Source organism: Jaculus jaculus, chromosome 18, assembly GCF_020740685.1.
Source record: "Jaculus jaculus isolate mJacJac1 chromosome 18, mJacJac1.mat.Y.cur, whole genome shotgun sequence".
NCBI lineage: Eukaryota > Metazoa > Chordata > Mammalia > Rodentia > Dipodidae > Jaculus > Jaculus jaculus.
Genome location: NC_059119.1, coordinates 45,429,627 through 45,717,984, shown reverse-complemented (window position 1 = coordinate 45,717,984; position 288,358 = coordinate 45,429,627). Strand labels below are relative to the sequence as shown.

General features: G+C 44.6%; 2 protein-coding genes and 1 non-coding gene across 4 annotated transcripts; 1 reads left to right on the top strand and 2 right to left on the bottom strand.

Moving 5' to 3' along the window:
- Positions 1–14,397: 14,397 nt before the first annotated feature.
- LOC123455930 lies at positions 14,398–14,504 on the bottom strand. Its single transcript, XR_006634227.1, has one exon. It is a non-coding gene; the product is annotated as a U6 spliceosomal RNA (small nuclear RNA).
- A 70,409-nt stretch (positions 14,505–84,913) lies between these two features.
- Msh6 (mutS homolog 6) lies at positions 84,914–105,036 on the top strand. The gene is made up of 10 exons (XM_004660148.3): positions 84,914–85,255; positions 94,074–94,273; positions 95,654–95,823; positions 97,143–99,687; positions 101,627–101,895; positions 102,638–102,755; positions 102,932–103,021; positions 104,322–104,476; positions 104,573–104,772; positions 104,865–105,036. The coding sequence occupies exons 1-10, from the start codon at positions 84,987–84,989 to the stop codon at positions 104,935–104,937; spliced, it is 4,089 nt and encodes a 1,362-aa protein (XP_004660205.2). The 5' UTR covers positions 84,914–84,986; the 3' UTR covers positions 104,938–105,036.
- Fbxo11 (F-box protein 11) lies at positions 105,003–209,514 on the bottom strand. 2 transcript variants are annotated; one of them, XM_045137595.1, is made up of 23 exons: positions 209,044–209,514; positions 130,666–130,793; positions 130,332–130,413; positions 127,868–128,012; positions 125,107–125,236; positions 122,673–122,756; positions 122,466–122,598; positions 119,377–119,483; positions 119,184–119,295; positions 118,983–119,089; positions 118,765–118,902; positions 115,650–115,867; positions 114,524–114,609; positions 112,819–112,913; positions 112,002–112,124; positions 111,831–111,916; positions 111,083–111,159; positions 110,504–110,647; positions 108,011–108,121; positions 106,922–107,029; positions 106,639–106,747; positions 106,387–106,485; positions 105,003–106,307 (listed from the first exon to the last, which is right to left on the bottom strand). In XM_045137595.1, the coding sequence occupies exons 1-23, from the start codon at positions 209,321–209,323 to the stop codon at positions 106,178–106,180; spliced, it is 2,832 nt and encodes a 943-aa protein (XP_044993530.1). In that variant the 5' UTR covers positions 209,324–209,514; the 3' UTR covers positions 105,003–106,177. The 2 variants fall into 2 exon arrangements, with proteins under 2 accessions (XP_044993530.1, XP_044993531.1); XM_045137596.1 differs by lacking the exon at positions 209,044–209,514 and adding an exon at positions 207,540–207,562.
- Positions 209,515–288,358: the final 78,844 nt, after the last annotated feature.

Sequence of the window (288,358 nt, the reverse complement as noted above, 5' to 3'; positions counted from 1 at the left end):
CTGGGGCCCTGTCTGTCTCACGTATGATAATGAGCCTGACCGGTTTGAATAGACAGGTGCTGAGATGAATATTTAGGTGCAATTCCTTTTATTAACATCGACCCCTCTGCAGTGAGAGATTCTCAAGATAGTTAGTGGTGGGAGCTCTCGGAACAAGGGACATCTCTTACATTTTTATAGCCTTTTAAGGGGAGGGGTCTTGAACTACCAATAAAACCCTTCTACAAGTTGGATGTGGCTCAGGTTATTAATGTCAGGAGCTGAGAGAAGACACAGGATCACAGTTACACAATAATTAAAAAAAAAAATGGCTGGAGAGATGGCTTAGCAGTTAAGGTGCTTGCCTGTGAAGCCTAAGGACCCAGGTTTGACGCTCCAGATCCCACGTAAGCCATACGCATGAAGGTGAGGCAAGCATAAGGTTGCACATGCCCGCTAGGTGGCGCAAGCATCTGGAGTTCGATTGCAGTGGCTGAGGCCCTGGTGTGCCAATTCTCTCTCTCTTTATCTCTCTCTCTCACTCTAACTTAAAATACAAATAAAAAATAAACTCATCCAGCTGTCCCAACGGGCCTGCATCTTTCTCTCTTGCTATGCCTGAGGTCAGAAGAAGGTGCAGGAGTGTATGACTACTTTGTCCCCATAGGACTGACATCTGTTCTCTTTTTGCTTTTTTCAAAGATTTATTTTTTTAAATTTAGTATTTTTTTTATTTATTTGAGAGAGATAGAGGCAGGTAGATAGATCAGATAGATAGGTAGATAGATAGATAGATAGATACATGATGAATGGGCAGCACACCAGGGCCTCTAGGCAATACAAACGAACTCTAGACACACGCACCAGCTTGCGCATCTGTTTTACGTGGGTCCTGGAGAATCGAACCTGGGTCCTTTGTCTTTGCAGGCAAGTGCCTTAACCACTAAGCCATCTCTACAGCCCACCTCTGGAAGTTAGAGAGGTGTGAACACTGGGTCTGCAGAAATGAACTGAAGATACAAATCAATAGATCTTGATTTGCTTTGCCTTTCAAGTTTGTAGAAATGGAATCATATGACACATCAATGTCCTTCTGCAACTTGCCTTTGGGGCACGTTCATTAGCGTAGTTCAAGTGTGTAGCTGAATAGTTCATTTATATTAAGTTCTGCATACTACTCCCTTAGATGGCTTTACTGCAAAATAATATCCATCCATTGTGTAGCTGATGGACATTTGGGCTCTTCTAACTTTTTTATTTTTATTTTTTCTTTTCAGAATTTTTTTTTTTATTAACAACTTTCATGATTATAAAAGTTATCCCATGGTAATACCCTGCCTCCCTCCACTTTCCCCTTTGAAACTCCATTCTCCATCAAAGGTTTATTTTTTATTTAGTTAGTTATTAGAGACAGATAGAGAATAGGTGCACCTGAGCCCCTAGCCACTGCAAAACAAACTATAGACGCATGAGCCACCATGTGCATCTGGCTACATGGGACCTGGATAATCGAACCTAGGTCCTTAGGCTTCACAGGCAAGTGCCTTAACCGCTAAGCCATCTCTCCAGTCCACATCTATTCTCTTAAGGCAACAATGTCTGTGACCTTCAGTGTAAACTCAAACATGCAGACCTTCACTCTTTTCTGCGTAATTGGTAGATACTATATCTAGATCTATAGCTTTTTGTTTTCACCTCATGTTGTATTGGGGGGGGGGCATCTTTCTACATCAGTCATAGGGAGCCTTTCCTATGTTTTTTTTAAGATTTTTATTTATTTGAGCCAGAGAGAGGGGTGGGGGAAAGAGAGAGAGAGAGAGAATGGGCACACTAGGGCCTCTAGCCACTGCAAATGAATTCCAGATGCATGCACCACCATGTGCATCTGGCTTATGTGGGACCTTGAGAATAGAACCTAGGTCCTTAGGCTTTGCAGGCATGTGCCTTAACCACTAAGCCATCTCTCCAACCCCCCCATTTTTTTTTGTTTTGCTTTGTTTTTTCAAGGCAGGGTTTCACTCTAGCCCAGATGACCTGGAATTCACTATGTCGTCTCAGGGTGGTCTCAAACTCAAGGCAATCCTCCTACCTCTTCCTCCCAAGTACTGGGATGAAAGGCGTGTGCCACCCTCTCCTATTTTTTAAGCTACCAAAGTGTCCACTGCTGCTCCAGTGGATATGCTATTGGTCTGTGGGCAGTACACAGCCCCGGCTGATGGATATGCTGGCTGTTTCCTATACTTCCTATTGCTGCAAACGAGGCTGCAAAGAGTAACTTTGAGCACACGTCCCGTCGCGTGTGGGGGGGAATAAATCTGCGGGGTTCATTGGCAGGAGTGGCATCACTAGGCTTTCTCCCTCTACCACAGGCCCCCTCCCCCCTCCTGGGCCTTGAGGACTGAATGGTACCCTGCAAGGGCCAGTTTAAGATGCCAACCGCTCTGCAGGTGGGAAGGTACATCCTGGCACGGTGTTACCAACGCAGCATGTCAACACTCGTGTGATTGGCATGCCACTATTAAACCCGCTGCGAGACACCGTTTTGCCTCTGAGTGAAAGCTTCCTAGGGTGGCCCAGAACCAAAGGTCTAGACCCTCGCTCTGGCTGCTCTGCTCCGCGAGGCTTTGGCAAAGCACACATCCTCTCTCAGACAGGGCCATTCATTGCTGTCATACCCTCTGTCCCTTCTAGATTTGAGGACAGATGGGAGCTTGCTTCAAGCCACCCCTCAAAGAGCAATCACATCCTACTTATTAATTGTACCAGTGGCCATGAGAGGAAGTGAACCTCCACTTCATCTTCCTGCTGTGCTTGCTCCCAGATTTCTGTCTCCTGCTCTTTATTTTTTTATTTATTTATTTACTTTTTGTTTTTTTTGAGGCTGGGTCCTGCTGTAGCTCAGGCTGACCTGGAATTCACTATATAGTCTCAGGGTGGCCTCGAACTCTCAGCAATCCTCCTACTTCTGCCTCCCAAAGTGCTGGGATCAAAGGCATGCACCAACACGCCAGGCTTATTTTTAATTTTTTATAAATTTTTATGAGAGAGAGAGAGAAATGGCATGACAGGGCCTCCAGCCTCTGCAATGAAACTCAAGAGGGGTGTGCCATCTGGCCTACGTGGGATCCGGGGAGTCGAACATGGGTCCTTAGGCTTCACAGGCAAGCGCCTTAACCGTTAAGGCATCTCTCCAGCCTGTCTCTTCTGCTCTTGAGAGAGAGGGAGGTGGTGGAGGGCTATCATCCATTCTGTGTGCTACATGGCCCAGAGGACCAAAGGGCATCACTTATGAGCTTCCTGGAGTATCGCATACCGACAGCTGACATTTTCCTAGCACTTGTCCCTTTACAAAATGCTTTCCTGTGGGTTTCCTTGGAGAATCTGTGCTTCAGTCAGACTCTTGCCTACAGCAGAAATATTTGGGGGTGGGTGGGTAGCTTCAGTTAACTGTGAAGCTTGCAGCTCAGAAGTCAAAAGGGAAGGGCAGGAAGTAAAGGGAGGTGGACGTACAAAGCGTTGTTCAGGGATGAAACAGCAAAAACCTCACAGCCCTGGGCGCCGGCTGTTCTATAGGTGGCCTGGCCACAGCCCAGCTGGACAAGGGCATCAGAAGCTAAGATGACCTGTTACCACAAACCGTCATTCTGTGGCAGATCCTATAAAACCTTATCTTTTACGTCACTTATTTATTTATTTATTTATTAGAGACGGAGAGAGAGAGGGAGAGAGAGAGAATGTGTGTGCCAGAGCGTCCAGCCACTGCAAACGAACTCCAGTTGCGTGCGCCCTCTTGTGCATCTGGCCAGCGTGGGACCTGGAGAATCGAACCTGGGTCCTTAGGCTTTGCAAGCAAGCACCTTAACCGCCAAGCCATCTCTCCAGCCCTTTAAGTCACTTATTTCTGAATGAATCTCCCTTTGCCTTGCATCCCTAGTGGAGCCTGCACTGTGCTTGACCGTCAGGGAAGTGGTAGAAAGTCAGGGTGGCGGGTGGGGGGAGTGCTCCACTAGTGCTCTCTGAGACTTGGGGGGGGGGTCCTGGGAAGATGGCTAAGTGGTTAAAGGTGTTTTCTTGCAAAGTTTGCTAGATGCTGGCCCACAAGTTCAATTCCCAGGGCACCCACATCGTTGCCAGATGCCAAAAAAAAAAAAAAAAAGAAAGAAAGAGAGAAAGAAAGGAAGGAAGGAACACAAAGAGCTGGAGAGATGGCTTAGCAGTTAAAGCATTTGCCTGCAAAGCCTAAGGACCCAGGTTCGATTCCCCAGGACCCATGTAAGCCAGCTGCACAAGGTGGCACATGTGTCTGGAGTTCGTTTGCAGTAGCAGGAGGCCCTGAAGCTCCCATTCTCCCTCTATCTGCCTCTTCCTCTCTGTCTCTCTCTCTCTCTCTCTCGCAAATAAATAAATAAAGATAGAATATTTTAAAAATATATTGAAGGGCTGGAGAAACGGCTTAGCAGTTAAGGCGCTTGCCTGCGAAGCCTAAGGAGCCGTTTTTGACTCTCTGGATCCCACGTAAGCCAAATGTGTGCACAAGGTGATGCAAACGCACAAGCTCACATCTATGCACAAGGAGGCACACATGTATGGAATTCGTTTGCAGTGGCTGGAGGCCCTGGTGGGCATCAATTCTCCTCCCCTTCTCTGTCTGTCTCTCTCATAAAAACAAAAAAGAATAATGTGTGTGTGTGTGTGTGTGTGTGTGTGTGTGTGTGTGTGTGTGTATTATATAAATTTAAAATATGTGGAAGAGAATCCCTGGTCCTGGGCAGGGTAGGACCGAGAAGGTTAACACTTTGCATAACCGCTCTGAGGTTTGGCTCACTATAGCGTCTCCTTCCTGTTGAGTGATGCAGGGAATGGAGGCCTTGAAATGAATCAGGGCCATTGGGATCTTTATATGGAGACTTCCACAGATCTGTCCTGACTCTGCAGCTCATTAATCACCATGTACATACCATTAGGTAAGTAATCATTTCCCCATCATCCTTTGGGGGGGCGGAGCTAACAAGAGGAAGGTAGGACCTGAGCACACTTCTACTTCCCTTTGAACTCATTTCTCTTAAATTATCATAATGGCCCCATTTTTTAAAAATATTTTCTTAAGTTTATTTATTTGAGAGAGAGACAGAGAAAGAGGTAGAGAGGGAGAAAGAGAGACAATGGGCGCACCAGGGCCTCCAGCCACTGCCAATGAACTCCAGACGTGTGCGCCCCCTTGTGCATGGGGGTTATATGGGACCTGGAGAATCGAACCTGGGTCCTAAGGGATCACAGGCATGCACCTTAACCACTAAGCCATCCTTCCAGCCCTTAAGTATTTTTTTTTTATTTATTTGAGAGAGACAGAAAGTGGCAGTAAGAGAGAATGGGCATGACAGGGCCTTCAGCTACTGCAAATGAACTCGGGACGCATGTGCCTCCTTGTGCATCTGGCTTACGTGGGTCCTGGGGAATCGAACTGGGATCCTTTGGCTTTACAGGCAAGTGCCTTTAACTGCTAAGCCATCTCTCCAGCGCCGCCCTCCATCACCCCCCCCCGCCCACCGCCCTTTATCTTTATTTAAGACAGCATCTCATTTAAGAGCCTAGACTGTTCTGGAACATGCCATGTAGCCCAGACTGACCTCAAACTCATGGCAATCTTCCTATTTTGGGCTTCTGGGTGCTGGATTTACAGGTATAAAATACCAAGCCAAGCATGATGCCATCACCTTTTCACATGTGCATTTGTGCATGTGTGTGTGCGCGTGCACATGTATGGGTGTGTGTACGTGCACGTGAAGGTGTCTTCCTCAGTTACTCTCAACGTGACTTTTCTAGGCAGGGTCTCGTACTCAACCCAGAGCTCACCAGTTAGGCTAGATTAGCTGGGCGGCATGCCCTGGGGCTTCTCCTGTGTCCATCCCCATGGCACTGGGATTCCAGGCACTATGCCTGGGTTTTCACATGGGCCCCCGGGGGTCCAAACTCCGGTCCTCATGCTTGTGGGCCAAGCACTTTACCTGCTGAGGGAGCTCCCAGTTCATGATGACCCCTTGTAACCATGAAAATACTGCAGTTCATTTCTCTTTCGAAAAATACTTAAACAAGGGGCTGGAGAGATGACTTAGAGGATAAGGCGCATGTCTGTGAAGCCTAAGGACCCAGGTTCGATTCTCCAGGTCCCACATAAGCCAGATGTTCATAGTGGCACCTGCAACTGGAGTTCGTTTACAGTGTCTACAAGCCCTGGCACACCCATGCTCGCTCTCTCTCTCTCTCTCTCTGTCTCTCTGACTGTAATAAATAAATAGAGATAAGCCGGGCGTGGTGGCGCACGCCTTTAATCCTAGCACTCGGGAGGTAGAGGTAGGAGGATCGCCATGAGTTCAAGGCCACCCTGAGACTCCAGAGTTAATTCCAGGTCAGCCTGGACCAGAGCGAGACCCTACCTCAAAAAAAAAAACCAAAAAAATAAAAAAATAAATAGAAATAAAATATTGGGAAAAGAAAGAAAGAAAAATACTTAAACAAGCTGGGCGTGGTGATGCATGCCTTTAATCCCAGCACTCGGGAGGCAGAGGCAGGAGGATTGCCGTGAGTTTGAGGCCACCCTGAGACTACAGAGTGAATTCCAGGTTTAAACTGGGAAACAAAGTCCATTATTAGTGCAAGAGGAAAACAGGAGCTATTTGGAATGAAGACGTGCCAGCCTGGAAGGTGGCATTTAGCCTGGTGTCCAGGGAATCAGCTGGTGGGACACTGCGGAGTCAAAAGGGATGATACCCCTGCAGGACAACCATTGAGACTAGGGCAGGGCAAAAGGGGTCAGGCCCAGGGCCTGGCTGCACAGAATAGGGCCATGAGGGCTGGAGGAATGGCTTAGCGGTTAAGGCATTTGCCTGCAAAGCCAAAGGAGCCAGGTTCGATTCCCCAGGGCCCATGTTAGCCAGATGCACAAGGTGGTGCAGACGGAGTCATTTGCAGTGGCTGGAAGCCCTGGTGTGCTCATTCTCTCTCTCTCTCTTTCTCTCTCTCTTCTTCTTTCTCTCTATCAAATTAAAAAAGAAAAAATAGGGTCATGATGAGAGAACTAGATGGAACCTTGGGTGCACTTTGCCCAACCTCTGTCTATTACAGATGAGGACACCAAGGTGTAGAGAGGACAGTCGCTGTCCCCCTGGTGACTCAGCAAGACAGGGGACAAGTGAGGACTGAGGTCTGGCTTAGCACTCTAATCTCCCAGAAGGATGCCCACTGCGCTATTATGGCCACATGACCTACCAAAGGTCCTGCTGAAGCATCCTTCCTAAGCCCCTAACCTCTGGACATTTCTGAGCAGCGCTCGATGGGGTAAGAGGAGCATTGCTAGTCCTGGGCTAAAGCTCAGGGAGTCTCACTTAGCAAGCATGGCAGCATGTGACAGCCGCCTGTGTGAGTTTTAGCCATAACCTGAGGTTTGGGACCAGTGATTGCAATTTAAAATTGTAAATATTTTTATTTTTACTTATTTATTTGACAGAGAAAGAGGGAAAGAGACGAGAGAGAGAGAGAGAGAGAGAGAGAGAGAGAGAATGGGCACATCAGGGCCTCCAGCCACTGCAAATGAACTCCAGACTTGTGCACCCCCTTGTGCATCTGGCTAATGTGGGTCATGGGGAATCGAACCTGGGTCCTTTGGATTTGCAGGCAAATGCTTTAACCGCTAAGCCATCCCTCCAGCCCTAGCGATTTCAATTTAACTGAGGAAAGCACCATGACTTTATTTAATACAAGTGTATATGACCCAGAGTCCTTCAGGAATGGCCCAAAATAACAGGGAAACTTGTTTTGCTTAGGTCTCATGAAAAGTGGATGGTCATAAAGATTATGACTGTTGAACAAAAAGTTAAGAGCCATAAATTGGGAGCAGAGCCAGGCATGGTGGTGCACGCCTTTAATCCCAGCACTTGGGATTAGGTGGATTGCCATGAGTTCAAGGCCACCCTGAGACTACACAGTGAATTCCAAGTCAGCCTGGACTAGAGCAAGACCCTACCTTGAAAAACCAAAAGAGATAAAATAATAATAATAATAAATTGGGAGCAACTTAGCAAGGCCTGTTTGCTTACATCTGTGAAATTTATTCCCTCAGCTAGAGGTCAGGACACCTGTCTTAGCAGGGTCTTGGGAGAGGAGGAGCTAGAAGCTCAGAAAGTGATGTGTTGGGTGTAAAGTTAACTTCCTCAGGGCTGAAGAAATGGCTTAGTGAATTCCAGGATGAGAGTGAGACCCTACCTCGAAAAAACAAAACAAAAAAGAGAGAGAGAGAGAGAGAATGAGAGAATGGGCGCACCAGGGCATCCAGCCACTGCAAACAAACTCCAGATGTATGTGCCACTTTGTGCATCTGGTTTTTGTGGGTCCTGGGGAATTGAACCATGGTCTTTTGGCTTTGCAGGCAAGAGCCTTAACTGCTAAGGGGAGGGTATTTTTTCATTCAAACCATTACAATGATACCATGTTTTCGGGCATTTTTTGTTGTTGTTGTTTGTTTTTTCAAAGTAGGGTCTCCCTCTAGCCCAGACTGACCTGGAATTCAGTCGGTAGTCTCAGGGTGGCTTTGAACTCATGGCGATCCTCCTACCTCTGCCTCCCGAGTGCTGGAACGAAAGGCATGTGCCACCACGCCGGGCTTGGGGTAACGTTTTAATAGGCAGCTAGCTGTCCCTTTGCCCAAAGCCTTTGCTGAGAAAGTCCTTAGACAGAGGGCAGTGGCCTCAGCCAGTCATTTCTGAAGAAGCGATTCTTAAGTGAAGAGAAACTGGAAAGGAAAGGCAGGAAGATTGCACAGATCACCGTGGTGGGTTGCCGGTTCCTCCCTCAGCACAAGTGGGTTTTGATTTGCTCTGGGTCTGAGCAGAGGCTAATGGAAGGCTGTTTTCCTTTGTCAGGAGCAGGGTTCTGGAGAACAGCAAGAAGAATCTGGCCAGCAGCTCTGCATTTGTACATGAAGCGGCCTTGGGGATGCGTGTGTGACAATGATCCTGCAGCCAGTGTCCTTTCAGGAAGGACAAACCCAGGGTTAGTGGTTAACGCTGAATCCAAACATCCCTGTCTTAATGCTCAGGGAAACCACCCAGCCCAAGACCACCTGCACAGGGTCGGCCCTCTCAAAATGGGAGGCACCGGAGACGGTACGTTCTTTCTTGGAGGCAGTGGGTTGAAACCATCTTTTAAAATAACCAATTTGTGGGGCTGGAGAGGTGGCTTAGTGGTTAAGCGCATGCCTGTGAAGCCTAAGGACCTTGGTTTGAGGCTCGATTCCCCAGGACCCACGTTAGCCAGATGCACAAGGGGGCGCATGTGTCTGGAGTTCGTTTGCAGTGGCTGGAAGCTCTGGCGCGCCCATTCTCTCTCTCTTTCTTTCTCTCTCAAATAAAAGTAAACAAAAAATACTTTAAAATCCTAAAACATTTAAAAATAATAATAATAATTTTAAAAAAGAGTTTGAGGCCATCCTGAGACTACAGAGTGAATTCCAGGTCAGCCTGAGCCAGAGTGCTGGGTTTAGAGGCACGCACCACCATGCCTGGACTCTCTTTCTACTTAAAAAAATTTTTTTTTTCATTTGTGTTTATTTATTTGATGGTGACAGAGAGAGAAAGAGAAATGGTTTTTCAGCTGCGGCTTAAACACCTGCCAGTGAGGACACCCCAGGTCCCCCCGGCCGTCTGCAGTGAGTTCTAACTTGGGCCATTGGGTTCCTGGAAATTCCCACAATCTCATTACATCCCTGGATGCAGAGAGTGAGAGAAGCTGCGTATGTGTGTAGAGAAGAGGGTGAGAGGGGCCCCACTTTCTCAAAGAAGCTGATTCTGTGACTAATTAAATCTAAAAAGATGTGGGGGGAAATCCTAGCACAAATTTTGTTACACTCTTCATACCTTTAGGCTACCCAAAGGATGGTTGTTACAGAAAAAAAGGAGTAAAACGGGTGAGTGAAGATTTCCTCTGTTTGTAAGAGGAATCGTGTTATCTGCTTTTCTCGGTGCTGTGAAAAATCTGACAAAAGGAAACTGAAAGAAAGGTTTATTTGGGCTCAGAGTTTGGGGTACGGTTCATCGCGATGGGGAAGGTGTGGCAACGGGCGTGTGAGGCAGCTGGTGTCACTGGCTCCTCCACAGTCAGGAAGCAGAGAGAGACAACTGTTCGCTTTCTCCGTTTTATTCAGCCTGGGACCCCAGCCCACAGGGATGGGGTCACCCACATTCAAGGTGGATGTTCCATCATCAGTTAAAGCTATCTGGAAACTCCCTCATAGACACACCCAGAGATGTACTTCCATGGTAAGTTTTTAAAATATTTATTTATTTATGAGTGAGAGAGAGAACACCAGGACCTCTTGCCACTGCAAATGAACTTCAGACACATGTGACACTTTGTGTATCTGGCTTTAAGTGAGTCCTGAGGAACTGATCCCAAGCCTGCAGGCTTTTTATTTATTTATTTGAGAGCGACAGACACAGAGAGAAAGACAGATAGAGGGAGAGAGAGAGAATGGGCGCGCCAGGGCTTCCAGCCTCTGCAAACGAACTCCAGACGCGTGAGCCCCCTTGTGCATCTGGCTAACATGGGACCTGGGGAACCGAGCCTTGAACCGGGGTCCTTAGGCTTCACAGGCAAGTGCTTAACCGCTAAGCCATCTCTCCAGCCCACCTGCAGGCTTTTTAAACAAGTGCCTTTAACCATTGAGCCATCTGCATAGCACCTTCCTTGGCAATTCTAAATTCAGTTAAGTTGACAGTGAAGATTAACTGTCACAGAGACTGGTGGTTTGAATGCAAATGTCAAATGTGTGACTCCATAGACTCAGGTAGATTTTATTTTATTTGTTTTTATTTCTTTGAAAGAGAGAGAGAGAGGCAGAGAGAGAAATGGGTATGTCAGGGCCTCCAGCTGCTGCAAACGAATTCCAGACATATGTGCCACCTTGTATACTTGGCTCCTGGGGAATCGAACCTGGGACCTTTGGCTTTGCAGAAAAGTGCCTTAACCACTAAGCCATCTCTCCAGCCCCCCCGCAAAAAAAAAAAAATCTTTTTTTAAACAGAATTAAAAATATTTTGGAGGGCTGGAGAGATGGTTTAGAGGTTAAGGCACTTCCTACGAAGCCTAAGGAACCAGGTTCGATTCCCTAGGACCCATGTAAGCCACCTGCATAAGGTGGCGCATGCATCCGGAGTTCATCTACAGCAGCTGGAAGTCCTGGTGCAGCCATATTTTCTCTCTCTCTCTATCATGTAAATAAATTAAAAAAAAAAAAAACACAAAAGGAATCATTCAGTGGAGTAGGCCCTGAAGGGCACAGTCAAATTCAATGCCAGCCAATCACAGGCCATGTGCTGTGTAGGAAGAGAAGTTACATAAGAAGAGGTGCAAAAAATAAAAAAATATTGAATAGGAGACAGAAATAGGTTAGATGGCTGAGGGCAACAGGGCTTCCAAAGTGAACAGTTTTTCCTTGGCTAAAAGCAGGAAATGTCCTTTAGCCTATAATAAGAATCTGGGAGGGGGGGTGGAGGGATGGCTTAGTGGTTAAGGCATTTGCCTGCACAGCCAAAGGACCCAGGTTCTATTCCCCAGCACCCATGTAAACCAGAAGTACAGGGGGCGCACGCATCTGGACTTCATTTGCAGTGGCTGGAGGCTGTGGCACGCCCATTCTATTTCTCTCTTTCACTCTTTCTCTGTCAAATAAATAAATAAAAATTAAAAAAAAAAAAAGAAGAAGAATCTGGTTCTTATCTTTTTTTCTCTAAAGGAGTTCTCTAAGCCACTGCCTTGCTGGCGCCAGAAATGTCAAGAGTTCCCATTTCCTAATTCTGGGTTAAGAGGAGCAAAACAGCCGCACCGTCTGCATAGCACGCAAAGCCCCTCACAGAGCGGCTCCTTCTCTCCTCTCCTGAAACTCCCTGCTCCTCACGCTTTCTTTTTAGCTGTCTCGGGAAACTCCACACTGCTGTCCACAATGGCTGGACCAGATTGCATTCCCACCAACAGTCCAGAAGGGTTCCTTTTCCCACACCCTCGCCAGCAGTTAGGGTCATTTGTTTTCATGATGGTCGCCACCCTGACACTCTTCCTTTTTCTGCTCTCCTTATCCAAATACATGCATCTCCCCTTTCTCCTTTCTCTTTCTCTCTCTCTTCTCTCTCCCAACTCTCTTTTTCCCTCCCCCCTTCTCTCCCTGCCCTTTTCTCTTTCCGCCCCATCACAAAAACATCTTAAATCCCTCCCCCAAAAAAGTCTGTCTGTAAGTCCCCAGGTGCCAACCTTCCCTTCCTGTTTTGGATGGCACCAGTCTATGCTAACTTTGCAGAAGACCCAGGGCCCAGGAGACATTCCAGGGAAAGTTGCTGGGTTAAATAGGAGTGTTGCTCTCGCTACTGGCCATAGAACCTTCTCCATGATTATGTCAGGGTGATAGACATTGAGGCGACTCAATCAAAACAGAAAATAAGAGGCTACTGAATGCCAAACACTAAAGGCAGTTTCAAACATGCCCTTCAATGCTCACGGAACATTACGGAATTGGGAGCAGAAAGGATGTAAGAGCCACGTGGCGGGAAGGCATACTGTGATGCATTGTCCTATCCACAGGAACCAGCTAGTGCATTCATGATCCCACAGTAATTACTAATGCCCTCCCCCACCCAATGAAGAGACCCTCAGAATGGGAAAGAAGGGACAGAGAAGGATCACCGGTTGGGAATATGACCAATTTGCAGTATGTTTATACACATACATATTAAAGTTCCCAATAAAAAAATATATTTTTTTAGGAGCTGGGCATAGTGGCGCACGCCTTTAATCCCTGCACCTGGGAGGCAGAGGTAAGAGGATTGCTGTGAGTTCGAGGCCACCCTTAGACTACATAGGGAATTCCAGGTCAGCCTGGACTAGAGGGAAACCCTACCTTGGGAAAAAAAAAAAAAAAAAAAAAAAATATATATATATATATATATATATATATATATATATATATATATTACAGCTAGAGAGATAGCTTAGCAGTTAAGGCACTTGCCTGTGAAGCCTGAGGACCCATGTTCGACTCTCCAGATCCCACATACGCCAGACGCACAAAGGTGAGGCAAATGCAAGGTCTCTCATGCCCACTAGGTGGCGCAAATGCCTGGAGGTTGATCTCAGTAGCTGAGGCTCTGGTGCACCAATTCTCTCTCTCTTGCTCTCTCTCTAAAAAAAAATAAAAATAAAACCCAACCAAGAGCTGAGAAAGGCTCTGTCAATCTCAAAGACTCCCTAAATTCCATATCAGAAGCATAAGAAGGTCAAGGCCATCCTTTGCTCCATAGCGAGTTCTAGGCCAGCCTGAGATACAATGAGACCCTGTTTTAAAATAAAACAAAGCGTCTGCTAGAACTCTTGACGTGACACGGGCTGTGGCAAAAACGTCTGTTGGCTGATGCTGGTCTGCTGTGTTATTTCCCACCTTCCTGCAGCTCCCAAAATACAGCTTCCTGGCTGTCTCTCCTCCCTCATGTCTTTCCTTTTGAATTGTACCTCCTCTCTGCAGGTACCACTTATGGGATACCTCTTTTTTGTTTGGTTAGTTTTGCTTTTCAAGGTAGGGTCTCACTCTAGCCCAGGCTGACCTGGAATTCACTATGTAGTCTCAGGGTGGCCTCGAACTCACGCTGATCCTCCTACCTCTGCCTCCCGAGTGTTGGGATTAAAGGTGTGTGCCACCACGCCCTGCTCCCTTCTCCATTTCTTTTTCTTTTTCATTCTTTTTGTTAAATATTTTGAGAGAGAGATAGAAAGAGACAGAGACTCAGAGAGATAGAGGGAGAGAATGGGCGCACCAGGGCCTCCAGCTACTGCAAACGAACTCCAGACACATGCGCCACCTTGTGCATCTGGCTTACATGGGACCTGGGGAACCGAACCAGGCTCCTCAGGCTTTGCAGGCATGTGCCTTAACTGCTAAGCCATCACTCCAGCCCCCTTCTCCATTTCCTTTTTTTTTTTTTGGTCTCAAAAAATTTTTTTTCAGGGCTGGAGAGATGGCTTAGCGGTTAAGCGCTTGCCTGTGAAGCCTAAGGACCCCAGTTCGAGGCTTGGTTCCCCAGGTCCCACGTTAGCCAGATGCACAAGGGGGTGCACGCGTCTGGAGTTCGTTTGCAGAGGCTGGAAGCCCTGGCACGCCCATTCTCTCTCTCTCCCTCTATCTGTCTTTCTCTCTGTGTCTGTCGCTCTCAAATAAATAAATTAATTAATTAATTAAAAAAAATTTTTTTCAAAAATCAAATAAAATTTAATATGGTAAAGAAGTTAGTGAACTGCAAAGGACTTTATAAATGACTGCCACTTTTAAGAAAAAATAGGCTAAAAGTGCTCTATAAAATATATATAAATATATATATAAGTATAAAAAATATGGAACACTTCACAAATTTGCGTGTCGTCCTTGTGCAGGGGCCATGCTAATCTTCTCTGTACCATTCCAATTTTAGTATATGTGCTGCCAGAGCAAGCACCCATTTCTCCATTTCATTCTTTCTTAAAAATATATTTTATTCATTTATGTATTTGAGAGAAAGAGGGAGAGAGAAAGAGAGAGAATGGGCATGTCAGGGCCTCCAGCCTCTGCAAACGAACTCCAGATGCATGCGACCCCTTGTGCATCTGGCTAACGTGGGTCTTGGGGAACCGAACCTGGGTCCTTTGGCTTTTCAGGCAAACACCTTAACTGCTAAGCCATCTCTCCAGCCACCCCTCTTGTCCATTTCTTGAATGACACAGCCTGAATGAGATCAGCTCGGCCATCCATTTCAACTCTGGAGGTCATGTCTGTTTGAGCCCATGTTCTCCTACGGGGGATATAAGAAAAGAAAGGAGCTTCTGGAAGTCCTGTAACGTGGCGACCTCGTCTCACAGCAGATACGGCAGGCCCGACTCTGACCGTCAATAGAGTTGTAACAGCCTCAGATCCTTTCAGACAGGAAAGGACATCATGCCATTGTGTTTTGGCACCATTGTTCCCTCTCTGTCTGTCACCATTCATTCGGCCAACCTCTAGTGAGTACCTGGAATGTGTGAGACCCAAGGATGCAAAGACTGTATTAGTAAGTGTCCCTGAACTGATGTTCCTGAAGGAAAAATAAAGAAAGCTGTGTCTATCCTGTAAGACTATGAAGCTGACGAGCATTTCAATGTGGAGAGATTGAAATTTTGCAAGTCCACAGCCAACTTTTCTTGGGCTATCTTTAGCCCCTTCATAGTCACTTATTGCCCACCTCTGTGCTTGACTTAACATCCTTGCGACTATCAGGTGATGAGGTGAATCCTTTCTGGAATGTTCTAACAGACCACCAGCTGTCACCAACACAAAGGTTAAGAATGTCATTAGAGAGCTAGAGAGATGGCTTAGTGGCTAAGGCGTTTGCCTGCAAAGCCAAAGGACCCAGGTTCAATTCCCTAGGACCCATGTAAGCCAGATGCACAAGGGGGCGCACGCATCTGGAGTTCATTTGCAGTGGCAGGAGGCCCTGGCACACCCATTCTCTCTCTCTCTCTCTCTATCTGCCTCTTTCTCTCTCTCTATCTATCTATCTATCACTATTGCTATCTCCCTTAAATAAATAAATAAATATTAGAAATAAAAAAATGTCATTAGGCCGGGCATGGTGGTGCACGCCTTTAATCCCAGCACTTGGGAGGTAGAGGTAGGAGGATCGCTGTGAGTTCGAGGCCACCCTGAGACTCCATACTGAATTCCAGGTCAGCCTGGACCAGAGTGAGACCCTATCTCAAAACACTAAAAAAAAAAAAATGTTATTAGGTAATATCTGAAATCTATAGCAAAGATGTCCCCATTTTCCTGTAAGCCACCCACCTGATGTTTTCACCAATGTCTTTGAAACACACCTTGGTTTATGACTTTCTTTTATTTTGTAATTGTACAACTTTCTTGAGATTGTTGATATGTTGGAACATGAAATTTGGGGATACCTGAATCTGGGTTCCTATTTGGTTCCAGAATAAGCTATCTCTTCTTCCCTTTGACATGAGAGCTCTGTGCTCTGTGTTCATTCTTCTTCCTATCACTGACATGGGAATTCAGATATGAATTTGGGGCATTTTGACAACAATGGAGCCTTTCTCAGCTCTTCAGTGGGCTTTTTTTTTTTAAATTACACTTTTTTATCATTTTATTTATTTATTAGAGAGAGACAGAGAGAGAATGGGCGCACCAGGGCCTCCAGACACTGAAAACAAACTCCAGATGTGTGCGCCACCACGTACACCTGGCTTACATGGAACCTGGAGAATCAAACCTGGGTCCTTAGGCTTCGCAGGCAAGTGCCTTAACCGCTAAGCCACTTCTCCAGCCCTTCAGTGGGCTTTTAAAAATATTTTATTCATTTATGTGTTTGAGAGGAGACAGAGAGAGAATGTGTGTGCCAGGGCCTCTAGCTACTGCCAATGAACTCCAGACGTATGTGCCACCTTGTGTATCAGGTTTACATGGGTCCTGGGGAATTGAGCCTGGGTCCTTATGTTTTGCAGGCAAGCGTCTTAACCGCTAAGCCATCTCTCCAGCCCTTGTGTGGGCTTTTAACTCAGGACTTAGGGAGCTAGATGCTCACAGTCACACAAAACTTCCATTAAGTCAGTGGCCTCTAGTTTCTTGCCTCATGAATTTGACCAATGAAAGCCAAAGACCATCAGTGTTGAAGTTTAGGAAGATTTTATTATAGAGTCTAAGAGAAAGAAAGAAAGAAAGAAAGAAAGAAAGAAAGAAAGAAAGAAAGAAAGAAAGAAAGAAAGAGGAAAGGAAAGGAAAGGAAAGGAAAGGAAAGGAAAGGAAAGGAAAGGAAAGGAAAGGAAAGGAAAGGAAAGGAAAGGAAAGGAAAGGAAAGGAAAGGAAAGGAAAGGAAAGGAAAGCAAGCAACCAAGCAGAGCTGCTGTTTCGCAGGAGGGGGCCTCAGAAAGGGTATACTGGTTACTGCCTTGGGGTTAACAAAACGTATTTGGATTGGCAGTGAGCTGGTCAGTCCATTTCCCATACCAGCTGTCCAGGCACCTTGCAGTTTTATCCTCATGTCTGGTTTCCAGGAAAGGGGAGCTTATAAACCCAAGGACATGTTCTGCTTTTAGCCAAGAAAAAAACCTGTTCACTTTTGGGGCCCTGCTGTCCTAAACTGCCTAACCAATTTCTATCTCTCTTTTTTTTTTTGAGGTAGGATTTTACTGTAGTCTGGGCTGGCTTGGAATTCACTCTGTAGTCTCAGGGTGGCCTCGAACTCACAGCCATCCTCCTACCTCTGCCTCCCAAGTGCTGGGATTAAAGGCATGTGCCACCATGCCCAGCACCTTTTATTCTTTTTTCTTTAATTTTTATTTCTTTATTTGAGAGTGACAGACAGAGAAAGAGGCAAAGAGAGAGAGAGAGAGAGAGAGAGAGAGAGAGAGAGAGAGAGGGAGAGAGACAGGGAGAGACTGGGTGCACCAGGGCCTCTAGCCACTGCACATGAACTCCAGATGCATACACCACCTTGTGCATCTGGCTTACGTGGGTCCTGGGGAATCGAGCCTTGAACCGGGTTCCTGAGGCTTCACAGACAAGCACTTAACGGCTAAACCATCTCCCCGGCCCCCCTAAATTTTATTCTTAATCATCACCATAACAGAATACCTGAGGTATTAACCTAAAAAGTTTAAGTTAGGCCAAGAATGGTGGTGCATGCCTTTAATCCCAGCACTCGGGAGGCAGAGGTAGAAAGATCACTGTGAGTTTGAGGCCAGCCTAAGACTAGATCGAGAATTCCAGGTCAGCCTGGGCTAGAGCACAGGCCTTTGGTGGGGACATTCAAGATCCACACTAAGGCAGATTAAATACATCAGGGTGTGAACGTGAACTGGGCCAACGCAGGGAAGACAGCTCACACAAAGACAGCCAGGGTACCAGATGGACAGTTTGTATTCACCCAGAGCGGCTGGGGCTCCAGGAGGGCTTCTGGGGGGAAGGGTCCCCTGCACTGCATTCTGGGGGTGTGGGAGCACTGCAGGTGTGGGAACAGCTTGAGCAGAGCAGCTTGGTGGGGGCCTGAATGACGCAGCCCCCCAGAAGGGGGGCTGGCAAGTGAGTGGCGGGAGAGGCAGTGGGAAGCTGGGCTCTGCCCGCTCATTCTCTGCTGTCCCCGCCCCCCCCCCCCCCTTCGCTTTTAAACCTGGTGCCAAATTCTTGTTTTCTGGCTCTTTTACCCTACAGCTCCTGTTGGAGTGGCCCAATTCCCTCCCTCCTTCCCCCACCCCATCCCTTCCAGCATCAGCTGAGCTTGCCTGGCAGTTTTTCCCTGACCACTGAGAGCGTCCGCAGCCCTGCAGGAAATGAGTTCGGATGTCCCGTCCACAGCGGTGACTATCACCAGTTTACCCAGCCTGCCTAAACTCTGCTTCCTCATTCACAAAATACTTCAGCCAGGGCTGGAGAGATGGCTTAAGGCGTTTGCCTGCAAAGCCAAAAGATAAGGCAAAATAAAAAAGAGCCCAGTTCGATTCTCCAGGACCCACGTAAGCCAGATGCGCAAGGGGGCGCACGCATCTGGAGTTCGTTTGCAGTGGCTGGAGGCCCTGGTGCTCCCTTTCTCTCTCTCCCTCTCCCTCTTTCTCTCTCAAATATATAAATAAATAAAATATTTTTTAAAAATATATTTTAGGTGGCACAAGCCTTTTATCCCAACACTGGGGAGGCAGAGGAGGTAGGAGGATTGCTGTGAGTTCGAGGCCAGCGTAGGGCTACAGAGTGAGTTCCAGGTCAACCTGGGTTAGAGCGAGACCCTACCTCAAAAAAAAAAAAAAAAAAAAAAAGAATATTTCTTCTACATGTGGCTGTGAGGAGGAGGAAGTGAAATAGTGACATGAGCTCTAAGGACAGAGGCTCGTGTCACTTGTTTGGAGTGGCAGGATGGCGCAGAGGAAAACTTTGGAGGCAGAGCCTAAACTGGTTTGCTTCTTTGTTTTTGAGACAGTGTCTCATGTAGCCCAGGCTTACCTTGAACTTGTTATGTAGTTCATGATGAACTTGAACTGCTTCGACCTCTTTTTCTTCTTTATTTTTTTTTTATGCACGAGAGTGACATAGAGGAGAGAGAGAGAGAGAGAGAGAATTGGTGCAGCAGGGCCTCCAGCCACTGTAACCAAACTCCAGATGCATGCGCCACCTAGTGGGCATGTGTGGCCTTGCACTTACATCGCCTTGTGCGTCTGGCTTATGTGGGATCAGGAGAGTCAAACATGGCTCCTTAGGCTCTGCAGGCAAGCGCCTTAACCACTGAGCCATCTCTCCAGACCTGTCTCTACCTCTTGAGTCCTGGGATTTCGGAAATGTACCACTACACCTGGCAAGACAGGCTCGGCTTGAACCTCCTCTGCTCTGTCACTTATTAGGGGATATTGAACAGGTTACATAACCTCGCTGGGCCTCAGTTATGTCACCTGAAAGGTGTTAATATATTTCCCAGGCTTGTTGCGTTATAAAACATTTGAGGGGCTGGAGAGATGGCTTAGCGATTAAGTGCTTGTCTGCAAAGCCTGAGGACCCGGGTTTGAGGCTCGATTCCCCAGGACCCACGTTAGCCAGATGCACAAGGGGGCGCACGTGCCTGGAGTTCATTATCAGTGGCTGGAGGCCCTGGCACACCCATTCTCTCTCTCTCTCTGTCGCTCTCAAATAAATAAATAAAAATAAACAAAAAGTTAAAATAAGTAAATAAAACATTCGAATGCAGGGCTCAAACAGAAGCAGGTATGCAGAAAGTTTTAGAAACTTCTTAGCCTACTTGTGTCAGCTTGGCACAGGCAAGTGGAGCTGGTAGCTCGTAACGGGACCACGAACCTTTCTGGATGAGGTCAGCAGAGCGGACAGAGCCTGTACTGAGGTCAGCGGAGTGGACAGAGCCTGTACTGAGGTCAGCGGAGCGGACACAGCCTGTACTGAGGTCAGCGGAGCGGACAGAGCCTGTACCGAAAGTCAGATCCCTAAGTGAGAATTCCCACATGCCACCCTGGGCGTGACCTTGGGCAGTCTCGTGATCCCTGGGTCTCATGTTCTCTTCTGTAAAGTGTGGAGGCCAGTAAGAGGATCGTAGAGAAGTCCTCATGTGCAATTACTGGGACAGAAGCAGGGACTCAAGTGACAAAGCAGAATTGTAAAGTGACATTCTGAGCCAGGCATGGTGGTGCCCGCCTTTAACAGCCTGACTTTTTTGTTTTTTTTTGTTGTTGTTGTTTGTTTTTGTTTTTAATTTTTAAATTTTTATGAACATTTTCCATGAATATAAAAAAATATCCCATGGTAATTCCCTCCCTCCCTCCCCACTTCCCCCTTTGAAATTCCATTCTCCATCATATTACCTCCCCGTCTCAATCATTATACTTACATATATACAATACCAACCTATTAAGTACCCTCCTCCCTTCCTTTCTCTTCCCTTTATGTCTCCTTTTTAACTTACTGGCCTCTGCTACTAAGTATTTTCCTTCTCACGCAGAAGCCCAGTCATCTGTAGCTAGGATCCACATTTGAGAGAGAACATGTGGCGCTTGGCTTTCTGGGCCTGGGTTACCTCACTTAGTATAATCCTTTCCAGGTCCATCCATTTTTCTGCAAATTTCATAACTTCATTTTTCTTTACCGCTGAGTAGAACTCCATTGTATAAATGTGCCACATCTTAATTATCCACTCATCAGTTGAGGGACATCTAGGCTTGTCTTTTTTGTTTTTTAAACACAATCTCACTCCATAATCCAGACAGGCCTAAAACTCAAAGTAATCCTCCTGTCTCAACCTCCAAGTATGACACAGTGTGAATTCCATCCAGGTCAGTCTGGGCTAGTGGGAGACCCTACCTCGAAAAACCAAAAAAATGAGTAAATAAATAAATAAAAATTAATTCAGTCATTATAGCTTTTGTTCTTAAAAGGGTTTAAAAAAATAAAGGCATTTGCCTGCAAAGCCAAAGGACCCAGGTTTGATTCCCCAGGACCCATGTTAGCCGGATGCACAAGGGGACACATGCTTCTGGAGTTTGTTTGCAGTGGCTGGAGGCCCTGGCATGCCCATTCTCTCTCTCTCTCTCTCTCTCTCTCTCTGTCAAATAAATAAATAAATATAAAATATGAAAAACCTCCCCATGTCCTAAGAAAACCTTGCTATGTACAAATAATGTTGGCATATTTTGTACAAGCTTCATATATCATAATGGTCATAAGTGTAAGGTCTAGAAGTGATCAAGACCACAGAAACCATGCTGAGACAAAGATGGAAGCTTTTATTCGGGAAAAGCACAAGCGGCCAGGACTGGCTCTCAAGAGCGGAGCACAGCCAACTTGAAATTCCACAGACAGTGGGCTTTATAGGGCTCTTCAGTTGGGGGAAGGTGAGGAAGGGAAAAGTTTAAAAAAACAAAAGTTCTTGGGTTGGAGAAATAACTTAGTGGTTAAGGCGCATGCCTATGAAGCTATGAAGCCTAAGGACCAGGTTCGATTCTCCAGATCCCACATAAGCCAGATGCACATGATGGTGCATGCGTCTGGAGTTCGTTTGCAGTGGCTGGAGGCCCTGGTGTTCGCTCGCTCACATTCTCTCTCTCTCTCTCTCTCTGTCTCTGTCTCTATAAATAAATTAATAAAAATAAATCTTTGAAAAAAAAAACAGGTTTCTTTAGGGGAGATCTAAGATAGCCAGGGTGCGACACCAAAACAGTGACCGCAAGATAAAGGGGCAGGAAATCATGACCTGATGTGGGGGCCTTGTTAGGCAAGGAAGGGATAATGGCTGGGTGGTTTCTTGAAGAATGTGGATAACCTACTTCCTTGCGTCTCTGTCACCACATGGTGACTCCATCTTGGGAGCCTGTCCCAATCTAACAATAAGTATTACTGTACACTATAAAAAAAAAAACAACTAAATGGTTAAAGATACTAGCTTACAAAATTGCTTTATGTCTATCAAAACGTCAGTTCATCAATAACCAGGTTTTACTCTATTTTGAATCTATGCGTAATCAGACAGTCACAGTGAAGGTTCTACTTAAGTAATTGTCTCATTTTTGGTATCTTTTTTTTTTTAAATATTTTTTGTTCATTTTTTATTTATTTATTTGAGAGTGACAGACACAGAGAGAAAGACAGATAGAGGGAGAGAGAGAGAATGGGTGCGCCAGGGCTTCCAGCCTCTGCAAACGAACTCCAGACGCGTGCACCCCCTTGTGCATCTGGCTAACGTGGGACCTGGGGAACTGAGCCTCGAACCGGGGTCCTTAGGCTTCACAGGCAAGTGCTTAACCACTAAGCCATCTCTCCAGCCCTTATTTTTGGTATCTTGAGTTCATTGCTCATAAGTAAATTGACTCTCTTAAAAAAAATGGGGGGGCTGGAGAAATGGCAAGTGGTTAAGGCACTTGCCTGCAAAGCCCAAGGACCCCGGTTTGATTCCCCAGGACCCATGTAGGCCAGATGCTCAAGGGGGTGCACGCATCTGGAGTTTGTTTGCAGTGGCTGGAGGCCCTGGCAAGCCCATTCTCTCCCTCCCTCCCTCTCTCTCTCTCTCTCTCTCTCTCTCTCTCTCTCTCTGCCTCTTTCTCTCTCTGTTGCTCTCCAATAAATAAATAAAAAACAAACAAAAAATATTCTTAAAAAGAAATTAGGATAAAGCTGCCAGCACGTGGACTTAGAGAAGCAGAGTAGGGAAAGTTGCGGCGATAGAATGGGCTAAAGAGAAGCTAATAGAGGACAAACGATGAAACTCAAGGGGGAAAAAAAAATGAGAGGGCAGATATCAAAGAAAAAACCAGAGATTCCGAGGAGACACGAGTAATGAAGAGGGTTCCACTCCTGGCTACCCCGAGTTTCGAGTGACCACACACAGGCAGCAAGTCGGGAGTTGGTGTGAGCACCCACTGGTCAACTCAGAGATCAGAGGAAAACCATACACGTAATTAAAGTGAGAAATTACCCCAAACTATAAAGCAGAGGCAAGCGGGAGAGTTCGGATCAAGGAAACAATGCACCGCTCTCCCAACCCTACCCAGCCAGACCAGGTCGCCAGAGAATGAAACACACACACACACACACTGAGGGTCACCTGCAGAGAGACTTGTACTTCTTTAGTTGGTTTTAAATTTTTATTTATTTATTAGAGACAGAGAGAGAGTGACTTTGGGCCTCCAGCCACTGCAAACGAACTCCAGACGCATGCGCCACCATGTGCGTCTGGCTTATGCGGGACGTGGAGAATCAAACCTGGGTCCTTAGGCTTTGCAGGCAAACACTTTAACCACTAAGCCATCTCTCCAGCCCGTTTTTAAAATTTTTTTTATTTATTTGTTATTTACTTATTTATGAGAGAGAGGGAGAGAGAGAGAAAGAAAGAAAGAAAGAAAGAAAGAAAGAAAGAAAGAAAGAAAGAAAGAAAGAAAGAAAGAAAGGGAGGGAGGGAAGGAGATAATGGGTGAGCCACGACCTCCAGTCACTGCAAATGAATTTCAGACAGATGCGCCACCTTGTGCTTCTTGCTTTGGTGGGTTCTGAGAAATCAAACTTAGCTTAGCAATTAAAGCACTTGCCGGTGAAGCCTAAGGACCCAGGTTCAATTCCCAGGACCCGTGTAAGCCAGACGCACAAGGTGACACATGCATCTGGAATTTGTTTGCAGTGGCTGAAGGCCCTGATGAGCCCATTCTCTCTTTCTCTATCTGCCTCTCTTCTTCCTCTCTCTCTCTCTCTTTCACTCAAATATATAAATAAATAAAATTTAAATATAGACATCCATTTCCCTTAGTTATATGCTTAAGGCTTACAATACTAAGCTCTCACATTGACTTATGCCTTCTGCTGCCTCAGCCTGGCCCTGCTTAGTCAGCCACTGATTGATTGCCTTTAAATAGAAAAATTCCATAATTGTAAAGAAAAGCCCAGATGGGGCTGGAGAGATGGCTTAGCAATTAAGGCATTTGCCTGCAAAGCCGAAGGATCCCAGTTCCATCCTCCAGATCCCACGTAAGCCAGACGCACAAGGTGGTGCATGCATCTGGAGTTGGTTTGCAGTGGCTAGAGGCCCTGGTGTACCCATTCTCTTTCTCTCTCTCAAACAAATAAATAAAATATATATTTAAAAAAAAAAAGAAAAGCCCAGATGATCTGAATAAGGCTCCCACAGGGGTTTAAGAAAGCCCTGTAGTGTTCAGGGGATGTGGTGGTTTGATTCAAGTGTCCCCCATAAACTTAGAGGTTCTGAATGCTAGGTTTCCAGATGATGGATATTTAGGAATTAATGCCTCCTGGAGGGAGTGTATTGTTGGGAGCGGGTTTATGGGTAGTATAGCCAGTTTGCCCATGCCAGTGTTTTGTACGCTCTCCTGTTGCTATTGTCCTTATGTGGGCCAGGGGGTGATGTCCACCCTCTGCTCATGCCATCGCTTTCCCCTGCCATCGTGGAGCTTCCCCTCGAGCCTGTAAGCCAAAATAAATCTCTTTTTCCCAGAAGCTGCTCTTGGTTGGGTGATTTCTACCAGCAATGCGAACCGGACTGCAACAAGGGGCATTAGCTACAGACCTGACAGCCTTTCTCCCTAGGAAGCCCTCAGCTGTATTGTGCTTCAAGATGTAGAGAACTTCTTTCCTGCCAGGCCCACCTAGGGCCAGCCACAAACCACTAGGGAACTGGGCCCGTGCCCGTCAGCCAAGACATATGTTATAAATTCTTCCCACCAGGATCAGGAGGGCAGCGTCCTCAGCCAATCATGACAGCGACCAGAGACCCAGAGGGTCACCCCAGGATCAAGCTTCACGGGACACCTGTCACGGCCAAGAAGGCGACTATGGCTCCACTCTCGTCGCTCTGAGGCTGATTAGTCTACGCACAGCAGAAACGGGGTCTACAGCCCTGCTCCTGTCACCACCCTGGAAGCCAGCTGTCCACACGTGACAGAAGCCTGAGGAATTCAACAGGGTTACCAAAGACAAAAAAGAGGGGCTGGAGAGATGGCTTAGCGGTTAAGCGCTTGCCTGTGAAGCCTAAGGACCCCGGTTCGAGGCTCGGTTCCCCAGGTCCCACGTTAGCCAGATGCACAAGGGGGCGCACGCGTCTGGAGTTCGTTTGCAGAGGCTGGAAGCCCTGGCGCACCCATTCTCTCTCTCTCCCTCTATCTGTCTTTCTCTCTGTGTCTGTCGCTCTCAAATAACTAAATAAAAAAATTTTTTAAAAAATGAACAAAAAATAATTGAAAAGAAAGAACTCAAGGTAAAGTCAGACCACCTGCCATACTGTTTAAATATCCTAAAGCTGGCTGAAGGGATGGCTTAGTGGTTAAGGTGTTTGCCTGCAAAGCCTAAAGACCCAGCTTTGATTCCCCAGGACCCACAAAAGCCAGGTGCACAGGGTGGTCCATGCTCCTGGGGTTCGTTTGCAATGGCTAGAGGCCCTGGCATGCCCGTTCTCTCCCTCTCTCTCTCTCTTTCTCGAGTAAATAAATAAATAGACATTTAAAAAATTCTATTTTTTATTTTTATTTATTTATTTGACAGAGAAAGAGAGAGAGAGAAAGAGCGAGCCAGGGCCTCCAGCCACTGCAAACAAACTCCACACACTTGCGCCCCCTTATGCATCTAGCTAACGTGGGTCCTGGGGAACCGAACCTGGGTCCTTTGGCTTTGCAGGCAAATGCCTTAACTGCTAAGCCATCCCTCCAGCCCTTAAAAAAAAAATTCTAAAGCCATCAGAGCTGAGAACTCAGGCTTTAGTGGTTATTCCTCTGAGTCTGTCGACATGGATACATTTACTGATTCTCCACTCTATCTCTGATGCTGTTTCTGTGTGTCTTCGGCTTCTCATAACAGAAGGACGACGCTACAGCTGGATGGACCCATGAATGGTACCATCTGTCCAGAACCACCCATGGCATATGTGCTGATAAGTGACTTATTCCTGGGAGTAGAAAAAAAATTAGAAAAAATTCTATAAATTTATCAGAATGAATTGGACTGTACTGGTATATGTGTGCCTTAAAATCATAGCAGGAAAACCAGGCCCAAGAACTCATTGAACACACCAGAAAAGGGTATAACCTCCTCGCCTGGACCCCATTAAGAAGTGAACGCTAAGCCGGGCGTGGTGGTGCACACCTTTATTCCCAGCACTCAGGAGGCAGAGGTAGGAGGATCGCCGTGAGTTCGAGGCCACCCTGAGACTACAGAGTGAATTCCAGGTCAGCTTAGATAGAGCAAGACCCTACCTTGAAAAAAAAAAAGAAAGAAAGAAAGAAAAGGAGGAAGAGGAGGAGGAGGAAAAAGAAGAGAATAAGCTTTCTGTGGTAGTTTGATTCAGGTGTCCCCCATAAACTTAGAGGCTCTGAATGCTAGGTTCCCAGCTGATGGAGATTTGGGAATTAACACCTCCTGGAGGGAGTGTATTGTTGGGGGCGGGCTTATGGGTGTTATAGCCAGTGTCCCCTTGCCAGTGTTTGGCACACTCTCCTATTGCCATTTTCCACCTGATGTTGGCCAGGGCTGCGGTTCACTCTCTGCTCATGCCATCGTTTTCCCCTGCCATCGTGGAGCTTCCCCTCGAGCCTGTAAGCCAAAATACCACCACCACCACCACCACCACCCCCCCCCCCCCCCGCCGACAAGCTGCTCTTGGTTGGGTGATTTCTGCCAGCAATGCCAACCTGACTGCAACACCTTCCTGGTAGCACATGCCGCAGAATGAATGCCTTCTCCTGTCCCCAGTTCTCATGTGTGTATGTAATAGTGACTCCTTCAGCTGTGCCTTACTTACCATGACTTTGTGACCTGTCTTTGTGACGTGTCTCTTTTCATGGTCTGAAAATACAACATGGAAAATTCCAGAGAACTCATAAAGTTTTTTTTTTTCTTTTTTTTTTTTAATTATTTATTTATTTATTTGAGAGCGACAGACACAGAGAGAAAGACAGATAGAGGGAGAGAGAGAGAATGGGCGCGCCAGGGCTTCCAGCCTCTGCAAACGAACTCCAGACGCGTGCGCCCCCTTGTGCATCTGGCTAACGTGGGTCCTGGGGAATTGAGCCTCGAACTGGGGTCCTTAGGCTTCACAGGCAAGTGCTTAACCACTAAGTCATTTCTCCAGCCTGTAAAATATTTTGTTATCTGTAGTGGAAGCAAGCAAGAACTATAGAAGCTTAAGAGGCACTAAGCAAGAAGCTGCACATTTTCACCAAAAAAGGTTCACAAATTTTTGGAAGTCTTGTTCCAGTAAGCTCAAGTTTCTCAGTATCTTACAGATGGGTGGGATTTTCTCTGTTCCTTGCTTTTTCCCTGTGGGTAACTTGCAGGTGAGTGGGGGCTCTTTACAACCTGGTGCAAGTCTCCTTTAACATTGCTATTTTCTGGGCTGGAGAGATGGCTTGGCGGTTAAGCACTTGCCCTTCAAGCCTAAGGACCCTGGTTTGAGGCTCGATTCCCCAGGACCCATGTTAGCCAGATGCATAAGGGGGCGCACGTGTCTGGAGTTCCTTTGCAGTGGCTAGAGGCCCTGGCGAGCCCATTCTCTATCTATCTGCCTCTTTCTCTCTCTGTCTGTCGCTCTCAAATAAATAAATTAATTTAAAAAAATTGCTATTTTCTACTAAACTACCTCTGCTTCCCAAGTGCTGGGATTAAGGGTGTGCATCAACCATACCTGACATTTATTTATTTATTTATTTATTTATTTATTTATTTATTTATTTATTTATTTTGAGGCAAGCCCAGCAGACTGGCCTTTTTCTTTAATGCAAGAAAGAGAGGGAATTGAGGATTGGAGCCACTACAACCAAATGCCAGGTGCATGTGCTCCCTTGTGTGCACGTGTGACCTTGCACACACACACACACACACACACACACACACACACACACACACACAGGGTTCAGCTCTGTCCTTTCAGACATCCCCTGGGAGTCTTGGGATGTGTCCCCAGAGGATGATGTGGGGCAGCTGTGTTTTTATTTCTCTATCAAGACTGAAACTTCATACCCCCAACTCTGCGCCTTATTTTCATTTTAACAATAGTTTTAAATTGTACACATTCAAAATCAGTCCATTTCAGTACCCCAGGAAGTTTCCTGTTCTTGTTAGAGATGCAATGGTGTTTGTTTGTATAGAAGTATTATTTAGCCAGCATCTTAGTGACGCTGTTCTGCCTAAGGTTGCTATTACACAATTCAAGTGAATAGTGTTGTACAGGCATTGTTGCAGACACATGCATATAAACCTTTAAGAATAAATTCTTGGGCTGGAGAGATGGCTTAGCAGTTAAGCGCTTGCCTGTGAAGCCTAAGGACCCTGGTTCGAGGCTCCGTTCCCCAGGTCCCACGTTAGCCAGATGCACAAGGGGGCACGCACGCCTGGAGTTCATTTGCAGAGGCTGGAAGCCCTGGCGCGCCCATTCTCTCTCTCTCCCTCTATCTGTCTTTCTCTCTGTGTCTATCGCTCTCAAATAAATAAATTTAAAAAAAATTTAAAAAAAGAATAAATTCTTGTCGGGCGTGGTGGCGCATGCCTTTAATCCTAGCACTTGGGAGGCAGAGGTAAGAGGATCATTGTGAGTTCGAGGCCACCCTGAGACTCCATAGTGAATTCCAGGTCAGCCTCAGCTAGAGTGAGACCCTAACTTGAAAAACCAAAGAAAAAAAAAAAAGAAAGAAAGAATAATTTCTTTTTTGTTGTTGTTGTTTATTTTTATTTATCTGAGAGCAACAGACAGAGAAAGAGGCGGAGAGAGAAAATGGATGTGCCAGGGCCTCCAGCCACTGCAAATGAACTCCAGACGTGTGCGCCCCCTTGTGCATCTGGCTAACGTGGGTCCTGGGGAAGAGAGCTTCGAACCAGGGTCCTTAGGCTTCACAGTCAAGCGCTTAACCACTAAGCCATCTCCGCAGCCCAAGAATAAATTCTTATTTCAGAGAGAGAAGAGAGAGAATGGGCGCACCAGAGCCTTCAGCCACTGTAAACAAACTCCAGATGTATGCGCCACCCTGCGCATCTGGCTTATGTGGGTCCTGGGGAATCACCATGCCCGGCTCAGCATTAACATTAACATTCTTACTAACATTTAACTGTGCTTAACTCCTAGCCAGATATGATTAGAGAGAGCTGGGTCCTGCTATCTGTTCATCATTAGCCACACACACACAAAAAAAAGTCTGTGCCAACCTTTCACCCCACCCTGTCCCCTGGCAATCCCTGATCTGTTTTCCATCCTTGGAGCTTTTTTTTTTTTTATTTTTCCCCAAAGGTCAATGTCATATAAATGGAAAACACCATATAGCCCAGAGTCCATCTTCGTTCACTTAGCTTGAGACAACAGATTCATTCATGTTGTCCCGCACATCCAGAATTCATTCCATGTTACTGCTGAATCGCACCTCACTGGAGGCACCACACATTATTTATGCTCTAGTTGAAGGACAGCTGGGTTGCTTCCAGATTTAGCAATTTATAAATAAAGCTGCTATACACATAGATTTCATTTCTCTTGGGCAAATACCTACGAGTGGGATTTTTGGACTGTATGGTAAATGTGTAACTTTGTATGAAACTGCCAAACTGTCTTCCACAGAAAGGCTGTATATGTGTGCATTCCAGTTGCTTTGCATTATTGCCAGAACTTGATTGTTTTTCTTTCTTTCTTTCCTTTTTCTTGGCCATACTAACCGTTGTATCGTGGTCTCTCATTGTGGTTCTAATTTGAAATGTTCCTGATAACCAATATTGAACATATTTTATGTGATTATTTTCCATGCATATGCAAATATTGTTACGGGGTGCTAAGGGTCCAGGAAAGTCCTTGACCTCCAAACCCTGGGTTCGTTTTTTTTGTTGTTGTTGTTGTTTTGGTTTTTTTTTGTTTGTTTTTCAAGGTAGGGTCTCACTCTGGCTCAGGCTGACCTGGAATTCACTATGTAGTCTCAGGGTGGCCTCGAACTCTCGGCGATCCTCCTACCTCTGCCTCCCGAGTGCTGGGATTAAAGGCGTGCACCACCATGCCCAGCTCCTTTTTTTTTTTTAAATTTTAATCAAAGGATTGAATAAAAAAGAAAATTGAGAAAGATAATTATTAAATTATTATATTTATTGAGGGAAGAACAGAGCCAAGGAAGGGCACCCACGTGGCTGGAGATCCCACCTGGAAGGCCTGGAAAAAGACGTGCAGAAAGAAAAGAGAAAAGAAGGTTCAAGGGGCTCCTGCCATGTGGGGAGCTGGAGGGGATCAAGGGCTAAGGGGGCCCTCCCGGCCGGGCCTGGGCTTGGGAGCCCAGTGGAGGGAAACACTCACCCACAGCTGCAAGTTCCCAAGTGGCCAGGGAGCCTGCCCTCCCCTCGCAAAGGTATTTACAACCTTACAGTGGCGGTGGGCTGTCTTCTGGCTCAGGTGAACCATTGGTATAGCTGGTTGGTTAGGACTGGGGGCTGTCTCAGGAAGAGGCACTGGCAACCAAGTTCTCAGGGCTAAATTTGACCAACAACAATGCCTAAATCCTATAAAAGACCTCCCTCCCAGGAGCGGTCCTGGTTGTTTGTGGAAAAACCGGTCTAGAGAACTAGGTAAGAGACAAAAAGTCTGATCATCATTGATTTCTAACAAGTGCAAACTTGTCCTTCTCTCTTTTACCTTCAGGGGTCCAGTCCCCCTAACTGCACCTCCCTCTCAAATATGTTTTAGGTCATTAATACTGACCTATTAAATAAATACTTTCCCTTTAAAAATATACGTATTGGTGGGCATGGTGGTGCATGCCTTTAATCCCAGCACTCAGGAGGTTTAGAGGGTAGTCTCTAACTCTCGGTGATCCTTCTACCTCTGCCTCCTGAGTGCTGAGATTAAAGGCATGCACCACTATGTCCAGTTTCTTAGTTAAATTCCTTTTATATATATATTCAAGTTATTTATTTATTTGACAGAGAGAAAGAGGCAGAAAGAGAGAGAGAATGCATGTGCCAGAGCCTCTAGCCACTGCAAATGAACTCCATACCCATGTCACTCTGTGTATCTGGCTTATGTGGGTCCTGGGGAATCGAACCTGGGTCCTTTGGCTTTGCAGGCAAGCACCTTAACTGCTAAGCCATTCCTCCAGCTCTTAAGTTCTTACTTTACAGTTTTTTTTTGTTTTGTTTTGTTTTGATTTGTTTTGTTTTGTTTTTGTTTTTCAAGGTAAGCCAGATGCACCTGGTGGCGCATGCGTCTGGAGTTCGTCTGCAGTGGCTTGGAGGCTCTGGCGTGCCCGTTCTCTCTCTTTCTCTCTCCCTCTCCCTGTCTCTAATAAATAAATAAATGAAAATAAATCTTTTTTTAAAAAAATCCTTTCCTTCCATGAATGGCTTCTGGCTGCATGTTTTGTCCCAACAACCAAGAGAATGGAACTGTCAACAGAGTGTAATGTGCTTTGTTGGTTCCCATAGGTGATAGCAAGCACCCCACTGTGACCCGACTGTGACTCTGCAATCCTCACTGGTAAAGGAAATTGACTAGCATCCTACTGTGATCCTGTAATTCTCACTTCCCCAGATAACTTCTTCAGAAAACATGGCAGTGGCCCGAGGTTCCTTACCTTCAGGGCTTCTTTGTCCCCTGGGCTACCTAGCAAATTCTCTATCACCAAAAACCCTCTAAAATCCTGCCCCTTCTAAAACTCTCTTGCACACATAAAGTTCTACCATCTGGCTATGACTTGCCAAGGTCTCTCCCTCTCTAAATTCAAGCCATCTCACTAGATCAAACACAAACTCTACTCTCTTAAAGAAACTCTGTCTTTGCTGGACTTCTATAACTTCTTCTACATATGGATTTTTGTTCTCTCCTTGCTAAAAATTAAAATCACTATTCAGCTTCTAAGGATTTTCTTTATTTCTTTCTTTTCCCTTTTGCCTCTTCTTTCCACTACAAGCCACCAAAGAACAAAATGTCCACTTTAAATTCAAACCACTGGCCGTTGCCCTGTTTAGATTAAGTCCTCGCCAATTTAAAACATCACTAAAATCTTAAAAGGATGTCTCTCCATGTTCAATGTTGTCATGTTTAATGTTAGCCAACCATGTCATGTTATGTGTTCTGTGTTTCATGTAGTCTGTCTTTATGTATGACTAAATTTATGGTTAACAATTGTTCCAATGCTTATGGTCATTAAATGCTCCGATGCTCATATATTTTAAGATGATGTTAAGCCGGGCGTGGTGGCGCACACCTTTAATCCCAGCACTCAGGAGGCAGAGGTAGGAGGATCGCCGTGAGTTCAAGGTTAACCTGAAATTACATAATGAATTCCAGGTCAGCTTGAGCTAGAGGGAGACCCTACCTAAAAAAAAAAAAAAAAAAAAAAGATGATGTTAAATTATCAAAAACCAGGTTTACAATATATTTAAAAGAATTAACCTCTATGTTTTTGACAACTTTCTTGTCAGACTACAATAGGCATTTACATGCTGCAGCTACAGAAAGAGATGTGTTTTTGAATCAGAAAAGACTTTATAAGGCAAAAGATTGTTGTAAGGTATGTTATTAAAAGGATATGAAGCCGGGCGTGGTGGCGCACGCCTTTAATCCCAGCACTCAGGAGGCAGAGGTAGGAGGACTGCCGTGAGTTCGAGGCCACCCTGAGACTCCATAGTGAATCCCAGGTCAGCCTGGGCTAGAGTGAGACCCTACCTTGAAAAACCAAAAAAAAAAAAAAAAAAAAGGATATGAAGGGGGCTGGAGAGGTGGCTTAGTGGTTAAGCACTTACCTGTGAAGCCTAAGGACCCTGGTTCGAGGTTTGATTCCCCAGGACCCACATTAGCCAGATGCACAAGGGGGTGCACGGGTCAGGAGTTTGATTGCAGTGGCTGGAGGCCCTGGCACGCCCATTCTCTCTCTCTCTCTCTCTCTCTCTCTCTCTCTCTCTCTCTCTCTTCCTTTTCCTCTGTCTGTCACTCTCAAATAAATAAAAATAAACAAAAAAATTTTAAAGGATATGAAAATGATATGGAAAGGTTGGGGGACTTAAACTGTAGGTTTGGGTTGCCTGTGGCAAAATAAATTAACTTAAAAGTTTTCATTCTCCATATTTTTTCTCACCTTAATTATTCATATAGTTCAGACCTTACTCTTTGTAATAAGTTGATAAATTTATTTATATTGTCATGTCTCAAATCAAAGTTAAATTGAACTATACCTATATTTCCCACTGTTAAACGGTGACTACTGAAAAAAAAAACTGAATGTTTAACAAAATCAAGAATGGTTTTTTAAAGTATTTTTTATTTATTTTACAGAGAAAGTGGGGGGGGGGGGCGGAGAATGGCCATGCTAGGACCTCTAGCCACTGCAAATGAACTCCAGATGGGTGCACTCTCTTGTGCACCTGGCTAATGTGGGTCCTGGGGAATTGAACCTGGGTCCTTTGGCATTGAAGGTCAAAGGCTTTAACTGCTAAGCCATCCCTCTAGCCCCCCCCCCTTTTTTTTAATTGGCTTTCAATGTAGAGTCTTGTTCTAGATCAGGTTAACCTGGAAGATTCATTTTTAATAAGTTTGTTTGTTTATTTAAACCTCATCTAAATGTAACATAAAAGTCAAAAATATTGAATTAGTATAACTGGCCTTCTAAATATTAAAAAAAATAATAATAGAGGGTAGCCTAGGGGACTGCTGACCCAGGGAAATGGGAAGGCACGCAATCAGAATCCAGACAGTTTATTTATAATTAACCGTAGGGACAAAAAAAAAAAGAAAGGAAAAAAAAACGGCAAAAACAGAAGTTAAAAAAAAAAAACTGCTCAGAAGTTATCATGGTGCTGGAAAGAAGTGATTGGAGTGCTCAGTACTGCAAAATCTCTATCACACCTTCCAAGGCTCAGGGTCTATTGCAGAAGAGGTGGAGGAAAGAATGTAAGAGCCAAAGGAAGGGTAGGACTCCTTACAACGTGCTCCTCCAGACACAAAATGGCCTGGATATCCATGACCTCACAGTGCCTGACACTACCTACACAAGACCATCATAATAGGAGGAAAAGATGATGACATCAAAATAAAAGAGAGACTGATTGAGATGGGGAGGGGATATGATTGAGAGTGGAGTTTCAAAGGGGAAAGTGGGGGGGAGAGGGAGGGTATTACCATAGGTGCGCCCATTCTCCCTCTCTATCTGCCTCTTTCTCTCTCTTTTACCCTCTCTCTCAAGTAAATAAAATAAATTTTAAAGAATGGTAAAGTTGGGGCTGGAGAGATGGCTTAGTGGTTAAGGCACTTGCCTGCATAAGCCAAAAGACCCAGGTCAATTCCTCAGGACCCATGTAAGCCGGATGCACAAAGTGGTGCATGTATCTGGAGTTTGCAGTGGCTGAAGGCCCTAGCACACCATTCTTTCCCTCTCTCTCTCTCATAAATTAATAACAGATTTAAAAAAAAAAAAAAGAATAGTAGGGCTGGAGAGATGGCTTAGCAGTTAAGCACTTGCCTGTGAAGCCTAAGAACCCCGGTTCGAGGCTCGATTCCCCAGGACCCACGTTAGCCAGATGCACAAGGGGGCGCATGTGTCTGGAGTTCGTTTGCAGTGGCTGGAAGCCCTGGCGTGCCCACTCTCCTCTCTCTCTCTCTCTGCCTCTTTCTCTGTCTGTCGCTCTCAATTAAATTTAAAAAAATTTTATAAAAAGAATAGTAAACTCATTAGTGACCTCCAAAATTAATCCTTGATTAAATTTTGGCTACCTTCTTGGTCTTAAATACTCAGAGAGAAGTATAAAACCAAAGATAAAGGGATACCTCAAATATTATACAAATGGCCTGTTAAGTAACACAAGAGCTTTCCAGAAGGGGAAACAAACAAGACCTTAACACATGTTCTCACCCTCTCTAATGGTCTAATTCTACAATATGGAAAAACCACCATAGATGTCAAAATGGTTATTTTCAAATCGAAAATATACATGGATGACTCTGACCAAGGGTCACTTAGTTCAAAAGACCTCCTTATACTGGAAACAATGGTGTATCCATTCTAACTTGTTCCAGGACATCATTAAATCAGTCCTGAGGCCAAAAATTCATTACACAGCCCCTATTGGCACCCAACGGCTTCATGGTACCAACCTTTGGCCCTGGCTACCCACAGGACAAATCTAAAAAGGTACGCTCTGGAAGGCTATTATACAAAATATGGTATATTCACCATTACCAAAATTAAATGTTGTGATGCCGGGCGTGGTGACTCACGCCTTTCATCCCAGCACCCGGGATGCAGAGGTAAGAGGATCGCCATGAGTTCGAGGCCACCCCCGAACCCCCGGAGACTACAGAGTGAATTCCAGGTCAGCCTGAGCTAGAGCGAGACTCTACCTCGAAAAACACCAAAACAAATAAATAAATAAAAATTAAATGTTGTGTATATATTCCCGATAGCTCTGCTAGTAGCTCATCTGTTTCCCAAGCCATACAAGGAACCGATTCCGGCCACGTCAGGCACAACTGTGCCCTTCGATGAACCATTCTGGATGCTCGCCTGGCCCAGACCAATCAGCCCTCTCTGGGGCTCGCCCTGAACCTGAAGGCAAAGCCCACTGCAGTAAGATTATATATGGATCCTTCCAGGTGGGCAAGGCCTCTTCTTGGCTTTGCACCTCTCCTGAATTTCCGGGGCTCTGCTCTGGTAAAGCCCTCCTCAACCCTGCCAGGCTGGGCTCACCTTGGGAGGACTCCTTAAGGGTTAATGAGCCACCCTCCTCAGTGGACCATAAAACTTTCTGGGACCATAATAAGGATAAGGGACTTCTGTTAAAGCAAGCTCATAACTCAGAGATCAAGCCTCAAGAGCTGTCAGGCCACTTGGGCAGGCGATTAGTAAACAAAAGAAAAGGTCTTAGCTCCCCCCACTTCTTCACTTCCAGAGACCCACATTCCCTGGGCCTTTAGGTCTTGATTTAGTCTCCCTCATTTAAAGGCAGAAGCAGTTCCATCCCCGGACAGCTGCTGTCCCGCAAATAAAAACAGTCTGTGCTGGTTTCCTCCCTCTCTCTCTCTCTCTCTCTCTCTCTCTCTCTCTCTCTCTCTCTCTCTCTCTCTGTCTCTCTCGTATTCCTCATGTCTTTTCTTTTCCACTCTAAATCTAAAATCCCTTTTCATGTTTGTTTGGGTTTTGTTTTTGTTTTTTCCCCAGACCCATGCTCAACTTCCCCATGGGTTTTTGCACCATGTGAAGGTTTCCATTTTTCCCTTCCTCCATTTGTAAATTCTTCTTCTCCCTTGTATATACCTGATATAAGGAAATAATAATTTGCTGGGTGTGGTGGCGCATGCCTTTAATCCCCGCACTCTGGAGGCAGAGGTAGGAGGATTGGCATTAATTCAAGGCCACCCTGAGACTGCATTGTGAATTCCAGGTCACCCTGGTCTAGAGCAAGACCCTGTCTCAAAAAAAAGAAAAAAAGAGAGAGAGAGAGAGAGAGAGAGAGAGAGCCAGGTGTAGTGGCGTGCACCTTTAATCCCAGTACTCGGGAGGAAGAGATAGGAGGATCTCTGAGTTCAAGGCCACCCTGAGACTACATAGTGAATTCCAGGTCAACCTGAGCTAGAGTGAGACCCTACCTCAGAAAAAAAAAAAAAATTCATTATTTACACAGGTGACCTGAAGTACACACCTTGCTTTCAAATGTCTTCCACACCCAGTTAGTATAAGCCTGTGTCTTTGATAAGCTTTTGTGTTTTTTTGTTGTTATTGTTGTTTTGCTTTGTTTTTCGAAGTAGGGTCTCTCCTTAGCCCAGGCTGACCTGGAACTCACTACATAGTCTCAGGCTGGCCTTGAACTATAATAGGCTTAAAAAAACAAACAAACAGGAAAACCTTTTTTTGTATTTTATTTGTTTGAGAGAGAGAGAGAGGCAAATAGAGAGAATGGGCACACCAGGGCCTCCAGCCACTGCAAAGGAACTCCAGATGTGTGCGCCCCCTTGTACATCTGGCTAACGTGGGTCCTGAGGAATCGAGCCTCGAACCAGGGTCTTTAGGCTTCACATGCAAGCGCTTAACCACTAAGCCATGTCTCCAGCTCTTTATAGGCTTTCAGTGGCAGGCAGCTTGACATCCCCTTGGGTCTTTTACATTATTGGTGTTCTACGGCAATGTGAAGGGGGAGTTAGGACTGTCCCTGATTATTTCAAAGTTTAACTAAGAGAGCTTGTCAGTTGTCCTTGGAGTGAGCGCTGTAATCCAAACTAATCCAACTTGTCTGTGCCGTTCAGAGCCCTGTCTTGACATTTGCAGTTAACCCGATAGTTCCCAGGAGCAGAGGAACCAATCCTTTCATCTCCTTAGCTGTGGAACCTCTGTTTCCCCTGACCTGTTCAGCGTTCCAGGGAGAGGGTCATTTTTTTCTTAAATATATTTTTATTTATTTATTTGAGAGAGAGAGAAAGAGGCAGAAAGAGAGAGAATGGGCACACCAGGGCCTGCGGCCACTGCAAACAAACTCCAGGCACCGGCACCACCTTGTGCATCTGACTTACATGGGATCTGGGGAATCGAACCTGAATCCTTAACCACTAAGCCATCTGTCCAGCCCTCAAGGTAGGGTCTTGTTTTTGCCCAGGATGACCTGGAATTCACTATGTAGTCTCAGGTTGGCCTTGAACTCATGGTGATCTTCCCACCTCAGCTTCCTGAGTGCTGGGATTAAAGTTTGCACCACCACGCCCAGCTCAACAATATCCATTTCAAGGGGCTATGGTCAGGACTTTGTAAAAGGGCATTGCGAAGGTCTTAGTCCAGTGCCCAGAGCACCAAGAATACTTAATAAATGAATTAAAGACTACTGTAAAGCGACTGGAGAGATGCAAAATTGGCACGTGGATCTGGAGTTTGTTTTCAGTGGCAAGAGACCTGGATGGCTCATACACACACACACACAAGTAAATCATTTTTGTTTGTTTTTTTGAGATAGGGTCTCACTCTAGCCCAGACTGACCTGGAATTTACTCTGTATTCTCAGGGTGGCCTCAAACTCATGGTGATCCTCCTACCTCTGCCTCCCGAGTGCTGGGATTAAAGACGTGCGCCACCACACCAGGCTAAATGTTTTTTGTTTTTTTATTTTGGTTTTGGTTTTTTGAGGTAGGGTCTTGCTCTAGCCCAGGCTGACCTGGAATCCTGGAATTCACTATGTAATCTCAGGGTGGCCTCAAATTTATGGCAATCCTCTCACCTCTGCCTCCCCAGTGCTAGGATTAAAGGAGTGTGCCACCATGCCCTGCTGGTTTTTGTTCGTTTGTTTTTTATTTTAACTGTGGACAGTCAGGCTGCCCACCTTTTCTTTTTAGTATTTTTTATTAATTAATTTATTTATTTGACAGAGAAAAAGGAATTGAGAGGGAGAGAAAGAGAGAATGGGCACGCCAGGGCCTCCAGCCATTGCAAACGAATTCCAGACATGTGCGCCTCCTTGTGCATCTGGCTAACGTGGGTCCTGGGGAATCGAACCTGGGTCCTTTGGCTTTGCAAGCAAATGCCTTAACCACTAATCCATCCCTCCAGCCCTGTTTTTTTTTTGTTTGTTTTTTTTTTAGTAACACTAAAAGCCCAGCACTGAGGAGGCTGAGGTAGGAAGATATAGGAGGAAAAAAAGAAAAGAAAAGAAAGAAAGAAAGAAAAGAACACTTTGTGGTAGACCAAATCTGTAGCCTGAGTCCAGTGGTCATCTGGCAATTACTCCCTTTGGTTCTGCCACAGCAGGAAGGGGGACGTGTTCACAGGCGAACACATTCCGAGTGTGCTCAGGTGAACTGCTGACCCCATGCGGTGGATGAAGACCAGAGGTCTCTCAATGTTCCTCCATCCCTGTATAAGTCGCACTGACTTTAGTGTAGTAAGTTTAGGTCGCTGTGGTGGTTTGATCCAGGTGTTCTGAATGCAAGGTTCCCAGCTGATGGAGATTTGGGAATTAACACCTCCCAGAGGGAGTGTATTGTTGGGGGCGGGCTTATGGGTGTTAAAGCCAGTGTCCCCTTGCCAGTGTTTGGCACACTCTCCTGTTGCTATTGTCCACCTGATGTGGGCCAGGGGGTGATGTCCACCCTCTGCTCATGCCATCGTTTCCCCCTGACATTGTAGAGCTTCCCCTCAAGCCTGCAGGCCAAAATAAACCTCTTTTTCCCACAAGCTGCTCTTGGTTGGGTGATTTCTACCAGCAATGCGAACTGGACTGCAACAGTAAAGTGGTACCGAGGAGTGGGATTGCTGCTAGACACCTGACTGTGCGGCTTTGGCCTTTCCGAGCTGATTTTCAAGAGGAATGTGGGAGGATTTGAAACCTTGGCCTAAGAGATGCCTTGCAATGCTGTAAGTACAGCTTGATGGACTATTCTGGTCAGAGTTGATAGACCTGAATGCAGTAAGAACTATGAACTGTGAGGTTTGGCTTATGAGGGTGAGAAAGAGCTTTGCTTGGACCTGGCTAGCAGTTTGTGTGAGAAGCTTGCTCTTATGCCCGTGTCCTGAGAAGTTGTGCAAGGTTGCTTTGCATAGAAATGAACTGGTGTGAGCAGAGGGATATGGCATGGAAAGAAAAATCTTTGGGTGAACAGCTGCCCATTCAGCTGTAATTGAGAGATTACAACCTTTGAGACTGGGCTAGCTGACCTGAGCTGGGGCAACAGGAAGAATGTAGACTCTTTTGAAGGGGCCTGAGTGCTCAAGGAGTGTCCTGTTCTTCAAAGTCTGCTTTATTCCCCCCTGGATTAACAAATTGGCACCCTACCTGGTATTGTGGAGTATAAGAAATGCAGGAAAGAGAGGGTCATTGAGTTTGCAACACAGTCTTGTGTTTTGGAAATGGCCATGGGCAGTGTGAAGCAGGTTTGCTGGATGCCTGCATGGAGACCCCATGGGGCCATGAGGATGAACCCTGGGTTGTAGTGGAGACCCAGTGGAGATGCCGGGACCACGAGGTGGCTACCAAGAAGAGCTGCTGGCCCTGGATGAAGTTTTCTAGGACTGTCAGTGGCCTAGCTGGAGGGGTGGAATTGGAATGCCAGATACTTGTTGCTGGTTAGCATTATCGGACTGGGAGATTTGTCACTGGCTAGAGTTGTTGGACTTGAAGCTACAGAGTTTGATGTTTGCCCTGGTTGTTTTAAATCTTGTATTGGTTGAATGTTTCTTTGCTATGCCCAATGCCATCTTTTGCAGTATGAATATTTATTCTGTGCCACTATGGGTTTGGGGGTTATTTTTTGGTATTATGGTTCAGTTAGGAGATCTTGGACTATGGGGATGTTTGAACATCATTGGAATTGATATAAAACTATGGGACTTTTAAAGTTAGATGCATGCATTGCATTTTACATCATGTATGATTATCAGTTTATGGGGGCCAGGAGCAGAATGTTATGGTTTGATTCAGGTGTCCCCCCATAAACTCAGGTGTTCTGAATGCTAGGTTCCCAGCTGATGGAGATTAGTGAATTAATGCCTCCTGGAGGGAGTGTATTGTTGGGGGCGGGCTTATGGGTGTTATAGCCAGTGTCCCCTTGCCAGTGTTTGGCACACTCTCCTGTTGCTATTGTCCACCTGATGTGGGCCAAGGGGTGATGTCCACCCTCTGCTCATGCCATCGTTTTCCCCTGCCATCATGGAGCTTCCCCTTGAGCCTGTAAGCCAAAATAAATCTTTTTCCCAGAAGCTGCGCTTGGTTGAGTGATTTCTACCAGCAATACAAACCTGACTCCAATAGTTACCCTGCACTATGCTAATTTTTTTTTTTTTTTTTTAGGTCACAGAGCTCTTGTTTATAAATTCTTACTAAGGCCCCAATGCATGCAAACATAAGACACAGATAAAGAAGTCATTGTATCTTCACACACCTTAAAAAAAATTGTTTTTATTTATATTTTTTATGATTTTTATTTATTTTTATTTTTTGGCTTTTCAAGGTAGGGTCTCAGTGTAGCCCAGGCTGACCTGGAATTCACTATGTAGTCTCAGGGTGGCCTTGAACTCATGGCGATCCTCCTACCTCTGACTCCCTAGTGCTGGGATTAAAGGTGTGTGCCACCATGCCTGGCTGTAAACAAAAAAATAAAAATAAAAGGGCACAGATCCCCCATTGGGCAGCAAATCAAGTGCATGCTGAGTTATATCTAAAGTCATATTGGACAACATCCTCTACTAGAAATACAGCTACTGTGCCTGCCCAGGAGACAAAGGCAGCCATCAAAACCACCAGGCTGCACAAGCAGCTGGGTGGTGGCTTTGATGCCAGGGACGTATCATGGCATCCCAATTATACAGCCAGGTTGAGCCCATTTGGCCAGGTATGCATGGACATCCCCAAGTACAGGGTCCTGTCCACTTAGCAGGGTGATAATGGCCTCAAATACCACCCCCTCCCATGCCCAAATACACCCTGGAAGAAGAAAATCAGGGGGTTCAGTGCCTGGAAGTGGGTGGCCATCCCACCACGTATTCTTTCCAGCCTGTATCGTAGCATTACAGAACATGGTGGGCAAGCCGGGCGTGGTGGCGCACGCCTTTAATCCCAGCACTCGGGAGGCAGAGGTAGGAGGATCTCTGTGAGTTCGAGGCCACCCTGAGACTACAGAGTGAATTCCAGGTCAGCCTGGGCTAGAGTGAGACCTTACCTCGAAAAACCAAAAAAAAAAAAAAAAAAAAAGACTAGAACATGGTGGGCTTCCAATGCATACCTGCCTCCCTACATAAAAAAATCCTCATGTGTTTGTTTGACACACTTAGGACTGTGTCTGCCAGCTGTACACAAACTCTTTCCATTTATCCCCACACTCTATACCACATGACCCAACAGGAGAATCTGTCTGTAATTTTTTTCTGCCAACCTCACTCTGGACACCACAACATGTAGTTTCAAAGAGACCATTAAATCTCTCAATCATACCCACGTCTTGGAGCACATATAACAACCACAGGATGTCCTTTTTCTTTTTTTAATTAATGACAGAGAGCAAGCAAAATGGGGAGGGAGAGAGAGAATGGGAGCACCAGGGCCTCCAGCCACTGCAAACGAACTCCAGACACCGCACCCCCTTGTGCATCTGGCTAACGTGGTTTCTAGGGAGTCACACCTGGGTCCCTAGGCTTTGCAGGCAAGCACCTCAACCGTTAAGCCATCTCTCCAGTCCTATGTCCTGTTTCGTGACCCGAGACTGGGTTTCCTGCTCAGCAAGGGGGAAGGTTCTGTCACGTTGGGTCTCCAGAGGCATCCCATAATGAGATGCCAACTGCTGTGAGGCCCAGATGGTTATAGACTGAGACTGGGTAGCAACTGGATAGGCAAAGCCTAATTTTATGGTTGTGTCTACTGCTGTAAAGAGATGGCTTAGTAGTTAAGGCAGTTGCCTGCAGAGCCAAAGGACCCAGGTTTGATTCCCCAGGACTCACGTAATCCAGATGCACAAGGTGTCACTTGCATCTGGAGTTCATTTGCAGTGGCTGGCTACCCTGGTGTGCCCACTCTTTCTTTCTCACTCTCTGTCTCTCTGCTTCTTTCTCTCTCAAATAAATAAATAAAAATAAAATATTAGCCAGGCGTGGTGACGCACGCCTTTAATCCCAGCACTCGGGAGGCAGAGGTAGGATGATCACTGTTGAGTTCGAGGCCACCCTGAGACTACATAGCGAATTCCAAGTTAGCCTGAACTAGAGTGAAACCCTACCTCGAAAAACCATAAAAATAAAAGAGAGAGGGCTGGAGAGATGGCTTAACAGCTAAGGCACTTGCCTTCAAAGCCAAAGGAACCAGGTTCGATTCCTCAGGACCCACGTAAGCCAGATGCACAAGGTGGCTCATGCATCTGGAATTCATTTACAGTGCCTGGAGGCCCTGGAGTGCCCTCTTTCTCTTTCTCTCTCTCAAATAAATAAATACATTAATTAATTAAAAAAAATTTTTAAAGCTGGGCATGGTGGCACATGCCTTTACTCCCAACACTTGGGAGGCAAAGGTAAGAGGATCGCCATGAGTTCAAGGCCACCCTGGGATTACATAGTGAATTCCAGGTCAGCTTGGGCTAGAGCGAGACCCTATCTCAAAAAACCAAGAAAAAAAAATGCTGGGTGTGGTGGCACACGTCTTTAATCCCAGCACTCAGGAGGCAGAGGCAGGTGGATCACCATGTGTTCAAGATCACCCTGAGACTATATAGTCTATATAGGTCAGCCTGGACTAGTGGACTAGCATGAAACCGTACCTTGAGAAAACCAAAAAGAGAGAGGGGGGTGCTGGAGAGATGGCTTAGTGGTTGAGTGCTTGCCTGTGAAGCCTAACGACCCTGGTTCGAGGCTCGATTCCCCAGGACCCACGTTAGCCAGATGCACAAGGGAGTGCACGCATCTGGAGTTCGTTTGCAGTGGCTGGAGTCCCTGGTGCACCCATTCTCTCTCTCCCTGCCTCTTTCTCTGTCTGTCACTCTCAAATAAATAAATAAAAATTTAAAAAGAGAGAGAGAGAGAGAGAGAGAGAGGCTTTAAACCAGGAACAGAAGACAGGGGACCCATATGGTCCACCTGTCAAGTAGAGAGGGATTCCAGAGCTGCTGACCCTGTGTCCTCAGTGATGGGAGTCCACTTCCAGGGACCTAGCTCGCATAATTCCTGCCATGTATCTTTCACCAACAAGGGCTGTCCCATTTCCTTTCATCCCACTGGGACAACCATAAGGTTTAGGCCACAATCTACAGCCCAGCTCTCTGTACAAACTGCTGCAAGATCATCTTCCTGTGTCAGTACCAGCCCGACAGCTCACATCCCACCCACTGACCAGAGCACCCTTGTCCCTCACCGGAAAGTTTCTGTAGAAGGCTGAAGAGCAACCGCCACCCAAGCGACGGGCTCCTTCTGCAGGAACCATCCATCTACCAGGTCCCTTGAAGAGGGCTCTCCAGACGCTCCGGGTATGAGTTTGTGATTTTTCCACAAGGTATATCATCCTGAACATTCACTCAGCTGGGATTTCATCACATGAAATGTTAAGTGTTCCTAAATCCTACACCAGACGTTCCCAAACCTTCAGTGCACTTTTTTATTTTTTGAGGTAGGGTCTTGTTCTAGCTTAGGCTGACCTGGAATTTACTATATAGTCTCATTGTGGGCTTGAACTCACAGCATCACAGTGATCCTCCTACCTCTGCCCAAGTGCTGGGATTAAAGGCATGCACCACCACACCGGGCTAAAATAACTTCTTATATTTTATTTTTATTTATTTATCTTTTTGAAAGAGAGAGAAATGCAGACAGAAAGAAAGAAAGAATGGGTGCGCCAGGACCTCCAGCTTCTGCAAACAAACTCCAGACACATGCTCCACCATGGGCATCTGGCCTATGTGTGTCCTGGGGAATTGAACCTCCGTCCTTTCTTTGCAGGCAAGTGCCTTAACCGCTAAGCCATCTCTGTAGCTGTGATAGCTTTTTACATAGTTTAAATATTTTTTTTTTGTTTTATTTATTTATTTGAGAGCTACAGACAGAGACAGAAAGAGGCAGAGAGAGAATGAGAATGGGCACACCAGGGCCTCCAGCCACTGCAAATGAACTCCAGACGAGACGCGTGTGCCCCCTTGTGCATCTGGCTAACGTGGGTCCTGGGGAATCGAGCCTCAAACCGGGGTCCTTAGGCTTCACAGGCAAGCGCTTAACCACAAAGCCATCTCTCCAGCCCTATATACAGGTTAATTAGAAACAGAGGCTGGAGGAGAGAACTTGCCCTGGCAGAACTAGATCCCGTGGCTGATCCAGACTCCCCAAGATGGCTGGGAACAATGTCTCAGCCCCCTACTTCTTCCCTATTCTAGCACACCTGGGTGGACTGGTCTCTCTGGGCCAGCCCCTTGAATCCACCAACCAATCAGGTCTCTCCTTTACATAGCTGAGTCTGGTGACAAAACCTGTCCTAATTAACTATAAAGCACTTGTCACATACATGACAGGTCTCTTGGCGGTATTCTCCCAACACCAGCCCTTTGGGTCCCCACTCTTCCCCCTTCCACTGCCTGCCCTGGCGGGAGGAAGGGGGATCGTTCTCTTGGCTCATCTTTCCCCAACTTGACCTGTGATCTTTCCCCTGAACACCAGTGTTCAGTTTTTTTCCCCTCTCCCAGTCTGGCCAGGGGAGGAAAGGGTTCCTTGTGACTTGCCTGGGTATTTTTCTGTTTGTTTCATACATAGATTTGTTGATTATGGGTTTGTTATTTATATAAGGTTTTTCTCTAAACTCTAGGACTACGTGGTGTGTAATCACTCTCTCGCTACCCATTTTCCAGGCATCAGAAGCTCCTGGTCCCTGCTTTGGTGCATTCTCCTTCTGTTATCTTTTCCTAAACCCTGTTGGGGCTGGAGAGTTGGCTTAGCAGTTAAGCGCTTGCCTGTGAAGCCTAAGGACCCCAGTTTGAAGTTCGATTCCCCAGGACCCACGTTAGCCAGATGCACAAGGGGGTGCACACGTCTGGAGTTCGTTTGCAGTGGCTGGAAGCCCTGATGCACCCCCTCCCCCCCCCCTCTCTGTCACTCTCAAGTAAAGAAATTAAAAATAAAAACCTGAGCCGGCCACGCCTTTAATCCTAGCACTCGGGAGGCAGAGGTAGGAGGATTTTACCGTGAGTTCGAGACCACCCTAAGACTCCATAATGAATCCCGGGTCAGCGTGGGCTAGAGTGAGACCGTACCTCGAAAAATCAAACAAATAAGTAAATAAATAAAAATAAAAAATAGGAACCTGTACCCTTTACCACTTCGTCTCTTAGCGTCCTGTGTGAAAGTGAATGGCAGACACTCTCATGTTTAAATTTCTGTGTGTGTGTGTGGGGGGGGTATGTGTGTGGGGGGGTGTGTTTCTGTTGAATCTTTTGGCATGGGCTTGTAGGTACTGTCTTCCACATGTGTGAGTAACTGTTCCAAGCTTTCCCTAGATACCAATTTTCCCTGAATAAACCTCACGATTCATAATTTCTCCCTAAATAAACTCTAATTCCTAATTTATCCTCCTCAGAGTCTGTTTCCTCAAGTCTTTGTTAAAATAGACAAAATCCCCAAAGTTTGGGATTCATCAGCCCTAATGAACCCCCAAACCCTACTTTATAATGACTCTGCTTGAATGGAAATAAGAAAACAGGGCTGGAGAGATGGCTTAGCAGTTAAGGCACTTGCCTACAAAGCCAAAGGCTGCAGGATCAAGTCCCCAGGACACGTAAACCAGATGCACAAGGTGGCACATGCATCTGGAGTTCATTTGCAGTGGCTGGAGGCCCTGGCATGCTGATTCTCTCTCTCTCTTTCTCAAAATAAAATTTAAAAAATCTAAACAAAAACATTTTAGGAGCCTGGCACGGTGGCGCACGCCTTTAATCCCAGCACTCAGGAGGCAGAGGTAGGAGGATCACCGTGAGTTTGAGGCCACCCTGAGACTCCATAGTGAATTCCAGGTCAGCCTGAGCTAGAGTGAGACCCTACCTCAAAAAACAAACAAACAAAAAACTCTTTAGATAATAAATAAGAAACTGAGAGCCCACCTTAGCTACAGAATGAGTACCATGTCAGTTTGGCAGTAGAGTGAGACATTGTTTCAAAACAAACAACAATTAAAAATAAAAGAAATAAGAAAACAGCTCATTTTGAGTCATATGAGTAAGTCTGACCAGAGAACATGATTTCTAGTTACCAAGAATGGCACATGCAGACTGGAGAGATGGCTTAGCAGTTAAACGCTTGCCTGTGAAGCCTAAGGATCCTGGTTCGAGGCTCGACTCCCCAGGACCCACGTTAGCCAGATGCACAAGGGGGCACAAGCATCTGGAGTTCGTTTGCAGTGGCTGGAGGCCCTGGCACGCCCATTCTCTCTCTCTCTCTATCTGCCTCTCTCTCTCTTTCTCTCTCTCTCTGTCATTCTCAAATAAATAAATAAAAATGAACAAAAAGAATTTAAAAAAAAAAAAAACACCTAGAAATGTCAGAATCTGCCCCGGCCAGTGGGGAGTTGAACAAGGACTCAAGGAGAAGCTAACCTGGGTGAAAGAAGGCAAACAGACACAAGAAGGAGACCATGCTAGGTGTTTGTCACGGCCTCGAGAGTTTATTCTTACATGTAGGTTTATATAGGGTTGTAGGGGGAAGGGGATGTGGTCAGGGCAAAGATCACAGAGTTACTGGTTAAACCGCAATGCCTTTGTTTCTTCATCAGCTACCGGCAGGATGGGGGAGTGTTTGGCCAGGTGTACGATCCCATTGTTTCTGGTAGTTGAATATTAGGTGAGGAAGTAGAAAGTTAACTTGCTATATGGCAGCCTTTGTTTCTGGTAGGTGAGTATTAGGTGAGGAAGTAAAAACTTAACTTGCTATATGGTGGTCTCTGTTAACATGGCCGAGGTTTGGTTCATAGCTCCCAACAAGAACCATTTAAAAAAAAAAAAAGAATGACACATGCTACTGGGGAAAAGGTTACACAAATGCTTATAGTCACAGAAAAAAGTAAGTCATAAATCAATACATTTACCTATTACACCAGGGGCAGTCTCAGGTGGGCAGAACCCAGCACCCAGGGAAGTCTCTTCCCCCGGGTTCAGATGCCACAGCACTCTCAGGTTTAATGATGGTGGGCACTAGGGGACTGCCCTGCTTAGTGATGCATGCAAAACTTATCTATGGCCGGGCGTGGTGGCGCACGCCTTTAATCTCAGCACTCGGGAGGCAGAGGTAGGAGGATCACCGTGAGTTCGAGGCCACCCTGAAACTACCTAGTGAATTCCACGTCAGCCTGAGTTAGAGTGAGACCCTATTTCAAAATCTACCCCCCCCCAAAAAAGAGAGCAGTTGGTTCCCCTATAACAGACAGCCACCCTGAGCCACAGCAGCCCATTGGCCAGGTCCTCGCCTTCCCCTTGGCCTCTTGCATGGAGACCCTGACCCTCCAAGTCATTAATAAACCTCCCAGAGTCTCTATATCCCAACTTCCATTTATGTTTACCAAAAAAAAAAAAAAAATTTCAAAAGGGCTGGAGAGATGGCTTAGTGATTAAGGCACTTGCCTGCGAAGTCTAAGAACACTTGTTCAAATCTCCGGATCCCACAGAGCGATACACAAAATTGACCAGCAATGTCGCACATGCGCATGGGGATTGCAGGTAGCTGGAGTTCATTCACAGAGGCTGAAATATTCTGGAGTGCCCTCGCTTGCTTACGCGTGTTCTCTCTCTCTCTCTCTCTCCCTCCCTCCCTCTTTCTCCCTCTCTCCATCTTAGAAATAAAATAAAATTTTTATTCACATATATACAAGAGTTCACAGGAAAAAAAAAAAAAGTGATTCTTGGCTGGAGAGATGGCTTAGCCGTTAAGGCGCTTGTCTGCAAAGCCAAAGGACCCAGGATCCATGTAAGCCAGATGTACAAGGTGGTACATGCATCTGGAGTTTGTTTGCAGGGCTAGAGGCCCTGGTGCACCCATTTGCATATGCCCTCTCTCTTTCTTTCTTTCTTTTTTTGTGTGTCTTTGAGGTAGGGTCTCACTCTAGCTCAGGCTGACCTAGAATTCACTATGTAGTCTCAGGGTGGCCTCGAACTCATGGCGAGTGCTGGGAATAAAGGCATGTGCCACTATGCCCAGCTTCTTTCTCTCTTTCTATCTGATTCTTTCTCTCAAATAAGTAAATAATTTTTTTTAAGTTTTTGTTTATTTTTATTTATTTATTCGAGAGCAACAGAGAGAAAGAGGCAGATAGAAAGAAAGAGAGAGAGAATGGGCGCGCCAGGGCCTCCAGCCACCACAAACGAACTCCATGCATGCGCCCCCCTTGTGCATCTGGCTAACGCGGGTCCTGGGGAATCGAGCCTCGAACCAGGGTCCTTAGGCCTCACATGTTTCCGCCTAAAATCCAGCCAGATCAAGGAAGTTTTGAAAAGGCTTCACTCTGCATCTGTTGACTCACAAACGTCATTAGTTTAAAATAACCTCCACACCAACTCTGCAACGTATGCGACTTCTGGCCTAACGCTTAGGGTTTGGAAGAAGCATGAAACTGTAGGCTCCAAAATTGGCCCAAAGTTATTATCTGCTATGGTATTAATGAAATAAGCTCAGAGATGGCTTAGCGCTTAAGGCGTTTGCCTGCAAAGCCAAAGGACCTGGGTTTAATCCCCCAGGACCCATGTAGGCCAGATGCACAAGGGGGCGCATGTGTCTGGAGTTCGTTTGCAGTGGCTGGAGGCCCTGACAAATCTATTCTCTCTCTCTCTCTCTCTCTCCCTCTTTCTCTCTCTCAAATAAATAAATTAATTAATTAATTAAAGAAAATAAAAAACACTTCCACCTGCATCTCCAGTTCTCACCAGTGTTCCCATTTCACATTGGCTTCCCTGGGACCTGCTTATTCTCTCCCTAGAACCTTTGCTCTCTCTCCTTTTCTTCTCTAAAGATGGTGTGTAAGCCCCAGACTCTAGCAGCCGCACCTCCCAGAATCACATCTTTAAATATTTTATTTATTATATTAATTTAAAATATTGTACTTATTTATTTATTTGACAAAGAGAATGGGCGTGCCAGAGCCTCCAGCCACTGCAAATGAACTCCAGATGCGTGCGCCCCCTTATGCATCTGGCTAACATGGGTCCTGGGGGATTAAACCTGGGTCCTTTGGCCTTGCAAGCAAACACCTATAACCGCCAAGCCATCCCTCCAGCCCAAATGAAATATATTTAAAATAAAGAAAAAGAAAGAAGCTCAGAGAAGTAAAACTGTTCAAATTTGGTAGACTGGGATCAGAGTGCTCAGTTAGGCATCTGCCCTAAAACATAAGCCCTTAACTCCGTCCCATAGCTCACTGATCCCCTCTAAGCTTACTGTCCACTTTGGAACACCAGAATTGGCTAATCTGCTCTGACCCTGCAATCCCTTTTGTAACACATACTAAGTTGGCCCAAAAGGAATTAATATTTCAGGAAACATCAGCTGGAGCTGAGCGTGGTGGTTTGAACCTTTAGCCCCAGCATGTGAGAGTCGGAGGTAGAGAGATCCGCTTCAATTCGTGTCTAGCCCGGGCTATAAAGTGAGTTCCAGTTCAGCCTTAGGTTACAGTGAGACTGCTTTGAAATGGGAAAGAAAAATCAGCTGACGTGGTGGCTCACACCTGTAATCCAAGCACTTAGGAGGCGGAAGGGAAGATCACCTCTAGGATTCGAGTTCAAGGCTAGCCTGGACTATATAGTGAGTTTCAAGCCCATCTAGGCTAGAGGGAGGAAGACTCTATCTTGAAAAATCAAGAGATAAAGAGAAAAAAAAAAAAAAAGAAGAAGAAAGAGAGCTGAAGAGATGGCTCAGATATTAAAGGCACTTGCCTGCAAAGCCAAAGGACCCAAGTTCAATTTCCCCAGTACCCACATAAAGTCAAATATACGAAATGGTGCATGTGTTTTGAGTTCATTTGCCCACCCATACTTTCTGTCTCTGGCTCTTTCTGTCAAAAGAATAAATAAAAATATTCTTTTTGAAAAAAAAAGGAAGAAAGGGGATGGAGAGATGGTTTAGCAGTTACGGCGCTTGCCTGCAAAGCCAAGAGACCCAGGTTTGATTCCCTATGACCCACATAAGCCAGATGCACAAGGGGGCACATGTGTCTGGAGTTCGTTTGCAGTGGCTGGAGCCCCTGGCATGCCCATTCTCTCTCTCTCAAACAAATAAATATAAGATATTTTTTAAAAAGAAAATGAAGGAGGCCGGGCGTTGTGGCACACGCCTTTAATCCCAGCACTTGGGAGGCAGAGGTAGGAGAGTCGCCATGAGTTCGAGGCCACCCTGAGAATACAGAGTGAATTCCAGGTCAGTCTGGGCTAGAGTGAAACCCTACCTTGAAAATCCAAAAGAAAAACAAAAAAGAAAGAAGGAAAAGGAAGGGACTGGAGAGATAGCTTAAAGATTAAGGTAAGCACTTGTCTGTGAAGCCTAAAGACCCCCGTTCAAGGCCCAATTTCCCAGGACCCACGTTAGCCAGATGCACAAGGGGGCACATGTGTCTGGAATTTGTTTGCAGTGGCTGGAAGCCCTGGCACGCCCATTCTCTCCCTCTGCCTCTCTTTCTCTGTCTGTCGCTCTCAAATAAATAAATAAATAAATAACAAAAAATTTAAAAGAAAAAAAGAAAAGGAAGGGGGTCCTGGAGAGATGGCTTAATGGTTAAGCACTTGCCCATGAAGCCTAAGGATCCCCGTTTGAGTCTCGATTCCCCAGTACCCATGTTAACCAGATGCACAAGGTGGCACATGTATCTGGAGTTCATTTGCAGTGGCTGGTGACCCTGGTGTGCCCATTCTCTCTCTGCCTCTTTTTCTGTCTGTCTGTCTGTAGCTCTCAATTCACTATGTAATCTCAGGCTGGCCTCGAACTCATAGCAATCCTCCTACCTTTGCCTCCCAAGTGCTGGGCTTTAAAGGCGTGCATGGCCACACTTGACGAAATGAGCATTGTTTTTTGGGGGGTTTTGGGTTTTTTTGCGGTAGGGTCTCACTCTGGTCCAGGCTGACCTGGAATTAACTATGTAGTCTCAGGATGGCCTCGAACTCACGGCGATCCTCCTACCTCTGCCTCCCCGAGTGCTGGGATTGAAAGGAACATTCTTAACCGTGTGTTCACACCATGAAAGAGAAAAGCCAAAGAGAACACCGGACTTAATGTCTACAGTTAGTTTATTGAAGCACAGCAAAGGGCCTCAGCCTTCCTGTGGGATGAAGGCTGAAGCACTGAGCTAAGCTGGGGTGCAAGCTTGTAAGGAGGATCCTAAGAAAAACAGCCTGTGCCAGGGGCGGTAGATAAGGAGCAGATAGCTGTGTGTGTCCTTGTTCAGAATTGGCTTCTTCAGCCAGGAAGGTCCAAGGGAGGAGACCCGGATGATCTCTGCTCCTTCAAGACCTTCTGCGCTAAGGGGAGTGCATCCATCCATTCATCCCGGGACTTGGCTGGCTTGAATGGGGCTGAGTGCCGCTGATGTTTCTTTAAGGCCTTCTAGTCTTAGGGATAGTTATTAACTGTTTAGTTCCCTCTGGTTTTCAGGCGCTGGGGTGGGGGGGAGGGGAATGGGGAAGCTATTAACCCTTCACTCCAGGAAGAACAGTGTCTGAAAGGGTTAATGATCATTGAATGAGTCACAAAAGTTATTGGGTTATGCTGGCCCTGAAATAGGTTTTTGTTTTTTTTTTTTTAATTTAAATTTTTTGAGGCAAGCCCAACAGATCGGTTCTTTTTTTTTTTTTAATGTAAGAGAGCAAGAAAGCAAAATATATATATTTATGTGTGTGTGTGTATATGTATATGTATATATAGAGAGACAGACAGACAAATATGTATATGTATATATATATGTATATGTATATGTATATGTATATGTATATGTATATGTATATGTATATGTATATGTATATATAGATAGAGAGAGAGAGAATTGGCACACCAGGGCCTCCAGCCACTGCCATCAAACTCCAGACACGTGCCCACCTTGTGAGACCTGAAGTTGAACGTGAGTCCTTAGGCTTCTCAGGCAAGCACCTTCAGTGCTAAGCCAGATTTCTCTCCAGCCCTGCAACAGGCTTTAACATGGAGGAAATTCCTCTGGGTTGTAAATAACTCTCCAAACCACAGCCTGATAAGGTCACCTGCTGCACAGGAGCCCTTGCCACAGGCTACTCAGAGAGCACTGTTCCAAGCCATGCAAACAGGTGTTACTTTTATTTTTGTTGTTGTTGTTGTGTTTGTCTTTTTGAGGTAGAGTCTCGCTCTAGCCCAGGCTGACCTGGAATTCACTATGTCATCTCAGGGTAGCCCCAAACTCACGGCAATCCTCCTAGATTTGGGAGGCAGACATAGGAGGATCGCTGTGAATTCAAGGCTATCCTGAGACGACATAGTGAATTCCAGGTCAGCCTGGGCTAGAGCGAGACCCTACCTCAGAAAAAAAGAAAAAAGAAAAGAAAAGAAAAAGGGAAAAGAACTAGACAAGCTAGACCTAAGAGTCGTATCTGGGAAAACAGATCAGCAAAGAAAAATACATCTCTATTTCAATTGTATCTTTTCTTTCCTTCTTCCTTCCCCCATTCTCTTCCCTGATGGCCCCTTCCCACTTCAATTCTTTTAAATATTCAACTCTTCTATGTTATAGTCTATGCAAGAGAATTACAGACCACCATGCTTTTGTAGACAATTGAGGGCCCTTTTTATTATTGAGGGGGCTCAGGCCAGAAAATGCTCTCGGTGCCAAAGCTTAGGGGGACAGGGTTTGTAAAGGCGAAAGACCATAAAAATAATGGCATTAGTGTCAGCTGTAGGTCTGGGTGACTTTGGAACTGCAGTTGTTTCCCTTGAATATCCTGGAATTATCTTGAACTGCAGTTGGCTCGCTTATCCTGGAGTTATCTTATCTACACCTCTGAGCCATGGTTGGGGTCATGGGACAAATTGAAAAAGTTATCAATACAGACGTGACCCATCCAGGGAGTTAGGGAGTTTGCAACTGAAAGGCACCCTAGCAGTGTTAGCTTAGGTATTTTCTTTTATTTATTATTAATTTATATTATTTTTTTTTAATTTATTTATTTATTTGAGAGGGACAGACACAGAGAGAAAGACATAGAGGGAGAGAGAGAGAATGGGCGCGCCAGGGCTTCCAGCCTCTGCAAACGAACTCCAGACGCGTGCGCCCCCTTGTGCATCTGGCTAACGTGGGACCTGGGGAACCGAGCCTCGAACCGGGGTTCTTAGGCTTCACAGGCAAGCGCTTAACCACTAAGCCATCTCTCCAGCCCTTTATATTATTTTTTATTTTGAGTCAGGACCTTAGCTGTGACATCCCAGGACTGGAAGGCCTTATCTTAGCTGTTCTAGCTATGCCCGAGCGCCACGGGGCTCAAAGTCCTTTGATGGTCACCCACTTGCTCTGCAATTAAGAACAGCCTGGCTGGACGGGGTGGCGCCCGCCTTTAATCCCAGTACGGAGGCAGAGGTAGGAGGATCACCATGAGTTCAAGGCTATCCTGAAACTACATAGTGAGTTGCAGCTCAGCCTGGGCTAGAATGAAACCCTTCTTTGAAAAACAAAAACATTCTAGGGCTGGAGAGATGGCTTAGCGGTTAAGCGCTTGCCTGTGACGCCTGAGGACCCCGGGTTCGAGGCTCGATTCTCCAGGTCCCACGTTAGCCAGATGCACAAGGGGGCGCACGCGTCTGGAGTTCGTTCGCAGTGGCTGGAAGCCCTGATGCATTTATTCTCTTTCTCTCTGTCTCTCTTTCTTCCTCTGTCTATTGCTCTCAAATAAATAAATAAAAATAAACAAAAAATGTTTTTAAAATTCTAGTTGGTCTTAGTCCTGGTCCAACAGGATCTAACGACCTAAAATCTATCTTGAAGGTACTTTACAGCAGTTTCATTGTCACTGGGTCATTACCTGGGGTCCTTATCTCAGAATCAGCCATGCACAACTGTGCTGATGTCTACAGGTCTCTGTTGCCTTGGGGATAATTTATTGTTTCTTCTTTGCTCATAAATCAAGCTTGCCTTTCCTGGGATCTAAGTTAACAAAAGGGGACAAAGACAGATGCAGAACACAGAACCTAGAAGGATACAAATGAGATAGGGCCAGAAACAAAATGGAGTTCAGACAGTCAGAAATTGGGCCATCATTCTGAGAGGAGAGGGGTGCAGTCAGAGTGACTGGACCCTTAAGGTAAAAAAGGCATGTAACTCTGTGCTTGTTAAAAAAAAAAAAAAAATCAATGATGAGGCTGGAGAGATGGCTTAACGGTTAAGACACTTGCCTGTGAAGCCTAAGGACCCATGTTCAATTCCCCAGAACCCATGTAAGCCAGATGCACATGGTGGCCTGTGTGTCTGGAATTTGTTTGCAGTGGCTGGATGCTCTGAAGCACCTATTTTCTCTCTCTCTCTCTCTCTCTCTCTCTCTCTCTCTCACACACACACACACACACACACACACACACACACAAAGTTGACAATAATTTTTTTTTTAAATCAAGGGCTGGAGAGATGGCTTGGGTGGTTAAGCACTTGCCTGTGAAGCCTAAGGACCCTGGTTCAAGGCTCGATTCTCCAGGACCCATGTTAGCCAGATGCACAGGGGCTCATGCGTCTGGAGTTCCTTTGCTGTGGCTGGAGGCCCTGGCGCACCCACTCTCTGGCTATCTATCTGCCTCTTTCTCTCTCTGTCTGTCACTCTCAGATAAATAAATAAATAACAACAACAACAAAAAAAATCAAGACCCAAAGAAGGGTAACCACCCAGACATAAATTGGCCTGGATATCCATGACCTCACAGTGCCTGAGAACAACTTCACAAGACCCTCATAACAGGAGAAAAAGATGATGACATCAAAATAAAAGAGAGATTAACGGAGAGAGGGAGGGGATATGATGGACAGCAGAGTTGTTAAAGGGAAAATGGGGGAGGAGAGGAATTTATCATGGTTTATTGTCTGTAAGTATAGAAGTTGTCAATAAAAAAAAATAGTTTATCATGGAAAATGTTAATAAAAGTTTTTTAAAAAATAAAGAAAAAGAAAAAGAAAAAAATTTTTTTAATCAACAATGATCTAACCCCCCCCCCGCCACCCACCGCCGCAAGGTGGTGTCTCACTGTAGCCCAGGCTGACATGGAATTCACTCAGGGTGGCCTCAAACTCACAGTGATCCTCCTACATCTGCCTCCCAAGTGCTGGAATTGAAGGCATGTACCATCACCACTGGCTGTGATCTGACTTTTATTTTTATTGACAACTTCCGTAATTGACTCCTTGGTAATTCCCTCCCTCCCCCCACTTTCTCCTTTGAAACTTCACTCTCCCTCATATCCCCCCCCCCAATCATTCTTTTTTATTTTTGGCCAAATTTAAGGCTTGCAATGTCCAGTGTTGAGTATCTCCACTGGTGATTTCCCTCTCTCCCATTGAACTGCATGCAGTATAGCTTTTTCCAGCTTTCTACCAGCTGGTCTACATGGAGGAGGCTATCAGCTCAGTTCCAGCAGGATTTCTCAGTGGCCTTGCAGCCCAAGTACGTGGAGTCTTCAGCAATAGGGTCTTACCATCTATTCCTGGTGGGAAACCAAGGGCCTTGGCAATGGTCTATAATGTTTTAGGGGCATCAGGAAACTCTCTGGCCAACAACTCACTGGAAGGTATCCCATCCCTGGCACTGAGAATGTTCTAGTAACAATCTATGGCTCCTGAGTGTTCCATTGTCCAAAAAAGTAAGTTTTCATATGAGTTATTTATATCCTCTTAGATTTTGATTAGCCCTCCCTCCACCTTTCCTTTACTCAATCTCTTCCCCTGACCTCACTTAGGCCTTTTCACCCCCATTAACCTATTCTTCTACTTACGTATATACAATACCATCCTATTAAGTCCCCCTCCCTTCCTTTCTATTCCCTTTATATCTCCTTTCTAGCTTACTGGCCTTTGCTACTGAGTTTTCTTCCTACTCACACTGAAGTCCAATCATCTGTAGCTAGGATCCACATGAGAGAGAACATGTGACATTTGGCTTTCTGGGCCTGGGTTACCTCACTTAGTATAATCCGTTCCAGATCTATCCATTTCCTCCAAATTTCATAACATCATTTTTCTTTACCACTGAGTAGAACTCCATTGTATAAATGTGCCATATCTTCATTATCCACTCATCAGTTGAGGGACATCTAGGCTGGTTCCATTTCCTAGCTACTGTGAATAGAGAAGCAATAAACATGGTTGAGCAAGTATCTCTAAGGTAGTGAGATGAGTCCTTAGGATATATGCCTAGGAGTGCTATAGGTGGGTCATATGGTAAATCTATTTTTAGCTCTCTCAGGAACCTCCACCCTGAATTCCACAGTGGCTGGACCAGCTTGGATTCCCAACAACAGTGTAGAAGTGTTCTTCTTTTTCCACATCCTCGCCAGCATTTATGGTCATTTGTTTTCTCTCTTTCTCTCTGCCTGTTGCTCTCAAGTAAATAAAAATAAACAAAAAATAAAGAATTAAATGTTTTTAAAAATGCAGATGTTATTTTTAAAAACTTCATGAAATCATTAGCATGTCAGAACACAGAGTTTGGAGTAGCCTACATCTCCAGGCCACGGTCCCCAATATTTGGGTCCCAAATCAACGATCTTTGTCAGCTTTGAAAGAGAGGACTGTGAGGGAAGCAGTGTCTTGGGTGTGAGGTTTTATGTAATACCATGCACAGAATAGTGAGGTTCAGATCAGGAAAGGAGACACTGGAAGCCGACTCTAAACAGAACCTCGAGGAAAGGGCCAGAACAAGTGGTGGGGAGTGGCAGGTGGGGGAGCCCCCAACATGAGCATGGAAGATGAAAGAGGCAACTCTGAACCCCAGGGCGAAGAGGACAGATGTGGAGCAGCAGAGAAGGAGAAAACCAGGAAGGGGGGGGGGAGTTTAGAGGGGCACAGGAGAATGGCAATGCACTCAGTGAGAACATAAACAGGCTATTTATAATTAACCACGGGGACGACGAGCCATAAGAGCAGAAGTTAGGAAAGAAAGGGAGAAAAAGCTTAAATGGCCGGCTGTTCTCTAGGCTATTGCCTGATGTGCCTTGAGGAGGAGGCGTAAGGGATGAGCTGAACCCTGATTCCTCATTACCAGGACAGGAGGGGAGGAGGGAGACCAGAACCCCGACTCCCAGCTCTGGGGCCCCTCCCTTCTCAAAGGGAGCTTTGGCCTGCAAACGAAAACAGATAAATAAATGCAAAAATAAAACAAAATTTGCTACTTCTGCTTCTCACTGTATTTCTGAGTCTGTCTTCTTCATCTTTTATTTTTAGGATTTTTAGGCCCTTTGGAGTGAAGGGAGAAAGGCAGTAGATTCTGCAATGAGCTGGCTGCATGGGTGTCGCAGTGGGCAGGCAGGTAGACCCTTGCTGAAAACCCCTTTGGAGGATGTGAGACCTCTGAATTCCTACAGGACATTGTTCCAGAGCCTGTCTGCAGCTTGTCTGATGGGACAATTTCTTCCACTCTGTTTTGTTTGTTTATTTGTTTTTCGAAGTAGGATTTCACTCTAGTCCAGGCTGACCTGGAATTCACTATGGAGTCTCAGGGTAGTTTCGAACTCACGGCGATCCTCCCACCTCTGCCTCCCGAGTGCTGGGATTAAAGGCGTGCGCCACCGGCTACTTCCGCTCTTATTCTCTCTGAGGTGAGAGCCATTTCCAAGCTTGGGGCCAGCTTGAGCTACAGAGCATCTCAGAACAGGCTAGTACACACAGTGAGGCCGGGTCACAAGCCAAAGGAAACACATAAATGGTGGCACATGCCTGTCATACCAGCACTTGGAAGGTAGGAACAGGACAATCAGAAGGCCAAGGACATCCTCAGACACATAGGACATTTGAGGCTTTAAGAGTCCTCAGGGCCTCTTTCTCTCCCCCCACCTGACCACACCTAGACTAGGTCTGGGATTCCAGAACCAGCTCCTGTCATGGAAATTAAAGATGCCATCTCCTCATGGCTCCCACCACAGCATATCACTCACACAGCACTTCCCCCTCCTCTTTCCGTAGGACCCTCTTGGCCTTTGTGATGGGAAACTGAGTCATCCAGAAATGGCATCAGAGATAGCCTGGAGAACCAAAAAAAAAAAAAAAAAAAAAAAAAAAAAAGTACTCATGTCAATGTGAACTTTGGGGAATAACTTCCAAAGCCCAAGTGCTGAGTTCTGATAGTTCAAAGATTTTATAGACAGTATGGCACACAGCCTGACATCACCTTAAATTATTATAATTATTTTTTCGTGTGTGTGGGGGGGAAAGAGGTTTATTTTGGCGTACAGGCTCAGGGGAAACTCCACAATGGCAGGGGAAAACAATGGCATGAGCAGAGGGTGGACATCACCCCCTGGCCAACATCAGGTGGACAATAGCAACAGGAGAGTGTGCCAAACACTGGCAAGGGGACACTGGCTATAACACCCATAAGCCCGCCCCCAACAATACACTCCCTCCAGGAGGCATTAATTCCCTAATCTCCATCAGCTGGGGACCTAGCATTCAGAACACCTAAGTTTATGGGGACACCTGAATCCCAAGACCGTGTTGCAAATTCAATGACCCTCTTTCCTGCATTTCTTACACTCCACAAGACCAGGTAGGGTGCCAATTTGTTAATCCAGGGGGCAATAAAGCAGACTTTGAAGAACAGGACACTCCTTGAGCACTCAGGCCCCTTCAAAAGAGTCTACATTCTTCCTGTTGCCCCAGTGCAGGTCAGCTGGCCCAATCTCAAAGGTTGTCATCTCTCGATTGCAGCTGAATGGGCAGCTGTTCACCCAAAGATTTTTCTTTCCATGCCATATCCCTCTGCTCACACCAGTTCATTTCTATGCAAAGCAACCCTGCACAACTTAATGTTGCAGTCAGATTGACATTGCTGGTAGAAATCACCCAACCAAGAGCAGCTTGTGGCAAAAGAGATTTATTTTGGCTCACAGGCTCAAGGGCAAGGAAAAACCATGGCATGAGCAGAGGGTGGACATCACTCCCTGCCTAAAGCCAGGTGGACAATAGCAACAGGAGAGTGTGCCCTCCTTAAATTCTTTTTTTTATATTTTGGTTTTTCGAGGTAGGGGCTCTCTCTGGTCCAGGCTGACCTGGAATTAACTATATAGTCTCAGGGTGTCCTCAAACTCCTGGAGATCCTCCTACCTCTGTCTCCTGAGTGCTGGGATTAAAGGCATGTGCCACCACGCCCGGCTTATTTTTCTTTTTATTTTATTTTTATAATTAACGTCCGTGATTGTAAACAATATCCCATGGTAATTCCCTCCCTTCCCCCACTTTCCCCTTTGAAACTCCACTCTCCATCATAGCCCCTCCCCATCTCAGTCTCTCTTTTATTTTGATGTCATGATCTTTTCCTCCTATTATGAAGGTCTTGTGTAGGTAGTGTCAGGCTCTGTGAGGTCATGGATATCCAGGCCATTTTGTGTCTGGAGGAGCACGTTATAAGGAGTCCTACCCTTCCTTTGGCTCTTACTTAAATTGTTTTTTTGAGGTAGGGTCTCATTCTAGCCCAGGCTGACGTGGAATTCACTATGTATTCTCAGGGTGGCCTTACAAAACCTCTGTGATCCTCCTATCTCTGCCTCCCAAGTGCCAGGATTAAAGATGCACACCTAGGCTGGAGGGATGGCTTAGCAGTTAAGGCATTTGTCTGCAAAGCCAAAGGACCCAGGTTCAATTCCCCAGGACCCACATAAGCCAGATGCACAAGGGGGCGCACGTTTGGAGTTTGTTTGCAGTGGTTGGAGCCCTAGCGCACCGTTCTCTGTTTCTCTCTCTCCCTCTACCTTTCTTTCTCTCTGTCAAATAAATAAATAGAAATAAAGGTGCATACCATCATACCTGACTAAATTCTTTACACTATTGATGGGTAACAAGTTTTTAAGTTTACATGATTTGGGGGCACAAACAGAAAATACCTTAACAAGAAGTCAGTGATAACAGAGTACAGATGTAGATCTGGAGAGATTGCTTGGTGGTTAAATCGCATGCCTACACAGCCTAAGGACCCTGGTTCTATTCCCTAGTGCCCATGTAGTGCCAGATGTGGAGTGGGGCATGCATCTGGGGTTCATTTACAGTGGCTGGACACCCTGGTGCACTAATTCTCTCTCTCAAATAAGTTAATTAATTTAATTAAATAAAGATAAATCCAGGCAAAATGACACACACCTTTTTTTTAAAATTTTTATTTATTTATTTGAGAGCGACAGACACAGAGAGAAAGACAGGTAGAGGGAGAGAGAGAATGGGCGCGCCAGGGCTTCCGGCCTCTGCAAGCAAACTCCAGACGCGTGCGCCCCCTTGTGCATCTGGCTAACGTGGGACCTGGGGAACCGAGCCTCGAACCGGGGTCCTCAGGCTTCACAGGCAAGCGCTTAACCGCTAAGCCATCTTTCCAGCCCGACACACACCTTTAATCCCAGCAGTCAGGATGCAGAGAATTGCTGAGTTCAAGGCCAGCCTGAGGGTACATAGTGAATTTCAAGTCCTCCTGGGCTAAAGTGAAACCCTACTTTGAAAAAAATAAATAAAAAGAAGTACAGAGCCGGGCATGGTGGTGCATACCTTTAATCCTAGCACTCGGGAGGCAGAGGTAGGAGGATCGCTGTGAGTTTGAGGCCTCACCCCTATACCCCTGACTTGACAATGCCCTAGGCCATAGTTTCCTGTTGGTCATATTTTAGAGACAGCCTGGCTCCTCTCCTCCTCTGTTTGGTCTCTGTCTTCTGATTAATTAGCTTCTCCCTTGGGTCCCTGCTGTCCCTTGTATTCCCGGTCCTTTATCTTCTGTATCCCCCTCCCAAATGGAAAAACTCTATAAAAACCCTCCAGAGTCATGTGGGCTGTTCAGTCTCTCTCTCCCCATGAGGCAGCCCGGGCCCCAATAAACAGATTTTCCAGTGCCTCACGGTGATCCTGCATGGTCTCTGGGGTTAAGGAACCTTATAGTGATGACCATTAGCAAGGAGCGAGCAAATGCAAGAAGTCAAGATCCTTACGATGTGCCGAACTATCTCTGACTTGACTTCTAGTGCTTAATAGAGCATAAGCTGTTTTAAACAAGCTGGTAATTGGACTGGAGAGATGGCTTAGCGGTTAAGGCACTTGCCTGCAAAGCCAAAGGATCCAGGTTTGACTCCCCAGGACCCTGGTAAGCCAGATGCCCAAGGGGGCGCACGCATCTGGAGTTCATTTGTATATATATATGCACACCCTTGGCTGATGGAAACATGCCCAGTTCCCTAGGAGTATGTTGGTCCCTTTGTGTGACAAATGTTTTAAAATATGTATTTTATTTATTTACTTATGTGAGAAAGAGAGAGAGAATGGCATACCAGGCTCTCTAGCCACTGCAAATGAACTCCAGACGCATGAGTCACCTTGTGAATCTGGCTTATGTGGGTACTAGGGAATCGAACCTGGGTCCTTAGGCTTCGCACCTCAACCACTAAACTGTCTCTCCAGCCCCTTGTGTTACAGAATTTAAGAGAACACAGTCAATAGCAGAAAAATCTGGCTCGCTTCTGTAAATCTAATCAAAAAAGACACCATCAATCACCCAGAAAGCTTCACATGGGTCCTGGGGAACTGAACCTGGGTCATTAGACTTTGCAGGCAAGCGCCTTAACTACTAAGCCACTTCTCCAACCCCAAATTGTTTTTCTACCTTAGGGCTGGGCTCCATATTTTTCCCAAACCCACCTTCAGGCTGGCCTCCAAGACCTACCCCTAGTGACATATCTTTTCCTTTGTAGGGCTTTATCCAGTAGCGGTTTAAGGTTGAAACCTAATTCTATGGGGCCACACATTTAAATCGTGACATTTTGGTTTTGGGCCCCCTAGACTCATTATCATCTCATCAGGTGAATTGTATTTGGTCCAACTTTAAAGGTCCCCAAAACCTTGACCAACTTTTAGATAAAGTCCCAAGTCTCATGTGAGATTTAGGACTGCCTGATAGCTGTTAAGTCCTATAAAATCAAAACAAGTTATAGAGCCGGGCGTGGTGGCACACACCTTCAATCCCAGCACCTGGGAGGCAGAGGTAGGAGGATCGCCATGAGTTCGAGGCCACCCTGAGACTACATACTGAATTCCAGGTCAGCCCGGGCTAGAGCAAGACCCAACCTTGAAAAAAAAAAAAAAAAAGAGTTACATATTTTTTGAAGGGTTAATGATTTACGAAGTAACTGGGTCAAACTGGCCTAAAGACAGAGGAAATTCCTTTGTACTATGAATATCTCCCTTGGCCATAGGCTCAAAAAGAATATCTGTTACACAGAAACCACTGTCCCGAGGCCACAAAAACAGGTCTATAATTTAAAGATAGACAGGCTTGACCGCAAAGCCATCATTTCAGACAGGCACACAAGGGAAAGGAGTCAGAAAAAAAAAAAAAAAAAAAAAAGTCTTGTGCTTTATTTTTGTTTTGTCTTTCCTGGTCCTTGCCTCCAGCCCTGTTTGCTCTTTCCTGCCTTTGGCCTTTTAAAAACCCAGATCATGGGCTGAAGAGATAGCTCAGCAGTTAAGCTGCTTGCCTGTGAAGCCTAAGGACCCAGGTTCGATTCCCCTAGAGTCTACATAAATCAGATGCCCAAGGTGGTATGTCCATCTGGAGTTCGTTTGCGGTGGCTGGAGGCTCATTCTCTCCCTCTCTCTCTCTGTCATAAGTAAAGAGAAAATATTAAAAACCAAGCTCAGCTGTGTATAGTCTCTAATCCCTCCGATGGGCTGGAGGGATGGTTTAGCAGTTAAGGCACTTGCCTCCAAAGCCAGAAGACCCAGGTTCAATTCCCCAAGACCCACAATACCACAAGGAGGCATATGCGTCTGATGTTCCCATTTTCTCTCTCTCCCTCTTTCTCTGTCAGCTGCTGAGCCAGCCTTAGATTCATTTTTTTAATAATTATATTTTTAAAATATAATTTATTTATTTTATTTGAGAGAGAGAGAGAGTGAAATGGACATACCAGGCCTCTAGCCACTGCAAACAAACTCCAGACATAAGCACCACCTTGTGCATCTGGCTTCTGTAGGGACCGAGGAATCGAACCTGGGTCCTTAGGCTTGCAGGCAAGTGACATAACCACTAAGCAATTTCTCCAGCCCTAAATCATTATATTTATTTAGGGGAGTACAAAAATCAAGAAAAGGCAAATAGATATACCCCATGTGGTCTGAAAGCCTAGAAGAAATGTGAAAAGAAATTTAGAGAAAAAAAGGAGAGAAAGTACAGAGAGCTCTTCCATGTGGAGGGCAGGAAAGTGTAGAGAGGATCAAGGGAGTCTCCCCTCTCAGAGGCTGAAGTAGGGGGGACTCACCACAACCTGGGGGGTCAGAAATGACAAACTGACAGCTAAGAGAGTTGGCCCTCCCTTTGTAAATAGACTTATAACCTTTCTATAGTGGGCTTTCCCTTCTGTCTCAGGTGAGCCTAAGCGACAGTTGATTTGTTTCAGCTAGGGGCTGGCCCATGAAAGGGTCAATCACGAAGGGTTTTGTTTGTTGATTGGTTGGTTTTGTTGTTGAGGTAGGGTCTCACTCTAGCCCAGGCTGATCTGGAATTTACTATTATTTTTATGATACAGAGAGAGGAGGGGGAGAGAGAGAGAATGGGGACGCCAGGGCCTCTGGCCACACATGCGCCACCTTGTGCATCCTGGAGAATCGAACCTGGGTCCTTTGGCTTCACAGGCAGGTGCTTTAGCCACTAAGCCTTCTCTCCAGCCCTGGAATTCACTATTCTCAAGCTGTCCTCAAACTCACAGTGGATTACTACCTCTGCATCCTGAGTGCTGGGATTAAAGGCATGTGCCACCATGCCTGGTTCTGTTTTCCCCCTCCCCAGTAGTCAAAAGATTGACAAATGGGCTGGAGAGATGGCTTAGCGGTTAAGCGCTTGCCTGTGAAGCCTGAGGACCCCGGTTCGAGGCTCGATTCCCCAGGACCCACGTTAGCCAGATGCACAAGGGGGCACATGCGTCTGGAGTTCATTTGTAGTGGCTGGAGGCCCTGGCACGCCCATTCTCTCTCTCTCTGTCTATTTGCCTCTCTCTCTCTCTCTCTCTCTCTCTCTGTCACTCTCAAATAAATAAATAAAAATGAACAAAAAAAAATTTTAAAAGATTGACAAATAGAAGAGTGTAGCTAACTTGGTGAGCACTCTAAAGTAAGTCTTTGACAACCTTTATCATAAACAGAATAACATCAGTGAGTTGGAGTAAATTGACAACCTGAATATCATGACATCTTGCAACCAACCAGGATCATCCTTTGTGAGTCTGATATAAGCCCTAGACAAGTGTAATAATCATTTTATATTGCCCAGGGAGCCTGTCATCTGACCAAGAACTTTCAGATCCAGTTTACCTATTTTGTCTTTCTAAAAATATTTTTTATTTATTTTTAAAAAACATTTTATTTTTATTTATTTGACTGAGAAAGAGGGAGGTAGGGAGGGAGGGAGAGAGAGAGAGAATGGGCGCGCCAGGGCCTCCAGCCACTGCAGATGAACTCCAGATGCACGTGCCCCCTTGTGCATCTGGCTAATGTGTGGGTTCTGGGGAATTGAATCCGGGTCCTTTGGCTTTGCAGGCAAATGCCTTAACCACAATAGCAACATGCTGGGTTCCCAGCTGATGGAGATTTGGGAATTAATGCCTCCCGGAGGGAGTGTATTGTTGGGGGCGGGCTTATAGGTGTTATAGCCAGTGTCCCCTTGCCAGTATTTGTCACTCTCTCCTGTTGCTATTGTCCATCTGATGTTAGCCAGAGGGTAATGCCCACCCTCTGCTCATGCCATTGTTTTCCACTGCCATTGTGGAGCTTCCCCTCGAGCCTGCAAGCCAAAATAAGCCTCTTTTTCCCACAAGCTGCTCTTGGTTGGGTGATTTCTACCAGCAATGTGAACTGGACTGCAACAGTAAAGTGGTACCGAGGAGTGGGATTGCTGCTAGACACCTGACTGTGCGGCTTTGGCCTTTCCGAGCTGATTTTCAAGAGGAATGTGGAAGGAGTTGAAACCTTGGCCTAAGAGATGCCTTGCAGTGCTGTAAGTACAGCTTGATGGACTATTCTGGTCAGAGTTGAAAGACCTGAATGCAGTAAGACCTATGGACTGTGAAGTTTGGCTTATGAGGGTGAGAAAGAGCTTTGCCTGGACTGGGCTAGCAGCTTGTATGAGAAGCTTGCTCTTATGCCCGTGTCCTGAGAAGTTGTGCAGGGTTGCTTTGTGTAGAAATGAACTGGTGTGAGCAGACAGATATGGCACAGAAAGAAAAATCTGTGGGTGAATTGTTGCCCATTCAGCTGCAACTCAGAGATTACAACCTTTGAGATTGGGTCTGCTGACCTGCACTGGGGCAACATGAAGAATGTCGATTCTTTTGAAGGGGCCTGAATGCTCAAGGAGTGTCCTATTCTTCAAAGTCTGCTTTATTCCCCCCCCTGGATTAACAAATTGGCACCCTACCTGGTATTGTGGAGTATAAGAAATGCGGGAAAGAGAGGGTCATTGAGTTTGCAACATGGTCTTGTGTTTTGGAAATGGCCATGGGCAGTGTGAAGCAGGTTTGCTGGTTGCCTGCATGGAGACCCCGTGGGGCCATGAGGATGAATGGGGGGTTGCAGTGGAGACCCAATGGAGATGCCAGGACCATGAGATGGCTGCCAAGGAGAGCTGCTGGCCCCAATGAAGTTTTCCAGGATTGTGAGTAGCCTAGCTGGAGGGGTGGAATTGGAATGCCAGAGACTTGTTGCTGGTTAGAATTAAAGGACTTGGAGATTTGTCACTGGTTAGAGTTGTTGGACTTGGAGTTACAGTTTGATGTTTGCGCTGGTTGTTTTAAATCTTGTATTGGCTGAATGTTTCTTTGCTAAGCCCAGTGCCATCTTCTGCAGTGTGAATGTTTATTCTTTGCCATTATGGGGTTTTTCGAGGTTATTTTATGGTATTATTGCTCAGTAAAAAGATCTTGGACTATGGGGATATATGAACATCATTGGAATTGATTAAAAAAAAAAAACTATGGGGACTTTTAAAGTTAGGTGAATGCATTGCATTTTACATCATGTATGGTTATCAGTTTAGCAGGGGAGGGGTGGAATGTGGTAGTTTGATTCAGATGTCCCATATAAACTTAGGTGTTCTGAATGCTAGGTTCCCAGCTGATGGAGATTTGGGAATTAACGCCTCCTGGAGAGAGTGTGTTGTTGGGGGTGGGCTTATGGGTGTTACAACCAGTTTCCCGTTGCCAGTGTTTGGCACACTCTCCTGTTGCTATTGCCCACCTTATGTTGGCCAGGGGGTGATGTCCACCCTCTGCTCATGCCATCTTTTCCCCTGCCATTGTGGAGCTTTTCCTCGAGCCTGTAAGCCAAAACAAACCTCTTTTTTTCCCAGAAGCTGCTCTTGGTTGGGTGATTTCTACCAGCAATGCAAACCTGACTACAACACCTTCCTTTGGCTCTTACATTCTTTCCACCACCTCTTCCACAATGGACCCTGAGCCTTATAAGGTGTTATAGATATATTGCAGTGCTGAGCACTCCTTTGTCACTTCTTCCCAGCACCATGCCTTCTGAGTTGTCCCAAGGTCACTGCCATCTGAAAAAAAGAAGCTTCTCTAACCAAAAGTGAGAATAGTTTTAATATATAATTATAAACAAGAAGAGAAGTGCTTACTGGACAGTTTGGTGAGCATAGTATATACATTTAGCCAGATAGCAACAGACACTATACCCCTAGGGCTCATGACTACCCCTGTTTTAAGTTTTCAGTATCAGGGATGTATTCCCTCCCATGGAGCAGGCCTCCAGTCCAATTAGAGGGCATTTGGTTTCCCCATAACAGACGTGCCACTATTTCACCCATTGGCTCATTTAGCCTGGCTGGCCAAATATAAGGCTTGCAGTGTCTACTTGTGAGTATCTTCACTGGTGATTTCTCTCTCTCCCATTGAACTGCATGCGGCATGGCTTCTTCCAGCTTTCTGTCAGCTGCTCTACATGGAGGAGGTTTTCAGCTCAGTTCCAGAAGGATTTCTCAGTGACCTTGTAGCCCAAGTATGTGGAGTCTTCAGCAATAGGGCCTTACTTATCATCTCTTCCTGGTGGGAAACCAAGGGCCTTGGCAATGGCCTATAATATTTTGGGGGCATCAGGGACCTCCCTGGCCAACAACTCACTGAAAGGTAACCCATCCCCGGCACTGAATATTTTCTAGTAACAATCTATGGCTCCTGAGTGTTCCATTGTCCAAAAAAGTAAGTTTCCATATGATTTATTTATATCCTGTTAGATTTTAATTAGCCCTCCCTCCACCTTTCCTTTACTCAATCTCTTCCCCTGACCTCACTTAGGCCTTTTCACCCCCATTAATCTGTTCTTCTACTTACATATATACAATACCATCCTATTAAGTCCCCCTCCCTTCCTTTCTATTCCCTTTATATCTCCTTTCTAGCTTACTGGCCTTTGCTATTGAGTTTTCTTCCTACTCACATTAAATTCCAATAATGTGTAACTATGAGAGAGAACATGTGATGTTTGGCTTTCTGAGCCTAGGTTACCTCACTTAGTATAATCCTTTCCAGATCCATCTATTTTCCTGCAAATTTCATAACTTCATTTTTCTTTACCTCTAAGTAAAACTCCATTGTATACACGTGCCATATCTTCATTACCCACTCATCAGTTGAGGGGCATCTAGGCTGGTTCCATTTCCTAGCTATTGTGAATAGAGTAGCAATAAACATCGTTGAGCAAGTATCTCTAAGGTAGTGAGACAAGACCTGAGGATATATGCCTAGGAGTGCTGTAGGTGGGTCATATGGTCAGTTTATTATTACCTGTCTTAGGAACCTCCACACTGATTTCCACAATGGCTGGACCAGCTTGGATTCCCAGCAACAGTGTAGAAGGGTTCTTGTTTTTCTACATCCTCGCCAGCATTTATGGTCATTTGTTTTCATGATGATGGCCAATCTGACTGGAGTGAGATGGAATCTCATTTAATCTGCATTTCCCTGATGATTAAGGATGTTGAACATTTTTAGATGCTTATTTGCCATCTGTATTTCTTCTTTTGAGAGCTCTCTATTTAGTTCCATAGCCCATTTTTAGTTGGGTTGTTTGATTTCTTATTATTTAATTTTTTGATTTCTTTGTATACCCTAGATATTAATCCTCTATCAGATATATAGCTGGCAAAGATTTTTCCCATTCTGTAGGTTGCCTCTTTGCTCTATTCACAGTGTCCTTTGCCAGAAAAAAGCTTTGTAATTTCATGAGGTCCCAGTGGTTAATCTGTGGTTTTTATTGCCTGAACAATTGGGGTTATATTCAGAAAGTCTTTGCCATGGCCAATATGTTGAAGGGTTTCCCCTACTTTTTCCTCTAGCAGGTTCAGAGTTTCAGCTCTGATGTTAAGGTCTTTGATCCATTTGGATTTAATTCTTGTGCATAGAGAGAGAGAAGAATCTGTTTTCATCCTTCTACAGATGCATATCCAGTTTTCCCAGCACCATTTGCTAAAGAGGATGTCTTTTCTCCAGTGAGTATTTTTTTGGCATTTTTATCAAATACCAGGAGACTATAGCTACCTGGACTTACAGCTGGGCCCTCTATTCTGTTTCATTGATCTACATGTCTGGTTTTGTGCCAGTACCATGATATTTTTGTTACCATGGCTCTGTAGTGTAGGTTAAAATCAGGTATGGTGATACCACCAGCCTTATTTTTGTTGCTCAAAATTGTTTTAGATATTCAAGATTTTTTGGCACTTCCAAATGAATTTTTGAATTTGTTTTTTCTATTTCCATGAAGATTGGAATTTTGATGGGGAGTGCATTAAGTTTGTAGATTGCTTTTGGTAATATTGCCATTTTCACAATATTGATTCCTCCAAGCCAGGAACAAGGGATGTTTTTCCATTTCCTAGTGTCCTCTGCAATTTCTCGCCTGAGTGTTTTAAAGTTTTCATTGTAGAGATCCTTTGCTTCCTTGGTTAGGTTTATTCCAAGGGACTTTATTTTCTTTGATGCAATTGTGAATGGAGTGATTCTCTGATTTCATCCTCTGTGTGTTTGTTGTTAGCATATTAGGAAGGCTACTGATTTCTGTGTGTTTATCTTGTGTCCTGCTACATAGCTATAGGAGTTTATCAGCTCTAACAGTTTGCTGGTAGAGTCTTTATAGAGTCCTTTATGTACAGAATCATGTCATCTGTAAATTATGATAACATAACTACTTGAGTTTTTAAAAGATTTTTAAAATTTATTTTAATTTAGTTCTTAGAGACAAAGAGAGAGAGAGAAGGAGATGCACGTACCAGGCATCCAACACCGCAAACAAACTCCAGATGCATTCACCACCATGTGCATCTGGCTTATGTGGGATCTACAGAATCAAATCTGGGTCTTTAGGCTTTGCAGGCAAGCTCCTTAACCACCAAGCAATCTCTCCAGACTGAGTTTTTTTTTTTTTTTAATGTTATTAAGAAGCTCTTTGAAACGCTTATTTTTTTAATTTATTTTTTTAACACAGAAAGAAAAAGAGAGAATGGGTATGGCAGGGCCTCCAGCCACTGCGAACAAACTCCAGACAAGTGTATCTGGTTAACATGGGTCCTGGGGAATTGAACCTGAGTCCTTTGGCTTTGCAGGCAAACACCTTAACCTCTAAGCCATCCCTCCAGCATGAATTTTTTGGTTTTGTTTTTTGAGGTAGAATCTCAAGAAATTTTTTTTTTTAATTTTATTTATTTATTTGAGAGCGACAGACACAGAGAGAAAGACAGATAGAGGGAGAGAGAGAATGGGCGCGCCAGGGCTTCCAGCCTCTGCAAACGAACTCCAGACGCATGCGCCCGCTTGTGCATCTGGCTAACGTGGGACCTGGGGAACCGAGCCTCGAACCGGGGTCCTTAGGCTTCACAGGCAAGCGCTTAACCGCCAAGCCATCTCTCCAGCCCAAGAAATTGTTTTAATATAAAAGAATAGACCAGACTTGATTTATAATATTTACTCAGTATACACATATAGATTTGATCATTTGTTGATTTTGGAACCTTTTCCTTGTAAGTTCTCTGAAACACATTTTTAAAGTATGAAAGCAAGTTAGAACATTACTAGAAACTTGAGAAACTGTCTGACAAACTCAGTATTGAGTACTCCTGAATGTAAACATAAGAAGTCATTAGGCTGGGGCTGGAGAGATGGCATAGCGGTTATGATGCTTGCCTGTGAAGCCTAAGGACCCAGGTTCAATTCTCCAGGTCCCATGTTAACCAGATGCACAAGGGGGCACATGTATCTGGTATTTGTTTTCAGTGACTAGAGACCCTGGCGTGCCTATTCTCTGTCTCTCTCTTTCTCCTTCTCTCTGTCTCTAATAAATAAATAAAAACAAATCAGAAATAAAAAAAGTCATTAGTCTGTATTTTCTACTAGTATTTCCACATAACCATAGAGAGATAAAGTAAATTTTACAATAAGATGGAAGCCAGGTGTGGTGGTACACGCCTTTAATCCCAGCACTGGGGAGTCAGAGGTCGGAGGATCACTGTGAGTTCAAGACCACCCAGAGACTACATAGTGAATTCCAGGTCAGCCTAGGCTAGAGTGAAACTCTACCTCAAAAAACCAAAATAAGGGCTGCAGAGATGGCTTAGCGGTTAAGCACTTGCCTGTAAAGCCTAAGGACCCTGGTTTGAGGCTCGATTCCCCAGGACCCATGTAAGCCAGATGCACAAGGTGGTACATGCATCTGGAGTTCATTTGCAGTGGCTGGAGGCCATGGTGCACCCATTCTCTCTTTCTCTCTGTCGCTTTCCAAAAAAAAAAGATCTTTTAAAAAAATAAAATAAGAGCTGGGTATGGTGGTGCACGCCTTTAATCCCAGCACTGGGGAGGCAGAGGTAGGAGGATCGCTGTGAGTTCGAGGCCACCCTGAGAATGCAGAATGAATTCCAGGTCAGCCTGAGCTAGAGTGAGACCCTACCTCAAAAAAACAAAGCAAAATAAAATAAAATAAATAAAATCTGGGTAAGAAAATTTAGAAGTCCCTGCCCTGTGCTACAACAGACTCCGGTATTAGTTATGGCCCGTGCTGCACAGTCATTTTGTGCGGACACTGTGGCGTTTGTCCTGTTTCAAGGCCTTGATCAGTATTGCAGCGTCTGCCCAGTACTGAAAATCATCTTGTGTTTCTGTTCATCTCCATAACACAGCTGCAGGCATCTCTCTGCCACTCAACCTTTTTTTTTTTTTTATGTTTCCTGTAAAACTTGCTTATTTCATATTCAAGGTGTTTGGCCCTAGGCCAGGGCTTTGAGCTCTGAGACTTATCAATAAGACTAAGCCAAGATAAGCTCTGCGCCACCAAGAAACACCACGCCTGGCCTCAATATCTACTTATTTTATTTTTTATTTATTTGAAAGCAGAGAGATAGAGAGAAGAGAGACAGATTGAGAGAGAATGGGCACGCCAGGGACTATAGCCATTGCGAATGAACTCCAGACGCAAGTGCCTCTAGTGCAGCTGACTTACGTGGGTCCCAAGGAATTGAACCTGGATCCTTTGACTTCCCAGGCAAACACCTTAACCACTAAGCTATCTCTCCAGCCCTTCAGTATCCATTGTTGAAGCTTTTTTTTTTTTTTTTTTTTTTTTTTTTTTTTTTTGAGCATGCAATCTATAACAGCGGGTTTGGTAGAGGACTTCCCCCACACACGATGAACTTCCCTGTGTTGGTGTGCAAAACCGACCCAAAGACAGACTTCCTGTGCATGCACTGCTCAGGACAGAAACCACTCTGCAGCCTCAGGGCTGTGAGCCACATACATACACGTACACACACATTTGTTTTTTGTTTTTTTTTTTTTTAATTTTTTATTTATTTTTATTTGAGAGCGACAGATACAGAGAGAAAGACAGATAGAGGGAGAGAGAGAGAATGGGCGCGCCAGGGCTTTCAGCCTCTGCAAATGAACTCCAGACGCGTGCGCCCCCTTGTGCATCTGGCTAATGTGGGACCTGGGGAACCGAGCCTCGAACCGGGGTCCTTAGGCTTCACAGGCAAGCACTTAACCGCTAAGCCATCTCTCCAGCCCAACGTACACACACATTTGTACTAAGTGTACTTTAAAAAATATATATTTTAAGCTGAGCGTGGTGGCGCATACCTTTAATCCCAGCACTCGGGGAGGCAGAGGTAAGGAGGATCGCTGTGAGTTCAAGGCCACCCTGAGACTGCATAGTGAATTCCAGGTCAGCCTGAGCTAGAGTGAGACCCTACCTCAAAAAAAATTATATATAATTTGAGAGAGGGAGAGAAAGAGAATGGGTGTGAGTGTGCCAGGGCCTCTAGCCACTGAAAACAAACTCCAGACACATGTGTGTCTTGTGCATCTGGCTTACGTGGGTCCTGCGGAATCAAACCTGGGTCCTTTGGCTTTGCAGGTGAACATCTTAACCACTAAGCCCCAGCCTTGAGTATTCTTTATTGGAGGGACAGTAACTCTCCCCTGGGGTAAAATTGTCATTGTTGGGTTTGAATGTGGGAGAGAGTAGAGACCTACAGGGTGAGGAGGGTCTTTGGGAGAGAAGAATGGTAGGAAGGGAAGTCTTTTTCTTTTGTTTACTAATCACCTGTCCAAGTGGCCTGAGAGTGATGCAGGATTTTGAGTTTCAGGAAGGGACCCCCCTCCCCAGAATTTATGAGTCCCAAGTGTGATGGTTTGATTCAGGTGCCCCCATAAACTTAGGTGTTCTGAATGTCAGGTCCCCAGCTGGTGGCAATTTGGAAATTAAAGCCTCCTGGGGACAGTGGATTGTTGGGGGTGGGCTTATGGGTGTTATAGCCAGTTTCCCCATGTCAGTATTTGGCACACTCTCCTGTTGCTATTGTCCACCTTTTAAGGTTCAGGAGTGACCAAGGACCATGGAGACCACTCTGAGGCAAAGATGGAAGTTTTTGTTTTTTTGTTTTTTGAGGTAGGGTCTCGCTCTAGCCTAGGCTTACCTGGAATTTACTATGTAGTCTCAGGGTGGCCTTGAACTCACAGTGATCCTCCTACCTCTGCCTCCCGAGTGCTGGGATTAAAGGCGTGTGCCACCACATCCGGCAAAGATACAAGTTTTATTGGGGGAGGGCATGAGCTGCCAGGAACAGAGCAGTCAGCTTGGGGTCACAGATAGTCAGCTATATAGGTTCTTCAGTCGGGGGAAGGTGAGGACGGGAAGGAATTTCTTTGCTGGGGCAGTAAAGCTCTGCTCTTTCCATTAGCCATAGGCTGAGACCAGAAGTGACCCGGTGAGAGATAGGGGGACTAGAATCTAGACTTGGAGCCTCTTTAGGCAAGGGAGGGATAATGACTGGACAACTTCTTTTTTTTAAAAAAATTTTTTATTTATTTATTTGAGAGTGACAGACACAGAGAGAAAGACAGATAGAGAGAGAGAGAGAGAATGGGCGCGCCAGGGCTTCCAGCCTCTGCAAGCGAGCTCCAGACACATGCGCCCCCTTGTGCATCTGGCTAATGTGGGACCTGGGGAACCGAGCCTCGAACCGGGGTCCTTAGGCTTCACAGGCAAGCGCTTAACCACTAAGCCATCTCTCCAGCCCTGGACAACTTCTTGAGGAAAGTGGATGACTCCTCTGTTGCCTTCCTGCTATAACCCCATTTGGTCCTGACCTAACACACCTGATGTTGGTGAGGGGGCAACGTCCACCCTCTGCTCATGCCATCGTTTTCCCCTGCCATCACGGAGCTTTCCCTTCGCGTCTGTAAACCAAAATACCCCCCTCCACCTTATCCCCCCCACACACACACACAAGCTGCTCTTGTCCAGCTGTTTGCTGCCAGCAGTGTGAACCTGACTGCAATACCAAGTTTTGGATTCTGTCCTGCCTTTTCAAGCACAGGGCATAGGTTCAGATGTGACAGAAGAGGATCATTCAGTTAGGCATTTTCGTTGACAATCTGCTGGATCCAGCTCACCCAGGAGAAGGTGTCAGCAAGACTTGATAGTTTGAGATGTAAATGCATTCACCTTTGAAACTCAGTTCCATTGAGTTGCTTTAAGAGTGAAACTTCACATATGTGGCCATACTATGCAGGATTGGGCCCAGTTAGTACTTGGATGGGAGGCAAGAATGATGTTGTGTCTGCCCTCTGGTCCATGACCTTCCCATCCATGTGAGCTCCCTTAGTATATATTGTTTCCTGCTTAGAAGGGCCCTGTTGACCCGAGAGCCTGAGTTGTTCAGAGCCACGTTGACAAGGAGAATGTATGCTGCAGCTACTGTTGTAGCAATAGCTTTGAGTGAGTGCATATTGGGCAGAGCAGTGAGTGAGGCTTCAAAGAGGAATTGTTGACAGGTGAAATAAATACAAATCGAGAACTTCCAGCCAGTTTTCCTGACTATGTCACAAATGACTGCCCAATGAATTAGTAAGTTAAAATTCGTTCTGATATGTGATAGTTTTGCTTACTGTGTTGATAAATGCACACTAATTTGATCTGCTGTAATGGGTAGTAATATTTATGACAGTCACTGTTCCATAGCCTTATGATCTCAAGTGGTAATTTCAGTATGTTTACTGTTGCTATTACTTGAAGGGGGAAAAAAACCAACACTTGCAAAAAAAAAAGCACAAAGTAGAGCAGGGGATACTCATCTGTAGATAACGTAGATAATTTATTCAACAAGTATTCACTGAGTTCCTGATCTAGGTAAAGAAGCACTTCTTAGAGTGTGGAAATAACTTGTACTGAGTATGTATGGCCTGTCAAAATTACTTGAGTATTTTTTAAATACAGTCTTTTTATTTTTCTACTTGGTTTTGTTGTTAATCATAGGAGACAAAAATTATTCTTTGAATTGATTTCATCTGATGTAGTAATGGAAGACAGAGCAGTCACATTTCTTAAAATATACTGTATTATACTATTGAACGATATTATTGAACTTATTACTGGAACAATATTTGATACTCTAGTATATAGGATGTGTTTATGTAATGTTTAGAATGACATGAATAAAGTAATCTGTTAAGGCAAAAAAAAAAAAAGACTTGATAGTTAAGGTGATGGATGTTAAGTCAGGACAAAAAAAAAAAATAGCAGGAGGGCGACAGAGACATAAGGAAGTGGTCATTGATATTCCTCCAGGAACCGCCCAGCCATTGTGCCTTCCTTGACTAACAATGCCCCAGGTCTAGGTTTCCTGCCCCCTTCTCTCTCAGGTCACCTGGTCACGGTTCTGGTCTCACACCCTAGCTATTTCCCTTCCTCACCTTCCCCCAACTGAAGAGCTCTACGCAACCCACTGTCTGCAATCTCAAAGTTGGCTCTGCTCCGCTCTTGGCAGCCCGTGATTTTTCCCCTGAATAAAAGCTTCCATTTTAGCTGGGCGTGGTGGCGCACGCCTTTAATCCCAGCACTCAGGAGGTAGAGGTAGGAGGATTGCTGTGAGTTCGAGGCCACCCTGAGACTACATTCCAGGTCAGTCTGAGCTAGATTGAGACCCTGCCTCAAAAAAACAACAAAACAAGCCGGGCGTGGTGGCGCACGCCTTTAATCCCAGCACTCGGGAGGCAGAGGTAGGAGGATCGCCGAGAGTTCGAGGTCACCCTGAGACTACATAGTGAATTCCAGGTCAGCCTGAGCCAGAGTGAGACCATAACTCGAAAAACCAAAAAAAAAAAAAAAAAAAAACAACAACAACAAAAAAAAGCTTCTAGCTTTGCCTCAGAGTGGTCCCCAAGGTCTTGGTCATTCTTGAACCTTACTATGGACGTCCCAGATCAGGAGGAAGGCAGGCATCACTCTGCGTCTCCAACAAGGGATTTCTGGGTCCCGTTGGCCTCTCGCTGGAGCCGGGGAGATCAAGCTGCGGCTCTGAGCTGTGGGTTTGTGTTTCGGGCAGGCTCAACTCAGGCCACAGGCTGACCTAGAATTCACTATGAAGTCTCAAGGTGGCCCCAAACTCACTGTGATCCTCTTACCTCTGCCTCCCTAGTGCTGGAATTAAAGACATGTGCCACCATGCCCCGCCTTAAAAAAAATTTTTTTTTTGTTCATTTTTATTTATTTAGTTGAGAGCAACAGAGAGAGAAAGAGGCAGACAGAGAGAGAATGGGCATGCCAGGGCCTCCAGCCACTGCAAATGAACTCCAGATGCGTGCATCCCCTTGTGCATCTGGCTCATGTGGGTCCTGGGGAATGGAGCCTCGAACGGGGTCCTCAGGCTTCACAAGGCAAACGTTTAACCACTAAACCATCTCTCCAGCCCCGCCCCGCTTTTTTTTAACAGACATTTTTGCCAAGAGTTTTGCTCTGGTGCCAGGGCATGGTGGCCTGTAAGCTGCCACCTCCTGGTTCTCCTTGAGCCTAACTGAAACGGCCTGAAAAAGTTAGTTTCCTTCTATCTTCTTTCAATAGCTCTCGAGGCCAGATCTTTGAGTTATGAGCTTGCTTTGTAACAGATGTCTTTTATCATGCTATGGTCCAGGAAAGTTTTATGGTCCACTGGAGTCAATGGTCTGAGGCCAGTGGTTCATTAATCCCTTCTCTCTCTCTCTGTCTCTCTCTCTTTTTCTTTCTTTTTTTCCTTCTAGGTAAGGGCTTGCTATAGGCCAGGCTGACCTGGAATTCACTATGTCGTCTCAGGGTGGCCTCAAACTCATGATGATTCTTTTACTCTGCCTCCTGTGTGTGTGCTAGGATTAATGCCTCCTCAGTGCTGGGATTAAAGGTAACTGTGTGCCACCACGCCCGGCTTCCACCTGACTTTTTATGTGGGTACAGGAGAATTGAACCTAGTGTTAGGTCAGGACAAAATGGAGTTACAGCCAAAGGGCGACAGAGGAGTCATCCACATTCCCCAAGAAATTGTTTACCCATTATCCCTCCCCTGCCCCCTCATCTCTCACTAGGTCACCTCTGGTCTCAGCCTATGGCTAATGTAAAGAACAGAGATTTACTGCCCCAACAAAGAAATCCCTTCCCTTCCTCACCTGCCCCCAACTGAAGAGTCTATAAAGCCCTATCTGTAACCCCAAAGTGACTGCTTGAGAGTCAGTCCTGGCAGCTCGTGTCCCCCACCCACCCCCGAATAAAAACTTCCATCTTTGCTTCAGAGTAGTGTTGTTGATCTTGGTCACTCCCGAACCTTCCATCTAGGCTGTTAGGCTTTGCAAGCAAGTGCCTTTGCTGAGCCATCTCTTCAACCCCAGCATTAGTTTTTTTTTTTTTTTTTAAATTATTATTATTTTTTAAGATTTTTATCTTTACCCTGAATGCATGTGTTCAATCTCCAATACGGGGGAAAAGAAACAAAAACTGTTGAATGAGAAAGTCAGTAACAGATTTTCAAGAGGTATTTAATACAGACAGAACCCAACACCTGTGTCTGTTTTTACCCCCACATTTTCACAGTGGAACTCAGCTCTTAACTGATGTTTAATGCCAGTGCCCTTTCTCTTGGTGAAGGAATAGTTTTCCATTGAGTGATAAAGGTAGAGTAAGAAAATCTATAAAACATGCATTGTGTTGTACCCTGAGTCGCCGTCCCTTTTCCTCAGGACGTTAGCATCAGGGATGCACCGTCTTGTGCTCTAGATGGAAGAGTTGAGTATTTCAGGTGAGGATCCGGGTAATCCTCTTTGTAATCCACATTGGATTTTCAGAGGCACTGGCATTTGAGGAAGCAAATGATATAACTGTTAAAAATCAATCTGGAATGGAATTTCAAAGGGGAAAGTGGGTGGGGGAGGGAGGGTATTACCATGGGATATTTTTTATAATCATGGAAAATGTTAATAAAAATTGAGAAAAAAAATCAATCTGCCATATTTTGCTGGGAGCAAGAGAAAACTCTGGAACTTGGAATGGCCAACGGACAAGGAAGACCATGTCCGGTAGTTGAGGCAACCGTATCTGAGTGATGTAGTCTTGTGTACATCTCATTGGCCTTTTCCTGTTCCAGAAGCCATATTGTATTACAAAAGGTTTGTTAGGTTTACCCAGCTTTCCAAGAATACATTTCGGACTTATTTGTATTTTAAATGATTTTTTATTTAAAAAATGTTTAGCAATTCAGTCAGGTTGTAACATTGGCCTGTTAGATCTTTGATTTTCCCTGGAGATGCCACACATCAGAAGTGTGTCTTAAGAATTGTATTTTAGGCCGGGTATGGTGGTGCACGCCTTTAATCCCAGCACTTGGGAGGCAGAGGTAGGAGGATCGCCGTGAGTTCGAGGCCACCTTGAGACACCATAGTGAATTCCAGGTCAGCCTGGGCTAGAGTGAGACCCTACCTCAAAAAAGTAAAAAAAAAAAAAAGAATTGTATTTTGTGGGCTGGAGAGATGGTTTAGCGGTTAAGCGCTTGCCTGTGAAGCCTAAGGGCCCCGGTTCGAGGCTCGATTCCCCAGGACCCACGTTAGCCAGATGTACAAGGGGGCGCAAGCATCTGGAATTCGCTTGCAGTGGCTGGAGGCCCTGGCACACTCACTCTCCTCTCTCTCTCTCTCTCTCTCTCTCTCTCTCTCTCTCTCTGCCTCTTTCTCTCTGTCGCTCTCAAATAAATAAATAAAAATAAACAAAAAATTTTTAAAAAATTGTACTTCGTGGTGTCCTGACAGACTCTGACAGGATCTGTATGCCGGCAGCCTGCCTATTTTCTTGCACTGAATGGTAGCATGTGCACATTATTGCAATTCTCTGCCTATTCCCCATGTCCTGCAAGAAACTAACCATTTCACATGTTTCTTTTATGGGGAAGTTCTAGACACCGATTTTTTCCATGGATCCTTATTGTGTAATGGTGGCCAAATTTTCATCATTTTACAGAAGATGATGACTGTACGTGACTTGTTTGGTATGTTGTACACAGCTAAGGTTAGTGCCTTAAGAGCTTACAGTTGTGTCTCTGCTTGAGGTGGTCTCCTCCAGCCCCTGCTTCATTGTTACCATGCATTCCTGAACCTTCTATGTCCTCCGTGTAGCCTGTGATGGAATGCAGCCTTCTGAGAGTGCTGCTGCTTTTACTCCTAACTTATTAATTAAAAATGCAGGGCTGGAGAGTTGGCTTAGCGGTTAAGCGCTTGCCTGTGAAGCCTAAGGACCCCGGTTCGAGGCTCAATTCCCCAGGTCCCACGTTAGCCAGATGCACAAGGGGGCGCACGCGTCTGGAGTTCGTTTGCAGAGGCTGGAAGCCCTGGCACGCCCATTCTCTCTCTCTTCCTCTATCTGTCTTTCTCTCTGTGTCTGTCGCTCTCAAATAAATAAATTTAAAAAAAAATGCAAGGAAAAACTTGCATTTGAAAGTTGATTTAAGGACTAAGCCTTTTGCTGGATATCTGTGGCCAATGTTTGCCTAACTCACTCTTTCTGTATCTCAATTGCTTGTATACTTCTTTTACGTTGAAATAACAAAACTTGGGCTGGAGAGATAGCTTAGTGGTTAAGCGCTTGCCTGTGAAGCCTAAGGAGCCTGGTTCGAGGTTCAATTCTCCAGGACCCACGTTAGCCAGATGCACAAGGGGGCGCACACGTCTGGACTTCATTTGCAGTGGCTGGAGGCTCTGGTGTGCCCATTCTCTCTGTCTCTCTATCTGCCTCTCTCTCTTTCTCTCTATGTCCATCGCTTTCAAATAAACAAATAAAAATTAAAAATTAAAAAAAAGGAAATAACAAAACTAACTCATTCTGATATGGTGATGGTTTTCCTGTGGTTAAAAACAAAATAAAATAAAATTGATCACAAATGGTGCCTTGAAAGGGTACAGCAACATTGAGAACTACTGGTTTGGTTGGAAATAGGCTGAATTAAGAAGCCCCAGAAGCAGAGTTTTATGACAGATTGCCTAGGCTCACCTCTGTAGAAAGTGAGAATGTCAGTCTTTAGTAGCATTCTGATTTAGTCTCATGACACTAATGAAATATTCAATCAGATCTACTTTAGGTATATATAATTGTGTTTGAAATGTGGGGTTTTGTATGTGTGTGTGTAGAATGGGTTAATAAAATTGTTGAGCAACTTGGACATAAAAAAGATTTTAACTTTATTTATTTGAGGCAGAGAGAGAGAAAGAGAGAAAGGGGGGGAGGGAGGGAGAACAGATGGAGAGAATAGGCATGCCAGGGCCTCCAGCCACTGCAAACAAACTCCAAATGCATGTGCCACCATGTGCATCTGGCTTACATGGGACCTGTTGAATTGAGCCTGGGTCTTTAGGCTTCATAGGCATGCGCCTTAACCACTAAGCCATTTCTCCAGCCCCAGAATTAGTTTTTTAAATTAATTTTTAGGTTAATATAAAATAATGGGTTTCACCAGGTGTGGTGGTTCCACCCTTTAATCCCAGCATTTGGGAGACAGAGGTAGAAGGATCGCTATAAACTCAAGGCCACCCTGAGACTCCATAGTGAATTCCAAAAAAAAAAAGAAAAGATTTCATCCTGGCCTCTTCATACACATGTATTAATATTGAAGGGTTAATGACTCTACCTGAAAACCAGAGGGAACTAGAAGGTTAATGACTGTCCCTAAGATTTAAAGGCCTTAAAGAAACATCAGAAAAGGAAAGGAAAACTAAAGAAAAAAAATATCAGAGGCAGCCATTCCCAGTCAAGCTTGATATAACTCCAGTGACTGAGGTACTCCCCGTAACTCAGAAGGCCTTGAAGGAACATAGAACATCTGCGGCATCCTCTGTTAGACAATCCTTGCTGAAAAAAGCCCATTCTGAAGAGACACAAATAGCTGTAGTTCCTTATCTACTCCCCTTGGACTTGGACCTGGTCCAGTCCGTTTTTCTTAGGATCCTCCTTACAAGCGTGCGCCCCAGCCCAGCCCAGTGCCTGAGCCTCCATCCCGTGGAAGGGCCGCGGCCCCTCAATGTGCTTTGGAAAACAGTCTCTTGTCTGTGGAGGTCAAACACCCTGTTTTGTTTTTCTCTTTCACTTTCCTTGTAAATATTCCTTGCTCTCTTTCATTCCTCTCTCAACTGACCTCCCTATGTCTCTGTGTCCCGTCTCTCCTCCAGGTGGTTCCATGTAGGGATAGCACAGCCCTTGAAAGTAAACTAAAAGTGGGAAATTCCTTTGAGCCTGTGAGAAGGAATTTGGTCCTTTTTTTTTTTTTTCCCTAGAGGGGTTCTCATATCCTCCACCTTGCTGGAGGTCAGAAATGTCAGAAGGATCTTGTCTTTCCTTCTCTCCTCTTCCTAAAAGCAGTTCCCTCTTCCTGAAAAAGATTTCTGAAAGATAACTCCCTTCCGAAGTGGTTCAGGGGCTAAAGGCATTTGCTTGCAAATCCTGAACGCCCAGGTTTGATTTCCCAGTACCCACTTAAAGTCAGATGCACAAAGTGGCACATACATCTGGGGTTCGTTTACAGTGGCAAATAAATTAAAAAACAAACAGGATGGGAAATGTAATCCTCAGATGTATGAACATCTCCTGTTTAAAAGTTTTCATTGCCTTAATCTTAGAAAATTTTGGTTTCAACCGTAAGTGAAAGTATCTTCATCTATTTAAAGAATAAAAAAATAAATTGCTCTTTTAAAACGTGTAACTTCCAAAAATAAAAGTTAAAATTGTAAAAAAAAAAAAAAAATTAAAAACAAATAAACAAAAACTAGCCAGTCAGGTGTGGTGGCACACGCCTTTTAATCCTGGCCCTAGGGGGACAGAAGTTGGAAGAATCGCCAGGAGTTCGAGGCCAGCCTAAGAATACATAGTGAATTCCAGGTCAGCTTGGGCTAGAGTGAGACCCTATCTCGAAAAAATGAATAAATAAAAAGAAATAGAGAAAGTAGTCAGAGCCTGGCATGGGAAAAAAAAGTGGCGCCCGGACACCTGCCATTGGGGCTGCTAAAAACAGCACGTGGTCTTTAGAGCTCTCTGAACACAGTCAAGCCTATAGCTCCCCCCCTCCCCCGAGGTAGGGTCTCAATTCAGTCCAGGCTGAAAAATCAGGGTGGCCTTGAACTCACGGCGATCCTCCTACCTCTGGCTCCCGAGTGCTGGGATTAAAGGTGTGCGCCTCCATGCCGGGCAAGTCTATAGCTATTTACCAAAGTGCAGTGGTGGCTGATTGAGTCCATATTTACAATACAGAACAAGGGGGTCAAAGAATGGTCTGTCTTCCAGATTCTTAATTTGAATAAGAGCTTTTAAAGTTTTAGTTTTAGGCCAGGTGTGGTTGGCGCCCACCTTTAATCCCAGCACTCCGGAGGCAGAGGTACCATAGCCATGAGTTCGAGGCCACCCTGAGACTACAGAGTGAATTCCAGGTCAGCCTGGACTAGAGTGAAACTCTACCCCAAAAAACCAGCAAACAAGCAAATGAAGTTTTACAGTCTTGAAATGTCTGGAGGGAAGATATTCTGGAAAGAAGAGATTCTAAGGAAAGTCAGCTATTATTCCGTTGAAACAGTGGTCCTCCAGGAATTGGAATTTCCTCTTATGCTAGGGGAAAGGAAAGGCTACAGTGGAGGAACTTGAGACAAGACTGGAGCCTACACCAGGATGGGTCCTTGATGGGCAGAACCACACTTTAAAAACAGGACTGCTTAGTCCTCCCTTTAAACCTAAGCCTGGAAGTGCGTGGTGGCGCTCGCCTTTAATCCCAGCACTTGGGAGGCAGAGGTAGGAGGATTGCCGTGAGTTCGAGGCCAGCCAGAGACACCATAGTAAATTCCAGGTCAGCCTGGGCTAGAGCAAAACCCTACCTCGGAAAAACCAAACCAAACAAACAAACAAAAAAAAGCTGGAGAGATGGATGGCTTAAAGGTTAAGGTGTTTGCAAAAGCCAAAGGACTCAGGTTTAAGGCACATCCTGGCACATGTGTATGGAGTTTGTTTGCAGTGGCTGGGGGCCCTGCACGCTGGTAGAATATTGCTGAAGAGGCAGAGGCAGAAGGATCAGGAGTTCGAGGTCAGCCTGGGCTACACATTTAAAAAAATAAAAGAGAATAAGTGAAAAAAAATTAAAACAAACAAACAACAACAACAAAACATGAACAACAGAAGATTCCTAAATTTCTAAACTTCATGTCAATACTCCAAAGATGGACTTGGGTGTGTGTGTGGGGGGAGGGTGGGGGAAGGCACTGGATTTATTTATTTTCCCTTTGTTATCACGGTGAATAGTTCTCCTCATTTTCACTATTATCTTTTTAAGTGGTCACTGCTGGAGCCTAGCTTGCTAGGGCTGCCAGAACCTGGGGTTTAACCCTAAAAACACCAGTAAACCTCACAGGTTCTAAGACCCTGAAAACCACGACATTCTGAAAGCACCAGTTTAGGCCTAAGGGACCTTAAAGTCAGAGGTTGCAAGTAAAATGCCTGGGTCTGCGGGGCGGGGGTGGGGGGGTGATGGGTGTGTGTGTACAAGTTCTGTATACAGCTTTGTTCATTCGCCTTATTTGAGAGAGAGAGAGAGAGAGAGAGAGAGAGAGAGAGAGAGAGAGAGAGAGAGAGAGAGAGAGCGCGCGCGCGCGCGCGCGCGCGCGCCAGGGCCTCCAGCTATTGCAAACAAGGCTTACTTGGGTTCTGGAGAATGGAACCCAGGTCCTTTGGCTCTGCAGGCAAACGCCTAAACTGCTAAGCCATCTCTCCAGCCCCGCCTATTTTATTTTACTATTTATTTTGTTTTTTTTCCGAGGTAGGGTCTCACTCTAGTCCAGGCTGACCTGGAACTCATTATGTAGTCTCACGGTGGCCTCGATCTCACGGGGAGCCTCCTACCTCTGCCTCGCTAGTGCTGGGACTAAAGGCGTGAGCCACCAGGCCTAACATTTTTACAAGTGCCACTGTGCCCCAGAGATGGCAACGTGGCCCGAGCCACGCCCTGCCGGGGTCCGTGCACCTGCCATCCGCTCCCGTTCCACAAACGGTGCACTTCCCGCAGCCGACCTGGAATCCGGCACACTCAGGGCCCAGGCAGCTGGAGAGCGTGGCCACAACCACCCTTCCTCCGCTCCTCCCGCCGCCGCCCGGGGCGTGGCATCCCGCAGCCCGCCCCACGCCGCCGCCGCCGCACGCCGAGGGAGGGAAAGGGCGGAGCCGCCTCCCTCCGCGCAGGCCGAGGCGCCCGCTGATTGGCCTGCGCGCACACCCCAGGCTCTCGCTGATTGGCCTCCGCGCACAACCCCAGAGGCCTGCTGATTGGCCTCTAGCGCGCACCCCAGGCGCCCGCTGATTGGCCTCCGCGCACAGCCCAGGCGCCCGCTGATTGGCCGCCGCGCTCCGGGTCTCTCGGGACGTCTCGCGCCTCCCACGTCCCTCCTCCCCCCGCAAGTTTCCCGCCAGCAGAAGCCGCGCGGCGGATGCGGTGCCTTTCGGCGCTCGCGGTTGCCTCCGCCGCCCCGTGGTCGCGATGTCGCGGCAGAGCACGCTGTACAGCTTCTTCCCCAAGTCCCCGGGGCTCAGTGATGGCAAGAAGACCCCGGCCAGGGCCTCCGCCGCCGCCGCCGCCACCCCCGGGGCCTCCTCCTCTCCATCCCCTGCCGGGGCTGCGGCCTGGAGCGAGCCCGAGGCGGAGCCGGGCTCCAGGCCCTTGACGGTGTCCGCTTCGCCGCCTAGGGCGAGGAACGTCAACGGAGGGCCGCGGAGGTCGTCCGCGGCGCCGGCCGTCCCCGCCACCAGGTAGCGGGGCGGACGGGCGGTGTGTGTATGTGGGGGGTGGGGGTGGGGTCTGGCTGGGCAGTTGGGGAGGGGGGCTGCACCGGGGGTGCTCGTTGCACGGGGCCGGGCTTCGTGTGCACGGAGGAAAGGTGCACGGGGTCCCGGGCGCGTTGGGGAGGGAATGGCTGGCCGTTCCCCGCGGGCGCCATGCGGGGGAGGAGCTCCGACCCCGGGTGGAGGACGGGCCCGGGGAAGAGGAAGCTCGACGCCCCTCCTCCCACCGCGTAGCCCCGGGGAGGGGACGGCGATGGGAGCGCGGGAAGTTCCCCCGGTGCAGGAGTCACGTTGCGGCACGGCTCGCAGGCTGGTCCGTGCGGCCGGAGCCGCGGATGCGCGGACGCAGCAGCCGGTGCCGCTGCCGCCGCCGCCGCTGCGTTGGCGGGCGGTAGGGTGCGGGGCTCCGAGGGGGTGGGGCCGGGGGCGTGGCCTGAAGCGGGCGAGGAGCCTGATTGGACAGCGAGGCTTGAGGGCGGGGCGAGGAAGCGCGCTGAAAGTCCTGGGACCCGGCGTCGCGCCCCCCTCCCCCATTTGCTCCAGCAGGTAGCTGGCTGGTGCTGCAGAGTTGTCTTTGGTGCACTTGGAAGTACGTGTCGAATGGGGAGGGGGAAATTTGTATTTATTTTATTTTTGGCTTTTCGTGGTAGGGTCTCTAGCACAGGCTGTCCTGGCTTTCACTCTGTGTAGTCTCAGGCTGGCCTCGAACTCGCTGCCATCCTCCTTACCTCTGCCTCCCAAGTGCCGGGATCAAAGGCATGCGCCACCACGCCCGGATAAAATTTGCCTTTTGGAATGGTGTTTTGTTCCGGATTGCACGTGAGGATGGGACACTGAACTTTATATTTTGCTGGGGCGGAGTTTGTTGCTCTCCCGAGGGGTTTGGTCAGGCCCTGCCAAAGATGTGTGCACACGGCTGGGCAAGCCTGCCCGGACAAGTGTCCTCCGCACTGCGCTGCCTTGGCATTCCGGGACTTGGCTGTAGTGGTTGGTATTTTGGAAAAGCTCACTTTTACTGAATTAACCACCGAGTGTAAGCGTTGGAGCTGGTGGAGGGATAGACGCTCAGGAAAAAAAAAACAAAAACAAGTTCGTAAGAGCTGGCTAGTGGTTCTTAGCTTCCATTCCTTGCGTCCCGTGTTTCCAGATGCCTTACACGAATTCTCGAACTTGTCAAGGCCCAAGTGTATCGTGTTATTACTACCTTCTTTCGCAGTACTGAGCATGGAAGCGAAGCCTCCCCATGCTAGCTAGGCAAGGGCCGTGCCACTGAGCTTACCCACCCGGACCCCAACTCCGCATTTAAATTGCTCGAAAGGACCGTCTAAGTACCCCAGGGCTGGAGTTGAAACATAGAAGCCGAGAGCTCTTGCAATAGCCATCTGCGAGATCCCTGGCTAGGTTTGATCCCAAAGCACGGTGGGAGAAAGGAAATTGCCATTTTAGAGTCTTGCTTTTTTGGGGGAAATAAGCTAGCATCTGGTGAGCGTGATGCTTACTTGAGCATGACTTTCTCTAAAGAATTTACTTATTTATTTGCATGTGTGTCAGGGTGCACCCGTCTTGTCATCGCAGTTGAATGCCTGTCCAGCTTTTTGTGGGTGGCTGGGGATTTGAACCCCTGCCAGCAGACTTTGCAAGCCAGCACTTTTAACCGCTGAGCCATCTCCTGGGCTCAGGAATTGATTCTTGTGCAGCCCAAAATAAAAGACTGTATTTACTGTAAGATATTTACTCTTGGGTAAAACGTGACAAAGGCATTTCTGTAGTGCAAATAGAAGGTGTGATTTCTGCTTTGGAGGAAAGAGTAGGGTATGTAGGTTTTCAAGCTAAACTTTTTTTTTTTAATTTTTATTTATTTATTTATTTGAGAGCGACAGACACAGAGAGAAAGACAGATAGAGGGAGAGAGAGAGAATGGGCGCGCCAGGCCTTCCAGCCTCTGCAAACGAACTCCAGACGCGTGCGCCCCCTTGTGCATCTGGCTAACGTGGGACCTGGGGAACCGAGCCTCGAACCGGGGTCCTTAGGCTTCACAGGCAAGCGCTTAACCGCTAAGCCATCTCTCCAACCCCTCAAGCTAAACTTTTTAACCATTATTTTATTAGAGAGAGAGAAAGAGAGAGAATATATGAATGAATATGGGTGTGCCAGGGCCTTCAGCCACTGTTATCAAACTCCAGATGCATATGCCACCTTGCACATCTGGCTTACTTGGGACCTGGAGAATCAAACCTGGGTCCTTTGGCTTTGCAGGCCAACACCTTAACTGCTAAGACATCTCTCCAGCCTATCAAGTTAAACTTTTAATTTTATTATTATTGTCTTTGTATTTATTTGAGGGAGAAAGGCGAGGGAGGGTCGCAGACAGAGTGGGTGTACCAGGGCCTCCAGCCACTGCAAACGAACTCCAGATGCATGCACCACCCTGTGCATCTGGCTTACGTGGGTCCTGGGAAGTCGAACCTGGGTCTTTAGGCTTCACGGGCAAGCACCTTAACTGCTGAGCTATCTCTCCAGCCCACGTGTATTTTTGTTATTTTGCCCTAGTTTATTTTTTTTAATTGATTTTTTTGTTGATTTATTTGAGAGCAACACAGAGGGAGAGAGACAGAGAATGAATATGGGTGCACCAGGGCCTCCAGTCACTGCAAACGAACTCCAGATGCGGTGCGCCTCCTTGTGCATCTGGCTAACGTGGGTCCTGGGGCATTGAGCCTTGAACCGGGGTCCTAAGGCTTCACAGGCAAGTGCTGAACCACTAAGCCATCATTCCAGGCCTGCCCCAGTTTATTTAAAATCCCAAGAATAGGGCTTGGGGGCTCAATGGCTAAAGCCTTTCTTGCAAAGCCTGATGGCCTGGGTTTAATTCCCCATTACCAACTTAAAGTATGCAAAGTGGTGTACACACCTGAAGTTTGTTTGAAGGGGCAAGAAGTTCTGGCATGCCTATTCTTTCTTTCTCTCAAATAAGGAAAAAATAATCACTCTAGCCCAGGGTGATGTGAATTCACTGTGTTCTCAGGCTGGCCTTGATCTCACAGTGATCCTCCTACCTCGACCTCCTGAGTGCTGGGATTACAGGCCTGTGCCACCATAGCCAGCAAGAAAAGTACTTTTTTAAAATGCTCCAAGAATAACATTTATTTAAAAAGCCTTTAAAATATTTGCAGTGTCACTGTAGAGTCTTATTAAAGTATACCGTAAGATAATTCCGGTATTCTGGCATTTCAACTTGGGTTATGTGTTTTACTTGGTGGGGGAGACGTTCCTGACTCTCCTTCCTGCTTCACTTCCACTGGGTTATTATTGTTAGCCCCCCCTCCAGCCAGCTGAGTTATTATGAAAGACACAGTTCAGGAATGATGGCAAAAAAACAAAAGAGATTTTTGTTTTGTTTTGTTTTTCGAGGTAGTCTCACTCTAGCCCAGCTTGACCTAGAACTTATTCAGTCCTCGACTGGCCTCCAGAACTCAGAGCTTCTCCTACCCCTGCCTTCAGAGTGCTGGGATTAAAGGCACTACGAACCTATTCTTACGTCTACTTTTGAGGCGGGGTTTCTCTGTATCACTGGATGGCCTTGATTTTACCATGATCATCTTTTTAAAAAAATATTTTATTTTTATTTATTTATTTATTTGACAGAGATAGGAGAGGGAAGGAGGGAGGGAGGGAATGGGCGCGCTAGGGCCTCCAGCCACTGCAAAGTCCAGACACGCGAGCCCCTTGTGCATCTGGCTAATGTGGGTTCTGGGGAATCAAACCTGGGTCCTTTAGCTTTGCAGGCAAGCGCCTTAATCGCTAAACCATTTCTCCAGCCCAATTTTTAAAAAATTACTTATTTATGAGCAAGAGAGAGGATGGATGTGCCAGGACCTCATAATTCTAGACAGTGCACCATTTTTTGTTTCCTGGTACCGGAGAATCTCACAAGCAAATGCCTTTAACTGCTGAGCACTCTCCCCTCTGTTTGCCTATTTTATATATTTACTGTAGGTAGAAAAATCTGATAAATGGCATGTATCAGATTTTTTTTTTATTATGGCTTTTGTTTTGTTTTTGTTTCTGAGGTAGGGTCTTGCTCTAGCTCAGGCAGACCTGGAATTCACCATGTATCAGGCTGGCCTCGAACTCGCAGTGATTCTCCTATCTCTGCCTCCTACTGCTGGCATTAAAGATGTTTGTCACCATGCCCGGTTTATTATGGCATTCTTGGAAACATCAGAATTTGCTAGAGATACAATTTAAAACTTACCTTTGTTTTTCTGAGGTAGGGTCTCTCTCTAGCCCAGGTTGACCTGGAACTCACTCTACTTACCTACTGCTGAGTGTTGGAAATAAAGGCATGAACTGCCATGCCTGACTTTACAATTGTCTTTCTGTTTTAAAAACTAATTTATAGCCGGGTATGGGGACACACGCCTTTAATCCCAGCACTCGGGATACAGAGGTAGGAGGATTGGCATGAGTTTGAGGATACCCTGAGAAACTACATAGTGAATTCCAGGTCAGCCTGGGCTAGAGTGAAGCCCCACTTGGAAAAACTTAAAAATACACACACACACACACACACACACACACACACAAAAAAAAAAAAAAAAAAAAAAAAAAAAAAACAAATTTTTTTTTTTTGAGGTAGGTTCTCACTCTAGCCCAGGTTGACCTGGAATTAACTCTGTAGTCCTAGGATGGCCTCAACTCACAGCACCTTTAATCCCAAAATTCAGGTAGGAGGATTGAGTTCAAGACCAACCTGAGACTACAGAATGAAGTCCAGGTCAGCCTGGTCTACAGTGAGACCCTACCTTGAAAAACAAAAATAAAGGCTGGTGAGATGGTTTGGGAGTAAAGGCCTTTGTGCAAAGTCAAAGGAGCCAGGTTCAATTCCCCAGGACCCATGTAAACCAGATGCACAAGGTGGCACATGCTTCTGTCATCACTCCGGCCCCAAATAAATACTTTTTAAAAACAATTTATTTAGAATTCCATATGGCAAAGGATAAAAAGTAGGAGTTAGGGTTAGCACAGCAGGAGGAAATAACTGTTGAAAAAGAAATCAGAAAATAATGTTTCTCGGAGTGACAGCTGCCATTGATAGGTTATCAGGGCAAGAATGTTAAGGAGGATCCCCTACTTACGGAGACTGGTTCTCATGAAGTTGTCCAGGCTGGCCTTGACCTCACTTTCGCCCCTCACTCAGATGGACCTTTGAATTTGTAATCCTCTCACTGAGACCTCGTCAGTCGTTAGAATTAAAAGGCCTTATGCACCAGGCCTGGCTCATGATTTTCTTTTTTTCAATTTCTTTTTGAGAGTAACAGGAGTGAGTGGGCACACCAGGACCTATTGCGACTGCAGATGCACATCCTACTTCATGCATCTGGCTTTACTTGGGTACTGGGGAATTGAACCTGGGTCGACAGGCTTTGCAAGCAAGTGCCTTTAACTGCTGAGCCATCTCTCCAGACCAATTTTTTTCTTTTTTTTTTTTTCTTTTCCCGAGGTAGAGTCTCACTCTGGTCCAGGCTGACCTGGGGTTCACTGTAGTCTCAGAGCGGCGTTGTACTAACTCATAGCAACACTCCTACCTTTCCCACCTGAGTGCTGGGATTAAAGGCATGTGCCACCACGCCCAGCTTATTTGTTTTTATTTATTTGAGAGCGACAGACCGAGAGAGAGAAAGAGGCAGATATAGAGATAGAGAGAATGTTGTTAAATATTATGGATATAAAAGTTAACTTACTTGTTTGAGTTTTTTTGAGGTGGAGTCTCACTTGAGCCCACACTGTCCTGGAATTCCCTGTGTGGTCTCACAGCCCTCTTCCCCCTCCCCTCCTCCTCCTGTCTCAAGTGCTGGAATACAAGGTGTGCCCCACCAGGAGTGGCAGAGTCATTTTATGCATTTGTAGGGAAGGAGGGGGAGAGAGAGAGAGAGAGAGGGAGGGAGAGGGAGAGGGAGAGGGAGAGAGAATTGGCACACGAGGTCCTCCGATGCTGTCTACAAGCTCCGGGTGCACGCTGCCCTCAGCGCAGTGAGCTTGACGAAGGTACTGGGGAGTAGAACTTAGGTAGCCAGGCTGTGTAGGCTTTAACTGCTGAGCCATATCTCCAGCTCTATTTATTTATATTTTTGTTTTTGTTTTTGAGAGTCTCGCTCTAGCTCAGGCTGATCTGGAATTTACTATGTAGTCTCAGGATGGCCTGGAACTCTCAGTGGAACCTCCTACCTCTGCCAGCTCTTTTTTTTTTTTTTTTTAAGGTGCTGGGGAGAAACCCAGGGCTTTATGCATGCTAAGCAAGCACTTTACCAACTGAGCAGCATATCCAGCCTCCTTTATTTATTTATTTTTGGTTTTTTTGAGGTAGGGTCTCACTCTAGCCCAGGCTGACCTGGAATTCACTATGTAGTCTCAGGGTGGACTCGAACTCACGGCAATACTCCTACCTCTGCCTCCCAAGTGCTGGGATTAAAGGCGTGCGCCACCACGCCCAGCTCCTAAATTTATTTTTAATTTTTATTAGCATACAATGAAATGAGTTCCCCTGTGACAGTTTTATACACATGTATTTTTATGCTTTGGAATTTTTTTTTTAAATTTTTATTTATTTATTTATTTATTTGAGAGTGACAGACACAGAGAGAAAGACAGATAGAGGGAGAGAGAGAGAATGGGCGCGCCAGGGCTTCCAGCCTCTGCAAACGAACTCCAGACGCGTGCACCCCATGTGCATCTGGCTAATGTGGGACCTGGGGAACCGAGCCTCGAACCGTGGTCCTTAGGCTTCACAGGCAAGCGCTTAACCGCTAAGCCATCTCTCCAGCCCTGGAAATATTTTTTTGCATGTGCGTAGTATGTGTGATATTGGACCAGTTGAAGATGCAGTTCAGACAGTGGGACTTCTGCCAGCTCTTTATTAAGCACGTTTTTTTTTTCTTCCTTCCCTTCCCTCTTTCCTTTGTTCCTTGGACGTAGGGTCTCACTCTAGCCCAGGCTGACCTGGAATTCACTATGTAGTTTCAGGGTGACCTTGAACTCACAGCTACCTCTGCTTCCTGAGGGCTGGGATTAAAGGCCTGCACCACTACGCCCTGGCTATTGTTTTTCCCTCCTTTAGCCCTTTGTCTCTGTCTTGCTTCCATTACTGCCCCCCATGCTTTTCCCCCTCCCATTGTCTTTTGTCTTGCTTCTTTCCAATGGTTCCTTTTCTGTTTTGATGTCTATTGGGGGGCCCAGTATTATACACAGGGATTTTGCAGGCCCTTTTTTTAGGCAAGCCCAGCAGACTGGCCTTTCGTTTGTTTGTTTGTTCTTTTGAGGTAGGGTCTCACTCTAGTCCAGGCTGGCCTGGAAGTCACAGCAATCCTCCTACCTCTGCCTGACTCATGGCCTTTTACTTTCAATATTTTATTTTTATTTTTTATTTATTTGAGAGAGAGATACAGAAATAGGCAGGGAGAGAGAAAGACAGACAGACAGACACACACACACACACTGGGTGCGCCAGGGCCTCCAGCTAGTACAAAGGAACTCGAGAGGCATGCGCCACCTCGTGCGCAGTTTTACTTGGGTTCTGGGGAATGAAACCGAGGTCCTTTGGCTTTGCAGGCAAGCATTTTAACTGCTAAGCCATCTCTCCAGCCCCTAGCCTCTGTGTGTGTGTGTGTGTGTGTGTGTGTGTGTGTGTGTGTGTGTGTGTGTGAGAGAGAGAGGAGAGAGACAATTGGTGCACCAGGGTCTCCGGCCACTGCAGTTGAGCTCCATGCGCGTGCGCCCCCTTGTGCACAAGTGCATCCTTGCACCCTTGCATCACTGAGTCTGGCTTATGTGGGATCTGGAGAGTCGAATGTGGGTCCTTAGGCTTCGCAGGCAGGTGCCTTAACTGTTAAGCCATCTCTCCAGCCTGGTATTTTGTTGTTGTTTGCTTTCTCCAGATAGAGTCCCCTTCTAGCCCAGGCTGACCTGGAATTCACTGTGTAGTCTCAGGGTGATCTCGAACTCACAGTGATCCTCCTACCTCTGCCTCCCGAGTGCTGGGATTAAAGATGTGTGCCACCACGCCTGGCTTTTTGGCATACTTGAAGTTAACTGCAGTAATTCTACTCAAATTTTAATTGTGTGTGTGTGTGTGTATGTATGTGTATATATATATATATATACATATATACATACATACAGACACACAGACACACACACACACATATATATATGGGCTTTGTTTAGGGATCCCTGGACTAGATCCTGCTTCTTTGCCATGTACAGTATGTGACTCTGTAATTTGTTTTTATTTATTTATTTATTTTTGGTTTTTCAAGGTGGGGTCTCATTCTAACCCAGGCTGACCTGGAATTTACTATGTAGTCTTAGGGTGGCCTCGAACTCACAGTGATCCTCCTACCTCTGCCTCCCGAGTGCTGGGATTAAAGGTGTGTGCCACCACACCCAGTGACTCCCTGTAATTTGGAGAAATGTACAGTTTAAGTTTGTTTTCTCTGTCAGAATTCTGCCATAGTTTTAGTGGAAATAGTTTCTCACCTTGTACCAGAATCTGTTAGGTTCATAGTTGCCTTGACTGTTACATAAGCATTGTCCCATTGGCTTGTTTATACGTTATTTGAACATCTGACACAGATCATTAATTGTGGGGCCGTGCTTGAATATTAATGCCAGAGAACTCCATGGGGAGCCTTAATGAGAACTTTGTTAGAATTACTTATTTCTGGGTAATTGTCTCTGACATCACAGCCAAAGAGTAACCAAGTGACATATTTTCTTTCGGCAACAGTTCCTGTGACTTCTCCCCAGGTGATTTGGTGTGGGCCAAGATGGAGGGCTACCCCTGGTGGCCATGTCTCGTGTACAACCACCCGTTTGACGGAACGTTCATCCGAGAGAAAGGGAAATCGGTCCGTGTGCACGTACAGTTCTTTGATGACAGCCCGACAAGAGGCTGGGTTAGCAAAAGGCTATTAAAGCCGTACACAGGTAAGAGACCTTAAGAGTCACTGCACGCGTCTGCATGAGACTGAGACTTCATTCTACACTATTCAGTGACCATAAGTGTGTCCTGCGCGCATCTGCTGAGAGGGATTCTGAGACTTCATTCTGCACCATTCAGTGAATATACGTGTGTCCCCCTGCAGCAAATTGCAAGTGTATCACTTGTGGCATTTCTGTCACGATAAAGGAACGTAATGCAGCTGGTCTGTAGTTGTTCTGTTTTGCGGAATATAATTTTTTTATTTCTGTCCTCTGAGTGACTTACAGCATTAAAGCCCTCAATGGAAAAATCCATCCATGACTGGAGTTAGTAACCAAATGACGTCACAGACCCAAGAAAGGCAGCAGAGGCCAGATTAACAGCACGTATCACGGTGACATTCTCTATGACAGAGATGTACTGTGGCCTTCAGCATGAGCATATGGTTCACACCAGAATTCTGGAACCCTGGCTTTCTTTCTTTCTTTTTTTTTTTTTGTAATATACCTATATCCAGCCCCATCTGGGCCAGGGGCATCCCTCATTTCCTGAATTAGATACAGTGCACGCACAGTATGATTACAGACTTTGCCACATTTGAACCAGCCCTCAGAACAAGGGTCAGTTTCTGAGAAAAGTCTGTGAACCGTACCTTTTTGGTCAGTGTGTTCTTCCTACATGCACAAGGTAGACTCATTGAAGAAAGCTACACGGAAAATGGAAATTGATGCACAGGCTGGACCCACATGGCGGTTCTGCCTTCTCCGCCAATTTGCTGTATTATCTTGGATACTGGAAGTAAATTGATTACATTGCAATATTGTTACATGTAAAATGAGTTCTCCAGGATTGATTTTAAGATTTTAAAAAAGCTTGGGCAAAATAACCTATAGCAGAGCGTGGTGGCGCACACCTTTAATCTCAGCACTCGGAGGATCGCTGTGAGTTTGAGGCCAGCCTGAGACCACACAGTGAATTGCAGGTCAGCCTGGGTTAGAGTGAGACCCTACCTCCAAAAACCAAAAAGAAAATATCTGATCCTGTCTTTGGGACTAGCGTTTAGAAAAGGTCCTCAAACCATCTGATCTTGAAGAGGTTTATGCCCTTTTTTAAGGCACTTGGCTCTAATTCATTAAAAGAAGAGATTGTTGGCCATGGTGGTGGCTGCCTTTAATCTCAGCACACAGAAGGCAGAGGTCAGAGGATAACTGTGAGTTCCAGGTCAGCCTGGTCTACAGTGAGATCCTACCTCAATAAATAAATATAAAAAGGAGAAACTTAAGTCATAGTCCTGGGTGACTAAAACAGGACAACGTCAAGGGCAATTGTTACAGATTCTGCCAACTATACAGCTAACAAGCTCTTATTTATGAATGTATTTCTAGGTTCAAAGTCAAAGGAAGCCCAAAAGGGAGGGCATTTTTACAGTTCCAAGTCTGAAATACTTAGAGCAATGCAGCGTGCAGATGAAGCCCTAACGAGAGACAAGGCGAAGAGGCTTGAACTGGCCGTGTGTGACGAGCCCTCGGAGCCCGAGGAGGAGGAGGAGACAGAGGTCAGGCACCACAGTCACGCGTCACGTCTGTTGAGAGGGTGGCGGGCAAACTGTGTGTAAAGATAAAAAAGTGACATCTCCATATATACACTGTATGTAATTACTTTTACAGGAATGCCCATAGGGGCTTGTTCAGGCACACTGAATTTCCCAAGAAGAGTCTTCTCTGAGTATCTTTCTTCTTTCCTCACTCTTGCCCAGGCTTACCTGGAACTCACAGTGATCCTTCTACCTCACACTCCTGAGCACTGGGATTAAAGGTGTACGCTGCCACACCCATCTTCCCCCCTTTTAAAATTAAAATGTTTACTCGAAGGGGGACAGATGGGATAGACAGATTGAATGAATGAATGGGAACACCAGTTTCTCTAGCCACAGCAAATGAACTCCACACGCAAGCGCCACCTTGTCCATGTGGCTTACATGGGTACCGGGGAATTGAACCTGGGTCCATAGGCTTCATAGGCAAGTGCCTTAACCACTACGCCATCTCTCTAGCCCAGCTTCTCTGTCTTCTGAGAACGACTGTGTAGCTGAAGTTGGCTTCAAACTCATGATTCTCCTGCTGCTCTGCCTCTGAAGTATTGAGATTATAGGCTGTGGCCTGTGACCTTCACCCCCGCCCCCTGCCTGTACTGGGAATATTGAATTCAGAGGTGTGACGTAGTAGGCAAGTGCTCTACTACTGAGCTGTATCTCCAGCCCTCCTTGTACGTTCTGTTTTGAGACACTTGCCCAGGGTGGCCTTGAACTTCCTTCTGGCAGACCCAGAACTTTCTTCAGCTCCCAAGGAAGCTGGAATACAGGGTCCTGTTTCAGTTTTATGGTGCTAAGGATTAAATCAAGACCATGCTGTATTTTTCTTTTTTAAAAAAATTTATTCATTTTTTATTCTTTTCTGCTTTTTGTTGTTGTTGTTTTTGTTTTATTGGAGATAGGGTCTCACTCTAGCCCAGGCTGACCTGGAATCCACTATGGAGTCTCAGGCTGGCCTCGATCTCACAGCAATCCTCCTACCTCTGCCTCCTGAGTGTTGGGATTAAAGGTGTGTGCCACCACGCCTGGCCTCATTTTTTATTCTTTATTTTTATTTATTTATTTGAAAGTGACAGAGAGAGATAATGGGCACACCAGGGCCTCCAGCCACTGCAAATGAACTCCCAGACGCATGCGCCCCCTTGTGCATCTGGCCAACGTGGGTCCTGGGGAACCGAGCCTCGAACCGGGGTCTTTAGGCTTCACAGGCAGGCGCTTAACCGCTAAGCCATCTCTCCAGCCCAACCTTGCTGTCTTTTCAAAACGCTGTCCTTGCCTGGCAGGTGCGCGAGGCCTACGCCTATGAGAAGAGCGAGGAAGACGACGAGGCCGAGAGCGAGGGAGCAACGCCCAAGGCGCAGGGGCCCCGGCGGAGCAGCCGGCGGGTGAAGAAGCGCAAGGTCATCTCGGACTCGGAGAGCGACAACGGCGGCGGCGGCTCCGACGTGGAATTCAAGCCGGATGCTAAGGAAGAAGGCAGCAGCGATGACATGAGCAGCGGGATGGGGGACAGTGAGAGCGAAGGCCTGGACAGCTCCTTCAAAGTGGCCTCGAAGAAAAAGAGGGCGGCTGGCAGCAGTGCCTTTAAGAGGAAAGGATCGAGGAGGGAGGCGGCGGCCTCCACCCCGAAACGTGCCGGCGGCGTCTCGGCGGAGACCAGGAACACGCTGAGCGCCTTCTCGGCGCCTCCGAACGCGGAGCCCCAGGCCCAGTTTGGTGGGGGAGGCGATGAGGGCAGCCGCCCCGCCGTCTGGTATCACGAGACTCTCGAGTGGCTTAAGAAGGAAAAGAGGAGAGACCAGCACCGGAGGCCACCCGATCACCCTGACTTTGACGCGTCCACACTCCACGTGCCCGAAGACTTCCTGAATTCCTGTACTCCTGGGATGAGGAGATGGTGGCAGATTAAGTCTCAGAACTTTGACCTGGTTATCTTTTACAAAGTAGGAAAGTTCTACGAACTCTATCACATGGATGCTGTGATCGGTGTCAATGAGCTTGGGCTGGTGTTCATGAAAGGCAACTGGGCCCACTCCGGCTTCCCTGAAATTGCATTTGGCCGCTACTCCGACTCCCTCGTGCAGAACGGCTATAAAGTGGCCCGAGTGGAACAGACGGAGACTCCAGAGATGATGGAGGCCCGGTGCCGCAAGATGGCACACGCCTCGAGGTTTGATAAGGTGGTGAGGAGGGAGATCTGTAGGATCATCACCAAGGGCACGCAGACGTACAGCGTCCTGGAGGGTGACCCCTCCGAGAACTACTGCAAGTATCTCCTCAGCCTCAAGGAAAAAGAGGGGGACTCCTCCGGCCACACCCGTGTGTACGGCGTGTGTTTTGTTGACACGTCACTGGGCAAGTTTTTCGTAGGCCAGTTTTCCGATGACCGCCACTGTTCCCGACTGAGAACTCTGGTGGCGCACTATCCTCCAGCCCAAGTCCTGTTTGAGAAGGGAAACCTCTCGGCAGACACGAAGACGGTCCTGAAGGGTTCGTTGTCCTCTTCCCTTCAGGAAGGTCTTATGCCAGGGTCCCAGTTTTGGGATGCAGCCAAGACTTTGAGAACGCTCCTCGAAGAAGGATACTTTACCGAAAAACTAAGTGGAGAGGACGGGGCAGTGTTACCCCAGGTTCTTAAAGGTATGACCTCCGAATCCGACTCTCTCGGTTTGACCCCAGGAGAGAAGAGCGAACTGGCTCTCTGTGCCTTAGGTGGTTGTGTTTTCTACCTCAAAAAATGCCTCATTGATCAGGAGCTCTTATCAATGGCTAACTTTGAAGAATATATTCCCCTGGATTCTGACATGGTCTGCACAAGACCAGGTGCTGTCTTCACAAAAAGCAATCAACGAATGGTGCTAGATGCAGTGACGTTGAACAACTTGGAGATTTTCCTGAACGGGACCAACGGGTCTACGGAGGGGACCCTGCTCGAGAGGATTGACACCTGCCACACCCCCTTTGGAAAGCGGCTCCTCAAACAGTGGCTCTGCGCCCCACTCTGTAGCCCCTCTGCTATCAACGACCGTCTAGATGCCGTGGAAGACCTCATGTCTGTGCCCGACAAAATCAGCGAAGTCTCAGAACTCCTAAAGAGGCTTCCAGATCTTGAGAGGCTGCTGAGTAAAATTCATAATGTCGGCGCGCCTCTCAAGTGCCAGAACCACCCAGATAGCAAGGCTATAATGTATGAAGAAACTACGTACAGCAAAAAAAAGATTATTGATTTTCTTTCTACCCTGGAAGGATTCAAAGTCATGTGTAAAATTATAAGCATTATGGAAGAACTTGTCGATAATTTCAAGTCTAAAATCCTGAAGCAGGTTGTGACTCTGCAGACAAAAAGTCCCGAGGGCCGCTTTCCCGACCTGACCGCGGAACTGAACCGGTGGGACACGGCTTTTGACCACGAAAAGGCTCGCAAGACGGGACTGATTACTCCCAAGCCAGGATTTGACTCCGATTACGACCAAGCACTCGCCGACATCCGAGAAAACGAGCAGAGCCTCCTGGAGTACTTGGATAAACAGCGCACCCGAATAGGCTGTAAGACCATAGTCTACTGGGGCATCGGTAGGAACCGGTACCAGTTGGAAATTCCTGAAAGCTTCACCACCCGCAATTTGCCAGAAGAGTACGAGTTGAAATCCACCAAGAAGGGCTGTAAGCGCTACTGGACAAAGACCATTGAGAAGAAGTTGTCCAGTCTTATGAATGCTGAGGACCGCAGGGACACGTCGTTGAAGGACTGCATGCGGCGCCTCTTCTTGAACTTTGATAAGAATTACAAGGACTGGCAGGCTGCTGTAGAGTGCATTGCGGTGTTCGGTAAGGACCCTCAGCAGTCTTCCTCCCCAGGCCTTGATTAGTAGTGTTCTGTTGCATGACCCTAAATCCAAGTAACACGTTTGATTCTATACTAGAGAGAAATGCTTTTAATTATTTTATAGTCGTCAAGGCCTTTCTTTGGTCTTGGAATAGTTTCACATTTCTTTTTTTTTTTTTTTTTTTTTTTTCCAGGTAGATTTTCATTCTCATCACTATGTAGTCTCAGGGTGGCCTTGAACTCTTGGCGATCCTCTTACCTCTGCCTCCCAACTGCTGGGATTAAAGGCGCACACACCACCACGCCTGGCTTTTATTTATTTGTTTTGTTTGGTTTTAGTTTCAGATTTCTCACGCATGTTTTACTGGTGCTAGGTCAGTGTTTTCCGTGTGTCACTTTGCAGCGCGGGCCGGGCTTGAACTCATGACAGTCTTTCGACCTTGTTTCCCACGTGCTGAGGTGATTGGAGCAAGCCCAGCTCCCCGCACTTCCACTCTTTCTTAATCTTGCCATGCGGGGGTGGAACCAGGGCCTCGTGCCTCAGCAGCAAGCACGGAGTCAAACCCTACGGCCCACATGCCACTTGCAGCTCTTTGGTTTTCTTGGAAGTGGAGTTGGGAGTTTATTGAAATAGTTGAACATCGATTTAAGAACACCAGTGCTCAGGGAAAGAAACTATAGTGTGGTTTGGGGCTTCTGGGGGAGTCGCTTGTGACTGACACTTTGTAAGAGGGAGAGAATGGGCGCACCAGGGCCTCTAGCCACTGCAAGCGAACCCCAGACACATGTGCCACCTGTGCGTCTGGCTTATATGGGTCCTGGATCCTTTGGCTTTGCAGGCAAGTGCCCTAACTGCTAAGCTACCTTTCCAGTCCATAACTGACACTTTCTAGCATTTAATAGCTACTCTTTCTCAAAAGAAGGAGGGGGAAAAGGAAGGTGTTGCTATGTGCCAGCATGGCCTCAGATTCAGTCTCTCGCCTTGGCTCCCATTGTGCTTGTCTGGCCTTGCTTTTATAGTTACACTTTTTAAATGCTTTTCCTTTTGTATCTCACTGAACACTGTGTATCCGTCACCTTTTGCGGCATGGTGGGGCGGTTGCTGGGAAACCCACATTTGACAGTAGAACAGTACTTCTTCAGTCCTTGTGCTTTTAATTTTTTTTTTCCTTTGATTTTTGTGCATTTATACTTGGGCAGGTTTTCAGCAGAATGTTAACGTTCAAAAACATTCTGACAAACATTAGCTCAAGGAGTCTATCTTTAAATCGGCTGTACGTCGTGTGCATCTGCTGTGTTTTTAAAGTTACCCCTCTGGTACAGACGCTGGAGGCTTAACTACTTTGACGGGAGAGGACACTGGGCTGAAAGTGAAAGTTACTATTTCAGATGTTATATTAAAAAAATCTATTTTCATTAGTAGTTAATATATCGTGCAGTTAGTAATAGATATCCCTTAAGTACTGATATTAAGAGAATCTGCCGAGAACAAAAGCATATACAACTTTCTTTTTATTTATTAGAGACAGAGAATGGGCATACCAGGGCTTCCAGGCACATACGCCACCTTGTGCATCTGGCTTACATGGGTCCTGGGGAATAGAACCTGCGTCCTTTGGGTTTGCAGGCAAATGCCTTAACTGCTAAGCCATCCCTCCAGCCTGAAATGCATTTTTTAAAAATTTATTATTATTAATTTGGAGAGAGGCAGACAGACAGAATGGGCATGCCAGAGCCTCCAGCTACTGAAAATGAACTCCAGATGCATGCGCCACCTTGTGCATCTGGCTTATGTGGTTTCTGGGAAATCGAACTGGGATTCTTAGGCTTTTCAGGGAAGTGTCTTAGCCAGTAAGCCCCCAGGGAATGCATTTTTGAAGTTTTTTTAATGATTAGTAACCCCCCAGGCTGATGAACCCTCACCGTTACTCTCTTCGACAGATGTCTTACTGTGTCTGGCTAAGTACAGTCAAGGAGGAGACGGTCCTATGTGTCGCCCAGCAATTCTGTTACCAGGAGAAGATACTCTACCCTTCTTAGAGCTTAAAGGATCACGACACCCTTGCATTACCAAGACTTTTTTTGGAGATGATTTTATTCCTAACGACATTTTAATAGGCTGTGAAGAAGAAGGGGAAGAAAATGGTAGCGCTTTTTGTGTGCTTGTTACCGGACCGAATATGGGGGGCAAATCTACTCTTATAAGACAGGTAAGGTAACACATTCTTTACATGCCTTGGAAGTACAACTGTGTGGTGGGGCTTACTATGCGCAAAGCCTTGAATTTAATTCTCAGAATCCTACTCCAGCAAAGCAAGCACGAATAAGCCTAAGCGTCACAGCATGCGCGAGGCCTTGGCCCCTGTCACCAACAAAGATGGGGAAGGGAGTTCTCAGGGCTTGAGGGTCTCTGACTTGATTGTACTTTCAAGATGAAGTGAATGTGGCAGATTCCCTCATTCATTTTTCAGTGCCTTCACACAACACACACACAGTGTATCACCTCCAGCCCCACTCATGTCCTTGGTCTTTCTTTAATTAAACTCTTTCTATGTCTCCATCCCATTTCTTCTATTTGTAATAATCCTTGGTTCCAGACAGCAGTTGTTTTAGGGAGCACCCAGCTGATTTTACACAGTAGGTAGGGTTGCAACCATTACTTGTACTAGGTTCGTATGCATGTTGGATGCTTTAAAAGGCCCAAGGGGTTTTCAATAACTTTTTTTTAATAACAATTTTACTTTATTTTCTCACAATTTTTATTAACATTTTCCATGATTGTTTTCAATGTCTTGACTTGCTTCGGCTCATGTCTGTTTTAGCGAACGGGCACAAAAATTCAACCCAACCCAGTGAGGGTTTTTCAGTGTGTGACTACCACGAAGTGTGAATGTCGGTTGTGTATAGGGACTTGAGTGCCAATCATCACCTCCCTTTCCTCCCCCCCCACAGGCTGGTCTGCTAGCGGTGATGGCTCAGATGGGCTGTTTTGTACCTGCGGACGTGTGCAGGCTTACACCGGTCGACAGGGTGTTCACTAGACTCGGTGCCTCAGACAGAATAATGGCAGGTGAGCTGCTCTCTCCTCTCCACACCTCAGGCTTTGACAATACGCCTGAAAGTGATTTAAACATGTGAGAATACCACAAAGTCGTTGTAAGATTTTGTAGCACTGTACTGCTCATCATATTCAAGTAATGATACACGAAGGTCAATCTGCTGGTGACACTTCTTTTCTTTTTTTAGGTGAAAGCACCTTCTTTGTTGAATTGAGTGAAACTGCCAGCATTCTTAGGCATGCGACAGCGCACTCCCTGGTGCTTGTGGATGAGCTAGGTAAGAAGGCACACTTGTGTTAATGCTGTCTTGAAAATACCGCAGAGCGCCTGGGGAGGGTTGAAGGTGTTTGCTTCCAAAGCCTGTTGGTCTAAAGAAGACCCACGTTTTGGTTTTTTAAGGTCGGGTCTCTCTTTTTTTTTTTTTTAATTATTTATTTATTTGAGAGCGACAGACACTGAGAGAAAGACAGGGAGAGAGAGAATGGGCGCGCCAGGGCTTCCAGCCTCTGCAAACGAACTCCAGATGCGTGCGCCCCCTTGTGCATCTGGCTAACGTGGGCCCTGGGGAACCAAGCCTCGAACCGGGGTCCTTAGGCTTCACAGGCAAGCGCTTAACCGCTAAGCCATCTCTCCAGCCCAGGTTGGGTCTCTTTGAGACTGACATGGAATTAATCATGTCGTCTCCGGATGGCCTGACTTCATAGATATTATTAAAGCGCCTTTTTAATTAAGCCAAAACAGCACAAAGAATACTTTTCTTTATTATCTGTAAGAATGGGCATGCCCTTAGAGCATCTACATTGTCCTAGGTTACTTTTACGTTATTTTGAGACAGGGAGAGAGAATGAACAGGTGTGCCAGGGCTTACAGCCGCTGCAAAGGGACTCTAGAAGCAAGCACCAACTGGTGCGTCTGGCTTATGTGGGTCAGTCGAGCCCGGGTCCTTTAGGACCTAGTGCCTTAACCACTAAGCCATTAATTCCCCCTCCAGCCCTGGTTCCTTAGTCTTCTTTTCCCAGTGGTACCAGGACTGAACCTAGGGTCTCTTGCCTGCTAAACAGGCCGTAGATACCACTGAGTCCTCTTGCTTTGCTTTTTTGAGGTAAGGTTTCACTCTAGATCAGACTGTCCTGGAACGCGCGGCAATCCACATACCTCAGTCTCTGGTGTGAGGTTAATTTACCAGAGCTAGCTTTGAACTTGGCACAGGAGGCCGAGGCAAGGTATTTCCAACTAGCCTGACGAATACAGAGTCTACTTACATTCCCCAGCTTTTAAATATAATGGTAAAATGTTTTTGTTATGTGTTTTCGGAGTTTTTGAGGCAAGGTCTCGCTCTAGCCCAGGCTGACCTGGAACTCACTATGTAGCGGCCTCGAACCCATGACGATCCTCCTACCTCTGCCGGGATTAAAGGTGCAGCTCTGTTTTGAGATGGGGCAGGGGCAGTGTCCATCGCTGTCTCTTGAGTAGCTGGCATTAAGGTGTGTGGTGACGGTGGCTGGCATTATGCTTGTCTTTGTGAGGAACATCCTTTGACAGAAAAGACTGATTGCATAATAATTTCACTTTCACAGGAAGAGGTACTGCAACATTTGATGGGACAGCAATAGCAAATGCAGTTGTCCAAGAACTTGCTGAGACCATAAAGTGCCGCACACTATTTTCTACTCATTATCATTCATTGGTAGAAGACTACTCTAAAAATGGTTCTGTGCGTCTTGGGCATATGGTATGTAGAAATCATTTATTCAAACATTTTTTTTTGAGGATTGGGCATTTCAATTTTTAGCAAATAGTAATAGCTAATAAAATACTTTTCTTTAAGGCATGCATGGTAGAAAATGAATGTGAAGATCCCAGCCAGGAGACTATTACCTTCCTCTATAAATTCATTAAGGGAGCTTGTCCTAAGAGCTATGGCTTTAATGCAGCAAGGCTTGCTAATCTTCCAGAGGAAGTTATTCAGAAGGGACACAGAAAGGCAAGAGAATTTGAGAAGGTGACTCACTCACTACGACTATTTCGGTAATTATGTCTTGATTATCTAAATATCGGTTTTGTTGGGGAGGGGTGATGCGCTGAGACAGACAAACCCTTTCCTCATTTTTGTTTTAAAGGGAAATTTGTCTGGCTTGTGAAAGGTCGACTATAGATGCTGGAACTGTCCATAAGCTGCTGACTTTTGATTAAGGAATCGCAGACTACATTGGAAGCTTTGAGTGGACTTTTGACAAAGGTGGTAAATTCAGACAACATTATGATCTAATAAACTTTATTTTTTAAAAATGACCATTTTTCCATTTTCTTTCTAGGAAATTAAACCCTTTTAATTCTTACCTACCTTCTACATAATGGTTATTGAATACTCCACAATATATTAAGTCTAGATGTTATGGTACATGCATACACTTTCAGGCTGTTTATACCCACTGTCACCAATACACAAATGGGGAGGGAGCTATGAAACTGTATAGGCTGTATATATACTGGTCTCAGCTTAATGCAGGAAATTGTGTTAATTTCCAGCAGTTTTGTCTAAACTGTTCAAAAGAAAACTATGAACAGAGTTCAAATACAGGACTGTTTTGAAGAGACTTTCTAAAGTGTACTTTAAAACATAGTAGTTTTTACCTTTCACAAAACTGAGTTACAAGAATACTTTTGTTTTACAGTGCATCCCTTCCTAGGAAGTCTCATTAAAACACTCACTTTTTCTAGGGGTCATTTTAAATGCTGCACAGGGAAAGGAAGGAAATAATTAACTTTTCTTAAAGGATACCAGAAACATTGCTGGATATAATTTAAGATTAGTGTTTTCTCTTTCATAGAAAGAACGTACATCCTGGGACATGAGTACAGTTACAGCAAGCCTAGGTGTGCTAACAAAACAGGGCACATTCAAGTACAATAAGATTTTGCTTGAAATTAAAAACAAACTACATGAGATTAAAGCATTAAAATCATATTTCTCAATCTGAATACATGTTAAAAAATGAAAAGAAATGCAGAAGTGCTAGCTCACATTTTTACCGTATTACAAAAGCAATTGGTACCCATGCCCACCAAGGCAGCAACAAAGCTGCCGTCTACTGGGGATCACGACTGCAAAGTGGGCTGCATTCGATGCTAGCTGGGAAACACCAGCTTTTCGGAAGTTGGTATCTGTACAAAATTGCAGCTTATTTCTTCACTTCTGTCCCTTCAAAAGTCTTTACACAGTAATGCTAAAACACCCAGCTTTGAGATCCTGAGTCAATATATTGCCACTTTCTTTTTGGTAGCTCGAGCTTCATAGTGTCAACTGACCTTGTGTATCCATTTTTTTTAATACAGTCTCTTCCTGTAGCATGGGCAAATATTTTAAATCTTCTTTCAAAAATGTTTTAAGTTATGCTGTTAGAATGGCAGGACGTTTTCTTTAGGGAAGGTTTCAGTTGTGCTGCAATGTATTAGATTCTATAGGCGGAGCAGAGTCATATAGTGTGTCTGTATCGTGTGTAGGCTCACCAGCTAGTGTACAAGGATTAGACAGTGTTCCAGCACCACAGTCACAGAAAAACCTGAAGCAAAATGAAAACCCAAAAATTAGGGAGGTGAGGAGGAAGGCACGAGGTGACAGCAGTGAGGTGTGCTACGTACCTATCGTGTCTAATAAATTCTACGTCGTGTCCCTGATGGCACTTCTTAATGCAGTTCACACATATGGCATTTCGGTCTGTGGTGTTACACGTGTGACATCTAGAAGACAAAGTTCATATTACTGAAGATGCTGGGAATTCTAAACACCTATGAGCTCTGGCTTATAGGAAGGAGAAGGGAGAACTTTTGTGTTTCCGCCCCAGATGGTGTACTGTGTTTCTAGAACTCATTGTGGATAATAGAGAAATATACCTGTAGAAATCATGCATGGGATAGCTAGTATAACTTGATATTTTATATAAACATTGGCCTCTACTAACAGCCTTCTCTATGGCATCTTGATTGTTCATTATTTTGTTATCTGTAATAAAAAGAACAAATAGGTAAATGATTAAGCAACTAAGATTATATAATATATAGCATAAGAATATTTAATAGCTATACATGAAGCCACAAAAGAATTCAAATTTTTAAATTGTTGAAATTAAGTTACACGTAGTTTGTGTATTTATAGGCAGAACAGAGTCTAACATACCTTTCATTGTCACATTAACACCAGATGCTAAAAACAAGCCTCCAAATCGGTTGTTAAAAATCTGATTGCCTTCTAGGGTTGCCGTTGCATGATTTGTAATTTCAATACCTGAAGTGAAAAACAAGTAAATCCATCACTTTAATCTTTTTTGGTTTTTCGATGCAGGGTCTCAGTCTGAACCTGGAATTTACTATGTAGTCTCGGGGTGGCCTCAAGCTCATGGTGTGTGCCACCACGCCTGGCTTGTAATTTTTGTCTGAGGTAGGGTCTCACTCTGGTCCAGGCTGACATGGAATTTACTTTGCAATCTCAGGGTGGCCTTGAACTCACCATGACCCTCCTGCCTCTGCCTTCTGAGGGCTGGGATTAAAGGCGTGCCACCCCTGGTAAGAATCACTTTTTATCAGAGAGAGAGAGAAAGAAAGCACAAGTGGCCAGGGCCTCAGCTGCTGCAACTGAACTCCAGATGCATGTACCATCTTGTGAACAGTGTACGTGTGTGAGTGTGTGTGTGTGTGTGTGTGTGTTTGTGTGTGTGAGCTTGCACGTGTGTCACCTTGTGCACCTGGTTTACGTGGGACCTGGACAGTTGAACCTTAGTCCTTAGATTTCACAGGCAAGAGCCTTAGCCACCAGGCCAACTCTCCAAATTACAGTTCAGACTAAGTATATGAGATTGCACTGAGGTAGCAGTAGTCTACATCCTGAAAGGAAATGCAGCTACATGGTTATTTGGAATAATTTAAAGTAACCGATTCACTAGCAAAAGTGTGTGTGTGCTCATGGGGTGACTGGAGCTTCATTTCTTTTCCTCCAGAGATTCTCAGTTCTCTGCTCCCCAGTGGGACTGGGATTTAAGGACATATGTGGCCAAGACCAGCTGTCTCCTCAGGCCTCTTTAAACTCTCACGCATAGTTTACAGTATGAGTAGGGTTCCTCACAACTTTGGTCTCTGGAGAATTCAGAACCCTAGCCAGGTTCTCTGTAAGTGTTCAGGCCTAAAGCTATTTCACAACATACTTCATACTGTTCAATAACCAATTAGGAGGTTATAGAACTGTAAACAACAGATAATAAAAAGCACAGACCTGCAGCAAATCCATCAAATATTCTGTTTTTCCTTAAGACTGGATGACTGTTGGTGCTGATGAGGACGCCTGCTTGAGCATTCCTGAAAATGTCGTTTTCTTCCAGCAGACCTAGAATAAATAATAAAGCAGTTCACACTAAGGCTGCTGCATATTGTTCAGGCTTTTTCTTACTCAAATTCACTGGGCTTTTAAGCCAAGAAAGTTTATTATCTAGCCGGGTGTGGCGTTGCACACCTTTGGTCCCAGCACTCTGGGAGGCAGTGGTAGGACGATCTCTGCTCAAGGCCAGCCTGGGCTGGAGGTAGGCCCTACTTTGAAACAAAAGTCATTCCTATTATTTAGAAATTGCAGGCATATTTCTGACCTTTGTTGTCAATAGTTATTTTCCGATTAGACATTGAAGGTGTGTGCCACCATGCTGGGCCCTGCTGTGAGGCACTCTAGCACAGGCCTGCCTGTCCCTCCTACCCTAATTCTCCCAAGTGCCGGGACTGAAGACGGGAGAGACAGGAGTGTGTGTGTGGGCGCCAGGACCTCCTACCACTGCAAAGAAACTGCAGATGCATCCACCACTTTCTGCATCAGACGATGTGGGTACTGGGGACTGAACCCAGACTGGCAGTCTTTGCCATCAAGTGCCTTTAACCACTGAGTCATCTCCAGTCCAAACTGCTTCTGCTTTTTGAATAAAGGAAATCAACTTGAACTTGCATCTTAAATGTACCTGGTACCTTTGGTTTATATTATTTCTTCCTGTAATGACCTATACTCTTCTCTCCTTGCTGTGACTTTCTCTGTAGGTTTTTGGTATCCTTACATCTAGCAGTATAGCCCTTTGGGGAGTAAGCCAAGGTATCAAGATTTAAGGCTGTCAGAAACTTAGCTTTTTTGTTCTGTTTTCTTGTCTATAATAGTCCCTATAATACATATGATTATTAGGAATAATGACTCAATGCATGTAAAAGTGTACCAGTAAAAACTACAGTTAATGGTATGTTAGCATTTCTCTGTTCCCAGATCGCTTTTTCCCCCCCTGTAGACATTTGGCCTCTGGCATTCCATAGTACTGACCTATTTTCCCTGCATGTCAGGGGAAAGGTCCTCTGAAATAACTTACATACATGGCTGCTGCTAAAAGACCATGGGTTCAATATGCTTAAAGTGGACCGTTTCTGCACACCAGGCTTCCCTTCCGCATGTCCTCAGCTATGCCACTGCTTGCTTGCCGTTGGTCATGGGGCATGACCCTGTGTCAGGTTCAGGAAGTGTCTGCCCTCTGGCTGGTGAGCAACAGCAACACTGACCCTCCTTTCCTTACCACTGTACTTCAGACTCCTTCGTGCGTGTAGCCTCAACCACAGCCACCTCAGTTTCCTTCAGAGTTTATTTACAAGTTACTTCATTTTACCTGTATGTATTCTACCAGGGTTGGTGCAGGGTTCAATTGGGTTTTACAGAGTGGAGGCGAAACAATTCCAGCTGCAGTACTCTCCCCCCCCCCATTAAACTTTACTTAAAAAAATTTTTTTTGGTCCATTTTTATTTATTAGAGAGAATGGGCACGCCAGGGCCTCCAGCCACTGCAAACTCTAGACACCTACGTCCCCTTGTGCATCTGGCTAACTTAGGTCCTGCCTGGGGAATCAAGTCTCGAATTGGGGTCCTTATGCTTCACAGGCAAGTGCTTAACCGTTAAGCCATCTCTCCAGCCCAAACTTTACTTTTGTTTTTAAAAATATATATTTTTGAGATGGGGAGGGAGACAGAGACTGAAATTGAGAGAATGGGCATACTAGGGCCAAGATGTGTGTGCCACTTTGTGCATCTGGCTTACGTGGGACCTGGAGAATAGAACCTGAGTCCTTAGGCTTCTCAGGCAAGTATCTTAACCGCTGAGCCATCTCTCCAGCCCCAAAAGATAAGGTCTCAAACTGTAGCCCAGCCAATCTCAAGCTTCACCTTCCTGCCTCAGGCTCCTAAGTGTTAGGGTTATAGGGGTGAGCCACCACATGTGGCTTGTTCGAGCCTCACGTCTGTATTACTTCATGAGTTATTAAGAGCCTGTATTCCTGGAGAATAGTCGTTGCGGCTTGGCTATGGCGGTAAGTTTTGTTCGCTGTGTACCGGCACGCCTGCCTTCCACACTGGCCGTGAGTGGCCAGCACTGGGGGAAGAGCAGTTGCACCTGCAAGCACTGGAGCGCTTGCCTCAGTGCAGTTGGCTGACTTACATGCCAACTAATTCCTCACCCCTAGTTCCACGTCTTGCCTTAATGTTTATTATACTCACTATATTAGGCCCAGATGCTACCTTGCACAAAGTTTTACTGAGGACCCACAAAGTCAAGGCAGCTACAGAAGGGAAGTAAACATGCCCATCTCAGCCCAGGTACTAATTTCTCAAGAATCTAAGGATTTTTCATTTGTACAATATTAGTTCACAACATCATTGACAAATTAGCTAATGCAAAAAAAAAAAAAATCACAATACCTCGACCCCCATTAAATATACAGATGCCGCCATCTCTACCGTCGTGGATTTTATTTCTTCTTAGTGTAGGGTTACTGTCCGTCTTGATCCAGACCCCAGCCATGGCGTTGTCGAATATCTCATTATCCTCTATACAGCCTAACCCTGTAAATGCAGAGTAGATGTTATTCAGAAGACAGGTGTTTTTTTTTTTTTTTTGGGGGGGGGGGAATGTTCCGAGGCAGGGTCTCACTCTTGCCCAGGCTGACCTGACACTCACTCTGTAGTCTCAGGCTGGCCTTGAACTTAGCGATCTTCCCACCTCTATCTCCCGAGTGCTAGGATTAAAGGCATGTGCCACCATGCCCAGCCTATAAATTATGCTTTTAAAAAGTTTACTAATACAAGCTGGGCATGGTGGTGCACACCTTTAATCCCAGCACTTGGAAGGCAGAGGTAGGAGGATCGCTGTGAGTTCAAGGCCACCCTGAGACTACATATTGAATTCCAGGTTAGCCTGGGCTAGAGTGAGACCCTACGTCAACCCCCCCCCCAAAAAAAAGTTTACTAATACAGAGAAAGAAGATGGATTAAACATACCAGAATTATAAACTAGAATTCCACCGTTCTGTCCTCCCCAAATTTTGTTGCGTCTAATTTTGGGGTTGCTTCCGGTCCTATGGATAAGGTAGAGAGGTTGTAAGTGTTGCCACGCCTATGTATCCCGCCTTATGTAACTGGGGAAAGCATATTAATAACGGTAATAATGTGATTTGTTTCATGATTGCCATTAAAGTACACTTGGAACATTTTGCTATATACCATATTATTATTGCAGATAAAACCTCTATATACACATAGGATAAATTGAGGGGCTAAGAGTTCCACAGAATATTTAATAATTAGGTTATGAAAACAGCTTCCGTTTTACTGAATGAATGCCAGTCCTAGGCACAACAGGACAGCTAATACAACTCAGCGGCAGGTGGCAACAGCAGGACATGTCATTAGCTTCTGTCCTGCTAGATCAAGAAGTACGCTCCGGGCTTAGTGGTTAAGGCGTTTGCCTGCGAAGCCACAGGACCCAGGGTCAAGTCAATTCCCCGGGGCCCACGTAAGCCAGATGCACAGGGGCACATGCGTCTGGAGTTCCCGTGCGGTGGCTACAGGCCCTGGAGTGCCTGTTCTCTGTCTGTCTGTCTCCTAGAGAAAGTACATTTTGATAGTTTAAAAAATCAAGAGGGAAACAGAATGTACAGATGACTAGGCGTTAGACAATAAATAAGGAAAGTTTTCTGTTCTTCCTACGCCCAAGCCTTTCCCAGAGAGCCAGCATGAGAGCACTCACCTTATTTGCACCCCCGAATACATATGATTGTAGATGTCATTGTCCTCTAGCACCCCGTGCCCATTGTCATAAAAATAAACACCAACCTAAAATTTGAAGAGGGAAACGAAGCTGTTAAAATTTTTCCTTTTTGAAATGCGCTCCTCTGGAGCCCGCCGCGGCGGCCGTTACCTGCTTGCCGCTGTGGATTCGGTTTCTTCTCAGCACCGGGGTGCTGCCTGTAGTCACCCAGACCCCGGCCAGAGTGTTGCTGTAAACTTCATTCTCTTCGATGACGCCTTGTCCTTTCTCGTGCTAAATAAAAGTCACGGTGGCATGAGCAAGCAGTTCACAGTGTCCGCCCCTGTGCAGCCAGCTCTGACACTTTCAGGTTTCGTTCTCAGGGTAAGCGGTAACTTCCCTCTCCTCTGGTGCTGGAGACTGAACCCGAGGCCGCATGCGGGTTAAGATCCCCGACATTCGCTTTCAAGTCAGGGTCTCCTGAAGTCTAAGCCGGCTTGAAATGTGTTTAGGCCTAATCCTCCTGCCTCCACTTCCCAGATGCTGCATTACAGACATGTCCCCACCATGCCTGGCTTTTTAAAAAGTATTTTTAGCTCCCCCCACCCCTTTTTTTTAAATGATAGGACCTCACTGATGTAACCCCAGAGTGACCCTGAACTCCCAAGGATGATCTTGAACTTCTAACCCTCCTGCCTTTACCTCCTGGGTGCTAGGGTTACAGGTGTACTGCCACCCTAGTTTATATAGATATTTTAATTTATATTGATTCTTTTTTTTTTTTTTTTTGAGATAAGACTCACTCTGGCCCAGACTCTGTAGTCTCAGAGCAATCCTCCCACTTCTGCCTCTCAAGTGCTAGGATTAAAGGTATGCGCCACCCTGCTTTGTCCAGGGCTGTGGCTCAAACCCCTGGCGTTGTGCATACTAGACGAGCCCGCTGACGTATCTCCGCCCCCCCCATGCATGAATACATTCCTTAACTTACCACATAAATCCCACCATGTTGTCCGTCATGAATTTTGTTATGTCGAACAATTGGACAACTATTTGTCCTAATCTGAATTCCTGCTAATGCATTGCCTATTTAAAAATAAAGTTACAATATCAATACTTAGAGCCTAGTAAGAACAGTAGTAAGAACAGAAAGATCTTACATTACACAGTAAAAATTCTTGCACCAGATGTTAAAAGACAAAACCAAGAACTACAGTAAAATAAATGTTACACGAAGTATAGTGTGGTGGACAAGAGTAGACTCAAGCCAAGCTGCTAAGTACTGAATTCTAAGAATTCTTTTTTGTTTTGTTTGTTTTGTTTTGACTCTGGCCCAGGCTGACCTGGAATTCACTATGTAGTCACAAGGTGGTCCCAAACTCACAGCAATCCTACCTCTACCACCTGAGTGCTGGGATTAAAGGTATGTGCCACCAAGTCCAGGTCTGATGTGATTTGAGTCTTTTAAAATACTTTTTATTTATTTATTTTACAGAGAAAGAGGCCGACAGGGTAAGTATGGATGCGCCAGGGACTCCTGCTACTGCTGCGCCTGGCTTTACGTGGGCTCTGGGGAATGGAGCCCAAGCTGCCAGGCCTTCGCCAGCAAGTGCCTTTAGCAGCTGAGCCATCTTCTCCAGCCCAAGAGTCAGTACTGAAACTTCTTCATGCCTCAGTGACGCGACTGCAAATGAAGATGTTTACTATCTGCCTCATAGGGTTGATGTAAATATTACAAGATTTTATTCAGCTGAGGTGCTCTGAACAGTTTAGTTTTCTATACGTATTATTCAGAACAGAAAGTCCAGAAACATATGTGTTTAGCATACAAATATTTAAATGATGTATGCTGAGTTAATGTTTTGAAAAGCTTTATTGAGGAATATTTTCCTTTTCTATTGAGTTACATTAACCTCCACATAATTTATTATATGATGAAAGGAAATTGCAGATCTTGAGATTAGGGTTTTTTTTGTTGTTGTTGTTGGTAAGGTCTCACTCTAGCTCAGTCTGACGTAGGGTGGCCTTGAACTCATGGTGATCCTACCTCTGCCTCCCAATTGCCAGGATTGAAGGGATGTACCACCATGCCCTGCTGAGACTAGGATTTTTTTCTTTAACTTATTTTTTTTTTAAACTATTATTCATTTGAGAGAGAGGCAGATAGAGAATGGGCGCACCAGAGCCTTCAGCCACTGCAAACGAACACCATCTCTACAGCCCAAGACTAGGGTTTTATTTGTACTTTTTCCCCTGGTGTCTGGTATGTAGTACTCAGTAAATGTTTCTTAAGTAGCAAGAAAAAAAAAGTTAGATGGGGGCTGGAGAGAGGCTTAGCAGTTAAGGCACTTGCCTGCAAAGATTAAGAACCCAGGTTCAATTCCCCAGTACCCACGTAAGCCAGATGCACAAGCTGGTTTTTATATGTGTTTGGAGTTCGTCTGGAGTGGCTGGAGGCCCTGGTGCATCCATTCTCTGCCTCTTTCTCTTGCTCAAATAAATAAAAAAATATTAAAAAAAAAAAATCAGAAGAATCAGGAAGGTTTTTTTTTTTACTCTTTTCTTTCTTTTTCTATTTTTAGTTTCACAATTTTTATTAACATTTTCCATGATTATAAAAAATATCCCATGGTTAATAGCCCCCCCCCCCGCACTTTCCCCTCAGTAAGTTTTAAACAACAAAACCATATACTTACCATAAATGTCATTTCCTTCAATAAGGCCTCGTCCATCACCAAAGATATAAACTCCTCCTTGATTTCCATTAAATATAGAATTTCCCCTGTGATTGTGTGAAATATTTTTACAAAATCATCATTAACAAGCTCATTTTATAGAGCTGTAAGACCACTCACAGTCACTCTGGGCTCTGACTGTTAATCTTAGTTCTTTCTTGTGCTTAAGGCTTTGGGAAAACCACCGTGATTTAAGATAATAAAATACCATCTCTCCCCGACCCCCGCTTCCCTATCTTTCAATACTGGACATCTAAGCCAGGGCCTTGTGTCTGGCTAGGGAAGTGCTCTAGGTTTGTTGGTGAAACGGGTCTCACTGGGTAGCCGTGGCTGGCTTCAAACCTGTGGTGATCCTCCCAGCTTCTGCCCTGAGTGTGGGGTTACCAGTGTGACACACCAGGTTCTAACATTTGATCCCTATTAGCAAGATGGAAAGCCCACACTACACTTTCAGAGGACTTGACAAAAAAAAAAAAAAAGTGTGGGAGCTGGGCATGGTGGCTCAAGCCTAAAATCCCAGCACTGAGGAGTCTGAGGTAGAACTGCTATGAGCTCGAGGCCAAAGTAGGTTACAGACGAGCTACAGGTTAGGCTGCATCAAAAAAAGGAACAGCAAGCCGGGCGTGGTGGCGCGCGCCTTTAATCCCAGCACTTGGGAGGCAGAGGTAGGAGGATCACTGAGTTCAAGGCCACCCTGTGATTAAAGTGAATTCTAGGTCAGCCTTGGCTACAATGAAACCAATAAATAAACCAAAAATGAAAAACCTACATTGCAGTAGTCAGATATTCAGGAAAAAAAAATCTTCAACAGTTAAAACTTAGTATCTTGACTTTTCTTGTAAGAAAACTCTAAAGTAGGGCTGGAGAGAAGGCTTAGCCATTTTAAGGCACTTGCATGCAAAGCCAAAGGACCCAGGTCTGATTCTCCAGGACCCACATGGGCCAGATGCACAACGGGGTGCATGCATGTGTAGTTTGTTTGCAGTGGCTGGAGGCCCTGGCGAGTTCATTCTTAATCTCTTCCAAAATGGATAAAATAAGAAGAAAAAAAGTGAAAAAGTGTTTGCTAATAATTATAAGTAAATACCTTATTGTCGGGTCACTATTTGAGGTAATCCATACACCTGCAAAGTTGTTTGCATAGATTTTATTCTCTATGAATTGTCCTCTTCCCTTTTCATGGACGTATATTCCTCCTGTCTGCCCGTGGTGAATCTCGCACCGAACCACCGTTGGGTTAGCGTAGGCCTTTACTTCAAAGCCTGCTATCCTGTTTCTGTGTATGTTGCAGCTTTCAAAGTAACCCTGAAAAAGCAAAAGGCAAACCTTAAAGCTGAAGGCTACTTTCTAAAAAGAAATGTCACTTAACTGTAGACCTTAGAATTAAATATTAGCAGTGTTTATGTTTGAGAGTAAATAAGGATGAAATATGGTCTGTAACAATAGCATGGACTAGTATAATTACATTCAAAGGTAGGACAGAAAAATAGGGACAGGTCTAATCGAGCCAGGCATGGTGGTGCACACCTTTAATCCCAACACTTGGGAGGCCGAGGAAGGGGGGGGTCACTGTAAGTTCGAGGCTACCCTGAGACTACATAGTGAATTCCAGGTCAGCCTGGGCCAGAGTGAGACCCTACCTCGAAAAAAACCCCAACAAACCAAACAAAAGAAACAAGTTCCAATAAATCAACCAATGCTAGTGTACGTACAGCTACTTGAGAGGCAGAGAGAGGTACAGTTTGTTTGAACCCAGCAGTTGAGCTAAAGGCATATACAGGGACTGATAGAGGCAGAGGTAGGAGGATCATCATGAATTTAAGGCCGCCTGGAGAATACAAAGTGAATTCCAGGTCAGTCTGAGACCCTGCCTTGAAGAAAAAAAAAAAAAAAACAACTTAAGCGTGGTGGTATATATATCTGTAATCTCAGCCCTGAGGAGGTAGAGGCAGGATGATCAACAGTTCAATGCCAGCCTCAGCTACACAGGGAGTTCCAAACTGTCTCAAAAACCAAAAAATGGGTCTGGAGGGATGGCTTAGCAGTTAAGGCACTTGCCTGCAAAGCCAAAGGATCCAGGTTCAATTCCCCAGGACCCATGTAAGCCAGATGCACAAGGGGGCGCATGCATCTGGAGTTTGTTTGCAGTGGCTGGAAGCCTTGGTGAGCTCATTCTTTCTCCCCCTCCCTGTCTCCCAAATAAATAAATAAACATAAAAAGCTTTTTTAAAAAATGACACAAAAGGCTCATTCTCCTAACCTAGTGGAACTGGTTACATTTTGCTTTAAAATATACAGAAAAATGTGCTATTTTCATCGAAATCAACTCCCATAATTTCTCTTAAATTCTTTAAACTAATTATTTATTTTTGCTTTTTGAGTTAGGGTTTTACTCTAGCCAAAGCTGTGTCTGCCTCCGAGTGCTGGGATTCAAGCTGTGTGCCACCTCGGCGAGAGGTGAGTTTTCAACAAGGCTGCTCATACTTGCAAACAAACAATCTGTAAACTGATACACAAGTAACCCGCCCAGCAAAAATCTGTCTAAGGGGTCTGCGATGAGGCATAAATTATTAAGGTAAGTAACCGTCACCACAGATCTTTCAAAAATTAGGAACTTACACGTAGGTTAAAATTACATTTCTAAATGGGAAAGTGTGGGGGTGGGGAGGGAGGGAATTACCATGGGATATATTTTATAATCATGGAAAATGTTAATAAAAATTTAAAAAAAAATTACATTTCTACCTCTAGTCACTTGTAAACGAGACAAGTATAAATATGATCCCTGTATATACAACAGCTGGGCACAGCCTCTAGCCTATGCAGGCAATGAAATAGCAACATACAATTCCATTACAAGCTAAGAGCTCTGCTGAGGAATTACAGCCAATGTAAGTCTCTGAAGGCTTCTCGAGTCTTTGTTTTGACATCCTCCATATCTTCATCCAGCGTCTTCCTACCCATACTCCACTCCTGACCCCCATGTGAGGGGTGGGGGGAGAGAGGAACGTAACGGCATGCTGGGCCTCTAGCCAACGCGGACTATTTGCTTATGTGAGTTCTGAGTAATCAAACCTGGGTTCTTAAACTTCGCAGGCAAACACCTTAACCAGTAAGCCATCTCTCCAGCCCTCTTTTTTTCTTTCAATATTTACATATTTATTTAAGAATGAGACAGAAGAAGGCATGTGCATGCTAGATAATGCTGCCATTGATACACACCCCAGAACTACGAACATGGTACTGGGGAAGTGGAGCCAGGCCAACAGGATTTGCAAACAAGTGCTTTTAACCACTGAGGTTCTCTCTCCCTATTCTCAGAAATTCTTACTTCTGAGCCAGACATGGTGGTGCACACCTTAAATCCAGCACTCGGGAGGCAGAGGCTGGAGGATCGCCATGAGTTCGAGACCAGCCTGGGACTACAGAGTGAATTCCAGGTCAGCCTGGACTACAGCGAGACCCTACCTCAACAAACAAGCAAAATAAATGAATAAAATACAATCTTACTTCTTATTCCTGAGATAGAAATAGAAATTTCACTAACCACCACAAAACTCTTAGACTTCTGAGTGATTTTTATGTACCTTCAAGATTTGAGATTTACCTAGTTAGAACCTATTTTAAGACTAGAAAATTTTATTATTATTTATTTATTTGACAGAGAGAGAGAGACAGAGGGAGCAAGGGAGAGGGAGAGGGAGAGAGAGAGAGAGAGAGAGAGAGAGAGAGGGAAAATGAGCTACTGTAAATGAACTCCAGATGCATGGACCGCTCTGTGCATGCGACACTGGGGAATCAAACCCAAGTCATTAGGTATTGCAGGCAAGTGCCTTAACCACTGAGCATCTATCCAGCCACTAGAACCTATTTTCTTTACGTTTTTTGTTGTTGTTGTTGTTTTGAGGTAGGGTTTCGCTCTAGCACAGGCTGAACCTGGAGTTCACTGTGTAGTCTCAAGGTGGCCTTGAACTCATAATGACCCTCCTACCTCTGCCTCCTGAGTGCTGGGATTGAAGGCGTGCGCCACCACGCCCGGCTAGAACCTACTTTCAGAGTTAATCCTCTAAGAAGTCTTCCACTGCTGTATGAATTTGTAAAAGTGAATATTACGTATTGACTTCAAATGGAATGAGAAAATGATGCGAAAGCAAGTTTTGAATTTAACTGAAAGACGCCAGTTTCTGTGTTAATATTCTTACCATGCCATGGTCAAACGTGAACACACCAACATCACGTCCATGATGAATATGATTCCGTCTTATAATTGGGTTTCCATGATTTTTAACCCAAATCCCAGCTAACGCATTATTGGAAATTTCATTATCTTCATATATTCCCTACAACAATTAACCAGAAATAGATGTTAATAGAGTTTCAACTAAAAATTAATAAAGAAAATATCCGAGTTTACAAATACCTGTGCATGATCTGTTATGTAAAGTCCAACATTCTCACAGTCACTGATGTTGCAGTGCTTGATAGTGGGACACGCCCCCTGACCACTCACACACACTGCGGAGCCCACTGTGGGGAACAGAAGGGTACGCATTAGCAACACAGTCATTGGGCCACGAGACAGTGACTGAGTTTCATGGCAGGCGGTAAGGGAAATACTGGCCTGTGCATGTGCTTCGGATGATGCAGTGGTCAATAATTGGGCTGCAGTTTACTGTGATCTCTAGGCAGTGGTGTGCATTGTGGTGTTGAGCAGACTTGTCATCAGGGTTAAACTAAAAAGTACAAAATTTTATATAAAATAAACAGTGACGGTTTTAATGATTTTAAAAAACTGAATTAAAAAAATTTCTTACCCTTATTGTCATATAGCCAACATAAGCATCTTCAGAGCCTTCCATAAAGACAAAGGTTGAGTCTCTAGTGTTTTCAATGATGACTTTATCTGCAACTTTCCCAGGTGCTGTAGAGAAGGCATTTTATTTGTGAGGTAATTTCATGGACAGGTGGTTTGTTTTAATATTTTGTTTATTTATTTTATAAGCAGAGATAGAGATACAGAGAGACAGAAAGACTTAACCACTGAGCCATATCTCCAGCTCTGTTTTCTTTTGTTTTGAGACAGGATCTACTTGGCCCACGGTGGCCTTAAACTTGAAAATCTCTTGCCTCAGCCTCCCAAGGGCCAGGATGACAGGCCAGGCTGAGAGAACTGGTAAAATATTGCAGAAGGTATTTATTTATTTATTACAGACAGAGAGAATGGACACGCTTGGGCTTTTTAGCCACTGCAATTAACTCCAGACACATGTGCCACCTTGTGCATCTAGCTTACATGGGTTCCAGGAAATGGGTCCTTAGGATTCACAGGCAAGCGTCTTAACTGCTAAGCCATCTCTCCAGCTCTAATAACCACTATATATATATTTTTTTAATATTTTATTTTTATTTATTAATTTGAGAGAGAGATACAGAAATAGGCAGGTAGAAAGAAAAAGAGAGTGCCGGGCGTGGTGGCGCACGCCTTTAATCCCAGCACTCGGGAGGCAGAGGTAGGAGGATCGCCATGAGTTCAAGGCCACCCTGAGACTACAGAGTTAATTCCAGGTCAGCCTGGACCAGAGTGAGACCCTACCTCGAAAAAACCAAAATAAAAAAAAAAAAAAGAAAAAGAGAGAATGGGTGCGCCAGGGCCTCCAGCCACTGCAAACGAATTCCAGATGCATGCACCCTCTTGTACATCTGGCTTACGTGGGTCCTGGGGAGTTGAACCTGGGTCCTTTGGCTTTGTAGGTAAGTGCCTTAACTGCTAAGCCATCTCTACAGCCCAACCACTATATTTAAATCCATGTACAGTAATACTTCTCAAAAGATTCATTATCATTATCACCTCCAGTGATGTATTAAGAAAAAAAAATTTTTTGTTGTTTTGTCAAGGTGGGGTTTTAATTTAGCCCAGGCTGACCTGGCATTCACTCTATAGTCTCAGTCTTGCCTTGAACTCACAGCGATCCTACCACCTCTGCCTCCTGAGTGTCTGGGATTAAAGGCATGAGCCACAACACCCAGCCCGGTTTTTGAGGTAGAGTTTCACTCTAGCCCAGGCTGACCTGGAATTCACTATGGCCTCAAACTCACATCAATCCTCCAACTCAGCCTCTCAAGTGCTGGGATTAAAGGTGTATGCCACCATGCCCGGCATGGTAACACAGAGAATGGATGTGTCAGAACCTCTAGTCAATGCAAACAAATTCCAGATGCATGTGCCACTGTGTGTATCTGGCTTTATGTGGGTACTGGGGAACTGAACTCCAGTCGTTAGGCTTTATGGGCAAGTGCCTTAAGTGCTGAGCTATCTCCCCAGCCCCCTCCCCCTCACATCCCCAAGGTAGGGTCTCCCTCTAGCTCAGGCTAACCTGGAATTGACTATGTAGTCTCAGGGTGGCCTCAAACTCAGTGATCCTCCTACCTCTGTCTCCCGAGTGCTGGGATTAAAGGCGTGTGCCACCACGCATGGCAAGAAGAAGGAATCTCTTTTTTTAAAGTTCATTAATCCCAGCACTTGGGAGGCAGACTGCATAGTGAATCCCCCAGGGTCAGCCTGAGCTAGCGTTGAGACCCTACCTCCAAAAACCAAAAAATAAATAAATTTCTTTTTAATAGAAGGCTCAATTTGGAAGGTTACAAAATGAGCAACAAATTTTTCTACCCTCTTTTTTTTCTTCCCCTTTAGTTTTTCATTTGGGATGCTGGAGATAAGAGCCCAGGTCCTTGAACATGCTAGGCAAACCCTGCCCCAAGCTATATTCCTAGTCCTTTTGCCCTCTTCTTTCTAATGGAGATGGGGAGGGAAGTAGGAGAGGTTACAGTAAATGTGAATGTTAAGAAGTGGTAATTAGCAGCTATCTCAACACAAAATGCAACCTTAAAAGCAGAGTACACCTTCAAATCACTGCTAAATACTTATTATATTTTTATTCTTAGAAACTTGGCCAGGCAAGTACTTTTCAAACAATATAAGAATTATTTAAAAATTACATTTCAGGGCTGGGAAGATAGCTTAGTGGTTAAAGGCACTTGCTTATAACACTTGCTGGCCCCAGGGTTCCATTCCCCAGTACCCATGTTATCCTAGATATAAAAGGTATACATAAATATGGAGCTTACTTGCAGTGGCTAGAGGCCCTGGCACATCCATGCTATCTCTCTCTCTCTCATAAGTAAATAAAAATAATTAAACAAAAACCAAAAACTACATTTCAGTATAGAGCGCTTATATATTATATAAGATACCTTGGGTTTGATCTCCAGCATTACAAAAACAAAAGCAAAGAAATTAGCATCTTTATTTTATATTTTTCTCTTTTTAATAACTGGGTCAGGCATGGTGGTACGCACATGCCTTTAATCCCAGCACTTGGGAGGCAGAAGTAGGAAGATAGATGTCAGTTTGAGGCCAGCCTGAGATTAGAGTGAATTCCAGATCAGCCTGGGCTACAGCAAGATCCTAACTAAAAAGAAAACAAACAAATGAAGACAACTGGAGAAAGCACTAACATACAAAAATGTATATAAGGCTAGAGGGGTGGCTTGGCAGTTAAGGTGCTTGCCTGCGAAGCCTAACGACCCAGGTTCTACTCCCCAGAACCCATGTAAGCCAAATGCACATGGTGGTGTATGTATCTGGAGTTTATAGCAGCAGGAGGTCCTGGTGAGATCATCCTATCTCTTCTCTCTCTCTCAATAAATAAAATATTTTAAAGAAATGTTTATTTACTATTTCTGGCACATATAAAGTATTCTAGATTATCTTCCCTCTTATTCTTTCCTATCATTAAGGTACTAGTAAAGTTTATTTCTATTCTAAGTCCCTAGCATTTAAAAGACAGTATGTAAATTAAATAATAAAATGCTAAAATTCTAATAATAACACATTTTAAAATACCTGCACCAATCATGGTGATTGGAGATTCAATATATATCCACTCATCAGTATATATTCCAGAATGAACAAAGATAAGTCCATCAAAATGAGCTTCTTGGACTCCACCAAGGGCATCTTCAATGGTATCATAATACTAGAAAAAAAATACAAGTGTCAGTGTAGAATTAAAAATATCATTGAAGTTATAAAAATACAAATCCAACTTACCAACATATTTTCTCTTCCTTTATATCTTGCAGGGTTACTGTAGAAATGTTCAGCAAATCCTGGCTTTACGTGTGCACCTTTATACTAAAATGTCAAAAAAATGAACAGAGTATTAAAATATAAAATCTGTAGTCTAAAATTAATGCAGCAGTGTAAATTTTATTAAATATACAAAAGAGGGCTAAACTGGTGCAATAGTGGTACACCTGTTATGGAGGAAACCAATCACCCCGTAATTTGACTGGAAGTCTGCTCCATGGGAAGGAATACATCCCTGATACTGAAAACCTAAAATGGGTACCCATGAGCCCTAGGGGTGTAACGTCTGCAGCTCATACCCATATATTAATGCTACTCTCATTTTTGGCTAGAGAACCTTTTCTTTTCAGATGGCAGTGACTTTGGGATGACTCAGAAGGCACCATGGTGCTGAGAAGTGACAGAGGAGCACTGAAATATCTCTATCACACCTTCCAAGGCTCAGGGTCCATTGTGGAAGAGGTGGCGGAAAGAATGTAAGAGCCAAAGGAAGGGTAGGACTCCTTACAACGTGCTCCTCCAAACACAAAATGACCTTGATATCCATGACCTCACAGTGCCTGACACTACCTACCCAAGACCATCATAATAGGAGGAAAAGATGATGACATCAAAATAAAGGACTGACTGAGAGGGGGAGGAGGGGATATGATGGAGAGTGGCATTTCAAAGGGGAAAAGTTGGGGGAAGGAGGGAATTACCATGGGCCATTGTTTACAATTATGGAAGTTGTCAATTAAAAAAAAAAAAAGAGGGCTAGGGAGATGGCTTAGCAGTTAAGGCATTTGCCTGCAAACCAAAAGGACCTTGGTTCGATTCCCCAGGACCATGTAAGCCAGATAGATGCACAAGGTGGCACATGCATCTGGAGTTTGTTCTCAGTGGCTGGAGGCCCTGGCATGCCCATTCTCTCTCTCTCTCAAATAAATAAATAAATAAATAAATAAATTTTTTTTAAAAAGCTGGGCATGGTGGCACATGCCTTTCTTTAATCCCAGCACTTGGGAGGCAGAAGTAGGAGGATCACTGTGAGTTCGAGGCCAGCCTGAGACTACATAGTGAATTCCAGGTCAGCCTAGGCTAGAGTGAGACCCTACCTCGCAAAACCAAAAGAAAGAAAGAAAAAAAACTTCTCAATTGCTGCATGGTGACTCACACCTGTAATCTCAGTATTTGGGAGTCTGAGGTAGGAGGATGTCTATGAGTTCGAGGCCAAACTGGTCTATAGATTGAGTTCCAGGTCACTGCAACGAGCTGTGAGTAAGTTCTTGATAGATTATTGATAAACATGTCAGTAGGGACTGTGTGAATATTCTGCTGGCTGATGAGTGTTCACTAGTTTAACCTTTACTACCTTGCAGAGGAGGAGCTTTTTAGACAAGATGTGACTGTGGACCCCTGGCTGGCCTCAAACTTGCTATGCAGACCAGTCTGGCTTTAACTTGTGGTGGTCCTCCTGCTTCTGCCTCCTAAATGCTTGAAATATAGGCACACACCAGGTTCATGGCCTATTGGATAAAATAATTTTTATTTATTTATTTTTGTATTTTTTTATGAGAGAGAGAGGGGAATTGGTGTGTCAGGGCCTCCAGCCACTGCACTTAAACACCAGATGTATGTGCCACCTAGTGGCCATGGGCACCTAAGGTTTCACAGTCCAGTGCCTTAATCACTAAACCATCTCTCCAGACCCTTTAAAATATCTAGTTTTTTTTTTTTTTTTTAGGTACAGTTTCACTCTAGGCCAGGCTGACCTGGAATTCACTATGTATTTTCAGGTGGCCTTGAACTCATGGTGATCCTCCTACCTCTGCCTCCCAAGTGCTGGGATTAAAGGCATGTGCGACCATGCCTGGCCCCTTTAAAATATTTTTATTTATTTATTTACTTGTGTGTGTGTGTGTGTGTGTGAGAGAGAGAGAGAGAAAGAGAAAGAGGGAAAGAGAGAGAGAGAGAAAGACAGACAGACACACAGAGACAGAAAGAACTAGGGCCACTAGGCAGAGGAATCAAACACAGGCCTTCAGGCTGTGCATGCAAGTGCCTTAACTGCTGAGCAGCTCTTCAGCCTGAAATACTACTACTACTACTACTAATAATAATAATAATAACAATTATTATTATTATAATAATAACAATTATTATTATTATTATTATTATTATTATTATTATTATTCTGGTTTTTCGAGGTAGGGTCTCACTCAGGCTGACCTGAAATTTACTCTGTTGTCTCAAGGTGGCCTCCAACTCATGGCAATCCTCCTACCTCTGCCTCCCAAGTGCTGGGATTAAAGGCATGCACCACCACGCCCGGCTGAAATTAATTTTTTTATAAAGAAATTTTTATTTACAAATATGTAAAATAACATAAATCAACATTTTCTGAACTTCATACCAATTGCTGGAAACTCTCTTTCCAAGGATTTGGATGTTCATATTCTTCTGGATTAATTTGATAGAATTTACCAGGTTCAGGATGCATCATAGGACGAGTATATTCAAATACTTCCATATATAATCGTTTCCTAAAGGGAAAAAGGAATTAAAGATTTCTTTATAAAATGTCTAGATTAATAAAATATTAAATATAAAAAGTTATTTGAGGGATCAAAAACTTAAGAATAGGACTGGAAAGATAGCTTAGCGGTTAAGGCGCTTGCCTGCAAAGGCAAAGGACCCAGGTTTGATTCCCCAATAACCACATAAATGTGCTGCAAGTGTCTGGAGTTCATTTGCACTGGCTAGAGAACTTGGTGCACCCATTCTCTATGTCTCTCAAATAAATAAATAGGTAAATAAAATAAAAAAAACCTTAAGCATAGTTAAAAGTAAGTATCAAGCTACAAAAATTAATTTTCCGAGACAGGGTATAGGTGTAGGATTTGTTATGCGGCCCAGGTAGGCTCCAAATATCTAGGCTCACAAGATCCTCCTGCGGCTGAAGAGATGCCTTGGCAGTTAAAAGCATTTGCAAGCAGTGTCTGCTGGAGCAGGTTCAATTCCCCAGTACCCATGTAAAGCCAGATGTACAAGGTGGCGCAAACACCTGGAAGCCATTTGCAATGCAAAGTGGCCTGTGTGTATCCATTCTCTGTCTGAATTAAATTTTTCTGTTTGGTTTTTCAAGGTAGGTTCTGGCTCTAGCCCAGGCTGACCCGGAATTCACTGTGCAGTCTCAGGCTGGCCTCGAACTCACAGTGATCCTACTACCTCTGCCTCCTGAGTGCTGGGATAAAGGTGTGCACCATACCTGGCAATAGATAAATTATTGCTTAGATTTATTATTATTATTGTTTTTTTGAGGTAGGGTTTCACTCTAATTCAGGCTGATCTGGAGTTTAGTGTGTAATTTCAGGGTAGCCTTGAACTCACAGTGATCCTCCTACCTCTGCCTCCTGAGTGCTGGGATTAAAGGTGTGCACCATACCTAGCAATAGATAAACTATTGTTTAGATTTATTATTATTATTGTTGCTTTTTTGAGGTAGGGTTTCACTCTAACTCAGGCTGATCTGGAGTTTAGTGTGTGATTTCAGGGTAGCCTTGAACTCACAGTGATCCTCCTACCTCTGCTTCCTGAGTGCTGGGATTACAGGAGTGTGCACCATGCCAGGTGATTTTTATTATTTTAAAAAAGTATTTTATTCATGTATTTGAGAGAGAGAGAGAGAGAGAGAGAGAGAGAGAGAGAGAGAGAGAGAGAGAGAGAGGGAGGGAGAGAAGGAAGGAAAGAAAAAGGCAGATAGAGAAAATAGGCATGCCAGGGCTGCCAGCCACTGCAAACAAGCTCCAGATGCATGTGCCCCCTTGTGCATCTGGCTTTATGTGGGAACTGGGGAGTTGAACTCCAGTCGTCAGGCTCCATGGATAAGCACCTTAGCCATCTCTCCAGCCCATGCTTTTTTTTTTCCTTTGGTAAAAAGAACATCACTACCAACAGCAGTAGATAAGCAGGGAAAGAAAGAATCTCTTTATTTGTATTTATTTTCTTTTAAAATATTTTATTTTTATTTATTTATTTGAAAGAGGGAGAGAGAGAGAGAGAGAGAGAGAATGAGCACACCAGGGCCTCCAGCCACTGCAAATGAATTCCAGATGCGTGCACCACCTTGTGCATCTGGTTTACATGGATCCTAATGAATCCGAAGTCCTTTGGCTTTGCAGGCAAACGCCTTAACTGCTAAGCCATTTCTCCAGCAGCAGCAGCTCCCCCTCCCCCCCAGATAGGTTCTTGCTCTAGCTCAGACTGACCTATCCTCTTTCTTCTTCTTCTTTTTTTTTTTTCTTAGTTTTCCCTTTGGGATACTGTAGATAGAACCCAGGTTCTCACACCTGGGTCCTTTGGCTTTGCTGGCAAGTGCCTTAACTGCTAAGACATCTCTCCAGCCCAATCAACTTTTTCCTCCCCTGAGGTAGGGTCTCACTCTAGTCCAGGCTGACCTGGAATTCACAATGTAGTTTCAGGCTAGCCATGAACTCACGGCGATCCTTCTACCTCTGCCTCAAGAAAAAGGGGGGATGGGGGGAGAAAAGGAGATAGGTGTGGTATTGTTCTAGAATCCCAGCACTTGAGAGACATGAACAAGAGGATCAGGAGTTCAAGGCCAGCCTCAGCTATATGAGACCCTATCTCAAACCAAACAAAATAAAACAGCCAGGCACGGTGGCGCAAGCCTGTAGTCTCAGCTACTTGGAGGACCACTTGAGCCCAGGAGCTCGGGTGTGTAACACACTATGACAACCAGGTGTCCCCACCACCAAAGTTCAGCATCAATATGGTGACCTCCTGGGAGCGGGGGACCACCAGGTTGCCTAAGGAGGGGTGAACTGGCCCAGGTCAGAAATGGAGCAGATAAAAAAACAACAAAATAAAAAACATGTCCCCAAATAAGCTGTTATTAACTGAAATATAGCAAAGTATTTAATGTACTGTTTCATAAATATTTTGGGGGCTCATAACATATTACTTTTTTTTGTTTATCACGATAGGGTCTCACTCTAGCCCAGGCTGACCTGGAATTCACTATGTAGTCTCAGGGTGGCCTTGAGCTCACGGTGATCCTCCTACCTCGGCCTCCTACGTGCTGGGATGTCTTAAAAGGAGTGTGCCACCACGCCCGGCCACATAATAATTTCTAATAAGTGGTTTTCACTTACCACAAAATTGGATCATTAGCAAGTTCACTGAAGCGTTTACAGACACAAGCTGCTCTACACAGATCCTGCTCCAGCAAATAAGAGAAGATCTTCAAAACAACTTCATCTGGCAGTTTCTCCTGAAGATACTGTTCAGCAGGGGCTGCTAAAAACAGAGGTTAGCAAACACAATGTAAATAATCTACTTATCAACCAATGACTTTCTCAGTACAGAACAGTTTTCATTTTATCTAATGAAGAGCATATTGCTTGATGCCAGCTATAATATTTCGTTTTCAGAGGTAAAATACATGGATCTTAATTTTTTAAAAAACTTATTGTATACCGAGCCGGACGTGGTGGCACACGCCTTTAATCCCAGCACTTGGGAGGCAGAGGTAGGAGGATCGCCGTGAGTTCGAGGCCACCCTCAGACTACATAGTGAATTCCAGGTCAGCCTGGGCTAGAGTGAGACCCTACCTCAACAAAACAAAACAAAACAAAAAACCAAACAAACAAACAACTTATTGTATACCATCTGATAGACTTGTTAAAATACAGGGGGGGTGGGGGGCGGCAGCGGGAAGGTTTTCTGTTTGTACCAGGCTGGCTTTGGACTCACTTGGTAGCATAGGTAGGTCTTGACTGACCTTTTCCTCCCTCACCCTCCTGAGTAGCTGGGATTAAAGACCTGTACTACAAGGCTTGGCTATAAAATGCATTTTATTTTATTTATTTATTTATTTTTCCCCCCAGTGGGACAATGTTTAATAAATGGTGTTGAGACAAATAGCTGTTTTGATTAAAAATAAAGTTAGATCCTTAAATCTTGCACCATATAGAAAAATACATATATTATGATGGGTCAAGAAGTAAAAAATAAAACTGCAAATACCCAAAATTCTACACACAATTTTTGAGGGCTCACAGGTTCTCTAAAACCCATCTATGGATCCAGGTTATTATATAGAAGAGCAATTGTTAATCATAACTTCTATTACAATCTCAATGCCAAGTCCTGGCTGTGTTTTCAAGATTAGGTCACATGCAACAGGGGGATGAGCACTTTAACTTATCATAATAAAATGCATTTTAAAAATATTTTATTTAGCCAGGTGTGGTGGCACATGCCTTTAATCCCAGCACTTGGGAGGCAGAGGTAGGAGGATTGCCATGAGTTCAAGGTCACCCTGGGACTACAGAGTGAATTCCAGGTCAGCTGGAGAGAGTGAGACCCTACCTCAAAAACAAAAACAAACAAACAAAAAAAAACCACAAAACAAAAGAAATTTATTTGTAAGCAGAGAGAAAGAGAAGGAGAATGGGCATACCAGGGCCTCCAGTCAATGCAAACAAGCTCCAAATGCATGTACCACTTTGTGCATCTGGTTTTATGTGGGTACCGGGGAATTAAACTGAGGTTGGGCTTTGTAGGCAAGAACCTTAATTGCTGAGCCATCTTTCCAGCCCAAAAGCTTTTTGCTTTTTTTTTTTGGGGGGGGGGTGTTTAGAAGTAGGGTCTCACTGTAGCCCAGGCTGACCTGGAATTCACTATGTAGTCTCAAGGTGACCTCAAATTCTTGGTAATGTTCCTACCTCTGCCTCCCAAGTGCTGGTATTAAAGGCGTGCACCACCACATCTGGCCCCAAAGCATTTTTATGTAAAAATAAAAGTTGAAGAGGCCAGGCATGGTTGCACACGCCTTTATTTGAGCACTCCAAAGGGTGAGGTAGAAGGATTGCCGTGAGTTCCAGGGAAGCCTGGGCTTAAATCCTTGGCCTCCACAAAACAAAAAAAGAAGAAAGTCAAAGAAGAAAAGGTTAGCGTTCTAATACATACATACATAAATACGTATGTATATAGTTTTGTTTCTTTTTTTTTGGTAATAGGGCATCTATCATGTAGCCCAGGCTAGCCCTGAACTCCCGACTCCTGATCCTCCTACCTCTATTTCCAGAGTGCTGGGATTACAGGAATGTGCCACCACACCTGGCTTAATATATATTTAATAAATAATTTTCTCAATCCCAATTGTAATTTAACTTCAATTTTTTTGGCTTGAATACAAATTCTTTTAAAAATATTTGAGAGGGAGAAAGAGGGAGAGAGGATGGGTAAGTCTGCTGCCACTACAAACAAAACTCCAGATAAATGTGGTATTTGTGCAACTGGCTTTTTATGTAGGTACTAAGGAATTGAATCCGGGCCATCAGGCTTTGCAAGCAAGTGCTTTTTAACTGCTGAGCCATCTCTCTGGCCCTCAAATTCATTTTCCACCCGAGGCGGGGTCTCACTGCAGCCCAGCCTGACCTGGCACTCTCCCTGTTGTCCCAGGCTGGCCTCAAAACTCACAGCGATCCTATCTCTGCCTCCTGAGCAGTGAGTGCGATTAAAGGTGTGCACCTCCACGGCGGGCCCAAATACAAATTTTAAAAAATTTAAAAAATATTTTGTTCTAGCTTGCAGTTTCCCATATAAAATACCTGATAGGTCTTGTGACTTTCCAGACACTCTTGCGCGTTTTGCTCGATGGCCAAAATTTTCTGTAGTTGAAGTTGAGGCACCCTTCAAAACAGAAGGAAAAACTTCTACTACATGTAGTAATTATTTCTAAAAAAATAACACTTTTTAAGCAAACAAACTCCAGACACATCCCCTTATGCATCTGGCCTACGTGGGTCCTGGAGAATCAAACCAGCATCCTTTGGCTTTATAGGCAAACGCCTTAACCCCTAAGCCATCTCTCCAGTCCCAAAATAACACTTTTTTGGTGCCCTTAAAAATTCTCATAGTACAAAAACAGTTACAGTATGTTACCTCCATACTGCTCTTTGTAGGACACGCTGTTCTTTTCGGCAGAAGAGTTTTTCTACGAAGCTGGTAGGGACTATTTTGTGCACCAGGACCTGATTCTTCTGCAACCATATCTGCAGGAACATCATCATCTGGAATCAAAAGAAACAGTAAGAAAAATGCATCCATCTTAGGAGTTTTTGTATTTTTTTTTAAATAGGTGCAATGTTGTTTTACAACATCAAATTTGGGAAGAAGGGAAGAGAAGATCATTTTTACATACAATTCTAGCAAATGGTCTAACTTTTTGAAGGAAATGTTATGTTTCTAGAGAGCTTGGAAGACAGCCTTAGCACTGAAAAGGGCCGAGGAGGACTGACAGGAGCAGGAAGGAGAGCCGGCACTACTGCATGCCAGCACGGGCCAAAACGAGGCGCGGTGAGTGCCCAGCAGAGCTGAGCAGAGAGAGAGAGATGGGCAGAGGGTACCTGGTGCCAACCAGCAAAGGTGAGAAGGAAGGGGGAGTCAGGAGCCAGGGCATGAGGAGACCTGACTTGAGGGAGGCGACAGCGGAGATGACCACACCCGCAAGGCGGAATGATGGCCAGGCCAGTAACAGGACAGCGCGAGCCGCGCTGCCCACGGCCAGGCGAGACAGCTATAAACACAAAAGCAGAGCACACTTTGATGCGAAGAGTGTGAGCTCATGGTGTTCACACACACAGAAACAGATGCTGCTGCACGCATTTACGTGGCGCGGGACAGAGGTGTCCCGTCCGTCCCCAGTGCTCTCCACGGACACAGCCTGAGAGCACTGAGCTGTTCAGAAGCGATGAGCAGGATTAGTTAGTCGGATCTTGGCTTCTCAGTAACATTTTCAATAAAATGGATTTCACACTTCTTGGGGAAACTGGCAGATTCCGGGGCTTGGGAAGGAAAGTATAAAATATGTCTGGAGTACAAGGTGGCAGAATTAAAGTGCTCAAATGAAAATAAGGACATGTAAAAATGATATAGAAAAGGCCAAATACTATTTTGGAACTTGAAATTAGTAACTAAAGTAAAGAGACACCCCCCCAATAGTACTCATAAATCTACATTGGCATAAATAAACAAATCAATAAAATTGGAAAGTCTGATAAAAAATAATATGACAAACTGAAGCCATACGACCCTTGACAGCACACAATAAACAAAATCTGAATTTCTATGATATTCTTGACAAAAGATGAAGAACCTGGCTTATGAAGAAACACCAAACCACCCCAGATATATATGGATTTGTTATATAAAATAAATCGCCTCTGTCAAAACTGTTCCAGGGCTAGAGAGATGGCTTAGAGGTTAAGGGGACTGCCTGCAAAGCCAAAGGACCAAGGTTCAATTCCCCAGGACCTATGTAAGCCAGATGTACAAGGTGGCGCATGAGTCTGGAGTTTGTTGGCAGTGGCTAGAAGGCCCCTGACACACACTCCTTCCTTCCTTCCTTCCTTTCTTCCTTCCTTCCTTCCTTTCCTCCCTCCCTTCCCTCCTTCCTTCCCTCCCTCCCTCCCTCCTTCCTTCCCTCCTTCCTTCCCTCCCTCCCTCCCTCCTTCCTTCCCTCCTTCCCTCCCTCCCTCCCTTCCCTCCTTCCTTCCTTCCCTTTCCTCCCTCCCTCCTTCCTTCCTTCCTTCCCTCCTTCCTTCCCTCCCTCCCTCTCTCCCTCCTTCCTTCCTTCCCTCCCTCCCTCCCTCTCTCCCTCCCTCCCTCCCTCCTTCCCTCCCTCCCTCCCTCCCTCCCTCCTTCCTTCCTTCCTTCCCCCTACCCTTCTTAAATAAATAAATAAATATATTAAAAAATGTCCCAGACCCAAAGTTATTCTCTGGATTGAAGGAGATTGAAGAGACAGGACAACTAAATGCAATGTGTAATTTTGAGCTTAGTGGTTTTGCAAAGAGAATGGTAGTCTTGTATAACTTGAGTGGGGTCGAAGGTTTAGGCAGAGTACTCAGTCAATGTTAACTTGCTGATTTTCTTTTTTTAAAATTTTTTGTTTATTTTCATTTATTTATTTGAGAGCGACAGACAGAGAAAGAGGCAGATAGATAGAGGCAGACAGAGATAGAGAGCGAGAGAGAGACAGAGACAATGGGCGTGCCAGGGCTTCCAGCCACTGCAAACGAACTCCAGACGCATGTGCCCCCTTGTGCGTCTGGCTAACGTGGGTCCTGGGGAATCAAGCCTTGAACCAGGGTCCTTAGGCTTCATAGGCAAGTGCTTAACTGCTAAGCCATCTCTCCAGCCCTGAACTTGCTGATTTTCATAGTGAAGTGTACATTATTTAGGAGAATATTCTTTTTTGTTTCTCCGATTGTTTTTTTGAGGTAGGGTCTCACTCTAGCCCAGAATGACCTGGAACTCACAACAATCCTCCTACCTCTGCCTCCTGAGTGCTAAGATTCAAGGCGTGCGCCACTATGCCCAGCTTTAGGAGAATACTGCTGTTTGTAGGAATACTCGGGTGGTAAAGGTCAACATGCTGGCAACTTCACTCTTTTTTAGAAAATTCAATGATTACACTTATTTAGGGAAGTTTGGAGCCAAGAAAAGACACTCGCATGGCTAGAGATTCCATGTAGAGATCCTGGGAAAACTGTAAGAAGAAAACAGAGTTCAGAGTTCCTGCCAGGTAGAGTAAGGGCTGCGGGCTCTCCCCTTGGCTCAGGCGGGCGGGCCCAGCTGAGGGGAACTCACCAACAGCTGGAAGTTCCCAGTGCCAGGCAGCTCAGGCAGGTGCCCTCCCCTCGGAAATGTATTATGACCTTAAGGTGCTGGGCTCAGGTGAACTAGAGGTAACTTAACTCATGAAGGGACTGGGGCATGGGCTCTCTTTTTCTAATTCGTCAAGTTTGGATTTTTTTTTTTTTAATAAAAAAGACCTAGCTCATTTCAATAATGTAAATTCTTCTTGTAAATACACACCAAAAGATCGTTATAAAAGGAAACACGATTAGGAAGAAAGATCTACAACATATTACAAAATGGCAATTTCTCTGTATTCGAATGTCCAGAGTTTGACATGGGTTAGACAAGTGGGCAGTGAGCGCATCCAAAAGACCCAAGGACCCCAGGGCTAAGTAAAAGAAGACGCCGACGCTTGGCACTCAAACAATGTTAATGAAAACCAGGCCAAGGATGCGGACAGACGGTTCTGAGTTAGGGAAATACAAATAAAAAGTGCGACAAGATATTTTTATCTAGCAGATTATCAAAGAACAAAAACACTAGGGGCTGGAGAGATGGTTCAATAGTTAAAGACACTTGCCAGCAGAGCTTAGGGACCTGAGTTCGGTTCCTCAGTCCACATGTAAAGTCAGATGCACAAGTGGTACATGCACCTGAAGTCCACTTGCAATGGCTAGAGGCCCTGACATGCTCATTTTCTTTCTCTCTTTCTCTCTCTTTCTTTTTTTTTTATCCCACCCACCTCCCCCCAATCTCTCTTTCAAATAAATATTTAAAAAAGAAAAAGAGAGTCAGGCATGGTGGCGCACACCTTTAATCCCAGCATTTGGGAGGCAGAGGTAGGAGGACTGCCAAGAGTTCAAGGCCACCCTGAGATTACACAGTAACTTCCAGGTCAGCCTGAGCTACAGTGAGCCCATACCTCAAAACTCCCTCCCCCCGAAAAAAAAAGAAAACTGTTAACTAGTATTATTAAAGGACAATAGGAAAAAAAGTTTTCACTGCACTTCAGGGGAAACTTGGCAGCAACTATTATTAAGCTATTCTGCTTCTGGAATTGATTCTGAAGCTATATCCTCACGTGTGTGTGGGCAAAGTAATATGGACCAAGACATTTATTGCAGCAACAGTCTAACAAACAAAATGTTCAGTCAGGATTGTTAAATGAACTATGGTATAGCTAATACAATGTGGCTGCCACATAGTATAAATCAGTTCTATACAATTTGGTATGGCACTCCCTCCAGTACACAGTTAAGTAGAAAAATGAGGCCTGGGAGTTATATGACAGTGATAGGAGCATCTGCCCAGGATGAATGAGGCTGCATACTGGCCAAAAGAAAAACAAAACAAAAACTATACACACCTATCTAGATATATGAAACATGCATAATATATGTTACATTACATATAAAATGCATACATACGATAAATATGTGAATTAAAATATAAACTTCACAGCATAGGGAATGGATCTGAAGAGAGGCTCCTATTGGCCAGAGAAAGGGTGGGTATGGCTGGGCGTGGTGGCTCAGCCTCTAATCCCAGCACTCAGGAGGCAGGAGTTGGAGGATTGCCGTGAGTCTGAGGTCACCCTGAGGTACACAATGAATTCCAGGTCAACCTGTGCTCAAAGTGAGACCCTACCTTGAAAAACTGAAAGAAAGAAAAAAAAAAAAGATGGGAATTTTAACAGAAAAATATATTTAAAAACCAAAATCCATAAAGAAAGAAAAGACAAAGAACTGCACTCCAAAAGATGCTAGGAAAATCAAAACCACCATCCTGTAACTTTTTTTGTTTGGCTTTGGGTTTTTGTGTCTTTCTGCAGGCAGAGGCTCACTCTAGTCCAGGATGACCTGGAACTCATTCTGTAGCCTAGGCTACACTGCAAATGTGGCTTTATGGGAGTGGCTGGGGAATTAAAAACAGTGTTGGGGTGTGCGTGGGGGCACAACCCATTACTCCTAGCACTTGGGAGACAGAGGTAGGAGGATCGCCATGAGTTCCAGGCCACCCTGAGGCCACAGGAGTGAAATCCAGGTCAGCCTAGGCTAGAACAAGACCCTACCTTTAAAAAACAAACAAATAAATAAAATAAACAGTTTTTAGGCTTTACAAGCAAGTGCTTTTAACTGCTGAACCACCACCCCAGACATGTGCCTTGCTGTTTTGAGATGAAGTCTCACGAGCTCAGGCTGGCCTCCAACTCACCACGTACCTGGGGAGCCCAGCACTCCCGATTCTTCCTCCTGTCACTCTGAGTGCTGGGACCACAGGCCCCGTGGGTCTAACCTTCTCAAGATTTTATACATGTGGAATAGCAATAATAAGGTGTCAAACTGCAAACCATGACTACCTTGTAACTCTTTTTAAAACGTATTTATTTTGCAAGCTGAAATAAACTGCTTTCTTTTAAAAAAATTTCTCAGGAGAGGGAGAATGAGAGAGAGAGAGAATGGATGTGCTCAGCCTGTTACCACTGCTATGAACTCCAGACGCATGCGTTGCTTTGTGTATCTGGCTTCAAGTGCCCTGAACCACTAAACCATCTCTCCAGTCCCCTGGAAATTTTTTTCTGGTTGAAAATTGAGGGGCTGAGGAGATGGCTCAATGGTTCAAGGCACTTGCTTGCAAAGCCTGCCAGCCAGGGTTCAACTCCCTAGGACCAAGTAAAGCTAGACACACAAAGTGGTGCATGCATTTGAAGTTTGCAGTGGCTAGAAGCCCTGGTACCCCCATTCTCTGTTTACTTGCAAATAAATAAATAAAAATATATTTTAAAAGTTCTAGACCAGATATCAAAGGAAATAGAATATAGTGCATATGTATAATGTAGCAATTTCTAGTAGCTATACAAAATAGTAAATTTTCATATATTTATTTGATTCAGTATACCTAAATACACTTATTTAGCACAGAATCAATATCAATTACTGAGACGTTCTGCATTTTGTTCATCAAGAGGACCACAAGTTCAAGGCTGCTATATTGTATACTCTAAGCCAGCCTGGGCTACAATGAGGTCTTTCAAAAATGACTGTACCACACAAAAACCAAAACAAAACAAAAAAGAATCCTGGGTTGATCTAGTGTGAGGCTAGCAGAATGCCTTGATGGTTAGTATGTATTTGTAACCGTCTTAAAAGGTGGCAAAAAAAAAAAAAAAAAAAAAAACCAAAAAAACACCTCTCTAATACTGATTGGCTAGGGTTTAATGTTTATAGAGTTTAGGCAATTAACTAACCTATAATTAGAAAGCAGGGCTGGAGGGATGGCTTAGCAGTTAAGACATTTGCCTGCAAAGCCAAAGGACACAGACAGGTTTGATTCCCTAGGACCCATGTTAGCCAGATGCACAAGGGGCACATGTGTCTGGAGTTCATTTGTAGTGGCTGGAGGCCCTGGTGCACCCATATTCATTCTCTCTTTCTCCCTCCCTCCCTCCTTCCCTCTCTCTGTCAAATAAATAAATAAATAAATGACTTAAAGAAAGCAGCTCATGGTATTTTAATACACAAGTCTTCCTCCCCACCAATACTGTATATACATATTCCTAATTACTTACCCACAGACAGATCGGGTTGGAAACCTAAGCAAATCTGTGCTAGTGACGACTGTGTGTTTAGAAACGGCTCCTGGTCTCACAGTGCAAAGAACGACCGCTTGACAACGGTTTCTAACACAGCTGGGAAGCACCACAGCTTTTTCTCTAACTAAAAACACTCACACACTGAAATCAAGACAAACTTTAATTATTTTCAAGACAAAATTTATTGTAAATAGTCTTTTAATGTGTTACTTAAAAACTCAAATATTCTAAGGTTAAACTTGACTGTGGACTTTACTCCCTTGTGCCTTCTTGTGGGCACGAGCTCTCTGTATGGCCTCCCCTTTCCTTCTCTTGATCTGATAAAGTCTCTCTAAACTTAAAAATTAAAACAAAACAAAACAAAAACTTGACTTGGGCTGGGGAGATGACTCAATGGTTAAAAGCACTTGCTTGTGAGGCCTGACAGCCGGGGTTCAATTCCCAGTATCCACGTAGAGCCAGATGCACAAAGCGGTGCCTGCTCCTGAGGTTCATTTGTAGCGGCAGGAGGCCCCCGTGTGTTCTGTTCCTCTCTCTGCTTACAAATGATAACTTAAAACATTTCTTTAAGCCGAGCATGGTGGCACACGACTTTAATCCCAGCACTCAGGAGGCCAAGGGAGGAAAATCACCATGGGTTTGAGACCAATGAATTCCAGGTCAGCTTGGGCTCCAGCAAGACCCTACCTGGAAAAAAGGAAGGTATTAAAAAATAATAACTTTTATAGTTTGACTTGCACTGATCAATTGTTTCTGATCATTGCTACAAACTGTCAAAATGTATGCTATATATACAGGTACACATTTCTGTTGAAGTTTCATCACATCCACTAGAGAGATTACTTAAGCCTACTTTAAAGAAAGTGTAGAAACACTTTGATTACTTCACAGCAACTTTGAGAAGTCACAGAATCTTTGATCCTGTAAGTAACTATTGTCAGTTCAGATGAGGCTGTATTTCAGCTGAAGAAATTGAGACTTACTCATTAAGCTGTCTGGCACAAAACACACTCAACAAAGTAGCTGATGACTGAGGAACTATGGCATGAACGGCACCAGTGCTGGTGAAGAGCAGAGTAGATGTCCGCCCTTGTGGGGAAGCCCAAGAAAGACACAGGCCATAATAAGGAACCCCACAAAGTAGGGATAAAAGGAAAGTAGACATGAACACACAAGAGCATCAAATCTAGTCTTAGGTATCTTTGCTGTGTTGGTAAAGGTTTTTGAATGACACATTGGTCTCAGTCAAGCAAAAGGAACACTGAGCAGTGAGGCAGATCGTAGGAGGATTGCCGTGAGTTCAAGGCCAGCCTGGGACTACAGTGAGACCCTACTTCAAAACAAACAAATAGGAACTCTGTATGAGAACCTTAAGGTGCTCACCCCCCAACCACACCATGTAGTTGAGGCCCAAATAATTAATGTAGACTGCTATTAACTCTTATGAGAATTTAGACATTCTTGAAAACAAAGGATACTTAAAAGTAATGATTTGAAAAGTAAGTAACAGAGAGGAAGATGGCCTGAACTATAATACTGAAGGAAGAAAATGATAAACAAGATATATTTACAAGGCAGAATTCAAAAACTATAATGGTTAAATATGAATGGAGACAAGAATAATATTAATTTAGGCAATCCAGTGAATGGTAATATTTATGTATTAAGGCAAGGAGAGGAAAGGGAAAAAAAGGTTTGAATTTTAAACTTTGAGGCATCTGTGAAACATTCAAGTGAGTATGCCCAACATAAAACCAGATATCTGCCTATCATTTAAAAAATTATTTATTTATTTATTTGAGAGAAAGAGAGAATGGGCATGGCAGGGCCTCTAGCCACTGCAAACGAACCTGAGACACGTGTGCCACCATGTGCATGTGGCTAACGTGGGTTCTGGGGAATCAAACATGGGTCCTTAGGTTTCGCAGGCAAGCTCCTTAACCACTAAGCCATCTCTCCAGCCCTATATCATTTTTATTTAATTTTCCGTGCTGGCAATAGAGAGTTCTTAAACTCTGTTAATCTGAAGATACACACTGTAAGGGGGAGAGTAGAAAGCAGAGAATAGTTATCATCGTTTCTCTCTGACAGAATATTGGTGTTTCATGGCTGACGTGTCACCACCTCATGAGAAAGCCACACACTGCAACACGGACTACTATGTCTGTCAAAATTAGCAACATGATTTGGAAAAATTCTGTGTCCCAGAATTGACAAAATTTCATAGCTTTAGCTCCAGAAAAACATCTGAGGGGTTGGAGAGATGGCTCAGCAGTTAAGGCACTTGCTCGCAAAGCCTAACCACCTAAGTTCAATTCCCCATTATCCATGTACAACCAGATGCACAAAATGGAGCACACATCTGAAGTTCGTTTGCAGTGGCTGGAGGCCCTGGAGCGGTCATTCTCTCTCTCTGTCTCTCCTCTCTCTGCTTGCAAACAAGTAAGTATTTTTTTCCCTTTTTTTTTTAGGTAGGGTCCCACTCTAGCTCAGGCTGACCTAGAATTCACTATGTCATCTCAGCGTGGCCTTAAACTCATGGCGATCCTCCTACCTCTGCTTCCCAAGTGCTGGGATTAAAGGCGTGCACCACCATGCCCGGCTGTCACAAATAAGTACTTTTTAAAAGAAATCTGAAAACTAGGGCTGGAAATATGGCTTAGCGGTTAAGGCATTTGCCTGCAAAGCCAAATGCCTCTGGAGTTTGTTTACAGTGGCTGAAGGCCCTGGTGTGCCCATTCTCTCCCTCTCTCTCTGTATCAAATAAATAAGTAATTAATTAAATATATTAAAAAATCTTAAAACTAGACAACAAAAATTTTTTTAATATTAAAAAATTTATTTATTTTATTTGAGAAAGTGAAAGGCAGAGAGGGAGAGGAAGGGAGGCAGATAGAGAAAAAAAGAACGGGCAAGCCACAGCCTCCAGCCACTGCAAAGGAACTCCAGACATCTGTGCCACCTTGTGCATCTGGCTAACATGGGTCCTGGGGAATTGAACCTGGGTCCTTTGGTTTTGAAGGCAAATGCCTTAATCACTAAACCATCCCTCCAGCCCTCGACAACTAACTTAAAGGCATATATAGCCCTTGAGATTAGCTCAACTTTATTTTCACTCTTTCCTGTTATATATTACATCCTCTTCTCCCAAGATATTTCATACCATTTTCAGAGAAAGGAGCATAAAACAGCCTTTACCTAAAATGGAACGTTTTAAAAAATTCTTGGGGGAGGGGATATGAAGAGGAGTAGAGTTTCAAAGGGAAAAGGGGGAGGGAAGGAATTACCAAGGGATACTGTTTACGATCATGGAAGTTGTCAATATAATCATAATCATCATCATCATCATCATCATCATCATAAAAATTCTCAATGCTGGAGAGATGGCCTGGTGGATAAAGCGCTTGCTGTGTGAATCTGAGTATTTGATATGCGGTCCCAAGATCTCTATGAAAAAGCGGCCAGTATGTCCATGGCAAGAAGGAATCACTTCCCAGAAGCCCTTGAACACAGAGGTCAACACGAACTAAAGAAGTTGCCCCAAACACGTGGCGGGCAAGAACTGCCCCAAAAGTTGTCCTCTAACCCCCAACTCACACACACAAACCCCAAATAAAATTAAAAACATTTTCAGGGAGCTGGGTGCGCTCACACACACACTCACACACTCTCTCTATATATATTTATCTGTCAGTCATCTCTACTTTTTTATAGGGTCTCACTGTGGTGGAGGCTGACCTGTAATTCACTGTGTAGGCCAAGCTGGCTTCACACTCATGGGTGATCATCCTACTTCAACCTCCCAAGTGCTGAGATTAAAGGTGTGTGCCACCATGCCTGGCTAGAAAGGTTTATTTTCTATAAAGGTAGCCCCTTATATCTTTTCCTCCTCCTTCTTCTTCTTCTTTTTTTTTTTTTTTTTTTCCAAAGTAGGGTCTCACTCTAGCTCAGGCTGACCTGGAATTCATTGTATAGTGTCTGGGTGGCTTCAAACTCATGGTGATCCTCCTACCACTGCCTCCAAAGTGCTGGGATTAAAGGCATGTGCAACCATGCCCAGCTACCTTATTTAAAAAAATATTTATTTATTTGAGAGAGAAAGAGAGGGTACAGATAGAGAAAAAGAGAATGGATGCACGAGGGCCTCCAGCCACTGCAAACAAACTCCAGACATGTGTATCCCCTTGTGCATCTGGCTTACGTGGGTCCTGGGGAATCAAACCAGGGTCCTTAAGCTTCGCAGACAAATGCCTTAACCGCTAAGCCATTTTACCAGCCGCCTTCTTATTTTGTAAATGTCAAAAGTGTGTGGACACTATAGAACAATGTCTACACAGACACGGGTTCTGAAAGACTAGCTTTTTTTTTTTTTAAAACAAACCCCAGATGCATGCGCCCTGGGGTCCTGGGGAAATCAAATGAGATCCTTTGGCTTTGCAGGCAATTGCCTTAACCGCTAAGCCATCTCTCCAGCCCAAGACTGGCTTTTGCTTAGAATTTTGGCTCAGTAAGATCATCTATGGCATGGAGGTAGGTGTGGGCGCTTACCTAGTAACACCACAGCAGTGACCATGACCGCGACTGGTAACAGCTGGCAGAGGCAACGTCCTCGTGTGCTCTCAACACAGTGCAGAGAGGGTACTGACAGTTAGTTACCAAAGTTTATCTCAAATTCCAAATATAGGACCTTTAAAAGTTTTCCAACTGAATCTCTGAAAAGTCCCAAGGCAGAAATATTTTTTCTCTTAGCAAAAGACTATCCATAATGCATGTTTATAATGGTTCTAGAAAAGTAAAAGGTACAGTAATAAAACTATAAATGCCAAGGGCTGGCTACAGATAAAAATACATAATGTTCCTTTAAAGTATCCGGAATTATTTTTTTCGAGGTAGGGTCTCGCTCTATCCCAGGCTGACCTGGAATTCACTAAGTGGTCTCCGAGTGGCCTCACACTCATAGCAAGGCCCCTCCCTCGGTCTCCTGAGTGCTGGGATTAAAGGCGTGCGCCACCATGGCTGGGCAAATTTTTCCATTTTTACTGCAACATACATATATGCTGGCCTCCAACTTGCATGGAGGCCACAGCTTTCTGGAGTGCTGAGATTCCAGGCACAAGCCTTCATGCTGGGCTTTGGTTTGGGCTTTGGGTAGGGAGGAGTTGGGGGGCAGGGGTCTTGCTGTACTGTGCCTCAAGAGCTCAAGCAACCCTCCGGCTTCAGCCTGCCAAGTGGCTGGAATTATAAGCATGTACTACTGTGCCCAATTCCTCTCATAAAATTGTTTCTGATAAGTTTCCAAAGGCTATAGGATATAAATGGCCACAGGGTATTTATTTAATCAGTGTCTGGCTATTAAGGTTTAACCTTGGCCCTATTTCTAAACTCCTATAATTATGACAAGTTTACCTTTAAGAACAGATACGAATGGGGCTGGGGCTCCAGTTCAGCAGTGTGTGTTAAACATGCCCTGGATTCAATCCCCAGCACCAAAAAGGGGGGGGGAAAACCACGTTAGGTTACATATGATTTTTCCATTGGCCTCAAATCATTCAGCCATGTAGGATGACTTTTTATGCTAAGACATAGGAACAGCTGACAATTATTAAGGTACTTAGTTTCAAATAGGTATGGCACCAACATACATCATCTTTTTTTTAAAATAAAGTATCAACTGTTCAATTTCTTTTTTTTTTTTATTTATTTGTTGAGAGAGAAAGACAGAATGGGCACACCAGGGTCTCCAGCTACTGCAAATGAACTCCAGATGCATGCACCACCTTGTGCATCTGGCTTATGAAGGTCCTGGGGAACTGAACCTGGGTCCTTTGACTTTGTAGGCAAATGCCTTTACTAAGCCATCTCTCCAGCTCCATACATTTCTTTCTTTTTTATTTTTTTATTTTTTATTTTTCGAGGTAGGGTCTCACTCTAGCCCAGGCTGACCTGCAATTCACTACGGAGTCTCAGGGTGGCCTCGAACTCACGGCGATCCTCCTACCTCTGCCTCCCGAGTGCTGGGATTAAAGGCGTGCGCCACCACGCCCGGCTTCCATACATTTTCTTAATTCTTACTGGCTAACCTTTATGGATGATATTATTTTATTTGAGAGGGGAAGATAAAGACAGAGAGGCAGATAGAAAGAGAATGGGCAAGCCAGGGCCTCCAGCTACTGCAAACCAACTCCAGACACATGCATCACTTTGTGCATCTGGCTTATTTCTTATGTGGATACTGGAAAATCGAACCTGGGTCCTTAGGCTTCACAGGCAAGTGCTTTAACCATTAAGTCATCTCTCCAGCCCTATAGATATTATTATTATTCCTAGCTTATGAATAAGGATACAGAGGTTCATTCATGAACGGATTAACTTTTAGAAATACACAGTGAGAGTGGGATTTGAGTCAGCAATCATAGTATTAACTTCTGTTCTGTATCCCTTCCTTCATAGCAAAATCAGCATTAAAACCAGTAGCAACCAGTAGCAAACAATACTGTGTAGTTAACTTCGTGTGTGTGCACGTGCGTGTGTGTGTGTGCGTCTGTTTGAGGCGGGGTCTTATGTAGCTCAAGTTGGCCTTCAATTTGCCATGTTGCCTAGGATTAACTTGAACTCTGAGTCCCCTTGCATGCACCACAGGGCATCCCAAGCGCTAGGATTACATACCCAACTCTACAGTGTACATTTTATTAATATCTCAGGTTCCATACAAATTATCTTACATACATCATCTCTACATTCCTGTAAATGAAGATCGAGTCATTATTAATTAAACGCGCTTATTCTGCTCCTAAGACATGTTGTCCACGCCCCCCCTTGCCCGCCACACTTCACTCACCCTGTGCTTCCTGTTAGAACATCCATCTCGGCTCTGCAGCTACGCAACGTTGCTACTGTTCTATGCTCGCGTGAACCGCACCTCTTGTTTGAGTCCTTCATGTTTTTTTTTTTGTTTTGTTTTTCAAGGTAGGGTCTCACTCTAGCCCAGCCTGACCTGGAATTCTCTATGTAGTCTCAGGGTGGCCTCAAGCTCATGGTGATCCTCCTACCTCTGCCTCCTGAGTGCTGGCGTGTGCCACCACACCCGGCTCGATTTATTGGAACTTTTTATTGCATTGATTAGACCTGTCCCTATTTTTCTGTCCTACCTTTGAATGTATTTATACTAGTCCATGCTGTTGTTACAGACCATATATTTCATCCTTATTTAATCCCAGTGCTGGGATTAAAGGCATGAGCTACCATGCCTGGCTGGATTTTAGACTTCTTACTTGCAACTTGGTAAAAAAAAAAAAAAAAAAAGTCAGACCAAACTTGAAGTCTTAGAAGAAAAGTCTAAGCCAACCTCTCTCCTTACACAACGAGAGGGAGACAAGGCCCACAGGCCTTCAGGCACTCACCACCACAGTCATGAGGTGGTCCTGTTAAAACACAAATTGCTGGCTATCACTCTCATAATTTCTGATTCAGCAAAGATGGGGAGGAGGAAGAAGTTGTATGAGTAACACGTTATCAGGGAAGATGAGGGCCAGAAGTACTTTGAGAACCACTGGGGCCAAACACAGAAGCCTTGGCATTCTGCTCAAAAAGAGCGAGCTTTTCCATTAGTGCTGCGACACTGGTCAAACCCCTCATGGAGAAAGCGGCAGCGCACGTGCACGAAGCTGGAAGGCTCACAGCGTTTGCTGTGAGGTGCAGTGAGAAGAGAAAACCAAACCAAAGCACAGCACTGCCAGTGACCCAGCGACACCATCATCCACCTGCTTGTGTGTGGGCATGAACATGGGCATATATACAGCAACATGGAATCAAGAATCGTTCTGGCTGGGCATGGTGGCACACAACCTTAATCCCAGCACTCACTCAGGAAGCAGAGGTAGGAGGATCATGGTGAGTTCGAGGCCAGCCTGGGACTACAAAGTAAATTCCAGGTCAGCCTGGACCACAGTGAGACCCTACCTTGAAACCCGCCCCCCCAAAAGAGAATTATTCTAATAGAGTGAAATATATCATTGTTGAGCATCTAATACTTAGTTTACATTTTCTTAGCACATCTGCATTTCAAACTTTGGAAATTAAAACCTTGGTTTTAAAAAAATAGATTAGCTGGGCGCGGTGGCGCACGCCTTTAATCCCAGCACCCCCAAAAAATATCTCTACCTACAACCAAGAAACAGAATGGAAACTACCAGTATAAGAAGAGTTCAATTTTCAGAAAACCTAAAAATAAAGGAATGCTGACTGGTAAAGCAAAATAAAGGCAGAATGTGCCTCCAGCCAAAGAGATGGTTGTCTCAATCCCTTAAAATTTCAGGAAAACTCTCGCCTGAAAGAACAACTGTGATATGTGGATTTCAAAACAATGGCATTCATTGTAGGTCACAAAAGAAATCCAGAGTCTTCAAGCTACCAAACAAAGAAAGTACAATCAAGAATATTCTAGCTGGGTGTGGTGGGGTATGCCTTTAATCCCAGCATTTGGGAGACAAAGGGAGGAGGACTGCTGTGAGTTTGAGGCCAGCCTAGGACCACAGACTTCCAGGTCAGCCTGGGCTAGAGTGAGATCCTACCTTAAAAAAAAAAGAAAAAAAAAAGAAAGAAAGAAAAAGAGAGAGAGAAAGAATATTCCAGACATACAGAGACTTACTATCATCTTCTAAATACACAGAGAAGAATAGGAAAAAGAAATAGTTACACTTACTACATTTTCACCTTCTAGAGTCCATCTACATAAAAATTACTGAAAAAAAAAAAAAAAAGGAGGATCTCACTCTAAATCCAGGCTGACCTGGAATTCAGTCTCAGGGTGACCTCAAACTCACGACGATCTTACTTCTGCCCCTCCCCCCAAAAGAGTCTACACACAAGTTACTTAAAAAGGGAAATGTAAGCTACATGGTGAATCCCAGGTCAGCCTGGGCCAGAGTAAGACCCTACCTCAACAAACCAAAATAAATAAATAAATAAATAAATAAATAAATAAATAATTTTAAAAATTATTTGCAGCTGGGCGTGGTGGCGCACTTGGAAGGCCGAGGTAGGAGGATGGCCATGAGTTTGAGGCTACCCTGAGACTACATAGTGAATTCTGAGTCAGCCTGAGCTATAGTGAAACCTTACCTCGAAAATCAAAACAAAAAAAACCCAAAAACAGAACCCACACAAGTGCAATAGTGGTACACAGCCATGGTGAGGAATCAATTGCTCTTGATTTGGCTAACTGATCCACTCAGTGGTACTAGACCCTTAGCTGGAGCTGGGAAACAAGTCAGAACCATACCCAAACACAAGCCCACTCTACAATATCAAGCTACCATCAATCACGGGGTATAAGAGGGCCTACACCTATCAAACTGTCTATCAAAAAAGTAAGTGTTATCTCAATTTTCTGGGTGCTAACTTACTCTCCGTTGGAGAATCTGCTTCTCTTTTCCAGATAGATGCAGATCCTAAGAAGAGAGCTGCCCCAACATACCTCAGAAGGGGCCCAACTGAAACTAAGGACAACTGGCGAAATAAGCAAGGGTGATGTTTTCCTGTGAACCGGATACCAGCACAAAGGGGAAGGAGATCAACGCAGAGAAAAATCAACTCCTACCAAATCAGAGAGCCAGAGCCTCAGAGGCCCCCAACACCTCAGCACTGAAGCAGACCAAAAATGAACCCAACATGGCTCAGGGAAATCTTGCGGAAGAGGGGGCGGAAAGAATGTCAGAGTTACATGTTGGGTCATGATTTTCAGAGACATTTATCATACTAATAACTGGGGGCTAACTCCACAATGCACGACCCATTTTCAATAATAAGGAGGGTCTAATGGGAGGGGGTAGATCACAGATGAGCCTAAATAATGGTACCAAACTGCCTGTATTTACTGAAAAGAAAACTAATAAATTAAATTAAAAAAAAAAAGCAATATAAAACATAAGTACACCAAAAGAGAATAGAATGAAAACAAACAAACAAAAAAAACCCCAAAACAACAATATATATATTTGCAAGCAGACAGAGAGACTGGGGGAGGGGCAGGGTGGCATGTTAGGGACTCTTGCTGCTGCAAATGAGCTCCAGGTGCATGTGCCACTCTGTGCATCTGGCTTAACATGGGCAATAGGGAACTGAACCTGATCATCAAGTGCCATTTTTTAAAAACATTTTATTTGAGAGAGAAAGAGGCAGATAGAGAGAAAGAGAGAATGGGTGTGCCAGGGCCTCCAGGCACTGCAAACAAATTCCGGATGCGTGTACCACCTTGTGTATCTGGCTTTATGTGGATACTGGGGAAATGAACCTGAATCCTTAGGATTCACAGGCAAGCACCTTAACCACTATGCCATCTCTCCAGCCCCCTCCTGACACCTGAGACAGGGTCTTTCTTGTTTTTGTCATGGTATGCCATACATTAGAATTTCTGGTTCTGCCTGTCATTGCCTTGGGTGCAGTGGGATCGGATGCCTTTTACCACTGAGCCATGTCCTTAACCGCTTTCTTAGTAGTTGCCATGTTTTTTTTTTTCCTCTCTCAGCAAGTGCCATGTTCTTTCTTTGTGTCTCCATATTCGCGTGGAGGCCAGAGGACTGCCTCTGGTGTGTTCCTCTCAAGTGCTTTCCCCTATTTTCTTAGAAGCGGGTCTGGGTTTGGAGCTCACCAGTTAAGCGTGTCTGGCTAGCCGGTGAACTCTGGGGTCTGTCTGTCCCTATCTCCCCAGCACTGCAAGGGCAAGCGTACACATCTAACTGATGGGCTTCTGGTTGCAAAGCGAGCACCCTGCCCCCTGAGCTACCTGGATCAAATTCATTGTGTAATCTTTAGAAAATATATTTGCATGTATTATTAAGTATGTAGACTTAGAGAGCCAGTATAGTAATTAGAATTGTTTGCAGAGCAAAAATAAAGGAGACCTGAATGAAGTGGGAGAACTTCTAACTGTAAGACTGCTCCCGCAGCTGCTCGGAGCTGGTCCCACCATTTCTGCGCTAGGGGCACATGTCTACTGGCTGCTGCTGGGATGTGCTACTTACAGTCTTCTCTATACCCACCTCATCCAGACGCAACTAATCCATACTTAAATGTTTGTTTATACTGGCATCTGTGTAGACCTATCTTTATTTGAGAAAGAGAAGGGGGGAAGAGAATGGGTGCGCCAGAGCCTCCAGCCACTGCAAACGAACTCCAGACGCATGTACCACCTTGTGCATCTGGCTTATGTGGGTCCTGAGGAATTGAACCGAGGTCCTTTGGCTTTGCAGGCAAACACCTTAACCACTAAACCATCTCTCCATCCTCTAGACCTATCTTTTGTGTAGTAGTAGCGTTCATGGTTCTTTTTTCTACCACCATGCTGGATAAGTTCTACATCTTCATTGTTGAGGTTAATAACATATCTTCATTTTGATGTTATTTCAGTGATTCGTGATTGATTCTGGAAACTGAAAGTATAGTAAGAGTTTGCCTTATTTTGAATATGGGTGTATATTTTAACTCTGCAGTGCTAAATATGTGCCCGAAATATTTTTCTCTCTCTCTCTTTTTGGTTTTTCAAGGTAGGGTCTCACTCTAGCCCAGGCTAACCTGGAATTCACTATGTAGTCTTAGGGTGGCCTTGAACTCATGGCGATCCTTCTACCTCTGCCTCCTGAGTGCTGGGATTAAAGGTGTGCGCCACCAAGCCTGGCTCTTTCAAAGTATTTTTAAAAGATGTAAGGAGAGGACTGCACCATGAGTTTGTCCTCTTCCTGTGAATGAGTGCCATAGTACATATGCACCCATACACACAAATATACATACCTATATAATGACACACAAATCCAAGTGAAGACTAAATTTAAGATGCTATATTTGTAATGCAATTTGATTTATATCAAAGAAACCACAGTACTCAGAAGAAGGAGGATCAAGGCTAGAGTGAGACCCTACCTCAAAAAAGAAGAAAAAAAAAAATTCAAGGTCGGGCTGGAGGGATGGCTTAGTGGTCAAAGCACCTGCCTGCAAAGCCAAAGGATCCAGGTCCAATTCCCTAGGACCATGTAAGCCAGACATGCAAGGTAGCACATGTGTCTGGAGTTTCTTTGCAGTGGCGGGAGGTCCTGGCATGCCCATTCTGTCTGTCTCTCTCTCTCAAATAAATAAATAAAAATCAAAAAATAACTCAAGGTCATTTTCATCTATATAGTGAGTTGGAAGCCAGCCTGAGCTACATGAAACTCCTTTTCAATAACCAAACACAGTATTAAGAAGCCCATGTGGTTTAGAAGTATAGGGTGGGTATCGTCATAGCAATGGCAGAAGTAGCGCTTTTTGGGTAAGATTCAGAAAGACACATAAAAGATGAAAAACTAGAGCCTGGCATCGTGGCACATGCCTTAATTCCAGCACTCAGGGGGCAGAGGTGGGAGGACTGCTGTGAGTTCGAGGCCACCCTGAGACTACACAGTGAATTCCAGGTCAGCCTGGACTCGTGAGACCCTGCCTCGATGAAACAAAAATACCAACAACAAACAAGATGAGAACCTAGGTGTTCTGAGAAGAAAAGGAGACAGTGGCAGAAGCTGTGCGTGGCGGAGCATGTCTTCCATCTCAGCACTTGGGAGAACTTCCATGAGTCCGAGGCTAGCCTGGAAGTACAGAGTGAGTTGCAGGTCAGCCTGGGCTACAGAGACCCTGACTTGGAAAAACCAAGACAGGGGAGGGGAAAAAGAGAGGGGGAGGGAGGATCAGACAGAGACAAAAGTACGGAAATATTTTATACAAGTCTATAAGTATGTTAGATTGAAAATAGGACTCAAAGACTACTAGTACATTTTTTAAAAACTCTATTTTTGTGCTTATATGGGCAAAAGAAGAAATAATATATATTTGAATTAGCACCTACAAGATTGTGTGTGTGTGTGTGAACACCTGCATGTTGGAATTAAAGGTGTGGGACATCATTCCAGGAAGCGCCTACCAGCTTTACCAAAGCAGATGAAACATCACATTAAAGACCAGCAGATGGCGCCAAAATACCATTTGCAAAATTACTGATTTGGGGTTACTGCAAAAAAATAACTGAAACCAAAGGGCCAGGGGAGCCAAAACATAACTGAAAAATGTAAGCTAGAAAAAAAATAATGTTCCTAAGTATTGTTTTTTTAAATTTTTTTGTTACTTTTATTTATTTGAGGGCAACAGATAGAGAAAAAGGCAGAGGGAGAGAGAGAGAGGGGGAGAGAGAGAATGGGCGCGCCAGGGCCTCCAGCCACTGCAAAGGAACTCCAGACGTGTGCGCCCCCTTGTGCATCTGGCTAACGTGGGTCCTGGGAAATCGAGCCTCGAACCGGGGTCCATAGGCTTCACAGGCAAGCGCTTAACCGCAAAGCCATCTCTCTTGCTCCTAAGTACTGTTTTAACATAATTGTGTCAAATATTAAAATCTCTACTGATTGGAATACTTTGGGTTTTAATAAAATGAAAAGGAAAATTGGAGACAGGCTTTCTCTAGGTTTCTAAGGCTGGACCTAGAACTCCCTACGAACTTCTGCTCCGGCCTCTGGAGTGTTTAGATTAATCAACAGGCATACGCCACTATGCCCAGCTGGCTTCACTAAAGATTTACCTGTCTTTCTGCAAAGGTATTACTAGTCTAGAGGAGATACTGTTATCTACAGAATTACGGTATTAAAGATTCTCATTCAACCAATAGTCACTGTGACTGGGGGTGGGAGGTGTGTGTGGAGATTTGTACAAATGAACATTACTGTAGTAACACACAGGACCTACCCATCCAAAGTTCAAAATATTAACATGTAAAAGCAAAATATAAAAATAAAAAAACCACAGTTCAGGAACAATTTGTGGCACAGTGATTCATTTTTATGATGATATATGAGTTAAGATTAAACTAATGACCTGACTTGGTGGTGAAGGAAACTTTGCCATGAAGAAAGAGAGTACTTTTTTTGGTTTTTGGAGGAAGTGTTTCACTCTAGCCCAGGCTGACCTGGAATTTACTATGTAGTCTCAGGGTGGCCTCAAACTCATGGCCATCCTCCCACCTCTGCTTCCCGAGTGCTGGGATTAACGGTGTGCGCCACCACACCCAGCAAGAGAGTACTTTTTCAAGAATGAGCCTTCCAAAGGCATAGTGGCTAGTGTCTATAATCCTAGCACTGGGGGGGGGGGGCTGAGGTAAAGAGATAGACCACTGAGACTAGCCTAGGCTACAGAGGGAGTTCCAGGTTAGCCTCACCACAGTGAGAACCTGCCTTAAAAAAATATTATTTGTAACCTTTTAAAATGTGTGCTTGTTTTGGGAGGGTCTCATTACGTAGCCACCTAGTGTCCCAAGCGCTAGAGTAACAGACATGCTCGGTCTCCTAAGACACTTCCGAAAGAGATTCCCCTTCTCTAGCTGTCACACCATTGGCCACTCTTCCTAGCTTTCCAAAACCTGAGAGTACAGAACACTCTTCCTTCAATAAACTAACTTGTATTTAAGACTGTGTTACACTGTTCAGAAGTCTTACCACTTGTTTTTTAGTATTCGAATAAATGAGATTGCTGGGTACTTTATTCTAGTTAAATCGTTATGCCAAGTGGTTAACTCTTGCCAGAACACACACAACCAAAATATGCCCATGGCTGGCTACAAAATTTTAACGGCAAGTGTGAGTATAAGCTTTTAATCATTGTTTTTGTTTTATTTGAGAGAAAGGAGACAGAGAGAGGGAGGGAGGGAGGGTAGAGGGAAGGAGGGAGGGAGAATGGGCATCCCAGGGCCTCTAGCCATGCAAACAAACTCCAGGTGCATGTGCCTCATTGTGCATCTGGCTTACATGGGTCCTGGGAATCAAACCTGGGTCCTTTGGCTTTGTAGGCACGCATCTTAACTTCTAAAACCATTTCTCCAGTCCAATCATTATTCTTTTTTTTTTTTGTTGTTGTTGTTGCTCATTTGTTTGTCTTATTTTTTGATACGGTCTCTCTCGAGCCCAGGCTGACCTGTAATTCACCATGTAGTCTCAGGGTAGACTTGAACTCTGGGTGATCCTCCTACCTCCCGAGTACTGGGATTAAAGGCGGTGCCACCATACCCAGCCAATCATTATTCTCTTTTTTCTTATTTTTCGAGGTAGGGTCTCATTCTAGCTCAGACTGACCTTGAATTCAGTATATAGTCCCAAGGCGGCCTCTAACTCCTCTAACTCATGGCAATCCTCCTACCTCTGCCTCCCGAGTGCTGGGATTAAAGGCATGTGCCACCACACATGGCTCATTATTCTTTTTCTTTTTAAAAAATATTTTATTTTTATTTATTTGAGAGACAAAGAGGCAGAGAACAAACTGCAGACACAGGCATCACCTTGTGCATCTGGCTTACGTGGGTCCTGGGTAATTGAACCTGGGCTCTTTGGCTTTGCAGGCAAACGCCTTAACCTCTAAGCCATCTTTCCAGCCCTCATTATTCTTTCTTTTTTTTTTTTTGAAAAGAAAAAAGGGTTTATCTTGACTTACAGACTCGAGGGGAAGCTCCATGATGGCAGGGGAAACAATGGCATAAGCAGAGGGTGGACATCACCTCCTGGCCAACATCAGTTGGATAACAGCAACAGGAGAGTGTGCCAAACACTGGCAAGGGGAAACTGGTTATAACACCCATAAGCCCTCCTCCAACAATACACTGCCTTCAAAAGGTGTTAATTCTCAAATCTCCATCAGCTTGGAACCTAGCATTCAGAACACCTAGGTGTATGCAGGACACCTGAAAACCACCAGTCAAAGAAAAACCTTAAATAAGTGGTATTCAATGCTCTGGAAATTGACTGGAATTTAAGTGTAAGCAGCAATACTCATGATCTCTCCTCGTGTTTCTGCCCTCAGCTCTGTTACAGTTGGCTGGGAGGATATGCTGTGGATCTATGCAAAGGGTCAGCTGTTAAAGGCGTGGTTGTCATGCCGTGGCACTGTTGGGAGGTGGTGGCATCTTTTTTATTTTTTCTCAATTTTTAAAAAAAATATTTAATTTTCGTTTATTTATTTGGCAGAGAAAGAGGGAGAGAGAAAGAAAGAGAATGGGCGCACCAGGGCTTCCAGCCACTGAAAACGAATTCCAGATGTGTGCACCCCGTTGTGCATTTGGCTAACATGGGTCCTGGGGAATTGAACCAGGGTCCTTTGGCTTTGCAGGCAAACACCTTAACTGCTGAACCATCCCTCCAGACCTCTTTTTCTCAATTTTTAGTAACATTTTCCATGATTATAAAAACCTCATTATTCTTAATTAAGAATTATTTTGGGCCAGCTGACGGAAAGCAGGAAGAAGCCATTCTACATGCAGTTCAATGGGAGAAAGAGATACCAGTGAAGATACTCAACAGTGGACACTGCAAGCCTTATAATTGGTCAGCCAGGCCAAATGAGCCAACGGGTGCCATAGTGGCACGTCTATCATGGTGGAAACCAACTGTCCTCTAATTGGACTGGAGGCCCACTCCACGGGGGGAACACATCCCTGGCACTGAAAACTTAAAACAGGGGTAGTCATGAGCCCTAGGGGTGTAACTTCTGCTGCTGTCTGGCTAAATGTATATACTATGCTTATCAAACTGCCCAGTAAGCACTTCTGTTAATGTTCATACCCATATATTAATGTTACTCTAACTTCTGGTACAGACCCTTCTCTTTTTAGATGGCAGTGACCTTGGGACGACTCAGAATGTATCATGGTGCTGGAAAGAAATGACCGCAGTGCTCAGTACTGCAATATCCCTATCATACCTTCCAAGGCTCAGGGTCTAATGTGCAAGTGGTGGCGGAAAGAATGTAAGAGCCAAAGGAAGGGTAGGACTCCTTACAACGTGCTCCCTCAAGACATAAAATGGCCTAGATATCCATGACCTCACAGTGCCTGACACTACCTATACAAGACCATCATAAGAGGAGGAAAAGATGATGACATCAAAATAAGAGACTGATTGAGATGGGGAGGGGATATGATGGAGAATGGAATTTCAAAGGGGAAAATGGGGGGAGGGAGGGTATTACTATGGGATATTTTTTATAATCATGGAAAATGTTAATAAAAATTGAGGAAAAAAAAGAATTATTTTGAAGGCTGGGCGTGGTTGCGCCCTTTAATCCCAGCACTTGAGGGGCAGAGGTAGGTGGATCACCGTGAATTCAAGGCTACCCTGAGACCACACAGTGAGTTCCAGGTCAGCCTGGACTAGAGTGGGACCCTAGCTCAAAAAACAAACAAAAAAAAAAAAATTTTTTTTTGAACCCTTTCCCAATGCTAATAAAAACTTTAGCTTGTTCAGAAAAGATGGAGAGGTAAGTTAAATCTATGGTCACAGAGAGTAGCTGCTCTACTGAATTTTTAAGCCTTAGATTGGGACAGGCAGCATGTCTCAAACACACATGTACATGAGTCACCTGCATACACTGTAAAAACATGTGGGGAGACACTGTAACTGGTTTCACACACCCATTTCATTCCAGTCTGGCTATTTGCATGGCAGGACTTCCAGCCTCTGCAAGAACTCAAGATACATGCAGCACTCTGTGCATCTGGCTTTATGTGGGTACTGGGGAATTGAACTTGAGTCGTTAGGCTTTGCAGGCAAGTACCTTAACCACTGAGCCATCTCTCCAGCCCTGGTCCAGCATTTTTAATGGGTGGAGGGGCTTATGAGAGGGAAGTAGAATCAACAAGAGCAAATGCTGCATTATTTACAGCAGGCAGTCATTCCACGTCTGTCAACCTAGTACCCACGTTGACAAACAGAAGTGAAGAAACAACTGCAGAAAAATCAAAGACAAAACAACTGGCCATGTGAGACCCCCTGTGCTTAAGCCAGTGAGTCTTATATTAAAATTACATCCAACAGCATCTGGAATTCTGTAAAAATTCCACTTCATGTGACATATAATGGGGGTTGAAAAGTAGCGCATTCAGGAAGCTGAGGCAAGAGGATGACAAAACACTGTTTCAGAACAAAAAGAGAGCCGGGCGTGGTGGCGCATGCCTTTAATCCCAGCACTTGGGAGGCAGAGGTAGGAGGATTGCTGTAAGTTTGAGGCCACCCTGAGACTATGCAGTTAAATGCAGGTTAGCCTAAGACAGTGAGACCCTACCTCGAATAATAAAACAACAACAACAAAAAAAAAACAACGCCCCCCCCCCAAAAAAAAGAGAGAGCTGGGTGGATGGATGGCTCAGTGACAGAGCTTGTTGTGCTTGCTGAGTTTGATCCTCATGGGGGTAGGGCTAGAGGGATGGCTTAGCGGTTAAGGCTTTGCCTGCAAAGCCAAAGGACCCAGGTTCAATTCCCCAGGACACACAGATGCACAAGGGGCACATGTGTCTGGAGTTTGTTTGCAGTGCCTACAGGCCCTGGTGTGCCCACCCCCCTCCGTCTCTCTCTCTCTTCTCCGTATCTCTTTTGCTCTCTGCTTGCAAATAAATAAATAAAAATTGAGAACCAGGGTGTGGTCACCCATGTATGCCTATAATCCCCAAACTGAGGGGATGGAGACAGGAAGTCGCTGGGGCCTACTGGTCAACCAGACTGTTACAGATGACAGCCACAGGGAGCTGCAAGGCGGAAGCATGATACACATACACACTCTACTCTTAACTTCTATGTATGTACATGCCATTTGCACACAACATGCATGCACACACACAAGCGCATGCACAGAGAAAAAAGCCATAAAAATAACTGGGCTGGAGAGATTGCCTGCAAAGCCTAAGGACCCAGGTTTGATTGCCCAGTACCCATGTAAAACAGATACACAAGGTGGCACGTATCTGGAGTTTATCTGCAGTGGTTAGAGGCCCTGGTGTGCCCATTCTCTATATATCTGCCTCTTCCTCTCTCTCAAGTCAATCAATGAAAATATTAAAAAGCTAATGAGCTCTTTATCTGCCTCTTCCTCTCTCTTTCTCTTAAGTAAATAAAATATATTTTTAAAAAAAACCTAATGAGTTAAATATTAAAAGTCTACATTTTTGTCAAGAAGAATCACTACAGCCAGGTATGGTGGCACACGCCTTTAATCCCAGCACTAGGGAGGCAGAGGTAGGAGGATCGCTGTGAGTTCGAGGCCACCCTGAGACTACATAGTGAATTCCAGGTCAGCTTGGGCCAGAGTGAGACCATACCCTGAAAAAAAAAAAAACAAAAGAATCACTAAAAATAAATAATATAATCACTAGTCAACTTTTATAGATGTTCTGCTTTAAGGGTCAGGAGAGAACAAAATCAGATGAAAAAATAGTTTAATTTCTACTTAAATAGCTCACTTACAGGGGTCTGAAATAATTTATAGGAAATTTAAGTGCAATCCATAATCAAATAATTAAAGTACCAAATTAATAAAGTGTCCTAAACAAAGTATGTATAGATAGCTAATTAAGAATTATTTAAGTAAAAGTTAGGACATTACTTCAATACCTTTGGGTTGTGGTGTGAAACTTTTAAAGGTATAAGCTAATTTTGAAGCAACACAGCATCTTCCATGTGATGTTTAATCACAGTTCTAAGTTGGACAGGATTTACAATACCATGGAAACAAATCTCTGGACTTAACTCTGAGGGACTTTTCTGAGGTGAGTTAATTTAGGTGGGAAAACCCGCCCCAACTGTGGGCAGTGCCACTCAGCCCGCGGGCGTGGGTGGGCAGTGCACACAGGGAGGAGGGCTAGCCGAGCAGCGGCACTCGTCCTCCTCTGCTTAGTGGCCGTGAGCGGAGCGCCGCCTGCCACCGCGCGGTCCCCGTCAGGATGGGCTATCTCCCTTCTAACTGTAGGATGGAATAAACCTTTCCTCTTGAAGTAGCTCTTGTCAAGGTCTTCCTGTCACAGCAACAAGAAAGGTAACTATTTACACTTTACTAGAACACAAAGACCAGTCTAAAGCTTCATGTTTAAACAAAATGGAAACCCAAAATGATGTATTTATTGGAATCTTAAATTTACTTCAACTAAAAAGTTAGTAAGGGATGGAGAGATGGCTTAGTGGTTAAGCGTTTGCCTGTGAAGCCTGAGGACCCCAGTTCGAGGCTCAGTTCCCCAGGACCCACGTTAGCCAGATGCACAAGGGGGCGCACGCGTCTGGAGTTCGTTTGCAGTGGCTGGAGGCCCTGGCGCGCCCATTCTCTCTCTCTCTGACTTTTTCTCTCTCTCTGTTGCTCTCAAATAAATAAATAAAAATAAACAACAACACATTTTTTTTAAAGTTAGTAACTTAAGTTGGGTGTGGTGGCACACGCCTTTTATTCCAGCACTTGGAAGGCAGAGTAGGTGGATCGCCGTGAGTTTGAGGCCACCCTGAGACTCCATAGTGAATTCCAGGTCAGCCTGGGGAAACACAGTTACTTGTGACTGATTAACCCAACTGCAGTAAACAGAATGCACCCTAAGTAAATGTTTCTAAGCGTTACATTTAAATACATTAGGGATGGGCCAGGCATGCTGGCACGTCTGTGGCGCCCCACTTGGGAGGCACAGGCAAGGAGACCACTGCAAGCCTGAGGTCAGTCTGGTACAGTGAGTTCCTGAGCCCTTGACTCAAAATGGCATTTTAATTTATTTTTAAAAATATTTTTATTTCTTTGCAAGCAGAAAGAGATAGAGAGAAGAGAAACAGAGAGAATGGGCATGCCAGGGCCTCCAGCTGCTGCAAATGAACTCCAGATGCAAGTGCCACTGCGCATCTGGCTTTATGTGGAATTCAGGTTGTTAGGCTTTGCAGAGTAGCAGCTTACCTGCTGAGCCCTCTCTCCAGCCACTTGGCCCCCCTGTAAGGTCTTGTTCTGGTGCAGGCTGACCTACGTTCACCACGCAGTCTCGAGCTGGCCCGCACTCACCACGACCTCCTACCTCCACCACCCATTGAAGGCGTGGGCCACCAGGCCTGGCCCGGAATGGCATTTTTAAAATCTAAAACTGGGCCTGGGGAGATGGCTCAGAGGTCAAAGGCTCTTGTATGCAAATCTTCAGGCCCAGGTTCAATTCCACAGCCCCTGTGTAAAGCTGAGCACATGCACCAGGAGTTCATTTGTAACCTGCAGCAGCAACGCACGCGCGCACACGTGCACGCACACATACACAATTAAAAAAACTTCAAGGCACTTACATGCTTGTAAAAATCTCAAAACAGCAAGAGTAGGTAATCCAAATGTGCACTGTTATCGCAGCATCTACAAAGCCAGTGTGTCTCTGTCGTATTACTTATCTAAAGACTCTTCAGCTTACAATTATCTCAAGTATTTATAATCTGGCACCTTTTCTTTCAAACTTTAATTCCGTATCATTGAGAAAAAAGAAACAAGCAAGCTCAGGAGGGAGGAGGATTTCTCCTAAGCCCTGCTCGTCTCCCGGGTGCTGACTTTTGCTCTGCGATGCTAGGCTGGCATTCAGAGTGTCCTGTGACCTCTGCCATCTCGTGACTGTTCTCTCCAACACAAGTTCCATTTCTAAGAATTAAGGCAGCTCACGATGTTCAGACTTTAAGCGTTACCTTAAAGGCTAAAAATCTAATTGCTCCCAGACTTTAACGTGGATTAATTGTTTTAAGTTCATTCTTCTCAGCCTTTTGGCTAAGATCAAATGCAGAATCTGTTCTTTTGGTTTAATCTCAGTCTTTCTTCACTTTATTGGCGCAGAACTATAGTCAGATGTGGTAAGTTGCAGTAGCAAAGTACCCAAATCTCTAACTTAAGAGGACAAAAATGTCTGGCTTACTTTCTACGGTGTAATTTTTTTTTTTTTCCCTGGACTTCAGGCTTGTGTCACTCTCTAGAACACAACTTGCTGCTAAGTTGAGGCAGCAGGAGAAAACAGCTCCGGAAGTCTCACACTGACAACTAAAATGATTGGCCTCAACTGACACACTCATGTTCATTCACAACTCTTTGGGCCAATGACGAGCCCAGAAAGTGCGAGATAAGAGGTAGCCAAAAATATTTAGTAAGCGGTTTAAGTGACTGATCCAAGCCCAACAAATGTGACAATGACACTTATCAATGATGTGAAGTGTTTTAGATGTAACTATTTATAAATTATTAATTCTAATAGTCATCCTTACTTCATACTCTTCTTAAAAAATATTTTTTTTAGGAGCTAGGTTTGATTCCCCAGGACCCACGTAAGCCAGATGCACAAGGTGGCACATGCATTTGGAGTTCATTTGCAGCGGCTGGAGGCCCTGGCATGCCCATTCTCTCTCTTCTCTCTCAAATAAATAAAAATAAAATATTTTAAACATAGTTCAAAAAAATTTATTTGCAAGCAGAGACAGAGAAGAGAGCGTGAGTAAGAGAAATTATATAAGAACAAGCATGCCAGGACCTCCAGCTGCTGCAAACGCACTCCAGATACATGTGCCACTTTCACAAACGTTCTTAAACTACCCTACTCTAGGGGAGTCTCTATTAAATGCTTGCAGGGAGTCAATCAAGAACTGATACATGAGCCGGGCGTGGTGGCGCAAGCCTTTTTAATCCCAACACTCGGGAGGCAGAGGTAGGAGGATCACCATGAGTTCGAGGCCGCCCTGAGACTACACAGTGAATTCCAGGTCAGCCTGGACTAGAGTAAGACCCTACCTTGAAAAACCAAAAATTTAAAAAAAAAAAAAAAAAAAAAGAACTGATATATGTATCTGCGTACTCACATTTGTAAACATGGGCATATATAAACATTCTCTTAAACACACAGTGCACCTCTTCTTTTTGTCATGTGTACGCAGAGTTCGTGTGGCATGGTGTGTGATGTGGTTGCTGGCGTGCAGGCGTTAGCTACAGAATGAGGGATTATCTTCTGTTGCTCCTCTGTGTGTTTCTCCGAGACAAGAGTCTCTAATTAAGTCTGCAGCTGCCATTTTCAGTCAGTAAACTGTGAAGGGGAGGCACAGCCAGGAGAATCCAAAAGCTTGCAGGCTAGCCAAACTGGAGACGCGAAAACAGATTTAACAAGGAAGAAAGACCCTGTCTCAGGCAGGGACGAGCGAGAAGGACAAGCACTCTAAGGTTATCGTCAGAACTTTACACAATCGCCATGGCGTTGCCCACACATACACACTAAAAAAATTTTAAAAAGTGGGGGGACTGGAGAGATGGTGTGGTGGTTAAGGAACCTGCCTGCAAAACCTGAGGACTTAGGTTTGATCCCCAGTACCCATGTGAAGGCAGATGCACATGGTGGCGCATGCATCTTAAATTTGTTTGCAGTGGCTAAAGGCCTTGGCATACCTCCCTCCCCTGGCCCTCGTTCATACTCTGCCTTTCTCTCAAGTTAAATTATTAAAAAAGAAAGGATCATAACATTAGCCTAAATTTGAGGCTAAAAACACACCTCTTATCTATCTCTTTCTCAGATTAAAAAAAAAAAAAAAAAAAAAAGCCAAGATCTGTCCAAGCAACACATTGTTTAACCTAAGTAGCAACAATTAACCGGATGTGATACCCATACAAGTGCAATAGTGGTACACAGCCATGGTGAGGAATCAATTGCTCTTGATTTGGCTAACTGATCCACTCAGTGGTACTAGACCCTTAGCTGGAGCTGGGAAACAAGTCAGAACCATACCCAAACACAAGCCCACTCTACAATATCAAGCTACCATCAATCACGGGGTATAAGAGGGCCTACACCTATCAAACTGTCTATCAAAAAAGTAAGTGTTATCTCAATTTTCTGGGTGCTAACTCACTCTCCGTTGGAGAATCTGCTTCTCTTTTCCAGATAGATGCAGATTCTAAGAAGAGAGCTGCCCCAACATACCTCAGAAGGGGCCCAACTGAAACTAAGGACAACTGGCGAAATAAGCAAGGGTGATGTTTTCCTGTGAACTGGATACCAGCACAAAGGGGAAGGAGATCAATGCAGAGAAAAATCAACTCCTACCAAATCAGAGAGCCAGAGCCTCAGAGGCCCCCAACACCTCAGCACTGAAGCAGACCAAAAATGAACCCAACATGGCTCAGGGAAATCTTGCGGAAGAGGGGGCGGAAAGAATGTCAGAGTTACATGTTGGGTCATGATTTTCAGAGACATTTATCATACTAATAACTGGGGGCTAACTCCACAATGCACGACCCATTTTCAATAATAAGGAGGGTCTAATGGGAGGGGGTAGATCACAGATGAGCCTAAACAATGGTACCAAACTGCCTGTATTTACTGAAAAGAAAACTAATAAATTAAATTTAAAAAAAAAATTAAAAAAAAAAAAAAAAGCCCAAAACACCCACATTGGCTGGAAAGATTGATTAGTGGTTAAGGTGCTTCCCTACAAAACCAAAGGACCCAAGTTTGATTCCCCCGAACCCACATAATGCCAGGTATATAAGGTGGCACGTGTCTGGAGTTGGTTTGCAGCAGCTAGAGGCCCATCCTCTCTCTTTCAAATAAATAAATAGATAAACAAATAAAAACTAGAGGTGGGAGATGGCTCTGTGGTTAAAGGCACTTGCTTGCAAAATCTGATGCATGGTTCAGATTCAATTCTTCACTACCCACATAAAGTCAAATGAGCAACGTGGTGTGTGTCTGTCTGGAGTTGGGTTTGTAGTGTGAGGAGGCCCTGAAGGACCCATCCTCCTTTTCTCCCCCACTCAAATAAGTAAATAATAATAATAATAATAATAATATATGTATGTGTGTGTGTGTGTGTGTGTGTGCATATATATATATATATATTATTTATTTATTTATTTTAAGATGTCTTAGCAGTTAAGGTACTTGCCTGCAAAACCAAAGGATCTCAGTTTGAGTTCTCAGGACCCACATAGGCCAGATGCACAAGGTGGTGCATGTGTCTGGAGTTCGTTTGCAGTGGCTGGAGGCCCTGGCATGCCTATTCTATCTCTCTCAAATAAATAAATTAAATTCAATAAAAACTGGGTCAGGAGAGATGGTTCATTGGTTAAAGGCACATGGGCAGAGCTTCCCAGCCAGGCCTTTATTCCCTAGTATCCTCATAAAGCTGGACACCAAGTGGCACATGTGTCTGCTGTTCATTTGCAGCAGCAAGACACCCTGGCATGTCCATGCACGTATGTAAATAAACACAATTTAGGGGCTGGAGAGATGGCTTAGCAGTTAAGGTGTGTGCCTGCAAAGATTGTGCCCAAACAGGCCCCGAAGCAATAAGTAAGCTGAGATGAAGTGCCCAACCACGATCCCTGCTCCTGCCACAGTCTTTTCATAGACTGCACGGACGGCCCCACGGGAAGCTCTGTATCATCATTTGACCGAGGGGTACAAGGACCACAGTGACAGTGTTTCTTCACAGTATTCAGGAACCACGCCGAAGGTGGCAAGCACAGCCCTGCAGCTCCTTCCCGAATCTCAGGGAGACCTGGCAGAAGGCCGATTTCCCTCGATGGCTTTCCTCATGGTAAGGGCAGTGTTTATTCTTTTTTTTTCCCCTCGAGGTAGGGTCTCACTCTGGTCCAGGCTGACCTGGAACTCACTATGGAGTCTCAGGCTGGCCTAGAATTCAAGGCAATCCTCCTACCTCTGCCTCGAGTGCTGGGATTAAGGGCGTGCACCACCACGCCCTGCTAAAAAATATTTTTAATTTATTTATTTGCAAGCCAAGAGAGACAGAAGACACAGAGACATGCCAGGAACTCCAGCCATTACAAACTAACCCCAGATGCATGAGCCACGTTGTGCACCTGGCTTCTTGTGGGTACTGGGAAATTGAACCTTGGTCATTAGGCTTTTCAGGCAGGTGCCTCAACCACTAAGCCATCTCTCCAGCCCCTCACTTATTGTTATCTTTATTTAGTGATTGCATAGGGCTTAAGGACATTAATGTAGGTGCCAAGTTGAAGAGGTGGGCTGGTAATGGTTAATTTTTTGCATCAACGTGGAGTGTTTTGGATGAGGTGAAAATTTAAATCAGTGAACGCGAGTAAACAACATGCTCTCTATAACATGAGCGGGTGGCATCCTATCAGCTGAAAGGTTGAACAGAAGAAAAAGACTTGCCTTCAGAGCAACAAGGCACTCCCCTAGCCCACTGCCTTCCAGTTCACCTGTTCCACCAGCTTCCCTGGGACTCAAGCTTGCCAGCTCACACTGCAGATTTTGCATGCCAGCCTACAGAGCTCCGTGAACCAATTCTTTACCATAAGGCTGTGTAGCTGTGTATCAGTCCACACACCTTGAGCCAGGAAGGGACACCTGGGATTCCTGCTACTGGGACCGAGACGGGAGACTTGTGCATTCAGGGGCAGTCTAGAAAATTTAGTGAGACTCTTGTCTCAACATATAGTCATGTCAACTGAGGTTGCGTGCTTGCCTAGCACGGGTGAGACCTGGCTTCCAACACCAATACTACAACAGCAACAAAACGCAGCACCTGCGACGCTGTTCGGTTGCTATGACTGAGGCCTATCTAGTTCTAATCTACAGCTACTGTGTGGGGGACATAATTTGGAAACTGGATATTTGCACATGAAATCAAGTTAAGAAGAGGTCATTAGAATGGATGCCAACACAGGAAGAATTGTGTCCTTGTAAGAAAAATGCCACGTTTCTCATGTGGGGTAAGAGACACCAGGACTGCTTGATGACAAAGGCAGCCGACTGCAGAGATGGTGCCATGAGGCAAGGAATGCCAACGACAGAGCCACCCTTACAACCAAGGGAAGATTCCACATGGAGCATTTGGGTTTTTTTTTTTTTTTCTTACAAAGTTCTTATGGGGGTCTGAAGAGATGGCTTAGAGGTACTTGTGAAGCCTAAGGACCCAGGTTCAATTCTCCAAGCTCCATGTAAGCCAGATGCACAAGGCAGCCCGTGCACCTGGAGTTTGGTTGCAGTGGCTGGAGGCCCTGGCACCATCTTCTCTCTCTCTCTAATAAATAAATTTTTAAAAAGTTTTCATGTGTGTGCCTGCACACATGTGTGCACATGCAGGCCACTGCAAATGAACACCAGGCATTCATACGTGTGTGTGGGAAGTGTAAGAGCTCACAAGACTGTGAGAAGAGAAACTGTTATAAATGTCAGTGGTACCTTATTACAGCAGCCCTAGGAAGTTGATAAAGCAATTTCACAAAATTTTACTGATTTGCACTTCCACTGAAGTTATCAAACAAGGCTGCCTCCAATTTCTTGCTGATGCAAATAATGCCAATGAACATCCATGAACACAATGTATTGCACAAAGTGTCTGTGAGAAACGAAATTAGTAGGCGACAGGGCATCCACATACTTAACTACCGCTGCAGAGTGGCTGTAAGTCTACGCTCCTATAAACACTCGGCATTAACCAGGGCACGGCTGGTTGACAACCTGCTACTCCTATTTTTATTTCTACTGCTACTTCTACTACTGGCATTATTTTAAGAAAAAAGTCCTGCTATATGACCCCAGCTGGCCTAGAACTTGCAATTCTCCTGCCTCAGCCATCACACTCGGCTAGAAATCTTATGCTGCATTATGACTGGGTAGCCTTTAATACACAGCAACTGTTGTTAATATCAGGTGTGGTCTTAGCATTCTCGACAGTCATCAAGGGATGACTTTCATGGAGTATTAAGGCCCAAACTACTTTGTCAATAGCGGGTAGTATGCTTTTATTCTCATTTTCTTAAAAGCGCACAGTAGTTATATACATGATGTATCAAGAGACAAATTGCAGATGCAGACAGATATTAAAATTTAATATATTGGGCTGGAGAGATGGCTTAGTGGTTAAGTGTTTGCCTGTGAAGCCTAAGGACACTGATTCAAGGCTCGATTCCCCAAGACCCACGTAAGCCAGATGCATGAGGTGGCACATGCATCTGAAGTTTGTTTGCAGTGGCTGGAGACCCTGGCGTGCTCATTCTCTCTCTCTGCCTCTTTCTCTGTCAGTCGCTCTCAAATAAATACATAAAAATAAACAATTTTTTTTAAAAGTTCAGTATGTTAAGTGGAACATTAGATTCACAAAAATATAAAACAATCCTACTCCAAATGCTTTGGAAAAGTTTATCTCCTGGTTATTTTTCTCATTACTGCAACCAAAAAAGATTGAAGAAAAAAAAAACAACTTAAGAGAGGAAAATTAATTTGGCTCACAGCCCATGATGGCAAGTAAGGCCCTGTGGAAGGAACAAGTGTCAGAGGCTTGTTCACGTTATGACTGTGGACCAGGAAGCAGCGAGTGTTAGGGTAAAACTAGCACTGGATTAAATTTTGTTTGAGGTAGGGTCTCACTGTAGCCCAGGCTGACCTGGAATTCACGATGTAGTCTCAGGGTGGCCTCAAACTCTCAGCAATCCTCCACCTCTGCCTCCTGGGTGCTGGGATTAAAGGCGTGCGCCACCACGCCCTGCTAAAAATATTTTTATTGACTTTTGTAGGAGCAGAAATCAAGAAAGCATGTGCATGCATGTGTCTGTGTCCCTGGGCTTTACCTTTATACAGCCAGGCTCCACATTCACAGCCCTCCACAACAGATTCATTAGGTGTCCCCCATAAACTTGTGTTTTTGGAATGCTTGGTTCCCAGCTGATGGCAATTGGGAGGCAGAGCCTTGCTGGGGGAGTGTGTTGTTACAGGCATGCCGTGCCTATGGGTGTTACAGCCAGCTCCCCTTTGCTGGAGTTTGCCTTCCTCTTCTGCTGCGATTGTCCACCTGATGCTGGCAAGGGGGTGGTGATGTCCTGTCTCTGCTAATGCCATGTCTCTCCCCTTCCACCTATCAGCTGCTTCTAGTGTGGTGACAGTGGAGTCTTCAGCAGTGAGACATCTCTGTCACACCCTCCAAGGCTCAAGGACCACTACAGAAGAGGCAGAGGAAGGACTATAAGGGCCAAAGGAAGGGGAAAAGTGGTTTGCAATTCTCTCTTCTAGATACAAAGATGGCACTCGTAGCCAGGCATGGTGGTGCACGCCTTTAATCCCAGCACTCAGGAGGCAGAGGTAGGAGGATTGCCATGAGTTCTAGACCACCCTGAGACTCCATAGTGAATTCCAGGTCAGCCTGGGCTAGAGTGAGACTCTACCTCGAAAAATCAAAAAAAAAAAAAAAAAAAAAAAAAAAAGATGGCACTTGTGACTTCCCACTGGTTGACACTTCCTACAACAGATCTGTGTACAGGAGAAGGAAAATGATAACATCAAAATAGAAGATTAGTTGCAAAGAAAGAATAGATTCAGTGGAGAGGGGAGAATAGAGGGGAAAAGAGGGCAGTGGGAGGGGCTTACGATCAAAGTACGTTGTCTAAATGTATGGAGGCTGTCAATAAAAAGTTAGAAAGAGGGCTGGAGAGATGGCTTAGCGTTTAAGCGCTTGCCTGTGAAGCCTAAGGACCCCGGTTCCAGGCTCAAGTCCCCAGGTCCCACGTTAGCCAGATGCACAAGGGGGCGCACGCGTCTGGAGGTCGTTTGCAGAGGCTGGAAGCCCTGGCGCGCCCATTCTCTCTCTCTCCCTCTATCTTTCTCTCTGTGTCTGTCGCTCTCAAATAAATAAATTAAAAATTAAAAATTTAAAAAAAAAAGTTAGAAAGAAGCTGGGCGAGGTGGTGCAGCCCTTTAATCCCAGCACTGGGGAGGCAGAGGTAGGAGGATCGCCATGAGTTCAAGGCCATCCTGAGACTACAGAGTAAATTCCACGTCAGCCTAGGCTACAGTGAGAACCTACCTTAAAAGAAAAAAAAAAAAAAGTTAGAAAGTATTAAAGCTTGGGGATTCCCACTCAGGACCCCTGTTTTACAAGAACGTTACTTTCTTTCTTTCTCTCAAGCTGTGAATAAATTTTGGCTCTGCTTGACTTTCAAAAACAGCTATCTACAGCCTGCAGGGGTGGGTGAGCAGGCTCAGCTGGTTAAGTGCACTTGCTGCCAGCATGAGACCCTGAGAGAGAGTGGCTAGGGGCCCTGGCACATCCATTCTCTCTCTATCTGCCTCTTCCCCACCCCCTTAACTAAACAGAAATAAAACATTTTTTAAAAAGATGCAGAAAATGTCCTTTATCTGAGCAGTCCAGTCCAGTAGCCACAGTGACAAAGAATACTGCATACTTGCATCCCCTCTTTTTGCACCCAGCACTGTGTGGGCGCTGAGGGACGAACTGGGGCCAACAGGCTTTAAAAGCACCTTTACCTCAGAGCTCTCTCTTTAGCCCCCAAATCTGATTAATTTTAACTAGCTTAAACATAAAGTCACATGCAACAAGTAGCTACCAAGTTAAATAAGTTGAGTTTCAAATGGTATTTCGCTTTTTGCATTTCACACATTAATTTGTTTAAGCATTAAATTCTTCCATACTTAAAAAAATAGATTTTATTAATTTATTAGAGACAGACAGGAGAGAGAATGAGAATGGGCACGCCAGGACCTCCAACCACTGCAAACCAACTCCAGATGCATGTGCCACCATTTGCATCTGGCTTATGTGGGACCTGGAGAGTCAAACCTGGCTACTTAGACTTCACAGGCAAGTGCCTTGACCACTAGACCATCTCTCCAGCCCTCTTTCATAATTTTTGTGAAGGAGGATGCAATATTTAAGAATGCGATGAGAGCTGGAAGTGGTGGCGCACGTCTTTAATCTCAGCACTTGGGAGACAGAGGTAGGAGGATCACTGTGCAGTGGAGGCCGCCCTGAGACCACATAGTGAATTCCAGGTCAGCCTGGACCAGTGAGACCCTGCCTTGAAAAGGAAAAAAATAAAAAGCTTTTTCACTACTGGATTCTATCATTCCTTCTTCGGTCATTTTTCTGTAGTACAGAATGAAAAAATTGGTAATGATGAACTTTCTGAAATTAAATAGGAAACTATTTCAATATACAGGCAAAGTAAGAAGATCATTAAGTTCTCACCCTAGCTTCTAAGTCTTTGTTGTTCTGGGGTAGGATCTTGATATGTGGCACGGCCTAGCTTCTACAGAACTAAGTCAGAGGCATGTACTATCACACACCCAGCAGTTTATAAATCACAGGAAATTACAAGATGGAATTTTTTTTTTTTTTCCAGAAAGGGAAAGAGGGAGGGAGGGGGAGAGAGGGAGAGAATGGGCGCGCCAGGACCTCCAGCCACCGCAAACAAACTCCAGATGCGCGTGCCCCCTTGTGCATCTGTCTTACGAGGGTCCTGGGGAACTGAACCAAGGTCCTTTGGCTTCACAGGCAAGCGCCTTAACTGGTAAGCCATCTATCCAGCCCTAGAATTTCTTAAAGTATGTTTCGTCATTGTCTATGGAAGAGTTCTAAGAACAACAAAATATCAGTCCGTATAAAGAACTAGGACTGTTCAGAAACAAAATTACTCGGCTGACTTTGATGGTACAATAAAGGCTAAGCTTTCTTCATTTCCTCATTTCAGCTCTCTTGGCTTAGAAGACACCAGTCTCTTCTTCCATCCTGAGTGCGTCACCCTTCCGAAGAGCAGCGGTGGCCTCTTGGGAGCGTTCTAATGGCTCCCTGTGTGCTTCACACAGTATCTTGTCCACATAGGACAGGAAGGTTCTGCCACTGCATTTATATGTAGGAAAACTTGGGCACACAAAGGTGAAGTAACCCCCGGTATCCCACAACACGGGCCAGGCTTCTCTTTTTGAAGAGAAGTTTCTACTGTGTAGCCCAGGCTGGACCTGAACTGATGATTACACTGCCTCTAAGCTAGGACTTTATTCAGGCAATTTGACTGCAGGGCCACCAGAACATTTTTTATGACATGACCTAAATGTGGATGGTAACTGTATTTGTGGAAAAGAATAACAGCAATAGGCTGGGCATGTGGCAGAAAAAGTCCCTGTGTCAAAAAAAAAGAAAGAAAAACAGCATTTTAAAGAGTCAGAGAGAGAGGTAGAAAGTGTGAGTGTGGGCACTAGGGCTCCTGCCACTGCAGATGAACTCAACATGCACCACTTTGGGCACCTGGCTATCTGTGGTACTGGAGAATCAAACCCGGGCCATTAAGCTTCACAAGCAAGTGTTTCCACTGCTGAGAAAACTCCCCAGACCTGATGTGGTGTTCCCCACGCCCCGCACAAGGTAGGGTCTCACTCTAGCCCAGACTGTCCTTAAACTCATGGCGATCCTCCTACCTCAACCTCTGGAGTGCCGGGATTAAAGGCGTGCACACCACGCCCAGTTTTAATCACTTATATTCCTTCAAATAGTTTAACAATTCTTTGCCACTGTTTTTATCTAATGTGTCCTAATAGCTTACTATTCTGTTGACATGTTTGTTTACCATACTTAAAAAACTTTTTATTAGGCTGAAGAGATGGCTTAGCGGTTAAGCGCTTGCCTGTGACGCCTAAGGACTCTGGTTCGAGGCTCGATTCCCCCAGGACCCACGTTAGCCAGATGCGTAAGGGGGCACACGTGTCTGGAGTTCAGTTTGCAGTGGCTGGAGGCCCTGGCGCGCCCATTCTCTCTCTCTGTCTCTTTCTCTCTCTGTCGCTCTCAGATAAATAAAAAGAAACAACAAAAATATTTTTTAAAAATTAGGTAAGTTTTTTCTTGACAGTCTCCATACATTTAGACAATACACCATGGTCTCCATCCCTCCCACCACCTTCCTTGTCCCTCACCGGAATCCCTCAACAACTAAATTCCTTCTTTCTCACGAGTCTCTCTCCTATTTTGATGTCATCTTCCCCCCTTTAACGCAAGTCTTGTATGGGTAGCATCAGCCACATGCTTGGTTTGTGCATCAAGCTTGTTTAAGTGATGAAATCTCAGTTTGTGTAATCTCACTGTGGGCTTCATTCTTTGTTCACTTGTTTTGTTTTTCAAGGCAAGGTCTTACTTTGTAGCCCCAGGCTGGCCTCAAACTTACGGCAATCCTCCCCTCTTCTGGTATTTAAGGCATGCTCCACCACATCTGGCTATAGCTTCATTCTTACTGTTAGCTAATAGTTTAACTGGATATATTTAAGTCAAGTTAAACAATTACGTACCTAATTACATACCTCCTACATTTTCAGAAAAAAAAAATCCTATAACTTTCTGGTGAACATGTGGCCAATTTAACTGCTGCTTTTGTGTGGTATATCCTTATCTTAAAGAGTTCTCTCTTTTTTTTCTTGCAATTTCACTATTGAGCATCTAGAAGCAGCATTTTTTTTAAAAAAAAGATATTGATTTATTTGTAAGCAAAGACAGAAGACAGAGACTGGGCACCCCAGGGCCTCCAGAAGCATGTGCTACTTTGTGCATTTGGTTTTACTGGAGAAATGAACCCAGGTCACTAGGAGAACTTCCAGGAAGCTCAAGACCAGCTCAGCAAAAATGGCAGAGTGATGGCTGGGCGTGGTGGTGCACGCCTTTAATCCTAGCACTTTGGAAGCAGAGGCAGGAGATCACCATGAATTCAAGGCCACCCTTCAAGGCGTTTTTTTAAAAATTTATTTATTTGCAAGCAGAGAGAGAGATAGAGAGAGAGAGATCCAGGGTCTCTAGCCACTGCAAATGAATCAGATGCATGGGCAGAGGTAGGAAGATCTTCTTGAGTTCGAGGCCACCCTGAGACTACATAGTGAATTCCAGGTCAGCCTGGACTAGAGTGAAACCTTATCTCAAAACAAACAAACAAAAGGAAGGCAGAGAACTCCTGCCTCAAATGAGGCAGAAGCAAGGACCAACCTGAAAGCTGTTACATACATGCACAGTGGCGCACACACACCTGAGTTCACGTGAACATGTAGACGTCTCTCTCTCTCTCTCTCTCTCTGAGGGACAGCATGAGCGAGGGGGCGAGCACGGGGGGGGGGGAGAAGAGGGGGGAAGGAGAGAATTGGTGCTCCAGGGCCTCTAACCACTGCAATCAAACTCCAGATGCTTGAGTCACCTTGTACACATGTGCGACCTTACATATACAGTCTGTTGTGCAGACGCTTACATGGGTTCTGGGGGTTGAACCTGGGTCCTTGGGCTTTGCAAGCAAGCACCTTAGCCAGTAAGCCATCTCACCAGGCCTCAGTGAACTTACTTACCAAGTAGGACATGTTCTGAGAAAGAAATAGAGTTTAGGTAATTTTGTTGTGTGACAAGTATACTTATATGAACTAGAAAGATCCCAGTATCATGAGGTGACTCTCATAGGACCGTTATATATCCAGTCTGTCACTGAAACACTGTTATATAGCTAATTATAATTTAGCAGCAATCCCTTATATTTCCCTTTAGATAATATTTATCAGTTAATTAATATGAACAATGTTAAAATTAGAATGTCTCTTCTTCCACTGATTAATAGACTTGACCTGTGGTATTTTTTTTTAAATGTTTCTTTGGAGGTATTAAATATGTTTATGCTTCCATTTGTTGATTTGTGATTCTATTACTTGTGATTCCTAAATATCTATTAGTTATGAGGCAAATGACAAATTTCCCACTGCCTTCGTTCTCAGTAGCCTAGGCTGGCCTTGAGTCTAGGATTACAGGTCTGTGCCATTAGACCTGGCCTTACCATCTTTCTTCTCGCAAATTTTATTATTTCTGTATCACTGAGATATGACATGAAAATGATATTCTGTCACTATGATCTCCACACTTCTTTTATTCCTTAGGAGTATATGTGTCCCAATATGTATATATAAAAATTCACTGTTTACTTCCAATGCTTTCCCTAGATGATTCTGTGTCCGTTCAAACTTGGGCTCGCTCTGCAGAAGAATCACTGAAACTAGACAGGTTCTCTGCACTCTACTCCTTACTAGAACACGGCTGGGTATGAGAACTCGGGTTCTGCCTGACTTCCTTACGCTGTGTTACTTTACTCTGTAAGCGGAGAAACACGAGGCCACTTTGATTTCAACACCCTGTAAATGATTTGGGGAGACCATTTGTGAAATATGTGTGTCCACTTGAGTATTCTGCTGACCAGGGTCTTTAGGGGCACAGGTGGCCTTTTTTTTCCCCCAAGGTAGGGGTCTCACTCCAGCCCAGACTGACCTGGAATTCAATATAGAGTCTCAGGGTGGCCTCGAACTCACAATGATCCTCCTACCTCTGCCTCTCAAGTACTGGTATTAAAGGCGTGTCCCACCACACCCGGCTTCTTTTGTTTTTTTTTGGTTTCTTCAGACAGGTGGCCTTCTAATATGTAAATTTCAGTTTTCTTCATCTGTACTTTTCAGCATTCTATTCTGTTGCACTGTTTTGATTTTTCTATAGTGGTATAGGATATAGTTTTAGGGGGTTCTGGTGGGGGGGCTTTTTGAGATAGGACCTCATGTGGCACATGGCCTCAAACTTGCTGTGCACCTGAGGCTAGTCTTGAATCTCTGATCCTCCTACTTCCACCTCCAAAGTGCCAGGTGACAGGCAAGTGCCACCACTCGTGCCTACCATGTTCTATTTTCTGTAGTTTTTGTTTGTCTTACTCTTTTTTAGGTAGGGTCTTGCTTCAGCTCAGGATGACCTGGAATTCACTATGTAGTCTTAGGCTGGCCAAACTCACGGCGACCCAACCTCTGCCTCCGGGAGTGCTGGGACTAAAGGCGTGCACAGCCACACCCAACTTATTATTATTGGTGTGTGTGTGCAGGTGCCTGTGTGCACTTCTACCACACCTCATATGCATGCAGGTATGCAGGTGGAGACCAGAGGACATCGGGTGTCTCTTATCACTTTTCAATCTTACTTCCTTGAGATAGTGTCTCACTGCATGTGCAGCTCCCGTTTTCCAGTTAGTCGGGTTGACCGCTGTCTTCACCCAACTCAGCTCTGGGCGAACAGGCACATGGGAGCATGCTCAGCGTTTTACTCAGGCCCTTATATTTGCACAGCAATCACTCTTACCAACCAGCCAATCTCCCCAGACTAGCCCTGATCCAAAGAGCCGGGCGTGGTGCGCATGCCTTTAATCCCAGCACTCAGGAGGCAGATGGGAAGGGGCACTGTGAGGACTACCTGGGACTACAGAGTGAGTTCCAGCGCAGCCTGGGCTAGAGAGACCTTGAAAACATAAAAACAAAAATAAAATAAAGAGCCAAGCACAGCTGAAACTCAGAAGCCAGCCTGGATGGTCTACATGATGAAGTGGTGAGTTTCAAGACAAGCAAGGCTGCACAGTGAGATTCTGTTTCAATTAAAAAAAGGAAATATAGCTGGGTGTGGTAGCACACGCCTTTAATCCCAGCATTCCAGAGGAGGCAGAGGTAGGAGGATCACTGTGAGTTCAAGGCCACCCTGAGACTCCATAGTGAATTCCAGGTCAGCCTGGGCTAGAGTGAGACCCTACCTCAAAGAACTACAACAAAAACAAAAATGCTAGGTAGGCATGAGTGGTTCTTGCCTGTAATTCGAGCACTTAGGAGGCTAAAGAAAGAACTGATACAAGCTCTTGAGTGCTGGGCTACAGTTCGCTGCCATCTCAATCCCACTCCGCCCTTCACTCGCACACACATCCTAGGCGCACGCACGTGCACGATACGCTTACACGGTGAGATGCCAGATCACAATTTTCATCTGCTCTTGGGATGACACTTTCCTAATGATTATCTCCTTTGTACTTCGGTAGGCTTTGCTCTCTATCCTGTCAGCTGCTTCTGTAAAACTTTCTCCTCACAGAGCTTACTATTCACACAGACTCCTGGTGAAGGCAGAAGAAAATCAGGCATCACGTGCCGCCCTCTCTGGACGCTGCGGACTACCCGCTCTCCGCAGAGGTAGAGCCGTGTGCAGTTCTGCTTAGCTCCGACTTCTCTTCCTTCCTGAATCAAACCAGTTACTTCTTTCTGTCACTGACCCTGTCATTACAAATGAGCCTAAGCCTTTGAACTTTAATGCGGACCCTCATCCCCAGTAAGTGGACTTATACGCACAGCTTCTGCCCTTCTCAGCAGGTGAAAATCCTTCAGTTCATTGAAAAGATGCAGATTTTTTTTCTTATTCTTCCTTTCTCTTCTATAGCTTCTAGAGGGGAAAGACGTACACTAATGCAGCTATACTTGTTCTAAAAGCTGATTATTAACCATGTGTGAATTTTTAATCTATCGTGTTTTTTGGAGACGGAGATACTCAATGCTGAAATTCTTTTTTTCTTTTCTTTTCTTTTCTTTTTTTTTTTTTTTGTTTTTCGAGGTAGGGTCTCACTCCAGCCCAGGCTGACCTGGAATTCACTATGGAGTCTCAGGGTGGCCTCGAACTCATGGTAATCCACCTATCTCTGCCTCCCGAGTGCTGGGATTAAAGGCGTGCGCCACCACGCCCGGCTTAATGCTGAAATTCTTAGCACCATCTTTATGGTTTGTCCTCACGTCACAACTTATAATTCAAAAAATATTACTAGTAACCTACATATTTAATTCTAGAGTTAAAAAGATTTCTACTACACTGTACTTACTGATAATTCTTCACCCATAATGAACTCATGAATGGGCCTTACAATAACTACAAATGACACACACTAGTACCTGAGATTGAGATACAGGGAGCTACTGAGAAGGTATTAAGAATACATGATGGCGGGGGGGGGGGGTTCGAGGGGAAGAGATTTCTCAGTGGTTAAGATCCTTGCCTGCAAAGCCTAAGGACCCAGATTCCATTCCCCAGGACCCTAAAGCCAGAAGCCAGATGCACACAGAGTGGTGTTCACATCTGGAATTCATGGGCAGTGACAGGAGGTCCTGGAGGGCTACCTCACATTCTTATATTCATATTCTTTCTCTCCCTTTGCTTGCAAGTAAATGAATAAAAGTATGTAGGGCTGGAGAGATGGCTTAGCAGTTAAGGCATTTGCCTGCAAAACCAAAGGACCCTCAGTTCGATTCCCTAGGACCCATGTAAGCCAGATACACAAGGTGGCACATGTGCCCTGTCGTGCCCATTCTCTCTGCTTCTTTCTTTCTCAATCTCTCAAATAAAAAAATAAATAATCAGACAGCCGGAAGAAGCCATTCTGCTATGCAGTTCAATTGGAGAAAGATACTCAACAGTGGACACTGCAAGCCTTATATTTGGCCAGCCAGGCCAAATGAGCCAACGGGTGTAATAGTGGCATGAAAACTTAAAACGGGTAGTCATGAGCCCTAGGGGTGTAACATCTACTGGTATCTTGCTAAATGTATACACTATGCTTACTAAACTGCCCAGTAAGCACTTCTCTTAATGTTCATACCCATATATTAATGCTACTCTCACTTTTGGTACAGAATCTTCTCTTTTCAGAGGGCAGTGACCTTGGGATGACTCAAAAGGCACGATGGTGCTGAAAAGTAGTGACAGGAGTGCTCAGTACTGCAGTATCTGTATCACACCTTCCAAGGCTCAGGGTCTATTGCGAAAGAGGTGGCAGAAAGAATGTAAGAGCCAAAGGAAGGGTAGGACTCCTTACAATGTGCTTCCCCAGATACAAAATAGCCTGGATATCCATGACCTCACAGTGCCTGACACTACCTACACAACTAAACAAGACCATCATAATAGGAGGAAAAGTTCATGACATCAAAATAAAAGACTGATTGAGATGGGAAGGGGATATGTTGGAGAATGTAGTTTTAAAGGGGAAAGTGGGGGAAGGGAAGGTATTACCATGAGATATTTTTTATAATTATAGAAGTTGTTAATAAAAAAAAACTGAAAAGAAAAAAAACCTCTACCAAATTTGTAGATGAAAACATGGGGATAATTTCAAGCCATTTGACTTGTCATTGATTACTTGAATATTACTCCAAAAGTACAAGTAATTAAAGCAAAAAGAGATAAACAGAATTAGATTTTTTTAAAATTATTTATTTATTTATTTGAGAGCAACAGACACAGAGAGAAAGACAGATAGAGGGGGAGAGAGAGAATGGGCGCGCCAGGGCTTCCAGCCTCTGCAAACGAACTCCAGACGCGTGCGCCCCCTCGTGCATCTGGCTTACGTGGGACCTGGGGAACCGAGCCTCGAACCGGGGTCCTTAGGCTTCACAGGCAAGCGCTTAACCGCTAAGCCATCTCTCCAGCCCCAGAATTAGATTTTGATAAGGACTGTTCTAATTTTTTTATGGAGTAATTGTCACAGTATTTTATAACCTGTGACATGTGGAATAAATTTATTTAAAAAAAATTTATTTGCAAGCAGAGACAGACACAGGGAGTGAGAGATACAGAGAGGATGGGTGTGCCATAGCCTCTAACCACTGTAAACAAACTCCAGATGCACACTTCTTTGTGCATCTGGCTTTATGTGGCCACTGAGGAATCAAACCAGGGTTGTTAGGCTTTGCAGGCAAACACCTTAACTGCTAAGCTATCTCTCTAGCCCACAGATTTCTTTTGTAAAAATATATTTTTTAAAGTTTTTGTTTCATTTTATTTATTTATTTGAGGGGGGGGCAGATAGACACAGAGAGAATGGGCATGCCAGGGCCTTTAGCCACTCCAGATGCATGGTTTACCTTGTATATCTGGCTTATGCGGGTACTAGGGAATCAAACCTGGGTCATTAGGCTTTGCAAGCAAATGTCTTAACCATTAAGCAATCTCTCTAGCCCCCATAAATTTCTTTTTTTTAAATTTTTTTTTTCTTTTTCAAGGCAGGGTCTCGCTCTAGGCCAGGCTGACCTGGAATTCACTATGGAGTCTCAGGGTGGCTTCGAACTCATGGTGATTCTCCTACCTCTGCCTCCCAAGTGCTGGGATTAAAGGTGTGTGCCACCATGCCCAGCTTCCTCATAAATTTCTTATATATTGTTGAAATAACAATTTTAGTACATGTAGAGCTGATGACTCTCATGGAACAATTTCCCCAAACTAATTTTGTTTTGTTTTGTTTTTTTTTCTGAGGTAGGATCTCACTCTAGCCCAGGCTGACCTGGAATTCACTATGTAGTCTCAGGGTGGCCTCGAACTCATGGTGATCCTCGTACTTCTGCCTCCTGGGTGCTGGGATTAAAGGCGTGCACCACCATGCCTGGCCCAAAACTAATTTTTAATATAAATCAGTTTTGTATGAATCTAAATTTAACTTTAAATATAAATTTATATAATAGAATTTTAATGTATTTTTTAAAATATTTGCTGTAATTTGTGGTGGTTGTACCAGAAATTAAATGCAATTTCATGATTTGTATAAAATTTGAAAGATGGCTTATTAAAAATAATAAAAATATGTAAAAGGGGTGGTACAGGCCTTAAATCCTAGCACTTGGGGAGGCAGAGGAAGGACAATCACCTTGAGTTCAAGGACACCCTGAGACTACATAGTGAATTCCAGGTCAGTGTAGGATAGAGCAAGATCCTACCTTTAAAAAGAAAAGAAAAAAAAAAAAAAAGGTGGGCATAGTGGCACACACCTTAATCCCAGCACTCGGGAGGCAGAGGTAGGATGACTGCCGAGACTTTGAGACCATCCTAAGACTACATAGTGAATTCCAGGTCAGTCTGGGCTAGAGTAAGACCCTACCTCAAAAAAAAAAAAAAATTAATTAAAAGAAGAAAGAATACATGGGAGGGAACGAATGAATACTGAAGCATCCCCAAGTCCAGCATTTTGCAGCAGTCACGCACCTGGCTCAGTCAAGAACCAGGTCCACATGAGTAGGTCTAAGGAAGTCATGCGAAAGAAAAACGAGCTTTAAATGTGGAAGACTTTGAGTTCTGAGCTGAAGTATTTAGGTGTTTCATGGTAATAAAGCCAGTAAGACAATTTCCTTTCTTGCAAAAGAAATTCCAATAAGGTGAACTGGAAGATCAATGGAGTCTGCTAACAAAGTGAAAGAAATCTATACTTGAAACACCTCCATTCTCTTTAAGTTTTTACTTATTTGCAAGGTGGGGTGGTGAGAGAGAGAAAGCCAGGGCCTCTTGCCACTGCAAATGAACTCCAAATGCCTTTTGTGCATATGGCTTTATGTGGGTACTGGGGCTCGAATCCAGGCCATCAGGCTGTACAAGAAAGGGCCTTTAACTGCCAAACCATGTCTCCAGCCCAGTTTGTTTTTAATTTATCTATTTCCACTAATAATATCATTTCCTCTATCTGGGGCATACTCATTCTTCAGGATCTACCTGGCGGGTATAATCCCAGCACTAGGGAAGTGGAGCCAAAAGATCAGGGGTTCATGGTCATTTCCATCCTGTCTCAAAAGACACAAAAATCTTTCTTTGGAAATCATTTCAGCCCTTCTGTCTATTTTAAGTAATTCATGCACTCATTCAGTAATATTTAATCTTAGGCACTAATGGGGGATTAAAAATTATACAGCCTTTAAAAAATTGAAAACACCGGGTTGGAGGATGGCTTAGCAGTTAAGCACTTGCCTGTGAAGCCTAAGGACCCCAATTCGAGTCTTAATTCCCCAGGACCCATGTTAGCCAGATGCACAAGGGGGTGCACGCGTCTGGAGTTCGTTTGCAGTGGCTGGAGGCCCTGGCACAGCCATTCTCTCTCTATCTGCCTCTCTCTCTCTCTGTCACTCTCAGATAAATAAATAAAAATAAACAAAAAAAAATTTGACAACACCTATCAGGCTTTAAAATACAAATGTCTGGGCTGGAGGGATTCCCTAGTGGTTAAGGCATTTGCCTGCAAAGCCAAAGGACCCAGGCTGCATTCCCCAGGACCCACATTAGCCAGATGCACAAGGGGGTGTATGCTGGAGTTCGTTTGAGGTGGCTGGGTACGCATCCTCTCCCTCTCTGTCAAATAAATAAAATAAAAACACTAAAATACAAATGCCCTTCAAACACATACATTAACTATGCATATTCTTAACATATCAATTATACTTCAATAAAGCTTAAAAATAAAACAAAATACAAATAAATGTCCTTTGACCCAATGACCTACTTTTACGACTATTTCCTGAAATTGTGACACAAACATGTAAAGATGTCTGCACAAGGTTACTTGCTGCAATTCCCTTAACAGCAAAAATAAAAGCCCTACATATTAATCAACAGAAAAAATATTTAATAAATATGGTCCACTTAATGAATGAACTATTTTGCAAGAGTAAAAATGAATGAGGTGATCTTGTATGTAAACTAGTACTGAAAAATGCCCATTATGGCTACATAAAAAGCAAGCAAAACAAGTTACAAAGTAATTCATGTTCCCAGCGTGTTTTCCTTCTAATTAGGAGAAATGGGGCTGGGGAGATGGCTCCGTGGACAAAGTGCTTGCTCCTCAGGTCCCATCTAAAAGATGCTCTGGTGGGCTTCGGTAATCCATACGTGCCTATGACAAGGAGGGAGGTGAGGTGGGAGAATTTCCCAGAAGCTCATACACAGAGCAGTGAGCAAACAAAAAATGTGAAAATGAGGTGGAAGGTGAGGACAGACCTCTGACCTCCAAACATGCACCACGGCACATGCACACCCACATTCACACATACCAAATAATATTTTTCAAAAGATGTTCATGTACAAAAGCATTAAACCGAAAATAATCACAAACAAGGTGGTTTTGATTCAGGTGTCCCCTATAAACTTAGGCGTTCTGAACGCTAGGTCCACAGCTGATGGCAATTTGAGAATTAAACCCTCCTGGAGGCAGTGTGTTGTTGGGGGCGGGCTTCTGGGTGTTATAGCCAGTGTTTGGCACTCTCTCCTGTTCCTGTTGTCCACTGGATGCTGGCCAGCTGATGTGCTACCCTCTGCGCATGCCATCATTTCCCCCTGCCACCATGGAGCTAGCTTCCCCTTGAGTCTGTAAGACATAATAAACCTTTCCCCCCAACAAGCTGCTCTTGGTCCGGTGATGTCTGGCAGCGATGCGAACCTGACTGCAACAAACAGTGACCTTTAGAGAATGAAGGGACACTAAAGATTCTAAAAACCATCCTCTCTCTTAGATTTAGATCTCCTAATTCATTTAGTCACTTAAGGATTTGCAAGCTGGCTGTGGTGGCACAAGTTGAGACCTTGAGGCAGGAGGATCAGGTGTTCAAGATCCTCTGCTAAAGACGCAGTCTCAAAAAAAAAAAGACTTTCTGGGATTGGTATGTATGCAGTTTGGAGATAAGAGCGCTTGCCTGGCATCCACGAGACCCTGGGGTCAATCCTTATCAACAGAAGTGGCAAAGACACCTGGGGTTCCAGGCACTCAGAGTTGATCTACTCACCTGGCATTTACATATTACGTATCTTTTGAAAATATCCCATGTTTTCATCTTCTTTTGAAAATATCCCATGTTTTCATTTACCCCCCATAAAACAAACATTCTCAGGCAAGTGCTTAAGTTTCTATAGCAACTATGCTTTATATAAAATAATTATGAATATATATACAAAATAATTAAAAACCAAAATAAATGGATTTCTATCCAATTATGATTGCGAATATTTCTCAGTAATGTGAAAGTAGGAAATTGAGGGGGAAGGGTCAAGTGCTTTCTTTAGAAAGAGTTTGGTTCCTTAAGTAATATTTTATATCTGAAAATTTTAAATGAAAATCACATATTCATTTCTAGATGAGCTGCAATTTTTTCTTCAGCCTGTCATTTGTCGTCTGTTTTCAATTTATTTTATGTACCCAAAGGGAGCGTTCAGGGTGGTATGGCTGTAAGCTGGAGATGTAGCTCAGTGGTAGAATTATCAGGTATGTTTGACCTTTAGCACCCCAACAACAAAGCCAATAACCCACAGTAAGATAGCACACAAGCTGTACATTTTACTTGTATATTTCTGTAAGTTACTGAATAAGACAAGCATTCCAAAATATCTGATTTTTTATTAGCCTAAGAAATTATAGAAATATTTATTCTATCAATAAGTGTGACAGCTTATCACAGTGAAAATTAAAAATTCTGGGAAAAAAACCCAGATAACCTTATTATCACTGACTACAACTTAAGAAACCTGGGTTCTAAATCACAAATGTAGGCTTTTTCTTTCTTTCTTTCTTTTTTTTTTTTTTTTTGGTTTTTCGAGGTAGGGTCTCACTCTGGACCAGGCTGACCTGGAACTCACTATGTAGTCTCAGGGTGTCCTTGAACTCATGACAATCCTCCTACCTCTGCCTCCCGAGTGCTGGGATTAAAGGCGTGCGCCACCACGCCTGGCACATATGTAGTTTTTTTTCAAGGTAGGGTCTTGCTCTAGCCCAGGCTGACTTGGAATTAGTCTCAGACTGGCCTCTAGCTAACAGCAATGCTCCCACTTCAGACTCCAGAGTGCTGAGATTAAAGGCGCGCACAAGTGGTTTAACACTATTTTTGAAGACAACATTTTTGGAGACAGACACACAGAGTGCTGAGAGCATGAGGGCCTCCAGCCATCACTGCAAAGGAACTCCAGACGCACGCACCACTGCGCATCTAGCTTTAGGTGGGTACTAGGCAATCAAACTAGGGTCATTAGGTTTTAGGCGAAAGCACCTTAACTCTGAGCCATCTCTCCAGTCCAGCATTTTTTATTTGAGAGAGACAGAAAGAGGCAGAGTGTGAGTCTGTGTGTGTGTGTGTGTGCATGCGTGCCTGTTAAATTCTTTTTTTTTTTTTTAATTTTTGTTTATTTGAGAGACAGAGAGAAAGAAGCGAAGAAAGAAAATGGGCATGCCAGGGCCTCCAGCTGCTACAAACTCCAGACGCATGTGCCACCCTGTACATTTGGCTTACGTGGGTCCTGGGGAATCAAACCTGGATCCTTTGGCTTTGCAGGCAAGTGCCTTAACTGCTACACCATCTCTCCAGCCCTATAGCCATATTTTAATGAAATAATTCCGATACTCTCTGTGTGTACGCATTCCACGTCACACATACATATAGAGGTCAGAGGACAACTTCAAATGTCAGTCCTTACCTTCCACCTTGTTAAACAAATCCTTGATGCATGTGCCACTTTGTGTGCCTGGCTTTACATGGTCCTGGGGGACTGAACTTGGACTGTCAGGCTTTGCATGCAAACACCGCCCCAGCCCCTGGGTTCTAAACCTGTTTTTTTAGGTAGGGTCTCGCTCTAGCCCAGACTGCCCTGGATGGAGTCCACTACGTAGTCTCAGGTTGGCCTCAAACTCACAGCACTCCTCCTGCCTCAGTGCCCCAGTGCTGGGATTAAAGGAGCGCATGCCGGGTGGAGTCTAGTCGTAAAGCCACTTTAAGCAACTGAATAAATCTCAAGAATTAGAACGACAGTTATTTTCTATTTCAGCCATTCCTTTTTTATTGTTTCTAATTCATCATTAAGATAATAACAGTATCTAATGCTAACAGCTGCCACCAATAAAGAATACAATTGTTTTCAGTGCTTCATTTTAGAGTTTACCAGATGTTCTTTACAACAGCCTAAATCTAATAATTTAGGTTCACTATTTCTTGCTAGCTTTTTAAGCCATAGAGAAATGAAAATAACCGAGTGACATTTTTATTTAAGAATTTCTTTTGGGGCTGGAGAAATGGCTTAGTGAGTAAGGCGTTTGCCTGCGAAGCTAAAGGACCCAGGTTCGGTTCCTCAGGACCCACATAAGAAAGATGCACAAGGAGACACATGCATCTGGAGTTCTTTTGCAGTGGCTAGAGGACCTGGTGTGCTCATTCTCTCTCTGCTTACAAATAAATAAAATTTTCTCTCAACCACACAAAGATTAAGTTACCATCCAGCTTGTCACTCCTAGACCAACCCTTAGGTTTTCTAAATGACATAATTCTATTGAGGCAGGCTGTCGCTGTGTAGCCCAGGTAGCTTGGAACTTGGGATCACCCTCCTGCTTTAGCTTCCTGAGGGCTGAAATTAGAGGGCCGTGCCTCGTGCACAGCACAGGGTCTCATGTAGCTTAGGCTGTCCTCAAACTTGATATCAACTGGGCTTCTCCTAATCCTAGACATCAATTTCTAAGCAATTAAAAAAAATTTACAAATCTTATTCCTGTGATACAATATGTATTTACATACATGCATACACCCACATGTAGCACACTTGAGGATGCCAATTATAGCCCATATCTCCTATACTTACTTCTGTCTAGACATTTCTAAGAGTCTAAGTTTTGTTTGTACACAGATTAAAGCATATGTCTTTAAAAACACACACACACACAAAACAGACTGCTCAGATTAATTTGGTTTCTTGGGTTTTTAAGAACGTAATCTCAGGAGCTGGGTGTGGTGGTACACACCTTTAATCCCAGCACTTGGGAGGCAGAGGTAGGAGGATCACCATGAGCTCAAGGCCACCCTGACCCTACATAGTGAATTCCAGGTCAGCCTGGGCTAGAGTGAGACCCTACCTTGAAAAACAAAACAAAACAAAAAAAAAGGAGGGCAGGAGGGATGGCTTAGAGTTAAAGCATTTGTCTGCCAAGCCAAAGGACTCAGATTCAATTCCCCAGGACCCACGTAAGCCAGGTGCACAAGGGGGCACACATATCTCCAGTTCGTTTGCAGTGGCTGGAGCCCTGGTACTTCCATTCTCTCTCCCCCTCTTTTTGTCAAATAAACAAATAAATAAATAAAAAATATATATAATATTTTTAAAAAAGGAATGTAGTCTCAGTTTTGATTATCCATGAACATATTTAATATGCTCAGTGCTGTGGTTTCTTGTTGCTGGCACAATACCTGACTGAACGCAGCGGATGGGAGAAGAGGTTTTCTTTATTTCGGCTTTATGATGGCAGAGGGCAGCATGGCACAGCAGAGGCTACAGCAGGTGGCAAGTAACAGCAGGAGAGTGAGCCCACAAACACCGCAAAATGGGGGGCTAACAAGCCTCAAGTGACACACCTCCTCCAGCAAGGCTCCACCTCCCAAATTGCCACCGGTAGGGTTCGAGCCCTCCGAACATACGAGGTTACAGGAGACACCTGATTCAAACCCCACACTCAGTAATGTAAACTAGGGATTATATGAACGAACCTGGGCCCGGAGAAGGAAGCAGAAGGCAATGTGTTTAGCACTATTTTTAAAGACAACTTTTTTCAATATTCAGTAGTGCATGGTGAATCTCTGTGCATCTGTATATCCTTTACAGTTTCTCTTGCGGTTCATTTGTAGTTTTGCTCCTTATAATCGGAGAGAATACAAGCAATTACTTCAATTTTCCTACATTTATTAAAACTTGCTTTGTGTCCCGACGTATCATCTACTTGAGACAAAGTGCCATGGGCTGCTGAGAGGAATATGTATTTATGACACAAGTTCCCCCCACCTGAGCAGATAGAACAGGACTATCCCCCTCCCTCTTCTTCCTACTTTGGCTACCAAAAATCATTGTTTCCTATATACCTATATTGTTATTATCCAGCACCTACACCTTTCTATTGATTCCTTTTATTTATGTTTATTTCCATTTTTTGACATGTATTTACTTTTTTTTTTTTTTCCAAGGTAGGGTCTCTCTAGTCCAAGCTGACCTGGAATTCACTATGTTATCTCAGGCTGGCCTCAAACTCATGGTGATCCTCCTAACTCTGCCTCTAGAGTATTGGGATTAAAGGCGTGTGCCACCACATCTGGTGGTTAATTTTTTTTTTTTTTATTTACTTATTTGAGACAGTCAGAGACAAAGACAGACAATGGGTGTGCCAGGGCCTCCAGCCACTGCAAATGAACTCCAGACATATGTGCCATCTTGTGCATCTGGCTTACATGGGTCCTGGAGAACTGAACAAGTCCTTTGGCTTTGCAGGCAAGTGTCTTAACCACTAAGCAATCTCTCCAGCAGCCCCCTTTTGGAGGTAGTGTCTCGCTCTACTTCAGGCTGACCTAGAATTCACTAGGTAGTCTCAAGCTGTCCTCGGACACACAGAGATCCTCCTACCTCAGCCTCCCGAGTGCTGGTATTGAAAGTGCATGTATCACACACAACAGAGGATGAACATGGGTGTGCCAGGGTCTCCTGACGCTGCAAAAAACTCCAGACACGTGTGCCACCTTGTGCGTCTGGTTTAACGTAGGTTCTAGGGAACTGAACCCAGGTTATTAGGTTTTGCAGGAGAGTGACTTAACCACTGAGCCGTCTCTGCAGCCCTCGTTGATTCTTTTAATGGTGCTGGTGGTCAAACCTAGGGCTCTGAGCGTGCTATGCAAATAATCTGTCACTGAGCTACATCACTAGCCCAGTAGCTTCAACTTTCCAATGAACTTGAAGGTTTTTAGATTATTTTCCTTTAAGAAAAATTATTTATTTATTGGGGTTGGGGCAAGGCAGAGAGAGAAAGAGAATGGGAGTGCCAAGGCCCCCAGCCTCTGCAAACAAACTCCAGAGGCATGCGCCTCCTTGTGTAACTGGCATACATGGGTCCTGGGGATTCAAACCGGGGTCCTTTGGCTTTTCAGGCAAGTGCTTTAATCGCTATGCCATCTTTCCAGTCCAGTTTCTATAGGTAAATATTTGTTTTCTCTTGGTCTAGATTTGTAAAGATTCCATATGGTAGTCATATGACTAATCAGGTATGAAATCAATCAATTCAAAATCTAGTAACTAAGTTTGTTTCAAAGGTCAGGTTACTTAGAATGGATATTTACTACCAAATAAATTGGGTCCCAGGATCCAAACCTTCACAGAATTTAACACCTTAAGAGTGAAGGGTGCTGAGCCGGGTGTGGTGTCACACATCTTTAATCCCAACACTTGGGAGGCAGAGGTGAGTCCAAGGCCACCCTGAGACTACGTAGTGCATTCCAGGTCTGCGTAGGCTAAAGCCAGACCCTACCTCGAAAACCCAAAACAAAAACAGTGAGGGGTGTTCATATATATATATATGACAACTAGTAACACAATTTCTCGCCAATCTGTTTCAACACTTCATAACCTGACAATCACTGACTTCTTCAGGATAAATCCAGTTTTACGAGGAGAAATTATAAAGCACACATGAATCTATAGGACCAGGAGACCTTGGGCAAGAAAATGTCAACTGATGCAACCAAACTCTTCTTTCCAATCATCTAGTTTACTTAAATGCTAAATTCCTATCACCCAACTTTCAGCCAGGCACACAAGCCAAATAATATCTGTATATGTTTACAGCATAATATGCAAAAAGAAGTCTGTTAGAGACAAGCCTGCTATAGAAAGAACAGTCTGCTCCAAGTTCCAAATACTAATTTTCAGATCTGAAAATGAGTTTCTGCTATCAGTTTAACTCAGTTCCTAGAAATGATAAAGCCAATTACCATCTTAAAACTGTTCATAAATAAGCAGTTAAAACATACAGCCCTGAAAAATGCAAGTCTAAGCATGTATTAGAATTTAAAGTCAATTTCATGGGGACTATGTCATCAATCAAGTAGTGTGACTATCACAATCAAAACTAATAAACCATAGCTTTCTAAATAGTTTTATTGTATTCTGTTAAAAACACTTAACATAGCCAGGCGTGGTGGCGCACGCCTTTAATCCTAGCACTCAAGAGGCAGAGGTAGGAGGATTGCCGTGAGTTCGAGGCCACCCTGAGAATGCAGAGTGAATTCCAGGTCAGCCTGAGCTAGAGTGAAACCCTACCTTGAAAACAAAACAAAACAAAACAAAACAAAACAAAACAAAACAAAACACTTAACACGAGGGCTGGGGAGATGGCTTAGTGGTTATGGCACTTGCCTACAGAGCCAAAGGACCTAGGTTCAATTCCCCAGGACCCACATAAGCCAGATGCACAGGGTGTCACATGAGTCTGGAGTTTGTTTGCAGTGCCTAGAGCCTTGGTGAGCCCATTCTCTGTCTCTCGCCTTCTCTCTCTCCCTCTCTCAAATAAATAAGTAAAAAAAACATATATATATATATATATATATATATATATATATATATATAAAACACTTAACACGAGACATCCAGAAGTTACTCAAACTGCTTAACTGAAATGTGCTTGTTGACTAGCCATTCTCCACTGCCCCTTCCTCTAGCTGCTAGCTAGCCAATCCCAGGACTTCTTTGTATTCTTCCTTATTTCTGTATACTTGATCTGCCTTGGAATGACAGGTTTTTGTTATAATTTTTTCAAAGTCTGATCATTTTGTTGAGTACTCTAACCTAGGTTAACCTGAACTCACTCTGTAGCCCAGGCTGACCTTGAACTGATGGTGATCATCCTTCTTCCGCCTTCTGAGTGCTGGGGTTATAGGCCTGAACCACAACACCCAGCTAAACTGACGACCTTAGATACTTCATATAAATGAAATCACGTAGCAGTTAGCTCTCTGTGACTGGTTTACTTAACACATTGTACTCATGGTACCTCAATTTCAGTGCCTGTTAGTCCTTCTTAAAGAATGAGTAGTAATAGGGCTGGAGAGATGGCTTAGTGGTTAAGGCGCTTGCCCACGAAGCCTAAGGACCCATGTTTGATTCCCCAGGACCCATGTAAGCCAGATGCACAAGGCAGCATGTGCGTCTGGAGTTCATATGTAGTGGCTGGAGGCCCTGGTGCACCCATTCTATCTGCCTCTTCCTCTCTCTTCCTCTCAAATAAAGATATAAAATATATATACACATATATATTAAAAAAGAATGAGTAATATTCTGATATAAAGTTTGTTTATCCACTCATCAAGAACTTACTACTGTGGATAATGAGTGCTATGAACTTTCTGTGGGTGCCATATCTCATCAAGTAACTGACTTCAGGGGCCAGGACTACAGCTCGGAGGTAGAGCGCTCACTGAGCATGCAATGAGGTCTACCGGGCTTGCAATGCTAAATGTCCCTCACAGGTTCATGTGTTTGAACAATTGGCCCCCAGCTGGTGGCTCTGGTTGGGATGGTCGTGGAACCTTTAGGAGGCGGAGCCTTGCTGGGGGAAGTGGGTCTTATACATAGCTGGGCCCACTGCTTATATACTCTCTGCTTGCTGCCTGCACGTGTGATGGCCTGTCTTCATGTTCCTTGCCTTCCCCACCATGATGGGACTACATCCCTTGAAATGTATGCCTACATAAACTCTTTCCTCCCTTCTGAATATACAAATACCTGGAAATGGAATTCCTGGATGATACAGTGGTTCCATGTTTGTTTTTTTTTTAAAGAAATCAACATCCTGTTTTCTATTAACAGCTGCATGATTTTGCATTCCTATCAAGAGAGTCACAGGGTCCCAATTCTCTGCCACCCTCTCCAATACTTGCCTTTGGGTAGGTGGGTGGGGGTGTGTCCTGGGGACTGAACCAGGAACATGCTGGGCAAGCACTGGACTACACCTCTACGCTACATGCCCCTCTTTTTTCTTCTTTCCTTCCTCCCTCCTCCTCCTCTTCCTTCCTTTTATCTCTTGCTAACAGCCACTGAGAGGAGAAAACATTCCCTTGTAGTTTTACTTTTCTCTGATGCTTACTGACATCAAGTCTTTTTTGTCATTTTCATGTCTTCTTTGGAGAAATCTCTCAAATTCTTATTCCATTTTAAAATATGGTATTAGTTTTTCTACTATTGAGCTGGAGGCATACGTTAGATACCTAACAAATAAATGGGCATGCAAATATTTTCTCCCATTTTATAGGTCATCTTGTTAATCTGCTGGTTTGCTGTGAAGAAGCTTTTAAATTTGGAGTAGTCCCACATCTCTATTTTTGCTTCTGTTGTCATTATCTATGAAACTGCTGCCAAGATCAATGTCACGAAGCTCCCTTCCCTCCAGATCCCATATATAGTATTTGAAAAATAAAGAAATGTAGAAGAGTTCCAAAATTTACCTCACCTGTCTCATCCCAACTTCTTACCTAGTATCTCCCATAAATATGTCAGATCTTTTACCAAATGGAGTACATGCTCCCAGCATCTCCGTCTGTGAATGCGTGACCACACTGGACATGTGACACTTTTCTAGACCACCACAGACTCCACTTTATTCAGGGCACGCTCCCTGCATCCACATCCACATGCTCTCAGCTCAGGTTTGCAACTGAGAGATGTTTAGCTAAGCGGTCCTCAAGTGACATAGAAGTAGAGCACACATTCCCTGGGAAACCACAGAAAGACGCATGAACGCTCAGCGCCCCGGGAGTTTCCGCGGTGACTAGTATGCAGATTACAGGTGCCTGGAGAAACCGTCAAGTGTGGTTTTATCTGAGCACCTAAGGTGCTCAGCAGTGTTTAATTTAATCCATCCTACCTTCCGCTTCTAAAAAAAAAAAAAAAAGGACAAAAAGACAATCCCATAAAAATACAACTGCAAGTATCTACTTAACTAGATATATAGCTCTTTTTTCAAGTAACATACATAAAACTGCTAAAACTTGGAGCCGGGCATCGTGGTACATGCCTTTATAGTCCCAGCACTCAGGAGGCAGAGGCAGGAGGATCACTGTGAGTTTGAGACCACCCTGAGACTATACAGTGAATTCCAGGTCAGCCTGGGCTAGAGTGAGATCCTACCTCAAAACAAAAAAAAAAAAAAAAAAAAAAAAAAAAAAAAATGAAAGAATGCTAAAACTTTTTTAAATTGTTGGGCTGTGGTCCCTGCCCTCTCAGGAATTGCTCCACTGAGGTCCAAGGCTGCTGGAGTGGGCAGGCCTCAGGGAGGGGCTGCCGAGGAAGTGCCTGCAGCTGCCAGCTTACTGGGTGCTCACGTAGGGAATGGAGAGAAGCTAGGCTGGTTATTGACTTACTGCCCAGTCACCACATGACAGGCTCAAGATGTAGATAAGCAGAAGTAATGCGGGGATCTGAGCACATATGCCAATGCCTAGGCACAGCAGGGCACCAGGTGAGGATCTCAATTGCCTCCATGCTCAGGGCCTTAGAATACAGAGGTCAGGACAGACTGGGTTTTGGGGGACACTTGTGGATTCAGACCAGATGGACATGGTAGTGTTTGGGGTTTGGAAGTCATGCCTGGAGCAGAATGATGCGTCTGGGAGGTGCCTGTTCTGGTCAAAGCGGGGCCAGGGCAGCCCCAGTGGCCCCTCGGCTCGCTGCTGGGATAACGAGGCTGGCGGTGCTTCTAGAATGGGAACAGGAGCCCAGCCTCCCCTCAGGTCCTGAGGGAGAAAGAGCTGCTGCTGGAGCCTTGCAAGGCCCTTGGCCAGGCATGTGCTGTGCCTCAAAACTGCAGTGGCCCAGGAACTATGTGGTCCCTGGTCTCCATATAGCCCCTCACTTCCTGAGAGTGGAAATCAAGCTAATTCATGACAAGGCAATCTTTGCACAAACGAAGCCTGAGGATGTGGAAGGCTGTGCACCTTCGGTGGAGCTTCTTGAAGGCAGGAACTCACAGGTACTACCAAGGTTTCCTGATGTAATAACTATAAACAACTGATCTGATCTGATACAAACTCATGATCTGTCAGGCGCTTAGACTCGCCACAGCTTTGACTGCCTGAAACAGAATAAAAGCTGTGAGTACAGGGGCTGGAGAGATGGCTTAGTGGCTAAGGCATTTGCCTGAGAAGCCAAACGACCCAAGTTCCATTCCCCAGGACCCACATAAACCAAATGGGGAGTTTGTTTACAGCAGAAGGCTCAAGCACACCCATTCATTCACTCTGCCTTTCTCATTCTTTCTCAAACAAATTAAAAAAATTGTTTAAAAAGCTGTGAGTAAAGTCATCTGTAAAAAGCTATGCTGCGTGCAGCTCCATGGAAGCGAGAAGTCATCAGTGGAGATACAGTCAAATGAGCCAACGGGTGCAACAGTGGCATGTCTGTTATGGGAGAAACCAACCACTTTCTAATTGGACTGGAGGCCCGCTCCACAGGAGGGAATGCATGCCTGATACTGAAAACCTATAATGGGGAAGTCATGAGCACCCTAGGGGTGTAATGCCTGCTAGTGTCTGGCTAAATGCACATATTATGCTCACCAAAGTGCCCAGTAAACACTTTTCTTAATGTCCATAACCATACACCAATGCTATTCTCACTTTTGGTTAGAGAAGCTTCTCTTTTCAGTTGGTGGTACCTCTAGAATGACTCAAGAGTCACCACAGTGCTGAGAAGAAGTGACAGGAGTGCTCAGCACTGAAACATCTCTATCACACCTTCCAAGGCTCAGGGTCCATTGCAGAAGAGGTGGTGGAAAGAATGTAAGAGCCAAAGGAAGGATAGGACTCCTTTCAATGTGCTCTTCCAGACACAAAATGGCCTAGATACCCATGACCTCACAGTGCCTGACACTACTTACTCATGACCATCATAACGGAAAAAATGACATCAAAATAAAAGAGAGACTGGTTGAGAGGGGAGATTATTATGATTGGAATGAAGGGGGAAGTGTGTGTATGTGGGGATTATCATGGTTTGTTATTGTCAATAATAAAACATTAAATATTTTTTTTTAAAGCTGTGAGTAAAGTCAGTTGGGGAAGCACTAGAATGCATGCCCTTGACCCACCATTAAATTTTTATTTTTAAGTATGTGAATCTGACTTAAGCAGAAAAACAAGAGGTTGCTCGGGAAATAAATCACAGATCTAATCAAAAGAAATGCCAATTTTGAGCCAGGCATGGTGGCCTACGCCTTTAATCCCAGCACTTGGGAGGCAGAGGTAGGAGGATCACCACGAGTTTGAGGCCACCCTGAGAATCCAAGAATCCATAGTGAATTCCAGGTCAGCATGGGTTAGAGAGAGACCCTACCTAAAAAAAAAAAAAAAAAAAAAAAAAACACCAAAAAAAAAGAGAAAAGAAATGCAAATTTCTAGTAAAAAATGAGCAAAATATAAGATTATGATAAAAACAATAGCCTCATTGCAATTCATCCTAATCTTTTTTATTTTTATTTTTATTTTTACAAGGTAGGGTCTCACTTTAGCTCAGGCTGACCTGGAATTCTCTATGCAGCCTCAAGGTGGCCTCGAACTCCCAGTGATCCTCCTACCTCTGCCTCCTCCGAGTGCTGGGATTAAAGACTGCGCCACCACGCCCGCTAATTCATCCTAATCTTATCATTTTATTTAAATTCTAAAAAGGCAAGGACTATGTCCACGTACTAATAAGTTCAAACCCTACTGATTTACACCAGCAACTCAGAAACTCCAGACACAAAGTTAGGATGGTCTTATAAGTTAGGATGGTCTTAGAAGTTTCTTATTCAGAAGCCTCTAGTCAAGAAAGCAGTCTGAGCTAGGTATGGTAGTCACCCTAACAAAAGGGAGGGGTTCCTTATTCCCAAATTTATGAACATTTATAAACACAGTTGTGTACAACAGAAAACAAAAAAAAAAAAAAAATTAAGAAAACCTACTTCTGGCCGGTGGTGCACGCCTTTAATCTCAGCACTCGGGAGGCAGAGGTGGGAGGATCACCGTGAATTGGAGGCCACCCTGAGACTCCATAGTGAATTCCAGGTCAGCCTGAGTTAGAGTGAAACCCTACCTCCAAAAACAACAACAACAACAACAAAAGAGATTGAGGGAGAGAGAGAGAGAGAGAGAGAGAGAGGACCTACTTCTGAGAACAGGAAAGATAACTGGTTGGCACTGACCGGCAAGTACTGAAAGACTCAAACTGAAATAATGAAATCTTCCTCTGCTATCACTAATTTCAAGCAAGTAGTTCCTTAAGAATCATTCATTCATTCATTCATTCTCTCTCTCTGCTTGCAAATAAATAAAAAATATTTAAATTTAAAAAAATTAGAGGCCCATTTGCTATTTTCAGACAATACGTATCTTGGGCAGTTCAACTGTATGTGCTGTATGCGCTTAACAGAAGCTTTTACTTAAAGAATTTACCATAGATTCTCACATAGACATTTTTCATTTTCCTCCTACGTGCCAGGAATGAATAATTCTTTTGTTGTTTTGTTTTTGGCTTTTCAAAGGAGTGTTTCACCCTAGTCTAGGCTGACCTGGAATTCACTATGGAGTCTCAGGGTGGCCTCGAACTCATGGGTGATCCTCCTACCTCTGCCTCCCAAGTGCTGGGATTAAAGGCGTGTGCCACCACACCCAGTAAGAATGGATAAATTTGATTAATGACTAGAAGTACAGCACCAGGAGCAAACTATGCCTCAAATTTTGTGTTAAGAGTTTTACAATTTTAAAAGAAGCTGTTTGCAAGACAATAAAAGTTAATCAAGGAGGCTGACTTTAATTCCAGCACTCGGGAGGCAGATCTAAGAGAGTTGCTGTGAGTTCAAGGCTATCCAGAGACTACATAGTGAACTCCAGGTCAACATGGGGCTACAGTGAGACTCTAACTCATTTTAAAAAAAAAAGCTAATCAAGGAGAAACAGAGACCCTTGGAGGATATGAAAATAAATGACCCAATCACAAAAATAAAAACTGTTGTTTGAGACAAGGTCTATGTAGTCCAGGCTGGCCTTGAACAAACAACCTTTCTGCCTCCAAAAGTACAGGTTTGAATCAAAATATTTTTAAAGACAATTGAAAGAGTAAGTTCAAAAGGAGTCAGCAACATGTTTGAAACTTAAATAGAGAAACAAAAATAGTTATGACCACTTCAATGCCAAAAAGAACCCCCCCCCCACACACACACAAAAAAAAAAACACATGAAATTATTAGGCCAGGCATGGTGGTATATACCCTTATTACCAGCACTCAGGAGGCTGAGGTAGGAGGATCACCATGAGCTCAAGGGCAGCCTGGGTTACAGAGTGAGTTTCAGGTCAGCCTAGGCTAAAGTGAGGCCCTACCTTGAAACCCCCCCCCCCAGCAAAAAAGGAAAGAAAGACTCAACAGTTTTTAAGAGTGAATAATCAACTGTACATTACAGTCTACAATATTTTAAAATTTGAAACAAGAAAAACTGAATCAAAAACTCCTGGCTGGAGAGATTGCTTAGTGGTTACGGCACTTCCCTGTAAAATCACAGGAGCCAGGTTCGATTCCTCAGGACACATGCCAGAAGCACAAGGTGGTGCATGTGCCTGGAGTTCGTTTGCAATGGCTGGAGGCCTTGGAGTGCCCATCCTCATTCTCTCTCTCTCTCTCAAATAAATGAATAAAAATAATAGTTAAAAAATAACTCCTGGGCTGGAGAGATGGCTTAGCGGTTAAGCGCTTGCCTGTGAAGCCTAAGGACCCCGGTTCGAGGCTCGGTTCCCCAGGTCCCATGTTAGCCAGATGCACAAGGGGGCGCATGCGTCTGGAGTTCGTTTGCAGTGGTTGAAAGCCCTGGCGCGCCCATTCTCTCTCTCTCCCTCTATCTGTCTTTCTCTCTGTGTCTGTCGCTCTCAAATTAAAAAATTTTAAAAAAAATCCTAAAAAAAAAAATTAAAAAATAACTCCTGGGCGCCGGGCATGGTGGCGCACGCCTTTAATCCCAGCACTCGGGAGGCAGAGGTAGGAGGATCGCCAAGAGTTCGAGGCCACCCTGAGATTACATAGTAAATTCCAGGTCAGCCTGAGCCAGAGTGAGACCCTATCTCGAAAAACCAAAAAAAATAAAAATTAAAAAAAAAAAATAACTCCTGGGGCTGGAGAAATGGCTTAGTGGTTAAGGCGTTTGCCTACAAAGCCAAAGGATCACAGTTTGACTCTCCAGAACCCACGTAAGCCAGATGCACAAGGGAGTGCACGCATCTGGAGTTTGTTTGCAGTGGCTGGAGGCCCTGGCATGCCCATTCTCTTCCTCTCCCTCCCTCCTTCTTTCTCTCAAATAAATAAATAAAATATATAAAAAAAAACCTCCTAAAACTATTTCTCAAAATTCAGATGAGTAAAATTATGTGTTAAAAGGTCAGCCCCTAAGTGGGCTCCACAGTTCATACTGTCTGGATCAGAGTTCGGGGCTAGCCCAGGCAACAAAGTGAACCCCTTGCAAAGACCGATGGCAAAGAGACATGGAACGGAAGAAAGGAGATGGACAAGAAGGGAGGGATAAAGGAAGAAAGAACAGAGCTAGGGTGTCAGCTCAATCAGTCATCAGGATCTGAGTGAGTAGGCACATAAACTCTGGGCATCGTGGTGACCACACCCAGTACCGCAGCTCACTGGGGAGGTGGAGACAGGTTGGTTCCTAGAGCTGCTGACCAGCCAGCCAAGGCCAACTGCTGAGCTCCAGGCCGGTGAGAGCCCCTATTTCAAAGAGAGGTGGACAGAGAATCCCAGCATGTCCTCTGGTTTCCACGCGCACACACTCCCATACATGCACACACACACACCGCGCACGCTTATAACATACAATTGCATATTTTAATAACAAGTGTTACTATATATGGAAATGAAAACAGCATGGCAGTCTCCACTGTTTTTGTGGATTAGCTGTTCATATCAGACTGAACTGTTAAAAGATACAAGGGTAGACGTACCAAGAGGCTAAAGAATAAATGCAGCAATATTTGAAACAGAAACATCCTTTCAATTGTTTTAGTGATATAATAAGAGGCCAAGTTTGCATGTCTTTTTCCATTTCTTTTTCTTTCTTGCTTAAGGTTCAGAAATATTTTATTATATAGCTTAAAGCTTTAGGAGGACAAAGAGAAGGGGGCTTAAGCCTAGAACGTAAGAGAAGGAACAAGGGGCGCAGGGAGGTTAGAAAGGGTCTGAGAAGCCCCTGTTTTCCATTTCTTGTCAAGTAAATGAAGTCCAGTCTTTGAGAAAAAGTAAGCAAAGGTTTGTGTAAGTATAAAACGCATAGAGAATGTGCAATATCTAACAAAGATATACGTAAGATATTCAGTTAGTAGCACCAATTAATTGTAGTCTGATGGCATATTTTTAATTTATTTTTATATTTTATTTATTTGAGAGAGAGATACAGAAATAGGCAGGTAGAGAGAGAGAGAGAGTGAGTATGGGTGTGCCAGGGCCTCCAGCCACTGCAAATGAACTCCAAATGCTTGTGCCCCCTTGTGCATTGTGGCTTACATGGGTCCTGGGGAGTTGAACCTGGGTCCTTTGGCTTTGCAAGCAAGCACCTTAACCGCTAAGCCATCTCTCCAGCCCCGATAGCATGTGTATACACTGCAATACTTAACAGCATGGAAGAGGCTCACAAACAATATTACAGAGAGTATATACTGAGTAACTCTATTGGCATAAAGTTAAAAAACAGTGCAACTGATTCAAGCAAGGAGAAAGATGGGGTTGTGAGTAATAACTGGGGAACCTTAAAGGGCATTTCTAGGATGCTAGTGGTATTTTATTTATTTATTTATAAATATTTGTTTTGCAAGAAGAGAGACAGAGCCAGGGAGAACGGGAGGGAGGAAAGGAGGATGGTACGCCAGGGTCTCGAGCCACTTCATGCATCTGGCTTTATGTGGGTACTGGGGAACCAAACCCAGGTTGTTAGGCTCTGCAGGCAAGTGCCTTCCTTAACTGCTGAGCCATCTCTCCAATCCAGTATTTAATTTCTGCTCTTGTCATTGGTTATATAGCTACACTCACTGTCAAAAATCATCAAGTTGGTATACCCCACTTATGCAATGATACTTTATTTACAAGCTTAATTTAAAAATACACATAGTTTAGATAGGTATAGCCTGTACGCATAAAACATTCTCACTCAAATGACCCCTACATTCATACATACATGCTACCACTTCCATTTATTCCAACCATACTTCTCTCCATCCCAATCCTCAAACCAAAATTAGTCTCATGGAGGGAGGGACAAAAATGAAGTCAGAAATGGATTAGCAAATGCAGCGTGTACAATGTGATGCGAGCTTGAACCCTCCACTCTCCCCTTCTCCTAATGCAGTGATTTGCCTCTGAAGAGGCACTCTTATGCAATTTTTTCTCCAGATCACTTGATCTCATCCATCTCTTTAGCTGGTCCTAAAACACCAAAGTTTACCAAAATAAATAAATAAATAAATAGAGCCGGGCGTGGTGGCGCACGCCTTTAATCCCAGCACTCGGGAGGCAGAGGTAGGAGGATCACTGTGAGTTCAAGGCCACCCTGAGACTACAGAATGAATTCCAGGACAGCCTGGGCTAGAGTGAGACCCTACCTCGAAAAACCAAAATAAAAAATAAAAAAATAAAACACCGAAGTTTGAGAAGTAAATGACTTAAAATGCAAATGACTTTCTAAGGATCATGAAGAGATCTGTCATTCATATACATCAGTGAAATAATTAAGTGGCTACTTTGATATATATCTGGCCTCTACATGTAAGGAAATGGCTGATTCCACAGTTTCCATAACCATATTGAGTTTAAAGATATAGTGCCTTCTATTTCTACTCCATTCAAATAAGTCTTTTTCTTTTTAAAAAATGTATCTTGTTTGCAAGAGAAAGGGAGAGAATGGGCATGCCAGGGTCTCTTGCTGCTGCAAAAGAATGCTAACTTCATTCCACTCTATACGTCAGGCTTTATGTGGGTACTGGGAAATCAAACCTAGACCAACAGGCTTTGCTAGCAAGCACTATTAGCCACTGAGCCATCTCCCCAGCCTCAAATAAGGCATTTTCTTAGCTGTAAGATAAAGTTGTAAAGATCCTTACTTTTTAAAAAAAATTATTTATGACGGGGGGGGGATGAGAATGGGTCCACCAGGGTCTCCAGCCACTACAAATGAACTCCAGAAGCATGCACCACCTTGTGCATCATCTGCCTTACATGAGTCCTGGGGAATCGAACCTGGGTCCTTCGACTTTGCAGGCAAACGCCTTAACCACTAAGCAATCCCTCCAGCCCAAGATCCTTACTTTTCATTTGTTAACTATCTTTCACTTTCATTTTTCCTTAAAGCCTATTTTAGTTTATTTATTTTATTTTTTGGTTTTTCTGGGGTAGGGTCTCACTCTAGCCCAGGCTGGCATGGAACTCACTATGGAGTCTCAGGGAAGCCTCGAACTCACGGCGATCCTCCTACCTCTGCCTCCCAGTGCTGGGATTAAAGGTGTGCGGCACCATACCCTGTTTTAGTTTTACTTCTGACTTTTCAAAAACATGTGGCCTATTATGTGGGAAGGGGTGATTGTGACACACGTACACCAACCCTGTCTATCTCAAAACACGGCTAGTGAGTATTACATGCTTTTCCTGTCCCACCTCCTTCCTAAGTGGTAAGGATCCTTTTTTTTCCCCCTTCGTATAAATGTGTTTTTAATCAATGGACGAAAAGAAGAGAAAAACCGGGCACGGTGGCATACGCCTTTATAGTAACACTTGAGAGGTAGAGGCAGGAGGATGGCTGTGGTAGAACATTCCAGGTCAGCCTGGGCTAGAGTGAACTCTACCTTAAAGCAAACAAGAGTTGGAGGTAACACCCCGAACTGGACAGTAATAGCGTCTAAACGCAATTGATTTCCTTTCCTGGGGGTTCTCATTAATCCCGCGTTGATTGCTGGTTTAACCAAGATTTTTTTTTTTTGTAGTTAGACCTGAGCAATCCCTCATAATGGGAGTTTGGCGCAGAGCTACTGCTCAAAAACCGTTAGCTAATCTGGCCAGGTGTGGTGGTGCAGGCCTTTAATCCCAGCACTTGGGAGGCAGAGGCAGGAGGATTGCCGTGAGTCTGAGGCCAGCCCGACGACATCTATGTACTAAGGATTCTTGTGTACTGTGGGTGCCGTGATATCCCCTAGAGCCACGGTGTTTCTGGAGGAGTCTTCAGGGACAGAGCCTTGCTGTAGGAGGTAAAGCTGGGGGCAGACCTTGGGGTTCACCTGAAAGCTGGGCTGCGCATAGGTAAGGAGGTGAACCAACTTCCAGCTGTACTCTACCATGAAGCTTCCTCTCAAAACTAGAAGCTTCTGGTTGTTATTTCATCCCAGCAACGTGAAGCTAACTGCTCCAGATGCAAACTCAATGCTTGAGTACAGAAAGCAAAAGTCCCTATCTAGACCCTGAACACTAGGCAAGAAAATATCTAAACCCAAGTGCTCTTGGCAAACCAGCAACGACTAATGGGACGAGTCAGATGGTTACGATAGGGAAGAAACGAATGCCACACACAGCTGGACTCACATGGAGGCCAGTTCACTCCTGACCAAAGAACAACTTTCAACACAGATTTTGCCACATCCCAACTCAGCCATCTGGAAAACAGTGTTGTTCCAGAGGGGGAAATTGTAAAGCTAGGATTATAAGTATTATCAAAAAATAATTTAAAGCACAAGTTCTTACTCCATTTCTACCCTTCGAAGAGCCTAAACAAACGTAGTAGTTCTACACACACACACACACACACACACACACACACACACAGGTACCATTTTTCTCATGAGATGGAGAAGCATTCTTGTATGGTTTTGAATGCTTATTGCTTATTCACTAAATAGGAGACAATCTTTTAATAATTTCCCCCTTACTTGCTTAGAGGCAGAGAGAGGCCAGGGGGGAGAGAGAGAAGAATGGGCGTCAGGGCCTCTTGCCACTGCAAAGGAACTCTAGATGCATGAGCCACCATGTGCATCTGGCTTACATGGGACCTGGATAATCGAACCTGGGTCCTTAGGCTTCACAGGCAAGCACCTTAACCGTCGTTAAGCCATCTCTCCAGCCCTAATTCCCCCTCCTTTTTAACACAGCTTCACAAAGTTCTATTTGTTAGAATAGCAGAACATGTGACAAGTAGGAGAATAATATACTATTTTATTTGAGGTGTCTTAAAATGAGTAAGTGCAATTAATATATCCATTTTCAAAGTAAAATAAATTATTTGGGGTATTTGCCTAAAACCAAAATAAATTATGCAAATGCAGTTCGTTGGTTTCATTTCTCTATTTTTTTTTAAAAAGCATTTCTCTATTTTCTAAGGATTAAGTTTAAACACATATGCTAACAAATTTTTTTAAGCTACAAATAAAATCAACACATACCTGTGGTAAAGGAAGCATATTCGGCTCACAAGCCGGCCAAGATGACTACCAGCATCTAAGGCTACTGCTCAACTCACATTCTTCCCCTTCCTGAAATATTCCATCTGTAACCATGAGTTAAAATGACTCAATACTCTTTATTCATAACTCATGACTAATTCAGGGGAAATCTACCCTTCTTTGTACAATAAGTGCCTGGAAAAAACATGCTGGAAAAAACATGCTGGTCAATCGCCAGTCTCTTCTTAATAAGTCTACAGGAGACACAATTATGATCAGGTTATTTGGAAAATGTGAAGCAAGATGATTCAACAATCAATAGCCTCAAACTAATGCACCTATCTCCAGAGCACAGCGGGGGAGGACAGAGCACAGATCTGATGAAAGGTTATTACTACTCCCTCCTCTACAAAGGATGGCAGCATCCTACCATGTAGCTACCCTCATGTGAAAAGAGTGGGTACATCAATTTAGAAATTCTTTTTTGCTACTTCGTACCCATATTCTCTATATAATGGTGAGCCTCAGTTTGTTTGTTTGTTGTTTCTTTTTGGGGGGGGGGGTTTCAAGCAAAGAGACACGGAGAGAATGGGTGTGCCAGAGCCTCTAACCGCTGCAATGAACTCCAGACTATGTGCCACTTTGTGCATCTGACATTACGTGGGTACTGGGGAATCAAACCCCAGTGAACACTCCAGCCCCTCAAAAGACCAGATTTAAAAAAAAATTTTTTTTGAGGCAGAGTCTTGCTGATATTAAAAGCATGTGCCACCACACCTAGCAATATATATATATATATATATATATATATATATATATATATATATATATATATATATATTTGTTGTTGTTTTTCAAGGTAGGGTCTCACTCTACCCAGGATGACAGAACTCTCTCAGGCTGGCCTCAAACTCATGGCGATCCTCCTACCTCTGCCTCCTGAGTGCTGAAATTAAAGGTAGGCACCACCCCATCTGGCTCAGCTTCTTCATTTGTTATGACATGCATAAAGAAATGGACGTTTCAGGCTTACTGAGGTCAAATAAGGTAATATGCTCTACCACAGGCACAAAAGAAAGTTGTTTATTCTTCCAAATACCTGTTGCCTTTGTCTCGTCATTCTTTTTTTAAACTTTTTATCGACAGCTTCCCCAAGTACAGACAATAAACCAAAACAAACAAACAAAAAGTTAACTCACGAAATATAAGATTATTTGTTTGCAACTAAAAAAAAAAAAACACAGCTGAGTTGATGCCGTCATCTGAATCAAACTCGAGGGACGTTTTGTCAGGGCAGGACCTTACTCCAGCCTCAAACCCACAGCAAGCTTCCGCCCTCACCGTCCCGACAACTCCTCGGTGGTCACAGCCTGCTCCCGCCCGTGCGGCTTAGCGTCTTCACCGCTTGCTTCCCAAAGACTGGCAAGCGCCCTGTGGGCAAGCGCCCTGCCCCCAGCCTCACCCACTCGCCCAGGTTCTCTGCAAGAGACCGGTGACCACGCCAGGGGCTGGGGTGATGAAGGTGTGGCTCTTTGCTTATGTGCAAGCGCAGAGAGACAGAGAGTGGAGAGAGAGAGAAGTGACACAGGTCAGCCTGAGCTAGAGTGACACCCCTACCTCGAACACCCCCCCCCCAAAAAAAAAACAGTAAAGAGAAAAAGAAGAGAGAAGCGAGACAGACAGAATGGGCACAGCAGGGCTTCCAGCCACTGCAAATGAACTCCAGATGAACGTGCCACCCTGGGCATCGGACTTTACGTGCGTGCTGGGGAATCGAACCCGGGTCGTCAGGCTTTGCAGGCACGTGTTTTACGGCTCGGCCGTCTCTCCAGCCCCAAGCAGCCGTGTTACACGGCACCTATGTGGAAATGCCCGGTACCTGTGGGCGCAGAGGTGGGGAGGTGGCGACGAGCCCTCCTGGAGCTCGCTGGCTAACAACTCTAGCCCAGGACGGCCCGGGTTCAGTGAGGGACGCCTGGCAGTGAACTCTGACCTCCACGCGCACGCGCGCACACACACACTCACTCACTCACAGACACACACACACTCACTCACACACACACACACACTCACTCACAGACACACGCTGGCATGCCAACTTTTTTTTTTTTTCCCTAAAAAAGAATGCAATTTTAAAAGCTAACATAATAGTGAAGTGGAGGTCAAAAATAGAAGAGTCCCTCAGAGAGAAGTGGCCAGTACAAAATAAAAGAACCTTATTTAGGGAGAACAAGAAGACAGGTGTAACTCATACGGAAATAACTCCTTAGTGTATATATTTGTTACTTTTAATGTTAAGACATAGCAAGGAAAAAAAGCTGAGAAAAATAAGACTTGGCCCTCTGTATCCACAAAATTGTATCCCAGGACTCAGCCAACCATGAATTAAAACTACTGGGGGAGGAGCCATTGCATGTATGCTGAAAAACTGTGTCATGCACACATCTTCCCCTTGTTATTCCCTAAACAAGAGAGTGTAAGCAACTGACACAGCAGTAAGTATTTACACTGCATTAGGAATTGTAAGCGATCTAGAGATTTCCTCAGAGGTCCTTAGAACCAGTCCCCCAAGGTTAATGGCGAATGCCTGGCCTCCTGCTCTTGAATTCTGCCAAATCAGGGCAGGGGGAAAGCAGCTCAGGATCTGCAGGTGGCTCCTGCTTTCCCTGATAGGTGGCCTTTTCTTTGGTTTGCAAAGAAGGGGGGGGGGGGAGGCAGTAAAGGGATAGCCTTTAGGCCTCATCAGCAGAATTTAAACATGAAGACTGATATGATAGGCTATCTCATTTCTATCCCTCAAGCAACTGATAGGCTTTGAAAAAGAAAAGAATGAGGAATGACACAGTCTCTCTTCTGAAGGTTAAGTTACCAGAGACAGAGAGAGGGGGAAAAAAAAAAAAGCTCTAGAGCACTTAATTCCTCAAACAGGAAAACTCGTGTTTCTTGTCCAAAAACTCCTGTGAGGGTGCAGAAGTTCCTTCTACAACCTATGAAGAACCTAAAGGTAAAATGTCACGAGCCACAGCAACCACAGAAGGTACAGCGGCCACACACGCCTAGAACACCAGCCAGAGACTGAGCTACTATACTGCTGAATTAGTGCTATGTGGACTGAAATATCACAACAAATTTTATTTCTTAAAAAAAAAAAAATCTGGGCTGGAGAAATGGCTTAGTACTTAAGGCATTTTTTTTGCCTGCGAAGCCAAAGGACCCAGGTTCGATTCCCCAGGACCCACGTAAGCCAGATGCACAAGGGGCACATGCATCTGGAGTTCGTTTGCAGTGGCTACAGGCCCTGGCGTGCCCACTCTCTCTTTCTCTCTGACTGCAAATAAATAAATAAGATTAAAAAAACTAAAGTAAGTAAATAAACAAGGAAGAGAAAGAAATTTATATTCAAAAAATCTAAAAAAAAAGGGGGGGGGCTGGAGAGATGGCTTAGCGATTAAGCGCTTGCCTGTGAAGCCTAAGGACACTGGTTCGAGGCTCGATTCCCCAGGACCCACCTTAGCCAGATGCACAAGGGGGCGCATGCGTCTGGAGTTCCTTTGCAGTGGCTGGAAGCCCTGCTGCGCCCATTCTCTCTCTCTCTCTCCCTCCCTCCCTCTTTCTCTGTCACTCTCACATAAATAAATAATAAACAAAAAATTAAAAAAAAAATCTAAGGACATGGTCATAGATGAAATTTTATCCCACAAGTATGGGAATAAAGAGATTAAGGTTTTACTACTATAAAATAATTTCAGACTATAACAGCAAGCTCCATTAATATATGGCATCTATTATATTTCTTAAGTTACACATTGTAGTTAACTTTTCAGCACTTCAAACAATCCTGTGTCTCGCCACTAATTAGAAATTACACCTTCTTTCCAAAACTTCCTTGTCAATAGTACTTTCAAAATTCAAATTATTATAACATGATGGAGAAACGAGTGATAGTGAGTGATTGATTCCAGGTAGAATTTAGTAGGTGAAGGCAGATGTATGAAGGAGACTTGCACATCTTAAAGTATGTACATTTATTGTACATACTATATACCATACATATACAATACATACATGTATTTACATATTCCGTACTGATGCACAACTAGCGATCCGCCTGCTTCTGCTTCCCTAATGTGGAATTATAAGGGTGTGCTACGCATGCCCAGCTCAAAAAAATTGACAACTAAAAACTATTGGTCAGAATATCTATAGCACTTCTGCAGATGTGTCTCACTCCTGGGAAAAAAAAAACAAAACAGAATGAATTCCACAGAACAGGTTGAAAAACTAAGTCCTTTTAGAATGTTAAAACAAATAATTGTGTACAGACAACACCAAAGGAAATGAAAACAAGGAACGATTCTAGCGGCTAGGGAGACAGCTCAGATGGCTTAAATGCTTGCCTTGCAAGCACGGGGACCCGAGTCGGTCCCCAGGACTCACATGGATGTTGGGCATGACAACAACCATGCCCCATAGTCTGTATGGGGAAGGCGCAGACAGGTAGACCTGGGGTTCACTGGTCAGCCAGTATACCTTAATTGGTGAGTTCCGGGCCAATGAGAGACTGACTCAAAAAGCTTGGATAGGGCTAGAGAGATGGCTTAGTGGTTAAGGTGTTTACCTGCAAAGCCCAAAGACCCAGGTTAGATTCCCTAGGACCCATGTAAGCCATATGCACAAGGTGGTACATGTGCCTGGAGTTCATTTGCAGTGGCTGGAGGCCCTGGCATGCCCATTCTCTCTCTCTCTCTCAAATACATAAATTGTATATATGAGTTTGACAGAGGGCTTGGAGGGGATGATTCAGTAGTTAAAGGTGCTTGCTTGCAAAGCCTGACAGCCAGCATTAAATTCCCTAACCACCCAGTAAAGCTGGACAGACATTTGTTTACAGTAGCATGTGCATATACACCCATGCATGAAAATAAATAATTTTTTTACAAAGTTGGTCAGTATACCTGAGGATAACCTAAGGTTGTCCTCTGGGCTCCACAGGCACGTACACACATACCAGCTCACCTACACATGTCCACATACGTGAACACACATGTCAAAAAGTATACCGCCATGTTTGTTGCAACACTATTCACAATAGCCAAGAAACAGAAACAACCTGAGACTCTACTGATTGATTAAAAAGGCGGTGTACAGGGCTGGAGAGACAGCTTAGTGGTTAAGGTGTTTGCCTGCAAAACCAAAGGATACTGGTCCGATTCCCCAGGACCCATGGAAGCCAGACGCACAAGGGGGCGCACGCATCTGCAGTTCGTCTGCAGTGGCTGGAGGTTCTAGCGCGCCCATTATTTCTCTCACTCTCTCATAAATAAATAAATAAAATATATTTTTTTTAAAAGGTGGTGTACACGCACACAGGAATAGATACCTTCAGTCCTTTTTATAACACTATGTTAAGTAAAATAAGCCAGGCCCAGGAAGATAAACATACGATCTTGCTCATATATGGAACTAAAAGTTGATCTCGTTGAAGCTGATGGTAGACTTGGTAACTACCATAGGCTGGGAGGGAGAGGATGGAGAAAGGATGTACATGGTAGTAAGTTATAGTTAGGAGAAATAAGTTCTTAAGTGTTTTATTGTACAGTATTTCAAAAACGCTAGAAGAAATGATTTTGATGTTTTTTTTTTACCATGAAGAAATGATAGTTGAAAGATATTCTGAATGCGTCATACATGATGTATACATCTACTGAAACATCTCAATACCCCACAAATATGTAAATTTTGTGAATTAAAAACTAAAAATGGGCCGGGGAGACAGCTCAGCGGCTAAGGAGCTTGCCTGCAAAGCCTAATGGCCATGGTTCGATTCCCTAGTATCCATGTATAGCCAGATGCACAAGGTGGCGCATGCATCTGGGGTTTGTCTTCAGTGGCTGGAGGCCCTGGAATGCCAATTCTCTCTGTTCTTATCTCTTCTCTCTATTCTCTCTCTGCTTGCAAATAAATAAATAGAAATATAAAGTATATAAACAAAACAAAAATCAAAATCCAGCTAAATGTATCTTTGTTTCATTAAACCATGAAATATATTACCAAATGTGACTATCCAAAACATAAAACACTAGCTTAAAGCAAAACGTGAAGAAATGCAAGACTGAAAAATGCTAAGGGCTAACAGTCTTAAGACAGTGGACCATTTCAGATAACCTGACTGAAGTCCCATTGCATGAAGTACCCAGGCCTCTACTTCCCAATGCAGTGTATTAGAAATTCTCTCCTCCAGGAAAATCTAGGAAGAATCCTGCTAAGATCCCATTTTACAGGGCTCAATTTCTCTTCAAGCATTGGTTATTATTATTATTACATATCGGAGAAAATGTGTGTACACAGAACAAACAGGTATGTATATAAAGATGTGTACGTTTTAACTGCATTGTCAATATACTTTTTATTTTAATTATCTGTAGATAAGGAAACAACTAAAAAACATCCTGAAAGAATTTTTGTTTAGGGAAATATTATCTTTTAACTACATTAAGTTTAAAGTGCATCTTCATATGAAATAAGTGAATTCATATGTAGTTTCAAGTGATTTGTCTGAAAATAGTGACTCTCACTTGGATTCACTAACTGTTAAAATTGTCAAATCTATTATTTCTGTTATTCTAGTCAAAATGAACTCTAAGAATTACATATTTACCAAGTAGCAAGGTTAAAGGGGAAAAAACAGCCAAATCCCAACACCTGTAAGCATGGGTTCCTTGATTCCTCTATCAAGATCATTAAATCCAGCATATTCTTAAGCAAATATCAATAAAACCTTTTCAAACTAGAAAGCGTGAAACTCTGTATTCTCCCTAAAAATTTTTAAAATGAATATTCTTTTTAGCTAACTTTTGAACAATGAAGTATACATTTAAAAAAAAAGAATCAAAATGCCAATTTTTCTAAGAGTGATATATTTTTACACAGTTAGCCAAATCTTTATTATCTTAGTCTTTTAATTCATCTTAATGTTTTTATTCATTTAAGGCCATTTATTTGTCTTCTGAAAGATACTATTCTCCCTGAAGGCTAGTCAGCAAGTCCCCTGTCACCCCCCCCCCCAACACTGGGCCTCCAGAACAGTTTCTGCTTGCTGCAACACAGCAACAATACTACAGTACATCTCACTTGCCATTTGGTGAGTGAGGTACACACTGAAATCCTGATTCATGAACATCTCTTGTCAGTTTATGAACGTCAATAAAAAGAAATGTGACACTATGGCACATGACACTCTACCAACAACCAAGACACTACTTCAAATATAGGTAGGAAGAGACTTTGAATGAATGAAGAAAAATGTCCCAAGATCTACCTTAACAAGATTGGAAATTCCACTCAAATGGTGACATGAATGTACAATAAGAAAAAAAAACAAAAAACAAAACAGGAGTAGATTTAGTTTGGCTGACATTTTTTGATCCAGTGTTAATATTAATAAATCACACCTTTAAAAAGCTCACTATGCCAATAGAAACCTTCCTATTAAATACTAGGATTTCAACTGTGCGTGTTTTCTTTATTAAAAAAAGAAAGAGAAACAAAATCAAGAAAAAAAAAACAAAACAAAACATGGGACTATTATATATAATCCTGGTTCTGGAAGATCTGCATAGTATTTGAATGGAACACCATTAAAACTCTGATATGCAATGTGAAATGTAACCATCAAATCACATTTTCTTTTAACCTGCCAAAAGATCGGTAAATGTATCAAGGAATCGTTGAAACATTTTTGCCAAATATGTTGCACAAGATCACTGGCTGGCCTGAAACATGGCTTTCTTTCAAGCAACACGCAGCCTTCTCAAAGACTGTGACAGTGACTTGACGCAAAACCTTTCAAACTCATTTTCAAACTAAACGTTTCCTCACTATTTTTTTGGTCAAGTACAATGAAATCCATTAGGGAAACAATGCACGATTTTGAAAGACACGTTTAATCTGTCTCAATCGGAGGAGTGGTGACAACCAACGCATGTAAAAATTAACCTTAATCCACAAACCAAAACACGCAAAATGTCTTCTAACCATTCTCCTCCTTTAAACCACCACACACGCCACACACACAAAATCCGGGTACTGACCTGCACCCCTCAGCAGCAGAGGCAGGTACTTAACAGGGTCTAGTCTGGAGATCAAGGTGCAACACTTTCATCCCCAAAACCGCCCTCAAAATAACCTTTATAGTCCAAGCAAACTGTACTGGCTTAGAGCTGGAATCCGAGCCCGGGGAGCCTCAGCCCTTAGACAATGGTGGTTACCAGACGGCGCTGCACAGTTGCGTCCAAATGACACATTTCACTAGGCCCTGGTCACAACACACACAAACACACACACACACAGAGACAGACAGACAGACAGACAGACAGACACACACGATCCCACACACACGACCCCCCCCCCACACGATCACAAGGGGCCGGTTCCGAGGTTGGGGGGAGGGGGGGCTCGAACCCCAACCAGGAGACGGAGGCGAGCAACGGGCAGCGTGCCGGGGAGGACAGCCGAGGTTGGGGGGGTGGAGCCCCGAGCGGAAGGGTAACTGCACTGCACACGAGGGAGTGGGGACCGGGCGGAGGGGGGTGGTGCTGGAAATGGCCGATGCGTTTCTATATTTATTTATTTCGAGATCTCGGTGGAACGGCTCCCTCCCAAAGGGTTCCGTAAGTAAAGGCGAACTGCGCAGCAAACAACCGTGGCGTTGGGAGCTCCCCTTACGCCGTGACCGAGGAGGGTGTGTGTGTGTGTGGGGGGGGGTTGTGTTGGGGGGCGCAGGGGTGGGTGGGTGGGGGAAAGAAGTTCCCATGGCCAACACCACGCACCCCTTTTTTCTCCTCCGAGGAAGGAGGCTAACCCGAAGAAAGGAAAAAAAAAATTTTTTTTTTTTTTAAAAGGAGGGGAAAACAAGTTCCCCGGGGCAACCCCCCAACCCCAAATCCACCCACCCACCATGAGAAAGGGGCAAGCAGCGCAGACCGTGGAAGACGGCCGAAAAAGAGGGGTGTGTGTGTGTGGTGGTGGGGGGTGTGTTTTGGGGGGGTGAGTGAGAGGAAATCCCACCCTCGGCCTCCCGCAGACTCCCACGGGTGGGTGCGGGTGTGGGGGGCGGGGGAGAGTGGAGGTCTTGCGAGCGAGAACCCACCAGGCCCCAGGGGTGGGGATGGAGGAGGGGATGTGATCATCACCCCCCTTTCCCTTGCTTCCACCCCCCCCCAAACCTCCCCGAAACCCAAACAAAAGCGCGGCCCGAGCTGGAGCCCGGGGCGAATGGGGAGTCTGTGGATTGGAGAGAGAGAGAGAGAGAGAGAGAGAGAAAGAGAGAAAGAGAGAGAAGGAGCGAGGTTTTCCAGGCCGGGGCCCCGGGGGCTGACACTGCGGCAACGGCGGGGACCCGCCTCCGCTCGGGCCTCCGTCTCCCGTGCCGGGGAGCAGAGGATGGAGATGGAGAGGATGGGGCGCGGGGGGCTGGGGGCTGGGGGGGCGCCCAGGGCCGCGGCGGTGTGCGCGCTGCCCCCCGGGGGGGGGGGACGGGCAGCCCCGGGAAGGAGGGAGGGAAGGAGGGAGGGAGGACGGGCGGCGCGGCCTTACCCCGCTCACCGGCGTTGTTCCGCTCCTGGGGCAGCGGCGGAGGCGGCGGCGGCGGCGGCGGCGGGGGTTGCTGCAGCGGCGGCGGCGGAGGTTGTTGTTGCTGCGGCTGCTGCTGCTGCTGCTGCTGTTGCTGCGGCTGTTGCTGCTGCTGCTGCTGCTGCTGGGGCGCCGGTGGCTGTTGCTGCTGTTGCTGTTGCTGCTGCTGCTGCTGCGGTGGCTGCACCGGGCGCGGCCGCGACACTCGCCTGGGTCTCCGGTTGGCGGCTCGGACGGAGTTCATTTGCCGGGCTTGGAGGTGGCGGCGTTGGCGGAGGGACACACACACGCTCACTCACTCACACACACACACACACACACACACACGCTCACACTCACGCACACACACTGGCGCGCACACCCACGCGCGCGCACACACACACACACACACGGCGAGCTCCCGGGAGGGCGCCCGAGGAGGACGAGGGCGCAGGGAGAGGAAGGAGAGACAGAGAGAGAGAGCGAGAGAGGGATCGGGAGGGGGGGGGATGGGGGTGAAGGGGAAGGGAGGGGGGACACCCCCTCTCTGTCTCTCTCTCTCTCTCTCTCTCTCTCCCCCCCTCGGTGTCGTTTGCAGAGTCCCGGAGAGAGAGAGAGAGAGAGAGGAGAGAGCGAGCGAGCGAGAGCGATCGAGAGAGAGAGAAAAGGCCCCGGGAGCCCCGGGAGCCAGCAAAAGGCCCAGCTCGATCCGGAGCCCTGGGCGCGCACGGTTTGGAGGAAAAAAAAAAAAAAAAAGGAGGAAAAAAAAAAAAAAAAAAGAAGGCCGAGGCCGCCGGGGCGGGGCGGCCGCGAGAGAGGAGGGGGGGGAGGAAAGCTGGGCAGATCGAGAGGAAGAAAAGAAAAAAAAGAAAGAAAGAAAGAAAGAAAGAAAGAAAGGAAAGAAGAAGAAGAAAAAAAGGGCGTCCGCCCGCTTGGGGAGGAGCGGGGACTGGGGCGGGGAGGAGGGGGGATCCCCGAGGCGAAGCGGCGGCGGCGGCGGCCGAGGAGACAGAGCTCGGGGCCCGCCGACTCCCGAGCGGCGTCTCCCGGCGGCGGAGAGTGGGGATTTTTTTTTTTGGGGGGGGGGTAGTGGGCGGGCAAGGCTGGGGAAGGGAGGGAGGGAGGGGAAGAAGGGGGGGGAAGGAGAAGGGAGAGCGAGGGACGGAGGGAGGAGCGGAGGTGGTGGTGGGGGTGCGCCCCGGGCTCGCTTCTGTCCTTCCTTCCTTCTTCCTTCCTTCCCCCCCACTCCCCACACGCACACACTGAAACGAGAGAGAGACAGAGAGAGAGAGAGACTGCTGCGAGGAAATTTCTCTTTCTTCGGCCTTTTCTTCCTCCTCCTCCTCTCCTCCCCCCGCCCCCCCCCACCCTTCTCTCCTCGGCGAAGGGGAAATGAGTGTAAAAGGGAGGAGACAGGAGTTGAGGGGGGGAGGGAGGAGGGAGGGAGAGAGAGAGAGAGAGAGAGAGAGAGACAGAGAAAGAGGCGGTGTCGTTCTCCTCCTCCTCCTCCTCCTTAAAGGAGCCTTTCCTGCTCAACCCCAGCGGCCAGGCTGGGGCTGCGGCTGCTGCGGCGGCGGCGGCGGCTGCAGCTCGATGGCAGGAGGAGCCCGTGGACACGGCCGGAGCCTCCTCCTGCTCCCGCTGCCGCTGCTACCGCTCCTCCTCCTCCTCCTCCTCCTCCTCCTCCTCCACCTCCTCCTCCTCCCGGTCCCTCCTCCCTCCCTCCCCGCCGCGGGGCTGGACCAGGGCCGCGGAGGAAGGGATGCAGGCGGAGAGGCGGGGACTCCGGCCCGGGCCGACCAATAGGAAGCGTCCATACAGTGTGCGCGGACCAATGGCGTCTCGGCTCTTATCGCGGAGTCCCTTCCTTCAACGCCCTGTTTCCTCTCTCTCTCTCTCTCTCTTTCTCCCTCTCCTCTCCTCTCTCTCTCTCTCTCTCTCTCTCTCTCTCTCTCTCTCTCTCTCTCTCTCTCTCTCTCTCTCTCTCTCTCTCTCTCTCTCTCCTCTCTCTCTCTCTCTCCCTCTCTCTCTCTCTCTCTCTCTCCTCTTCTCTCTCTCCTCTCTCTCTCCTTTCTCTCTCCTCCCTCTCTCTCTCTCTCTCTCTGTCTCCTCTCTCTCCTCTCTCTCTTCTCTCTCTGTCTCCTCTCTCTCCCCTCTCTCTTCTCTCTCTCTCTCTCTCTCTCTCTCTCTCTCTCGGGTTTTCTCCTTCCTTTCCCTCCCCCCCCCCACCAACCATCGCTGGAGGAGGAGGAGGAAAATCAAGGGAGTGCGGTGGTGCTGACGGCGGGGAACGTATCGTGGAGAGATGGGTGGGGGGCGTAGAATGGAGCTGCGGGGGTACAGGGAGGTTGGTAAGGGGTAGGCCAGTGCAGAGGGAAGGAGGAGGTTCTAGGGGTGCTTGGAAGAAAAGGGCGGGTGTGGGTGTGTGTGTGTGTGTAGCTGATGTCATGGGGAGAAATGATTAATCCTACGTTTGGGCCTCCCTTCCTTCCACCACCCCTCTTGCCCCCAGCCTTCACCTGATTTGATTTCTATGTAAGTGGAGTTTGAGGGAGTCGAACTCGGGTGCTCGGTCGCCCCCCCACCCCCGAGGGGGGGGCTGGGTTGGGTTCAAACTCTGTGCAGTGGGGTTAGCGATGAGGGTTCGGTGCCCTTTCGCCCCCGGGGGCCGAGGGCATGAGCAACCGTCTCCCCACCGCACTTTTGGAGGGCTCTGCTGTTTCCCCCACCCCTCCCCAACTTGCAGCTTGCGAACCCAAGTTGGGTTCAGTCCTAGTCATCTAATCCTCCAAGGTTGCCATCCTTGATCACTTCCATGGCTTTCTGGAGAAGCGGTCCATGTAATGTTCTGGAAAGATCATAGAGGAGAGGGGGGAGAAAAGTTGAATGTGCTGAGGTTGTGATTGCGATTTACTGTTTTTTTCTTTTGAAAATTTTCCTTAGAACCCACAAACTCAAAAGAACCAACCCCCCCCTCCCTCAGAGGAATTGCCTTCTGTATGTGTAATCTGGTCCCCTCAGCGTAATCTCTCCCCAAGGGATTTTTTTTTTTTTTTATTCCCTAGCTCCTGTTGTGATGACTGAAAATGTACTAGTTCTCATTCTCCTCTTGTCATTTTGAGGATGGTAAAACAGCTTAACTGGATTGTTCTTATTTTTCAGACCTTTCAGGGAGTTCTCTCTCTTCTTTGAGTCTCATCAATTGCTGTGTACTTTTTGAGACAAATAAGCCATTACAAAGAATAATAAGGTAAGGCTGAGAGGGAGAAAAGTGAATTTTGAGAGAAGTTCAAGGGAGACTCAGCCAGTATAGTAGTGTTCTGTGCTTGACTCCTAGATTTCATACTTACCTCTAGGCAAATCGTTTCCTCTGTTTGGATACCGGCATCCCCCCTTTAAATTAAAACTTAGTTTGTGCTTGGGCCAGAGAGATCGCTCAGCAGTTAAGGCGCTTGCTCTGTAACACCCCTGTGCATCTGGCTTACATGGGTCCTGGGGAATTGAACCTGGGTCCTTAGGCTTCACAGGCAGGTGCCTTAACTGCCAAGCCATGTCTCCAGCCCTCTCTTTCAAATAAATAAATAAATAAATAAATAAATAAATGTTTTGGCCTGGAGGGATGGCTTAGTGGTTAAAGTGTTTGCCTGCTAAGGCAAAGACCCAGGTTTGAGTCCCCAGGACCCACGTTAGCCAGATGCACAAGGGGGTGCATGTGTCTGGAGTTCATTTGCAGTGGCTGGAGGCCCTGGCACACCCATTCTCTCTCTCTGTCTCTCTCTTTCTGTCAAATAAATAAAAATAAAATACTTTTTAAAATAAAACTTATTTTGTTCTATATAATTTATTTTCTATTTTTTAGAGTTACTTAATTTAAAGATGACCCTTTTGGTCCAGAAAATGGAGACTTTAATGTAGGTGTATGTTTACTAATAAAACCCATATGTGAGGACAGTTATTAGAAAACCTGAGCATGTAGGCAAATGCCACCATCAAGTTGCATCCTCTGACTCCTGCTTCCTTCTCCTCTTGCTCACAGTTGTTGACACACATCCTTGTCCAAAGTCAGTATTAAAAGAAAGCAATGGCAGAGGCTTGGGAAATGGCTTGGCACTTAAGGCATTTGCCTGCAAAGCCTAAGGACCCTGGTTCAAGTCCCCAAGACCCATGTAAACAAGATGCGCAAGGGGGCACATGCGTCTGGAGTTTGTTTGCAGTGGCTGGCGCACCCATCCTCTCTTTCTCTCTGCCTCTTCCTCTGTCTTTCAAATAAGTAAATAAACTTTTTTTTTTTTAAAAAAAAGCAATGACAGAATGGGGATTAGAACCAAGTGTTCTCATTTACTATCCAGGCTCGTTTAGCTCCCTTATTTGGTAGTTAAAATAAATCCTCATTAAGCCTGTTTTACTCCCTTAAGAGACTTAAGTCTGCTGTGTTACCAAGACAGGTCACAAACATCTGGGCTCACGGACTCCTGTCCCAAGTAGCTGGGACTGTGGGCACATGTGATGATCTGGCACACAGATCTAACACTCGCTCACTTGAATGTTCATTTTTCTTTTATAAGATCAGGCCAAAGTCAGTTAATTGCATAAAACTAAATAGAACAGGAGGAGGTCATGCTTGCCTTTCATCCCAGCACTGGAGAGATGGAGGTAGAAGAGTAGCTCTGAGTTCGAGGCCACCCTGAGACTCTCCTACATCTGCCTCCTGAGTGCTGGGATTAAAGGCATGTACCACCATGGCCAGCTCTCACCCATAATTTTCTACTTTCTCCCTTATGCTCCTCCATTTATACTGGTCACTCTTCTGTTCTTTTGACTATATCAGGACACTCTTCTATCCAAGCCCTTGCTATAGGACCTTAGGTTGGAATGTTCTGTATCTTCACAGGTATATTACCATACCCTCCTGGTACCTCACCTTTGTCAGTGAACTCTATGTGGACCTTATCAAGACACAAGATGCAATAAATCATTTCCACCCCCCCAAAAAAAGAAAATTTGAGCATGGACAGCTCACGATTGTAACCTGAGCTCTCTAGGAGCTGGAGTGGTTGTGTGATAGGTTTGAGGCCAGCCTGGACTATACAACAGATCACTGTCTTCAAAAAAGGCGGGGCTGGAGAGATGGCTTAATGGTTAAGGCCCTTGCCTGCACAGCCTAAGGACCCAGGTTCGATTCTCCAGGTCCCACGTAAGCCAGATGCACATGGTGGCACATATGTCTGGAGTTCGTTTACAGTGGCTAGAGGCCCTGGCGTGCCCATTCTCTCTCTCTCTCTCTCTCTCTCTCTCTCTCTCTCTTTCTCTCTCTCCTCTCTGTCTCTAATAAGTAAGTAAATTAATTAATTAATTATTTTAAAAAAGCCAGGTGAGGTGGTGTACACCTTTAATCCCAGCACTCAGGAAGCAAAGGTAGGAGGATGCTGTGAGTTCACCCTCGGAGACTACATAATAAATCCTCCAGGTCAGCTTGAGCTAGAATGAGGCTCTACCTCGAAAAACTGAATGAGTAAATAAAAACCAGTTTGGCCTTTAATCCCAGCACCCGGGAGGCAGAGGTAGGAGGATCGCCGTGAGTTCGAGGCCACCCTGAGACTCCATAGTGAATTCCAGGTCAGCCTGGGCTAGGGTGAGACCCTACCTCGAAAAACCAAAAAAAAAAAAAAAAAACAACAACAAAAAAAAAAACCATCTTGGGCTGGAGAGATGGCTCAGTGGTTAAATGCACTTGCTTGCAAAGTCTGAAGGCCTGGGTTGGATTTCCTAGTATCCATGTAGAGCTAGTTACACAAGGTGCTGGGCGTATCTAGAGTTCAATTGCACTGGCAGGAGGCCATGATGCTTTCATTCTTATTCTCTCTCTCACTTTCTCTCTCTGCTTGCAAATGAGTAAATAAAATATTTTTAAAAAACAGCTTGAAGGACTTCAAATTTTTATGGTTGTTAGCTAAGTACAAATGAGTACAAATTTACATTTGGTTGAAATAAACATTTGAGGAGAAAAGTAAAAGTGCAGGAAAAACTGCATGTTATGTAAGGGTGTCCATAATTTTAATTAGTCTAAAAATTTTTTATTCGGGTACTTAACAGGTTCTTCCCATGTATGCATAATATGTAATGTACTGTGGAAAATACCAATGGAAGAGGAAAAAACTTGGGCATAAAAAAAATATGTATTTTGGGGCCGGAGAGATGGCTTAGCGGTTAAGCGCTTGCCTGCGAAGCCTAAGGACCCCGGTTCGAAGCTTGACTCCCCAGGACCCACGTTAGCCAGATGCACAAGGGGCGCATGCATCTGGAGTTCGTTTGTAGTGGCTGGAGGCTCTGGCGTGCCCATTCTCTCTCCCTCTCTCTATCTGCCTCTTTCTGTCCCTCTCTATCTTTCTTAAATAAATTAACAACAAAAAAAAATTTTTTTAAATATGTATTTTGAGCCAGGCGTGGTGGCGCACACCTTTAATCCCAGCACTTGGGATGTAGAGGTAGGAGGATCGCTATGAGTTCGAGGCCACCCTGAGACTACATAGTGAATTCCAGGTCAGCCTGGGCCAGAGCAAGACCCTGCCTTGAAAGACCAAATATATATATGTATTTTCGGGCTGGGGAGATGGCTCAGCAGTTAAAGGCATCTGCTTGCTGAGCCTGCTGGCCCTGGGTTCAGTTCCCCAGTACCCATGTAAAGCACAAAGTGGCACATGCATCTAGAGCTTGTTGGCAGCAGCAAAGACACCCTAGCTTCCGTATACACTCTCTTTCTCGCTCACTTGCTCTCTCAAGGATTTTAAGCCAGGTGTGGTGGCGCATGCCTTTAATCCCAGCACTCAGGAGGCAGAGGTAGGAGGGTTGCTGTGAGTTCGAGGCCACCCTGAGACTACAGAGTGAATTACAGGTCAGCCTGAGCTAGGGTGAGACCCTCCCTCGAAGAACCAAATAAAATAAAATGAGGATGATACACTGGACTCCCTCATAGGTAATGGGAAGGCCTAAATGAGCGACTGCAATCAAAACCAAAAACAGAATTTTAAAAAACAGTATGTATTAAACACAGGTGTGGTGGTGCATTCTTTTAGTTCCAGCACTGAGGAGGTGAGGTAGAAGGTTCCCTGTGAGTAAAAAGGCTAGCATGTGCTACAGTTTGAGTTCCAGGTTAGCCTGGGATAAAATGAGACCCTGCCTCCAAGAAAACAACAACAAACAACAATATATGTATGTATATATATATATATATATATATATATATATATATATATATATATATATATATATATTCATATTCCAGGGTGGCATGTTTAAAGATTACTTTGCATGTTTTTCAGACATATGAAGAAAATAGAGCTTATTTTTGTTAATCTTTTTTGTTTTGTTTAAAATTTTTGCGAGAGAAAGGAAGGGAGGAGGGTACTTAATAGGTTGGTATTGTATATATGTAAGTGCAATGATTGAGATGGGGAGGTAATATGATGGAGAATGGAATTTCAAAGGGGAAAGGGAGGGAGGGAGGGAGGGAATTACCATGGGATTTTTTTTTATAATCATGGAAAATGTTAATAAAAATTTTTTAAAAATTTTATTTATTTGAAAGAAGATAAAGAGGCAGAGAAAGAAAGAGACACAGAGAGAGAAGGGGCACGCCAGGGGTTCCAGCCACTGCAAACGAATTCCAGATGCACACACCACCTCGTGCATCTGGCTTACATGGGTCCTGAAGAGTTGAACTGAGGTCCTTTGGCTTTGCAGGCAAGCGCCTTAACCGCTAAGCCATCTCTCCAGCCCACCTTTTGTTAATTTTTAATCTCAGTTTCCTTCTGCATGAATGCTATCTTTCAGCTTTTATTTCTGATCATCTTATTCCAACGTGTGTGTACAGGTAGATGGTTTGTATAAAATATAGAATGGCCGGGCGTGGTGGCACATGCCTTTAATCCCAGCCCTTGGGAGGCAGAGGTAGGAGAATCACTGTAAGTTCGAGGCCACCCTGAGACTATATAGTGAATTCCAGTTCAGCCTGAACTAGAGTGAGAGCCTACCTCGACAAAACAAACTCTCTCTCTCTCTCTCTCTCTTTCTCTCTCTCTCTCTCTCTCTCTATATATATATATATATATATATATATATATGTATGTATGTATGTATGTATATGTACATACATACACTCATACATGTACATACACACACACATACACGCACACACACACATATGTAGGATGTAGGGCCTGGGAAATGGTTCAGCAGTTAACAAAGTCACTGGCTCGCAAAGCTTGCTGGCCTAGGCTCAATTCGCCAGCTACCTAAAGCTCAACAGGCATTCATTTACAGTGGCAAAAGACCCTAACATACACATACACATTTTCAAATAAATATTTTGAGAGTATGTTTTGCAAAGCTTTGATTTCTGAATAAATTATGTCAATTATCTGATGATGATTACCATGTCTTTTTTTGTTGCTTTTTCCTCCAACATGGCATTTCTTATTTTCCTATGAGATTCGTATTACATACTCAGAAGAAAAGTGTCTTGTCTGGGAAGTCAGCTCAGTTGCTAAAGTACTTGGCTTGCAAATACGAAGACGTGAATTTGATCTCCAGAGCCCAGGCTTGGTGGTGCATGCTTATGGTCTATGTACTGGGAAGCTGAGGCAGGCCGATCTCTGGGACTAGCCGACTTGGGAAGCTCTAGGACAAGGAGAGAACTTGTCTTAAAAAAAAAAAAAAAGTACACATTGTTTCTAAGAAACAACACCCAAGATTGTCATCTGGTGTCCATGTGCAACACATGCGAACATGTACTGTGCCCCCCCCCCCACACAAATTGTCTTAAGGTGAACACATTTTTCTTTTCTTTTTCTGTTTTTTTTTGTTTTTGTTTTTTTTTTTGAGGTAGAGTCTTGTTCTAGCTCAGGCTAACTTGGAATTCACTGTACAGTCTCAGGGTGACCTCGAACTCATAGCAACCCTCTTACCTCTGCCTCCTGAGTGCTGGAATTAAAGGCGTGCGTCACCATGCCTGACTGGGAGCAGATTTTTTCTTTCTTTCTTTCTTCCTTTCTTTCTTTTCTTTTTTCTTTTCTTTTCTTTTCTTTTTTTTTTTTTTGAGAGAGAGAGAATGGCATGCCAAGGCCTCTAGGCTTCAAAGGAACTCCAGATGTGTACTCCCCCTTGTGCATCTGGCTTATGTGGGTCCTAGAGAGTCAAACAGGGATCCTTTGGCTTTGCAGGCAAACGTCTTAACCGCCGCAGCTGCCTGGGAATGGACTTGCTGCAGGGAAGAGCGTCAAAACCACAAATGCCAGGCCTGGTCCTCTGCTACGCTAGCTGCTGTGGTCAGAAGGACTAAGAACCTCAGAGATAAGACTGTTCATTTCTGGGTTTTTTGAGGTCTGAAGTATTTTTGTTGTTCATTTTGAGGTATTGGTGTACCACCCTTCTCAGCCAACACACATACAAACTATACTATCAGAGGTGTGCAACTTTTCATTTTTATTTTTATTTATTTATTTGAGAGCGACAGACAGAGAGAAAGAGAGAGAGAATGGGTGCGCCAGGGCCTCCAGCCACTGCAAACAAACTCCAGATGCGTGCGCCCCTTTGTGCATCTGACCAACATGGGTCCTGGGGAACCGAACCTCGAACCGGGGTCCTCAGGCTTCACAGGCAAGCGCTTAGCCGCTAAGCCATCTCTCCAGCCCGATGTCCAACTTTTGACATGTGGTGTTATCATCGATAAGTGCATTGGGCCACATTTATAGCTATTCTGGGATGCATACTCGCCCACGGGCCACAGGTTGAACATCTTGTACTGATCCCAAGTCTTCACAGGTCTGCTGATCTCAGCACCACGGTCTTCTCACTGAGGTCCGTGGTCGCTTCTGAACTGCTTGGATATCTCGTGTAAGCCTTGATGAGTCAGGGGCCTGGAGGGGTTTTTTTGGCCACCTCTCTTTTCTAGTGTTAAGATATTCTTCCCGTAGCATGCAGAGGTCTTTTCCTTTTAGTCATGCCTAGAAGAAAAAAAAACTCACCCTCAGCTTTCTTGAATCTCCAGATCTATATGAACCTGTCACCTACGTCCCTCCAAGTTTAGTCTCTACCAAAAAAGATAGGAAGTAAATTCCATGACCCCTTCCCTCTGTGTTGTAGTTTCTTCTTTTCCTCATCCTCCAGGACAACAAAGGATCTTGCTGCCAGGAGTTGTGGCGCACGCCTTTAATCCCAGCACTCACGAGGCAGAGGTAGGAGGATCGCCATGAGTTCGAGGCCACCCTGAGACTCTATAGTGAATTCCAAATCAGCCTGGGCTAGAGTGAGACCCTACCCTGAAAAAAAAAAAAAAATCTTTCTGTCTCACCTCCCCTGGAATTATAGGCTCTTCTCCCTCCCTCCCTCCCTTCCTTCTTCTTTTCTCTCTCTTTTACATTCTATTTCTTTCCTTAATTATTTGTTTTTGAGGCAGGGTCTTACTAGGAATTGAATTTTTGATAATTTCATACCTTTAGATAGTGGGCTTTAACTATATTCATGCCCCATTACCCTCTCATGCCCATTCCACTCCCACTGAACCCCTTCTTCTGTCCCTTCCCAATGAATTCTCCACCCTATGACTTTGATGTCTTCTTTCTTTCTTTTTGCATGTATGGTAGGGAGGCATCGGGATCTGACCGTGTAGCCCAGGCTGGCCTCAAACTCACAACCTTCCTGCCTTGGCTGGGATTGCAGGCTCCTTAACGTGGCATTTGCTCTTCCTTCCTTGGGGCCATGAGGGCTGATAAAGTATAACAGAGAAACTTGTTTAACAATAATCAATCTGCTGGGAGATTATTTTTTTAACGCCCTCTTCCCGTATTACTGGTTTAGACATATTTTTGTTCGTTTCACAGAATTAGACCGTAGAGTCTTATTTGTGCAAAAGTGTTCAAAGCCATCCTAAAGTTGTGGAACTTGGGAGATTTTAGGATGTGCCTTGGAGATCACTTAATCTCAGTTCTATATTTGACAGACCGGGAAACTACAGTCCAAAGAAATGAGATAACAAAACCAAATCCCATTACTCCTCAGTAGCTAAACTACTGCCTGCACCCAGTGTTTTCTCTATTCACAGGTGTTGTAGACATTTAATGCTTCTGGTAAAAATCCCAAAATGTTCCAGAAAGTTCCACCCACACCAGATCCAAATGTATCAGCAAATGATTCTGTTAGTTGGATGTCCGAGAAGTTGTACGTGAACTGGACTTGGTGACTTACTCCTGTAATCCCAATACTCAAGCGACGGAGGCAGGAGGATCATGGTGAATTTGAGGTCATTCTGGGTGGCATGCTGAGTTCCAGAACAGCCTGTAGAAACCCTATTTTACAAAAAGGAAAGGAGGAGAAAGTAGAGGGTATAAAAGAGGAGGAAGCTGAAGGGGGATGTCTATTTGGGGTAGGAATCTCCCAGAATTATTTCAGTAACAGTGTCATTTCATAAAATGAAATTCCCTCAGGGTTTGCTCTTTCCTCAAGAACATTTGTGTTTTTCTCAACTAATTACCAGTGCTCAACAGGTTAACATACTTAAAATTATTTGTTTATAAAACTTCTCACAAGGGCTGGAGAAACGGCTTAGCGGTTAAGGTGCATGCCTGCAAAGCCTAAGGACCCAGGTTTGATTCTCCAGGTCCCACGTAAGCCAGATGCACAGGGGGTTGGCGCATGTGTCTGGAGTTGGTTTGCAGCGGCGAGAGGCCCTGGCATGCCCGTTGTCCCTCTTTTTCTCCCTGTCTCTCTGTCTCTAATAAATGAAAAAAAAAATAATTTAAAAAAAGCTTATCACGGGCTGGAGGGATGGCTTAACAGTTCAGGCGTTTGCCTGTAAAGCCAAAGGACCCAGGTTCAAGTCCCCATGACCTACGTAAACCAGATGTACAGGCAGCGAATGCATCTGGTGTTCGTTTGCAGCAGCTGGAGGCCCTGGCGTGCCCATTCATTCTCTCTCTCTCTCTCTCTCAAATAAATAATTTTTTAAAAAACTTATCACAATAGGAGTATAGAAAAAATAAGCTCTTTAATCATGTTGGTACCTGGCAGGTGATATTTCCTGTGATTTTTTTTCCATTACAGTTTTTGCCATTTCAAAGTTTCAGCTTCCTTTTCCCTGTCAGCTGCCATCCAGTCTATCTTAGTTACACAACACACCTCAGAGCTGTTCTCTCCTTCTATGTCATGTAAGAAATTAGTCTGATCGGAACACGGTTTCCCTACAAGAGTAACTAGCTCTGTCTAAAGTAACCTCGTTAGAGTATGAATGACTTATCTCACTAAGCTGCCAGAAATTCATTCTTTTAGTACATGCTCAGATAATATTTTTTATCAGGTAGTGAAAATTAACTTGGAACCAAGGATTTAAATTTAATGTATATGTAGGAAAACCTGTAAGCACACAATCCAGTGATACTCATAATAGAGGCTATCTTTAAAGAATAATAGAATCTAACTATTAATACCCTTCCCTGTAGAATAATACAGATATAACAGTAATAAAAAATGAATTATGGCTGGGCATGGTGGCACATGCCTTTAATCCCAGCGCTTGGGAGGCAGAGGTAGGAGGATCGCCGTGAGTTTGAGGCCACCCTGAGAATACAGAGTGAATTCCAGACCAGCCTAGACTAGAAACCCTACATTGAACCCCCCCCCAAAAAAATTAATTATGTCTGGGTTTGGTGGTGCATGTCTTTAATCCCAGCATTCCGGAGGCAGAGGTAGGATTGTTGTAAGTTTGAGGCCACCCTGAGACTACAATAGTGAATTCCAGGTCAACCTGAGCTAGAGTGAAACCCTTCCTCAAAACAACTTAAAAAATGTTTAATTATTCTTAAGATTTAGGATGCGCTATAGTATATAATTGTATATCTTTATTTTGCTCTTTTTTTTTTTTTTTTTTCAAGTTAGGATATCGCTCTAGCTCAGGCTGACCTGGAATTCACTATGTAGTCTCAGGGTGGCCTCGAACTCACAGTGATCCTCCTACCTCTGCTTCCCCAAGTGCTGGGATTAAAGGCGTACGCCACCACGCCTGGCTTATTTTCCTTTAAAAGGGACAACTGGGTTGGGGAGATGGCTCAGCAGTTAAGGTGCTTGGCTACAAAGTCTAACGACACCAGTTCAGTTCCCCAGTACCCATATAAATCCAGGTGCACAAAGTGGCCCATGCATCTGAAGTTCATTTGCAGTGGCTGGAAAGCCTGGCATGCCCGTTCTTTCTGTCTATCTCTACTTGCAAGTAACAAATATATATACATACATACATACATATATATATGTTTATATATATATATATTATACATATATATTTATGTATTATACATCTATCTATCTATCTATCTATCTATCTATCTATCTATCTATATATATATATATATTTTTTTTTTTAAGGAGAATCCAAGTTTCAAGGTTTGGGAAGAAGGGGCTAAAGCAGTGAGAGCATGTTGATTTATGGAAGGTCTGGTGGGCGACAGTGTGACTAGCTGTGAAGATGGCAAATCATGATGGCCCTCAGCCTCTTATTGCTTGTCTGAACTAAGCTTCATTCCTTGGCCTCTCTGGCTAGTTTGGTAACCCTCGTGTTATAGAATTGGCACAGGGGTTAAGTAAATGACTCTAAAATGCTCAAATCAGTGCCTGATATATAGGAGAGGCTCAGTAAATGGTTATCATCATCATCGCTGCTGTACATTTTCTGAACTTTTTTTTTTTTTTTTTTTTGGTTTTCGAGGTCCGGTCTCACTCTAGCCCAAGCTGACCTTGAATTCACTCTGTATTCTCAGGATGGCCTGGAACTCATGGCGATCATCCTACCTCTGCCACCCAAGTGCTGGGATTAAAGGCGTGCGCAACCACGCCCTGCTTTGTGTACATTTTAAAAAATGTATTTTATTTATTTATTTATTTGAGAGAGCGAATGGGTGTGCCAGGGCCTCCAGCCACTGCAAATGAACTCCAGACCCATGTGCCACCTTGTGCATCTGGCTTACGCGGGTACTGGGGAATTGAATCAGGATCCTTTGATTTTGTAGGCAAATGCCTTAACCACTAGCTATCTCTCCAGCCCTGTGTACTTTTTTTTTTTTTTTTTAAGGAAGTAGGTATGCTCTTGTAAGGGAATATGCCTAGAAAATTAGAATTTTTTGTTTTGTTTTGTTTTTCAAGGTAGGGTCTCACTGTAGTCTGGGCTGACCTGGAATTCACTATAGAGTCTCAGGGAGGCCTCAAACTCACAGCAATGCTCCTACCTCTGCCTCCCAAGTGCTGGGATTAAAGGCATGCACCACCACACCCAGCTGAAAATTAGAATTTTATTTATTTATTTATTAGATACAGACAGAGGGAGAGTGAGAATGGACATACCAGGGCCTCTAGCCACTGCAAGCAAACTCCAGATGTACATGCCACCATGTGCATCTGGCTTATGTGGGACCTAGAGAATCGAACCTGGGTCCTTAGGCTTTGCAGGCATGTACCTTAACTGCTAAGCCATCTCTAGCCCTAGAATTTTTTTTTAAGTGCAGGAAAAATAACACCAAAAGAAAGAGACAGAACAACGCTGGGCATGGGTCAGACATGGGTTGAAACTATTGGGAGACCTCCTGTGCACGGTTTCTCCACTCAGGCACAGCTTGAACTGAGGATCTTGGGGGAGATGCAGAATAACTTGATTTTTTTTTTCACCTCCCCAAGCCACTGAAGAGTAGAAGCAGTAGGCAAGGAACAAATAGAAAAAAAGGCAGCAGTGCTGGATGAATGGCCTTATAGTTAAGGCGCTTGCCTGCAAAGCCAAAGGACCCAGGTTTGATTCCCCAGGACCCATCTAAGCCAGATGCACAAGGTATGCATGCATTTGGAATTTGTTTTCAGTGGCTAGAGGTCCTGGTGTGACCATTCTCTCTCTCTCTCTTAAATAAATAAATAAATAAATAAATAAATAAATAAATAAATAAATAAAATATTTGAGCCAGGTGTGGTGGTGCATGCCTTTAATCCCAGCACTTGAGAGGCAGAGGTAGGAGGATCACTGTGAGTTCAAGGCCATCCTGAGTCTAATTCCAAGTCAGCCTGGGCTAGAGTGAGACTCTACCTTGAAAAAAAAAAAAAAAGTTGATTTATCTGTGAAAGAGGAAGACTTGGATCTACTTAAGAAGTTGGTTAAAATCTTTTTTTTTTTTTTTTTTTTTTGCCTTTCATTTTTCAAGATAGGATTTTACTCTAGCTCAGGCTGGCCTGGAATTCACTATGTAGTCTCAGGGTGGCCAGAACTCGTGGCAATCCTCCTACCTCTGCCCCCCCAAGTGCTGGGATTGAAGGTGTGTGCCACCACGCCCAGCTGGTTAAAATCCTTATACTTATCAGGCCTCGTTGAAAGTAGTAAATGATAAAAATGGAACAGGAGTAGAGAAAGACAAGGCAGAAACTAGTACGTGTGGTGCTAAGTTACTGAAGTTACTCCAAAGCTAAATAAAGCGAGGTGTTAGGAGAGCGCATGGCAGAGACATACCAGACCCCACTGTGTCCCCGAGAAGCAACAACGCCAACTTCAGATTCAGGGATCTGTTGTGGATGATTTTTCACTAAAATATATTTCAGGAAAAATGATCTTAGAAGCAGGGTCAATAGGCATATGGAGTTCTAGAACAGAAAACAATGGCAGCAGCTGTGTTGTATAGTTTTAAAATTTGGGTTTCTGCTAAGGGAAGAAAACAAAAAACAAAACAGCTGCAAAACCATGTAGAATACAGTTGCTGGTATGGATGTAGGGTACTGTGTTCACACCTGGGAGAAGAACTCATGTTACTGAAAGAAAACCAGGATCAGGAAAGAATACCAAGAGAAAAAAGGAAGGCTTGAGAATTAACTGACATTGAAGATGGTATCACTCAACCTCTCCGTGTCTCTGTAACTAAGTGGCCCAAACCCCACTGAATTAATTTCTGGCAAGAGTGAAGGCATTGCTCTTGTATAAATCAGACTAGTTCTTGTAGCTTCAGATGGGGTGAGCTGGGTAAAGAAATGTAGGCCTTTACAGCCAGGCCAAATGAGCCAACGGGTACAATAGTGGCATGTCTGTTATGGGGTAAACCAACCACCCTCTAATTTGGCTGGAGGCCCACTCCATGGGAGGGAATACATTTCTGATACTGAAAACCTACAACAGGGGTAGTCATGAGCCCTAGGGGTGTAATGTCTGCTGGTATCTGGCTACATGTATATACTATGCTTATCAAATGCCCAGTAAGCACTTCTGCTAATGTTCATATCCATATATTAATGCTACTCTCACTTTTGGTTAGAGAACCTTCTCTTTTCAGTTAGCAGTGACCTTGGGATGACTCAGAAGGCACCAGGGTGCTATGAAGAAGTGACAGAGGAGTGCTCAGCACTGAAATATCTCCATCACACCTTCCATGGCTCAGGGTCTATTGTGGAAGAGGTGGCGGAAAGAATGTAAGAGCCAAAGGAAGGGTAGGACTCCTTACAACGTGCTCCCCCAGACACAAAATGACCTAGATATCCATGACCTCACAGTGCCTGACACTACCTACACAAGACCATCATAATAGAAAGAAAAGATGATGACATCAAAACAAAAGAGAGACTGATTGTGAGGGGGAGTGGATATGATAGAGAGTGGAGTTTCACAGGGAGGGAGGGAGTTGCCATGGGATATTGTTTACAATTATGGAAGTTGTCAATAAAAAATATTAAAAAGAAAAAGAAATGTAGGTCTTTAGAATATTGGATGGGTTTTGTTGGTGGTGGTGGCGGGTGAGTGTGTACTGGGAGAGGAAGTGTTAGGGTTTGAATGTGAAATGTCCCCCACAGCCTCGTGTATTTGAACACTGCGTCCCCTGATGGTGGTACTGTTTAGGGTTCTACTGGCTCTGCTTCCCTTCGTCACAGATGCGTTGGGATCACAGATGCCCGTGTCACTTTGCACCCAGGTTTATGTGAGTGCTAAGGCTTTGAGGCAAAGCTGCAGGCTTTGCAAGCGAGTGTCTTTAACTGCCAAGCCATCTCGCGACACCTCACCGTTCTGGAAGGTTATGAAACCTTAAGGAGATGGAGCCTTGCTAGAGGAAGTAGGTCACTGGAGGTGGGCCTGCCGGTTTCATAGCCTAAACTCTCTTCTGGTCTGTTCTGTGCTTCCTGACTACATATGCCATGTAACCAGCCAGTTCATGCTCCTTTCAGCACATGTTAACTGCCGTGATAAACCATATCCTTTCTTAAAACATGATCCAAACATTCAGTGTTTTTGTCGGGTATTTTATTATAGCAACAGGAAAAGTAACAAACACAGAAAACTGGTACCAAGAGTGAGGTAGTTGCTGCAAATAGGCCTGACCGTGTGGGTCTTCGGAGGAATATGGAAGGGTTTGGAGCTGTGGGCTTGAGAAGTCCTAGAGTTGTGGAAGCAGAGCTTAGTGGGTCATTCTGGTGAGAGTTTGGACGATGAGCATGGTGAGAGAAACCATGGACATTGGAGGCCCAATTTATGAGGTTTCAGAGGAGAAGAAGGTCTCTTGTGAACTGGGCTAAAGACCGTTCATGTTCTATTCTGCATTCTGACCATGCCCTGAAAACTTGAGTGAATCTGAATTCAAAAAATAACAGACTAGGCTGGGCATGGTGGCGCCCGCCTTTAATCCCAGCACTTGGGAGGCAGAGGTAGGAGGATGGCAGAGAGTTCGAGGCCACCCTGAGACTCCATAGTGAATTCCAGGTTAGCCTGAGCTAGAGTGAGACTCTACCTCAAAAAAAAAAAAAAAACAAAATAGGGCTGGAGAGATGGCTTAGCGGTTAAGCGCTTGCTTGTGAAGCCTAAGGACCCCGGTTTGAGGCTCGGTTCCCCAGGTCCCACGTTAGCCAGATGCACAAGGGGGCACATGCATCTGGAGTTCGTTTGCAGTGGCTGGAGGCCCTGGTGCGCCCATTCTCTCTCTCTCTCTATCTGTCTTTCTCTCTGTGTCTGTCGCTCTCAAATAAATAAATTAATTAATTAAAAAAAAATATGGGCTGGAGAAATGGCTTATCGGTTAAGCGCTTGCCTGTGAAGCCTAAGGACCCTGGTTCGAGGCTCGATTCCCCAGGACCCACTTTAGCCAGATGCACCAGGGGGCACATGCATCTGGAGTTCGTTTGCAGTGGCTGGAGGCCCTGGTGCGCCCATTCTCTCTCTCTCTCTCTGCCTCTCCCTCTCTCTGTCTGTTGCTCTCAAATAAATAAATAAAAATAAACGAAAAAATATTTTTAAAAAACCAAAATAATAAAAATGCTAAGAACAACAACAGACTAACATGTTTGGTCTTAGTGCTCTGCACTGGGATGTTAGAAACGGAATCCTGAGGTCAAGACCCCACCCATGAAGGCTCCAGTTTGTAACAAGGCAAATACATTTGAAAGGAGAAAGCCTGAACTGAGGCTTGCTAAAGGAGATCCCTGTTCCAAAGTGGCCTCCTAAGAAAACTTTTTTTTTTTCTTTCAGATTTAAGCACCCAGGAACCCAAAGACCACAGTGGTCTAAAGGGACCAGGCTGTGTCTTGGTGTGCAGCAGAACTTACCAGTGCCGTCCACGTGGTACTGCTTTTGAAAGCAAGAAAGATACAAGAAGGAGGGACGTGGAGGCCCAGGGCACCAAGGTTCTAGAAGACACCTAGACCAGGCAATGTGTGACATGGCCGGATTCACTTCTTCAAGGATCCTGGCGAGGCGGTGGCATAAAGTTGAGACGGTGTAGCATAAGCTGCAATGGGACTCCACAGTGGCAGAGGTGCCAGGACCCTGGGATCTTTGCTGAGGAAAGCTACAAGCATGTGTGAGTTGGGGCCAGTTCACCAAGGGTGTGGTCACACATGCTATAGGCAGCAGAACTGGCGGGATGGGGTCTCCCAAGGCCATCGGAGCCCAGATAATCCCATCAAGAGCCCCTGATGCTGGACGTGGTGCCATAGGATTTGGTGTTTGCTCTGGGATTCACTTTGGTCTGCTTTTTTTCCTTGCTATGCCCCCATTCCTCCATTTTATGCTGTGCTATTGTGAACCTTTTTTATTGTTCGGGGGCTCACAACTAAGAGATCACCTTGAGTCTCCAAAAAAACTGGGCTTTTCTTTTAATTTTTTTATTTTTATTTATTTATTTGAGAGTGACAGAGAAAGAGGCAGAGAGAGAGAGAGAGAGAGAGAATGGGTGCACCAGGGCCCCCAGCCATTGCAAATGAACTCCAGATGCATGTGCCACCTTGTGCATCTGGCTTACATGGGTCCTGGGGAATTGAGCCTGGAACTGGAGTCCTTAGGCTTCACAGGCAAGAGCTTAACCACTAAGCCATCTCTCCAGCCCTTTCCTCCTTCCTTCCTTCCTTCCTTCCTTCTTTTCTTCCTTTCCTTCTTAATTAATTATCTTATTTGACAGAGAAAGAGGGAGAGAAAGAGAATGATGAATGGGTGCGCCAGGGCCTCTAGCCACTGCAAACAAACTCTAGACATGTGAGCCCCCTTGTGCATCTTGCCAAAGTGGGTCCTGGGGAATTAAACATGGGTTATTTGGCTTTGCAGGCAAAGGCTTTAACCGCTAATCCATCCCTCCAACCCGAAACTGGACTTTTGAACAGTGTTGGGACTGTTAAAGACTTGGGGTACTTTTATTAAAGTTGAAATAAATGTGTTTTGCATTATGAGATGGGTTGTGAGTCCATGGAGGCCAGGAGCAGAATTTTAAGGTTTTGAGTGTGCAATATTCCCCAGAGTCTATGGGTTTAAATAAGCGTCCCCTGCTGGTCATGCTGTGTTAAAGGTTATGGAACTTTTAGAGGTGAAGCCTTACTGGAGAAAGTGGGTCACTGGTGTGGGGTGACCTTGAAATTGTGGAGCCCAGTCCCACTTCCTGCTTACTCTCTGTCCTTTCTGTAGGTGCATGCAATCCTCATGCTTCCAATCCATTCCTCCCCAGCCCTGACAGACCTGTGAGCCAGAATAAACCCTTCTTTCCCTAAGTTGTTTTTGCCGTATATTTCTGTCAAAGCAGTAAGAAAACTAATTATAAGATGTCAACTATGTCCTTACTAAAAATGTAGTGTCATAATTAACTTCATGATGAGAAATGTCGGCAAGCTGAATTTAAAATCACAAACAGAAGTTGGAAAACTGTTTTTCAGGCATCCCGGAAAGGTGGAAACAAATGTTTGTTTATTTATTTATTTATGGACAGCTTCCACAATTGTAAACAATATCCCGTGGTAATTCCCTTCCACCCCCAGTTTCCCCTTTGAAACTCCACTCTCCATCATATCCCCTCCCCCTCTCAATCAGTCTCTCTTTTATTTTGATGTCTTCATCTTTTCCTCCTCTTATGATGGTCTTGTGTAGGTAGTGTCAGGCACTGTGAGGCCATGGATATCCAGGCCATTTTGTGTCTGGAGGGAGCACGTTGTAAGGAGTCCTACCCTTCTTTGGCTCTTACATTCTTTCCGCCACCTCTTCCACAATGGACACTGAGCCTTGGAAGGTGAGATAGAGATGTTTCAATGCTGAGCACTCCTCTGTCACTTCTTCTCAGCACCATGATGCCCTCTGAGTCATTCCAAAGTCACTGACATCTGAAAAGAGAAGCTTCTCTAATCAAAAGTGAGAGTAGCATTAATATAAAGGTATGAACATTAAGAGAAGTGCTTACTGGGCAGTTTGTTGAGCATAGTATATACATTTAGTCAGACACCAGCAGACGTTGCATCCCTAGGGCTCCTGACTACTCCTGTTTTAAGTTTTCAGTATCAGGGATGTATTCCCTCCCATGGAGCAGGCCTCCAGTCAAAGTAGAGGGCAGTTGATTTCCCCCATAACAGACATGCCACTATTGTACATGTTGGCTCATTTGGCCTGGCTGGCCAAATATAAGGCTTGCCGTGTCCACTGTTGAGTATCTTCACTGGTGATTTCTCTCTCTCCCATTGAACTTCATGCAGCATGGCTTTTACCAGCTTTCTGTCAGCCGGTCTACATGGAGGAGGTTTTCAGCTCAGTTCTAGCAGGATTTCTCAGTGGCCTTGCAGCCCAAGTATGTGGAGTCTTCAGCAATAGGCTCTTACCATCTGTTCCTTCTTTTTATTTTTTATTGCCTTTGTATTATTCCCTTTCCCCCCTGAGGAAGCTAAAGTTGGATATACTCTTTGATAGGCAGTAGTTCCAAGTTTCTCTATGCTATATTCTAGAACAACATTCCTCTATTATTTCAGAAGTTATTTCTCCTGCGTTTATGGAACATAAGTGATTGGGGTGTCTTTCTTCAATTTTGAAAGTGCCCTATCCGTTGTAATGGAAGAGGATTCAGTAGCCACTGAAGGATCCCACACACCTAGGCATTTGAGAGAGGACCCTCTGCCAGGGACTGAAAAATTGTTTGTTTGTTTTTTTTTAAGTCATGGGGAGGGGTATTAAACTTTAAGGTCTTTGGAGTTCAGTTTACAATAGAAAGAGGAATTCATCTTGAATTTCCCTAGAAATTTAGTAGTGGGAAGCACTTCACATTGCTCAATTTTCTTTAAGCCAGTTTTTGTTATTTCAGTTAGATTTTTGTAAGTAGTTTTCTCTGTTGACCAATTTTCAACACTCATGACCAGGTATGACTTCAAATGGAACACAGAAGATGAATATTTGGTTCTGGGAAGTTACCAGTGGTAAGGAGCACAGAGAGCTGCTAACTTAATGGGATAGTTCTTGGTGAACAAAGATTTGGTCAAGCCCAGGTGTTAAAGAAAGAATAATGGGGCTGGAGAGATGGCTTACTGGTTAAGCGCTTGCCTGTGAAGCCTAAGGACTCTGGTTCGAGGCTTGATTCCCCAGGACCCACGTTAGCCAGATGCACAAGGGGGCGCACGTGTCTGGAGTTCATTTGCAGTAGCTGGAGACCCTGGTTCACCCATTCTCTCTCTCTATCTCCCTCTTTCTCTCTCTGTCTGTTGCTCTTAACTAAATAAAAATAAACAAAAAAATATATAAATTTTAAAAAAAGGAAAGAATAATGGCTGGGAAAGGGAGTGTGAGTAGTTTACTTTTAGCATGGCTACCTACATTTCTGCCCAAGCTCAGGAGGGAGAAAACTTCTGCTCAAACGTTGGTTCCTTTTCTACCCTCTTGCTAGACCTTACACGTGAAAGACCAGACTTCAGTGTGGTCAGAGCCACGGGGACACTTGGCTGGAGGGAGGGATCATGACGCAATAGGTCATGATGCCTGTAATTTCACGGACTACCACAAGGAGCTGCAAACTGTTTTGTAAATCCTGCCCCCAAGTGGTGACTGAATCCAGAGGAGGGAGGTGTGGGGAAGGTAGGTGGGTTACCCCCTAGAGAAGGCCTCAGCCCCTCTGTCAACAGGTATGTGGCTCTGACAAGCCGACCTCTCTCTGGTTGAGTTTTGTTTTTATTATTTATTTATTAGAGACAGAGAAAGGGAGAGAGAGAGAAAAAAAAAAGGGCCCCAGCCACTGCCAACCGAACTCCAGACACATGTGCCACCTTGTGCATCTGGCTTATGTGGGACCTGGAGAATCGAACCTGGGTCCTTGGGCTCCATAGGCATGCATCTTAACCACTAAGCAATCTCTCCAGTCCCCTCTGCCCTCTATTTAAACCTAAACTTGTAAGTCAGAACCTTGAAGATGAATTTAGGACACCACTGGAATTATTTGTTCCTCATCAAGTTGGCCGCATTAAAAGAAATTCCCCCTTTTCTGCTTTTCACTGTGACTTCTCTGTTTAATTGGCCTTTTGAGGGTGGATAGCCAATCCTAGCTTTTTAAGGGGTGTCCAGGCTCATGCTCTGACCCCACTAAGAACCCTGGTAATGCAGGCAGCAGGATCAGCAGTTTAAGGTATTCCTCAGCTACATAGCAAGTTTGAGGCCATCCTGGAATAAATAAGACCTTGTCTCAACAACAACAACAAAAAATTATTGGGGGCCCAGCATGGTGGCACATGCCTTTAGTCACACTTGGGAGGCAGAGGTAGGAGGATCACAGTGAGTTCGAGGTCACCCTGAGACTACATAGTGAATTCCACATCAGTCTGAGCTACAGCGAGACCCTGCCTCAAAAAAGCAAAATCAAACCAAAAAAAAACTGTTGGGGAATATTTTGTAAGCACAGGTTATCTCTATGCTTGGTAATGAGTATTGCCATTCAAGTTATAAGGGATAGGAAAAGTGTTAGGAGAAAGACAATTCCAAGAAAGTGGTAATATTGTTAAATTCAACACATGTAATAATTTCTTATTTTGCCCATAAAAAGCTATACATTTTATATCAAGAGAAAATGAATCTCTCTGTTCTCAGCCACTTAGAGAATATTGATTTGAAGAGAAGCCAGATTTTCCTTTCCTGATGGCTCCCAGGAGGCTTGAGCCAATCCTGGAGTTCGTTTGCCTCCCTAGTGTGCCCATTCTCTCTCCCTCTCTCCTCTCTCTGCTTGTAAATAAATACATATGCATATTAAAAACAAAGCAAAAACTATATTACAACTGACCATACCAGGACTGGTAGCATTTGTCTAAAATCCCAGCTATCAGAAAGATGAGGCAGGATGATTACTGTGAGTTTGAGGCCAGCCTGGTTTACATAACTAGTTTGAGGCAAGCCTCGGCTGTATAGTAAGGTCCTATCTCAAAGACATCAAAAAAGCCGGGCATGGGCTGGAGAGATGGCTTAGCGGTTAAGCGCTTGCCTGTGAAGCCTAAGGACCCCGGTTCGAGGCCGGTTCCCCAGGTCCCACGTTAGCCAGATGCACAAGGGGGCGCACGCGTCTGGAGTTCGTTTGCAGTGGCTGGAAGCCCTGGCGCGCCTATTCTCTCTCTCTCCCTCTATCTGTCTTTCTCTCTGTGTCTGTCGCTCTCAAATAAATAAATAAATAAAAATAAAAAAATTAAAAAAAAAAAAAAGCCGGGCATGGTGGCACACGCCCAGAATAGGCAGAGGATCCCAGCACTGGGGAGGCAGAGGTAGGAGGATCACCAATGGGTTCGAGGCCAACCTGAGACTTCACAGTGAATTCCAGGTCAGCCTGGGCTAGAGTGAGACCCTACATCGAAAAGCCAAAATAAACAAATAAGAACCCCATCAAAAAAAAAAATACTCTGACAGATGTTCAACAGAAGTGGGGGGTATCTGTTCCCCAGTACTGTTCTTGGAGGAAGAAGGGTAATCAACTATGTCAGATGACATCAGCTCTGTGACGCTCCTTTGGGTCACATCTCTCTTCAGTGGCAGGTTAAAATGTAGATTTATATGTAAAATAACTTTGAGAAAATATGACTTTTGTTTGGTGGAGCAGAGGAGAGTGAAGTGTCAAGATTTGGGGGTGTGAATCTTACCCAATCCATCCTCACTCATAACTTCCCCTCTCCATTTCAAGATAGCTTGCCACATCACACTTACGGAAATTGAAAATTAGAGAACTGATTTTTTTTTTTTTTTTTGGTGTGTGTGTGTGTGTGTGTGTGTGTGTGTGTAAGTAAAACCCTTCCAGCTATTACCTACGTAGGATCACAAATGAAAGGAAGCAGACTTTTGAGAACAAACAAGATGGGCCGATTAAACACCTCCAGCGTTCTAATCACCGCAGTTAAAACCCCTTAGTTTAAAAGGAAACAAGAGATACTCATCAAAGGTGGACAGCTTTTAGCATAGAGCTTGTGATTTGGGGGTGGGGTGGGGGTGCTACCTGAGAGCCATCTTGTCCTGACAAGAAGGAACTAGAACTTGCCAGTCATTAAAGACCTCACTGGCACAGTCCGCCCCCACCACAGGATGTGTTTCTCTCCTGATACAGATCAACTTTCTTATGTGCCTTATTTTAATGAATGCTTAATGCGAAATGGAGGGTATTCTTGTTTTACAATATAGTTCGTTAGTCTTTAGAGCAGGATCCTCTGGAGAAGTGGGGCAGGCCAAGGATTGTTCGCCTACAAATCAGAGAGGAGTGGGCAAACACAGCCAGATATTCCTGCGGTCGCCACTGAAACGTCATCTTTTAGCCTTCCTCCTATGTGAGGCATGTTTCCATTCCTTTGACTGCATTGTCCAGTGTTCTGTCTTTTCTGTTTTGTTTTGTTTTGGGGTAGGGTCTCACTTCCAGCCTAGGCTGACCTGGAATTCACTGTGAAGTCTCAGGTTGGCCTCGAACCCATTGGTGATCCTCCTACCTCTGCCTCCCCAGTGCTGGGATTAAAGGTGTGCGCCACCATGCCCGGCTGTAATGTCCTATCTTTGATGACTTGCGTTGGGATCTGTTTTGGTTTTGGCCTTCTTTTCCTGTTTATGGCATCTGTTTCTCCCAAGATCCTGATCTCCATGGTGTGGGCACTGAGCTGGGAGTTTGAAATAGGAATGTTTCTTTTCTTGATGACTTAATGTGGTACTAAAACAAAATAGGGTTGGGCTGGAGAGATGGCTTAGCGGTTAAGTGCTTGCCTGTGAAGCCTAAGGACCCCGGTTCAAGGCTCGATTCCCCAGGACTCACGTTAGCCAGATGCACAAGGGGGCGCATGTGTCTGGAGTTCATTTGCAGTGGCTAGAGGCCCTGGCGCGCCCATTCTCTCTTGTCTGTTGCTGTCAAATAAATAAAAAAATGAACAAACAAATAAACAAATAAAAAGTTTAAATAGAAATCCTTAAAAAATAAAATAAAACAACATAGGGAAGTGTAGCCATTGCCTTCTTGTGGCTGAGATAAAATGTCCAACCAGAATGCAGTTTATGTGGGGAAAGGATTTATTTTGGTTTTTTTTTTTTGTTGTTGTTGTTTGTTTGTTTTGGTTTTTCCAAGTAGGGTTTCGCTCTAGCCCAGGTTGACCTGGAATTCACCATGTAGCCTCAGGGTGGCCTCGAACTCATGGAATTAATATCTTCATCTTACTGAAAAGGAGATCTCCTCAGGGATGTGCATGATCTGGTCAGACCGCCTCATAGGGATGCAGCCTGGAGGTAAACACAGGCGATCTGGCTCTGGCTGCAAAATCCATGTGTTCTGTGGTGGTTTGAATGAAAAATGTCCCCCATGGTCTCGTGTGTTTTCAATACTTTGTTCCCAGCTGGTGACAATGTGGGAAAGTGGTGGGGTATTTGTATGGTGGAGTCCAGCTAGAGAAGGTGTGTCCCGGGGGGCGGGGATTGGGCTTTCGGCTTTGTTAGTCCAGCCCACCTGGGTGTTCATAGTGAACTCACTTTTTCATTTATTTACATACCTACTTTTTTTTTGGGGGGGGGGTTGTGGTAGGGTCTCACTCTAGCCCAGGCTGACCTGGCATTCACTCTGTATTTTCAGGGTGGCCTCGAACTCATGGTGATCCTCCTACCTCTGCCCCCCGGAGTGCTGGGACTAAAGGCATGTGCCACCATGCGCAGTTTGTATCACAGTTTTGTTTTTCAAGCATCTTAGGGCCTGGAACGCTAGCTCAGCAGTTAAAATAGCCACTGCAAGCGAACTCCAGCTGCATGCACCACTTTGTGCATCTGGTTTACATGGGTGCTGGGATCAAACCCAGTTCCTTAGGCTTTGCAGACAAGCACCTTAACCACCGAGTCACCTCTTTAGCCCTGTTTCACCATTTTAAAAAATAAAAACAGTATATATAGATTAGTTTATGAAAAACACCTATTATAAGGTATGGCACAGTGAGCTTTTAACAAGAAAGTACGTAGCATACAATGTTTTGTTTCTAATGACAGAAAGCACAATTTAAACTACCTTTAAAAAATATTTTATTTTTATTTATTTGACAGAGAAAGAGGATGAGAGAGAGAGAGAGAGAGAGAGAAAGACAGAGAATGGGCACACCAGGGCCTCCAGCCACTGCAAACGAACTCCAGACGTGAGTGCCCATTCCTCTTTGGCTCTCTGCCTACCCGCCCATCCCCCCACCCCGTCACTCTCAAATAAATAAATAAAAAATAAAAGAATTTAAAAAAAAGAGATAGGGTCTGGAGAGATGGCTTAGCGGTTAAGGTGCTTGCCTGCAAAACCCAACAACCCGGGTTCAATTCCCCAGTACCCGTGTACTGCATTAGGAGTTTGTTTGCAGTGACTGGAGCCTTGGCATGCCTATTCTCTCTCTCCTATCTCTGCTTGCAAATAAATTAAAAAAAAAAAATGCTTTTTAAAAAGAAGTAAATGGCGGGGCTGCGGAAATGGCTTGACAGTTAAGGCATTTGCCTGTGAAGCCTAAGGACCCTGGTTCAATTCCCCAGGACCCACGTAAGCCAGATGCACAAGGGGGCGCACGTGTCTGGAGTTCGTTTGCAGTGACTGGAGGCCCTGGTGTCCCATTCTCTTTTTCTCTCTGCCTCTTCCTCTCTCAAATAAATAAAATAAAATAAAATAAAATAAAATAAAATAAAATAAAATAAAATAGAAAGCCGGGCGTGGTGGCACACGTCTTTAATCCCAGCACTCGGGAGGCCGAGGTAGGAGGATTGCTGTGAGTTTGAGGCCACCCTGAGACTCCATAGTGAATTCCAGGTCAGCCTGTGCTAGAGTGAGACCCTACCTCGAGAAACCAAAATAAATAAATAAAATTACAATAAATAAATAATTAATAAAGAAGTAAAAGGTATACGCAGGGATAAGATCTGAGTTGTACTCTATCCTTCACACACATGTGCACACGCATCTTCACACACGCGTGCATACCATACACTCCATAGCAAAACCAACAAACCAAAAACAAACACCCCAGACTTTTTTTTTTCCAAGTCTTCAGTCACTAAGAACTGCTACTAAGGACTTAACCCTATCACTAAGCATGCAAGTGTCTTTTCATCTCTCCATTTTGACTTCTGAATGTCAGCTTCATCCTCCAGCCCTAGTCACAAGAGGGGTACATGCACTTGTTCACGTCTAGAACCGGCTCCAACTGTGCAGCAAGCATCGGCTCGAGTCATGTGCCTGCCCTGGCATCGGGAACCAAAACCTACACTTAAGAGCCTGGCGTTTGCCACTTGGTCTTAACTAACCCCCCCGCCCCCCAGGGTGAGTGCATCAGATTGCCTGGAAACACGGGGTCTACATGAAGGACAGTGGATTCCCAGAAGAAAACGAAGGTACTGCAAGGGACAGAAGCCAGGAAGAGGCAAGTGACCAACGTCCCCAGCGGTAGCTACTATTGTAACGGCTTTCTTGGTCGTTAGCCCTCCGCTCTTGGCGTTTCCCTTGGAAATCATGAAAATCAACAAGAATCTGACCGAACTCTTACTTTGAGTAATTGTATTTTCTCTAGGAAAAAAAAAAAAAAATCTTTGTGGGTATCAAATAAGGTGGAATTTCCCTGGGTGCAGGCCTCGGCGTGTGCAGAAGAGGGCTGGGGAGGGAAATGGCTCAGTAGTTCCTAGTGCTTGGGGCGCTTGTCACCTGAGCGTGAGGACCTCCGACATCCCAGAACCTGCTAGAAAAGAAATCTGGGCATGGCTGCACACCTCTGTAACCCCAGTCTGTGGGGATGATGGGGCAGAGACTGGAGAATCACCGGGGGTTGCTGACTGAGAAAGGGCAGCCCCAGGTTGAAGGAGCGACCCAGTCTCCAGGAATTAGAGCGGCCTAGAAGGGTGTTGTGGTCAGGTTCACATTGCTGGAAGAAATCATCCAACCAAGGGCAGCTTGTGGGGGAAAAAAAGAGGTTTATTTTGGCTTACAGGCTCAAGGAGGAAGCTCCACAATGGCAGGGGAAAACGATGGCACTAGTCGAGGGTGGACATCACCTCCTGGCCAATATCAGGTGGACAACAGGAACAGGGGAGTGTGTCAAACACTGGCATCCATAAGCCCGCCCCCAACAATACACCGCCTCCAGGAGGTGTTAATTTCCGATTGCCATCAGCCGGGGAACGTAGCATACAGAACACCTAAGTTTGTGGGGGATTCCTGAATCAAACCAGCATGAGGGGCCCCCCAAGTTCTCCTCCGGCCTCTGTGAGCATTTGCTTAGCATACTTCATCTGCACACGTGTGCATAGACCACACCTGCTTTACACACACAGGAAGAAACAAGGAAGGAATGAAAGGGAAAGGAAGATGGAAAGAGAAATGGAAGGAAGGGAAGAGAAAGAAAGGGAAGGGAGGGGAGGGAAAGGAAGAGAAGGGAGGGAAGAGAAAGGAAGGGAAAGGAAGGGAGGGAAGGGAAGGGAAGGAAGGGAAGGGAAGGGAAGGGAAGGGAAGGGAAGGGAAGGGAAGGGAAGGGAAGGGAAGGGAGGGAAGGGAAGGGAAGGGACAGGAAGGGAGGGAAGGGAGGGGAAGAGAGGGAAGAGAAGGGAAGGGAAAGGAAGGGAGGGAAGGGAAGGAAGAGAAGGGAAGGGAAAGGAAGGGAGGGAAGGAAAGGGAAGGAAGGGAAGGGAAAGGAAGGGAGGGAAGGTAAGGGAAGGAAGGGAAGGGAAGGGAAAGGAAGGGAAGGGAGGGGAGGGGAAGGGAGGGAAGGGAAGGGAAAGGAAGGGAGGGAAGGGAAGGAAGGGAGGGAAGGGAAGGGACGGGAAGGGAAGGGAAGGAAGGGAAGGGAAGGGAAGGGAAGGGAGGGAAGGGAAGGAAGGGAAGGGAGGGAAGGGAAGGGAAGGGAAAGGAAGGGAAGGGAAGGGAGGGAGGATAAGGAAAGGAAGAGAAGGAAAGGAAGGGAAGGGAGGGAAAGGAAGGGAAGGAAGGGAAGGGAAAGGAAGGGAAGGGAGGGGAGGGGAAGGGAAGAGATGGGAGGGGAGGGGAGGGGAAAGGAAGGAAGGATAGAAGGTTTCAACAAAACCAAAGGAGAACAGGGATGAAGTTGAGGAGATGAAGACCTGGCGCCATGCCAAACCCAGAAGGCCCACTTATTTGTCCCGCTCTTTTCTGATGCCGGATCAGAAGCTGTGCAGTGAATTAGGCACAAAGGGACCAGTCAACAAGAGGGGGCAATCCCCAAAGCAGAGCTGACAGAGGACCTGAATGAAACCTGATCTCCACTGTTTTGCCTGCCCTTACAGCTTCTCCTTGACCATGGAGGAGAGGTCTTCTCTTTTGCCCCCAGTCCCTGTTTGTGGACTTCCTGCCAAGTTCATTCTCTGCCAAGTTTATTCTGCCCTCTACCAACGCAGCTTTACCAAGCTCCTGGACAATCCTGACTTATTGGTTAAAATGTATTTTTCTCAGGGCTGGAGAGATGGCTTAGCGGTTAAGGCATTTGCCTGTAAAGCCAAAGGACCTCAGTTCGATTCTGCAGTACCCACATAGAGCCAGATGCACAAGGTGGCACATGCGTTTGGAGTTCGTTTACAGTGGCTAAAGGCCCTGGCACACCCATTCTCTCTCTCTCCCCCTGTGTCTTTCTCTCTCAAATAAATAAATAAAATATTTTTAAATGTATTTTTCTTATCATTAATTTTTTTCTAAATTTTATTTATTTATTTGAGAGGGAAAAAATGGAGAGGGCAAGAGAGAGAGAGAGAGAGAGAGAGAGAGAGAGAGCGAGCAAGCAGCGAGTGCCAGGGCATCCAGCCACTGCAAATGAACCTCAGATGCATGTGCCTCTTGTGCAGCTGGCTTACGTGGATCCTGGGCAATTGAACCTGGGTAACTTTGGCTTTGCAGGCAAGTGTCTTAACCACTAAGCCATCTCTCCAGCCTTCTTACCAGTTTTTTTTTTTTTTTGAAACAGCAGTTCAGTATGTTGCCCTTGAATTTGTGATCCACCTGCCTCAACGTCCCAAGACCTCGCTAATAGGCCAGCCTATATTTTGGTTAAGACTTTACTTTTTAATTTTATTTATTTATTTATTTGCCAGTATGTGTGTGTACACAGGGCCTCTTGCCACTGTAAATGAATGCCAGGTGCTTGAGCCACTTTGTACATCTTGGCTTACATGGGCAGCTTGTTCCTTTAACAGCCAAGCCATCTTCCAGCCTCTGGTTAAAACACCACTATGGCTAGACCAGCCAACAGAAAGCTAGAAGAAGCCATTCTGCATGCAGTTCAATGGGAGAGAAAGATACCACCAGTGAAGATACTCAACAATGGACACTTCAAGCCTTATAATTGGCCAGCCAGGCCAAATGAGCTAACGGGTGCAATAGTGGCACATCTGTCATGGTGGAAACCAACTGCCCTACAGTTGGACTGGAGGCCCACTCCCCCAGAAGGGAATACACTGCTGATACTGAAAACATAAAACAGGGGTAGTCATGAGTGCTGGGGTTGTAACATCTGCTGATGTCTGGATAGATGTATATACTATGCTTATCAAACTGCCCAGTAAGCACTTCTCTTAATATTCATACCTTTATATTAATGCTACTCTCACTTTGGGTAGAGAATCTTCTCTTTTCAGATAGCAGTGACCTTGGGATGACTCAGAGGGCATCATGGTGCTGAGAAGAAGTGACTGGAGTACTGAGTAACATCTCGATCACACCTTCCAAGGCTCAGGGTCTAATGCGGAAGAGGTGGCGGAAAGGATGTAAGAGCCAAAGGAAGGGTAGGACTCCTTACAACGTGCTCCCTCCAGACATAAAATGGCTGGATATCCATGACCTCACAGTGCCTGACACTACCTACACAAGACCATCATGAGAGGTGGAAAAGATCATGACATCAAAATAAAAGAGAGAATGATTGAGATGGGGAGGGAATATGATGGAGAACGGAATTTCAAAGGGGAAAGTAGGGGGAGGGTATCACCATGGGATATTTTGTTTGTTTGTTTGTTTTTTGAGGTAGGGTCTCACTCTGGTTCAGGCTGACCTGGAATTAACTCTGTCATCTCAGGGTGGCCTCGAACTCTCGGTGATCCTTCTACCTCTGCCTCCCGAGTGCTGGGATTAAAGGCGTGCGTCCACGCCCGGCTCATGGGATATTTTTTATATTCATAGAAAATGTTAATAAAAGTTGAGAAAAAAATAAAGTGTGTTACTAGTACAAACAAACAAACAAAAAAAACCCACCACTGTGGCGTCACCACCTGCCCTGCCTCCATCAGGCTGATTTGAGCATCCTGTTTGGTTCTCCTACCTACTATCATTCTTGTGACTGCAAACCTTACCCTCCCCCTCCCCCCAGGCCCCCACTACATCCCAGTGTCCCACAGCAGATGATTTCTTCAGTTCTGCGCTACGCATTGTGATGCCTGACTCACAGTCGCTCAAGAAAGGAAACAGACAATTCCTATGTTTATTGCCTGATACCATCTTACCCGAAGCTTCAGAGATACAACGGCATGCAAAATGAAGTGTTTTACAACTCAAGGACAATCTGTCCTCTAGGAATTAATTAGAATCAGGGCCTACAGAGATGTGTTGAAGAGGTTTTGAAGCAGTTTTAGCCACTCAGACTTTGAATATATTTTATTTTTATTTATTTGACAGAGAGAAAGAGAGAGAGAGAATGATCACGCCAGGGCCCCCAGCTGCTGCAGACAAACTCCAGACGCACGTGCCGCCTCGTGCATCTGACATTACGTGGGTCCTGGGGAATCAAACCTGGGTCCTTTGGCTTTGCAGGCAAGCGCCTTAACCGCTAAGCCATCCCTCCAGCCCATCCACTCAGACTTTGGAAGTGACCAAAACAGGAACCAAACTGCTAAGAAGATCCGGGATGCCCCAGGACCATTTCAAGTCTCCATCTTCCAATATGTTCTTGTCCCCAAACTCTGAGAAGATATTAATTTCCCCCTCTTTAGTCGAGGAGTGCTCATATACATTTGTTTTCACTGTTGTTTGTTCTCCAGAGAATGAGGATGCAATCGTCACATGAACATGCCCATTACGACCGTTCAGGCCTCCAAATGCTCCTTATTAGCATTTCCAGAAAGAACAACAAGACTGCACTAAGCACCAGGCGCTCAGAGAGAGAGAATGGGCGTGCCAGGGCCTTCAGCCACTGCAAATAAGCTCCAGAAACATGCGTGGGTCCTGGGGAACCGAACCTGGGTCCCTTGGCTTTCCAGGCAAGTGCCTGAACCACTAAGCCATGCCTCCAGAGCCCTTTTCTGTTTAATTTATCTTTCTACTCTGAAGCAGAAATTCATCCAGTCTAGAATGGAAGAGAGTCAATCGCTGGGTGAGCATGGTAACATGTAATGGCTATACCCTTTGGTATTAAGTCTCAAAGCAGCTTGTATGTCTCAATGCAATAAAATTTATAATATTTTTGTTTTATTATTTATTTATTTACCTTGGCTTTTCGAGGTAGGGTCTCACTCTGGCCCAGGTTGAGCTGCAGTTCACTTGGAATTCACTGTGTAGTCTCAGGGTGGCCTCGAGCTCATGGTGATCCTCCTACTTTGCCTCCTGAGTGCTGGGATTAAAGGCGTGCAACACCATGCCCGGCTTACCTTATTTGTAATTTTTGTTTGTTTGTTTTTGTTTTTTGAGGTAGAGTCTCACTCAGCCCAGGCTGACCTGGAATTCACCATGTAATCTCAGGGTGGCCTCGAACTCACAGTGATCCTCCTACCTCTGTCTTCCTGAGTGCTGGAATTAAAGAAGTACACCACCATGGCTGGCAGTAATCACTTTAAAAGAATTTTTTTTTTTTTTGATCCAGGTGTGGTGGCGCACGCCTTTGATCCCAGCACTCGGGAGACAGAGAGAGAGAGTGGCCTCCAGCCACTGTAAATGAACTCCAGTTGCACACGCCACCTTGTGCATCTGGCTTACGTGGGTCCTGGGGAATCGAACCTGTGTCTTTAGGCATTGCAGGCAAGTGCTTAACCACTGAACCATATCTCCAGCCTGGCAATAGAACATTCTTGATGTGACTGACCAGGTACCTGAAGCCATCCCTGAAGGCACTATGACTTGATTCCATCTATCTATTTATTTATTTATTTTTACAGAGAGAGAGAGACACACACAAGGGGGGGGGGAGGGGAGAATTGTCCCTCCAGGGCCTCAGCTACTGCAATCAAACTTCAGACGCTTGCGCCACCTAGTGGGCACGTGCAACCTTTGCTTGCCTCACCTTTGTGCGTCTGGCTAACGTGGGATCTGGAGAGACGTGGAACCTGGGTCTTTAGGCTTTGCAGGCAAGCACCTTAACCACTAAGCCATCTCTCCAGCCTGACTCCATCTATTTTTGCTTAAAGAGATGGTGTCTGGTTTTGGAGAGGCAGAGAATCAGCATGGCCAGCAATATACAATACACGCTTCCTGCTAAGGGAGAAACGTTCAGACATCTGGGCCCTGTTTCTGATGCCCAGTAAAATTATATACAGTGCTTTACTAAAATACTATGGGAAGACCATAAATTGAATAAAGGTTGTTCTAATAATCCTCCCTCATCCAAACATTCTTTGTTGTTAAAGACAAAATGGGGGAAGGCTAGGTGCTTGCTTGCAAAACCTGCCAGCCAGGGTTCAATTCCCCAGTACCCACATAAAGCTAGATGCAAAACAATGGTGTGTCTGGGGCTGGAGAGATGGCTTAGCAGTTTAAGTTACTTGCCTGCAAAGCCTGAAGACCCAGGTTCGATTCCCCAGTATCCACATAATCCAGATACACAGGGTGGCTCATGTATCTGGAGTTTGCAGTGGCTGGAGGCCCCGATGTGCCCATTCTCTGTTACTCTCTCTCAAGTAAATAAATAAAATGTTTTTAAAATGGTACATCTGGCCTTCATGTGCAGCAGCAAGAAGGCCTTTTGTACTTGCATATATATACACATCCATGCACACGAATACAAATAAATAAAAATGACTTTTAAAAAATGATTAGAAGGCCGGGCGTGGTGGCACACGCCTTTAATCCCACCATTTAGGAGGCAGAGGTAGGAGGATTGCCATGACTTCAAGGTTACCCTGAAACTACACAGTGAATCCCAGGTCAGCCTGGGCTAGAGTGAGACCCTGATACATAAACAATCAAAAATGGGTATAGGACATGGTGGTGTATGCTTTTAGTTCCAGAACTTGGGAGGTTGAGGCAGCAGGATTGTGAATTCAAGGTCAGCCTGGACTACATAGAAAGGCTTGTCTCAAAAAACTGAAGTCAAGGGCTGGAGAGATGGCTTAGCGGTGAAGCGCTTGCCTGTGAAGCCTAAGGACCCCGGTTTGAGGCTCAGTTCCCCAGGTCCCACGTTAGCCAGATGCACAAGGGGGCGCATGCATCTGGAGTTTGTTTGCAGTGGCTGGAAGCCCTGGCGTGCCCATTCTCTCTCTCTCCCTCTATCTGTCTTTCTCTCTGTGTCTGTCGCTCTCAAATAAATAATTAAAAAAAAAAAACAAAACTGAAGTCAAATAATTCCAAGTAAACAAATAAATACCTCGATGGGAGATTCTGAGAACATGCTTGCTCCTAACATGTGCAGTAGTTGGGGCAAGAGTGCCACCAGGTTTAACTTGTGAATTACAAAGGACACTATCAAACTATTAAACGAGTATGCGCTATTCACCTTTATCTCTCTCTCTCTCTCTCTCTGTGTTTGAGTCAGGATATTCTGTAGCCTAGGCTGACTTAAAAATCACTTTGCATAGCCCAGCCCAGTCTCAAACTCACAGTGATCCTCCTCCTCTGCTTCCAGAGTGCTAGGATTAAGGACGTGAGTCACCATGCTTGGTTTCTCTGCACGTTTTTTTTATTTTTTTATTTTTTTGATACATCGTCAAGTAGATCCTTCGTAAGACAGTGTTTTAAAACCCATGTACAGCAGTGGTTTTTTTTTTTTTTTTTTTTAATAAACCAGAGGATCCCAGGAGAATGCCCCATTCTTTTTTTTTTTTTTTTTAATTTATTTATTTATTTATTTGAGAGCGACAGACACAGAGAGAAAGACAGATAGAGGGAGAGAGAGAGAATGGGCGCGCCAGGGCTTCCAGCCTCTGCAAACGAACTCCAGACACGTGCGCCCCCTTGTGCATCTGGCTAACGTGGGACCTGGGGAACCGAGCCTCGAACCGGGGTCCTTAGGCTTCACAGGCAAGTGCTTAACCGCTAAGCCATCTCTCCAGCCCCAGCAGTGGTTTTTATATGGCGTAAATGATTGGACTTTATTATCGTTTCTTTAGGTATTGTATTAATGGAGTCCTGAAATTTATGTTTATGAAATAAGTGCATACTTAATCCATAAATTACCACGGATTTCTGGGTATGCTGACACACACCTACAAATCCCAGCACTTGCGAGACAAAGGCAGAAGGCTTGCCACAAGTTTGAGGCCACTTTGATCCACACAGTGAACTCCAGGCAAGCCAGGACTGCATAGTGAGATCTTATCTTAAAGAATACAAACAAGGGGCTGGAGAGATGGCTTAGCGGTTCAGGCGTTTGCTGCAAAGCCACAGGACCCCGGCTCAATTCCCCAGGACACATGTAAGCCAGATGTACAAGGTGGTACATGTGTCTGGAGTTCATTTGCAGTTGCTGGAGGCCCTGGTATGCCCATTCTCTCTCTCTCTCTCCCCCCATCTTTCTCTCAAATAAATAAATAAGAATAAAATATTTTAAAAAATTAGAAAAACAAAGGAAATGCAAACAAATAGTATTCATTTCTCATACAAAGCACTACATTTTATCTATTTTCTTTTTCAGCAAAATAATGACAATGCAGATTTTCATGTAATTTGTGCTGTTGACAATGACACTGGAGTCAATATATTTATTTACTTATTAACATTGTATTTAATAAATTAAATTAATTTGTCAGGCATGGTGGCGCATGCCTTTAACTCCAGCACTTGGGAGGCAGAGATTGGAGGAGTGCCGTGAGTTCAAGGCCACCCTGAGACTACATATCAGGTCAGCCTGAGCTAGAGCGAGACCTTAGCTTCAGAAACCAAAATAAATAAATTTGCAGAGAGAGAGAGAGAAAGACTAGGAGGAAGCTCACATGGGCACATCAGGGCACCTTGCTACTATAAACAACTCCAGGAGCGTGTGTCACTTTCCACATTTGTCTTTATTATTGTTTAATTTTAATTTTTTGGTTTTTCCAGGTAGGGTCTCACTATGGCCCAGGCTGACCTGGAATTCACTATGTAGTCTCAGAGTGGCCTCGAACTCTCGGAGATCCTCCTACCTCTGCCTCCCCGGTGCTGGGATTAAAGGCGTGCGCCACCACGCCCGGCTGCATCTGTCTTTTTTTTTTCTTTTCAAATTTTCATTAACAACTTCCATGACTATAAAAATTATCCCATGGTAATTCCCTACCTTCCCCCCACCACTTTCCCCTTTGAAACTCCATTCTCCATCACATCCCCTCTGCATCTGTCTTTAGGTAGCTACTTGGCGATTGAACCAGGGCCGTCAGGTTTTTTGTTTTTTTTTTTTAATATTTTTATTTATTTATTTGACTTAGAAGGAGAGAGAGAGATAGAGAGAGAATGGGCGTGCCAGGGCTTACAGCCACTGCAAATGAACTCCAGGTATGTGCACCCCCTTGTGCATCTGGCTAACGTGAGTCCTGGGGAATCGAACCTGGGTCCTTTGGCCTTGCAAGCAAATGCCTTAAACGCTAAGCCATCCCTCCAGCCCAGGGCCATCAGGTTTTACAAGCAAGCACCTTTAACCCCCGAGCCACCTCCCAGCCTGGAATCAGTATATTTAAAATATTTTATTTTGAGCCAGATGTGGTGGCGCACATCTTTAATCCCGGCACTCGGGAGGCAGAGGTAGGAGGATCGCCATATGTTCAAGGCCAACCTGAGACTACAGAGTGAATTCCAGGTCAGCCTGAGTGAGTGAGACCCTACCTCAAAAAACAAACAAACAAATATATAAACAAATAAAAATAAAGTGTTTTATTTTTATTTATTTATTTTTTTGAGAGAGACAATGAGGCAGAGAAAGAGAAAGAGAGAGAGAGAACGAATAGGTGCGCCAGGACCTCCAGCCACTGCAAACAAACTCCAGGTGCATGTGCCACCTTGTGCATCTGGCTTACGTGGGTCCTGGGGAATCGAACCGAGGTTCTTTGGCTCTGCAGGCAAGCACTTTAACTACTAAGCCATCTTTCCAGCCCTGGAATCAGTATATTTAAAGATCAGAATATGTCATCTTAAAATGTGCTACTTTGGCATCAGGACTATTATTAGGATTATTATTTTGAGCTGAAATAAATTAAGAAGTAGCAAAATATAGGCGCTGGGGGTTGTAATTCAGTGGCAGAGTATTTGCTTAGCATGTGTGAGGCCCTGGGTTTGATCCCTGACACTGTAATTAAAAAAAGGGGGGGTCTAGAGGGATGGCTTAGCAGTTAAGGCGCTTGCCTGCAGAGCCAAAAGACCTCAGTTCATTTTCCCAGGTCCCACGTAAGCCAGATGCACAAGGTGGCGCATGCACCTGGAGTTCGTTTGCAGTGGCTGGAAGCCCTGGTGCATCCATTCTCTCTACCTCTCTTTTCGTCTTTCCCTCTCTCAAATAAATAAAAATAAAATATTAAAAAACGAATAGTAATAATAAATAAATAAAGGTAAATATTTGAAAAAAAAAAAGCTGCCAAATACAAAAAAAGTACATAAAAACTCTTTGTTCTCCTAGCAAACCTTATTACTTTAGTCAGAAAACCAGTGCTGAGAAGGGTTTGCATGGGTGAACCTTACAAAAATAACCCTTATCTTTTGCTAGTTTCCCCATATATTTCACATAACTTACTGCTTCTAGAATTCAAAACCTTTTTATAGCCGGGCGTGGTGGCGCACACCTTCAATCCCAGCACTCGGGAGGCACAGGAAGGAGGATCTCTATGCGATAGAGGCCACCCTGAGATTACATAGTGAATTCCAGGTCAGCCTGGGTTAGAGTGAGACCCTGCCTTGAAAAATATAAACACACACACACACACACACATCTTTATTTTTTGTCTTGCCATTTCACAGTTAATCAGCCTTAGTTAAATGGTAAATGTTAGACCGAGTTTCTAACCACTTTGGGTCTTTTTTTTCTATAAAGTCCACCATGGTACATAAAAATCAAAGTATTATTGCCAAATAAAACACACACGCACACACACAGATATATGCCTTTTCTCCTGTTAATCTGTCTTTTGTCAGTTTAGTTTGCAGGCACCAGTTACAGATACCCCAAAGGGACAGGAAAAGGTTTCCCAACTAGGAAGATGACTCAGAGGTTAAATGTGCTTGCTTATAAAGCCTGCTGGCCTGGGATCATTTTGTTTTGTTTTGTTTTTCTTTTTCTTTTTAATTTTTATTTATTTATTTATTTAATTTGACAGAGAGAGAGAGAGAGAGAGAGAGAGAGAGAAAGAGAGAGAGAGGCAGCCACTGCAAACAAACTCCAGACACATGTGCTACCTTGTGCATTTGGCTTATATGGGTACTGGGGAATTGAACCTGTGTCTTTTGGCTTTACAGGTAAGTGCCTTAACCACTATGCCATCTCTCCAGCCCTCTAGGTTCAATTTTTAAAAATTTTTTTTGTTTTATGCTTATTTATTTACTTGAAAGTGACAGACAGAGAAAGAGGCAGAGAGAGTTAGAGAATGGGTGTGCCAGGGCCTCCAGCCACTGCAAACGAACTCCAGACACCTGTGCCCCTTTGTGCATCTGGCTAACGTGGGTCCTGGGGAATCGAGCCTTGAACCAGGGTCCTTAGGCTTCACAGGCCAGTGCTTAACCGCTAAGCCATCTCTCCAGCCCTCTAGGTTCAAGTTTAAGCTACCCATGTAAGTTGGACACAGAAAAGGGGCATAAGTATCTGGTGTTCACTGCAGTGGTAAGAAGCCATGGTGTGCCCCCCTACACACATAAAAATAATTAAAAGGCAAAGATTTTTCCTCTTCATGTACATCTTTAAGTTTTAAGTTTTTTTTTCTGATTTATTTTTTATTTATTTATTAGAGACCGAGATGAGAGCAGAGAGAGAGTGAGAATGGGCATGCCAGGGCTTCTAGCCACTGCAAACAAACTCCAGATGCACGCACCACCATGTGCGTGTGGCTTATGTGGGACCTGGAGAATCAAAGCTGGGTCCTTAGGGTTCACAGGCAAGCACCTTAACCACTAAGCCATCTCTCCAGCCCAAATTTTAAGTTTTTATTAGAATTTTTTTAAAAAAAAATTTTTTATTTTTATTTATTTATTTGAGAGCAACAGAGAGAGAGAAAGAGGTAGATAGAGAGAGAGAGAGAGAGAGAGAGAATGGGCACGCCAGGGCCTCCAGCCACTGCAAAGGAACTCCAGACGAGTGTGCCCCCTTGTGCATCTGGCTAACGTGGGACCTGGGGAATCGAGCCTCGAACCGCGGTCCTTAGGCTTCACAGGCAAGCGCTTAACCGCTAAGCCATCTCTCCAGCCCTTATTAGAAATTTTTAAACGTTTACAAATATTTATTATAGAGTAAAAGGAACTTCCATGTGTTTATCATTTAGCTTCAAGAGAATGTTCCATTGTTGATCAATCTTGCTTTATTTATTTATTTATTATTATTTTTTTTGGTTTTTCGAGGTAGGGTCTCACTCTGGTCCAGGCTGACCTGGAATTAACTCTGTAGTCACAGGGTGGCCTTGAACTCACAGCGATCCTCCTACCTCTGCCTCCCGAGTGCTGGGATTCAAGGTGTGCGCCACCACACTGGCATATTTTTCAATTCTACCTAATTATTTCAAAGCAAATTCTAAGAATCAAATAATTTTACTATGATTATATTAATATGTATCTTGAGAAAAAGGACCTCTTCAAAATCCATCTTAATGATATTTGTACACCAAATAATAGTTCCTTAATATTAGACGTTTTAAAAATTAATTTCAATGAAATTAGATAAATTTTATTCTGCTGAGGCTATAGCAATTTGCATTGTCAATACAATTTCTAAATCAATACTTACATTTGGAAATGAACCATAAATTCTACACAGCGTGTTCACACATTTTAATGAGGTTGCAATAGTAATTATCATAGAAAATATTATAAATGTTTGATTTTGGCATATGAATTCAATTACTTTCAACTTTCATTGATTTATTTTTGCCAGGCCTCCTTAAAGCAGTATCAGTCCATGAAGATCAAATTCTTATGCAGTGTTTTTCAATGGCAGCATACCATATAAAAACAAAAAGAGCATTATGTGTTGGGGGTCATTGAAGGCTCTTTTGAAGAGGACCCTAGCACTATCTAGAATGTATAGCAAGTAATAATAAATAAACTTAGATGTAATTTGTGGATGAACAGTTCCTTTATCTTTTCCCTTTTTTTTTAAAATTTTTGTTGTTGTTGTTGTTTATTTTTACTTATTTGAGAGCAACAGAGAAAGAGAGAGAGAGAGAGAGAGAATGGGCACACCAGGGCCTCCAGCCACTGCAAACCAAACTCCAGACGCATGTGCCCCCTTGTGCATCTGGCTAACGTGGGTCCTGGAGAATCGAGCCTTGAACTGGGGTCCTCAGGTTTTACAGGCAAGTGCTTAACCACTAAGCCATCTCTCCAGCCCTCTTTTCCTGTTTTTTTGGAGGCAGGGTCTCACTGCAGCCCAGGCTGACCTGGAACTCATTCCATAGCCTAAAGCTGGCCTCAAACTCATTGTGATCTTCCTACTGGAGTCTCCTGAGTGTTACAACTAAAGATGTGTGCCACTATGCCTGGCTCGGCCATCTCCTTTCTTTCTTTCTTTTTTTTAAAAAAAATTTTAATTGACATTTTCTATACTGACAAACAATAAACCATGATAATTCCCTCCCCTTCCCCACTTCCCCCTTCACAAATCTCCACTCCATCATATCTCCTCCCTCTCTCCATTAATTTCTTTCTTTCTTTTTTTTTTTTTTTTTTTTTTTGGTTTTTCGAGGTAGGGTCTTACTCCAGCCCAGGCTGACCTGGAATTCACTATGGAGTCTCAGGGTGGCCTCGAACTCACGGCGATCCTCCTACCTCTGCCTCCTGAGTGCTGGGATTAAAGGCGTGCGCAACCACGCCTGGCTCCATTAATTTCTTTTACTTTTATGTCATCAACTTTTTCTCCCATTATGAGGGTCTTGTGAAGGTATTGCTAGGCACTGCGAGGTCATGGATATAGGGCCAATTTCTGTGTGGACGGTTGCATTGTACGCAGTCATACCCTTCCTTTGGCTCTTACATCCTTTCCGTCACCTCTTCCGCAATGGACCCTGAGTCTTGGAGGGTGCGATAGAGATGTTTCAGTGCTGGACACTCCTCTGTCACTTCTTCTCAGCACCATGTTGTCTTTTGGGTCATCTCAGTGGTCACTGCTATCTGAAAAGAGAAGCCAAAAGTGAGAGTAGCATTAATATATGAATATGAACATTAAGTGTAGTGCTTACAAGGCATAGATATGCATATAGCCAGACAAGAGAAGGCTTTATACCCCTAAGGCTCATGACCTCCCCTACCATTGGCTTTTGATTAGGTTTAGTACCAGGCATGTATTCTCTCCCAGAGAGCAGGCCTCCAGTCCAATTAGAGAGTAGTTGGTTTCCCCCTAAAGCAGACATGCCACTATTGCACTCATTTGGTCATTTGGCCTGTCTGGCCAAATTTGAGGCTTCCAGTGTCCACTGTTTTCGCTATTGATGACTTCTGTCTCCCATAGGGCAGTGCAGCTTTTTCCAGCTTTCAGTCGGCTGGTCTTCAGGGCGAAGGTTTTCAGCTCAGCCCCAGCTTGATTTCTCAGTGACCCTGCTGCCCAGGCATATGAAGTCTTTAGCAATAGGGTCTTACTACTTGTTTCTCATAGGAAACCAAGGGCCTTGGCAATAGCTTGTAATGTTTTGGAGGCAACAGGGAACTCCTTGGCCAACAACTCACTGGAAGGTATCCCATCCCTGGCACTGAAAATTTGCTAGCAATAATCTATGGCTTCTGGATGTGCCATTATCCAAAAAAGTCGTCTTTCATATGTCTTATTTAGAATAACCTGGGGCTGGAGAGATGGCTTAGCAGTTAAGTGCTTGCCTGTGAAGCCTAAGGACCCCAGTTCGAGGCTCGGTTCCCCAGGTCCCACGTTAGCCAGATGCACAAGGGGGCGCACGCATCTGGAGTTCGTTTGCAGAGGCTGAAAGCCCTGGCGCGCCCATTCCCTCTCTCTCCCTCTATCTGTCTTTCTCTCTGTGTCTGTCACTCTCAAATAAATAAATAAATAAAATTTTAGAATAACCTGAATTTTGATTGACCCTCCCCCACCCTTCTTTTACTTAATTTCTTCTGCTGGTCTGGCTTAGGCCATTCCACTCCATGCCATCTGTTGTTCTACTTACATATATACAATACCATCCCCTTAAGTCCTTCCCTCTCCTCCCTCCCTTAGAGCCTTTTTCTAGCTTACTGGCCTCTGCTACCTATTTTTGGTTCCAGCTCACACACAAGTCTAAACATTTGTAGCTGGGATCCACATATGAGGGAGAACATGTGGCACTTGGTTTTCTGGGCCTGAGTTACCTCACTTAGTATAATCCTTTCCAGATCCATCCATTTCCCTGCAAATTTCATTTTTCTTTACCACTAAATAGAACTCCATTGTGTAGATGTACCACATCTTTATTATGCATTCATCTGTGGATGGACATCTAGGCTGGTTCCATTTCCTAGCTATTGTGAATAGAGCAACGGTAAACATGGCTGTGCAAGTTTCTCTAAGGCAGTGAGAAGAGCCATTAGGATATATGCCTAGGAGTGCTAGAGCTGGATCATATAGTAAATCTATTTTTAGCTGTCTCAAGAACCTCCACACTGATTTCCACAATGGCTGTAACAGACTACATTCCCACCAACAGTGTAGAAGGGTTCTCCTTTTTCCGCATCCTCACCAACATTTATTGTCATTTGTTTTCTTAATGATAGCCATTCAGACAGGAGTGAGATGGAATCTCAAAGTAGTTTTAATTTGCATTTCCCTGATGGCTAGAGCATCTCCTTTCCAACAATCCTTTTTTTGTTGTTGTTTTCTTTTTTTGTTTGTTTGTTTTTGGTTTTGGTTTTTCAAGGTAGGGTCTCACTGTGGCCCAGGCTGACCTGGAATTCACTCTGTACTCTCAGGGTGGCCTCGAATTCTCAGCGATCCTCCTACCTCTGCCTCCTGAGTGTTGGGATTAAAGGTGTGGGCCACCAAAACCAGCTTCTAATCCTGTTATTATTTCCTTGTTTCAATTTTCTTTTATTGGAATATCATTATTAGTGTATATGCCATCTTTTGTATTTTTCTTTTTTAAAATATTTAATTAATTAAATTATTTGAGAGAGAGAGAGAGAGAGAGAGACAGAGAGAAGGGGTGCACCAGGGCCTCTAGCCATTGCAAATGAACACCAGATGCATATGCCACCTTGTGCATCCGGCTTATGTGGGTACTGGGGAGTTGAACCTGGGTTCTCAGGCTTTGCTGGCAAATGCTTTAACCACTAAGCCATTTCTCCAGCCCTCTTTTGTATTTTTTTTTAATTTTTATTTATTTATTTGAGAGTGACAGACACAGAGAGAAAGACAGATAGAGGGAGAGAGAGAGAATGGGTGCGCCAGGGCTTCCAGCCTCTGCAAACGAACTCCAGATGCGTGCGCCCCCTTGTGCATCTGGCTAACGTGGGACCTGGGGAACCGAGCCTCGAACCGGGGTCCTTAGGCTTCACAGGCAAAGCGCTTCACCGCTAAGCCGTCTCTCCAACCCGCTTTTGTATTTTTCTATTCAGAAATTCTTAAAAATTAAATAATTAATAAAAACTTTAAAAAAAGAGATGTATTTCAAAATATTTAATACGTGTACTTATTAATAAGTGAACCAGGGCTGGGAAGATGGCTCAGCAGTTCGAGGTGTTTAATTGCAAAGGCTGCTGGCCCAGGTTCAATTCCCCAGTACCCATGTAAAGCCAGACACAAAAAGTAGTGCAAGCATTTGCTGTTTATTTGCAGGGACAAGAGATACAGGTGTGCCCCCCACTCACACATGCAAATAAATTGAAAATATTTTTGAAATAAATATACTCATCAAAGTTAGATCAGACTATGCCTTTTGTAGGTTTTTATTGCTTTTTTTTTTTTTTTTCGGTTTTTCAAGGTAGGGTTTCACTCTAGCCTTGGCTGGCCTGGAAGTCTCTATGGAGTCTCAGGGTGGCCTTGAACTCACAGTGATCCTCCTACCTCTGCCTCTGAGTACTGGGATTAAAGGTGTGCACCACCACACCTGGCTAAGTTCTTGTTGCTTTTCTAAAACCTTTTTAATTTTATAATTTATTTATTTGAGAGAGAGAATGGGTGTGGCAGGGCCTTCAGCCACTGCAAATGAACTCCAGATGCATGCACCACCTTGTGCATCTGGCTTATGTGGGTCCTGGGGAATCGAACCTGGGTCCTTTGGCTTTGCAGGCAAGCGCCTTAGGTGCTAAGCCATCACTCCAGCCCTGTTATTTATTTATTTGTTTATTTATTAAGAGAAGGCCTCTGCATATAGCCCAGGCTGGCTTGGAACTCTGCCTCTCATGTTCTGTGATTTCAAGCATGCCCTGTGCCCCTGATCTGCTTACACTGTTATTGACCAGCAGTAGTCCATACCCAGTAACTGAGGGTGACACAAATCAAAAGCATTGTCTACCACAGGCCACAATTCCTTATTCATTTCAGGATTCTTTGCTGTTTCACTATTTTGCCTAAATTAAACCTAAGTGCTGTTATGGCATTTATTTTGTTTTATTTATTTATTTATTTTGTTCTTTCGAGGTAGGGTCTCACTCTAGCCCAAGCTGACCTGGAATTCACTATGCCGTCTCAGGGTGGCCTCGAACTCATGGCCATCCTCCTACCTCTGCCTCCCGAGTGCTGGGATCAAAGGCGTGCGCCACCACGGCCGGCTTGTCCCAGCCATTTAAACAACATATCCATTGTTAAGCGAGAGTGTGGGGTCTCATATGGTGTGTTTAAGCAAGATGATCCAGAATATATTATACAGGTGTTTAAACATCATCCTAAAGAATGTGAATGCTGTTACCAGAGTTGAGGCCACAGCTCCTGGGAACACGCTGAGAGGTGTTTGATAAATGTATGTGCATTAGTGTGTTTTGATTTGGGTACAAGGCTCAGAGCAAGGGCTCCTCTTGCCCGAGTATACAAGACCAATAACAACTTGCAGACCAATAACTACTATAAGTATTAATAACACCTTGTAGTATCCATGTGCTACATTTCTGAAGTGCTTCATTTTTATAATTTCTTTTGATCTTCCTAATAGCTGTAGACTCAATAGGGTAATTAGAGACAAGAAACAGAGGTCTAGAGAGGTTAAGTGATTTATCTAAAATTACACATCTAATTAGGGGGAGAGTTAAGAGTCGAACTCGGGGCTCTCCAGACACAGGTCTTCCGGGTGTACTACCTTATTCCATGTTGCCTCCTAAATGTTCCTGAGGCAAAAAATGACCTGGCAGTTGGACAGGTTCATCCTAACATTTTTCAGTTCTTAGGACCCTTTGGATTTTGGAACAAGAAATAAATATAGGGCAGCAAATAACAACGAGCCATATGGTCTTTCCTCTCTGTTCAGTCCATGTGGGATCAATATATCCATCCTGGCCAAGGTTTCAGAAACTAGAGATCTGTCTTCTTCCAGGCAAAGTTTCAGTGGAGTCATGCAGAGTGAATCTTCCAGAAGGAGAGCGCTGTGTGCTGGAATCTCCTCCTAAGGTGTAATACAAATGTGGGACGTAAACAGCATCTGTGAAGAGCCAGGGCTTTGGGGGACAGTTATCTCTTAGTTCAATATACCTGGCAGTAAGAAAACACTGGTGTGAAAATGAACATTAGCCTTTCTTTTTTTAAAAAAATTTTTATTTATTTATTTATTTCTTTATTTGAGAGCGATAGACACAGAGAGAAAGACACATAGAGGGAGAGAGAGAGAGAATGGGCGCGCCAGGGCTTCCAGCCTCTGCAAACGAACTCCAGACACATGCGCCCCCTTGTGCATCTGGTTAACGTGGGACCTGGGGAACCGAGCCTCGAACCGGGGTCCTTAGGCTTCACAGGCAAGTGCTTAACCGCTAAGCCATCTCTCCAGTCCACATTAGCCTCTCTTAATAACCCAGTCCAGGTTTATAGCTGATCTTCCCGTTCAGTGAACCCAGGCCTACCTTGGAACCGCTGCTCACACACATCCAATACCTCAAATGTTTACAAAAATCCTTCTCATTTTTGTTCATTTTAAAAAATATATTTTATTTATTATTTTAAAATATTTTTGTATTTATTTATTTATTTGAGAGAGGGAAAGAGGGAGAGAGAGAGACAGAGAGAGAGAGAGAGAAAGAGAATGGGTGTGCCAGGGCCTTTAGCTACTGCAAACAAATTCCAGATGCATGCGCCAACTTATGCATCTGGCTTATGTGGGTCCTGGGGAATTGAACCTGGGTCCTTTGGCTTTGTAGGCAAGTGCCATAACTGCTAAGCCATCTCTCTAGCCCTGAAAACAAATTTTTAAAGCATGGACGCACACACACAAATACGAATTGTCACACCTCACACCCTGTCTCTTAGCGTTAAAAGGGTATTGAGAACGTCCTAACAATAGTCAACGTTTCATACAGTTTCATATTGAGAGTGGATCTCACAAGCCCTTACATGTTAGCAACCAGCTCAGTAGTCCTGCGTTATTCCTCACAGCAGTGAGCTGTGAATTATTTATGATGGAAACATTCCTCAGAGCTAACTCTTTGCTACTCACCATATTGCATTGTAATTGCCTGTTCATTTTCTCCCTTCCCCATCTATCAGAGGAAGAGCTTCCTGAAGGCAGGAACTGGGCTTCGATCACGTTTGTCTGTAGTGCGCAGCACGGAGCTGAATCTATGAAGTTCATAATATAAATGATCGACAGACTCGCAGGTATTCGTCGACTGTTCAGTATTATTTCCACCTGTGCAGTTTAGCAACTGGCCTCTGGAGAGAGCATTTGTTCTCTGTTAGGATACGGCGCGTTGGCTTTTTCTTTGTGAATGGTGAATGGCAAGGCATAACCGAGAAATGTTATTTTTAAATGGTGCTATTATATTCTCCCTTCAGGCATGTGCAGTTTTGGCTTTCTGTTGTCAAATCTGCTAATCTGTGTAATTATTGTGTAAGTAAAGAAATATACTTTCCAGCTTGCTAATAAATTAAGTATAGTCATGCGTTGCTTAATGACAGGAATAAGTTCTGAGAAATGTGTTGTGAGGCAATTTCATCATTATGTCAACATCATTGAGTGTGCTTATACAAATTAAGATGCCTATGACATCAGCAAGTGATACGATCTTCTGGGACCACCATTGCATCTGTGATCTGTCATTAACACATATGCATAATCATTATTATATGTACATGACTTTATCTTACTAAGACAAGTTATGAATTGAGGAAACTTGAAATATTGTTTAAAGCCGGGCGTGGTGGCGCACGGCTTTAATCCCAGCACTTGGGAGGCAGAGGTAGGAGGATTGCCATAAGTTCGAGGCCACCCTGAGACTCCATAGTGAATTCCAGGTCACCCTGGGCTAGAATGAGACCCTACCTCGAAACCCCCCCCAAAAAAAGAAATATTGTTTAATAGTAGTTTTTTTGTTTACTTTTATTTATTTATTTATTTATTTGAGAGCAACAGAGAGAGAAAGAGGTAGACAGAGAGAGAGAAAATGGGCGCGCCAGGGCTTCTAGCCCCTGCAAACGAACTCCAGATGCGTGTGCCCCCTTATGCATCTGGCCCCGGGGAATTGAGCCTCGAACAGGGGTCCATAGGCTTCACAGGCAAGCACTTAACCACTAAGCCATCTCTTTAGCCCTAATAGTAGTTTTAATTTAATATTGTATTAAACCCAGTGAAAAAGATTCCCAGTAAAAATTTATCCTTGGAGCCGAGCGTGGTGGCACATGCCTTTAATTCCAGCACTGGGAGGCAGAGATAAGAGGATCACTGTGAGTTTGAGGCCACCCTGAGACTACATAGTGAATTCCAGGTCAGCCTGAGCTACAGCGAGACCCTACCTCAAAAAAAAAAAAAAAAAAAATCCTTGGGTCGGGCATGGTAGTACATACCTTTACTCGGGAGGCAGAGGTAGGAGGATTGCTATGAGTTTGAGACCAGCCTGAGACTGCATATTCATACTACATGTATATGTATACTACATATTCATATACATATACATATCATTCAAGGTCAGCCTGAGCTAGAGCAAGACCCTATCTCAAAAAATAATTTATTCTTGGGTTTTTAAGCCACAGTATCATTAATGTAGATGAAGTTTGGGGAATGGTTCTCTGTCTCTAAAGCGTCATGGCAAAGGTTTGAGGATATTTTTTATGGGTTTAAAATTTATGAACAAAAAATAAAAAATAATTGGCAACTCATGAAGTGGAAGAAAATATTTGCAAATAATATATGTGATAAGGAATTACTGGTTAGAATATACAAATGATACAACTCAACAACAGTAAAAAAACAAATTTAAAAATGGATAAAGAACTAAATAAACATTTCTCCAAAGAAGGGCCAGGTATGGTGGTGCACACCTTTAATCCCAGCACTTGAGAGGCAAAGGTAGGAAGATTTCTGTAAGTTCCATGCCAGCCTGGGCTAGAGCAAGACCCTACCTTGAAACAAACAAACAAACAAAAAAAAAAAAAAGGGGGAAAACATTTATCCAAAGAAGAAAAACGATACAGGGCCAAGACGCATGTAAAAAGATGCCAAATATCCCAAATCACTGTGGAAATGCAAATCAAACCACAGTGAGAAGCCATTCTGCCAATATCAGGATGGCTGTTATTAAAACAAAAATACAACCAGAAAATAACAAGTGGGGCAAGATTATGGAGAAATTGCAGACCGTATGCAATGATGAGTCTGGTAGGTTGGAAAACATTAAGCATGGAATTATCATGGAGTCCAGAAATTCCTTCCACTACAGGGGAAAACTCCAAAAGAACTGAACGTAGGGACTTGGACAGATACGTGCACATCAGTGTTCATAACATTATTCGCAGTAGCCAAAAGGTGAAAACAACCCAAATGTCAATAGGCAGATGAGGGCTGGAGAGATGGCTTAGCGGTTAAGCACTTGCCTGTGAAGCCTAAGGACCCTGGTTCGAGGCTCAATTCCCCAGGACCCACGTTAGCCAGATGCACAAGGGGATCCATGTATCTGGAGTTCGTTTGCCGTGGCTGGAAGACCTGGCGTGCCCATTCATTCTCTCTCTCCCTCCCTTCACCTCCTCTCTATCGCTCTCAAATAAATAAATAAAAATAAACAAAAAAATTTAAAAAATAGGCAGATGAATAAACCAATGCATGTGGTTCAAAAAAATATTTCATATTTATTTATTTGCTAGAAGAAGAAAGAAAGAGAAAGAATGGCAAGCAAACGGCCACCTGAATGCCACTTTGTGCATCTGGCTTTATGTGGGTGCTAGGGAATTGAACCTAGGCCATCAGACTTTGCAAGCAAGTGCCTTAACCACTGAGCCAACTCTCTAGCCCCATGTTTTTCTTAAACTTAAAAATATTTTTATTAATTTATTTGAGAGAGAATTATGGGTGCACTAGGGTGTCTTGCCACTGCAAACGAACTCTAGATGTACATGCCACTGTGTGACTTTACATGGCTAGTGGGAAATCAAACTCAGGCCAACCAACATGCTTGCAAGCAAGCACTTTTAACTGCTGATCCATATTTCCAGCCACTTTTAAAACATTTTATTGGGGCTGGAGAGATGGCTCAGTGTTTAAGGTTTAAGGTTTGCCTGTAAAACCTAAAGACCCAGGTTGGATTTCCCAGTACCCAGGTAAAGCCAGATGTACAAAGCAGTGCATGCGTCTGGAGCTAGTTTGCAGTGCCATTCTCTATCTCTCTATCATCTATCTTCCTCTTCCTCTCTCTCTCTCTCTCCTTTGGTTTTTCGAGGTAGGGTCTCATTCTGGCCCAGGCTGACTTGGAATTCACTCTCTAGTCTCAGGGTGGCCTTGAACTTGAGCTCATGGCAGTTCTCCTACCTCTGCCTCCCAAGTGCTGGGATTAAAGGCGTGTGTCACCACACCTGGCTTCCTCTCTCTCTCTCTCTCTCTCTGTCAAATAAGTATTTTATTTATTTAACAGAGGAAGAGGGAGGAAGAGGCAGATATAAGTACATATATATATATATATATATATATATATATATATATATATATATATATATATATATATATATATATGGAGAGAGAGAGAGAGAGAGAGAGAGAGAAAGAATGGGTGTGCCAGGGCCTCCAACCATTGGAAACGAATTCCAGATGCATGTACCACTTTGTGCTTCTGGCTTTACATGGGTACTGAGGAATCGAATCCTGGTTCTTAGGCTTTGTGAGCAAGTGCCTTAACCACTTTCCAACCCAATAAAATGTCATCTTTCCAACCCAGTAAAATGTCATCTTTCCAACCCAGTAAAATGTTTTTTTAAAACATTTTATTGACAACTTCCATAAATACAGACAATATACCATGACCATAATCCCCTCCCACCACTCTCATTCCCCCTCCCTAATCCTCCCTCCACTGAACCCCTTCTTTTATAAAATTTTATTTTACTTTATTTATTTATTTGGGGCGGGGGAGAGACAGAACGGGCATGCCAGGGCCTCCAGCTACTGTAAGCAAACTGCAGACACATGTGTCACCTTGTGCATCTGGTTCATGTGGGTGCTGGGAAATTGACCCTAGGTCTCCTGGCTTCACAGGCAAGTGCCTTGACCACTAAGCAATCTCTGCAGCCCTGAGTCTGTGGAGGTAGGGTCGGGCACTGTGAGGTCATGAATATCGAGGCCGCTTTGTGTCTGGAAAGTCACATTGCAAACAGTCCTTCCTTCTTTTGACTCTTACATTCTTTTTGCTACATGTGGTTTTATCATTACTTATTTATTTATAAGAGAGAGAAAGCCGGGCGTGGTGGCGCACGCCTTTAATCTCAGCACTCGGGAGGCAGAGGTAAGAGGATCACCATGAGTTCGAGGCCACCCTGAGACTCCATAGTGAATTTCAGGTCAGCCTGGGCTAAAGCGAGACCCTACCTTGAAAAACCAATAATAATAATAATAATAAATAAAAATAAATAAATAAATAAATAAATAAGAGATAGATAGATAGATAGATAGATAGATAGATAGATAGATAGAGAGAGAGAGAGAGGAGTATGTACATGCCACTGCAAATGAACTCCAGACATGTGTACCACTTTGTGCATCTGGCTTTACATGGGTATTCGGGAATAGAATCCAGGCTGGCAGGTGTCTTTAACTAACCATTGCACTATCTCCCCAACCCTCATGTGGTTTTCTATGGGAAAGTTTTCAACCTTAAAAAAAGAAGGGCATTTACTTGTCCCAGCTATTCTAGATGCTGAGGCAGGAGGATTGCTTCAGCCCAGGCATTTGAGAATAGTCTGGACAGCATAGGGAGACCTGGACTCCCTGTGGTGGTTTGATTCAGGGGTCCCCCCATAAACTGAACGTTAGGTTCCCAGCTGATGGAGAGTTGGGAATTAACACCTCCTGGAGGCAGTGTGTTGTTGGGGGCGGGCTTATGGGTGTTATAACCAGTGCCCCTTTTCCAGTGTTTGGCATACTCTCCTGTTGCTATGTCCACCTGATGTTGGCCAGGAGGTGATGTCCACCCTCTGCTCATGCCATCGTTTTCCCCTGCCATCATGGAGCTTCCCCTCGAGTCTGTAAGCCAAAATAACTCCCCTCTTTTTTTCCCCAAAAGCTGCTCTTGGTTGGGTAATTTCTACCAGCAATGTGAACCTGACTGCAACCCCCCCCCCAAAATTAACAATAAAAATAAAAAAGAAGGAAATTCTGGCATATGCTTCAGCGTGGATGAACTGTAGAGACGGGATGCTACGCAAAATAAGTCAGACAGAAACACACTGCATGGTTCTACTTCTATGAAGTACTTAAAGTGGCCAAGTTCATAGATACAGAAGGCCGAGTAGAGGTTTCCAGGAGCCAGAGGAAGGAGGAGCAGGGTGCCATTGAGTAATGGGTAAGGAGTTTCGGTCTGGGAAGATGAAGTTCTGGAGATGAGTCATGATCATGGGTCTACTACATCATGCTAACACTGCCCTGTAACCCCAAAACCTGTCAAGATAGAGACTTTGATGCTGCATTAATGCCACAGAAAAAAATTGTTAATAGTTTTTTTTTCTTTCTCTTCTTCTTTTTTTTTCTTAAGACTTTGAAGAATTTGTAAAGCACTTGTCAATCGCATTTCCCTATTTGCTCCTTGCAACAACTCTGAGAGGCAGGTGGGGAACTTATTGTCTTTATTTTACAGATAAGCAAATGAAGGTTCATTTAGTTTAAGTGAACCGTCAAGAGACACAAAGCTAAAAGAGATGGGTCAGAATTGGAATTAGAACTCACTGTTTATTTTAGTTCATTATTATTGTTTTTTAAATTTTTATTTGTTTGCAGAGAGAGAAAGAGAGAGAGAGAGAGAGAGAGAGAGAGAAACAGGAGAGAATGGGTATGCTAAGGCCTCTTGCCAAGATGCATGCCACTTTGTGCATCTAGCTTTACATGGGTACTGGGGAACTGAACCTGGGCCTATAGGCTTTGCAAGCAAATGCCTTTAACTGCAGAGCTACCTCTTCAGCTTGAGCACATGCGACTTTTTATTTTTTATTTTTGTTTGCACAGGTCACTCTTGCCTCATCTTGCCTCAACCTCATGAGGGCTGAGTTTGCCAGAATGGGCACGATGCCCTTTTCTCCACACTAACCGCCTTTCCCAGAAGGGCTCTGGGGCCCTGAAAAAGGAGGCTGATATTGCATTCATTAGCAAATGCCCACCTTTCATATGGAAGCTTGTTTTATTTCACTTTTTGGTTGTTTTGAGGTAGGGTCTCACTCTAGCCCAGGCTGACCTGGAATTCACTATGTAGTCTCTGGGCGGCCTCGAACTCACAACGACCCTCCTACCTCTGCCTCCTGAGTGCTGTGTGCCACCACACCCGGCTTTAGGGAAGCCTGTTTTTAAACAATAATCTTGAAAGGGCTTTGTGGAGAAGATGGGCGAAACACCGAGAGCAGAAATCGTTGTCTTTCCTTTCCCCATCACAACAGTCATATGAGGGATAAAACAGAAACAGGAGAGCGAAAACAACAGCCAAGAAGTAGTCAGGAGCCACCCTTCCCTGCGTTGTCACTCTTGGGCTCCTTTCAAACCATTTTTTTAAAAATTATTTATTTATTTATTTATTTGAGAGTGACATACACAGGGAGAAAGACAGATAGAGGGAGAGAGAGAGAATGGGCGCGCCAGGGCTTCCAGCCTCTGCAAACGAACTCCAGACGCGTGCGCCCCCTTGTGCATCTGGCTAACGTGGGACCTGGGGAACCGAGCCTCGAACCGGGGTCCTTAGGCTTCACAGGCAAGCACTTAGCCACTAAGCCATCTCTCCAGCCCTGAAACCATTTTTAATAGACAGTATCTTGTTGGGCTGGAATCTTTATTTTGTCAAATATTCCTTAAAATTCATGTATAGGCTGTGAGATGATTCCTGAGAATGTTTTTTTTTTTTATTGTGATTAAAATGGAGTTTCATGTGATGTAATTTGATCAGTGTCTGATAGCCTCTTGGAAAAGTAGTCATAATTAAAAATTGTAGAGACATGAAGGATAGGAAAGCAGGCTTTTATCATACAAGCGTGTTTGAATGGTTAATTCACTCTCATAAAATCTTTCCAGAGAATTAATTACTGCTAAGATTCAGGAGGGACCATAAAGCAAGAGACTGCCAAAGAGTCACCGCCAGCTGCTCTTTAAAAATGGAATGCTCTGTGGGCCGTGGTGGTGCACGCCTTTAATCCCAGCCCTCGGGAGGCAGAGGTAGGAGGATCGCTGTGAGTTCGAGGCCACCCTGAGACTCCATAGTGAATTCCAGGTCAGCCTGGGCTAGAGTGAGACCCTACCTTGAAAAACCAAAAATCTAAAAACTAAAAATAAAAAAATGGAATGCTGAGGGCTGGAGAGATGGCTTAGCAGTAAAGGTGCTTGCCTGCGAAGCCTGAGGACCCAGGTTCGACTCTCCAGGGAGCACCTTAACCAGGTGCACAAGGTGGCACATGTGTTTGGAGTTCGTCTGCAGTGGCTGGAGGCCCTGGCGCACCCATTCTCACTCTCTCTCTCTCTCCCCCTGCCTCTGTTTCTAATTAATAATAATAATAAATTTTAAAAAAATGGAATACTGAGCTTTATTTCTATGTATCCCAAAAACACATTCTCGGGCTGCAGGGATGGTTTAGTGGTTAAGGCACTTGCCTGTGAAACCTAAGAACTCTGTTTGAATTCTCCAGGTCCCACGTGGAGCCAGACGCAACAGTGACACAAGCGTAGTAATGTAATTTGGCACATTCTCAAGCATCTTAAGCTAGTGGACTGTGAGGTTTCGTTCTGTGCACACAAGTAAAATTAATATATTCTAGTGTGTTTGGGTTATTTATTTATTTATTGCGGTGGTTATTTTTGAGGTAGGATCTCACTCTAGCCCAGGCTGACCTGGAATTCACTATGTAGTCTCAGGGTGGCCTCGAACTCACAGTGATCCTCTGCATCTGAGTGCTGGGATTAAAGGCGTGCAGGCCACCATGCCTGGCAGATTTTACAAATTTAAAATGTAATGATTATACAAAGATAAAAAGGAATACTTTACCATTTTCTTGCAATATGGAGATGCTTTCTTATCCTTACTCAGCCTATTTTTCCCTTTGAGTGTTTCCATATTTTTTTAATAAGCATATCTTACATCCATAATGGATTCAAACAGAAGTTAAAGTAATGATAATTAAATGCTGGGGAATGTAGCTCAATGGAAGATTGCCTAGCCAGGTGCAAGCCCTGAGCTTGACCTAGGCACTGCTAAATAAATAAATAAGTAACTACTAAACAAGTTGGGTGTGGTGACACATGTCTTTAATCCCGGCACTTGGGAGACCGAGTTAGGAGGATCGCTGTGAGTTCAAGGCCAGCCTGGGATTACAGAGTAAATTCCAGGCCAGCCTGGCATAGAGTGAGACCCTACCTTGAAAAGAACCAAGAAAATAAATACCAGAATGGAATTTCAAATGGGAAAGTGTGGGGGTGGGGAGGGAGGGAATTACCATGGGATATATTTTATAATCATGAAAAATGTTAATAAAAATTAAAAAAAAATAAATACCACACAAAATCACGACAATTAATTATTTTTTGTTTTGTTTTTTTGAGGTAGGGTTTCACTCTAATTCAAGAATAATGACAATTACAGTATGATGCAGGCCAGATGCATTAGTGATCATTTGTTACTAAAACAAATGTCTTGAGATAAATCAAGTCTGAGGAGAAATGGTTGATTTTCGCTCATGGATTCAGAGGTTTTAGCCCAGGGCTAAACCTTTGGGCTTCGTGGCCGTTCAGTACCTTATGATGCTAGGTGGTAGAAAAGCAAAGAAAGAAAGAGGAGGGGACTTCAGGGTGTGGTGGCGCACGCCTTTAATCCCATCAATTGGGAGGCAGAGGTAGGAGGGTTGCCATGAGTTCGAGGCCACCCTGAAACTACATAGTGAATTCCAGGTCAGCCTGGGCTGCAGTGAGACCCTACCTCAAAAAAGAAAACAAAACAAAACAAAAAAAAAAAAAAAAGAAAGATGAAGGGGCTATAGTCCCGATATCCATGCCCTGCTCCCCCCCTTTTTTTTGGGGTTTTCGAGGTGGAGTCTCACTCTAGCCCAGGCTGACCTGGAATTCACAATGTAGTCTCAGGCTGGCTTTGAACTCATAGCGATCTGCCTACCTCGGCCTCCCGAGTGCTGGGATTAAAGGTGTTCTGGCCCAGCAGCTCCTTAAAGGGTATAACTTATGCCTTCCATATGCCTTGTCTACCCCACCTACTGGTAGTTCTGTGACCTTCCCATAGGGCTGTGGGTTGGGGAATCAAGCTTTCAACACATGGCCCTGGGAGGTCATTCAAGATGTAAACTAATCTGGCATGGCTGCACACTCCTGAAATCCTCGTCCTCAGAAGGCTGAGGCCGGAGGATCTTAAGTTCGAGACCAGCCTGGGCTACATAAGGAGACATATAGGTCACTTGTAGAGTGCTTGCCTAGAATGTGTAAGGCCACGTTCAGTCTACAATAGCCAAAACAAACAGAAGCGTGGGTTGGGCAGATGCTCACCAGTCAAAGGCTCGTCTTGGCAAAGCCTGCTGGCCTGAATTTAATTCCCCAGCACACATGCAAAGCTGGATGCAAAAAAAAAAAAAACAAAAAAAAAAAAAACCCCAAAAGTGGTACAAACATTTAGCATCCATTTGTGGTGGCAAGAGACCCTGGCTGACACACACACACAAATAAAAATATTTTAAAAAATGAGACCCTGTTGGGCTGGAGAGATAGCTTAGTGGTTAAGGCACTTGCCTTCAAAGCCAAAGGACCCAGATTCGATTCTCCAGGACCCACGTAAGCCAGATGCACAAGGGGCACATGCATCTGGAGTTTGTTTGCAGTAGCTACAGGCCCTGGCGTGCCCATTTTCTCTCTCTGTCTGCCTCTCTTCTATCTCTATCTCTCTGCTTGCAAATAAATTAAAAAAAATTTTTAAAGACAAAAAAATAATAACATTGGAGCGGCTGGGAATGTAGCTCATTTGGTAGAGTGCTTGCCTAGCATTCATGAAGCCCTGGGTTTCATCCTCATCATCAAAACACCCAGGTAAGGGCTGGAGAGATGGCTTAGTGATTAAGGTATTTGCCTTCAAAGCCAAAGGATCCTGGTTCGACCCTCTAGGACCCACGTAAACCAGATGCACAAGGGGTGCATGCATTTGGAGTTCATTTGCAGTGGCTGGAGGCCCTGGCATGCCCATTCTCTCTCTCTCTCTCTCTCTCTCTCTCTCTCTCTCTCTCTCTCTCTCTCTCTCTCTCTCTGTCTCTTTCTCTCTCTCAGATACAGAAATAAAACAAAATATATTTTAAAAAAGGTAGAGTGGCACATGTCTGTCATCCCAGCTGTCAGGAGGTTGAAGATGGAAGATCAAAAGCTCCATATTATGCTTGCTTAGATAGTGAGTTCAAGGCCAGCCTGAGCTGCACGAGACCCTGTTCAATAAAAAAAGGAAGGAAGGGACTGGTGAAGTGGCTTAGTGGTTAAGGTGTTTGCCTGCAAAGCCTAAGGACCCCAGTTCGATTCCCCAGGACCCCCATAAGCCAGATGCACAAGGGGGAGCATCAGTCTGGAGTTCGTTTACAGTGGCTTAAGGCCCCGGTCCACCCATTTTCTCTTTCTCTCTCTGAAATAAATAAATAAATTTTAAATAAAAGGAAGGAAGAGAGAGAGGGGTGGTGAAAGAGAAAGAGAAGAGAGACAGAGAGGGAGAGGGAGAGAGTAAGAAAAAAGAAAGACTAGGGCTGGAGAGATGGCTTAGCTGTTAATCGCTTGCCTGTGAAGCCTAAGGACCCTGGTTCGAGGCTCGATTCCCCAGGACCTACGTTAGCCAGATGCACAAGGAGGTGCACGTGTCTGGAGTTCGTTTGCAGAGGCTGGAAACCCTGGCGCGCCCATTCTCTCTGTCTGTGTCTTTCTCTCTCTCTCCATCACTCTCAAATAAATAAATTAAAATAAACCAAAAAAATAAATTAAAAAAAAAGAAAAGAAAGACTAAGGCATTAGGGAGACACATGTTTAGATTCTCTATGAGGAGTCACTGGGGTTCTTGCCCTTGACTGAATAAAAAGGAGGAAGAAGATAGGGAGAGAAAGCAGCAGGTGACAGCATGCCACCCTCTCTGTTTTCAGGTGTGCCCGGAGATGGGCACGCAGTTGCACAATCCTGTCACCACGTCTGCAAGCGACTCCCTGCACCAAGCCTTCCTCACCATGATGGACTGTTGTGGTACTTTGAATGGATGTCACCCCAATAGATTCAGCTTCTTAGATTTCCATCTGCCTGGCTGGAAGAGGCATCACTGTGGGTAGATCCTAGGGTCCAGCCCTAAGGTATTTTCAACTCGGGGGTGGGATGGGATGTGGATCTGGAATTCTAGTCTGAAGGTCAGCAGAGTGCGTGAGCTCAGCCTGCAGGATGTGTTTGCTTATGCTGTTAGTGGTATTTCTTTCTCTGTGTGGACCTGTGAAAGTTGGCCAGCTTCTTCTGCCGTGTCACAGAAACCACGCGACTTAGGACAGCTTGTGGTCAAAAGGGTTGATTTTGGCTTACAGACTTGTGGGGAAGCTCCACAATGGCAGGGACAAACAATGGCATGAACAGAGGGTGGACATAACTTCCTGGCCAACATCAGGTGGACAACCACAACAGGAGAGTGTGCCAAACACTGGCAAGGGGAAACTGGCTGTAACACCCATAAGCCCGCCCCCAAAGATACACTGCCTCCAGGAGGGATTAATTCCCAAATCTCCATCAGCTGGGAACCTAGCATTCACAACACCCAAGTTTTTGGGGGACACCTGCATCAAACAGTCACACATCACTATGGAATTTCCCCTGAATCTGTAATCTTCAAATACATTCTGTTTCTCATGTAAACTAGGTCTGGTCTGGAGGGGTTCATCCCAGCAATGTGAAGCTGACTACAACAGAATTGGTACCAGAGAGTGGGTTGCTGCCTAATGAGGAATCTGGCCATGTGGATTTTGGTCTTTTGGAAATTTTATTTTGGAGGAATGGGCATGGACATGGTATTTTCAACTGAAGGTGCCTTCCAGACTGGTTAGCCATGTTGCATTGACTATTCTGGTGAGAGTTTGAAAATGCTAAGTGCAGAGAGAATATATATTTGGAGACTTTGTGTGTGAACTTTCTAAGGGGAAGGAAAGGCTGAACTTTGTTGGAATGCTGCTATTAGCATAAGGGCTGATTGCATTCTGCTGCCCATGCTGAGAGATCAAGCTTAAATTTGTAATGGACTGATGGGATTGGCTAAAGACAGGGAACTGAGAAATTTAAGACTTAAAATTGCAAAAAGTCAAGCAAGTTTAAAATTATAGGCACTGAGATTGGCTGTTGAAGCTACTATTGTCAAATACATTAGTGTGTGGAGAAAGATGGCCCAAGTCCTTACCTTTACTTTTACAATGGAAAGGTTGCCTGGGGAAAAGTGTGAATGGTAGAAATGCAAACTCTTTTGAAAGGAGTTGACTGAAAGCAAAGAACCTCCTCTTCAAGGTCACACTCTTGTTTTGTTTTTGTTTTTGCTTTTTTTTCAAGGTAAGGTCTCACTCTAGCTCAGGCTGACCTGCAATTTACTATATTGTCTCAGGATGGCCTTGAACTCATGGCGAGCCTCCTACCTCTGCCTCCCAAGTGCTGGGGTTAAAGGCGTGTGCCACCAAGCCCTGCTAAATTCACACTTAATTTCGTCCCTGAATTAAGAATTTGGTTGTGTCCTGCACATCTGGTATTGGTCTCAGAAGCATGAAAAATGTGTGGAGTAGGTCATGAACTGCGCACAGTTCCAGGAACCACTGCATGAGATGGGTGTCATGACCCTGATGAAGAGACTGGCGAAGCCATTGGAAGGTGGACCATGGTTTGCAGTGGAGACCCAGGGATGTTTTGATATACCAGATTTGTGCAAAGGCTACCATGGAGCACTGTTAGCTTGGGATAGAAAATTTCCCTGGCTGGAGTTGCAAAATCTGGATTCTGTCAGCCACTGGTTATGATATTGGACTTGAACTGCAGATGTTTGATGTTTTCTTGATGGGTATTGAATTTGCATTGTTCCAGTCTCTCCTCGCTATACCTTATAGCAGTTGGAAATGTTTACTCTATGCCTTTATATGGTGAGAGTATATAACTTGATTTTACAGGACTCACAGCTAAGAGACAATGTTAAATCTCAGGTAAGACTTGGGACTTTGGCTCGATCTTAAGTTGATATAGACTATGGGACCTGTGCAGTTGGACTGAATACAATTCACAATATGAGATGGTTATGAGTCTATTGGGGGCCAGGGACAAAATGTGGTAGTTTGAAAGGATGTCCCCCAGTATATTCAGTTTTATTCAGGCTGCTTGGGTTTCCAGCAACCTCTCTGGAAGAGGTGTGACTGTGGGCAGATACCAGGGTCCAACCCTAAGATGTTTTGGGGGATGGATCTGGAATTCCAGTCTAAAGGTTTGCAGAGTGCTTGATCTCTGCCTGGGGGTCCTGGAGTGTATTTGCTTATGGTGCTGTTGGTGGTATTTCTCTCTCTGTGTGGACCTGTGAAAGTGGGCCAGCTTCTTCTGCCATTATGGTACTTCCCGTGATCTGTAAGCTTCAAATAAATTCTATTCCTCCTATAAACTGTGTCTTGCCTGGAGGTTCATCCCAGCAAAGTGAAGCTGACTATGAAAACTCTACGCTCCAACCATGAGCCAAATCAACCTGTCCTCCTTTAAGTTGCTTCTTGTCAGGTAATTGCTCACAGGGATGAGAAAAGTGCCTAGTATGGTCTCAAAAAAAAAAAAAAAAATCCAAACCAGCATACCATATCACTGAATGTTCTTTTACATTCTTTTAAAAAATATTTATTTTTATTTTATTTACTTATTAGAGAGAGAGAATGGGCATTCCAGGGTCTCTAGCCACTGCAAACAAACTCCAGATGCATGCGCCACCATGTATATCTGACTTACGTGTGACCTGGAGAATAGAGCCTGGATCCTTTGGCTTTGCAAGTGCAAAGGCGCCTTAACCGCTAAGCCAACTCTCCAGCCCTGAATGTTCTGTCTAATTAAAATTAAGCAAAATAAGGGCTGGAGAGATGGCTTAGCGGTTAAGCGCTTGCCTGTGAAGCCTAAGGACCCTGGTTCGAGGCTCGGTTCCCCAGGTCCCATGTTAGCCAGATGCACAAGGGGGCGCACGCGTCTGGAGTTCGTTTGCAGAGGCTGGAAGCCCTGGCGCGCCCATTCTCTCTCTCTCCCTCTATCTGTCTTTCTCTCTGTGTCTGTCGCTCTCAAATAAAATAAAAATAAAAATTAAAAAAAAATTAAGCAAAATAAACCAAATGGTAAGAAAAAAAAATACCCTACAAATGAGTAAGTATATTATTAATTCCGTCGAAGATAAGTGTGAGGGCTGAGGAGATACTTTAGTCAGCTAAGGGCTTACCCTGCAAACATGAAGACCTGAGTTCAATGCCCAGTTCCCATGTAAAAGCACAAGGTGTGGTGGCAGTGTGTATCTGTGATCCCAGCACTGGGGAAGCAGAAGCAGGATCTCTGGGGCTCACTGGCTGTCCAGTGTAACCTAGCTGGATAGTGAGGGCAGTGAAAGACCCTGTCTAAAAGACTGTGGACAATGCTCCTGAGAATTACGCGCAAGGCTGTCCTCTGGTATCCATATGCATGTGCCTGTGCGCGCACACACACACACACACACACACACACACACACACACACGTACACACACATTAGAAAAAAGAAGAGGGCTGGAGAGATGGCTTGGCAGTTAAGCGCTTGCCTGTGAAGCCTGAGGACCCCGGTTCGAGGCTCAATTCCCCAGGACCCACGTTAGCCAAAGGCACAAGGTGGCGCACACGTCTGGAGTTCGTTTGCAGTGGCTGGAAGCCCTGGCATGCCCATTCTCTCTGTCTCTTTCTCTCTCTTTCTGTCTGTTGCTCTCAAATAAATAAAAATAAACAAAAGAATAAAAAAAAAAAAAAAAAAAAGAAGAGGGCTGGAGAGATGGCTTAGCAGTTAAGTGCTTGCCTGTGAAGCCCGAGGACCCTAGTATGAGGCTCGATTCCCCAGGACCCATGTAAGCCAGATGCACAAGGGGGCGCATGTGTCTGGAGTTCATTTGCAGTGGCTGGAGACCCTGGCATGCCAATTCTCTATCTGCCCTCTTTCTCTGTCTGTCTGTCACTCTCAAATTAAATAAATAAATAGACAAATAAAATAAGCAAAAAAAATTATTTTTAAAAGAATAAAGCAACATCAAAAAAAGAAGATAAGGGCTGGAGGGATGGCTTAGCAGTTAAGGCATTTGCTTACAAAGCCAAAGGACCCAGGTTTGATTCCCCAGGACCCACATAAGCCAGATGCTCAAGAGGGCGCATGCATCTGGAGTTTGTTTGCAGTGGCTGGAGGCCCTGGCACGCCCATTCTCTCTCTCCCTTTCTCTGCCACTTTCTCGCAAATAAATAAATAAAAATAAAGTTTAAGAAAAGAAAATAAATGTAAAACCCTAACACATTAAGGATGTGAGCTCAGGTCATCTAACTGGTAAGCAGGGAAGTTACAAATAAATCCAGCTTTTCCCTGCTGAAGGGTTTAGCTCACTTTAGCCCACAGCCCGCAGCCTTCCTGGGGATGGGGAGCAGAATGCGGCACTTGGAACTCACACATTACTACAGCCCGATCATCTCTCATTGAGTAAGCTTGTGTGTAATTAAATAAGCTCCTATGTGACCGAAATATGGTTCATTTGCTCTAAGGCATCCCGTTTGAATGATGTAAGACCTGAGTTCATGGTCCATGAATGAATCAGTCCTGCAACCACCAGAAGTTTCTGTGCAAATTTTTTTTTAAACTTTAAATTAAAATAAACTTTTATTCAAAGCATCTTTTTAAATGACAGTAAGTTCATTTTATGCTGCTGACTCTGCCAAACTAGCTCACTGCATGAAGCATAAAACACTTCAAAACTCTCAATGTGAACCACATTTTTAAAACAAAAAGCAGTCTTAACACACCTCAAATTTTATTTTTTTAAATTTATTTATTTATTTATTTGAGAGCAACAGACACAGAGAAAGACAGATAGAGGGAGAGAGAGAGAATGGGCACGCCAGGGCTTCCAGCCTCTGCAAGCGAACTCCAGACGTGTGCGCCCCCTTGTGCATCTGGCTAACGTGGGACCTGGGGAACCGAGCCTCGAACCGGGGTCCTTAGGCTTCACAGGCAAGCGCTTAACTGCTAAGCCATCTCTCCAGCCCCACCTCAAATTTTAGATGCCAATGTATTTTGTCCAAGTATATAGCTTATATCAAAAAAAGAACCCTTAAAAAAAACTTTATAGTAAGCAGTTGTAATAATTTCTTAAACTGTTCCAATTACACAAATAGAAAATATTTGTAAATATAACTATTTGGTTGACAAAAGCCAACTGGAGAAACAAACATACATATAAACAAAAACCTTACTCTGTGCAAATTTTTGCGAAATTAAAGCATCATTATATTTCAGCACTCATGTGTACATTACCTCTCACCATGAAGGTGTAACATTAAGTCCTACTGATTATGGTTATCATTCATTATATTATCTTCCTTCCTTCCTTCCTTCCTTCCTTCCCTTCCTTTTCCCTCCCTTCCCCTCCCCTCCCCTTCCCTCCCCTCCCTTCTTTCCTTTCCCCCTCCCTTTCCCTCCCCTCCCCTCCCTTCCCCTCCCTTTTCCTCCCTTCCCTTCCCTTCCCTTCCCTTCCCTTCCCTTCCCTTCCCTTCCCTTCCCTTCCCTTCCCTTCCCTTCCCTTCCCTTCCCTTCCCTTCCCTTCCCTTCCCTTCCCTTCCCTTCCCTTCCCTCCCTCCCTCCTTCCTTCCTCTCTCTCTTTCTCTCTCTCCCTCTCTCTGACTCTCTTTCTTTTTAAAACAGTAGCCAAGACTATCCTGAAACTTGCTATGTAGCTTTCTTTTTAAAACAGTAGCCAAGACTATCCTGAAACTTGCTATGTAGCTTTCTTTTTAAAACAGTAGCCAAGACTATCCTGAAACTTGCTCGGTAGCACTGGCTGGTCTGAAACTCATACAGCAGTCCCTCTGCCTCAGCCTCCCAAGGGCTGTGAGCGCAGGTGTGAGTCAGCACATCTGGTTTAGGCCCCAGTTTTGACTCTTAAGTTTCACTTCCTTACCATTGTCTTCTGTAGGCTCCTGAAGGCGCCCAGGCAACTGGGGGTGGGTGGGTGAGCGCGTGTAAGAGAGAAAGAATCACTCCCGGGAGACAGTTGCACAGCTCTCTCCATTTATTGTCAGGGAAATGGGCTTGTAAGCATCTGAGGGCCGAGGGAAGGGTCTTATTGGACTTACCAGGTTCATTTTTGATGCCTAACTAGCATGTGAAGACATTCATTCCAGCAAGTAGGCAAAGGTGGGGGGGAAGGGGTCAGGTGAGCTAGGGTCTCAGGGGGATGGGCTGTGTGAAGGCTGATGAGTTTCCTAGGCAACTGGCCAAAAGTTACAGGGCTGTGGGCAGAGCCTAAGTTCAGGGGTGCTGGGCTCGGAAAGGGAGTGGCCTCCTGTAGCCATGCCTGGAAGCTCAGGCCCTTCTCCAGAAGGCTCCAGCCTGTGCCTGGTAGTGCCCAACAGGCTTCTAGTGCCCTGTGACACGTGAGACCAATACTAATACCTGCCATTTAGGTAAGTACATACATCATGTACCACTTTGTAGCGGGTGTTTCCTACCCACGACTGAACCTTTGACCACTCCTTTCACTTTCCTCTAGGGACACTGACCTTGCTTTTCCTTAAAAACGCCCCTTTAGCGGTTTGAGGGCACATCTGCCCCACAGCCTTGTGTGATGAACGCTTAATCCCCCGGTGGCACTGTTCTGGAAGGTAGGACAGCCTTTGCTGGGCAGAGCCTTGCTGGGGGAGGTGTGTCACTGGGGGTGGACCTTGGGGTTTCGGGGTCTAGCGCTGCCTGCCATTCTTTCTCCCTGCTTGTGTGAGGTTGTGATACCAGCTGCCAGCTGCCGCCGTGTCTTCTCCTTGACGACAGCAATTTCCCGTGGAAACTATAGGCTGAAGTAAACCCATTTCTTCTGTATGGTACTTCTGGTCCAGTGTTTCGTCCCAACAATGACAGAGTGACTGACATTACTCCACACACACGACCACTTCAGGGCTGTTTCTCCCTTGCATTCTGTCTTCATTCTGGTGGTGAAACCCAGGGAGATACAAGTCATCTTCTTAGTGAGATCTTTTATGGTCTGCTACAGTATCAAATCAATGCTTACTGTTTTTCTTCCTTAACACTTAACACTTAATTAATTTTTTTAACACAAAATTTAAAATTTATTTGTTAGAGACAGAGAAGGGAAAAGAGGGAGAGAGGGAGAGAGAGCGAGTGAGAGACAGGGAGGGAGAAAATGGGCACACTAGGACCTCTAGCCACTGCAAACGAACTCCAGATGCATGCGCCACCTTGTGTATCTGGCTTACATGGGACCTGGAGAATCAAACCTGGGTCCTTAGGCTTGGCAGGCAAGCAATTTAACTGCTAAGCCATCTCTCCAGCCCCAATTAGTTTATTGATTTCCTTTTTTTTTCTGTGGTGCCCAAGGCCTAATACCTGCATGCCCTCTACCCCTGAACTATATCCTTTGCCAATTAAATGAGTAATATTCTTACTTACTGCCTTTATTGTCTACCCAGAAAGTAAATTTCATGATTGGCAATCTTCTTGGTTTGTTTGTGTTTTATTCCCAGTGTTGGCCCCTTGGGGAACGAAGCAACTGTAGACTAAGGGCAGAATTGAGAACCTGCACCTCAAGGACCTTCTCCATGCAGACCCAGCTGAGTTCTCCCCTGGTAGGTTATGCTGGTGGGCACCCATCCCTACCCAGTGCAGAGCGTGACTTGTCTGGCAAACCTGCTTTCCCTATCAAGCGGAACTGGATTTTTTTTTTTTTTAATTTATTTGAGAGTGAAAGCAAGTGAGCGAGTGAGAGAGAGAGAGAGAGAGAGAGAGAGAGAGAATGGGTGCACCAGGGCCTCCAGCCACTGCAAATGAACTCCAGATGCATGCGCCACTTTGTGCATCTGGCTTACGTGTGTCCTGGGGAATCAAGCCTCTAACGGGGATCCTTAGGCTTCACAGGCAAGCACTTAGCAATTAAGCCATCTCTCCAGCCCTGATCTGGATTCTTTTTTTTTTTTTTTAATTTTTATTTATTTATTTATTTGAGAGCGACAGACAGAGAGAGAAAGACAGATAGAGGGAGAGAGAGAGAATGGGCGCGCCAGGGCTTCCAGCCTCTGCAAATGAACTCCAGACACGTGCGCCCCTTGTGTATCTGGCTAACGTGGGACCTGGGTAACTGAGCCTCGAACCGGGGTCCTTAGGCTTCACAGGCAAGCGCTTAACTGCTAAGCCATCTCTCCAGCCCCTGATCTGGATTCTTATTGTATCCCAGTACCTAGCGTAGCTCCTGGCACATGTCAAATACCCATTTATGTCTAAGTGAATAACTGCTTGACATTAAAAAAAGTATTTTACCCAGAAATGTTAAAATTAAAATTAAAGACACTTTTTTTTTCCCCAAAAAGATAGGGCTGGAAAGATGGCTCAGCAGTTAAGGTGTTTGCCTGCAATGCCTAATGGACCTTGTTTTGATTCCCCAGTATTCACATAAAGGCAGATACAGAGTGGCATGTGCATCTGGAGTTCATTTGTAGAGGCAGGAGTCCACTCATTCTCTCTCTCTGCCTGCAAATAAATAAGTAAATAAATGTAAAAAAGAAGGTATTTCTCAGAGACACATTTAAATAGTGAATAATGCCTGAACTTGAGTTTAATAAGAAACTCAACAAAATTTCTCAGGGCTGTTTTACTTTAGATTTTGTGGAATCACTGGAGGTGGCCTGAGGTTTTAGAACTAGGTTCTACCTGCCACAGAGAAAGACCCCAAGCGCCTTCCCCTCCCCCAGTCAGGGCCCAAGGTGGGTTGCCTTCCTAGCTGGCTCACTGCTTGTTATCTATACATTAAGACTATTGACATGTGAGGAAAATCTCTCTTTTCATTTGCTTGTTTTCAATCAAGGCCTGTAAGGCGTGCTAATTGGCGAAATGGAAAGGATGAAAGAGCTTTAATCACTGTTAGAATGAAAAATGCCCTTATTGTTTTCCTGTCTCTAAAATATCCTTTGCCCATCTATATCCAGGAAATAGCCACAAATCACCTAAACAAACCTTTTTGCGCCGGGCGTGGTGGCGCACGCCTTTCATCCCAGCACTTGGGAGGCAGAGGTAGGAGGATCGCCATGAGTTCAAGGCCACTCTGAGACTACATAGTGAATTCCAGGTCAGCCTGAGCTAGAGTGAGACCCTACTTTGAAAAACCACAAGAGAGAGAGAGAGAGAGAGAGAGAGAGAGAGAGAGAGAGAGAATAGGACTGGAGAGATGGCTTAGCAGTTAAGGTGTTTGCCTGAGAAGCCTAAGAACCCATGTTCAACTTTCCAGGTTCCACATAAGCCAGACGCACAAAGATGAGGCAAGCACCAGGTTGCACGTGCCCACTAGGTGGTGCGTCTGGAATTTGATTACTGTGGCTGAAGCCCTGACTTGCCAGTTTTCTCTCTCTCTCAAAAATACAAATTTTAAAATGCTAATAGAAGCCGGGCATGGTGGCACATACCTTTAATCCCAGCACTCAGGAGGCAGAACTATGATCGCCATGAGTTTGAGGCCACCCTGACACTACATAGTTAGTTCCAGGTCAGTCTGGCCAGAGTGACACCCTACTTTGAAAAACCAAAAAAAAAAAAAAAGCTAATAGAGGACCTCTTTGGTTAATATTTTCAAGTTCTTTTGTTCTTTATATCATCTTGTATTTCGTGAAGACAAACATTTACCTATTTGTGGCTTTTGCAAATATGAAAGGGTTACCCTTACGATCAAGTGGTCAGGGAGAGGGAGTAAGATAACTCAGAACTGTACATAAAAACATCTCAAGACTGAATTCCCCAATTAATTGTCAAAGAAGCAATTCAGCTATGACTATAATGAATCACCTCCCATCCTCCCTCCTCTCCCTGGTAGGCTCTCACTCTAGTCCAGGCTGATCTCGAACTTACTTTGTAGCTCCAGGCTGGTGTCAAACTCAAGGTCTTTCTCCTATCTCAGCCTCTCCAGTGCTAGGATTAAAGGCGTGCACCACAACCCTGACCACGAGTCACTTTTGATTAACACCTATTTTTCTTTTTTGGATTATAATTTACATATATATGAAAAAATCCATCATTTTAATATATATACTTAGGGCTAGAGGGATGGCTTAGCGGTTAAGGCATTTGCCTGCAAAGCCAAAGGACCTAGGTTCGATTCTCCAGGACCCACGTTGGCCAGATGCACAAGGGGGCGCAAGCATCTAGAGTTGGTTTGTAGTGGCTGGAGGCCCTGGTGCCCTCTCCCTCTTTCTCTGTCAAATAAATAAATAAATAAATAAATAAAAATAAAAATAAAATATTAAAGTATATACTTAAAAAAACGTAAGAAAGAGATCCTCATACTCAGTAACTCTCTCCCAGCCCCTGGCAACCACTGATCTGTTTGTTTCTATGGATTTGCTTATTCCTGGAATTTCTTTCTTTCTTTTTTTTTTTAAAGTATTTTATTTATTTGAGAGAGAGAGAGAGAGAAAGAGAGAGAGAGGCAGATAGAGAAAAAGAGAGAATGGGCACACCAGGGCCTCTAGCCACTGCAAAAGAACTCCAGATGTATGTGTCCCCTTGTGCATCTGGCTTACATGGGTCCTGGGGAATCGAACAGGGTCCCTAGGCTTCGCAGGCAAATGCCTTAACTATTAAGCCATTTCTGCAGCCTTACTCCTGGAATTTTGAGGAAAAGGAATCACACAATATGTGCTCTCCTGTGTTGAATTTTTTCACTTAGCATAACATTAAGTTCATTGTGTTGAACCACATTTTGCTTGCTCTCTCTCTTTCTCTTTTTTATTTAATATTTTTATTTATTTATTTGAGAGAGAGAAAGAGGGAGGGAGAGAGAGAGAGAGAGAGGGAGAGAATGGGCACACCAGGGCTTCTAGCCACTGCAAAAGAACTCCAGATGCATGTGCCACCTTGTGCATCTGGCTCACGTGGGTTCTGGGAAGTCCTTAGGCTTTGCAGGCAAGTGCCTTAACCACTAAGCCATCCCTCCAGCCCCGTTCTCTCTCTCTCTCTTTTGAAAAGCTTTTCTCTCAGTGCTACAGTTATACTTTTATCCCAGCCCTTGGCCTTTGCTGTACAGTCCATGTGATGAGAAATCAAGCGACCTTGTGCATCACCTGGTTTATAGCGGGCTCAGTTGGTCTTAAAAAGCTAAGCACAGCGACCAGCAAATGGTCTATTTTGCTCTGGGATGAATTTCAATTGGTGGATGGAGTTTGTAGGAAGAAAAACAGGGAAGGGTTAGGTTTTATTGGAATTAATCTAAAGTTGATATAATTATATATGTAGGCAATGTAGCTGAAGACTGTATAGATTGTTTATAGGGTACAATATACTGAGGATTGGGATTGTAATGGCACACTTTATTTTGATTAATACACTTTCTCAGGTGGGTATTGACATCATAGGACAAATCAGATGTGTATATATTGGAGTTTTCTTTTTTTTTAATTTTTAAATTTTTATTAACATTTCCCATGATTATAAAAAAAATCCCATGGTAATTCCCTCCCTTCCCTCCCCGACACTTTCCCCTTTGAAATTCCATTCTCCATCATATTACCTCCCTGTCTCAATCATTGTACTTACATATATACAATATCAACCTATTAAGTACCCTCCTCCCTTCCTTTCTCTTCCCTTTATATTTCCTTTTTAACTTACGAAGTTTTCTTATCTCACAATATTTTTTAGTACTCTCAGATATTGATCAAACTTTCAAAGGGGACGTGACTAGGATCCCTGATGCCAAAGTTTTCTGTGTGACATGGGTCACTCAATGTCACTGGTCTATGATCTTTTTCTTGGGGGGGGGCATCTATTTGGTTCTTTGAGTTTGTGATGAGAGTTTTGGCCCCCTTTTCCCTGAAAATATCACTTCTAATTTCTAAGGGGATAAAGCCAGGCAAAACAACAAGGAATTATAGATCAAAAGATGCAGTTTTGGGCTGGAGAGATGGCTTAGTGGTTAAGCGCTTGCCTATGAAGCCTAAGGACCCTGGTTCGAGGCTTGATTCCCCAGGACCCACGTTAGCCAGATACACAAGAGGGCACACATGTCTGGAGTTCGTTTGCAGTGGCTGGAGGCCCTAGAGTGCCCATATTCTCTCTCTCTCTCTCTCTCTCTCTCTGCCTCTTTCTCTCTCTGTCTCTCTCAAATAAATAAAAATAAACAAAAAAAAATTTAAAAAGATGCAATTTTATTGATCTACTGGTGGTGGTCAGCAAATCCTCACAGGTAACCCTGTGTGGAGCAGAGCAGGAAGTGATGGACTAAGCCGCCGGGCTAGAGAAGGGGCAAGAGTCAAGTCAGATGGAAGACAGAGAAATTCAATATCTTAGCCGGGCATGGTGGTGCACGCCATTAATCCCAGCAGTCGGGAGGCAGAGGTAGGAGGATTGCCATGAGTTCGAGGACACCCTGAGAATATATAGTTAATTCCAGGTCAGCCTGGACCAGAGTGAGATCCAACTTCAAAAAAAAAAATTCAATATCTTTTTTGGGGGTGGGGTGGGGGTTCAAGGTAGAGTGTTTTTCTTTCTCTAACCCAGGCTAACCTGGAATTCACTATGGAGTCTCAGGGTGACCTCAAACTCACAGTGATCCTCCTACCTCTGCCTCCTCTGGAGTGCTGGGATTAAAGGCGTGCGCCACCACTCCCGGCTTACCTTTCTTTTTGTTTCTTTCCTTTTCTCTTTTCATTTTTCCCCTTCCTTCTTCCTCCCACCCTTCCTTTCTCTTTCTGAGACAGACTGACCCTACACATCCCAGGATGGCCTCGAGCTCATGAGCTTCCTGCCTCAGTGTCCTAAGCGCCGGGACTATAGGTATTGCCATCCCACCGCACCCTACCTCAATTTAAATTTTTTATTTTTTATTTTATTTTTGTTTTTTGAGGTAGAGTCTCACTCTAGTCCAGGCTGACCTGGGATTCACTACGTAGTCCCAGGGTGGCCTGGAACTCATGATGGCCCTCCAACCTCTGCCTCCCAAGTGCTGGGATTAAAGGAGTATGCCCCTAGGCCTGGCTTAAATTTAATTTTTTTTTCAAATTTTTGTTAATAACTTCCATGATTATAAAAAATATCCCACTGGGCGTGCCATCCTGAGACTCCTAGTGAATTCCAGGTGAGCCTGGGCTAGAGTGAGACCCTACCTCGAAAAACCAAAAAAAAAAAAATCCCATGGCAATACCTTCCCTCCCCCCACTTTCCCCCTTTGAAACTCCATTCTCCATCATATTTAAATTTTTTTTGTTTATTTATTTATTTGGAGAGCAACAGACAGAGAAAGAGGCAGATAGAGATAGAGAGAGCGAGAATGGGCGTGCCAGGGCCTCCAGCCACTGAAAATGAACTCCAGATGTGTGCACCCCCTTGTACATATGGCTAACGTGGGTCCTGGGGAATCGAGCCTCAAACCGGGGTCCTTAGGCTTCACAGGCAAGTGCTTAACCACTAAGCCATCTCTCCAGCCTTCCATCATATTTAAATTTAATTTTTGACATTAACTACTAACCTATTGACATATATATATATATGTAAAACATATTTTATTTATTTATTTATTTAAGAGAGAAAGAGGTAGAGTGAGAACGAGAGAGATAGAGAGAGAACAGGTGCACCAGGGCCTCCAGCCACTGCAAACGAGCTCCAGATGCGTGCGCCCCCTTGTGCATCTGGCTCACATGGGTGTTGGAGAATTGAACCGGGGTCCTTTGGCTTTACAGGCAAACGCATTAAATGCATTAAACGCTAAGCCATTTCTCCAGCCCCTACTAAGCTGCTATGGCTCACCTGTAGTTCTTATAGGTTTTGGAAGTGGCATGCGACAGGCACACGTGTGAATAGACAGGTGGAGGGAGCTGGAGCATGAAGATTCTGTGCGCACGTCGTGGCAAAGAACGTGGGCTCCAAAGTCAGACGTCCTCCATGAAAATCGCTGTACCATTCGTATAATCTAGGACAATTTACTCCTCCATGCTAACTCTATAATGACCCAAACTGCGTTGGGGTGATCTCATTATTTTGATTTCTAACCGGTATACATTAGTCTATGCCTCGTGTTCGGATTGGTTGATGCTATCAGTTCTTAATTATGTCAATATCATCCTTACCTGAGAGTATCTACCACATAGGAACCATTGTGATAATTAAGTGAGGTGAGTACTCATTATTGCCGTATTAGATCTATTATTAGTGGTAGAGTCTAAAACAGGGGCTGGCAAATGTAATCTTCGTAGGTGAAGCGTTAGTGGCATACGGCCATGCCCATTCAATATGCATGATTGTCTATGGCCGCTTTCACGCTACCAACCGAGCAAGTGGGGAGACTCTTGGCCTAAAGGGTGATTGAGTCAGGCCTGCTCCTTGTTCATCACCAAGTGGTCTCCACAGCCTTGCTTGAATCAAGCTGTTAACATTTTCAGTTAGCTCTTTAGGACCCAGGAAGGAGTTACACTTGGCCAAACTTTGAGACAGGTTGTTAGGGTGTTACTTGGAAGCCAAGGGATTTCTTTCCCTGTCTCACAGTGAGGGTGTTGAGGGCAAGAATTCCCAGTTAGTTCTGAAAGCAAATTTCCAATTAATGAGCTGTTCCTGAGCCCGGCATGGCAGCGCATGCCTTTCATCCCAGCACTTGGGAGGCAGAGGTAGGAGGATTGCTGTGAGTTCGAGGCCACCCTGAGACTCTGTAGTGAATTCCAGGACAGCCTGGGCTAGAGTGAGACCCTACCTGGAGAAACAAAAAGAAAACAAAACAACAACAAAAGCTGTTTATGGTCTGGAGACATGGTTTAGCAGTTAAGGTGCTTGCCTGCAGAGCCAAAGGATCCTGGTTCGATTCCCCAGGACCCACATAAGCCAGATGCACAAGGTGGCACGTGTGTCTGGAGTTCATTTGCAGTAGCTGGAGGCTCTGGCATGCATTCTCTCTCTCTCCAATAAATACATAAAAATAATTTTAAAAATTATTTATTTATGTAACAGAGAAAGAGGGATTGAGAGAGAGGGGCCTGGAGTGACGGCTTAGCACTTACGACACTTGCCTACAAAGCCTAAGGACCCAGGTTCGATTGCTTGGTACCCATGTAAGCCAGATGCACAGGGTGATGCATGCATTTGGAGTTTATTTGCAGTGGCTAGAGGGCCTGGGACACCCATTCTCTCCTTCCCCTTTCTCTCCTTATCTGTCTCTTTCTCTCTTTCAAATAAGTCAAAATAAATAAATAAATAAATAAATAAATAAATAAATAAATGTTCTTTTAAAATTATGAATTCAGGTCCTTGGGTTCCATCTCTAATATTTCAAAACAAATAAATAAAGTTAATAAAATTCATGATGTCAGCATTTTGAAAATAAAACTTTTGCCAGGTATGGTGGCGCACGCCTTTAATCCCAGCACTCGGGAGTCAGAGGTAGGAGGATTGCCGAAAGTTTGAGGCCACCCTGAGGCTCCATAGTGAATTCCAGGTCAGTCTGAGTTAGAGCGAGACTCTACCTCAGAAAACAAAACAACAACAACAACAAAAAAAAGAAAAGAAAACTTTTAAAAAATACTTATTTGGTCTCAGAAGACCATATGATTTTGCCTCCTGTTGCAATCAGGTTTGCATTGCTGATAGAAAACACCCAACCAAGAGCAGCTTGTGGGGAAACAAAAAAGAGTTTATTTTGGCTTACAGACTCAAGGGGAAGCTCCATCATGGCAGGGGAAAACAATGGCATGAGCAGAGGGTGGACATCACCTCTTGGCCAACATCAGGTGGACAACAGCAATAGGAGAGTGTGCCAAACATTGGCTATAACACCCATAAGCCCACCCCCAATAATCCACTCCCTCCAGGAGGTGTTAATTCCCAATTGCCATCAGCTGGGGACCTAGCATTCAAAACACCTATGTTTATGAGGGGACACCTGGATCCGGAGGCTTCGCAGGCAAGTGCCTCAACCACTAAGCCATCTCTCCAGCCCTATTTTAGCTTTTTTTAAAAGTTAGAAATTTCGAGAGCCAAATAGAGTCACAAGAGATAATTATTTGCTTGGTTTTTCAGAAGATTGTAATCCCAATGGCTTTCCGCCAAGGGTGTCTGAAGAGGACATTAAGTGGCTGAAAAGTCAACGTTCCAGTTTCATAGCTATGATCATTAATTTCTGGGGAAAACTAAACTCTGAAAATTTTTATATTGAAGCAAGTAGCAAGGGGTTGAGGCTGTGGCTCAGTGGCAGAATGCTTGCTTAGTGTAAAACAAGATCCTGGGTTCAATCCCTAGCAACAAATAAAAATAAATTAAATAATATCTTATTATTTATTTATTTATTTGAGAAAGAGAGAGAGGGAGGGAGGAAGAGAGAAAGAGAGACAGAGACAGAGAGAGACAGAATGGGCACACCAGGGCCTCCAGCCACTGCAAACAAACTCCAGATGCGTGTGCCACCTTGTGCATCTTGCTTAAGTGAGTCCTGGAGAATTGAACCTAGGTCCTTTGGTTTCTCAGGCAAGTACCTTAACTGCTAAGCCATCCTTCCAGCCCCCCAAACAATTTTTTTAAATAAAGAAAGCATTTACAAAGTAAGGCAAATAACCACTGGTTCCCCCCCCCAGACATTTTTTTTTTTTCTGAGGTAGGGTCTCACTCTAGCCCAGGCTGACCTGGAATTCACTATGTAGTCTCAGGATGGCCTTGAACTCATGGTGATCCTCCTACCTCTGCCTCCTGAATGCTGGGATTAAAGGCGTGAGCCACTGCACCTGGCTTTTTTTTTTTTTTTTTCCTTTTTGTGGGGAGATCTTACTCAGTTAATGTTTTCATTTTTGTTTTTAAAACTATGGATAGAGAAAGAGAAAATGCTTTGCTGGCACGCAGCAAACTTTCCCATAAAACTTTTTGGCCATGAACTAAGTACAACACAACATCGTGCCAAGAGGGCTTTCTTCTGCTCCCTTTTTTTTTCCTCTGCAAAGAGGAGGGAAGGCCCAGGATCAAAATAAAGCTAGAATGAAAACACATTTCATTTCATCATGTAGGTATCCATTCTGTCTGTCTGTCACTTTAAGGATTGGTTTTGTCAAAAAGAAAGATCTCTCTATCTGCCTCTTCCTCTCTCTTTATCTCAAATAAATAAAAATAAAAAAATAAAGGGAGGAAAGATGGCTTAGCAATTAAGGTACCTGCCTGTGAAGCCTAAGGACCCAGGTTCAATTTTCCAGAACCCGCACTAACCAGATGCATACGGTGGCACATGCATTTGGAATTTGTTCGCGGGTGGTTAGAGACCCTGGAGTGCACATTCTCTCTTTTCTCTCTCAAATGCATAAATAAATTTTTTTTAAAAAATTGTTTTTATTTTTATTTATTTATTTAAAAGTGACAGAGAGAGAAATAGGCAGAGAGAGAGAGAGAGAGAGAGAGAGAGAGAGAGAGAGAGAGAGGGAGAATGGGCGCGCCAGGGCTTCCAGCCTCTGCAAATGAACTCCAGACGCGTGCGCCCCCTTGTGCATCTGGCTAACGTGGGACCTGGGGAACCGAGCCTCGAACCGGGGTCCTTAGGCATCACAGGCAAGCACTTAACCGCTACGCCATCTCTCCAGCCCAATAAATAATTTTTTTAAAAAAGAAATCAAATTAACTATCTGTCCCCAGCACGTCACAGCTTTGTTGGCTAGGCATATGATAAATCTTTTTAGGGGGACCTTGTGAGCCTCTGTGGTTAAAACAGTCTTGAATACAGGTTAGAGGGCTAGTTATTGAAGAGCAGGGAAATCCCAGCTGGCTGGCAGCTTCCACTTAAGCCTTGAACTCCGGACTCCTAACTCCTTTGAGCCTAACCCTACCCACTATTCACTGGATGTTATCCTCTGTCCAGAAAAATCAGATGAGGTCTTTCACCTTCTATAGATCCTAGCACCTCCCCCTCCCCCAAACGCAAGACCAGTTATAGTTGGGGGACGGGATTGGGAGTGGTAGATGGAATGTTAAGTGAGGATCTGGTGAGCCCTTCCATTGCTCCTTCTTCCAGGGAGCATTAGCATTACTCCATTACTGTGGGCCTGATCTGCTGATCGTTGTCATGACCGTGGCGCCAAGGTACTCGACAGGTCACCATGGCAATCTCTGTTCCGAGATGGCCTACGGCCATGTCAGGTGTGGAGGAAATAGCAGCACCACAAATCAAAGCATTCTTTTTTGTTTTTAAATATTTATTTATTTATTTGAGAGAGAGACACACACAGAGAGGGAAGGGAGGGAGGGAAAGAGAGAGAATGGGCATGCCAGGGCCTCCAGCCACTGTAAACAAACTCCAGATGCGTGCACCTCCGTATGTATCTGGCTAACGTGGGTCCTGAGGAATCGAACCAAGGTCCTTTGGCTTTGCAGGCAAGCACCTTAACCGCTAAGCCATCTCTTTTCTCTTTCTCTCTCTCTCTCTCTCTCTCTCTCTCTCTCTCTCTCTCTCTCTCCCTCCCTCCCTCCCTCCCTCTCTTTCTTTTTTTTAAAATACTTTATTCATTCATTTTTTTTGAGAGTGACAGACACAGTGTGAAAGGCAGAGAGAGAGAGAGAGAGAGAGAGAGGGAGAGAACGAGCGAGCGAATGGGCGCTCCAGGGCCTCCAGCCACCACAAATGAACTCCAGATGCATGCACCCCCTTGTGCATCTGGCTAACGTGGGTCCTGGGGAATCGAGGCTCGAACCGGGGTCCTTGGCTCCACAGGCAAGCACTTAACCGCTAAGCCATCTCTCCAGCCCTTTCTTTCTTTCTAAGGTAGGGTCTTCCCTCTAGCCTGGGCTGATCTGGAATTCATTATGTAGTTTCAGGTTGGCTTCCAACTCACAGCAATCCTCTTATCCCTGTCTCCAGAGTGCTGGGCTTCAAGGCGTTCGCCACCACACCTGGTGGGAACATTCTTTTCTACCAAAGGTAATTGACCCATGTGGGTGGGATTCAAAGGAGAAAGCAAACCCTGGCAGGATTCTGAATTTAGGGCTGGGGAGATGGTTTAGTGGTTAATTAGGTGTGCTTCCTGGGAAAACATGAGGTCACCAGAGTTTGACTCTCCAGATCCCACAGAGAGCAGCTGAGAGCAGTCATGCAAACCGATAAGCGCGGTCTTGCAGGGGAGCAGAGATGGGAGATGGTGGACTCCCCACTGCCTTGGAAGCAGTAAACAGACTCTGGCTCAAAACAAAGACCAGGTGAATAGTGATGGAGCGGGACATCTAATACTCAGCTCCTGTCACTGTAGGCAAGCCCCCTCACCTACAGGCAAGCTTATGGAGCACCATGCCACACCATACACATGCTACATTACACACACACACACACACACACACACACACACACACACACACACACACATACACAGAGAGAGAGAGAGAGTGAGAGAAAGAGAGAATGGGTGCACCAGGGCCTCCAGCTACTGCAAACGAACTCCAGACGCGTGTGTCCCCTTGTGCATCTGGCTAAAGTGGGTCTTGGGGAATCAAACCTTGGTCCTTTGGCTTTGAGGCACATGCTTTAACCGCAAAGCCATCCCTCCAGCCCCAAATTTTTATTATAATTTACTTTCCCCCTCCTCTTTGAACCTGAAGTTCAATAGCTATACTCTAGAAAGTGAGACTTATTTTTTCAGAAAATAGTATTCATATTTATACGGCCACATAGCCTTTATATTGTGAATACACACATTACATTTAGACTTCATGGGGATTAGGGAATGATTTCCTAAGCATAAAAATAATGGGAATAAAGTCACTAAGCTACAATATAAATAGACTTCACTTTATAAGAATGTAATATTTCTCCATGGTAGGAGAAACTATAAATAAAAACAAGTCAAATGACACATGGGAAAATAGTTTAACACAAATAAATAAATAAAAGGCTCACCAGTGAGGAATTTTTGCATAGAAATAATGAAAATGAAAGACATTACCTTCCCAACCATGTAAATGGACAAGCTAGGTATGGTGGTATACAGCCATAATCCCAGCATTCAGGAGGCAAGGGCAGGAGCATCATGAGTTTGAGGCCAGTTGGGTTATGTAGTGAGACCTTATTAAGAAAAAGGTAGGGCTGGAAGGATGGCTTTGCGGTTAAGGCGTTTGCCTGCAAAGCCAAACGACCCAGGTTCGATTCCCCAGGACCCACGTTAGCCAGATGCACAAGGCAGTGGCTGGAAGCGCCGGCACGTCCATTCTCTCTCTTTCCTTCTTTCTCTGTCAAATAAATAAATGAACAGAAATAAATTAAAAAAAAAAAAAAGAAAGAAAAAGTAGACAGATGTTGTAGTTTTACCTTCTTGGTGCTAGGCAAGAGCACCTGATGGAAAGCAGCACACAGACGAACAGGGTTTGTTTTGGCTTAGTCTTGACCAGGGCAGGGCAGAGGCTGGGCGTCACGTCTTGTGCGTCAGCTGGAAGGTAGCGAGAGGAGTGAGTGCCCAGCTCTGGTAAACT

What these genes read in the sequence shown, in the direction of transcription:
- Msh6 (XM_004660148.3), top strand. Translation starts at nt 84,987, where the DNA reads ATGTCGCGGCAGAGCACGCTGTACAGCTTCTTCCCCAAGTCCCCGGGG. An exon ending in CCGGCCGTCCCCGCCACCAG is followed by an intron (nt 85,256 to 94,073) that starts GTAGCGGGGCGG and finishes TTTCGGCAACAG; the next exon opens with TTCCTGTGACTTCTCCCCAG. An exon ending in AGAGTGCATTGCGGTGTTCG is followed by an intron (nt 99,688 to 101,626) that starts GTAAGGACCCTC and finishes TCTCTTCGACAG; the next exon opens with ATGTCTTACTGTGTCTGGCT.
- Fbxo11 (XM_045137595.1), bottom strand. Translation starts at nt 209,323, where the DNA reads ATGAACTCCGTCCGAGCCGCCAACCGGAGACCCAGGCGAGTGTCGCGG. An exon ending in TATTCGGGGGTGCAAATAAG is followed by an intron (nt 111,160 to 111,830) that starts GTGAGTGCTCTC and finishes CCTTATCCATAG; the next exon opens with GACCGGAAGCAACCCCAAAA. An exon ending in ATTTGATGGATTTGCTGCAG is followed by an intron (nt 107,030 to 108,010) that starts GTCTGTGCTTTT and finishes TTTTCACTTCAG; the next exon opens with GTATTGAAATTACAAATCAT.